The sequence below is a fragment of the Amia ocellicauda genome, chromosome 8 (genome assembly GCF_036373705.1).
Source record: "Amia ocellicauda isolate fAmiCal2 chromosome 8, fAmiCal2.hap1, whole genome shotgun sequence".
NCBI classification, from domain to species: domain Eukaryota; kingdom Metazoa; phylum Chordata; class Actinopteri; order Amiiformes; family Amiidae; genus Amia; species Amia ocellicauda.
The window spans coordinates 3,038,291-3,267,155 of NC_089857.1; the positions used below are offsets into that span (position 1 = coordinate 3,038,291).

The 228,865-nt window shown below is 37.4% G+C and overlaps 2 protein-coding genes across 9 annotated transcripts; one reads left to right on the plus strand and one right to left on the minus strand.

Annotated features, from left to right (window-relative positions):
- Positions 1 to 1,589: 1,589 nt before the first annotated feature.
- slf1 (SMC5/6 complex localization factor 1) lies at positions 1,590 to 67,738 on the minus strand. Of its 5 annotated transcripts, none has more exons than XM_066711840.1 (20): positions 67,488 to 67,738; positions 65,261 to 65,351; positions 58,668 to 58,827; positions 55,918 to 56,032; positions 48,192 to 48,270; positions 46,916 to 47,099; positions 46,435 to 46,585; positions 43,741 to 43,911; positions 43,258 to 43,320; positions 42,931 to 43,077; positions 42,418 to 42,584; positions 41,438 to 41,572; positions 41,068 to 41,209; positions 37,195 to 37,342; positions 35,617 to 35,762; positions 26,315 to 26,484; positions 23,546 to 23,643; positions 18,920 to 19,012; positions 17,944 to 18,126; positions 1,590 to 5,117 (listed from the first exon to the last, which is right to left on the minus strand). In XM_066711840.1, the coding sequence occupies exons 4-20, from the start codon at positions 56,029 to 56,031 to the stop codon at positions 4,618 to 4,620; spliced, it is 2,691 nt and encodes an 896-aa protein (XP_066567937.1). In that variant the 5' UTR covers position 56,032; positions 58,668 to 58,827; positions 65,261 to 65,351; positions 67,488 to 67,738; the 3' UTR covers positions 1,590 to 4,617. The 5 variants fall into 5 exon arrangements, with proteins under 5 accessions (XP_066567937.1, XP_066567935.1, XP_066567939.1 ...); XM_066711838.1 differs by having other exon boundaries at positions 65,261 to 65,732; XM_066711842.1 differs by lacking the exon at positions 65,261 to 65,351.
- A 502-nt stretch (positions 67,739 to 68,240) lies between these two features.
- kiaa0825 (KIAA0825 ortholog) lies at positions 68,241 to 221,317 on the plus strand. 4 transcript variants are annotated; one of them, XR_010817671.1, is made up of 21 exons: positions 68,241 to 68,321; positions 72,771 to 72,910; positions 78,907 to 79,075; positions 82,116 to 82,779; positions 91,066 to 91,236; positions 93,421 to 93,509; positions 94,006 to 94,230; positions 99,190 to 99,455; positions 103,233 to 103,383; positions 105,193 to 105,383; positions 107,974 to 108,156; positions 109,073 to 109,192; positions 110,536 to 110,675; positions 116,656 to 116,835; positions 128,830 to 129,057; positions 130,765 to 131,173; positions 134,153 to 134,303; positions 136,635 to 136,796; positions 140,453 to 140,547; positions 181,619 to 181,684; positions 220,334 to 220,420. XR_010817671.1 is itself a non-coding variant. In XM_066711843.1 (21 exons), exons 1-21 carry the CDS (start codon positions 68,319 to 68,321, stop codon positions 220,513 to 220,515), a joined length of 4,014 nt encoding a protein of 1,337 aa, XP_066567940.1. In that variant the 5' UTR covers positions 68,241 to 68,318; the 3' UTR covers positions 220,516 to 221,317. The 4 variants fall into 4 exon arrangements, 3 of the variants coding, with proteins under 3 accessions (XP_066567940.1, XP_066567942.1, XP_066567941.1); XM_066711843.1 differs by lacking the exon at positions 181,619 to 181,684 and adding an exon at positions 141,193 to 141,287 and having other exon boundaries at positions 220,334 to 221,317; XM_066711845.1 differs by lacking the exon at positions 181,619 to 181,684 and adding an exon at positions 141,197 to 141,287 and having other exon boundaries at positions 220,334 to 220,411.
- Positions 221,318 to 228,865: the final 7,548 nt, after the last annotated feature.

Below are 228,865 nucleotides of genomic sequence, written 5' to 3' on the forward strand. Positions count from 1 at the left end.
AGCTACTCACACAATTTGCATGGAAGTTCTGGAGCTTGTGAATGATTTTCCTCAGTCTATTCCATCTTATTTTTTAGATTTAGCTTGCAGGAACTTCAGATAACCTGGGAATGAAATGCATGTGAACACCTATTGGAATTCAGGCGCAAAAGGCTTTTGACATCAATATTTGTCATTACATTGTATACACTGCAATGATGACAACTGTTTCTTCAGTCAGGATAAATAGTCACTATCAGCTAAAGTCTCTTTGATATTTTTCTCCCACACCCCAATAATAAAAGCAAACAAAACATTTGTTAATTTATCAAATGAAAGCTAGATCGATTGCAGTACCACAGAGCTAATGCAGGTGTCATCAAATAACACATCTGTACAGAATAAGCCATGCTAAAAATAATCAAGGGTTTTGAGAAGAATGCAGTAATCTGATTTTTTTTAAAGGCAGGTTTGTTTGGCTTCATTTTGCCATTCTTCTTTGTTCCTGCTGCTAGTGGGAGCCATCTCCTGCCTTGGGCTAGCAGCGTCCCAGTGTGCTCCACCTCACGGGCTGAATACTCACCTTTGATTTGTGTTTGAAGGCATAATCTGTATTGTGTGTGTACCCTGTTAGCAGCCAGGCTGTTTACTTCAGATTCTTTGTTATGCAAAACAGAGCTATGTTTAAGTCGAGTGTGTGAACATAAATCTGGTCTCGGTGTTATGTGCACCACACTTTAATGCGACACAAGTGTGACAGGAGGCTGATGAGACAAGTTGGCAAGCTTGGCAGGGCAAGTTTTTGTTCTTAGAGGTAACAAAAGCACAGGCTTGTGGCTTTTGCATTTCCATCTCTGCTTACTTCTTTTATCTTCTAACATTGTACAAATTCAAGACACTGTGCAGGACCCAGGGGTGTGCAGAGAGCATCCACTTGACAAACATATCCTAAACTATGATCCATATATATGTACAAAATAAATCCAATGTATAAAGGTTAACTTAGCCACTTTATGAGGAATTAGCATCCCTACCTTCACAGTGAAGGAATCATTCTGAAAACCCAGATTTACTTCCAAGGACCAGTATCCCATAGTAGCATTCAAAAATATGTTTAAGAATTCAATCCAGTCAAATAAGAGATTTAAGTATGGATTTTGTATTATTTTCATATTGCTTCTTTTTATTTATTTTTTTTTATTTATAGATATATATGTAACCAATAGTATTAGTGGAACTTTTAAAGAGTGTGTCTTTAAAACAGTATGAGAAAACTGTACAATTCAATGTGTTGATAAACAAACCAAACAAAATAAATTAAAAGAACATCCATATGTATTCTCTTTAAATAATGTATTCTACAAAAAGGGACATTTATATATTACTATTTATACTAAATGTTGACCTTGCATAAAACAAAACAAAAATGAGACTATTATGCTCTAAAACAACATGCTAGAGTCACAAGATCTTTTGGCCAACACCAAAAGTGAGGATTTTCCTTGCAAAATCAAAAATCAAACTAGAAAAACTGTTGATGGATCATGAGATTCTATGAAGTAGAATGTATCTCATCCATAATGTATGCACTTTCAATCATTCTGTTAGTATATTTTTTATTTTTCTCTTTTTTGCGTATATATTATAAGTTTTTGTTTGCATCATCGTAAAGCAAAGTTGCCCGTTTGTTATACTGTACAGATGTATTTGTTTTCACTAAAAATATCAATTCAAGCTAGCTTTGGAAGGCATGCCATCTAGTCAGTGATAGCTTCTGAATTCTCAGTATTGTCTGTGACATCGCTATCCTTACATTGCTTACAAGTTAGTTTTGAAGAAAGTTTGAAAGGATGGTTTGGAGGGGGGAGGTGGGTGGGTTGCTGTTATGAATATGTAAATCCATTTAAAAGAACATTTTAAAAAATGAAAACTTTTCAAAGATTAAATATTTTTTATCTCAAATTATTGTGTGCTGGCAAATACATTTAAAAATAAATAAAACATATTGCATGACATTCACAGTAATTGTATAACGAGTGTGTCGTTCACTTAAAGGTTTTGTTATTGGTTCACCCACTGTGCAAACTGGCTGTAGCTCCAGTGCTAACCACATGTACCACTAGCCCATCCTGAGAATGCACTATATTGCAGAGGGAAGCTTGGCAAAAGTAGATAGCATTGCACCAGCAAAATGTGACAAATGTGAGTGTGGTAAATATTTTTTGATACTGAACTCATGGTCCTTTCAGCAAAGGCAGTGACACACGTCTGCATTACAAATGTAAAAACAATATCGGCCCCAGTCTGAGGGACAAATTAGATGGGGAGAGAGAGGTTTTAGTAAAGAAATCTGGCTCTTGTAGGGCTGTGAACTGGCAGGTTTTCATAGGTCTCGAATCGTTGGTACTTTAAGAACTGTGAAACCTTGTTAAATTGCTCCAGTTAAGCCAATAATAAATTGAATTATGTTGTTAAGAGCTCAGGTGGAATGACAATCCTGAAGCCCAGAGTTTGCCCCTGGGTTAACCTGTCCCAGTTAAGCAAATAATTTGACCAATATAGTTAATTTCTGCTGGAATGAAAATAGGAAGATGCTGCTCTCTCCTGCCTGACCAATGACCAATGACTGATGAATCAGAAACAGTCAACTTGGACATACAGACATACAGAAAAAATTAAGAGACCACTGCAAATCAGCATCTCTACATGTATGGCAGCCATTCCATTCCATTCATATTTGTATTTGGAATTTGTGAGAAATGTTTTCAGTAGTTTATAGAATAAAACAAAAATGTTCATACCTATAAATAGTTAAACCAGAGAAACTGATCATTTTGCAGTGGTCTCAATTTTTTACAGAGCTGTATATATTAGGTAAAAAGAAAGAAAAAAAAAAGATTGCACATATACACCTGTGTGTATTATTTTTCTTTTCACACAGCTGAATAACTTTGGTCCACAATGTTCATGAAGGCCTCTACAAGATGTTTCCCCTTGTGGAATGTGTCCAGCCCTTTGCCATTTTAACACTTTCACTGTCATTTTCATGTGTTCTATCAGATCCATTCACTTATTTCTCTCCTTTGACTTTGATATCATTAAGATGCTCTCCTACCTTTTATAAGGTTCTGGAATTTCTCAGTCAGAATTTATGGTCACTCCTCCTGGCAGAATCTAAATTTAAAACAACCCCAAAGCAAATATCCACCTCCACATTTCACAGATGGTCTTAACATGAGCATCACCTTTTTAGCACAAACATAATGGTGATGAGAATGCCCATATGTAGACGAATTGATCACAATCTAGCATCTAGATGAGTAAGTGAGTGTCTAAACAGCTCCTTGCTTTGTTTTGTTTTTAATTTTTACATTGAACAGATTTTTTGACAATGCATTCGGGCAACTCTCACCAGTTTAGAGAGAGCAGAGGAGGAGGGGACTGTGTCGAGCACTAAGCTCCTACATTCCCAGCCCTTTCATGCTCAGACACGACAGACCATCCTTGAGAAATGCAATCAATTCCTAATGTTCCACAGCCTCCTTTCCTTTTAGTTTCATTCACTTTCTTTTTTAGTTTTTTGAAAGTGTAAAGTTGAAAAGACCTATCAGGAAACAGACCATTCCTCAATGTTGCCTCAGCAGCCCCCCCAGCCCTGGATCCCCTCCCCAAACGGCTGATAAAGGAGGGCTTGTGATTAACCCCACATGGCAGCCAGATGAGAGCACTCAATCTCAGTCTCAGAGAAGGGGGAGCTCAGACAGGGGGCCTCACACAGTGATGTTGTCGGCTCAGACAATTAAGAGTAAAATGGATGACCACCCCATTAATACTCAGATGCATCAAGGTGAATCTAAGCAAAGTTATCTGAAAACCTTGCCAGGTTTTACATTCCCTTATTATTTCCTGCTGTTTTTCCTCTTTTATAAGTGAATGATTCTCTCCATACATACAGCCCGATTTCATTGTGTGACTGCTAAGACAAGAAGGAACATGGTCTTGTCCTACAGTTTGTATTTCCGGCCCCACTGCAGTCCTGTCTTTGCTCTTAGATGATGAATACTCAGCACCTGGGAAAAGCTGACAAATCATTTTTAAGCAAATTCCTACATTGCATTTTCAATTTTTCTCAGAATCAAGCCTAAATCCCTTTTCTGGAATATGTGAGGATCCCAAGGTGGAACTGTGTTTTTTATCCACATAAATGTAGCATCTTAAAACGATTTCTTGATACAAAAAATAATACAGGTTCCAGAAATACATATCAAATGATTCTCTTTACGTTAATTTGTTTGCAAATTCACAAAGGTGCATCTAGTAGGTTGGGTTTTAACTGGAATACCTTGATTTGTTTTATATCTTTTCTTTTCTGCGACTGAAATACATTCACAAATGCACAAGAACAGGTGCATTATTAAACAGTATTGCTTTCCACAATGTGGACTCAAAATTCTACCACAAAAAAAAGTGCATTAACAAAATATATCCCCAAAGGGTGGCGGGCCATAACAATATTCAAAATTCAAACATGCACAAATGAGGCTGTCATGTGAATGGAGATCTTTACATGAACATATATACAGATCCCAGAAAAGTGTCTGTAGTGTTTGTGTGTATTGGGGCCATGCCCAGTTCAGCTCAGGAGAGGCTGCTACTTTTCAGCAGCTCTTGGCCCTCAGAGACTAATGCTTCCAGAAGCAGCATCAGAATCCCCACCCATTTGCCTGAGGAGGACTTGAGGTTTGGAGGAACATGGCCCTGGAGCTCTTTCATCCTCAACAAAGTCTCAATGTCCTGGGCATGCCGGGCCAGCTGTGGGTCCCTCCAGCCATAGGTCACCATCTGCGCACCGTGGGTATGCAAGGAATTAATCAGCTGGGAGAGCAAGGCCGGGCTGGCAGAGAGAGAAGCCTGTGTGGGGAGGTTGTGCACTGTGAGGTAGTTCAGCAGGATGCAGTTCAGCAAGCAGCCGCATACCTCCATGGTGACCTCATCCACCCCCTCAGAGCCCAGCATGCCCCGGCTGGAGGAGTCCCCCTTGCAGACAGCGGCGAGCAGCTCCTCTCTCAGCGCCGGGGAGTCCAGGTAGTCCAGGGGGCTCTTCCCAGCGCTGTCCTTCTGCTGCAGCAGCACCGATCCTGCAAAAGCAACCATAATGTATATATATATAATGTTCATTTATATATGGATAAATAAAGGACAGCAAGTATATTAAAAGCAAGAGCTTCCGCACAGGTGTGGCTCGTGCGTTTATTAAGCAGATAAAAATGCTGGACAGGCCTGGTTGCCTATAAATATGGATAGCATAGCTGTAAGAGGAGACTTCAGCAACTTTGAAAGACGGGTGATTGGTTGGCAATAGAACTTGCTGATGTTTTACAAGAAACGGTGTCTAAGGTGATGTTGGCATGTAACTCCAAGGGAAAGATATCATCAGCAAAGGGCAACAGTGGGTGGAAACGCATACTACAGGATGGTGATATTTGTGCATTAATTGTGCAAGGCAAAACAGGTGAGTAACTACAGATCATTTGACTGCAAATTTCAGCCTGGGGAATGAGCAACCAGTTTCCACTTACCACACCTGGCAATGTACATTTGTGAGTGCAGTGGTACAAAGAGGCCCGTCAATGGACTACCAAGCAGTGGAGAAATGTTATATAGTCAGATGAATCATCCTTCACCAAGTTTTCCACAAACAGACCCTAGGTGGCACCAACCTAAACTCAACAGCCCTGAGTGCTTGGTTCAAACAGGGAAGTTGTGGTGGTACTGTAATATCGTGGGCCACATTTTCCAGGCATGGTTTGGGTGCACTTACTCCCTTACAAGGCAAGGTCAATGCTAATTGTTACTTAATAGAATTTAATCACATCTTCACTCGCATATTCTGGAATAATGCTTGAGACAGCGCTTTCCACCTCCATCAGTTGATTCAACTTGCTCGTGGAAGAATTAAATACCTTCCTAGTTTGAGTTGCACCCACTTTTGCCCTCAGAACAGCCTCAATTCGACGGGGCATAAACTCTACAAGATGTTGAAAGTGTTCCACAGGGACGCTGGCCCATGTGGACTACAATGCTTCCCACAGTTGGCTGGTAGTGGATCTCTACTATGAATAGCTCATCCCATCTGATCCTACAGATGCTCAATTGGATTAAGATCTGGTGACTGGGCAGGCCATTGCAGTAGGCTAAATTCACTGTCATGTCCATGGAACCATTCCTGGACAATCCTAGCCTTGTGGCATGGGGCATTATCCTGCTGAAAACATCCATTAACAAATGGATAACAGGAACCGGGATTCATTAGACCAAGCAATGTTTTTCCAGTCCTCCAGTGTCTAGTGTTTACATTCCTTAGCCCACTGCAACCATAGTGTCTTGTGTTTTGCTGAAAGAAATGGAACTCTATTAAGGCTGTTGGCTGACATAATGCATTCATGTCAAGGTATGACAAGTTGGCACCAATGTTGTACTGAACTGTCAGTTGACTAACTGCAGCTCATTGGTTGCTCTGCACAATTCCTGTCAGTCTCCCTTGGCCTCTTTCATCAATGAGCCGTTTTTGACAACTGGCCTGCCATTGGCTGAATGCCTTTTGGGTGGTGGACTGTTGGACGTGAAAAACTGAACAGCATTGCAGTTCTTGACACTCAAACTGGCGTGCCTGGCACCTACTACCACACCCTGTATAATAGCACTTAAATCTTTTGTCTTACCCATTACCCTCTGAATGGCACAAATACACAATCCATGTCACAATTGTGTCAAGACTTAAGCCTTCTTTAAGTTGTTTCCTCCCCTACACTGATTAAAGAGGACTGAACAGATTATATCAATAAGGGATCATAGCTTTCATCTAGATTCACCTTGTCAGTCTATTTCATGGAAAGAGCAGATGTTCCAAAATGTTTTGCATATTCACTGTGTATACATACATACAAACACATATTTATATACATATAAGCATATACATATACACACACACACATATATATTGAGAGAGAGTGAACTAAAGTTTTCAAAGTCCTGCTTCTTGTACTAATTGTTTGCATATGTTTTGACTAATCGTCAGACGTATGCAATCCTTCTGCCCCCAGGGTGTATTTGTAAATGAGGATGTTCGCCTTAATCAGTTTTCATGATGTGACCGTCTGATGCAGTGGATAGACAGCGGTCTCACTGCTCAACACCAGCTGTACATTAAGCAGCGCTGGGTAAAATAAAAAGAATAAGGGCTAAGTGATTATAACTAGGAACAATGTAATCCAAAAAGCTACTTAAATGGGAGCTATCCTAACAGCATGATGGTAGGGTAAATCATGCAGAGTTGTGAGTTAGCACGCCTTGGAGGACTAATATTCAGCAGTCTTTAGATTGACTCGGCTTCTGATCTGCAGCAGATGTCTACAGTTCAGGCTCTACAATATCAATTCCACTTTACAATCCTCCAACAAAAGGAATAAAAAGAAAATATATTGTACCTGGAGAAAAGCACTTTGCATGTCAGGTTTAATTAAGATCATATATTCTATGGCATTAAAAGTTTATAGGGAAAGAATGTAAAAAGGTTAGAACTTCCTAAGTACAGTACAGTCTCTCGGGTAAGGATTGATCCTGGAGCACTGTAATAAAACAAACATATACTTAGCTACATGCAACACAACTGTTAACAAATAAATAGTACAAATATTAGAGTTTTCCCCTATCAAGCATAAGGAAGATGGGGAAATTAAACTATTTTTTCTAGAGCCCTGAATACAGATAACAGTATATAACATATTGAATGTATTTATAAGAATGATACATGCATTTATAAATGTGTTGACCTTGGTTAAACTATAAAAAGACAGACTAAACCTTGAGACTACACCATGGATAAGGTTTAACAGGACTGCAAACATAATAAAAAGCAATCAATCGCTCAATGAATCAATCAGGGTGACATGGTGACATAGTGGTTCTGTTTTGCTGCCTGAATATTCCTGGACTGAATACAAACCTGCACTGAACCTGAGTGTTAAGCCACCAAGAGAAAACAAACAAACTGTGGACTTTCACTTCATTAAGACAGGTAAAACTACTAATCCAGGGACCAAGTGCCCACACAAATCTCATGCAAGCTGAGGCTGGGGCTGCCACAGCTGGAAATCTGGAGTGTGCAGTGAAACTGGCAATGTGCTTTCAACTGTTTATTTGACTGTTAGTTAGTTGTTTTTATACACATGCCATAAATGGTGAACAACAAAACTAACAAAACAAGGTAAGCCCGATCTAGAAGAAAAAATATATTAATAAAAAAAAATACAATCATATGCTATTTCACAGACATTCCACATGTTTCAATCACAATGCGCTTGTGTGCAACAACTGACCTGCCAACCTGAAGAGAATACAGGGTATAGAAGGTCACCCAAAGGGGACACTGCACTCTCACCTTCCCTACTCACACCTTGGGGATAAGAGTTATGAGGTCACATCTGTGTTGAGCTTTCCAGACACAGACAACACTCACAATAGCCTCCTTTGATGCAGAACTGTACATTTGATAGTTTTCAGTGTTAGTGTTACCCAAAGAATTAGACTCAAAATTAAATATGCCTCTCCACAGTCTTAAAAAGCACACATGGAAGAGAAAGTTAAAGAAGATATAGTAGAAATGATATAATATGTGCCAAATTTATGAAATATATTATTTTATTAAACTTAAAAAATCTGCAATTCAATCTACAACAGATCGTAATCAAACAAAAGAATGAGGCTATGTTTGAAAACACTGTAAAAAGGAGTCTTCTGATATGGACAACTGACCATCCAAACTATTTGTCGCACACTGACAGCTTGTAGCACACCACTTAAACACAAGCATCCTTTAAAAAAAAAAAGTAAAGGATCACCATAAGACATAAGACTGCTTTATTTCCAAAAAGTCCGATCAAAAGAAATAAGCTTTTCTTTCTGCATTTGGTGCTTATGTTAATGATAGATTTTATTCTATTACAAAACTGCTAATCTATTAGCATTAATCAATACAAATGGTAACTATGCCCTGCATGAAACAGTTCTATACAGTATAGAAAGTCCAGTCAAGATAAAATTATAGTTTGCCTTTTTTTTTTTGCTCAATCAGTAAATGGGAGCTAAAAGAAAAGAGCACAAATTCATCACCACCAGGTGGCAACAAGCATTATAACTAGAATCACATGATATGTCTTCTTTTGTTTCCGTATTTTCAATACACACCAGCCCACGTAGGATTTATTAAATGGAATTAATCTTTTGAACAATGAGGATCTTATCAAAATTGTTCTAAATGTGTGTAAGATAATGGCTTGGACGAACAGATAAAAAATATAATAATATTCAGGTCTTTTTTCATTTAATCAAAATAAAATTACCAAAAAAACAATTTGAAATAATACAAATAAAGACAACAAGCAAGGAACTGCAGAATTGTGACAGAAAAAATAGATGTGCCTTGATGTGTACTAACTACAGGGGATTGTTATTCAAATACAGGAATTCAAGCTTAAATTCTGTACAGGAAAGTGATGGGCAAAGTCGCCCCCGTCCCCACCCCCCCATGCAAAAGAGGCTGCGGCCCAAATCAAACCCATCAAGTCTGAATGACTCCGTGCCGCGCAGCTGATGCAGTTCCCTACCGCAGCGGTGTCAAACTGCTTGACAGGCCGAAACCTGGAATGTGACAAAGGCAGAGGCGAGGCAATGTGCAGCCTGTACAGTTGCCAGCAGACCTTGATGAATGCAAGTACTGGTAGACCTCCTCCCTCAGGACAATAGAATCAGCCACTGCCTATTCTTCACAATAGCCCATAAAATACACATCTGTCAGTGCTTTACCATTTCCCTTTGAGAACCTGGGCTTGATATGATATTGGCTCTCACATCACTGAGACCGATTGAAGTAAGTCCAGGTATTGGCGTGATGTGTCAGATATACTGCGCTGTAGATAAATAAAACACCTGGGGGATTAAATGTGAGCCTTGGTAATTATAGAGTGCTGGAAACTCGCATTGGAATTTCTGCCTCCAACATGCAGGAAGAGCAGCTGCACACTGCCTTTAGAGGGCAGGAGAAGACTATAAATACAGCGGAGAGGGAAAATAAATAAATAACCACAAAATGAGACAAAAAAACAAAAAAAAAACAGGCAGAGCTAACTGCTCATCTTTTCTTCCTTCTGTCTGCTACCAAAGCCATTGGAGACATGCTCTGATACTGTTCAAGTGCAAGTGAAATAGTAAATGCATAAAAAAAAAAAAAAAAAGATGAGAGATACATTTAAAATATTTTAACAGGCCAGCCCACTGAGATATAACATCTTGTACTCACTGGAGTCCCCATTAATGCTTTGAATGAAGATAATTTAAGAGCTGTATGGAATTGCCTCACACTTTCAACAGCAAACCACTTACTGGCTTACAGATACACACATCATTGCAAACTGAGATATAATGTGAAAGTTAGAGTGAATTTGTTAACTGAAAGAATTGAAAAACAACAAGGGCCATTAATGTAAGATCATAAGTCACAATAGAGCTGCCCTGGACCAGCACCAGAGCACACTCGGAGATGTTTGCCATGTGTCCTCTGGAACTCCCCATACACATGACAGCACACACACACACATGCAAATAATTAAGTCTTGTATTCTTAAAACATAATACACAATCCCAACACTGGGTGTCAAGTCTCAGAGTAATGTTTATGACACTGTGGCCCATAAAAACAGCTTAAAGAAAGTCGTTCTGGAAAAAGCAGACAACATCCCAAAGCTCACAACAGCTGAGTAAAGAAAAACAACAAAAGCTTGGATTTTTCAGTTATGTAATTATTCTATGAACAAAACAAACAAAAAAAAACTTTTAAATAAGCTCTGTGCACAAACAAGGTTAGGCCTGAATACACAACTACATCCACACTGAAGGAAAGTTCATCAAGTTAACAGACATTTAGCTTGTGTGTGAAATTACATTAAGAGATGGGAAAACTGACGCACTGGTAGATAACCTCTCTCTTCTCAAACCAACCAATAAGTCATTATGACTTTGCATCATTAGCAATTTAAATATTTTATTAATATATCATTCATATATATACACTCACCTAAAGGATTATTAGGAACACCTGTTCAATTTCTCATTAATGCAATTATCTAACCAACCAATCACATGGCAGTTGCTTCAATGCATTTAGGGGTGTGGTCCTGGTCAAGACAATCTCCTGAACTCCAAACTGAATGTCTGAATGGGAAAGAAAGGTGATTTAAGCAATTTGGAGCGTGGCATGGTTGTTGGTGCCAGACGGGCCGGTCTGAGTATTTCACAATCTGCTCAGTTACTGGGATTTTCACGCACAACCATTTCTAGGGTTTACAAAGAATGGTGTGAAAAGGGAAAAACATCCAGTATGCGGCAGTCCTGTGGGCGAAAATGCCTTGTTGATGCTAGAGGTCAGAGGAGAATGGGCCGACTGATTCAAGCTGATAGAAGAGCAACTTTGACTGAAATAACCACTCGTTACAACCGAGGTATGCAGCAAAGCATTTGTGAAGCCACAACACGTACAACCTTGAGGCGGATGGGCTACAACAGCAGAAGACCCCACCGGGTACCACTCATCTCCACTACAAATAGGAAAAAGAGGCTACAATTTGCACAAGCTCACCAAAATTGGACAGGTGAAGACTGGAAAAATGTTGCCTGGTCTGATGAGTCTCGATTTCTGTTGAGACATTCAGATGGTAGAGTCAGAATCTGGCGTAAACAGAATGAGAACATGGATCCATCATGCCTTGTTACCACTGTGCAGGCTGGTGGTGGTGGTGTAATGGTGTGGGGGATGTTTTCTTGGCACACTTTAGGCCCCTTAGTGCCAATTGGGCATCGTTTAAATGCCACGGCCTACCTGAGCATTGTTTCTGACCATGTCCATCCCTTTATGACCACCATGTACCCATCCTCTGATGGCTACTTCCAGCAGGATAATGCACCATGTCACAAAGGTCGAATCATTTCAAATTGGTTTCTTGAACATGACAATGAGTTCACTGTACTAAACTGGCCCCCACAGTCACCAGATCTCAACCCAATAGAGCATCTTTGGTATGTGGTGGAACGGGAGCTTCGTGCCCTGGATGTGCATCCCACAAATCTCCATCAACTGCAAGATGCTATCCTATCAATATGGGCCAACATTTCTAAAGAATGCTTTCAGCACCTTGTTGAATCAATGCCACGTAGAATTAAGGCAGTTCTGAAGGCGAAAGGGGGTCAAACACAGTATTAGTGTTTGGTGTTCCTAATGGTGTTCCTAATAATCCTTTAGGTGAGTGTATAATATATATATATATATATATATATATATATATATATATATATATATATATAAATCTTGTTTATTACAAATCAAAACTAACCTCAAACCCATTAACTTTTTCTCTTTAACCTTGAAGAGCTTTCATTATATTGAGAGAATATCACACAGAATGCAGATAGTTTGCTAGTTACCTGGACTGTTCATCCACTTAATTAGTCTAATACACTTTCTATTTTTCCAGGTCTAATGATTCAAAGAGAAAAACAGAGCCTACTAGACTGTGGCCTTTGAGGATCTTCTAGATTACTAGAAGGGTAAATGTCACTAATAATAATGAAAACTTCTAGAAATGCAAATTAAAGAGTCTACATAACAGGAATTGATCTTTTGCAAAATATGTTTCTTTTTTCACACAGCAATGTTATGACTACTCATTTGTCAAGAATCAAAATTAATTACAGCGTCTATAAACTTAATACCAAAAGAGTACATAGAGCCATTCACCTTACATTTCATTTACACTGATATTAAAGTTTTTTGTTTTTTTTAAGTAGTGCAATATCAGTTCGCATGAACACTATTTTCTGAATACTTGGTACGTGAACATAACTTTCTAAAAGGGAATTCTAGATTGTAGGTGTTTTCTTGGACGAGGACAGGAAATATCTCGCACAGTTAACTAGATCCACCCTCTGTACAGTCCGAGAGTTAGACAATTTCTATTTCACATAGTTCAAAGGTGCAGTTTTCATATTTCTGCCTGAATGTAAAAACATGAATTAAAGGGGAATTTTGAAATAAGATGTGACTGTCTACTAGAAATTCAGAAACAACTCTGTACAGAAGTAAACATTCTGCACTAATGACAAAGGTTATAGGTCACACTTTCCTTCATTAATGTTTTTTTAACTTAGATATACACAATTCTATTAAGAAATGAGCACTACTGTACAGCCATTAAAGCATCAGGGGACAGAGAACTGGAATATCCAGTACATAGCTGAAGCCGCAAAGTCAGATTAGCAATTTGAAATATGAAATCCTTACATATTAAAAACTTTGAATTGGGTAGAAACCGATCAACACATTCAAATTCAATATTTTTCTTAGCACACTGTATCTCTCTTACTACAAAAACATAACTGGGGGGCTGCTGTTCTACACATGATAACTTTTAAACAGGGGGAAGGGGGGGGAGATGGGGGATACACATTTAAATCATCCTCCTCTCTTCTCAGCCAGAGAACACTGTGGAACAAAAACAACAGACTTTACCCTGGCAGCCAGACAGAATATCAAGGGAGAGGGAAAAAATATTAATAATCAGAGGCTCACTAAGGTATTTTGCAGCCCAGGGCAAGTTCATGAATGTGAAACAATGCTCTAAACTATTGGAAAGAAAAATAAATAAAGTAAAATACAACAACAACAATAATAATAATAGTAATAATAATAATAATAATAATAATAATAATAATAATAATAACTCTCTACTCGATGTGCACCTATCTAAATACACACCTTAGATGTTTCACTGCATAAAGGGAAATACAAAGTGCAAAGAGTGCTGCATCAGCATGTACTGCAAGCTGGAAAATCAAAACCATCAATCTTAGCCACTCTCAGTGCTCTGATGTATCCCAGAGCAGAACAGCCCTTTAGAAACACAGGGAGCCCCGTCCATCCCCTTTCATGTGTGTACAACAATGAATTTTTTTATTAGCGACTATAATTTATACCCACACACCCCCCACCCCCTCACCCCTTCTTCTGAAAGGTCATATAAAAAGAATGGGTGCTTATGCAGAGGTTGTGAATCTACTCCCTTTACACAGGTTTTGGTTTCACTTTGGGAGGGGAAAAAATATAAATATAAACAAAAACTAAACTAACCAAGTTGAATTACCAATTTTAAGAATACATTACAATCTAAATTTACACACAAATCTTTACACATAAACCCTGTAAGCAGCCAGCAGAGGTAAATGGCACACATTTCATGTTACTTGTAAGATTACTATGAACAGTTGATTGATACCTTAATTTACTTTGATTTTAATCTCTGCAATGTCATATTTAAATAAAAAATAAAAGGAATATTCACCATTTGAACACTGATCCTCAAGCGACTGCATAGACATATAAAATATACCCCAGCTACAGTGTCATTAAACAGCTTTCAGATGTTTTATATGAACAAAATAAGGTATTTTGAATAAATATTTTCTATGCAGTAAAATTCTGCCTTCACCAGATAAACCAAAACTGCGGTTTAGAATATGCCTATAAACAATAATTTAAAGAAAGACAGATTTCCCATTTGGGGTAATGTTCTAATTTATATAAAATAAAACACACAGGAATGACAATGGGGGTGGTTTTGAAATTAGGCCTTATCCTAAAAAGCTTTATAGAACATAAGGGCATGACAAAGTATGAACATTAAATCTGAAAATAGAGAAATCCCTAGTGTTGAAAAACTATCTGAATGTCAGCGAGATAGAAACGCACTGCCTTCTACTTTACAACATACACCTACTACTCATTTCAAGACTATCAAATTCACTGCAGTCTGATATCTGTTCCGATGGTAAGCTTTTGCACTGTTCAAATTCATACTGCCATTACGTTCTGTAAATATTAATTCACCAGAACTCAAGGGATTTGTTTTAAAAAGGCCACACACAATAAAAGGGAAATGAAAACTTGATGAAAGCAGAGTTTGCTTAACACAAATAAACTGTTAAGACATTAAATGTTCAGTAAATCTAGGCTCAATTAAACATTTTGCAAGTGATTAAATCTTGAGGCAGCCACACACAAAAAAGGCACTTATTAATTAACTACAAAGAAAGAAAAAAACATTCTAGAAGTGAAGTACCCAAACTCATAAAAAAAAAACCTGCTGTAAGATTTTACCAAGCCAAATTAAACGGGGGATTTGCTGTATGCAAGATATATAGGGCATTCAAACTGAGCTCTTATTACCAACATCAGAACAAGTGACACTGTTCAGCTCTCTCTAGAAAAGATTAGACTGCAGAGCAAATCCTGACAGTTTGAAGGATCTTTTCTTCCCCCTCTGAAACATGCCTCTTTAGCAACTAAGTGTGACTGTGCTCAAGGATATTATTATTATTATTATTATTATTATTATTAATAATAATAATAATAATATTAATCATCATCATCATTTGGCAAAGCTACATACATTTTGGAAGCTCACTTTCTTAAGCATGTTGCTTGGCGAGGCAGAGGTCTTATTAGGACTTATTAGGATTCTCTCTTCAGTGAATCAGTTTTCTGTGCATTTGTATTGAAAGTTTGAATTTGGGTGAACAGCAAAAATCATAAACATGACAAATCTTCAAATGACCCTGAAGAGCCTGGTTGTATTACCAATGTTGCTTTTCACCAATAACTGCCTCCCACTCTAATATACAAAAAATCAAACTCTCAGATGAACAGACACACTTTTTTAAACAATTAATTAATATATAAACACATATATTTTGCATTTAATAGTGTTGAGTGACTGGTTTTCACTGTCACGGTTATATTTTGGATTTACAAAATCCAATAACCCAAATGGAGCAAAGCAATGCTTTGATGATGTACATGCATTTCATTCTTTTTGAGCACATTAATTAATATATGACCATTTATTGATTGCAGTGATCAACCTTACATAAAGTAAGACTACGACTGATCTGTTTCAGTTCAAAACATGACTATAAAAATGTGTCTTTCCTTTTTAATTTATAATATACAGGTTAGGGTTTAAAAGGGTGAAACTGGAACTGGGACATTCCGGTTGCTTTAAACAGGTCACAACATTAAGCAGTTCACAATACCTGAAAGCTAAATTCCAGATTTGGATTCACAAAAATACACTGTTTTCATGGCACGTAGGCCTGAACAACATTAATAGCTACTTTATTTAATCAAGGAAAATTTTAAACAGGATGCTTTACATTCAAGCCAAGACTAGCGTGCTTGGCAAACATATCTTTTATATATTAATCTTTTAATTAAATGAATGATAGATTCATAGATTCACGTCAGAGCTGCAATGTATATCACGGATTGAGGAAATCACATGTGAGGGTCTTGGCCTGGAACTTACCAGTTTCCAATTTTGGTACGGTTTGCTTTAGCAATGAAAGAGGGAAGAGGGCTTTTCATTTCACCTCTTAAATTCACAGGAAAGGCTCATGCCAATTTCCTGCTTCACATGGGTCCCCTGCCAGGACCAGGCAAGGACTCGAAGGGATGGTATGATTGCTCCTCATGAAAGGCCAGTATAGCATAACAGTGTCAATGGGGAAACCCAAGATGACAGTTAATTTAAAAACAGAATTTCTTCCTTTTTTGTTTAAATTGTTTTAATAGACAACACTGACATTTTGTTGGCAGACACATGGCTGCAATCTAGTTTCAGCAAAGCAAGTTTCTAATTTTATAAACAGTATCTCTGCTGACCTGCTTAATCTCCCCATCTCTCAAGGAGAACCTAAACCCTATGGAATGAAGTTAACAGATTCATCATCTGGGCTAAACAATCCCAACCTAATTTATTTTTTTTAGGACAGAATATATACATGTGTTAATGGGAAACTGAATCAAATTAACTATAATTAGGCAGAACGAAGTCAAATAAGACTATTCCAGAGCTGTTCCTCACAGTTTTCAGCTCAAAAGTAAAAGGCTTCATGATAAGTGATATTTTCTTTGTTTTGACATACATTACATTTCCTTCAAAGCTCTGAAATGGTGATCTTATTTTGTGAACAAACACAAAGCAAGAAATAATATAATATATAAAAATAAGCAGTGCAAAATATTATGTTTTGACATTTCTCACATACCAAAAACACAAATGTATTTCTAGTGGCAGGATCTGACTCTTTTAATCTTCTAAAGAAGACATTAACAGACAGCTAATGTGCAAAAGGATTATAAATGTAGACAGGCATCTTTAGGAAACACACATAAACAGCAAGGGAGCAAAACAACAGAGGTAAAGAAAAAAAAGGAAGATGGACATCTGCTTGCACAGAAGAATGCAAATCTGAATCACAAAGCTGCTTTATAGTGGAAGAAGTCCAGAGTAATCTCTGTCTTGAAGTACCCTCAGATTTTTTTTTCCCCTCTGTGTTTTATCTCTCACTCCCACTAAACATGATCAAATGCACCTATCTTGCCTGCAAAAGGTAAACCTTTCCCAATCTCCATGATGACACCTAATTCCTTCCACTGCTTATCCTTGTTTAACTAAGTTGTCTTAAAAAACGAAAGTGTAAAACTCCTGCTTTGAGATATTCCGTGAAATACAATTATATGCATATATGTATGTATGTATGTTGAATTAATAATATGTATCCAAGTATGTATCTATTTGCATGTATATATGACAGCATGAAAGTGCATGTTTATTTTTATGCATGTATATAAACATATCTATATCTATATATATGCACATAAACACACATATATATATATATATATATATATATATATATATATATAAATAGAGAGAGAGGTGTAGATGTAAAATTCATGTTCTGCCATGTGTGGTGTTTGTGTGTGTGGGGCTGGCATCGCTGAGGTCATGTACTCACCGCTGTGTGCGAGGAGTAGCTGGGCAATGTCTGTATGCCCATTGCACAGGGCATCCTGTAGGGGGCTGACCCCACCCACCTGGCTGAGCAGGTCCACAGCTGGGCACAGCTGCAGGATGGTACGCACACAGGCAGTGTTGCCATGGTTACAGGCTTCGTGCAAAGGAGTCCAGCCTGCATGGTCTGAATGCACACAGAAACATACAAGAGGGTCACTGAAATAACTGTATGCGATTAATTCCGTACAAATTACTGGGTAAATTACAATTATTGTTGCAAAGGATTTTTCCCACCCACACCACCTAAGGACTTTGAACAGTTGCAGAACACCCCAATATTTTGATATGGTCTCTGTGAGTAGATTCCCAGAGCATGTTACTTTGAAATGTTTTATAATAGAAATATAGCCAGTCTGGGGGATGTCTAAACCAACTTATGACTTAGATAAATGAGATGCATAATATAGGCATTTATTATTCCAGCTTTATAAAGTAAAGTTGCTATTGAGAAGAAGGACCACGAACAAGATGCATTTAAAAATGCAGGAGACAACCGGAGGCCTCCCCATGCAGAAAATATGTTTTCATTATGGTAGAAGGGCAGAAATTCGCACTGGTATTGTTTTTGCCTCCCTTTTCTCGCTTTCCTCTCTGCATCACAGCTTGAATTCCATTGATTTCTTCAGGCTTAATTACAGTATACGGAAACTAATAAACTATTAAGATAACAATAATAATAATAAAAATAAATGCATCGGTGAAATGGCTAAATCAAATGATTCTATGTAAATATCCAGGGCATGATTGTGCTGCAATACCAACAGTGGAGAAGAATAATGCATGATCTTCTCCACAAAAACTGCCTCAGCATTTAATAAGTTTACATCAGCATGCTTGCTTTTCAATTAAGTACTCATCAATTACTCAAGGTCAACAATAAATACATAAAATACTTGAAAGAATATGCAAAAACATACCTTTAACATTGATGTCCATCCCAGGCAGAGAGAGGATACTTTTCAGTTTTTCTACTTGATTGTATTTGCAGGCTCTGTGCAGGATTGTCTCTCCTTTTAAAAGAAAAATAAAAAATCCAAAATTAGGGTGTGCCCTGCTCTGCTCTCTGTCAAAACAGCAACCAGCTAAGACCAAAAAAACAAAATAAAATCGCGCCCCTTCTACGACACTGCGGTAACAGGAAGAATCAAGAAAAAAAAAAAAAAAAACACGAAGTGATTGACTTTTTTCTTTCTGTTTTTTTGATGTGGAAGACTGTTGAAATTTCCATTTACATTACAGCCCCAAAGTTAACACAGAAACTGGAAAAAGCGCTTCCCCTTTCCCTGTATTGTTCCAGTCATGAAGTTATGCTACATAGCCCTAGCACAATGGTTACAACAGGATTTTTCACAGACCGAGGGTTCAAAAGCTCCACTGGGCATTACGAATGTGCCACGTGATGTTTAATCAGCAAACTACAACACCCGGACACAAAAGACTCCGAAAGGGTTTTATTTACATTTTCTTTTTTATCTTTTTTTACTTTTTTATACAATATTAAATCAGGAATATATTAAGAGCAAGGCTGCCCTTTTCATGTATGGCTGAACTTCACAAAGTTTTAGGCCAAGCTTGAGTGCTCCTGTGCTTGCCAGTATAATATACAACTGCAAATCTGCTAATAAATGGTTTACTGCTTCTCAACAGGACGTCTGGCTGTACCGAGCTTTGGCTTGCAGAGATAAAGCCCAGCATGTTGTTGTATGGAATCTTAAGAGGGAGGGGAAAAAAGGGGGGGCGGTTTCATGGCACATAAAAGAATGGCCGCAACGTTCTGCTTACACAGACTTAAAAAGCGGCACCTTAAAATACAATCAGAATTTACAAAACTAAACTAAACAAGAGAAAGAGGGTCTAAAACGCTTCATCTGTATTCAGGGTAACATCTGTAGAAACAGATTTTTGAAGCGCGCGTGGCAGCAAGGAGTGGAGGACAGCCAGAAATCCTCTGGAATGCTTTACACCGCAGATTCCACCCCAAGCAGCCACCTCCTGATGCAGTACAGGAACAAGTGATTTGTTTTGGGACTCATTTTTCCCCCCCTCTTTTTCTACTACTACTCTATGCTATTCCTTTCTGCAGTTCAGTCACCAATAACCCTGTCTCACGACTTAGCTGTGGATACAGAAGGCAGTGTGGTGGATATGAGAACGTGCAGAATCAGGTGATCTGTGGTCCAAATCGCAGTATAGCAGTATGAATCATGACCGTGACCATATCTGCATTTCATCTGAGTTCTGCAGATCCACATGGGTCAACTCCACACCACATGAGGCACCACAAAAGTAAAATAAATAAATAAATACTCTCCAGGGTTTTATTTATGTATTGATTGCTTAGCTACTTTTTGTACACAAATAAATCAAATTAATAAATAAATAAATCAACAACACACGGTGGGTGTTAAAAATATGAATTTGGGACTGCACAACATTTTTTGGGAAATAAAAAAAACCTCCCAGAGAAAACCAAAGAATACATAAACAACAATTTGATTATGCCATTAATTGGCTTGTACTAAAGAACACTAAAATGGTTCTCCCTGTTGAAAGTGCCTGCAAGTGGGGTGGTTTTGGTGTTCTGCGCAGCAGTTCTGTTATAACAGGTTTTTAACAATAATGATTAAATGCTGCCTCCTAACTCTTCATGTGTACAAATCCTCGCAAATGCCAGCCCTAATACAAGCACAGTTAAATCACTTTAATGGCTGCAATTTGGACACAACACTTCCATTATAGGGGTAATTGCACGCTCAGCATTTGCAAGCACGAAAAGGGTAAATTCACCTGTCTGTAGAAACCAGACATTCCACAATGAGAAAAAAGTAATTGTGTGTGTGTTTATTTTTATAGACAGACAGACAGACAGACAGTCATACTATTCTGGTGATGTGAAGTTTAGTCTTTGGAAGAGGAACAGAAATCAAAAAGTAAAAGGAACTGATAAGCATTCTGCTTCTAAGGATAGCACGGAATTTCTCGCCACCATAACCTGCTTTCAGTACATTTCCTGTTCATTAAAATCAGGAGCTTTACAAATATAGTCAGGCTTAGGTATATAAGTAATGAATGAACAAATAAATGAATGACTGTTAAAATATGAACAGACCTGAAATGCAAACCAGCTCTGTTAGGCGAAGAAGGCTGCAGTTCTGTGCTTTACAATAATGCAGAAAAAAATTAAAATATAGTGAACTTTATGCATCAGGCCCTCCCTCTCCTTGATTTTCACCTAAAGGAGCTGAGCAGACAAAGCAGTGCTTTATATACATAGCCTCATCAGCGTACTATGTACAACAGAAGGGAAAAAATGATGTAAACAATGACACAGCCATTTTTGTTATTATTATGAACACATTTCAGGAAAACCAATTTTGGGTGGAAACTTTTATAAAATGATCTGCAGGGGTAGGAGTGAGGGAGTACCATCAACACACTAAGCCCAAGAAGACAGGCTACACCCCAAACAGTTATTGCCTTGTCTCATCCTGTACAGTTTTCTACTTGCTGTGTTGACACTGCTGCCAATGGCACTGCCCTTTTAGGCCACTGCTCTGGATAAGCAGCTCTGCTCTGTTCGATCTTAAAGCAGGCAAACACCCTGAACACATCATGACATAAACTGCAATGCTGGAAAGAATTAACTAATAAAACTAACAATCAAAATTGCTTGGTGCACCACTGCAAATGCCACATAATAAAGGAGAGAGAGGAAAAAAAAGGCAGGTATTTTTTGTTAAATGACTTTTGTTCTGCATTTATCCAGTGCATCAGTGCATATGAAAAGCCCCCCACCTCTGCTGACACTTACAATGAACTTCCCAAGGTGATCCTGTAACCCTAGCTGCCCTCACACCTTCTCTGTTCCCCTGTGTCTTGTATTACTTTCAACCACTTTACAATTCTACATCAGCTGAGAACTCTGCGAGCGTGACAGCATCCCAGGACCTCACAGGAAATGTACAGAGCAGCACTAGCAGTCGTGAGTGTCAAAAAACTAGGAATACTGATCAGAATTAGCATCTACAAGGGAAAACTTTTTTTTTTTTTTTATCAGTTATTTGTTTGTCTTGAAATGTGTACAAGTGGCCACTGCTGCATATGTGAGCAGAAGCAGATTGGGGGCAGAGAGAGAGAAAGCACTTGGGTGCTGCATAAAAAATTAATGACGAATGCATCAGTATAAAGAGCACGTAGAGGAAAACAAAACCCAGCCTTGAGTCTCCTGGAAGTTTTCTGCCTTGGCTGTCCCCTATGAACACAGTACTTTGTGATCATGGGAAACAAGAATATGAATGTCGACACTTCTCAGGGTTCACAGAAAGTGCTTCTGGATTAATTGCCAGAACATATACATGCAGTCAATCACTTTCAGACCGGAATTCTAATTGGTGTATTTAATATTCTTAAACTGTGTATCTGCCTGGAAAGCTTTTTTAGAGGGTGGATGTGTTAGCAAAACACGTTCAAGGAGAATGCTCAGTGCATTAGGAAACCAACATAATGAAGCTACGTTATTGGCCACATTTACACTTTCAAAAACAGCAAAAGAAAGACTTTTAATGGCATTAGGTTTAAGGTGTCTCTCACTTTTATTCGTGTAATTGTATCTGATACTTTTAAATAGAACAAAATGTAAAGGATAAATAAAAAGATCTTCATTCATAACATACTGGTGGTGGGACAAGAACAACAGGAAATGCAATCACAAAGATAGTCTTTTCCAGACAAGATGTAAAACACACTAGTTGTTAATGATTGTTAGTACCAGCTAACATGATATCATCCTCACATCACTAAGTAAAATTATACATTACCTAACCCAGAGAGATGCATAGATTTTATGTAACGCTTTTCCCAGTGGTCCTCATTTTAAATGGCATGAACTAATTTATTTGACTTATTTTTCCACCACCACTGCTTGCAGTTCCGTTGTCCTGTACCTTTCCTGCTCTGAACTGTAGGCAATAAGTGCTGTCTATCTAACACCTTAACACCTTATCAGAGCAGGCCATAGAATATTAATACTGTTCATGTTTGAACATGAACACCAATTACACCACAGTGTATGATTTTTCCTTATTTGTATGTTGTGTCTTTGAATTTGGTTTGGATTAATTATTTGCATTTGCTTCCATTTGCGTGTTTTTGTTGTTTGACCAGAAAACTTACATGGTAGAATCTGTGCAAAACAGACAAATATAAACATTAATTTCAGACAAACTCTCTCCAGCTGACCTGCTCTGTTGAACAAAGACACCACGTGAGAATATTTAACCTGCTAGACTGCAAAATATCAAGCTTAAAACATCCTAGTTTATGAAACTAAAAACAATTAAGAAAATAAAACTTTTAGTTTATTATTTTTGTAACCGAGAACCCAGAATCAAGGTGAGAGAGTGCTGCCTGAGTTGGGGCCAGAGTTGAGGTCTCCTATGATGGGAGAATCAGGGTGCAGCAGGATTTTACAGAGACCCCACATAGGAAGCAAAAAAAGGTTTACTTTATTTAAACTTTATGTTAGGATTAAAAGAAGCTCTTACCTGCCATGTTAACTTTGTGCAGACCTCTGGGAATGGCTGGCTTGACTGGATGGGTGGTGGGACCTTGGAGGCCAAGGTGCACAGCATTGTTAATTGCTCTGACAAGAGAAAGCCAAGAGGGATTAACCACAAGGAAAAGAAGCAGCATTTTGCATTTCAACACTCCTGAACTCAATTCTCTGTGTCTCTCTAAATGCATGCAACATCCACAATAGTCATTTAATTAGTACATTATTTATTCATTTACTTTTTATTTTTCAACACTGAACCTGCATTTGGCATAGAACAAGCAAAGTATAAACTTCTATTAAGTATTATATTTAGGAGTCCTTCCAAATGTTTGCAAATGATTACTTGGGCAGTGCTTTGGATATCACAAGAACAGCTAGCTAAAGAACATGGTGCTAAGGTGTCAGCAAAAACATTAAGAAATTAATTAAACAGAAGGGACAGAATTATACAAGGAGTTGCAGGGTGCATGAACAAACTAGCCAATCATTCAGCAGACTGACTCTTCAAAAATCAACCCACTGGGATCAACTCACTAATAAATAGGCATCCACACAAGCAGGATTTGCTGGATGTACGGTGAAAAAAAATCTATGCTTCAGAAAGAAACTCATATTTTGCTAAAGAACAAAACAAGTTAAGCCAAATAATTGTTGTGATTTGGCATGTCAAAATGTTTTTTTTTTTGTTTTTTTTGCTTTTCTCAGATGGGAAGATGACAGTGTTGAAAAAGGAAATCATAATAGTTTAAAGAAAAGTGTCTGTAGTCAAACATGAAATACAGAGGAGGAGGAGGAGGTGACATTAAAGGTTGGAGGTGTATGGCAGCTTTTGGTGCTGGTGAACTTGCTCTAATAATGTCAATTTAAATGAGAGAACATACCGGGAAACCTGCAGATGTCAGACAAAAATGTAAATTAAAGAAAGTTTCTAGAATACAACCTTGAGCATATTTGGTATGGGGAGGAAAAAAAGGTATTTAATGAATCTTCCAAATAATGCTAGCACACATAATGTCATACACATATAAAGACATATCAAGAAATATCCCATTAGCAATTAATTCAAAATGCATAATCACTAAAATCCTAAATATCTGATCATGGATCGTGTGCTGGATTCATTAAAAACAAAAAGCAAGAAAAAGCAAAACAAAAAAAACACACAATGCAAAAATAGTATGCATTTAAAAAAAACTTCAAGACAGTTTCTAAGCATTTTTCTGTGTTAATAACAGTTTGCTGTCAAGATCCCTTTTGGCATAAATAAGGCTGCCTTTAGGACATCTGACAACACATTGACAAGGAAGAAAAGTTGTGCTTACAAAGTAAGAGACTTGTTTTCTCATAATTGGGTTGTTTGGTACTAGCCTTGACTTTCCTAGCTATGAGAAAGGAACACAGCACTTGACACATGACTTTCTTATTAGCTGGAGAAAGGCAATGGAGTGTGTTGTGGAGTGTAGTGTACTAATGTAGCGTTATTAACTGATGAACAATATAACACCACATCAAATTCCTCCAAGTGCACACAAACTAACAGACTGAAGGTGTATTTGACAACTTTCAGACATCTGCATGCCTAAGATCATTCCCATTTTTTTTTCTTGTTTGTTTCTTTTTCCATCCAACTATGTGAAAGGTGCACAGAACAGTATCTAAAATTAAATACTTGAAATAACGTTGTATTAGGATTTGCCAAAGTACCTCTAGGTCTGTGTGAGTACAGTAATCTCTAGATCTAAGTATTTAAAACAAACTGGGGAAAAAAGCAACCAAACAACAGGATTTCCCAGATCATTACAGTTTAGTCCTTTGTAAACACATCTTTGAATATTTAATACTTAATTGGATTGCATTTCCAGTTTATCCTTATTCGTAAAGGAAAAGTGTAATACAAGGTTGTTTCATAAAGTGAGGGGAACTCATAAATGACAATGATGATGTATGATTAAGTGATGACATTGTAGCATGCCTGCTTCAGACAGCCCTGCTTTTATTCCCCTCAATCCATTTACCTGCAACTCTGTAACACATCTAGTTAAGGTAGTTACGGTGAATGACAACCTTTAACTTACTCATGCTCTTAATGGTAAAGGACTGTCCGGATTTGCAGCAATCACCTTTCAGATGCATTCACATTACTGAGCAGGGTATGTTGGACTGGACCTATATTTCTCCAAGAGATAGACAGATCTGGATTCTGTAAGCAGGCAAGTTCTCACTGTGAAAGTGTGTTATCAAGACAGGACCTCAGCTCCTCAGTCCATAAAACCAGGAAGGAAAAAGGACAGCCTAACTTCAAAGCATGAACAATACCAGGATTTGTTTTCTCCAAGAGTGAAGCATTTAGAGTATCATAGAGAAAGAGGTAGAAAACTTGTAGACTGTTAAAAACTCTGAGGTAGCAAAGTAAAACAAAGTAAAACAAAAAAAACAGGTCATATCTTCACTGCACTGAACAGGCTCTGAATAAATCACACTCCACCAATGCAGCTGGCAGAAGAGAGACAAAGTGATAATTGCTGCAAACACCTCCTACCTTTTATGCCCAGATAACCCTCACTGTTTAGTCTCTAACCTCCTCTTCTACTGCAAAGAGATTTTATCAGGTCTATTGATCCACCTTGACATGTTGATGTCATTAGACGTTATCTCCTGGTGGCACTCCGGGTCACAGTGAGGTCTGCAGCTGTGTCAGCCCCATGCTGTCTGTCCCCACAAGACATCCAGACGTGATGAAGTTATAAGCATTACTCACGGTAGATCTGCCGGCACGTTGGCAGTGCTCTGGCTGTCAGAGGTGGGGGTGATGGCGGGTGTGTGAGGTTCAATCCCAGGCCACTGTCCCATCTTTCGCCCCCCAGGGTTTCTCGCTTGGATTGACCCAGAACCGGTCAGCTTCCCCAAGGCTATTAAATATGAAGAGACCTGATGGGAGACAGGAACATTTACTCCATGAGTCTCACTGCCTGTAACACAAAGCCTTCAGCTTTCTCTTCAAACAAAAAGAGACGACAACCCTTGTATTTCCAAACCAAATCAGAAAAACAAAAACAAAAGAGGAATAAAAAAGAAAATATTTCTGCACAACATAATCTAACAGGGTGATGTCAGAAACATCTTTCCATGTCACCCTTATTAACCAGTATGCTATCTAACACATCATCCACTAAACAACCACTGATCAGCCAGGTCCATGGCCCTGCAGTCTGATTTTTATTTATTTTATAATTTCCCCAAAATCGTGGACAGCATTGCTAAATTATTAACATTTGTGTAGAACTAAGTAAGAATTAGACTACATACATTGAAGAGTTTGCCTGAAGCTCTTGCAATATAAAGTGTAATTTTGTGAGTTTTAACCACATGGTGTTGAATCTTAACCACAGCAACACCATGACATACGAAATGTACGTCTAATGAAACCCCTCACACTGTACTGTAACATAAGTACATACATTAAGATTCTTATTCTGTCCTGTTAGCGGCTTCTCGGTCTAGAGGATCAGGTTTCATTCCCAAAGCCATTGCTGATACTGTACAATGTGTACAGAAAGCTAGGGAGGGCAATCATGTGATGTTTTTATACAATCGCATGTCGTTTAGAGCTCAATTTTCATACGAGTTCCAGTGTATTGTTTATTATGTTTATTTGCATTTTAGTGTATTGTTTATTGTTTTTATTATTATAAAAGTTCATTCTTTATTATAAAGTATAATAATGTAAACTAAAAAGTTATATAAATTGCATATGCATTGTTTTCTTTGTTCAGACTTTACTGAACATGGATGTGTAGTACACGAGACTGTAAAGGGTTAATGAAAAACATTTTGGTAATTACTTTTTTTATTTCATTCATCATATATGTACATTTTAAAGCAATTTCAGGTGTTTAAACATTATTATAAATATTTTCAAAATCTGGTACCTGGGAAGGGTTTTCATTTTTTCACCTGATAGAATTTTTACAACAGTTTGTTATAATAACAGGCTTGTATTGCACAAATTTAAAATATTTTTTACTGGAATGTTTCAAATTCTTAGCATGTGGTGTGTGTGTCAGCTTTTCTATTACCTTGTCCACTGCACCTGAAAACTGGGTCTGCATGCATTCTTCTCATATATTTCATTATAGTCTTTTCGGCAGTGAACTATTGTTCATATCAGGTATTTTACTCAGCTAACTTGTAGAAGTACTGTAACTGGTTTTGAACCTGTATCACAAAAAACAAAACAAAACAAAAAAAAGGCACACCTCACGCAGTGCAGTAAAAAAATAGGAAAAAAAAAAAACATACACTAGGACAGACGAACATCCACTGAGTAAATCATGATCAACAGACTAAATGTGAGAAGAGATGAAACAAGAAGAGACATGTTTGTAAATGAAATACCTAATGTAGGTAACTGATCTAGTATCAAATTGAAACTGTTAGAAAGAAGAAAAACAGCAGACGAAAGTAGTCAGAAGGAACTAGCAAAACACACACCAACTGGCAGGGGTATCGCTATGTAAAAAAAACTTTAAAAGATAAGATTGCTCTTTAACACTGTATAATCATGTGCAAAGACATTCAAGCCTCTTGCGGACTGTAAGCTTGTATGCACTGTTCAGAAAATTAAGTAGATATGGGACGCAACTTCTTTTCAAGAATGGCAGATATGCGATTTGCATTGCACACAAGATACTTACATTCGAAAGATAATGTAACAGGAAGATTCAATCACAGATATCTGAGGCCTTTTTATCCAGGCACAACTTTTGATTTTCACTTCATTTATAATAAAAAGTGTTCTTTATTTTATTTATTATACATAAACTAATACAATTTTTTAACATGTAGACTTCTAACCATTGGTCAAAAGATTTTACATGACTTGTCAAGTTTAAATTTTAAGTATTTAAGTGCTGAATGTTAAAACAAAAATGTAAAACCTATTTGATGTAGTTAGCATATTTTTACATTTTTGTTCAGAGCTTTGTTCATATTGTTCAATTTTTTTTTATTAAATAGAACAATGTTAATCTAAATAAACTATAATTTGTGGTGGGCTAGCATAGTTTTTAATTTGGTAGACCACTTGACAATCACATATAAAACTGATTTGTCTACCCCATGTAACATTATTGTATTTCAATCTCTACATTTTGATAAGCATTGGATAAAGGTGTGAAATGGAATAATACCTGTGGTGTTGTAGAGGGCATATGTTGCCTGCCCACTTGATTTGAAGGGAACTTCGAGTATGCCCAAGTAATTTCGGAAGATCTTGCTTATACCATCGTATTATTTTAAATATCGAATTATGTTGTTTTTCTGCCATTCCCTGGTCGAAAAATCGCCAGCAACCCCACACCCCAGGGGGGTTTTGAAATTAGAGTATACCCACTATAGCACTGACTGATACACTAGATTACATAAGTATTCACCCCCAAAAGGACTTTTCACATTTTGTTATGTTACAATCTTAATTGGGATTCTTTGATTAACACCACATACACAACACCTTAAAGGTGCAAATTTAATTGTGGAACAAAAGTTAATGAATCATAAAAGAATATATAATAATAATAACAATAATAATAATAATAATAATAATAATAATAATAATAATAATGTGTTAGTTGCATACGTATTAACCCAATACTTGTCTTTTTGGGTAAGTCTCTAAAATTGTGTAAATTGGAATTTGTAAAATGTATTTTGAATTGCTGTTTTAGCCAAATTGAATTTTGATGCCTTGTACTTCTCTGTATTTTTGCACTTTGTTTGCACTTATGTTGTAAGTCGCCCTGGATAAGGGCGTCTGCCATAATAATAATAATAATAATAATAATAATAATAATAATAATAATAATAATAAAAGCTTTGCACATCTGGTTCCTGTAATTTTGCCCACTCCAGTGTAGCCTAGTTTGTTTGTTCAGGATCATTGTCTTGCTGAAAGGTCTGCCCTAGTGCATTTCTCTTGCAGACTGAAGCAGGATTTCCTCTAGGATTTTCCTATATTTGGGGATGGTGTTCTTAGGGAGATGAGTAGTGTTGGGTTACGCCACACATAGCGCTTTGCATTTAGAGCACAACGTTCCATTTTAGTCTAATTTGACCAGAGAACTTTTTGCCAAATCTTTGCTGTGTCTTCCACATACTTTATGGCAAAATCCAAACCAGATTTGATGTGATGGATTTTCAGCAATTGTTTTCTCTGCACCACTCTTCCATATATCCCAGCTTTGTGGAGCACCCAGGTAATAGATGACATATGGACAGTTTCTCCTATCCTGGCCGTGGAACTCTGTAGCTCCTTCAGAGTTTTCATTCGCCTCTTGGTGGCTTCTCTGACCACAGACCTCCTTGCCCGGTGGCTCAGTCTTGGTGGATGGCCTGCTTTAGGCAGAGTCATGGTTGTGCCAAATTCTTTCCATTTATTTGTAATCGATTAAACTGTGCTCTGGGGGATGTTCAAAGTTTGGGATATTTGTTATAGCCCAACTTTGGCTGGTGCTTTTCCAGAACTTTCTCTCTGACTTGTTTTGAAAGCTCCTTGGTTTTCATGGTGTGGTTGTTTGGACATGCTCTCTGACATACTCTTGGGCCTTCCAGAAACAGGCATATTTACTATGAGATCATGTGACACTTAAATTGTACAAAGTTGGACTTTATTCAACTAATTATGTGATTTCTGAAGGCAATTGGCTGCTGCAGCTTATTTGTGTCATTGCAAGGGGGGTGAACAATTATTCAAACAATACTTTTCTGTTTCTTATTTGCAGTTAATTAAAAAAAGATAATATGTATTATTTCCAAGATTATGTAATACTTTCTGAAGATCAGTGACAGAAAATCCCTATGAAATCAATTTTCCAGATTGTAACACTATAAAATGTCCAAATGTCCTTGCGGGATGAATATTTATTAAATCCACTGTAAATAGTTTAGGTCAGTATTACTAGATGCACAATCATTGCAGGTTTCTAGTGAAAATAATATTGATGCTGCTTCTACTTTTGCCAGCCAAGAATGTAGTGAAATTAATCAGTCACAAAAGTACACAATCTTGAGCTGTTCTGGAATACTTTTTGGATACAATGTCACTATGGCTTTGTTTGCAAATGTATTCCAGTTCGTAGCAATAATTAATTACGCTGATGAACAGTATTTATTTTTTCTATTAGGTTGATGGACAAAGTCATGGGTTACCTATGGATGCTCACCACAGAAGCAGCTTTTGGGTGCATTAAATGGGTCTAAAAGAAGGACCAGGTTTGGGAACCCTGGTTTAAGAAAATCTAAATGTATCAAATATTCTGAATAGCTAAATCTATTTATTTTATTAATGAAGATTCACAAGCATCAATGTTTGAAACTGAACAGAAGCGATATATATATCGTGATGCCTCATTGGTCCATATTGCAACGTGCCTATGTGACAAATCAGCGGTTATGGCACAATGTACTTGCAACACTCTCTCTCATATATGTGGCCTCTGCAAAAGGTGACTTCATGTAAATATATACGCATGCAAAGTTAGATAATAAATGTCTTTGTCAGATTTGCATTTCTCTCTAAGGAGATGGCCATGAGATTGCCTAAATGTCAGAATTCTGCCAAAAATCTGAAACTCTTGTCAGTTAATACATAAACTGTAATCAGAATAGGACAGTGGTTATATTACTGCTGACAAATTGGGATTCTCATTACAAAACACAGCATATAATTCTCAATAATGTAATTATGCTGTATTTTAAGGCAAGTGTAGGAAAACTGAAGAAGGAATAATAACCAGTAGTAGTTTTACACAGTTGTAAAAAGCAAGTCTAAAGCTAGATTAAAATTAAATGATGCATTTAAAATATACATTAATGTATAATGTATATTGATAGCATTATATCATGTTAAATTGAAAGTAATTTGTTTTCATGAGGTGGAAAAATCAATCAATATTTACAATTTCTCAGTCAAATGATTACATTTCTTGGTTTCTAAAAACCTTAGAGAGAATGCTGTTCTTTGAAATCTTAAGTTTAGAAAATGTATTAACTGATAAATGCTGTCATATTCAGGAAGGCATCATATAGGGAAGACATCCTCTTGCCAAGGGCCTGGCACTAAAAAACAACAAAATATAGTCTCATACATTTTACGTTAGCTCTTTGTGTTCACAGAGGACTTTTCAAATCTGACCTATAAACTTTTAAGAGTTTAATGTTGGTAAAAAATCATCAGTTAAGTCAGTTAGTCCGGCTCCTTATTTATTGACACCCCCTCCACAAACCAAGTATGACCCTGACAGGGCGTTTTATTTATAATTGAAATTAGCCTTCAAGAAGAAGAAAACGCAGCAGCTCCAGGAGTCACAAGGGATTAAAATCAATTGTCTGGCGGGTCTAATTTGTTTGTAGAGGTAGATCCAAGCTTGGCGGGAGCTTATATTAATTAAAAGCATAGCACGGAGGTGAGCAACGAATATCATGGATGCCTATCAAGAAAGCTAACTGTGAACCTAGCATATAAATTCAGTTTCAGAGGCTTGTATTCCCCAAGGCCTCTCTCTTTTCCTGAGCCCAGATGATGACACCTGCCAGGAACAGAGGAACTACAGCAGCTGCAGCATCACCTTTAGCCACCACCTGTCAGCACCTGCTCTCTCCTTCATGAATGGCGGCGACTTTGGGAGCCAGCGCGGGGCAACTCCGGTTCAGTGTCAAGAGGCACAAATTCATCACTGCCTACTCTGTCCAGCTGTGACTCCAATCCGATGCTCTCTCCCCACTCGACTTTCGGCAGCCCAGGTAAAGAGGAATGAACTGCTCCCAGCACGCAGCACACCCCGCCATCCCCCTGGCACTCTCTTCCCCCAGGCGTCCAGAGGAGAGTAACCGACTCTTCAAGGGCACACCACAGCCCAAACCTTTTTTCTTTATCATACAAGGGAATTATTTAATCGAATGATGAAGTAACTAAAAGAGCGTCCCTTCCCATACCACTTGACCAGTACCCGACAGCCAGAATTAAATGGTTCATAGACATACAGGGGGCTGTATTATTAAAAGTGAACAATTTTCGTAATGAGAAGGACAAAATAAACAACTTTCAGAGTGCTAACTGAAGCAAACAAAAATAAAATTCGAGCCACAAAAAGTGGTGATAATATTCACACATAAACACAAACATTGTAATTAAATTTTTTAATTTATATAAGCTTTGAAGTAAAGCACTTTGTGTACAAATAACACCTGGCTGCCCTATCATAACACTCTTGCTAGAAGGTGTACACCAGTCACCCATCTGCCCTGTGCCTTCATATTCTCTAGTCAGTTGCGGTTTACAGAGAGAGATTTCTAAGTCTTATACTCTGGGTATTGAACGGTTTTGATCTTTATATCAGGGATTTGGAGAAGTAAAATTGAACTGCTCAGGTCCGGTCAATTTGAGGCTGCTCCGTCTCAAATAATTAACTGTACGAAACTTATATGAAATAAAGTGATATCACTGATTTCCGAAAGGTATGTATGCTCAAAAGAATACTGTGCTGCAGGCCTTTTCTTTTTATTTATTTTAATAATTGTTATTATTATAATAATAATAATAGTATGTTGGTTTTTTTAACAATTTATTTTTATTTAGACCCCTTGCGTAGCAGGTTAAGCAAAGCAGGGAATATCTGTACCAGCACCTATAAGTTACTTGTCAGCATAAATTACAGGATGCTGGTCCCTGATGTGTGTAAAAAAGTTGTGTTTTCCACCACAAGCACAGAAAAAGGAACTAAGACACCATGCTGTTTTTTGTTCTTTTTTCACATATCTAAAGTACATCCATGCAGTGGATTTAATAAGGTTGGCAAGTTAGAAAAGATCTTTGTCAGGCATTTTGCTTACAAAATAAGGGAGACTGTTCGGTGAGTATTATATACACTATATAGGATTATATAAATATGTTCTTAATCCAGTTATATTTCTAAAGCCATGCAGGACCAGTAGGGATCATGTCATGTCAAGGTTATATACCATATGTATTGTAATTATGATAATTGTGGTGCAGTGCAACAAGAACGGTATGTATATCATAATGTATCTAAATCGCGGTACTTCCTAAAACCGGTAAACGACCCATGCCTAATATATTTAATAAATTAACAAAATTTCACATCGTTACTGCAAGTGGTATGGAAGATATAGGCATATATATTTTGTACATTTACAGTTGTATACAAAAACGCAGCATGTGACCAAACCATGCAGAATATAAACTAAATTTATCACATCAGTTCGTATTAATATTAGTTCCCCGAGAGCAATGTATGTATCATTTAAGACATATGTGCAGCACTCTATGTAAGCAATGCTGACATTTGGTTGGTCCACAGCAACCATGATTTTATGTGCAGCAACTCGCTTAAGCAAAATTTCAGCATTGTAAGCCTTATGGTACTGAAGAAGTAATCTTCATAGGTTTCATCAATTTACTCAACATGGCTACCAATGCATGTGACCAATCAATTTGATATGAACAAGCCTTAGGAGGTCATAAGGCAATATTGTACACAGTTTAATTTGTTTACTGGAAGTGGTTATGAAACACAGGAGAGTTTTGTCAAATTTCCGTAAGTATATGAAAAGGCAATATGGCAGCATAAGTATGTGACTAAACTTTAAATAATCCATACACTGGTTTAACACTAGAACAGATTTCATTTTATGTACAAACGCCTAACGCGCAAACCGTGCATCTCCTTTATAAAACAGCTGTGCCAAAATTGAAAAACAAAGAGTTGAATAAAACTTAATATTTTGACATATGAAAATCACACATAACATTTTCATTGCAGGAACACTGCATTTACAGATAACATTTAAGTATTTTTCTTATGTTTTCAAAATGAGCGCATATACATAAACATGAATAAAATAAACTTAAGGCAATAAACTATGTAAACTGGTGTATAATTCAAAATGCTCATATGTTAGCAGACATACAATTATAAAACATAAATAAACAGTTATAAAAATAGCATAAAACTAAAATATAACATCTTATGCAATGTGAAAGTGCTTTGAAATGTCGGTCTGTCTGTTACAGCTGCGAATATCAATTATGAAAATGCATTTTTCAACACTACAGTGCATTTGCCACAGACACTGCCATTAGCAACCTGCCAGTGTCTTTATTCCATGTGCCTGTGAGCAGCACTGGCTGAAGGGTTAGGGGCATCTTCTCAGTCCTGCATAGATACTGAATTGTTGTGCCAACAGTAGTCTAATAAATGCTAACACCAGCCAGCCTATTGCCAGCCCTACACCTAATACAAAATAATTAACATACATGATCAAACAGGTGACTGATCAAGACAGTGATGCAGAGACCTGGGTTTGCAACGTGATCAACATAAAATTCCAAAGGAAATTTAGAAACTTAGTGAGCCGATCAGGACAAGCAGATGAGAGCTATATCACCTGTGATTCTTGAATTGTGTATATTTTGTGACATCTGCAAATAAAATTAAGATAATAATATACAATTAATTAATGATTAGGTGTAGAAATTCACATATGTATTTTCATCGTCTCATAGCAGCAATGTTTTTTTACACAGTATATGGTTTTGTTGTCGCTGGAAACTGAAATTAATGATGCTACAGGGCCACTACACAATGAGACTGATAAATTTCCACTGATCTTAAAACTAGGACTAATCCTAATACTAATGAGGGAATAAACCAAAGCAATTTTCACAGGTACCAGGCAAGTGGTTTTGGGCAAGATATTTTTACAATGTCAGCAACATTTCGACACAAAATGGTACAATTTTTGGAGAAGTTGTCGCCTGAAATTTGACCAGAAAATCTTGTTTACAGACTGCACATACCTCTAAAACATTGTCAAGTCTTGAAACTGAGAGTTCAAAAGGCCTTTTAAAGTTTTTATTTTCTTTTTTAAACTATAATACAAATTGTAACAACATTATGCTTCCAGCACTTTGTGCTTGGCAATCAAATACTGAGAAACATTTTTAGGCATCCAACACCTTCAGTGCTCGGCAACCTAATAACTTACAATTTTAAGGAGAGAGAGGGGTTCTGGCCCAAGAGTGATGCAGTTCTGAAAGCAGATGTTTCTGAAAACTGCATCGGCCATAAGCATCTTAAGCCAGGGTGGCTGCAAATTTGAGACAAACTCCTCTAGAACTTCAGGGCTCAGGTCTGCAAGAAAAAAAAAAAAAAAAAAAAAAAAAAAAGGAAATCATTCAGTCATTTTAATTTCCAGTGTATCACGCAAACCTTCTGCACACTGGAATTGGCATCACCTAGGGCTGTGCCAGTAAACGGTATATAGCCTCACCATGGTGAAAAATAATTTATCGTCAATACCGCCTTTTATTTTATTTTTTATGGAGTGATTATGAAGTGTCTGTTTAGTGCTGCAGTAATGTCGCGGCACTGTGGCGTGGGAGATCTGGGTTTGAATCCTGCTGTGGGTGCTCCATGAGCAAGTTCTGGGACAAAATAAATGTCAGAATTCTCATAGCCTATTAAACCAAGAAAAACATTAGGGCACATTCTTCATACTATAGTTATCACACACTTTATCATTGTGGGCTATTTTTATTTTATTTCAGTACTTATTATTGTTATGCTACGACGTGTGTTTGCATACATAACTCTGTAGTCACACGCAATGAGGCTCCACCAGCAGGCCTTGTTGCAAAAATATCAAACATTTAGAACAATCTATGCTAAGTGCACGCCCCAACCTCTTCGCTCAACAAACTACGCGCACCCCTGTGGCATGCTCAATAAATACGTGCACACCAATGTAAACACACAGACACACACATGCATGGTATTTCTATAGTTTCTATAGGAAACCTCATTACTTACATCCACGTGGCCGGAGTTATCGATAAAAAGCAGTGAGATTAAAGAGTTGAAAAACAGACTATAATTGTCGTGGGAGACTGTAAAGACTGTTTTGGAATCATTGTAGGACATTAAGAAGTAGTGATAAGGTTTTCTTTATGTAGTTACTGTATCTGCTATTTATGATTTATTATAGTGCTATTTGTTTTTAGCACAGCTTAAGTAGTGATTTCCAAAACAAAACTTGCTGATGACAATCAGTGACCTTATTGTTGGTGATTAAAAGCTTGTGATGAAAAGTGTGTGACAAATTGACAGGTACCTTAGGGTCCATTTAAAAATTGTTTTTAAAACGAATAGTGAAACACTGCAACTCTGATGTGATCATCATCAGGCAGTCATGTTGGTATTTCTTGCACAGAACATCTACACAACACCACTGAAAGCACGTGTGTAACACTTAAAGACAACAACAAAATGGAAATTGATTCATTTAAATATAGTTCTTTAAAATATGTATTTGAATCAAAAAAGTGTACTCCAAATGCCCTTTTTACTTTATAACATAATTTCATAATGTAATTTGCACATCGTTCTTTTAAACCACCACCACCACCATCTTTACCTATTTAAAGTACTAATACTACTGTATATAAAACTACAAAACAATTTCACACTTCACTCTTAGGCATTTAATAATATTGAATTACATACGTTAAAAACAAGAGATCAAGTTAAAATAATACAAATAAATAAACCCCTTCTTTGGCCATACCTTGGCATAAAATGGAAAGGTGATCTGCAAGGTCCCTCATCCCTTTGTCTATTAGGCTTCTGTTCTGTTTACGGTTATCTTGATGCCAGTATTCCACTACCAGTCCCAGAATGCAATGTAATGTGGACACCACTTTCTGATGAAAGTCCTGAAATGAAGGGTAGTAAAATGACTCAATGTAAACATTTCTGTTTTGAATGCATCTATGTTCTAAGTTTTAAGAGATGCGTTTCTTACAAAGAGTTATTCCTTTGGATGTTATTTTTAATACTATCTTGGAAAGTCACTATTTGTAGTGGTCCATTTAAGGTATTTAGAGCTTAGTTGCAATGTTGCAGCAAAAAAAAAAAATGTTTTCCCGGTACCAGGTGTGCAGACTAATGTACGAAGTGTTTATCGCTGCAGTGCAGTCCTATCAAAGCAGAATGGACAGGAAATGGGTAAAGAATATTAAGCATAACAACAGCAGAAAGGAAATAACACACAATAAACTATCCTTACATCCTACCCTTGCCAATATTTCAGGAAACATAATAAACAACTGATAAACATGCAACAAAAGTGAACTAGAATTGACTGCATACTTTCAAGCAAGTCCACAGGTCTACCTGAACTTAACAGGCTATATGCTGATGTAAATATTTTTAATATTAGAGTATGTTGTGGGATAATTAGATGTCTCTAGGGGGTGTATTGTTGCCAGTACTGTCTTGTATTGAATATGAATAGAAATTCAAAAAGTACACTTGGTGTGAAAGACTGTAGATTGTAGAGACGTTATGTGTATCATTTACTGTAAATAATATGTAGTAGAATATTTTTATTTAAGAATGCTTTATTGTGGCATAGATTTCTGTAGTTGCAATTATGCCTGACATTACATACAGTTAGGTCCATAAATACTTGTCAACACAATGGATTTGAAAGGAAACAATCAAGATGTGCTTTAAGTGTAGACTTTCATCCAAATTGGGTGAACGGTTTAGGAATTACACCCATTTTTATAGGTTGTCCCCCCTATTTTAGGGGCTCAAAAGTATCTGGACAAACTAACATAATCATGAATTACATTGTGAGTTTCAATACTTGGTGGCAAATCCTTTGAAATCAATGACTGCCTGAAGTCTGGAACCCATAGACATCACCAGATGCTGGGTTTCTTCCCTGGTGATGTTCTGCCAGGCCTGTACTGCAGCTGTCTTTAGTTCCTGCTTGTTCTTGGGGTGTTTTGCCTTCAGAGATAGCAAAAACATTAGGTGTGGCCAAATCATCTATTTGGTACATTCTTAAAAAGAAAGAACACACTGGTGAGCTCAGGAACAACAAAAGGCCATGGAAAACAACTGTGGTGGATGACAGAAGAATTCTTTCCCTGGTGAAGAAAACCCCCTTCACAACAGTTGGCCAGATCAAGAACACCCTCCAGGAGGTAGGCGTATCTGTGTCAAAGTCAACAATCAAGAGAAGACTTCAACAGAGTAAATACAGAGGGTTTACTACAACATGTAGTGCCAAAAACAGGAAGGCCAGATTAGATTGCCAAAAAACATCTAAAGAACCATGTACAGTTCTGTAACAACATCCTATGGACTGATGAGCCTCTGGCCCACCCTTCCACCCCCCAGCAACTCTCAAATTGGCAACTCAGCACCCAAGACTCTTGGGTGCTCCAAATTATATCTGTTAGCTACTCCCTACAATTTCAGACACATCCACCCCCCTTCCAGGGAGTGGTGTGGATGCAAGAGAGGGACCTGCTGCAGTGTGCAGCACTTTGAGTCGAAATCGCTGCTCTCCTGGAGAGGCGAGCAATCCGCAAAGTGCCCCCGCTGGGGCAGCATGAAGGATTTTATTCCCCATACTTCCTTGTGCCCAAGAAAGATGGCGGTTTCCGCCCCATCTTGGATCTGAGGCACCTGAACCGTGTCCTCAAGATGTTGCACTTCAAGATGCTCAATCTGTGCACCATGTCCCAGGCCATCAAGCTGGCGACTGGTTCACCACGGTGGATCTGACAGATGCGTACTTTCACATCCCCATTGCGTAGGGCGCACAGAAGTTTCTCCGCTGCGCCTGCCGAGGACCGAGAGTTTGAGATTGCCGTTCTCCCCTTCGGCCTGTCGCTAGCCCCATGCAATTTTTCCAAGTGCATGGACGTCGTGTTAGCCCCCTTGCATTGCCAGGGGTCCGCGTCCTCAATTATCTAGAAGACTCTGTTGCCATGCTCGCCACATTGGCGCCAGAGAGAGTGTGTCTCTCCCTCTTCCGACTGAGAGCTCGTGTCAGGGTGTCCTTTTGCCAGAGGCTGCTGGGCCTCCTAGCGGCTGCATCACAGACCCTCCCCCTTGGCCTCCTCCAATTGAGGCCCCTGCAGTGGTGGTTCAGGTCTCTCAGGATGCACCCTCACTGCGATCAAACAAGCCGAGTCACAGTCACTCCGGCGTGCTGGTAGGCGCTCCGTTGGTGGCGGAGCCCTCACAATTTGAGCCTTGGTGTGCCCCTGGGGCCAGTCTACCACCGAGCAGTCATGACGACAGATGCCTGCAAGCAGGGTTGGGGAGCAGTCTGAGACAGACGTGGAGTCCGAGGCAGGTGGATGGAGCCCGCACAGGCCCTCCATATCAACGTCCTGGAGTTAGAAGCAGTACTCCTTCGACTGTCTCATTTCCTGCCAGTCCTACGGGACAGACATGTGCTGGTTCGGATGGACAACACAGCGGTGGTTGCCTATATCAACAGGCAAGGAGGTCTCTGGTCGCACAGACTGTGCTGTCTAGCACGCCATCTGCTTCTGTGGGCGCAGCCACGGTTCCGCTCCATCAGAGCAGTTCACCTCCCAGGCCTGTCAAACACGGCAGCGGACCTCCACTCTCGGGGAGGCCCCCCGGTCTCGGAATGGCGCCTCCACCTGTTTGTGATACAACAACTGTGGAGCCGGTTCGGCAGGGCGGACATGAATCTCTTTGCCTCAGCAGAGTCCACAAACTGCCCACTATGGTTCTCTGTCCGAGACCGCTCAGGAATCCTAGGGATTGACACGCTAGCCCACACATGGCCGCGCTGTCTCCTTTACCCATTCCCACTGTTTCTCCTTCTCCTGGTGGTCTTGGAGTTCAGGAGAGAATGAGCGACAGTTCTGCTGATAGCCCCACGGTGGCCTCACAGATTTTGGTTTGCAGATCTGATCGCCCTCCTCCACAGAGAGCCTTGGCTGCTCCCAGTGAGATCGGACTTGTTGTCCCAGGTGCAAGGCACGCTTTGGCACCCTGGGCCTGGCCCTTGTGCAGGAGCGACTGATTGCCTTGGGTCTGTCAGACGCGGTAGTAGCCACTATTCAGTCATTGAGAGCTCCCTCTATGAGGTCGCAGTATTCCTACCACTGGCGGACATTTAGCACTTGGTGCCAAGCCGGCGGTCAAGACCCAATTAATTGCCCCATGGGGGTCACATTACAATTTCTTCAGGAGCTGTTGGACCAGGGTAAGTCCCCGTCCACACTCAAAGTGTATCTGGCAGCCATCTCCGCATGTCATGTCCAGTACACGTACTATAGCTACATAACTGCAAAGATTCCTACTGATTGATTTAAAGAAAGAAGAAAAATATCTGATACTATAACTATATGTCTCTGTTTTAATGTATTTCTATATGTAAAGATTTTTAAATAAGCATGTCTCCATCTCAACTGTCTTTTAAAGCAATGGTATGTATTTCTCTAAATTCATATCAAAACAAATGTTGGACCACACTGTGTTGTATGAGAGCAAATAATTAGAAGGCATAAGTGTGGAGCTCAAGTTAAATATGTAGCTTTTTCGATCACCTTACTGAACAAACATGGAGAAGGGAAACCGAAGGCATTGTGTTACGTACCTCTTTTGATAGAATATATGCCTGGGTGGCATTAATTAGCAGCTCTGCTAATTGTTGTATAGGTCTGGACGCAAGGGTGGATCTTTCCCATACACTCCAGAATGTTTTTACCAGAACCGAAGACATTGCTCCTCCACTTTTTCTAAGAAAATCAGAAATGAATCAAGTGGGTCAAGTGCAGACAGGTCTTGCAATCCTCTTTATCATAGAATTGTAGTCCTCCCACTTATTTACCTATCTGAATGACTATTTAGTAATGTAGTTGTATGATTAAAGACCAATATTATACAGTTCACCTGACCCAAATAATAAGGAAGATAAATAATTAGTTTAAGATCACTTTCATAATTTAATTCTGGCATTCTGTTACCTGTTTTTTAAAGCATGGATATCAGACTCAAAGAGCTCTAGAAAGAATGACAAGAGTTCCGCGTGAAACTTCTGCTGCTCTTGATTGGCAGGCCCAGGGAGGGAGTGACAGCAGGGACCCCCGGATACACACAGCCTGATAGGGAAAAACAAAGCTTCATATGAAAGTTAAACTACACAACTGCATTCCTAGTTAAACAAAGTGCTGGATAAAAATGGGACATGCATTATTTGAATCCCTTTCTGTTGCATATCCTATTTAATGGTATAATAAGTACAATTTTTTTTACTAAAAAATATGATATGGTTCTCAGTTTAACTAGTACATATAATGCTTTTAACAGTCTCACTTTCTGGAGTTAATGTTCAATGTTTTTTCCAATGTCTATTATATGCTAAATCAGACTCAAATTACATCCATTCCACAAATGCAAATACTGACACTAAATAAATATAAAAAAACACTTATTTCTCTAAAGCAATGATGTGTGCTGAGGAGGTACATCAATGTTGCACCATGTGAGCAGACAAGTTCAGCAGTGCACCACAACTAACTGTCCCGTCACATTTCCTGTCCAAAGCCTTTATTTTTAATTTTGAACATGCAGCTGGAAAAACAATTAAGCAGCAAGATCAACACAATCACACAGAGCATAGAAACAATAAAGTAAATAATTGTGAAAGTTAATTTGTATTAATCACCTAAGAAAATGTTGCAGTTTTTGACTATGCAAACAGGTCTGGAGGGCCAATTAAAACTACTAAGACTAAAAGAAGAAATGGTATCTAGTGGCTGCTAAGTAATTATAAAGGAAAGCACACTGCAGCTTATAGGTACAGTTGACAGACAGGCTGGTCAAATCCATTCCATAAGAATTCTGTCCAACTGGTTTTCAATTGTAGGCCTTCAGCTGCAGAGTGACTTCCATGTTTGCTTGTCCACTACTCTAACAAATGGATTGTGGAAGCAATGACTAGTACCTGACAGAGATCTCCAGCAAAGACCAAGTTCCCTTCTTGCAGTCTGGGCACTGGAGCACGCTCAGGAAATAGCTGACCCGTGGTGTCACCCCAAAGGGAGGGTTGTTACGGAGAATATCATGCAGCGTGTTCAGAAACGTGCTGGAAAACAAGGGGCTTATGACGCCCTGGAGAAGGTAGGAAAAAAAACATACACACAGATGAAATGTTATAAGATTAATACATTTTTTAAATGTGCAGCTTTTGATAAGCTGCCTGGCTGCATTATGTTTGTAATTCAATTTTATTTGGGATAAAGGTTGTCTTTTCTTTTACTATGAAACTAATATCTTAGTCCAGCACAGTTAATCCAGTAGCATTTAACAAGGCTGCAAAATCTTGTGTACAAGCTAAATGCTTCAGAAAAAAGTAGCTTGAATAGAGAAATTTACTGTCACTTCTTCAAAGTTGTGTTACTGTATATACATTTATACCATGAAAAAAGTAAAATAATTAAAAACAATTGTACTGTACCTGCAAAGCGTGATTCATCAGAGAATGGATAAGGTGGGCAGGGGGCAGGACTCCAGGTAGCAGCACCCACTGGATCTCATTCAGAGCTTCAGTGAGGAAGCAGCACTCAATCAGGCTCCTGATGTTAGTGAAATCTGCCTCTCTGTTCTAAACAGTAAAAAGTCAGTAAAACAAAAAAATACAATTATCTTTTTTTTTCCATGATTATATTTGTGACTTGATCTATATGTTACTTAAAAGATAATTCTGTCCTTTAATAAATACACACACAATGTATATTCTTCAAACCTTCACACAGTTTATTGAAATCCCATTGAGGAATCATACCTGAACTTGGTCATCTGTGGTGAAGTCTTGAAAACCAGCAGCTGAATATCTTGTCTGCACAACCTTAATAAATACATTAAAAAAAAAAAAAAAAAAAAGATATGAAAAAGTTCTTGCAGGTCTGTTTTTCCAATAAATATATTTTTGAATAATTACATCTTTCAGATAAACTGTAATTCTCAAAACAACACAGAGTGTGCCGACAGTGGTAAGTGATGATGTTCAGTGTTCTCAGAGGGGAAGCTATCAGAATAACATTAAGGAATAGTTCAAAACTGTCTCTCTCATAATTGTTTAACTTGGACATGCCAGCTATTATCATTATTGACCAGACTCACCGCTACACCTCCTGTGTAGCAGTGTGAGGGGCCAAGGCAGACAAACATTTTAAAAGGGGAAAAATTAAACATCTAATCAAAAACAAGGAGGAAACAACACAAGTATGTCAGAGTTGCAAGAGTAACATATTAAAGTAAAATTCACCAAGTTTCCCTGAAGCAGTTGCTCTCTCAGTTTATTTTCAAAATCAGAGAATAGCCTCTTGTTCACTTCCGAGTTGCATTGCAATGCACTGTTCGGTGATCTGTCAGTGTCACCGCTGGAGACACATGCAGCATCTTCATCAATACTCATCTCATCAGTGCTGTTCGCCCCCTTCAACACAACACACACATAGTTTAGTCAACAAACCACCCGACACCCCAAGGCCTAATCAACAGATACACAGAAGATACAAGACCATTTAAGTTTCTTTCAAGCCAGGAGGAAAGATTGAATGGAACCCATTAGTTTTTTTTATAATTTGCTTAATAAAAATTGCTTCTCCAATGAGCAAGTCTCAATGTCTTAAGACACAGTCATCCCCAGGGTGCAAGAAAGCTGTCAGATATTGACAACTGATCTGTCAATGGCAGCTGTGGACTGGCTTGTGTTCTAGAGTGTATTATATATTGCACAACAGCAATTGTGTGTGTAAAAATAGCAGTGTCCTTAGTAGTAATAAAACGAAGACCATCAGGTATTAAAAGCAGTTTGAAAAAAAATTGATTGGACAAAAAAAATATATGATGTTTAAAACAAGAAACTGATAAGTGTGCACAAAAACCGAACTGTACTATAACAGATTTTCACAGATAATTTGATTTTAAAAGTATTCAAATGTTTATAGGGACATCATATGCAATAATTTCTCTTTTATCTATCAAGAATGAGGCTATAAGAAACACTTTTTTTGTGATCATTGTTCTGGGTAAAAGGGGATTCCGGGGGGTATGCCACAGTTTGGACTGAAAAGACACCGCATGAGAGATTAGCAGAGCATTTTGGCTCCAGTCCTTCACGTTTAAAAAAAAAAAAAAAAATCAGAATGTTACGCACATAAAGAGCTGTAGGACCAATATTGGTTAGTTATCTTTGGAGTCGAGGATACTCAAATGCATTTATGAATGACAAAGCTGCCTATTGGCCACTGTGCGCTGTCACTCAAGTAGTCCTCCCCTACACAGCCCAAGAGGTTGCTGCACGGTGCAATTTGTGGTGCAAGTTGGTGCAATGAGTACAGCGGTGGAGACCACCTCCTGCGAGCCACAACGTCTCATTGTTGTAGTGTCACAAGTATCCTAGTGCCCACAGCAGACGTCTTTTTCTCACTGAGCATCCGCACGACCGGAGCTGCTAAGCACACAGCAGTCACTCTGCATTAATCAGTGCCGAGATCCGCGCATTGCAACAGGTCCTTCACTTGTTTCCATGCTACACCCCTAAAAGCAGGGGGGTGTGGTAGAAACTGCAGGGAATAACTAACGGATGTGACTTGGAGCACCCAGGGGGCCTGGGCTGGACTGGAGGGGTGATGTGCAGATATACCTGCATGAGCTGCCCCGAATGCTCTCTGGCCCATAGACTAGAGAGTGTAGTGTCAGTGACTATGAAATGGCAACAAATTAAGTATATCTGAAAATAGGAGTTCCTAAGTTATTAGAGCTCAAATTTATCAGAATAAATGTACACAGAAAGTTTCAAATAAATACAAAATAACAGGTTTTATAAAAGCAACAACTAAACAAGTAGTAATAACAGAAGTACCCCTGGCCTCAGAATGGCACCTCCATGTACTGGTGGTGCAGCACATTTTGAACCACTACAGCAGGGCAAACTTATATATCTTCGCAACACGGGGGTCGCGACCTTATTGGATGGAATGAAGGTTTCTGTTTATTCCTGCACCCCCCCTTTTCATTAATTTATTATTATTTGGCTGCAATCCATTTCCACTAGAGCTTGGCTGGCCCTGCTCTTGGCTTTAAGTTGGCAATGGTCCCAGAATAGCAGACCTGTTTATCTGCTCCGAGTAGAGTCCCTGTGCCTGATGTCCTGCTCCTGGAGTACTTGGCAGATTATTTTTGTGTACTGTTACTTGCCGCTGTCCAGTGTTGTTCTCTTTACCATTAGATTTTGGCCTCTTGGGCCCAGTTCCTGGTTTGTTATGGTTGTTGTGCAGGTTGGTTTCCTACCTCCGTTTTTCATTATTTTCATTATTCCTAGTTCAGGTTGAGGCTCTACATTTAACAGCCTTTGGTCTCTGGCCAGGCTTCCTTACTAGTCCACTGCTGGCCTCCCTTGCAACAACTTAGTTATAATGTGACCTCTCCCCCCTTAGATAGTATTCACGACTCGAAATAACATTAGGTTGCAAATGCAACCCTGGTAATCTGAAAAGATTATACTGCCCAAAGGCAGCTCGGTCGTGTGGGAGCGTCTTGGCTTCTGGCAAAAAGAGGCTAGGTCATACCAGCAGGGGAGGGGTGCTTGAGTGACACTGCACAGTGGCCAATGGGCAGCTTTGTTATACAAAAATACATTTATTGAGGTCCTAGGTTAATGGCATACTATACTAGGGGAAGGGGCCTTTCTCAGATAATCAGGGTTGCATTCACAACCTTATGTTTCACAGACCTTCATTAGCACTAGTCTAGGACTACTCTACTTAATATTACATTGGGTAGTTAATTACTAGAGTTGAATTTGGACTGTCCTTCCCAGTGGGTAAACCATGGACTAACTGCATATATAGTATGATGTGGACAGTTTGCCTTTAGTTTACCAAATACGGAAAGTAAGGACCTGCAATTACATTCTACTGCTCAGTTTGAACATTCACACCTAGAGAGTATTTACCCCAAATATTTGGTCTTTTATGTAGATCAACGAGTAGCATGGCGCCTTGTAGAACTTTGCAGCCATGCTCATGTTTTGTGTCAGTACATGCGTGACATCACAGGATGAGGTGGGGTGAGGGTAAATTGTGGCATTCCCTGCTTTAAGAATTCTACAAGAATAAGAGCAAAAAAACAATTTTAAACTTACACAAATGTGCATTAGGTTAGGCCTCCATAAAAACAAAAAGTAAGAAAGCAACCCCAGAATTAGTACATTCGTTGTTTTATAACTTTTCTAGTTATCAATCAATTACTGAACATTCGTATATTAAAGCAGCCTTGACATTCAACACTGAAAACAGGACAATCACAAACCTTTGGACCCAACAGTTGCCAATAACACAAAGGAAACATAAAAGTTTTTAATTTGGCTTTACACCCTTTAATCAATGCAGTTTTTGATCACTGGTCAAACTCCACTCTCCACTTCAAATTCTCACCGCTCAAACACCCCCCTCTTTTTCATGTTGCTGATCAGCACCACCACCTTCCAGCCACAGAAGGCACCCACACGTCGCTCTCTCTGCATCTCCAGCACGCTGCCACATTCATACGGCTCCTCCTTCAACCACCTCCCAGCTCTTGCGCTTTCTATCACGTACTTTGGGGACAGGATCCATATCCCTGGTGAAACATCACAGTAATAACAAACATCTCATTTACCTGTAACTCGACATCAGAACTACATTTAATGTAAATTATGGAAAGGGGGAAAAAAAGAAAGATAATAAAGGGATTACACATGCACATGTTCTGCTCCCCAGTAATCTTCAGGAAAGGAGATTCTCATCACTGGGACAATAATTTGTGATTTCTTAAAACAGGGAAGCTTATTCTTTCTTTGACTAATTGGACATTCAAATATAAAAACTAAAACAACAATAACAGTGTTGCAGAAAAAGCTCCAAATTCCTAGCTGGGTGTTTTTCAAATGAAGTACTTGAAGTACTAAGTTAACTTAAAAAGGAGGTAATAATATAAACAGACTTATAACACTTGCTGGATATTGGACCCGAAGGAGTGAATTTGAGAGACACAGCTGACGTTACTCCATCAGATTAATAAAGACCTTTGAAGAACAGAACTGCCAGAATTAGGACACTGGCATTTACACAGGATTTAGAAATGGATAGAGAGACTGCCAAAGCTGCGCAGTCCAAAACTTTTATATTTATTAAAAGTGCCTACCTCAAAGGTCACAAAAGGGCCTGTTGCAGTAAGCTGAATATTTTTTTCTGTCTACATCTGTTCCAATAACAGATTATTATAAATCACAGGAGAGCTGTTCACTGTGACAATGTTCGTTACTGGGGCCTTTTTGAAGTCGTTGCTCAAACTTTGCAAGGCAGACACTCATCTTTATCTTTCCATAACCCAAAGGAAACATAATTCAAAGCTTTTCTTACGATAAAGTGCCAGGGCCAGCCTACAGCTAAGACCCTCACCCCTTTTATCCAGTAAGCAATGTGTCAGGTTGCAGATTAAAGACTGGGCTGCCCTTTCTGCAGAGGAATAGGCTGTCAGAGGATGCCCCAGGCCATCCACGTGGATGGTTTCACAGTCAATGCATTCTGGAACCCAAAGTGCATTCCAGAAGTACAGAGTGAGTGCAGAGTAACTTTTTGATCACACATGTAGCTCTCATATTACATAAAGAAATATTTTATTTTTTTACATGTTGTTTATTTATTTTTTGGAAGGGGGGTAGGGACTTACCTGCTGCACAAGCTGCTAGAAACTTCTCACTGGCACAAGTCTGCCTCACAATGAGATGTGTTGTATTGTTTTTATATGCCTGTATGGAGAAACAGCATAATGTTATTTAGCAGTACTGTCTTTCCATATAATTATCACAAAAGAAAGGGGTCACCCAGGGACACACAAAAGTTCGACAGACAAGCAGTGCAGAACATCTTCAAGCAGTTAATCTATGGTCCACTGCATTTCTAATGAAGTATTGTTATTTCCAAATTATGGGCATTGGAAAGACCTCACTGCTACTTTATATGTTCAAGAATGCCATCTGTCATTCCAACGGCTCAAGCAAAAACGGGGTTTGGTGAAAATAGGTGGAGGCAGACTGGGAGGAGGTGGAGACTGAGCTGATTGCTGATCTCTACAATTCATACTAAAAGACAGGCATTGTTCACCTCCTGGTGATATTCAACTTAACTCAATGTCACAAAAGGAGAAGCTCACCGTCTCTCAGGCTGTTTTGCTGTATAACGAAAACCTGTTACCAAACAATAATAATAATTCCCCCAGGAGAGAGATACCATGATAAATAGGTGTATAATCTATGGTTGCAATCAGGTACGACAGCATCTCTGCATTATTAACAACTTCAACACCATGGCATATGCACGTCAAATGAAAACCCTCACACAGTACCATGCTGTATAGGTGTACGTCAAGTTTCTTATTCTATTCTATTTGTGGCTTTTCAGTCCAGCTTTTAAGGTTTCATTCCCAAAGGCAGTGTTGCTACTGTACAATGTGTATTGAAAGCCAGGGAGAGCAATCATGTCGATTAGAGCTTCCACTGTACCTGTGCACATCTAGAAGTCTTATGTATATTGCGGCAATCCATTCACCTTTTACAAGTATATAATTTGAGTTCTTTATACTTCTATGTATTTTTGAACATACCGCGTTTATATTTTGTAAGTCACCCTGGATAAGGGGGTCTGCCAAGAAATAAATAATAATAATTAGAGCTGGGTGATATATCGAGATTTTGCGATATACTCAATGTATTATTTGGGGCGAAATTCAAAATGCTTATATCGCGAGTATGGAGTTTTTGTCATTTTTATACATCATCGCAACCCCCACCCCCGTTAATTTAGATGTATATATTGTGTATAAAATTATAATGTTAATACATCTGAAAGCAATGTATACAAATTCAGAATGTTTCATTTTCTTTTTATTAAGATGGTGAAGTGGTACAACAGTTTTTTTTGTTGTTGTTGTTGTTGTATTAACACGTACCTGTAAGCAGAATCAAAAGGCGACAGTCAGAGAAGAAATGTACCCGTATAGCAGATGTTAAATGCGCCACTACAAACCTGGCTGTGGTAAATGTACCTGAATCTATAACTTTTACAGTGCATATGTTTACTATTACTTGTGTTATTGTTATTATGTGACAGTAAATCATACTGTATATGTGTATGTGTGTGTGTGTATATACACTCACCTAAAGGATTATTAGGAACACCATACTAATACTGTGTTTGACCCCCTTTCGCCTTCAGAACTGCCTTAATTCTACGTGGCATTGATTCAACAAGGTGCTGAAAGCATTCTTTAGAAATGTTGGCCCATATTGATAGGATAGCATCTTGCAGTTGATGGAGATTTGTGGGATGCACATTCAGGGCACGAAGCTCCCGTTCCACCACATCCCAAAGATGCTCTATTGGGTTGAGATCTGGTGACTGCGGGGGCCAGTTTAGTACAGTGAACTCATTGTCATGTTCAAGAAACCAATTTGAAATGATTCGACCTTTGTGACATGGTGCATTATCCTGCTGGAAGTAGCCATCAGAGGATGGGTACATGGTGGTCATAAAGGGATGGACATGGTCAGAAACAATGCTCAGGTAGGCCGTGGCATTTAAACGATGCCCAATTGGCACTAAGGGGCCTAAAGTGTGCCAAGAAAAGATCCCCCACACCATTACACCACCACCACCAGCCTGCACAGTGGTAACAAGGCATAATGGATCCATGTTCTCATTCTGTTTACGTCAAATTCTGACTCTACCATCTGAATGTCTCAACAGAAATCGAGACTCATCAGACCAGGCAACATTTTTCCAGTCTTCAACTGTCCAATTTTGGTGAGCTTGTGCAAATTGTAGCCTCTTTTTCCTATTTGTAGTGGAGATGAGTGGTACCCGGTGGGGTCTTCTGCTGTTGTAGCCCATCCGCCTCAAGGTTGTACGTGTTGTGGCTTCACAAATGCTTTGCTGCATACCTCGGTTGTAACGAGTGGTTATTTCAGTCAAAGTTGCTCTTCTATCAGCTTGAATTAGTCGGCCCATTCTCCTCTGACCTCTAGCATCAACAAGGGATTTTCGCCCACAGGACTGCCGCATACTGGATGTTTTTCCCTTTTCACACCATTCTTTGTAAACCCTAGAAATGGTTGTGCGTGAAAATCCCAGTAACTGAGCAGATTGTGAAATACTCAGACCGGCCCGTCTGGCACCAACAATCATGCCACGCTCAAAATTGCTTAAAATCACCTTTCTTTCCCATTCAGACATTCAGTTTGGAGTTCAGGAGATTGTCTTGACCAGGACCACACCCCTAAATGCATTGAAGCAACTGCCATGTGATTGGTTGGTTAGATAATTGCATTCCTAATAATCCTTTAGGTGAGTGTATATATATATTATATATATACACACACACATACACACTAAAACTAATCTGGTTGCTGACTGTATGTGCAACGAACAAGTAATTCTGATGATCAGTCAACATCCTGCCTCCGAACCGCTGACCAATATTACTGATTGGGAGAGTAATCGCACGCTATGGCAATTTCATACAATATTAAACAGAAAGTAAATGACTAACGTATTAGTGTCTGCATATGATCAAAGGAAATGTATTTCATTATTATTAATCATAACATGAAAAGTTGTACTGTATCCATTATAATTATTCTAATTATACCAGTGTTGGCCGTGCATGATAATTAAGCACAATTATTAATTTAAGCGAAGGTGTACGAGCTAAGTAATCAGGTTAAATTCTTTCAGTTAAGGAGTCTGTCTCAAAGTGTCCTGGGATTACAACAGCACCCCAAAGCATATTAATAACATAAAATCAAATGTGTATATGTTATCCTGCTGTCCTGTATCTGATGTCGGGGACTGTGGGGGTGAATGTCCTGATATGAGAAATCCGGCAACGGATGTGAATGAAATTTTCAGGGCATATTTAGAAAGTATAGGTACACCCATGAATGTAAAAAAAATGATGACATCCCACCTGTAAGAGACAGTACTCGGTTCACTGTCACTCAGCTGATTAAGATGGAGTGTAGATTCGCTCAGCCGGCACATAACAATTAAAGGATAATTATCATAACAACAACACTGATATTATTACTAGCTATTATTACTATTATTATTATTGCCTACATTTTAATTGCCTTTCTTTTTTTTTTTTTCCCCATTTCCCTGGGCAGGGTGGTAGGTTGCCTTAGCGGGGAGGCCCGCCAAGGCAATGGTAGGGGAAACAATTACAGTAAATGTTTGCTTAAGACGTTGATTGGACATGCTCTAGTTCTATGGCATGCCAAATTGTCATTTAGAGATATCTCAAAATACAATTCAAGATATCTTAAACTGAATTGCAGATATCTCAAACTAACTCCATTTCAAGATATCTCAAATTTGAGATCTCAAATTCAATTTGAGATATCTGAAATAGGACAGGAATTCAATTTGAGATATCTCGAATTGACTTCATGTGAAAATGCTGTATGTTTTGTATGAAATTCCTGTCTATTTTAAGATATCTGAAATAGGACAGGAAGTCAATTTGAGATCTCGAATGTAATTTGAGATATCTCAAAATACAATTCAAGATATCTTAAATTGAACTGCAGATATGTCTAAATGACAATTTGCCTTGCCATACTAGCTTGCATATAATAGAAACCTATACCTCAAGCAGGTTAAAATTTGTATCTATAAAGGCCTTAAGCCACTGACCTCCCCTTTTCAGGTCTTAATTATTTGGATTTGTGAACGTTTTGTTCTGTTTTCGGTTTGCGAATATTGCTTTGTAATATTGTTTTTCAGGTCACATTGCTTCCCCTAAACAGTATACTGGTCAGCCAGCTTTTAGACATTTTCATAGAAGTGATTTTCTTTTTAAACAGAATAGTCATCACACGAACAATAATCTCAAGAGACACAACAACAAAGAGAATCATGCATGAAAGATAATCAACTGCATGGCAGCTTCACGTTCCTCCTCCTCAAGTCAAGCTGTGTAGAAGGACAGTGGTAATGGGACAATCTGCCCAGTCATGACTAACAACTAGGGTTGTGCCGATAGACAATATTCTTGTATATCAATAATGATGACAGTCATCGACAATACGATGACGCACATCATCACGCATTTCCAGGAGATGGGGAGGCACTGCACACTTTTTCTAATAAAATTAATATTTAAAAGCACAATGTGTCACGTATTATACATGTGTAACAAACATATGCTTTCACTTATGTTTTGTGTGGATGTTCCGTGCCAAGAACATGCTATTAATTTAAAAATATCATCAATTCAGATATTTTTATCAAAATGTTGGATAAAAAGCATCCTCTCCTATCATAAAAATACTAAATAAATTTACAAACATAAAATAGGCTACAATGAAAGATGACTAAGATAGGAAAAAATGCCCAAATGCATTTTCCTGTTTAATAGACTACAAGAAGTCAAACTTAGAATAACAGTTTATTCTCGCAGCACTAGATCATGGACAACCGTAATCACACATCCCAATTGGTGTATCTGACAGAAAAAGCTTTACCCATAAGTTTTACATATTTTTCAATATGTTGAAAAATAAGAAATAGCCCCACATAGTTTTCTTTAACTGTCCAAAGGTGATACTCTTGCATTGAGCTTCGTTCAGAGACAGTTGCTATGGAATCGTTTTGACACTACAGCTGTGAACAACATGATGGACACCTATGCCCCATTTCCACTGGTGGACGCGTCCGGCCCCGGACGCTTAAACGGGTGTTTCCACTGGCTAAGCGTCCGGAGGCGTCCGTGTTTTGTGGAGGTTAAATATCTGGTGCTAGACGTGTCCGTCCCGCTCACTGAGGACATGATTCGCTTTCAGGAGCAGAGGTGTGTGCTGGACTTGCAGACAGAGGGAAGACATCAGATACATTATGTCGGAATATATAATCTCAAGTGCCGTGTGCGATCACGACGAAATTACAGTTTTATTAGCAGCATGGAGTGAAATCCACGTACAGAAACAATGACTGCTTACAGTTAATATCCGAGTGTAGTAAAAACTTGGATTTCACAGGACCGGTGCAGTGCTGTGACTAGTTAAAATAAACTGAAGGATAATAATCGCATCATAGCAGCCGATGTTATTAATATGTTATGAACAGCTGGCCGGTGTTTCAGGCTGTGTTTTGTGAATGGTGTGCAGGACAATCCGCAGAGACAGTCAGTGTGAAGGCGAACACGATTAAGGTAACGTGTGACCTTTTACAAGTTAAATTAATGAATAAATAAATACAGCAGATCTGGGTTTCCCTCTAAAATATTAAGGATAAAGATATTAATAAAGGCGTCCATAAACGCAATGACTGAGACGTGTACACTTTAGTTCAATTAAACCTGCTATATTGTATCTGGATGATTAATCATGAAACGTGTGTATTTTGTTTAAACTGTAACTTGCCCTGGTTAAGGACGTCAAATAAGTAAATTATAAATAATTCAGCAAAAAGTATTGTTTGCAGATACAAATCTGTAGTAAGAGTAATAAATTAAGGGAGTCACGCTGTGCCGCAAAATACATATATGCTCGCACAAATGATGACGATAATACTAAGAATACATATTTGCTATTTAGTATTATTGTTGCACATGGAAACGTATTCTTATGGGACAGTGCATGTCTGAATATAATGTTGTATACACGTTTAGCTCTTCCTAATATATCTTAAAAGAAACGTGTATTTATTACGCTGTTTACAATCATGTAAAGCACAAAATTTGTATGTGCAGTTCTATCAGTGGCACTGGTTTACCTTGCCCACCCATTTTCTGTACAGAAAAATTCATTTATAGAGAGAGGAGATGGGAGTAAGAAGTTGCCAATATGTTGCCAGTACAAAGTATAGCTTTTGTCTTTTTAATGTCTTTCCGTTTGTGCAATATAGCATTCAAGTCTGTTGCAAACTGTCCGAAAGACGATTTATGACAAAGCTCTGTATGTACCATGGACTCCTGCTGAATATTAAACCCAGTTCGATTGCCGCTAAGAAAGTTGCCTTGTTTTTCTCTTCAACCTTCAAGCACAACTTTAAATTGAAGAAAAAAAAAAAGATTTTCACGGAGCACAAAGATAAATAAATAAATATAAAACACGTTTCGTCATTAAAAGATAGAAATAATACACATATAAAACATACAGGCTCAACACATAAACGCACATCCGCTAACTCGCATCCACCCTGCCAGCCAATAACACTGGCGATATGTTTTTTTTTTTTTATATCGCCCAACCCTACTAACAACCTTATCAGCAAGATGGTCCAAATGGCTTCCTCTTTTCTGTTGTTAAAAATGGAGAGAGAAAAAAAAAAAAAGGTCAAGAACTTTATAATACAGTTCAAGCTCCCGGGATTATAATAAGTACAATGAAGGTACAGCACTATACAAAGAGGCAATTGAGGGTAGGGATAAAATTAAAAAGTCAAAAATACATTGCAATATCAGAACAAATTAGGTCATTTATCAGAACTCATCCTCAACTGCTTTTCAACTAATCAACTGGATGACAGGTTCAATGTAGTTTTGTATTGTTTCAGATTAAACTCCCTACTTTATGAAACTGGTCTGAACTACATTCAGAATATTGAAAGAATAATCTAGTTTCGACATGTGTAAACACACTGACCTATAAAAGCATTCAATCTGAATACCATTTCCTGAATGTAAGCTTAACATTCACTGTCACTCCACTGGTATTTCAGGTTCTGTGTTACTTTTACTGACACAAAGATTGCATGCTCATTTCCAAAAGCCAAGATAAAACACTACTTAAATGAGCTGAAACAGGTACTGTGTGAAAGTAAAAAAAGTTGAGAGATGATCGGACTAATAACAAAAAATGTGGAGTTTCGATTTAAAAATAATAAATAAATAAACACATGTATTGTTTTTCCTTCCCACATTAAATTAGAGCGCATTTAATTTATTGAAAAATCAAATGTACTCTAAAACACATGATGGTTAATCTTTACAAAACACTGTGACTTAATCATTTTAATGACTGTCAACAGGGATGCTAGAGAAGAACAATATAGCAGGTCTCAGAGGTCTCCTAGTCCCCACCTCCTTTAGAACTTGGTTCAATTACATGAGTGCACTCAGATGGACTGAAAAACAGAAGTTGCTGTGGCCCTCAGGGATCAAAGATACAACGTAGGCTTGGGGTATGTGATCTGTTTCAGCATGCTCATGAAAAATCGGTGGAAATCCTTATTTGACTGTAGTATAGTAATAGCTTTGAAAAGGGGTACAGTCAATGCTGCAGCAAACCCTGACTTTTTTCATATGCATATTTCACTGTAAGGTAAAGTTCATGGTTAAGCATGATTTTATTTCCCACGTTACCCATTAAATAAAAGAGAGAGAAACAAAAACTCACCGAACCACCAGTATATGTTCCACCTAGACGGTTAATGCACCAGAGAAGTTTCCTCTTCATGACAACATTTTTTATTCCAGATATTTGGAAAATACGGTCCATGTCAGCGGCCATCCTGAGAGAGACAGTTGGATAATATTAAAATGGGTGCTTGGGCTTCTACAGAGACTGAAATTCATATTCACAGTGTGTGTTATTCACTTTTGTTTTAATTTTGCTTGTTCTGTCATTTATGTTGTTAAACCTGCTATGTAACCTTCCACACTAACAGCCACTGCTCTGTACAAAATACAGCAATTGATACTGTTGCAAAGCTATGAAGAATAGCATGCTATTCACCTCAAATATGCAGCACTCCTGCCTCCACCCATTACACTGTAAAAACACAGCATTTATTATAAAACATGTTTTAAGTTTGTAGATGTCCTGTTCCATACATACACATTTATTTATTGTGTCTCTGCTGTATACACCACAATTATGGCTAGTGTAATATTTTCCACTTCACTATAAATAGAAACACTGCAACTACAAATGTGAATTACTTAGTCAAAACTACTTTAAAGTTTGTCCCATAGGATTATTATTTTTTAAAATACTGAATCAAGACACTGCACACTGCAAACAAACTTGAATTTGACTCAGTTTTAGATATGTTAGTTAATAAATACTTTTCAGCATGGGATGTATAAGAAGCATTTGGATGGTAAACTTTGTATTATTTTCCACATTTTACTAAGAATTAGTCTAAATGTAATATAACCATAAATAATGTTTTCCTGTTAAATAATACAGTAAAATAACCAACATCATTATTATATGCAGCCACTGAATTGGTTCATAAATATTTTATTACGAAATCCACTAGCGATGAGGTGAGAGAGGCTCAAACTAATCATGTCAGTTTGATACTTGTTATATAGCACCTGCTTGAAATATAGGCGGGACACCAAATTTTCCAAGAAACTAAAAACAACGGTGCCCTGGGAAATTCAGTATCCCCTTGTTTTATCTATTGCAATAATGCAAACCAGAGTCTTCTGTAAATGCACTGCAGAGCAGCATTATCTATTACAAAGACTATTTTTCAGGTGGTAAATACATAAATAAAAAAGGTCTCCATTCAAGTTCAACCTTTCTGTTTATTGGTTCATCTTTGTGCGACCAACCTTGAAAAACTGGCAGGAAGGAAAATACTTATTAATTCCAATTCAGCCTAAAATGCAGTGATTTGTTTTTAGGTGTAAACTATCAACCTGCCACATATTTCTATGCTCAATTCTACCTCCCCCAAACAAATAAGTGAATAAAAATGTAATACTGCAGATGAAGTAACTGAATTTACACTTAGATTAGAAAATAATTGGCTTCATTTACACATTTGTTAGACTGCTGGTGTTACAGGGGATAACATAAAATTACGATGGAATTATAACAGTAATATTATATACACATAATTGGGTCTTAATTTGTTTATTGTAGTCTGTAAAAATACAAGTACAATTCATCACTACACTTAATGTAATTACATACTGAATCCATTGCGTTAAGGTTTTTTTTGTTTTGTTTAGTTTTTTACAATCTATTCTGAATGTAGCAGCATAATCAAAATCACAAGTAAACACAAACATCTACCATCCAGGTGCAATAAATGTGCTCCTGTTGTTAGCAGAGTACACAATCATGTAACAACAGAGAGAGGAATCACACACTCCCATTAGTAGATCTCAAAGTTTTGGAGCAATGAGTTTATCAGAACAACTGCTCTTCTGTTAATTACCAGATTGTATATAAATTATATAGATGGGTTGGTCATGCACCAACTGGAGAGCTATCCCCCAGAGAGTTAGAGGGACCACCTGCTGTCACCATATCTCCCCACTAGAGTCCACAAGCAACCCCCTGTACTGTACCCCACCCCTCACAGCAAGGCATCCCCTTGAGTACAAAGTGCCTTGACTGCTTAGGGGTGAAGGGCTGGGTTCTCCCATCCACCCCTCAGCAAAGCACCAGCTCTTTCTCAGGGTCCTCATCCTGCTGGAGAGACTCCAAGCTGATCCCCAGTGGTTCATCCACAGTGATAGCATCAGAACTGGGGAGTAGGCCTCAATCCTCTCCTCCAGCCAGGCACAGTGCCTTCATTCCCCCTTCATGCAGGGCCACTGTGAGAGGGCGTCAGCATTCAAATGGCGTTTCCCTGCCCTTTGCTCAGCAGCGAAATTGTAACATTTAAGGACCTTCATTTGCCATTTTCCCTCCAGCTCCTTAAAGTTGAGGGGCTAGGTGAGCAAGGCATGGTCCGTCCGCAGCCTAAACCTGGTGCCCTACAGGTAGGGGCAAACCACTCTCTGTCCAGCCTCTCCTGTTACAGCCCCAACCCCTATGTTGCTGTTGTCAGTGCCCAGGTGGCTGGGGGTAAGGGTAGGCCAGGAGGGGGACCTAGGCCAGACCATCCTAAAGCTGGGACAAGGCAATGGCAAAGTCTGGTCCCAGTCAAAACATTGTCCCTTCTATGTGGGGCAGTGTAGGGAAATGGCAATGCTAGTAAAGTCTTGCACAAAAAACAGGCGAGCACATGGTGGAGGTGGCACACCGTGCAACAGCATATCGTCCAGGTACACAGTAGATTCGTGGTACAGAAGCTAGAACACGCTCCATAAGGCACTCAGACATGGCAAGGGCATTGAAAAGCCCGAATGGCATTACTGTAAATTGACATAGCCCTTGCCAATCAAGAACGCTGTGTTCACCTGGGCTCTAGGCGCTGCCAGAAGCCACTGTGGAGGTCCAACTAGGTCAATCCTGGGGAGAGGATACGAGTCATTCCAGGTGATGTGATCCACGCAGAACTGCCACAAGCCTCAAGTAGACAGTTGCAGGGTTTCCCGCCTGGCCAAAAATGTGTGCCACCTGGTCAAACAAATGCATGATCGTCAAAAAAACTAAACTTTAAAGCAAGCACTTTTGCTTCACTCCGCCCTCTGCTCTTGGTCGCTGCAGCTACAACCCCCCACTCCCCCACACTTTTTCAGTATGGTTATATAAAAAAACACCCCCGCTATGGCTGCAATCACACTGCCAAGCCTATACAATTTTCTGTGGGAAACCATGCAGTTGCATGAACTACAGGGAAGGCTACATTACCTGTAAACATGTATATTCACAGATCTTAAACTCCAATTCTGCATTTTTATGCATTTCAAACTCATGCGTTTTAATTATTTAATCAAGACACTACATTGTAATCATATAAGGAAGCTTCATGGTTGCTTAAAAAGTAAACAATTATATTTAACAATTAGGCCTAAATGTAATGATATTTTCTGTGATATAATTTATATACATGTTTCTAATGTAACGTTGACATGGTAAATGTATAGTATAATTACTGCTGCTACTACTACTACTATAGCTAGAGAGCATATTTCTTGAAAAGAAAATGCAACAGCAGTATTTGTCATCTCTCAAATGTAGCTCACAACAATACTTCTACTGTTATTTATTTTTGTCTCATATCAGTAAAAACCCAAAACTGCTTACATTGTTTAATACAGTAATACACTTCTTGAAAAAGAAGGTTTCTGAATTATATTGCATTGCCCAACCTTGACCTATGGTACATTGTTAGGGGATTTTGTAATAAAATATTTAACAACTAATTCAGTGGCTGCAAAATAAATCAAATTTATATTGGTTATTGTACTGTATTATATTAACAGCAAAACATTGCTTATGGTTAAATTACATTTAATTCTAAAGGGGAAAAACAAAGAAAAAGAAAAACTGAACTATGCACTTTTGAAAAGCAGAAACAAATTCCTATAATTTGCCATTTCTCAAAATGGAAAATCAGGAGCACTCAAAGTGGGCAGGCCTTACTCTTAATTGCCCTGTACTACAGAGTTCCCACTCTTATTAGGACATAATTTTCCAGGGCTTTTCAAGGACATTTTCCATGACTTGTACTTGGATATACAGTGCTTGCTCGCTATACCGCCCACCATTATAATGCCACCCTCATCTACCACCAGCATAGAAAACCATGTTTTTATTCCCCAACTATATTCCCTTGGTTGTTGACTGGCAGTATTTCGAGAACTGACTGACTTGACACCGGCACACAGACCTGCAACAAATACAATAACTGAATCAATTTCACAATTATGATTGTATCACTGCCTTTTACTGAAATATCAGAACTACAGTATAGGCCTACCTAAAAGAGGTAAGTGTTTGTGTCCATTCACTTTTTGTCCAGTATAACAAAAAAACGAATTGCAGAATCTATATGAACTCAGAACAAAATTAAATCTAAAGTCTGTTTTGACTACTTATTTAAATGTTGGGTTTGGTCTACCTCAGTGTTTTCAGTTGTTCTTTCAAGTCTTTCAGAGTTGTATCCAGAGCTGTCACCTCTGTCTTTTTTTCTGTTACACTTTTGCAATTGGACATTGGACATAGTGACCAGTGTGAAGTCTTGTTTTTTCAGCCCACTCTGCCATTTAATCTGCTTCTTTTTGCATTGCCTCTATGCTCGATTATCTTCTGCCTCTTTGTTGTCACATTTGTCATCTCAGAGTTTAGTTCCTTTCTTTTTTAACATGTAAAGGTATCTCTTTCTTCTTTTTCTCATCTTCCAGGTACTGAACATATCACATCCTGGCTGCTCTGCAATGATACATGAGGGCCTTTGGTAGTGCTCCTTCCAGTGGGGAATCAGAGAATCTAGCACCAAACCTAGGGATATCAGAGTCCTCTCTTTCAGGTTCGACCAGCATGTCGACCTGAAGGGAGATCATGATTCTTACAGCAGCATACATTAGTGGGCATTTTTCAATTAGTTTCTTGGTAGTTGCTGAAAGGAAGGTGATGCATTCCTTTTGAACTGCTGTCCATTCAACTGATTTTCCTGAAGCTTCTCTGAAGCTTTGTCCAGAGCTTGCTTAGTGGCAAAGCCCATGTCAAGCTGTTTGAGTGATACATGCAGTGCTTTGTTGAGTGGGTCAAGTTTGAGCATTTGGAAGGATGTCTTGAAGTTTTCTAGGACATCCCTCTTCATGAAGCAGGAAAGCAAGCTCCTCAGAGTGGACTGCAGCTCCTTTGCCAAAAAGGGCACAATTGGGGCATCAGTTTGAAAAGCTTCCAGAAAGGGTTTAAGCTGCCTTAATACATATGAAAAAAACTGAAGCTTGGCCTTAAAGAGGGGGTCAGTAGTGGCCTCTGCCACTAAGATAAAAGATGCTGATGTTGGCACCATGCTCTTAGGGAGCTTCTTTACGTTTATAAATGTCTGCATAGATGGCCATATGTCAATCCCACGCTCTGCCACTGCTAAGTCTTCCACCCATCTGTGAGCACAGAATTTAAGAGGGAATTTTGTAATTTTTGTGACTTCAGTGAAGTCATGTCACCTGGCTGGTGTGTCATGGAACAACTGCCACAGGGCTCTTAGCATTTCTCCCAGCTTCCAACCAGTCTTTTTCTCACCCTGTTGAAAACTGTAATGCACAATATGCAGACCACAGCTTCCCAGATTGATCAACTCTGCTACACTCGGGTCCTCCTGGCTCCTGTCCTCTTGGAATATTCTAAAAAATGTCAAATTTACATTTGGGCCATCCAAGGATATTTGGAGCAAATGGTGATAGGCTATTCTTCATTTTCTCAAGAAGCTTCTCTGCTTGAATCTGTACCAAAAACTCTGAATCCAGGTAATGTACCTTCTCCTCACTTTCACTCCAGTATCATACAACTACATCCATCTGCTCTGTCTGAGTCACTTTGTTAAGGCATGCATCAAAAGAGATTACATAGCTCTTTGCCTGTCTAATGTCCTTGATGAGCTGCTCTTTGAAATATTGTGCTAAACCAAAACATACAAGGTAAACTGCTTTTGTTGCACCACATGAAAACCTCTTTGCAATTTCACTGGAAACATTTGTGAAAAAAAATCAGACACATCTGAGCATGAGTTGAATGAAAAATGTGACTTCATAACCCAGCAAATCTCAGCTTCTAATACAGCTTGGCTTAAAAAAATATTTGCAACTGTGGAGTGGCCCTGTGGTCCTGAGCTTGTACCCTCACCATCTGCATTTGACGCTTACAGCTTTATTCTTCCCTGACTGATACTTGCCTCTTCTGCACTGGTCATGGGAGCTGCTCTCTCAGTTGTCTCCCTCATGAAATGTGTCATATGGGGCCCGTTTTGTAACTGTCCTGCTATCTTGAGATGTCCCTGGCCACGTGCATGACTCTTGACTGCCGAGATGCCCATATTACCGACATCAATGGACTTCCTGCAAAATTTGAAATACGCTCAGCGTACATTTCCTGATACTTCCCCTTATCAGTCCCAGAAACGGGGATCTTTGAATTTGCACTGCCTTCCTGACATGTCATCCCTCACTTCTATAGAAAACACAGCATACCACTATAACCTGAATTAATGATTTTGCAAATGACATGTAAGATTTTATAATTAATTACTATAAAATGACACTATAAATACATTTGAAAAATGATTTCCAATTAATGTTACATCTTACGAATGAGTATTATATTGTTATGGCTACAAAGCATGTAAGTTAATGCGCTGATAATGCAGACTTGGGGCCAGATTAAATCAAAACTTTGACCCACCTGCTAATAGCAAACTACAAACCTGTATATCATAACAGTTACATTTCTGATTAGAAGAAAGTGGCTTCTTACTAACAATGAAGCCACAAATTAGTACAGTTCTGTAGTTGTCTATTAGTGGGTGGGTCAAAGTTTTGATTTAATCTGGCCCTAAGTCATTTGAGCTTACACACAAAATATATTTCAAATCTTTAAATAAGAATAGGTTTGGACCCTGGTTGAAGAAATTTTTGTTTTTAGGTTGAGTTTTTCTTTTTTTTAAGCTCTAGGGAAACCTATTTTTACCATACTGAGTGATCCAACATAAAATCTATAACATTTTCTAGAATATTGTTGTTGAATGATGACTCTTTGGTCTGAGTCCCATTCTATCCAAGGAAACCTGGTATACCAGATAGATTTTTTTTAATTAGATGTTTTGCGATTGGTTTGGTGTTGTTCTGAGCTGAGCACCCACGACATTCATTGAGGCATTAAGAGGTCCTCTGAGGTTTTCTGAAAAATGTAGAAAATATAACCTAAATCCTCTCATTTTGGCTAAGGTAGAGCCTAGTTTGTAAATTAAACTGTAACTAGCTAAAGATACATGTTTTTTTAACCATTAAAATTACCACTTTCAGTTTAGTTTCCCTGTCCAAACAATCACCCAGAATATCTCAAAAGCTCCCACCTGCAACTACATTATTTTTGAAATAGTAACTATTGTTTCCTTGTATAATCAGTCAATTTTTACATTTGCTAGACAATAGAACAAGTAGGTTGAAAATTGACATGCCTTTAAATGTCTTTATTTAAAAAAAGAACCAAAATTCAATTGAAAAATAATAAAGATCGTTGTCAGCTAAATCCTTCAACTACAACATTAAATATACAGTACTGTGCAAAAGTTTTAGGCAGGTGTTAAAAAATGCTGTAAAGTAAGAATGCTTTCAAAAATAGACAATATTTATCAATTAACAAAATGCAAAGTGAGTGAACAGAAGAAAAATCTACATCAAATCAATATTTGGTGTGACCCCTCTTTGCCTTCAAAACAGCATAAATTCTAGGTACACTTTCAGACAATTTTTGAAGAAACTCTGCAAGTAGGTTGGCCCAAACATCTTGGAGAACTAACCACAGTCCTTCTGTGGATTAAGGCAGCCTCAGCTGCTTCTCTCTCTTCATGTAATCCCAGACAGACTCGATGGTGTTGAGATCAGGGCTCTGTGGGGGCCATACCACTCTTCCAGGACTCCTTGTTCTTCTTTACGCTGAAGACAGTTCTTAATGACTTCCGCTGTATGTTTGGGGTCGTTGTCATTCTGCAGAATAAATTCGGGGCCAATCAAATGCCTCCCCGGTGGTATTGCATGATGGATCAGTATCTGCCTGTATTTGTCAGCACTGAGGAGACCATTAATTCTGACCAAATCCCCAACTCCATTTGCAGAAATGCAGCCCCAAACTTGCAAGGAACCTCCACCATGCTTCACTGTTGCCTGCAGACACTCATTCGTGTACCGCTCTCCAGCACTTCAGCGAACAAACTGCCTTCTGCTACAGCCAAATATTTCAAATTTTGACTCATCAGTCCAGAGCATCTTCCATTTTTCTGCACCCCAGTTCCTGTATTTTCGTGCATAGTTGAGTCACTTGGCCTTGTTGCCATGTTGGAGGTATGGCTTTTTGGCCACAAGTCTTCCATGAAGGCCACTTCTGACCAGACTTCTCCGGACACTAGATGGGTGTACCAGTTCTGAGCTCATGTCACTGCTTGACATCTTCAGATTGTGAAGGGAAGTAAGCATGATGTGTCTTTCATCTGCTGCAGTTAATTTCCTTGGCCGACCGCTGCGTCTACGCTCCTCAACGTTGCCCGTTTCTTTGTGCGTCTTCAAAAGAGCTTGGACAGCCCATCTGGAAACCCCTGTCTGCCTTGAAATTTCTGCCTGGGAGAGACCTTGCTGATGCAGTATAACTACCTTGTGTCTAGTTGCTGTGCTCAGTATTGCCATGGTGTATGACTTTTGACAGTAAACTGTCTTCAGCAACCTCACCTTGTTAGCCGAGTTTGGCTGTTCCTCACCCAGTTTTATTCCTCCTACACAGCTGTTTCTGTATCAGTTAATGATAGTTTCAACCTACATATTGAATTGATGATCATTAGCACCTGTTTGGTATAACTGTTTAATCATACACCTGTCTATTTGCCTACAAAATCCCTGACTTTGTGTAAGTGTACCTAGAAGAATTTATGCTGTTTTGAAGGCAAAAGGTGGTCACACCAAATATGGATTTGATGTAGATTTTTCTTCTGTTCACTCTCTTTGCATTGTGTTAATTGATAAATATAATCTATTAACATGTCTATTTTTGAAAGCACCTGCCTACACACCTGCCTAAAACTTTTGCACAGTACTGTATATAAATTTAAAAAAAAATATTCATACAGTCTACATTTTTAAGTTAAAAACTAATAGCCTACTTGTTAAATATGTCACCAACTACTCTACTCAGCTGCTTGTGCAGAACCTGGTTCTCTCCAGCCTGGATTACTGCACCTCCCTCCTGGCTGGCCTGCCTGCATCTGCTATCCGCCCTCTCCAGATCATCAAGAACACTGCTGCTGTCTGGTGGCATCACACACTACTCCATTAATCCACACCCTCCACTGGCTCTGGATTTTGGCTCACATTCAGTTGAAAACTTTGTCTCTTACCTACTATTACAGACAGTACAGTGTGGTATGGAATCCTCTTCTCTCTCCTTACACTCCCTCCTGTCCACTCAGGTCTTTCTGCATCAGAAGACTAACTTGGTTTAAGTTAATTTTGTATGTAGGTATATAATTATTTCAATACCAGTTAGAGGGAGAATTGCTATAGATAAAAAAATGCAAACTGTATAAAGTAAATTATAAATAGGTCTCAATGAAAATGGGGCATGTTAGTCCCCCCAAATAAACAAACAATTAATAACCAAAAAATATTTGACCGATTCAGACATACAGGTGTCAAATTAAAGGAAAAAAATGAATAAATGAGTGGAGGCACATGCAGATGCCCCCAAACAGGTGTACTGCATGATAAAATTAAGCAATTAACATCCTATCATGCTCTGTGGCATGTATAAAAATCCTGAGCAGGACCAGTTGACCTCGATTTTGGATCAAGATGGCAAGAGGAAAAGATCTGTAACAAAGACAAATGCACATTTGTTCAATGAGTTCAATGGTGGAAAAAACATAGGAACAGGTCTACAGAGATGTAGAAAAAAGTTATATGGTCAGATGAGTCATCCTTCACCATATTCTCGACAAGTGGACGAGTGCATGTGTGGTCACCAAGAGAACGGTACAGGCCTGACTGCTTGACCCCTACAGTGAGTGGGTCCGGAGGCTCTGGTTTGGGTTTGGGTCCACTTTTCCCCTTAGAGGGAAGGGTCACTGCAAATCATTACAAAGTTTTTCATAGTGATCACCTTTATCCTATGGTGACACATTTCTATCCTGATGAGAGTGGTCTCTTTCAGGATGACAATGCCCCCATCCACAGGGCACAAGGGGTCACTGAATGGTGTGAAGAGTATGACAATTATGTGAATTATATGCTATGGCCTTCACAGTCACCAGATCTCAACCCAATTGAACACCTATGGGAGATTTTGGACTCATCAAAACACCAAATGAGGAAATATCCTTTGGAAGAATGATGTTCCATCCCTCCAGTAGAGTCCAGAGACTCATAGAATCTGTGCCAAGGCACACTGAAGCTGTTCTGGTGGCTCGTGGTGGCCCAGCACCTTACTGAGACACTTAAAGTTGGATTTTCCATTAATTTGTCTGTATATACGCACCCATATATCAGTTTATTTTATTACTGACAATAAATAGGCAGGTAGTATGCACACTAAATAGGAATGTACTTTTTTTTATGGACAAACACAAAATAATAATATTAATAATATTGCAGTAGACAGAGTGGACACATACATATAATTTAATAAACAAACACTTTGGAATTGAGACGTTGCATTACTCTAAACCACCATGTTTGCTTCTCTACTCTTGTTAACAAGTCCCAACCAATGGATAGATAAACGCACAGAAAAGTGCTTGCACTAATAATACATTACATATTTGAGGGAATCCACATTGGATGACTCCAGTTATTATTGTGGTAGTGATACTTTAAAACTATGACGAGAAGGGGTCACTCTCTGCAAGCAGCCCACAATAAGAGTACAGAGTCTGTGTACACAGAGGAGTAAATCAGGATAACGCAGTGTGGAGTGGAGATCCTCAAAGCGGGGAGTGCCATTTAAACAAACGAAAGGGAAAGATCAACTAAAACTGACCAGCCCCACTGCTGCCAACAAGTGATATTTTGTTGGGCTGGAAACAAGACACGCGTTATTTTAAACTACTTGGACCCACTCGCTTTACAAGCGAAAAGGAAACATGTAAATCTTTATTTCAATTGCACAGCTATCTCAAAGTAAGATAAATAAGCATGCAAAATATTTTGCAACAACAAAAGTCAATTAGAACGCATGCAGCACGTGTATGATTGTCTGTTAAATGTTGGAAGTGCAACACTTGTTTCTGCAACTAGACACACACCCTCCTCCATAGACCCCTGCCCTCGCAAATAATATGGAATACGTGGTTTAATACTTGGTTTAAGTTATTTTAAAAACAAAACACGACCGTTGCTTAATTCAACCACATGATTTTACAAAATTCACACAGACGTGTTCATGTTTTGCAACTTCATCGTTGTTCTTTTTGTCAGCAACCTTACAAAAACAAGTTTATGGGCTTAGTGTGAAGCAGAGATAGTTACAGAATAGGAATACAGCATTGTCACGTGTAAGGATCATCTATTTATATTTGTACTATAGTTAAGATAATTTGCACGTTTATTGGCAAGAGGAGGATAACATACCTGTACGTCTTTGCCTTCCCCAATGACGAACTGTATTATTATTACAATCCTGAATAATTCAACACATGCAATCTACTGGTATACCTAAGCGCCAAATTTTTCAGACATCCTCCACACATGACTCAGGCTGTACCATTTCTGTTAAGGCAGGGGGTGGTTTCTTGGGTATAGTCGGCCGTTGCAACTCACAATTCTATGAAACACTTCATTATTATGACCTACATTATTGGTACACACAAAGGGCAGGGCTGATATCGGTAACACGCACAACCACTTTCCATACGAATATTAAACAACCCCTTCAAAAAAATGGTTGCGTTCTTGTAACGCACATCTGCGCATTTCTGCACAGATCTGCATACTTCCACCGATTCCACTGGATGGGCGGCCGCGCAGATCTGCGCAGGACTGCGGTTATCTGCGCTACACGAACGCGACCAAAGATCCAGCTGCACTCTCTCCGTAGCAGTACTAGAGATAACACGGCAGGTTGTAACACTTCTTAATAGGAGGGGGGGTTCATAGACTTTAACATCTAAAATTATTATTATTATACAGTTAGCTAAGAGCGTGTCGCCATGACGATTTAAAATGTTAATACATGGAACAGATTAAATTATTGAAAGCCAGTGCCTAGTTATTTGCTATACAATAATACCCACAGTCTCAAACCTCCCCACAGCACAGAGTGCGCTCGTCCCCCGCGGCGGAAGTGCTTGGTTGAGCTGCTTCCTGTCCGTCGTTAGAGACGCTCTTGGTTGGAGACGTGGTGGTGTTTACGTGACTACCCGCGGAGCAGGACTGCACACTCTGTGTCAAGGGCCGGGTCGGATGGTACGCTCGTTTCATATTTCTGACCGACTCGCATAGTCATATTCAACTTTTTTCGACACTAAGCACCTTCACAGGACTGAAGTATTTGACTTAAAAAAGTACAATAGTATATCACGGCTACAAGTGTTATTTGATTAGGTTTTTCTATTAGCTCTAGAAAGAAAGTGGTTGTACTCTCATGTGAACTCTCATATCATTAACTTCTGACTGTGTTATCATTATATGTGGCTGTATATGAAACTCATGTAGAGAATGACCGTTTACAGACCTGCAAGCGGGTTCACTAGCTTCGGTGAAGTGAATAATAGTAATACAAGAAAAGAAAAAGAAACGAAAACTGCAACATTATTCCATTGCTTTTACATTTTAAAATGTAATTGTGAATTGTTGCTTAAAATACTAATACCCTAAAGTGGTGGATTCACTACATAAATCACGATTCTAATTGAGAAAATGAATTAACGTAGCTGATCAGGCAAAGTAATTTAAATAATATATGAGTGGTTGGGTTAACATGATGTAAGATTATTCCCCAAAATAAAATATGTATTGAAGCATTGAAGCCTTAAGGGATTTACTGCAGCTCCACTGTCTGAATCAATGTATTTTCTTTTTTTTTTTTCTTAATTTGTTTTACATCATATTAAACTAATAAGTTTAGTCGGTTATAATGATATTTTTTAACATTTTTTTCAAGTAATGTATGCACCTCTTATAACATGCCAAATGTCTTACTCTTCAGGTTTTTAAAAACATGCCTTTAGCCAAGGTGACTTGCATGGTTTTACTAACACTATCATGTTGTACACTTGCATGTACTCAACATTACAAGGGTTTAAACAACATCACTAAAATAAACACAAACGAACATCAACACATTACAGTGAACAACATTAGTGGGTAAGATAAGATAATAAGCTTTACATGTGTAATCTAAATTACTATTATAAGCAATAAAGCTATACAATATTTATATACATTACACTATTGATTGAACTTCTTAAGAAGACATATGCATATTATTATATGCATATAAGTCATTTTCCATGAATATCTCTGTATTTAAGAGTTTTACTAATTTTTAAAACTACTTGTGGCCTGTGTGTGTGTTTTTAAGATTGTAAAGGCCTTCTGCAGCCATCTGAAAAAGTAGTGGAAGAATCAATCCTTACTGTATTGTTTACTTCTTGAAGCTGTTAAGGATGTGTCTTGCACAGATTTCCAGTGCTGCGTGAAAATATATAATGAGCCTTAACATAACGAGCTCCAGCTTGAATCTCAATAGCTACAGTTATGTAGGCTCCTAAAGTTTAAGTGATTGTGAATTAAGTCCTTTTAAAGTTATGAGAAACGTAATTAATTTTGAACCTCTCTTAATTTCTTGTGTATTAATATAATGGTAGAACAAAATAGAATATTTAATACGTAGACCTCTAGTTCTCTTTCTGGAGACAATAGTACTTTCCAGAATGCTGGGATGTGCAGTTGTTACTGTTGGTGTAATTTCTTTGTTTTGCAGGTTAATTCAGGGTCTCTTATACTGCACTTTCTGCTTTGAATATTAGTCAATCAGATTTAAATGATTGTTTTTATGTTGTGTTTATGTGTTTTGATCTTGCTCATAGATACAGATTCGTTTGGGAATTAACACTGGTTTTATCTAGTCCCTTCATTATTTTCCATTAAAAAGCCACTGAAGCAACATTTGTTGAAATTCAAAGCTAAATAAGCTAAATTGTATTCTCAAACTAATTTTGCAGCTAAAGGCAAAATACTTTATTGAAAAACAGTTTTTTTTTCTTGTTTGTATATAGCACATAGGATAGGATATTAAATTACCTGGTACTATTTGAATAACCAACTGGATGTCATACTCAACCTTTGTTTTATAGGCTATTACTGTACTAATGGTTTAATGTTTTATTATTGCTCTAAATGCATTTTTATACATACACACTATTTTTTGAATGAAAACTTAGTATCTTTGAATTTACTCTGAAATGTTCAGTTCATAAAGTTAAATTGAAACATTTAATACATTAAACAAAATGTAGCATGCCTAAATAGTGATGACAGTTTGATTGTAAGAACCAAAATTGCTTGTGCTTGCTTGTGGAAAAAGGAAAATAATAACAGCATGTTTACAAAAGCACTGGTGTAAATTTGATCAACAGAACTCACTATGCATTTAAAATACAGCTGCATGAAAAGGCTGCTAAATATTTTAAAAGTCACTCATTATTACAAAAAGGATGCTGGTAGTATATGTTGGAGAGACAGCAGGAGATATTGTCACTTGATGTGTGTGGTAACTGCTCTGGGAATAAATGCATTTATGTTTCTTCCTGTATGGCAGCTTCAAAGACCACTGAAGTTTCCGCATTTGTTTTCAAAATAAATTATAACGCTAAAAGAGACTCCATATTGTCCTAATTAGGGGTTTGCGTTGACAGTATAAACTTGACACTTTATTGTTGCTCCAACATATATCAGACACATGCAGTGATATGCATTCCTTTGTGTAACATATTGCTTTTTTCTCCTTCTCTTTTTCACTATAATTACATTGTTAGCTTTCTAATCCCACAAATGAAAACCTGCACGTTGCAAGAAGTCTCTTTATAAACTCCCTATTTGATAGAGAGAGCTAAAAAAAAAGGAAATAAAATACAAGCTTAACTGTAGAGATTGTCAAGTGAGGAAATAATATTTGTCCAGCTGGACAGCTTTCCTTTGTACAGGGTAAATGAATGTTGAGATTCTGTCTCTGAGTTGAAGGCTTTTGTGTCATGAAGGTATCGCAGACTGTTTGTAGTTTGACAGGGATTATTAAAATCAGGCAAGATGAAGGGAAGGGAGTGTGAGAAAGTGAAATTGACACTGACACTCTCCATTATATTCCACTTGACTCACGATGACTGTGTTGATATCATAGATCCCAAATGCTGGATTTGCTGTTAGGATATGTTAAGTATCAAGTACTAAAGAATGGAGCGACAGTGCTGGATTGTTTATTTAAAATGAGAATGAAGAGCCTTTTCTGTTAACTCATTGCAATCCTGTAGACCTGCATGTGGTATCTATGCATTTATTGTGAGTACAGACAAAATAATACACATTGGTCTATCCAGTTATTTGCTTCTTGTTTCATGTCAAGTTATAGAGCGATTATTTATTTCTAAGATTATTTCTCAACAGAAATGCCTTTAAAACAGTGACCCAAAATAATAATTCCATTTATGTTTGCTTTCAGAAAGATTTCCTTTGAGATGGCTAACAGATTTCATTTTGGTTAACAAAATATCAAATGTAAATGTTCTACATATTATGAATTATTGGCAAAATAATGGAAAACCTCAGGTTATTATTGTTTGTGTTATTATTATTATTATTATTATTATTATTATTATTATTATTATTATTATTATTATTATCACCATCATCATCATCATAAATGCTTAAATGGCTACAACACATCTTTAAAATTGTTGTTTTAATTAATTAATTAATACATTTAAGCCAAATATATTCATATGCTGGTATGAGTTGTAAGCAAAGCACTAGATTTCTGTAAATGTGTACCCTAGAGACCTTCATGAAGGAATATACATTGAAGAAATATACATAGGCCTATATAAAATATAACCCCCAAGAAGTGGGACCATTTCTGGTGCTTTTCAGCCTTAGGACATTGTATCCTGGCTTGTGTTTCTGTAAGAGACAAAATAAGTTATAGTACATAGTAACCATTAAAATGTAGAAGATAAGAAAACCTGAAGAAAAAACCTACATAGAAACAGCAGATAGAGACAGTTAAATTGAAATCTGTTTCTATCAGATATCTCCTCACTATGTCTATAACCTGTCCATTTCATCCCTGCAAGAGAAATTTGTTTCTTAATGTATTTATTAAAAAATGATTGAATTCAGTTAATGTATACTGTAGGTATTTTACTGAAGATACTAATTGTCCCTTGTAACAGTTAGGCCTACAGCATCACAGCTACAATTATCGTACATAACAAACTTATTTTCTGCTCACCACTGGATGACATGGCATACTGAGTCTCAAAACCACAACAGTTGCAAACAATTCTGCGCAATTTGCATTTCTCTGTTATAGGACTGATTGGCAGTGGGTGCACTGTGTCAGTTGTTCCTGACACAGACCCAGGCTGTGGTTGGTGCCAATGTTATTAAGCTTTGAGTGAGACAACATTTATGTAAAAGAAAATAAAGATCATTAAAGCTAGCAAGAGTTCCCAAAACTTTGTACCACATTTTACTGAAATGAATTACACAAGTTTGGAAGTGATCCAGCAAATTAAATAGTAGATGGGAAATACAATAATAATGTAAATACACACTCACACGTAAACCTAGTATTGAAAAATAAACAGGAAGACATTGAATCTAATTCCCTAAAGTTCTGTGCTTGCTTACTTGCAGGTATCAGAGATGGAGTGGCAGGGGGAGTATCTACAGGACCACACCTTTGCAGACTGCGTCTTCAGTGGGGTGCCGGGGGAGATGGAGATTCAGCAAGTCCTCCATGACACAGAGGAGAAGCTAAAGTTAAATGCTTTCTGGTGAGTGTTTTATAACTATGACCTGAGCACATCTGCTTAATTAGCCTAGTTCATGAAAATATTTTCCAGATGCAAAGTTGTGATTTAAAGTTAACTCACTGACCTTCTTATCCACAGTGATTCTCTGTCCAAATTATTCATTGTGTATCTGAGTGGATGTGCATAGGAAAGCGCTGTACTGCATATCACATAATGGAGCATCAAGATTGAGCTTTGTATAACTGTTGTGTCTTCAAGAAGCCCTCAGCACCAGCTACACAATATGTAGAGTGCCAGGTATAGCACCTTTAATAAGTTTCACAAGAGGCTTATTGAGTAGACACCTGGCCAAATGCATAATGGAGAATAATTCACTGTAAAGAGTTACATTTCAGAATTGAATTATAGGCTTTTACACTGCAGGCAGTTGTCCTTGGGTGCTTCAGAACTGCTCTTTTTGAAGGTGACTTTCAGAGGGGTTGGATTCAGGTGCAGTTAAACACTGCCCTTGGAGTTCTTCACTTGATATAGATTTTAACTCTTAAGTGCATAATCTAAATACACACTTAACATCCACATATAATTGTTTCCTTCAATTAACACTTTCAATTGTATTGCTATATATTAATTAAACTGTTAACCTCCCATCTTATTTATAAATGCGATCTGCAATTGTCAGTTACATTTGTTTCAATTAATTTAAATTAGGGAGCTAAGCATTTTAAATGGTTCATTGTATACGTGTTATTGTCACTGCTGTGGTTTATTTTAAAACAGAAATATGTTTAGTGAAGTTTACTTAATACTTAGATTTGTGCACACTTCAAAGGAATCAGCCTGACCAGAAGTTCATTACTATGGTTTATATATATAAAAAAAACATAGTAATGAACTTCTGGTCAGGCTGATTCCTTTGAAGTGTGCACAAATCTATGTATTAAATAAACGTAATACATAGAATGTATTCACAACAAAGAATGTACTGTCTCAGTTCAATGATTCACTATTTAAATTAACCTTTAATAGCTACAAAAATATGTTGACATTTCTGACAGGTTCTTGGAAAATCCTTCCTTAAATACTCATTAGGATATTATATATATATATATATATATATATATATATATATATAATATCCTAATGAGTATTTAAGGAAGGATTTTCCAAGAACCTGTCAGAAATGTCAACATATTTTTGTGAATAGTGAATCATTGAACTGAGACAGTACATTCTTTGTTTTTATTTGATCTTTTATTGCAAGTTCTAAAAGGACTATTAAGCTTTAAATAGCAACATATTGAAGGAATTAAGTATTTGAAAATATACAAAATCTTAGTAAAACACTTACAATAGAGAAACTCATCTCCTAAGACTCTTAAAACCAGAGTTAAGCTAGCATTTCCCATGGAAACCTGTGATTTTGTCAATTAAAAACAAATAATAATGGCAGTGGATGCCCCATATTTCTTATCATACCCTAATCCTATGCCTACTTTTGTGATATAGCCTCACTGTCATGTGTGGCTTTTTTATTTTATTAAAAATGTTTAAATAAAATCTTCATGCAAGAAGAAAGAACAGGGGAATTTGGGCACAACAGTAAACTGTAGCTGGTTTGTAGTAGTCTTGTTTGGGACAACATTCCCTTTTATAAATGTTTACTGTATTATGCCATGGTAAAACCACAATCATGTGTACTTGCAATTGGAATGCTCATCCTGGATAAGGGTGTCTGCTAATAAATACATAATATTATTATTATTATTATTATTATTATTATTATTATTAATAATAATAATGTGTAGAAAACCATGATGGTGAAGCACACTATGCATATAATAAAAGCAGGATTTTTACATTTTTACATTTTACATAATAAACTTAACATAAATAACCACAAATTAGACATTGTAAAAATAAATTAAATAAATTAGAATAAAGTAGAATAAAGGAAAAATATAAAAATATGCATGTTCTATACATTAGAACAAAGACCAAGGTATATGAGCAATTTCACACACAAAAAGAAAAATGTGCATGTTCTATACATTAGAGCAAATACTATGATAGTGTCAAGTGCTGGTTTGGCTTATATTAGCATTTTAGTCAACATCTTCAGCAAACATTTACTATTTTTCTTTATTTGAATTACTATTGTGAATTTTGAAAAGCGATTTAATTAACTTTTCAGTAAAAATGTGCATCTATGCCATAGTATACAGTAATCTTCAGTCATGACAAAAATAAACAATAATCAAAACCATGGATACTCAGATGCAGCACAGCCTTCAAAAACACTTTCTTTTGTTTATGAGGGTTTTAGTAAAACACATGATTATTGGTTTATGACTTTTGTGTTTCTCATTGGGTGAGTGTTTGTTTCACCACGGCACTCAGTAAGCTTCTGACCTCATCTTTAGTCCATCTTTTATCTGCTCGTATTGCAATGTGTCCAGCTCACTGCCATTTTAACATATTCTCTCTAATTCTAATTCTCGTTTGTTTTCAGGTCCATTTATGTGTTTTTCTGTTTCTTCTTCCTATTCCAAGTATACATCTTTCCATGCTTCTTTCTATTGTTTGTAGTTTCTGTGTCATCTTTGCATTTCATGACCAGGTTTCAGAGCCATTGGTGAGCACTGGTAGTATGCATGTTCTCCTGAGACAAATGGGCACATTTCTTTTTAATAGTGAGCCATTTCTTCCACATACACATACCACGCTAACTCTTATTATTATTTTTTAAACGGAAGATTCATTTCCATTTCTCCATTTCCTGATTTGAAGGTAGACACACGCCTGACTGTCGACTTCAATTATTTTTTGAGCTACTTCATAGATTTTACAAAAGTATTGAACGTGACTTTGGTCTTACCCAAGTTCATTTGAGTCCAGTATTCTTACTTGCTTTTGAGAGTTCCTGAATTTGAAAGATATAAATCATAAGATATTTTGGCAAAGATGACAATGTCATTGGCATCTTTATATATGCACTTGGGGTTGGCACACATTGGAAATTAATATTAAATGCCAAATTTAAATATTTGTCTCACCTAATAGTACTACACCTAAGCTCTGTTTTAAAGTCATGATTTGTTTTAAATGTTACGATAATTAAATGATTTATGAATAATATATGTTTTACCAGCTTTTCAAACAATCAATATAATGGAAAATATTCTAGTTCAATGTTTTGTAAAATATATACAGTATAAAAAATATTTATTTGGAAAAATATCACTAATTGCATTTAGAAGAAGAAGAAACAGAAGTAGAAATCTAAAACTTTCACGTTTCTTTCCTATCACACAAAACCAATACAAAAGTCTGCTGTGCAGCCATGGAATCAGTTCAGTGGCGTTATAAATAACATCCATCTCTGTGTCATGTCCTTTTTGACGCTGGTAAGCTGGCATTGCCTTCCTCTCATCTTCAGGGTGGTCTACTAAAACACACCTGCTGCCTAATCCACTTATCAGTGTCTGGGACAAATTACAGGGAAGGGAAAAAAAAAACCTACTCCCGTGAAGGTTTTAACCTATTTATGGGTCAAAGTCATTGGCAAGCACCCAGACTCAGATGTCAGAGATTTGCCTAAGAGCTGTGTCCTAATTGAAACAGATTAAGATAGACTGACAACGTCCTGAGCTTTTTCCAAATTGAAACGCTGTAATCCATTTGGTTTCATCAAATCGGACACTTCTGGAGGCCACCAGAAAAGGTCTTTAATGAAGTGTCAGTTGTGGCCAGGGTGTACAGGCGGGGCATTGGATTTCACAGTGCTGGAGAAATGGCTTACAGTTGATAATGGTGGTGGCTTGCCAATCTTTCTCATGCTCCACTCAGGTATAACACAGTCACAGCGCTTCCAGAATTTCACCACTCAGGGGAAGTTAAATAGGCCACAGGCAGAGCGATATCCTTTTTCACTGCATTTATTCACTTCCTTCTAAATAAAAAGAAAGGGGCCCTTTGATAGTGTAGAGATATTTGTTTCACAGCTTCTCATTTTGAACTCTGAATCTCTGATTTTATTTGAAAGGGATCTTTTCCTTTTTTCCTCCACCTTTCGGCATTCCGCAGCACCACAGCCCACCCACACTAAATTAATTTTGACAAGGAACTTAAGATAATGTCAAAGCGCTGACTAATCAGTGGATTCGGTTTCTGTAAATCACAGAGCTGTGAAATGTGCCATCATATCTAATAAGAGTGCAAGATCGCCTTTTTGGGCTGCGGTGTCATGTCTAGTTTGAAAACAATTAGATTTAATTTGGGAATGATTGACATGATTTAAAGCAAGTGGGGGGAAAAATACAAATCTGTATCTTGTTTGCCTGCAGTCTTTGTTTAGATAGGCGTTTAGCGTTCTTTTTCCTTTTTTGTGGTTCAAAATACCTTCTTAAATAACAGATACGATACACACTCTGTCAGGTCTTTTTATTTTTATTTTTGCTGTGTTGCAGCTATTCTCACTATCTCTCCGTGTGAGTGAAAGGCATTTGGGGGTCTTCTAATCCTGTAGAGGGGCTGATTAATTTGGAGGTAGCTCACACACCTCCAGAATGAAAGGTCAGGAATTCTTATGATGTGGGAGGGCTAACCTTGACATAGTCCATCTAACCGACCCTCTTTCTTGGTATGTGTGGAAGGCACATTCAAAGAATATATAAATCCCATGGCACAACATCAAAGAATCTGAGAAAAAAAGGAAAAGAAAAGAAAAGAAAAGAAGAAAAAAACAACATTTATTAGGTGATGTCCAAATTCCAATTCAGGTCAGGCTTTTTTTTTTTTTTTTTATCCCAGTTTTGGTCTTTTTGGACCATAGTCTGTGCTGGCTAATATAACTCACAGATTATTTCAAGCTTTATTCATTGACCCCTAGACATCCCTGGTTTCTTACTAAAAACAGTGCAACCTATACAATGCCCTGTGGATATACAGTACAGTTGGCATGTATTTCACTAGACTATAAAAATCTTGTACTCTGATTCACAGGCTGTGTATTCTTGAGTTAGGTTTGTGATAGAGGATACTTATTGACCTGTTTGAATTAATATCAAAAGTTCAAATTAATATCCTTTTGACCACATTGTGATTTTTTTGAAAAGTTGAAGTCATACTGACATAATATACATACACATGTGATCAAGACTGATTACAATGGTGTTATTTTGTACATTTGTTATAACAGGGAAACTCAGTCAGTTGATAATATCATGGTCTAAGGTTGGATCCCTCTCCTCTCCAATATACTTGCCATCCTGTCTGGTATGCATGTGGAGGCATGGTCCTTTCAATGGAAAGATCTTCATCCACTAGCACGGCAGCAGATGAGAATACTGTGTAATACTCTGGGATTTCAAAGAAAGTGCTTTATTCCTTAGACTTTGAGGGAATCCACTATTTATAGTCTCTTAATCCGGTGCTGAGCTGCAACTCTCTACAGCAGCTTTTGTGCAGGCAATTAGACCCATCAGCACTTGAGTTAATGCTCTGACACTGCACATCAAAACTTAAATTAATTATGTTTTTTTTTTTATTTGTTTGTTTTCATGCATAATAAGTTAATTGGCATTTTGGATACACAACAAAAGTACACTTTGCCAAGAGTGAAATAGTCACTTTTCAAGGAAATCTGTACAGATTTGTGAAAAAGGGCATATATATGTGTTTATGTGAATGTGAACTACTTATTGCTGTGGTGTGCTCACAGATAGAAATATTATTTACCGTGTTTATTTCCAATCGAAATTACTAAGCAATATTGTCTTGCAATGTCTTTTTAAATGTATGATGGAAAAGTAATGCAGAGCTGCAATTTGTTATTGTTGGATGTGTGTAGCATTAAGCCTAAAATATGTCATTTTGAGTTTAGTCTATTTTTCGATGTTTCTAAATATTCAATTTGTATGCTTTGATGCCTCTGTTTATCATCAGTGATGCATCTGTGTTTGCTTAAAGCACTGATCTTGGTTGTCTGATGTAATTCCAAGAGTTGTGTTTCTTGTCAGCATTGAACAAGGCCTGAAGGATCTGCAGGTGGAGCTGAGTGATACCTGGACCTTGGAGAAAGCGCCGAACAGCACCGACTGCCTGCACTGGTTCAGCTCCCATAGTCTCAGCCTGTTAAAGCCACTGTGCACCGGACACAAGGATCTGCTGGACTTCCTGAAAGCGCTGGTAAAACAAGACACTATTTTTAAAACTGTTACCGTTATTTTTCTCTTTGTTTTTTTTTTTCTAACTTTAATATTTGTATTATGTGGTTGTTGTTCTTATACATTAACAGTTTAAACCACAAATGTGATTGTAATATCAAATTATATTAAAAAACAAACAAATTGAATGCTACAGCAGGAAATGTACCACTTCAGAAACCCTCCCCTATACAAAGAAAGCTTCTCCCAAACGGTGCAGTTGTTGGAAGCAGTTCATACAAGAACATGGGAAACCATAATAGCCAACCTATAAAGTCTATAATATATTTACACGAAGAGATTATCAGATGTAGCATTCGTATTAAGGCATGTCATTTATACGAATATATATGAATATAGAGATAGACAATTTAAGTAACAGCGATATACAAGCACATTGTCCACTATTCTGAACGGCTCTTAAATTATGTATTATTTGAAGAATCTGAAACATCACACAGCTGTAACATTTGTGGCTCAGAATAACAACCCTTAGAAGTCTCATTAGAATATGGAGATTGTTCAGTAACAGGGGTCATCATTGCCTGCCTGATATTATTTTATTAGCCAAAACATGTTCGATTACAGAAACCTTTTCTGTCTGTATGAAAGAGGGGAGCTGGAGGAGATGGAAGCTCAGGTGCTTAATGCTCCATTGTCAAATAAAGCTCTTAGATGAGTTCTTCCACAAAATCTGTACGTTTTTTTTTGGCACACAAACACCTTTGACTATTTGTGTTGATAATGACAACATGAACACATGGTCCTGTTTAGAACAACATAATATATATTTGTTGCTGTATTTATTAAATGTGTTTGGGTTCATGATCATTACAGATTTTTAGATTTAGATTTTAACCATCGGATTGACACAACAGCCTCCATTGCTATCCTGATTTTGGCCAGAAAATGTTTACCTAGTAGTTGTATGATTATGAAATGAGTGTTTGGAATAAATATAATGTAGATTGATAGGTACAGTTAGGTCCATACATATTTGGACAGTGACACAAATCGTCATCATTTTGGGTCTGTACAACACCACAATGGATTTGAAAGGAAACAATCAAGATGTGCTTTAAGTGTAGACTTTCATCTCTAATTTGAGGGTAGTTACATCCAAATTGGGTGAACCGTGTAGGAATTACACACATTTTTATATGCGGTCCTCCCAATATTAGGGGCTCAAAAGTAACTGGACAAACTAACATAATCATTAATTAAATTGTGAGGTTCAATACTTGGTTGCAAATCCTTTGCAGTCAACGACTGCCTGAAGTCTGGAACCCATAGACATCACCAGATGCTGGGTTTCTTCCCTGGCGATGCTCTGCCAGGCCTGTACTGCAGCTGTCTTCAGTTTTGCCTTAGAAACCAATACAAACCAATTAGCGAGATAGCAAAAACTTTAGTTGTGGCCAAATCAACTATTTGGTACATTCTTAAAAAGAAAGAAAACACTGGTGAGCTCAGGAACACTGAAAGGCCAAGACCACAGAAAACAAATGTGGTGGACTACAGAAAAAATATTTCCCTGGTGAAAAAAATCCCTTCACAACACTTGGCCAGATCAAGAACACCCAGAGGGTTTACCACAAGATATAAACCATTGGTAAGCCCCAAAAACAGGAAGACCAGATTAGAGTTTGCCAAAAAACATCTAAAGAACCCTGTACAGTTCTGGAACAACATCCTATGGACAGATGAGACAAATATCAACTTGTACCAGAATGATGGGAAGAGAAGAGTATGGAGAAGGGAAGGAACTGCTCATGATCCGAAGCATAGCTCCTCATCTGTGAAGCATGGTGGAGATAGTGTTATGGCATGGGCATGTATGGCTGCCAAGGGAACTGATCCATTGTATTTATTGATGATGTGACTGTTGACAAAAGCAGCAGGGTGAATTCTGAAGTGTTTAGGGCTATATTATCTGCTCAGATTCAGCCAAATGCTTCAAAACTCATTGGATGGCGCTTTACAGTACAGATGGACAATGACCCGAAGCATACTGCGAAAGCATCCCAAGACTTTTTTTAATGTGAAGAAGTGGAATGTTCTGCAATGGCCAAGTCAATGACCTGACCTGAATCCAATTGAGCAGCATTTCACTTGCTGAAGGCAAAACACCCCAAGAACAAGCAGGAACTAAAGACAGCTGCAGTACAGGCCTGGCAGAGCATCACCAGGGAAGAAACCCAGCATCTGGTGATGTCTATGGGTTCCAGACTTCAGGCAGTCATTGATTGCAATGTATTTGCAACCAAGTATTGAAACTTACAATTTAATTCATGATTATGTTAGTTTGTCCAATTACTTTTGAGCCCCTAAAATTGCGGGGACCACATGTAAAAATAGGTGTAATTCCTACACCGTTCACCCAATTTGGATGTAACTACTCTAAAATTAAAGATGAAAGTCTACACTTATTGTTTCCTTTCAAATCCATTGTGGTGGCATACAGAGACAAAATGATGACAATTGTGTCACTGTCCAGATATTTATGGACCTAACTGTAAGTGTGTTTAATTCTATAGAAACCTGTATTTCATTAACAAACAGATCACAAGGGGACAGACAGATCAAAAAACAGACCGATAGTAATAGTATATTTTATAGACCTTTGATTACTCTGCAATAGCACAGTATTTATATATTCTGTGTTTGAGCCTCTTTCCCTGTATTTTGTAATATTAATATTTCTGTTTTGCCAAGGATTTGAACTAAATGTATGTTTATGTTCAAACATAATGGTAATGAAAAGCACTTTTATTTCAGAGTGAGAGTGAGCAATTAGACTTTAAAGTCCTATGCGTTTCCATACCTGTATAATTTACTTGAAATAATAGGGAATGTCAAGAGCTCCTAATTTACAGTAATCATTCTTTTATACCTCTTCTATTATTATTATTATTATTATTATTATTATTATTATTATTATTATTATTATTATTATTATTGTTATTATTAATAATAATAATAATAATAATAATATATTTGTTTGTATTATTATGTTGAAACAGCAACATTTCCTGAAGACTGAGCAGGGACAGGAAGATCTGGTGCTGCAGCTCCTGCTTGACATCTCAGTGCAGTGTGGCGTGTCGTTCCCCAGCACCCCCAGCCTGCCAGGCTGCCCGCTGGCCTCCCGCTCATCTCTGCACACCATCAGGGAAGAAACCTCTCTGGACATCCAGGCTGCCTGGGATGAGATCCGGCTACAGCTGCGGCGGCCCCTGCTCTCCAGACTGAGTGGACAGGAGGAAGGAGACTGGCACTGTTTGGCCCTCAGAACACAGTGCTTGCAGCAGCTCCTCTTCCTCTACCCTCTGCACGAGGTTCTAGCCCAGTATCAGAGCACTCAGGTCAAAGCCATGCAAGAGCTCCTGCACAACTCCATGTCCTCCAGCTTGGGGGAGACCAGTTTCGACAAGGTGGTCCATGGCTTCCTGGCTGTGGCGCCATCTCTGTGCAGCATTGTGGAGGAGGACCTGCGTGTACTGAACAGCATGGAGGAGGCCCCCACCATCCTGAGGTTCCTGAATGAGACGCACCTCTGCAGCATCTCCCAGGAGCTCGCCTCCCTCCTGGAGAAGCTGTGCGAGCCACAGCTCAAGGAGAGCGCCATGCAGGCCTTGAAAATGGGACGCAGTGCCGGCAAGACCAAAGGAGCCGTTCATGCAATGGGTCAGTACACTCTTATGTGTATTTGTTAGTACTAGTAAGTAGTAGTAAGATGCACATGAGATGGGTAACTTTTTTATCCACTTGATCTGTAGCTCCCCACTTAGTATGGAAAAAACATGTAATTGTCTAGGTAATGTTGTCAAAAAGATGTTCTGGTTTGAATCACATTAAGCATTAATTGTTTATGTCATCAATTTATGTTTTTTTACAGGTGTAAGAAAGGTCATGATCAAAGCTCTTTATACAGATGTTGCATTAGAACCATTATTTATCAAATATTTTTTTCCTATCCTGTCACCAAAAAGTTGGAGTTGAGGACATTGACTGACTTGTTTCATGATGAGTTTAAAGGAATGGTTTAAATGCCTCGATGCATTTTAAGAATTTGAATTCTACAATCAGAATGTCGAAGACTTTAATCCAAAAATACAGTGGGTGACTGATTAAATACAAAAATATTTTTCAAGTAGGTGAAGCATAGTGGATCAACTTGAGTGTACTCATCAATGCCATTATTGGTTATGGCGATGTACAGTGAGGCCATTAGTGCTCTGAACTGTGGTTTCATGGTTTTCTTTATTTAAAAATAAATAAATAAATTCTTTAGCTGAAGTTACTAAATTCTCCTATTGTGCTTCCTTATAAAACCCGCCAACCCTCATAAGCTATCGGAGTGCTTAAAAAAGTCTCTTTGCTTTTTGAATTGTTTGAACAAGGTGGTTTTCTTTTCTCCTTTTCCTTCACAGTTAAATGCTATTTTTTGAAAGCATGCCTCTGAGACTTGGAATCCCAAAGCACCTTCCTTGGGGAATTTACTTGTTGGCATCTGATACTGTCAAACCACTGAACCATTAAACAGCTTTCATATAGAGCTGTGGCTGTCTGAATGGTTTTTAACCCCTCTGTCTGAAAGGAAAAGCTGACATTGTTCCCAGCTGGATGTGCTATCCACTGTCTTTGTGTTTCTTTTCTCATTCCTTTCTTTTCTCCTCTCTGTTCTCTGGGAGTAATGGTGTACAGCTCAAGACTTTGAGTCAGTTATACAGGTGGCTGCCTAGGCACAATAGAAACTTTAAATCTTACTACTTCACCTCAGTTGTCAAACTTTTTGTCTGTCTATCCATCTATCGGTCTATGTACCTGTGCAAATATTTACCTTTCTACCAACTTACCTGCCTATCTATCCACCTGTCTATGTATCCTTCCTTCCTTCCTTCCTTCCTTCCTTTGCGTTTAGTGAAGTTTATACATATATCCATATACTGTACAATTTAAAAGTAATTTAGGCAGGTAAGCTTACAAATTGCTGTCTTCATATATTGTTCCAAATGCTTTCTTGAACACAATGATGTGCTTGTTTTCCATTTGGTCTCTTTAAATCTTTTCAGGGGGAGTCATCTATGGAATTAACCTGGGAGACTTTCTTGCATGGGAGAAAATGTATCTGAGCTATCAGTGCATCTCAAACTTATCAATGTGTATCAGAATTCCCACATTTTACAAAAGAAAGGACAAATACAAGTAATTTGATACAATAGCTTTTCATATAGTGACTTTGAACCCTGAGATATCTTAATTATTATGAACAGTGGTTTCATGCCATAATACAAGACATTTAAACTATATAAGCAATGGATTGTTTTCATTAATTTGGAACTTCAAACAGCTAATTTCACTTGAGGTGTCCACTATATTATCATACATTGCTATGATGTTCTTCACCCACCAGTTGTGTTCTTGAGAGTATTGCTGAAATTGTGTTCCAGTAAAGTTATTTCAAATTTTTCCTTCCAAGTTTTACTGTAGTCTGTGTACAACATTTTGACAACCTCTTGCCTAGTTTTCTTCTCACATACTGTTTCCCCTGAGATTTGAAGACTTCTGGCATTGTTTCATGCTCTTTTTGACTAGTCATCATGCTGAAATGCCCATCCCTGGTGTTTTTGATGTTTTTGTCAGCACAGCAAATATTTTCAAGCTGCAACTCTCCCCATCATGCCAGCTCCCTGAAGACATTTATTTTTCTGTTTCCTTTCAATTGGAGAGATTTGGATGTGGAATTGAAATCTGCAGGAAGTTGATTGCTGGTTGGGTTAGAATTTCCTTGAGAATTTAGTCTTTGATTTTGGTTATTTTCTTTGTTCTGCCTCTGCCACATTTGTTTTTGGGTATCTACCAGTTTTTATGTGTCTCTTGAACACATTTGTTATGTAAACATTAAAGTTTCTTGTAATTTCCCTACCAGAATATCATGTATTATTATGTCTTAGTAGATATCCTTATCCAGGGTGACTTCCTTGTTACATTATTTACAATTACCCATTTATACAGTTGAGTTTTTGTTTTTGCTTTTTGTTTTTCTACTGTCCAGTCAGGCAGTACCTTGCTCAAGGGTACATCAGCAGTGTTCCCCAACTTAAACTGTTTATAATATAAATACTGTAAATATTTAAACTTATTTTGGAGCAAAATAATACAGATAAAGATACAGATCTATAAGGAATAATAGTTACAAAAGAGTAAAATACTAGTTAAACATACCCACTTGTTTTTTTGGTTTTCTTTTAAAATTGGTATTATACATAAGTTATGGTCTCTAAAATATTTTCAATATGACCTATTTTGACCAAACATTTTTACATGTGTGTGTGTCTGTGTGTTTTACAGTAAAGATATTTGCATTCCTTATTTAGTTTCTTTTTCTTGAAAACACTGCAGCAAAAACCTCATGCATCACTGTGCAGTAAGTACTTAAGAGTTGAAAATGGAGATTGCTATGACTACAGGGAATTCAGGATGTTCAGGAGTAGAGTTTGTTAATATTTAATAAGAACTATACTTCACTAGATTATATCTTTTACAGAGTGTATACCTACTTTCAAAAAGGCTCTGTGTATTCATGTATTTTTACAATTACAGTACATTGAGCATTTTATAAGTGTCCTATATACAGCATCTGTGTTTACGGTTAATTTCCATTCATGGCCATGACAAATAGTATGAAGACATTTGCCTGATACAAGACATAAAACTAAATCTTTAGTTAATTTTGTATTGCTGAAGAATTTAGAAAGACTTGTAATTTTTATGTTTCAGAGTGATTCATGTAGAGCTTTTCAATGTTATCTCAACTATAGGGGACTTTCAAATTATTTGTTAGTTAGTCCCATTAAGAAAAGGATTCAAAATAAATTAAAATAAATGTGTTTAATAACTATGCAGCTCCAATATGGAGCAGCAGTATGGAGTAGTGGTTAGGGCTCTGGACTCCTGAGTGGAGGGTTGTGGGTTCAATATTAGGTGGGGGACACTGCTCTTGTTATCTTGCGCAAGGTACTTTACCTAGATTGCACCTATATTGCTAAACAAAAACAAACAAAAAACACCTGTATAAATGGATAATTGTGATAATGTGATATATTGTAAAAATTGTAAATCACCCTGGATAAGGGTGTCTGCTAAGAAATATGATAATAATTTGAAAAATTTGTTTTGAATAATAAACCACAAATCCTGTTGATATTAATGTAAGGAACGAGAAATAATATTTGTTTTCAATTCAAAACAAACTAACCTAAAACAAACCAACACAAAACACAAGAAAATCATGTGCACTCCAAATTTGCATACCAAGCTTTTAAAATAAAAATGCAAACGGTGCACAGAAACGACAGGTTACATAGAAGTAACCCACTGAAAAGTAAATGTTCCAGGAAAATCCCCTTTCCAATTTAACTGAAAGGAGAGGAAAAAAGTGACAGCCCCTCAAGGCAGCTTAATGGAGATATCAAACTGTCTCACTTCTTCATCTACAATATCAGATCCCTGCTGTGGCCCAGACCAGCTACTGGAGAGCAGGGGACCGGTGTGGATCAAAGGGAAATTTTATGAAAACTGCCTCTCATAGTAGCTGCCCATGAGTTTATACATTGATAGGCAGCAATGGGTTGCAAAGAATATATTAAAACTAATAATAATAATAACAACAACAACAACAACACAACTCACAAATTTATATATATATTTAAATATATATTAATGTGAATCTCAGTATCTGGTGCACTTTAGCTGCAGTTCTTGCAGACCTATAGTTCTTTCATTAGAAACTTCAAAAACCCTCTTGAATACAGAGAGGGAGATGAGGGAGGAGTGAAGGGAAAATGCAATTGAAAAACAAAACATACTTTATAAGGCTCTCTCTCCACTGTGATAATGGCACTGTTTCTGTGATTTCACTCTCTGCAACACTGACGGATTTGTTGTTTTGTCATTCTGTCATTCTGTCTTTTCAATCAGCTGAGAATACTGGGCAATTGGTACATCTGCGTGTTTTTAATTGTTTTGCTTATATTTGTGTTGCCTCCTCGCCTACAATCCATCACATGTACACGCACACCCCCTTCAGGTCTCCCCATTTCCCACTTTACAACACTCCCTTACTATTCATTCATACACTCATTCATTCGTTCATTCTTTAATTTGAAGTGTGATTCTGATAAGGTCATAGACATGTGTTTCAGACAGCTGTGAGCAGCCCTACTGAATCCCACAACTAATTTGTGCAGTCGAAAAAAAAAAGGAAAAAGAAAAAAAATTAAATCAGGAGGTAAATTATTGCATGATTGCTCATTCCCAGCAGACTTGGGCATCATTCGGAAGAAAATATCTAATAATTGGTTTTAGGCCATGTCAGACACATGCAATTCCCTCCACTAATGGCTCTGTTAGGTAGCACTAGGCCTCAGGGGTCAGAGAAGGACAGAAAACAGCCAAGCAGCAGGCTCCTCACAGGAGAGAGTGAGCACCGAGGAAATGAAGTGGCAATAAGTGCAACCCAAAGGGGAAATGCACTTCAGTATGAGTTTAATATATCAGGCTTGGGTTCTGGCAGCAAGCCACACAGCAATTGTTTACCTTTTTGCTCAGTGCCTGCATCTGTTCTGTTTTGTAAACGGCACTAAACTATCAGCCCGTAAACGCTGGAATCAATAACAACTGTTCAGGGATTTCCTCTGCTTAAAAAAAAAAAAGGCTCTCTTTCATACATGCTAAACTTGGGTGACGCTCAGAAAATCACATGATTTGTGTTAACATGCACAAGCTTTTTAAGGTTTTTAAGCAGTTCTTTTTTATTTTATTTTTCTTATATTCCATGAGAGTTTTACTGTGATTACAAAGAGCATTGTATTTTCCTGTGTTTTTTTTTTTTTAGCACAGCATCAAAGTAAAATTCAAAGTTTGGACAAGCAGTGTTGGTGCAGATTCTCTCAGTAATTGAATGCTCAAGAGTAAGAGTCTTTCTCCTGACACTCTTCTTCCTCGTTAGTATTTTTGAGGACTGACATAATCACACAAGAAAAGGTGTGAAAGTAAATATTAATCCAAATCTAAAATCCAAACATTAAGTCCTTGAATTCATGAATATCAATGTAATTCATGCCTATAATTTGTAATTCTCTCATGCATTGTTTTCATATTCCCAGCTAATATTGAATTATAGCTGCCTTTGTCAATCAAAATGTACAGGTAGAGGCTTGTGGGGTGAGGAATTTTGGTTTGGACTCTTAAAACTAAAATGCTACTTTTCCTGAAAATTCAGCAGCAGTGACGTAAAAAAGTGTTGTTGAGCAACTGGAAATGGAACTAACAATACTGAAAGGACAATCGAGAAATTAAATTAGATGCTTTTTTAGTTCTTAAAGGACAATGAGCTGAGCCTAATTATCAAAACAATGCATGCATACGTTTTGAAGTACACATGCACAGTTTATGTGTGTAATGTCTAAACAAAGGAAGATATTTTATGTTCTCAATAACCTGTATCCTAGAATTTAAAATGATACCATGTGTGTCCATTATATTCATTGGGGATTGAGTGAGGATGCAGGGAATCTGAAAAGAGAATTAGCATTTAAAAACAGAACATAGTAAACTGATACATAATTGCAGCTGGAAAAAAATGCATTTAAACTATAGAATAATAATATATTTTGTTCAAGGTTTGACAACTGTCAGGTTTGTAACAGTGCAGAAAGTCCTTGTAAAACTCCACCTATGGAGCCGATCATTTAAAGTGTTAAGCTCTTGTGCGGCACTTAAAGATATTGCTATTTTTTAAAAGGACAGGGCATGACAGGTAACATACCACCACATAAGTGTGAATTACTGACAATAAACCACTATGCTCAGTTCAAGGTTATGTCACAATGAGGAGAGTATAAACCAATTGGATTCAAAGTGGTCTTTAGAAAGAGAGTCAGTAAGTCGCCCTGCTACATTTTAAATGGATTTCAATTAGGGTTTAATCTATGTTTACTGTACAATTGCCAAAATACCTTAGCTCTAGTCTGCACACCATTGGAATATGGTATTTCATAAGTTTCACAAGTTTTTTTTTTTTGTTTGTTTGTTTTTTTTTGCTTCTGTTTAATGATTTTATTGTTGTTGTTTTTTTTTAACAGAAATGTATACCGGGATCATGAGTGCATGCCAATAAGTCTTTCCATCCAGACCCAGGGATATTAAGACAAAAGATAGAGTGGAGATATCTTATGTTTGTAAATATGATGCAGGATTTAAAAATAAGAACAATAGTCACACTTAACTGGCATGATAAATGTAATTTTCCATGCAAAGCACTTTTCTATTTCAGTATCTGAAAAATATTTATAAGAAATGAAACCCCCTTTCATTGGTTTTATCTAATTAGGACACCTTTCAGGGTTTGTTAATGCAGATAATTTCTTGTGTCGGAGACTATTCACCTGCTTTACACTCTTGTCAGTACTGTTTATGGTTTTGTTTTATTGTGCAAAGACATTCAGCTGAGATAGCTTACTGTATGTGTTCCAATGCATAACTGTGATTAATTTGAACCTAAATGATGATTATGTATTTATGCATATGTTTAGACAAATGATTCCATCTCACAAGCAGGTATTTCAGTTAATCCTGTATGGATTAATAATAAGAATCTTGTGCTATAGCTTTACGTGAACTGACTGCAAGCCTTCTGATTTAATTGTGATATTAAGCACTATAACATTAACATGATAAAGAAGATATCTATATCATTTTTCACATTTTTTTCATGACTCAGATCCTGAATGGAATTAGAAGTGGACAGATAAATATGTCAACAGCTGTGTAAATTTTTAAAGAAAATAATCAGTTCTAACCAGCATTTTTAAATATATGTATTATTTTTCCTATGGGAATGCATTGACATTAAGATGCGTATAAATAACCCCTAAATATAATACGCCATGCCTTATGAGTAGGGAAACCGTTACTTGTGTACTAGTTCCCCAGACAGCTACATTTACTCTCATACCATGTTCCATATTGTTGTGTTCCCTACCAAACATTTCCTGTTCTTCCAGTAGTTTGAGTGCAGTTATACAGTTTGTGTCTGTGTGTGTTTCTAAACTTGGGTTGAATGTCAGTGGAGTACTATTGACTGCTCAATTAAACAGTTACAGATGTGCATTGCTGCATTATTCAGAACTAATGAGTTGTTTCATATCATAGCTGAATACTCTTGTTTGCAAACCAAAAATATAACCTCTTAGTTTTAAAATACTTAACTACGTAGTGACTTTATATTGTTGTGTTGAAGAAGACCCTTGTTTTGGTTTGTTATGAAGAATTTTCACATAAAATCAGGACAATGTTTGGCATAAAAAGAAAACTACTGGCAAGTCTGAGATATTTTTTAAGATTTATTTTACATTCAATAAAATTGCATGTAACTGCAGTAGTTTTAAGATAATTAAAGTGTACTACATATTTCCTCACCTCTCACTCATGACATAAATGCAGTTAAAAACTAAATAAATAACTCTGTACAGCATTGACAATCTTAATTTAATGCTGGTAAATGTTCAAGTTACAAATGCTGTACTTTTACCTCTGTCTTTTCCCTTCTCATCCATACAAATGTAATTGTTTGAATTCAGTAGCAGTAGAAATAACAGGCCCATTTTACCCTGATTAATACTTCAAATATTGATGGCCATATGTGAATACTTCAAATAGAGTAATTCATATATTTTGGTTAATTTAAAGGTTAATACAAAGTTTTTGTTCAGATTCATAATTAATTACTTTACAGAAATCAATGTTTGTAAGCTCCAGTCTTTCTGAGCACATCAGTAATCAGTCAGTAGGATTTTCATGGTGTGTTTCGTCGAGTCGGTTCAGCTGTGACACTACAGATCATCATGGTGAAACACCTGTAGTATATGTGTTTCTAATAAGACTTTATTTTTTCACTTCTCTCTACAGTTCCCCAGGAACAGCCTAAGAAAGGGAGGAATTTATGTCTGACCTCACATCAGTTGAGGTGTCTAGCTCAGCTCACGAAAACTCTTCTGTGCATGGAGGAGAGAATAAAAGACCTTGCCACAGAAGTTTCTTTACTGAACTGTGCAGGAGAGGCGCCTGGTGTTGGACGAGGTACACCATCTTTTATTTACCAAGGTCTTTGGTCTCATAAGCAGTGACACTTGCGTTTACAACAGAGTTGAAAATAAATAATTAAATAAGAGTTTGCAAACTGAACTGGTTACAGTGTGGGGAGGTACTTAGAGGAGGTGTTCCTTATTTAAAAATACATATTTTGAGGACACAGAAAGAAACAGAACTAAGCTTTTTTATTTGTGTTGATGGGATGAGTTACTGATATGACACTATTGACAATTAAACATTCAGATATATTATATTAATCATCATTTGTTTTACCTAAATAACAGATTTTATTTATTTAAGTTCTGAGAAGACTTATGCACATTGAAAATTATGTTATATTTGTAAAGGAGACAACAGAAACAATCATCTCACAACTATTAAATACCATTGTGCCTTTAAATGTTCAATCTAGAAGCCTTTTGTGCTGATATGGAAATTTACATTCCATTTCCTATTTCTTTTACTTTTACAGAAGAAGAGATAAGAAGTAAATGTAACATTCTGGCAAAAAGTGATCATGTTTCCTAAATGCCTTTTATTTTCATCCATTCTTTTGTGTTACTAACAATAGACTCTGAAGTCACAGTAATTAGAAGTATGTGTAACTCAGAAATGCCTTAATGGAGACTTATAAATGCTTTGAAAACTGTATATGAAGGCATCAGGTATTTTAAGAAGCACAGACTACAGTACATTAAAGTAGAAATTAGACTTCAGTCACATGACTCAGCAACAGAATCTACAACAATCTTTCACAAGGTAGCCACATGTTTGCACGGTCAAAAACAAATGCATTTATCATTTAGGAGTGTATAGAAGCTAATATGCATTTTTGTCAACTATTATGTGTAGTAGGTTACTGTTACTTAAAATATGTAATGTCAAAGATTAAAGAAAGTACTAAGTCAATGTGGAAGCATGCTAGAAAAGAGCACACACACACACAAACAACATGCCCTGCAGTACAGGAATTATGGTAATTAAACAAGTGATTTCTCAGGGTGCTTACTGCTTAGTTTGCTGTAGTATTCCTGCTGGGATGGATAAGTTAAAATTAAAGCTTTTGGTGCATGTAGTCATTTATATAAAGGTTAAATTAAAAACAAGACATGCAGAAATGCTTGATTTACAGAGAAGTAAACAGCCTTTAAAGGGCAGTTATCCAAATCATTAATTCAGGCAATCAAATTACTTAATTACCAGAAATTCATCAGATGGGCTTAAAGGTCAAAAAGTAAAGCAACCACTTTTTTCCCCCTCCGGTTTGTGTCTCTCTGAAGTTTGGCTCATGCTCATGCTAGTAAATTGACTTGCCTTGGGTTACACTCAGGGAAAATCTCGGCAGTAGACTGTGGTTTGATGCCCACAATGCACACCGCTCCAGTACACAGACATTTCATCATCATTGCGCTGTGATTTCATGTGTTTTCAGTAGAATATTCGAAAAGCTTTGGTGCCTTAAGTTAACTGTGAGTCCTTCATAAAAAATATTAGTTGAAAAACTAAAAAATATATGAAATGCTACACATTTTCTTAAAGGTTCTCTTGTTGTTGTTTTTTTTATTTTTATTTTTTTTAAAGATTTTGTCATGTGGAATGTTAAGTGATCCCTTTGATATTGTACCACGGTGCATTAAGCACAAAAATCATTAACATGACATGCCTGTGGTTTTTGAACACTAAGATATCAATAAAATATCTAATCTTCAGAAAACTTTAGAGTTTCACAAATTAGCCTCTCAGCACATTCAGTAAGCTTCCATGAAAGTGTAATGTGGTATACCACTTGAAAAGCACAGTAACCTATAGTAAAAGCAAAGTGAAATCATGATAAAACAACTGTTGTGTTTTCACCTCCACATTAATTTAATTCAGTCTCACTGACTACACAAATTCTGTAGTGCTGTTTGCTCATTATGACATGTACAATAAAAAGGGAAATTCAAGCAAAATAACATACATGATTATGAAGTACAAATCAGTTCAGTTTCCATCAGTGAAGACAAGTCTATGCAAAGCATTTTTCTAGATAGTTTAGATTATATAATTCAGCTGGGATGAAGAAGTGATTTTTGATGGCTTCCATTAATTAAAACATATTTTATACCATTTTCTTAAGAAGGAGTTCCAGTGTCTATTGCAGTGAATCGTAATATTGTTCTGTGCAAACAGGGATACTAAAAAAGACATGTGGGGAAACAGACACGGCTTCAGGAGAGAGCAGTAAGCTGAGCTCAGAACAGTTACTGCCGCCAACAGAGGTAAGAAGTATTAGCTCTGAGTTATGTAATTTGTGTAAATGATTGGGAAGCAAAAAAACTGATCTTCTTCTTTGTGAAAATTGCAGATCAAGAGAACAATTCATAGGCTACCTTAGAATGTACAATTAGTCTTTCGGAGAAGATCTAGTGTAATTCTGTTTTCTCACTCCTAGTATCTTTAACTTGTTATTTTACCAGCTGCAATTATTCCACTTAATGCAAAGGAACTGGCTCACTGTTTGGAAATCCCCAAACTGTTGTTGTTGTAGGTTTTTGGAAGAAATATTTATGATCTCCTCCTACTATGCTTTACTGCAACCTACTGGACATTGCCATCATGTATATTTATTTCCTCTGCTGCATTGGCCACTGGTAACGAATGTCGATATCTTGATGTGCAAAGAGCATTTCTGGGGAAAACAGGCTCCTATGGCTTCAAGTGGGGCTTCACTGCTTCAGGTTAACTGAGAGTCAACCTGCCGATTTCTCTCTGCAGCCCATTGTGTTGGAGTTTGACTGGAGGTCTGCATTCAGGGACTTAGCTGGCCCCATTGCCCACTGCGTTAAGGTGGTTCTGGAGGACGTGTGCACAAAGGGCCTGCAGCAGGAGAGCAGTCATTCTTCCAGCTCCTGTAGAACAGTTTCCCTCTGCAGGGTCCCGCCCAGAGAAGAGTCCTTCATGACCAACCCAGAGGAACAGCCCCCAAAGAGCATCGCCAAGGCAAGTATCATGAAATGGGGACAGCAGCCATCCAAGGCAGAAATTAACCCCCACCTCACCCATACCCAATGATGGTGAGGATGAGATAAAAGAAAAATAGACAGAAGATACTGTCTAGTCATTCATATAATAATAGACAGTGTTCAATGACAGTGATATCATATTCATGCATTGTTTGAATTTGCAATTTGAGAAAGACTATACTGGTCAGGAGCATATGGAAATATACTGCACAGGTATAGGCCATTACTAGGTTTTCGATTAAGGTGTATTGTTTTTGGTCAACGCTAGGTTTGAATTTAAAAGGTTAGATATAAGGATAGGGGTTAAAATGATGATGATGATGATGATGATTGCTTTCCATAATTCACACATATATTATATTACAGCTTTTGATTTAAGCTAGTCTCTATATAACATGTGACACTAGAGAGAGAGTTCTTTTAAGCCTAACTGGTGTGTTCCAGTTCATCCAGCTATTTAGCAACAGGCTTCTAAATCCCAATTCGTTCTGCACTTGGCTGCAGCATGACAGCCTGCCTGCTCCCAAGTAGCAGCAGCAGAAGCAGCAGCAGCCTTTGATATGTGGATGTCCCCTTCCACCCTCTCCCCGGCAATCTGGTCCCCAGTGCTGCAGAGCGAGTGGCCAGGGCTCTGCTCGGCTCCCTCAGGCAGGAGATGGTGATTGACTGCCCAGCCACGGGTTCACGGGCGAGCCGTCAGCCATCACACAGCCATCCCCAGCCCTCATCTTACAAGGAGTAGCTTTTCATTAAGCATTAAGCTACAGAGCTGTGTGGTTTTGCTCCATCAGGGGATAGGCTGCTCTGACAAACAACCCCATTAATATAACAGTAAATAAATATATAGGTCAGTCCATTTGGGTGTTTCAGTTGAAGGTTGTTTTTTTCTTATTTTTCTTCTACTTCTTTACAGTTTTGTTTTGCTGGATAGTGCTTGTTTTCTGATTGTTTGTTTTACACACTTGTAAACAATCATTGTCGACTCATCCATCTGCATAATTACTGGTACTAAAAAGGTTTTTAAGGGGTGGGTATTTGGTGCAAGCATGTATCATCTCAGCATCCAAAACTGATGGCAGGGATGGATTTTTTATGTAATTGTAGCAACTCCACATTACATTTACTTCTAAATTATCATTTTAATTTTGTAATTACAATGCGATATCATTAATTTCCATCCACAGCTATATACCAGTGAATTACATCAATGGGTTATCCAACCCATTTTAACCCTAACCAACACCAAAATTTCAAACTATGCCCATGCAAATATAAGGAACTCAATAGAATAGTTTACTTGGGACTCTTACCCTGACTCTAGTCCAGATCAAAAATAACTAAATAACCATTAAACTTAATTTGTGTGCAAAATATATCTAAATTACTCAATACAATACTCTTTTATTTTTAATAAAACAACCTAAACGTAACAGTAAGATAATTTCTTCCATCATATATATTCCTACATACAATTCACCATGGCCAAATTTAATTTTATGGTGAAAGCTTTCATAAACATTTGCAGTTAATACAAGGATAACCATTATTTAACCTATAACACTTAATATTCAGATTTTTTATTATGAACTGTGATAATGATAGGATCCACACTTGTCAAGTAGATTTTTGTTTCTCAATGCGTGAGATTATCTGAGGTGGTGAGTAGTGGATGGGAATAGATATGATGAAATGGTGTCAGACACTACACTCGCATCTTTCTTCCAAAATTAGACAAATAGCATCAAAATTAAAATAAGTGATTTGTGTTTGTATAAGCTGATATTTTCCAGAGTTAATTTACACTCCAACTTTGACCATGTGAATATGTTGCTGATATTATAGTGTAGAGCATGTAAAAAGTTGTAAATGTATGTTGTGAGAGTGTGAAACAACAACTCATAAGGCTCATGCTCAACACGTGAAAATCTGAGGATCCAGTTTACCACAGGTTAGCCCCCCCAGCCAGAAGACATTCATATACCCTACTTGATTTTTTTTCTCAAAGCTGGTGGTTTCACAAGTATGATTGAGCAAAAATAAAATAATAATTGAGCTTTAGAGGTTTGCTGTCACAATTCTATTATGTTTGGTACACTGTCACTGACGGACTAGTTCCCTGCATGAGTTTATCTGCACGAAAATATGAAGCATCGAACAAGCAGCAAGAGTTTACAGTGAATCTGTCATTAGACATACATTGCTTTTTCTTTGGATTAGAATTGTAATAACTCCCATAATTTGTATTTAGGTGGATTAAATTGATAGTGATACGTTTTTTAGCTTCTGTCTAGTGAACAGTTTAACATATGTTAGCTGTCTCTGCATTTCACATTTTTTACTGATTATAACCAAGTTAGAAAGTCCTGACATAAAAATGTACAGGATTACGTAGTCAAAAGTAAATATTTGATACAACCAAACAAACAAACAACTTGTGAAAGATGGTCTGAAACTTTTATAATCAGGGCTTGTGGTACCACAAACTTGTCCTGACTGTTCCTTGGGTTGAGATGTGCCGTCCTCTGTACATCTGTATCTGTACTGAAAGCTGTACATTTATATGAATATTATAATATATATATATCAGATTTGATTTAAAGCATGTTTGTTTGTCTGTACTATACAGATAAAACCCCTCAGAAAACAATAGCCCATGGAAGTATTGGTAAAATCTTCTTCCTCTATTTTTTGTTTCTGTTTTGTTAATGTTTTATGACTTTTTAATCATTTGCATCATAACTCATTTTTAGTGATATATAAATTCAGCATTTAACACAGTATGAATTTATTACCACCTGGCATACCTTGATCTTGTAGAGTTACTGCAACTTCCACATATGGTGGAAATATTTTTCTTTTTATTAAAGGAGACTGTAGGCTATAGAATGTCAAGCCTATTGTGGAGCTGATCTTGAGGATGTGCAAGAGTTTGGTATTTGGTTACCATGTATGTGATTCATATCATTCAGGGCTTGGGATTAATCATTTCTATTGCCTCTTAATAAAAGTGAGGGGATATATGCTGAGTTGCAGATAAGGCATATAGTGCCAAAAGTGTGTTTATTTTTCACAGTGCTCAAAAAGATGTACAGAAATAGTTAAACAAAACCCTAGTGCCTCTCGAGCCTAAACTACACATATCAAACACAAGTCCCTCTCTAAACATATAAGTAAATAGTAACGACAAACACACTAGAAACAATACATAGTCTGTAATCCATAAAAGTAGTCAAAGTCCATAATTCCAATCCGTACCGTTGTTGTTGTTCAGTTCTTCTTTTCACTCTCTCATTCTCCAACTCCCATGCTCTCCTCCTGCCTTCCCACAACCTGGAAGTCAGGTGCTGCCTGTTTTATTGAGGAGGGGAGCCAGTCACAGAGGGAACAGAGGGTTACCTGTTCCTCTAGTAATTTTCCTACCCTGAGGTCTGTCCGGGCAGATGTAGGGCAGATGCAACGCAGATGGGGGCGGTGCCTCACCGTGTCACCAGCACAATATCACACAAGCCCTCTAGATTTCTTTCCTTTATCAGTTTTCAAACAGCACAACAATGCTGCTAAATACATCTTTAGGTAGAACATGGCAGGAATAGGTAAGTATTACATCTGTGAGCTGTAAACTGACTTGAAATCAAGCTCTGCTTTTGTCCTTGAGCCCTCGAAGAGTTTGAAAACATTTTCTTTAGAAGAAGATCGTGTTCACGTGTATGTTTTTCCCAGGGGTGGATCACTGGGTTTGCCTTCTGGGGGCAGACTCTGGGGTAAATCTCCCCCAGCTCACCCCTGCTCTTGATGTAGGGCAGCCCTCATTCTACAAGGGCAAATATTATCTCGCAGGACCAATAACTCCTGGCAGTTTTTGGTTTGTTTTTAGTTAAATGGATCTTCTTCAGCACAGTGTGATGTAAAGACAGAGACAGTTATGGTTACTTCAGAGGCAGCCAATATGGCTGTGTGAACAAGGTCAAGATTCACACTATGGATTTGATAATGTACCAAGGGGAAACTGGTCCTCTGCAAAATAATGTTAAACTGGGGTCATTTTGAAAGCAAGTATCAGTATTCATACAACATCCTTATTTTTGTATTGTAATGTTTCATTAATATAAGTGTTGTACTGGGTATAACAGGATCAGTGCATTCACAAGGAAGGTCATGATTTATCATAATAGCCTATATAATATATATTTTTCAGATTAATATTTTATAGATTTAATTTAAATAATGCCAAAATGATAGAAGAAACAACTGAAACAACAAAATGTAGACTGCCTGCTCATTTCTGCTTGATGTTTATGTTCAGCAAAGATTGTTGGATGTGTGTATATATATATATATATATATATATATTTTTTTTTTTTTTTTTTTTTTTTTTTTACTGATTCAAGTATGGAATGGCTATACAATTGTTTTTAGACAAGTGGCACTCCTCCCTCTTCTTGTAGAAGTTGCAGACAGACTGGCAAGCAAGGTCCAGCAAACTGAGAGAGGGTTAGTAGAGAGTCCCCATCAGGGCCTTGTTTTGCTTTCATTCCAAGAACACACTGAAGTGTCTGTCTACTACATTTCAGTTATGGAAGCATTTGCCTGATTTACACAAATTAGGATTAAAGTTCATATATGAGTGACACAATCCTGCACATTAATGTTTCCCAAATGCTGATAAATAAAACCATATGTCCTTATAGATCACTTATTGTTTCAAGTGGAGTTTTTCACAATTTTATTTAAATAAAAATATATCTTATAGAAGTTTTGAATTAATGCAGAGTTTTTTGTTTTCTCAAGGCCCTTTCCATTTTGTTTTGTTTGATACAATCTTCAAACATGTCCATTGAAGTGATTTGTACACCAACCACAAACATGTATAAAGTTGTATTGTATTTCTTTTCTAGGTCTCACTCACTTGCTCTCTCTCTTTCTCTCTGTCCTTCAGTTCTGTGCTGACATCATGGAAGAACTTGACACATTGTTTCCACTGGCCTTGGCATGCCAGGAAGACTTCCAGCAGGAAATCAGAGCAAACTTTGTTGACGTCTGTAGCAAAGTGATAGCGGCTGTTCTGATAAGGCTGGAGGAGAGGAGCAAAGAGGTTCCCTCAAAAGCACCCATGCAAAACCTTCACACCCTGCTGTCCACCAGCATCTACATCCGTCAGCGGCTTGCACAGTATGAGGCCAACCTGAAGGACAACGGGCACAAGTGAGTCTGCTCAAGCACCTCGCTGTGTGTAGCAATAGGGTTAAGGCTGCTACACAAGGGAGAGCCAGTGAGCCAGATAGAAATAGGTTGCTTGGGGGGAAAAAGGGCAGCATCTGTTTTCCTACGTGTTGACAAGAGACCATTTGGGAAGTGATTAAAAACTGCCTACAAAGAAACCTTAGTGGGTCATAGTCTTCTTTTTTTGGGGTGGTACAGCAATTCAACAGTGGCCAACTTTTGGATTTATGCTAGCAGCACTGTGACCTTTTTCTCTTACATTTGCGTGTACAATTGATCAAAGGGATGCAGTTGCACTTCAACAGGAGTGAAAAGCACTGAGGACAAAGGGTTTGTAGGCACTGGGGGAAACACCATGGAGGGTTTAGCTTACAGTTCGGAGATATGTTTATTTTCTGCACAGACCCAGATAAACACAATCATCATCACAGAAGAATTTGTGGCATTTGTGTTAATGTGTTATTACCTCAGTTAGAAAGTACAGAAATGGCATTTGATAAATGTATCATTAACAAGCTATTCATTATTAACTTAAGGGGTTTATATTTGAGAAGTTAGTAGTTCATTAGTAGAGGATGTCTTTGTTATTACTCTATTAATTAAATCCAAGTTATAACTTCAATCTGTGTATTCTACACAGTGTATGAGGTTTTTTTTTACGTTTTTAAAGGCCACATATATTTACTCCTCACATTGTGCTACTCACTTGAGTGCTGACTTAAGTGATTGGTTTATATGAAGTCATATGTTAGTAGCAGTGTGCTAAGTAAATTATCTGTGATTTGTCTGTTCTATTACATAATTTAACTAACTTCAAATTATAACTTTCATCAATAATGGCTACTGTAAATATCCCAAAGGAAAGCATTTCTGTGTTTCAGGATGTGAAGTTTCAACACTTACCAGATAGCTGAAAAGACTAAAGAGCATGATTATCTGCATGAGTATAATAATAAGAAGAATAGGGGAGAAATAGAGCATTTTCTCACTGTTTATCATTAAACTGTACAATCACCCAAACTCAGCACAGATTTGTCTTCCTTGTAGCAGCTACATTCAGTAGTATTTTAAGCATATGGCTCCGTTTTCACCGAGACAATTTGAGACAGGAAGGGATTTTAAAGTAGCCTTTAAACGGAAAGACATTAACCCTGTTGCTGAATTGAGTCCCATTGCACTTCAATAACTACATCAACTAAAGGCTCATAACACGTTTTAAATTGTCTTGCCCTAATTAATACAATAAACTCACTGTTTATCTCCAGTTAATTATTAATAAATTATCATTATAAACACTAGATGAAATGTTGATAATTATGCCTGTTCTTACATTGTATCTTTACAGTGGCGTTATGAACAGCTGATCATTGTCACCTGTTGTCCGAGCTCGAAAATGAAGCAGCAAAACTCTCAAGGTGTAACATCTGTAACGCTGTTAAAATCTTACCATAATAATTATTATTAGGGAGAAATAGTGCATGTTCTCATTGTTTATAACATCTTACATACAACATGTACAATCACCCAAACACAAAAAAACACCTTTGTATTGAAAAGCTGTTTTCATTTAATTAAATCAAGACATCAGTTAAACCCGGTTCTATTGTGTGGATAATTGGATTATTGCTTTCAATTAGAAGAAAACCAACAAATAAATAAATGTTTTTCCGTGTCGACAGGTGTGCTTTTCTTTTTTATGGGATAGCCAACACAAATCTTCATTTAGGAAAATAAAGACATAAATGTTAAATGTGTACCATCTGCTTCCCATTATGAACTACAACAACCAATTTATTTCTTAACCAATTTAAAAGTTGTATGTGAAATAAGGTGGGATGTATGAGATGATAATGATTGATCAGTAATTAGCCAACAGTTCTTATTTAGAAAGCACGAGACAATGGGTGGCTGATAATAGCTGAGTGTTTTAGAACTGAAATGCTTTCAATCGCTATGTATAGGTTTAGTAAAGTCTTTAAGGAGAGTAACAGATGGACTCCTTATAGACCTAGTAATATTTGCTCCATTTTTGACAGTAAGCATTTAGAAAGAAAATGTGTGTCTCTATGTAATATAGCCTGCAACATGACAATGCTAAATCTGTTTGTTGGAATGATATCAATAAACAAAAATATCCAAACCACAATAATCATGTCAGTTATGGGTTAGAATGTGTAATAAATTGATTAGGACTTATTACATTTTTTTTTTTATGTCCTGAGTTAGGGTGATTGTACATCACACTATTTCTCCCCTATATTATTATTATTATTATTATTATTATTATTATTATTATTAATCTCTTTAGATGTAGTCTTCTCTGCTATCTGGTAAGTGTTGAAACATCACATCCTGAAACTCAGGAAAACAATACTATTTAAAAAGTTACTTAAATATTACAATGGAACAGAAAAATCACATTTACTTTACTTATACACTCCTACTAACACATATGTACACATAAACCAATAATGTATATATGTATATGACCAATTGTAGATATAATCACGTGTATTTAAGAAAAAACTTTTACAAATGTAGTTAGAATTGTGTAGTTACATATACTGTTAATTATTTTTACACATGAAGTACATTGTAAAAATGCATAATTACTCTGTTCTTACGAGTAACTACAGATGTAAATGCAATGTAACTAGGAGACTTATTGTTAGTATTGTAAGTGTTACCTTTTTAGTGAGTATACTAGTTCCCTTTAAGCTGCAAAAACACAGCTTTCTTTGTTTAAAGATAAAGAAAATAACAGTTTATATAACCTATGAAATCCTTGAAAAATAATAGCTTTTAAACTCAAGTATTTCTTGATGTACTGGTTATGCTCCTCAAAATTACATGACTCAAGGATTAAAGTACATCACCTTTCATATGTATGGCTCTTATTATCTGAACATTCTTCTTGGTTGCAATTCCTCCAAGGACACTGTGATTGTATTTGCAAAAGCAATTTGCAAACAATAAAAGGAAAATTTCCAAACTCATCTGCAATATTTATACACACACTGAAATAAATTATGCAATAACAAAGAAACAATTTACTTTAATATCTGTTTCTTTTTTGATTGATTTCATACTGATTAAGGCTCCTGCAAACATTTCTTATACCTAGCTGAAATAAGAGCTTTTAGCATGATGTTGGATTCAGCCTCTCACCTCAGTGTAGGTTTTCACTCAGTGGGGAACACATGGATGACTGCATTCACTTCCAGCTTTTCTTCTCATGTAATTCATAATAATATCTACAAAGCACATAACCTAAGATTCTTTCAAAATAAAATATAAAAAGCAAGAAACATTTGTATTTAAACTGAGTGCTGTTTGGGGGAGGGGTATTTCTGAGGTGCTTCTAAGGTTTCTGAGTTTATAGTTGACAAGTATACGTTTCATGCCAGAGAGATTGTCAGTGCATTGCCAGAAATACTAAAATCCAATAATTGGGCTGTAAAGAATATTAATATCTGTATAAGTGATGTTTTGGCAGTGCAGTTAATCTGGAGCAGGGGATATGTGATTGTTGGAAAACAGATGTTATCTTGTGGGGGTTGAGGGGATCTTTTAAGCGAATGTCGTAGTCAAGTCGTAATGCTAAAACACAGAGGAAATATATGATTGATACCTAATAATCAGAACCATTTGCTGCACAAGAAGGAGGCAGGGTGGGGTGGTCAGGGGCGATAGGGGTGGATTACTAGCACTTAGTAGCAAAGCTTTCAATCTCTGTTTTCCTTTGATCTCGCCATGCAGGCCTCTGTTTCTCATGCCAATCCAGAAGTGCCAGGACCTGACGGGCACGCTCCAGGAGCAGCTGAGCAGCTACTGTGTCCGAGTGTGCACCACCAGCCTGCTGCAGGACCCAGAGAGCCACCACTGGGGAGACCCCAAGCCTTTTTATGAGGTGCGAGGCTAAGCTTGCTTTTATCTCTGCCTCCTCGGTTCTTCTCCGCAGATGTATTCTTATGCCTTCCAGTTAGACACAGGGGGTTCCAAATGGCATCTTTTACACAAGAGAAGCTCAATTTCTGCTTGGTAGTCCATACACATGTTTTCTTTTAATTAAACTTTTATACCTTTCAAGTCCTTGTATACATTAATTCCCAATCATTTTCATGGATAAAAAAAATATATACATATTTTTAGCTGGTAGCTGATGAACTTACATGCATTCACCTAAGGTTTGTGGTGTAGTTTTTTCCCAGATGCTGGGTTAAACTGTTTTGCACAGTTTTGGATGAATAATTATGTTCTGTATCCATTTCATTCATACTTCTGTAGACAAGACCATTCTAATGATATTCTTTTATCAAGGGGATTTTGGTTTTCTCTTCATAGAAACCATGATGTCTTAATTTATTTATCATTGTAGGCGGCCAAATTTGGGAAAAGACGGTCTTATAAATACATGCAGTGGGAAATAAAATAAAATAATAAAACTCTGGGAGTGGAGAGTAAACACAGAACATGTCTACCATATTAGCAAAGGATAACACCGTAAACTGTTGGCTCAGAAGAAGCAGGAAGAGGTTACATTTGTATTACCAGTGAAATGATTTTATTATATTTTTATTGGACCATATTGGTCTGTGTAAAGCTTTGTAATTGAGATCTGTCCAGAGAAATCATCTTGCATGTAATAAAAAGCAGCTGCTTGTCTTATGGTTCTTTTTTTGTCTTTGGTGTGTGGCAACAGATGTGTGACTCTGAAGAGCTAATAGAATGACAGGCTTAGTAAAATTAAATGGGGAAACTGCAGAGGAAATAGAAAGTCTTATTTAAACTGCAGTTTCGATCATGGTGCAAAGATCACAACATTGTTATTAATGGTTGGCCACGATCTGTAGGCAGATTGGATGATCCTGTATTTCTTTGAAGCAGGTTTAGGCATATTTCTATCAGTAGGCGACATTATATTATTGAATTAAGTTATGGAAGTAATGCATTCATAATGTATCTTTATATATATCTGTAGGTTTTTTTAGGCTTTGCTTATTGTACAGAGAACATACCAACCTTGTTGAAATGAATTTCTGCTACATTTATCTTAACTGTTTCTTCTAAAATAAGTGAAAATAAATCAAAAGATATATAGTTAAGACTCGCCTGCTCTTTTTACTGCTATTTCACTTCTTCATGATTCAATCGCAAAATGCTTGTTATCTTTGAGATTCTTCATGGTTGTATCTGTTTTGAATATTATGGAAGAAAACTGCTTCGGCAAGTATAATATGTGGAAAGACTTTTGAAAGCTGTTTGCCTGGAAGTATGGGAGAACTATTTAGTAATGTACAGAGCCTGACATTAAGCAGCTAGACATTCGTAATGCTAGGTCCTACAACTCTGGCCTTTACCACTTCCAAGTATGAGCAGAGTAAATAGAGTTGTATTTTATTTTTTCACAATGGGCTGTGGGTTGTCTGAACGGTGATGTTCTTGGTATTTACTCTGCAAATGAAATGTGTGGATTATTACGAGACCATACATCATGTTAATAATCTCATGTTGGTCACACCACAGATTTTTTTAGATTTTTATGGTTCTATTTACTCACAGCCTGAAAGTAATTAGACTGAAAGAAAATCAAGCTTTATTTGCTTCTTCCATTTTTCTTTTTTTTATATACTGTTATGACATGGACTACTTCTAAAAATAACAGACAACAACGATACTGAGTAATAGCATATATAACACAAAGCTTTTGCCCTTGTAGGGCGAGAGATGTTCTTTCTCCATCCAGATGTGGAACTATTTCCTGTCTGCTCTGTGCTGTGACCTCTGGGCTATTCTGCCACCCGGCATTGCCCAGGAAGTTCTAGCACAGGTACTGAGCCAGACTCTGGAGTTCCTCGTCCAAAGATACTCCCACGCCTGCCCCACCCACAGAAGGACTCTGCAGATCAGGTAAAGCAACTGTCTGATATATTAACATCTCAAGAAAATTACCTTGAAACACTTTGTTTGCTGTTTTTCCTTCTACTGGCATTGAGAAATTGCAGGATGTGGATTTGTTTTTCTATGCTTGGAATAATGTCTGTGTGTATGTGTATATGTTTTGGAAGGCTTTCATCCAGCAGTGGATCAATACAGGCTGATGGTGATGGTGATGATATTAATATATTACCATTAGCAGCAGCAGCCTGTATCATTTTGCTACTGGATGTTTCCATTCATTTCAATGTACAGCATTTCTCTTCCGGCACCAGCAAAGATTCTAATTTCATCTTTCCATATTTTATGTGGTCTCCTTCTTGGTCTTTTTTCATCTCTTTTGATCCAGCCTGTAGCTTCTTTTGTCCATGTTTTCTCTGTTCTGCTTGAAATGTGTCCGGCCCATTGCCATTTTAACATTTTCATACTTTAAATTATATCACATACTTTTGTCTTTTCTCCTATCCATTTATTCATTTTTATTTTGCCTTGTTATTCTGAGTATACTTGCTTCTTGCTTCTTTGTATTCTTTCCAGTTTATTTAATTTTTGTGTTTAGTGACAAGGTTTCAGAGCTTTAGGTGAGCACTGGTAGTATGGCTTTATCACATTATTTTCTCTACAGGCAAATGGATAATTTCCATTCAAAAGCTTGCCATTTCTTCCAAATGTACTCCATTCCATTTTCACTCTTCTTTTGATTTATTCCACAAGTTGGAAGATGTTGTCCACAGTAGACATAATGTTTGACGTCTTCAGGTATCTTGTGATCTTCTACAATTTTGAACATGTTGAACATGACTTTGATCTTGAATATTAATTTTGAATATATATATATATATATATATATATATATATAAACATAAGCTTATATGTTGTATATATTCAGCATATTGAATGCTGTAAAGGATATACAATACTATTTATTTTTGTCTTTTCATTTTGTTTCATAAATCAAGGTGCTGTTTCCAGGAACAGTGGTGTAATGGCCTACCAAACCAAACCAAAAACAGTGTGACAAGTCTGGTTTACAGTAATAGTTGGAGAGCTGATTTACTGAACAATATCTCTTTATTATCCCGCTCTGAATTCCGTCATACTTGGATATGGTTCATGATTCATTGCTGAGGTTTTTTGTTTTTTTAGTGCAATGCATTAACACATACTTAAAGTGTTTAAAGATGTCACAAGCACACGTTCCTTCCTCTCTGACAACTGAAGAAGTGCAGATGCAGCGCCAAGGACTCTGGGGTGCATTGGGTTATGCTATTTTCATTTTCCAAAAGTGTGCATCTTGCCAAGGACACTTGGTGTTGAGTTCCTCGGCTGTGAGGACAAAAGTGCAGTGCTGTCTTCACTGTGAGCCCAGTGGATGGAATCATATAGTGCTGTGTGGATCATAACCTTGGTCTTCAGACAGTACAGAGCAGAACAATTTAAGTTTAAAAGTGTGTTAGAGGTTTAGTTTCATATTATGCAAAAGATGAGGGCTGAGGTAGTATACAGTTGCAGCCTGAACAGGTGTGTCTTGAGCATGCAGAGGATGGAGGTCAGAGATCTGGATTCATACCTAGATCTCATGACTTGAGCCCTATTGAGCATGCTCTGGAAATATTCTACAACACAGCCTGACTGGAATCTGTCTGGTGCAATCTTGTCTTGATACCCCTTATCCAAGGATACGCCTAGTTCCCACAACAATGTGTTCTGTGTCTGATTTTAGGGCTCTTGGCAGATGTACCTAGTAGTGATGTTCAAACACACGGGAAGTGTTTATTTAAAAAATGAGTTAATGAGGTTACTATTATGCATGATTTTCCACAGGATAATCTGTGTATTAATAAAGCCAGCCATTCAGCAAGTAGCACAGTTTGAAAGTCCAGTTTTAGTTATTTTAGTGTTGTTTTGTTTGTTTGTTTTATTTTCATTTCTGGATCCCCCGTTATTCTTTGAGTTATTTTAAATGCATTAGAATTATTGGTACTATACAAATCCTTTAATAGCTACATTTATCTTAGCATGTTCTATTTAAAAACATATTAGACAACTTAATGCCAGATCTTTAGATAGGCTACATAATAATCATCTTAAAAACACATATGTGGTCAGCTGTGTGGAGTAGCAGTCAGTGCTCTCGACTCTGGAGCGGAGGGTTGTTGGTTCAATCCAAGGTGGCTGACACTGCTGTTGTACACTTGAGTGAGATACTTTACCTAGATTACTCCAATAAAAATCCAGCTGTATTAATGGGTAACTGTGTGTACACATATTGTGATATAGTGTAACAATTGTTGCCCTGGCTGAGGGTGTCATTCCTAAGCAGTTTAATTTAGATTATCTGATTTTTAATACTAATGTAAATAAATATTACCATTCACATGGTTCACATATATAAAACAGAACATCTACTGATCTAGGGGTTGCGGAGAGGAAATATTTCAAATTTATTTTTGTTCTGTTTGCGTTCAGTTCAACATCTTCTTTTCTGTGAAGGCTTTCTTGTTACTACATAGATAAAGGCTTTTTTTAGTTAAGCGTGTTTTTTTTTTGTTCTCCATCCCAGGGCTGACATCACGGCCATTCTGCTCTGTACAGAAAGCCTCATCTGGGGCCTGTGTGACACCAGAGAAAAGCTGCTAAGACCCAGTAGAGAGCTGTGCCCCTGGATTTTCTCCATCCACTGTCACTGCAACCAGTTGCTCACTGTGCTGGCTATCACCACCTCACCCCTGACTCCTCTGTTTGAGTATGTTTATTTTATTTATTGGTTGAATTACTCAAAATGCAAAATACATATTGATTTATTATATTTAATTTAACTTTTGAATGTAAAAATACCAACAATAACTTTAAAAATAAATGGCCATGCCAGAAAAGGGGTGAACAGGGATTTCAGAGTTCCTAGAGTTCTTAAACAATCTTTAGCTTCACAATGTTAATCTTTTAATAAGAACCAAAAAACAAACAAACAAACAGATAAATAAATACAACCAATAGATGTATTATAATAAATTCATCAGCAGGGAACCTAATATATTTACCAGTTATTTACATACAAATTCTGCTAGTGTTCCTCCCATGTGAAATTTAATTGAGAACCAAGTTTGTTTTGGTGTTCAACATTATTTTGATTAGTAAAGAAGAGAGGTTTTAAAGTGTTACTACCACAATTCCTAAAATCACAGTAAAATCAAGTGTTGTTATGGTGTATAAGTAAGATACATACCACTATTCCGGACTGAGCCAATCATAGCTTTTAAAAATGTAACATTTAAAACTAACGGCGGATTATCAACAACATATAAGCAAATAAAACTGTCATTTCTGGTAAGTGTGCATGTTTCCCTTTAAAATAAATATATAGTGAATAAATACCAGAATATTATTATGTGGAAAAAAATGTTATCGCCCATGTCTGAAAATGTTCAACTTTGTGTGTCGGTAAGTACTGATTATTAAGTTATCCCCCTTATGAAAAGTGTGTACAGTTCATGAAAAGTCTAAAGTTTTATTTCTAATTTGATTCCTGCAGGTGTATTGATCACTATACATCTTTTGTTGTTGTTTGTTTATGGTTGTTCAGAATCAATTTCTGTCTCTCAGTAAATTATCTTTAAACTGTATGGTGTATTGGACAGGCTGACCTTCTTGTTCCACTACAGGACATTTAACAGAGGTCCCACAGACTTGTCGTCACTATCTGAGTCTCAACCCCCTGGCTGCCGTCACCTGCAATGGCTGTCTTTCATTAAGCCATCGCTGTTCTCTGAGGATTTGCCAGGGTAAGCTTCCATTAGGATATGATTAAGCTGTACCTGAAACAAAGACTTGCCTTTTTTATGTTACTTAAAGAAAAAAAAGAACTTGGTGAGCATTCTGGAACACTAGGAAAAGTATTGGAAACAAGTGAATGGCTTTGTTTCAGAGGGTATCGGAGCTTTTCTCCAACTGGGGGAGGGCCCCAGACCGAAGGGAATTAACGAGGAACAGATGCAGTCATTTCATAAGCTATACAAGATGGATTACATATATTTTGATTTTCGCTGTGGCTTTTTGGTTAAAATGGAATTATAACTCTGACAAGGAGATGAGGATAACCATTACAGACAATGATGACTAGAGAAAGTCACACGTTCATTCACTGCAAATACAAATGCAGTGAATGACATGTACTGTAGTCTGGCAGAGTTATCCCGCATGCATTCAATCATCTTTGACTGTGCCTTGTTTAGATGAGGTAATGTAATGTGTTAATCCACAAATCACAGGCTTCCTCCATTACCACTCCTACGTATTTAGGAATCCAAATCATTTTATTGCTTGTTTCATCACCCAAACCGCTCTGCAGAAATGCCCAGGCTGACCACAAAATGACACATCATACACTGGAAGTGCCTAATATCCCCAAGCTTCAGGGTTGTCAGTTAACCAAATTTGTATAATTGTTCAGTAGATTATAATTATTATTATTACTACTAATAATTATACTTGTTATAATATTAAAGATAGTAAAAGGCTCTTAACATTTTTTTTGTTAGTGGATAAAACGGACACTCTAGAACAGCAATTTGATTTATTTAAGTTGTTAAATAGAATATCTCTTAGATTTGCAGGCGTGTGACATCATAAAATGCTCTGTCAGGTTAAAACACACTGTTCCTCATTCAAACAGCAGGGTGCACAGTATACTTGCTTTTTGGCTAGCTCTTAACCCTGGAGCTTAATTTCATTTCCACCCCACCCCCCCCAAATTCCTTCTGAATAAAAAACACATAAGGACCAAAATTTATTCAATGAGAGAGAAAGAGAAAAATAATAAATAATATGGTTCCGTAGCCTCTTAGAACAAAAAGTACATGGTTCTACAAAAGAGATAAGTGAGGTTATGCTGTATCTCTTATGTATTTGGCAGTTTACCAAATGTTAATTTGCTTTTAGCTAGTCGAGATTAAACATAATTCCTTCCCTGAGCAGACTTTAAGTAAGCAAGCATGAAGGCATTTGCAGACTAATCTTGGCGGAATTGACATTTAAGGAAGTTAGTATTACATTTACAGTTTAAGGCTATTAATTTCATAGATAAATGAACTCCCATTTTTGTCTTTATCTTACTTTTTTTCTCAAGGAAATCGGCTACAGATGAAATAGCTTCCCATCACCAGCTGAGATTGATGTTATCACAGCCAAGTTGCAATCAGAGGTTACTTCTACAAACACTGCTTCAGAATGACTGCTTGCTACTAAGAGTGTTACTGAATAATTTACGTAAGGAATTCTTTCTTTCTTTCTTGTTTCCATTCTTAAAAAAAACAGGAGTGAATAATATATGAAGCAATATGTCAAAATGGGGACCATTTAGTTAATTTCTTGCTTAATCATCTTACACAATATCAAGTACCAAGAATGCACAGCAAGCTAATCTTCCATTACTGGTACGTGGATTGTTGAACTGCAGAGTTAGTACATCTCTCCCCAACACTGACTTTCAATAGGGATAATACTAATTTGAAACATGTTTAAACTTTTTTATTATTATTATTGCTGATAAGCTCAGGGTTGTTTAATTGAATTTATACACAAGGAAAGCAGAGTAATATCCATATAAGGTAAGGGGCACTGCAGTGTCTCTTTGGCCTGCCTGATCCAGCTGTAGATGCTGGCCTATAGTAGTCAAAGTAAAATAAATATTCTGGTCCCATAGTTTAACAGTCAGAGGAGACTCCACTTGCAAAAGGTGAATGGATTTGCCCCAGGACATCTCCCTATCAAAGTGTCTTGGCAGAAATTTTACGTGCAGTTACTTTCTTTTCCCTGTCTCTTTTTTACCAGTAGGCCACGCTACTTCATAATGAATCTGTATTCAGAGAAACTAGTGACATGAATGTTCGATGTGAAGAGATTAAATAAAACCAAAGAAATTATACATTTAAAAAGTAATTTCAAGGAGCGACACATATATTATCAGTGACTGAGTTTTACGGCAAGGAGGTGAATGGTGACATCTCCAGCAAATTGAAAGTTGAGATCCAAGGATTAACTGTATTGATTTATTTATTAATTTCTCAAGAATTGTATAATACACTTGATATAAAAAACACCCATAACACCATGCAGAGTGTAAGTGCTGAATAACCTTTAACTGCTGTTTCCACTGAAAGTATAAGCTTTAAAGCATGTGCTTGCAATACACTTTACAACAGGCCTCCATAGACTGACTTGTTGTATTAAACTACAAAGAACAAATCTGTTCATGACCTGATTCCATATGTACTATTTATAATATTAAGTTTTTGAATATAAAAACAGAAAAAATGAAGAATAGGGAAATGTGTGTGAAAACACTTGATCGGAAATAAGCTTTAAATGATTTTCTATTTAATAAGTGAATGAACTGCCACCCTACTACATAATACCTTCATGAAATTTGAACTTTTTCTGAATTATAAAAGTTATACTTAATAAAAGAATAAAGACAACCAACAGTGCTGCAATGTCAAAACATCATCTCTTCGACAGGTGAGGAGTTATACCTGTGGCAGAATTTCATTCTGTATTGATTTGTTTTCCTCAGCTGAGTTGCAGTACTTTGAAGCAATTTAACACTGTTGATTTGTATTTATTTATTTTATTATTTCATCAGCCTTTCTATCCATATGTTGACTATACAGTACTCAAAACCTACGTAACCTATATAATCCAAGGAAGTGCTGTATATTTTTGTCAATGTACTAATTGTTGATTCATATAAAAAAAGCAGCTTGGCAGGTAGATAAACATTGCATTATGGCAAACCTGCTCATGTTTATAATATATAAATAAATATTTTATTTAAGGCCCAGACCAAATCATAACTTTGATTATTCGCAAATGGAAGAAACACAAAATAACTGTCAGTCTTCCTCGGTCTGGGGCTCCATGCAAGATCTCACCTCGTGCAGTTTCAATGATCATGAGATTGGTGAGGAATCAGCCCAGAACTACACGGGAGGATCTTGTTAATGATCTCAAGGCAGCACCAAGAAAACAATTGGTAACACACTACGCCGTGAAGGACTGAAATCCTGCAGCGCCCGCAAGGTCCCCCTGCTCAAGAAAGCACATGTACAGGCCTGTCTGAAGTTTGCCAATGAACATCTGAATGATTCAGAGGAGAACTGGGGAAAGTGTTGTGGTCAGATGAGACCAAAATCGAGCTCTTTGGCATCAACTCAACTTGCCGTGTTTGGAGGAGGAGGAATGACCCCAAGAACACCATCCCCACCGTCAAACATGGAGGTGGAAACATTATGCTTTGGGGTTGTTTTTCTGCTAAGGGGACAGGACAACTGCACCGCATCAAAGGGACGATGGTCAGGGTCATGTACCATCAAATCTTGGGTGAGAACCTCCTTCCCTCAGCCAGGGCATTGAAAATGGGTCTCAGATGGGTATTCCAGCATGACAATGACCCAAAACACACAGCCAAGGCAACAAAGGAGTGGCTCAAGAAGAAGCACATTAAGGTCCTGGAGTGGCCTAGCCAGTCTCCAGACCTTAATCCCATAGAAAATCTGTGGAGGGAGCTGAAGGTTCGAGTTGCCAAATGTCATCCTCGAAACCTTAATGACTTGGAGAGGATCTGCAAAGAGGAGAGGGACAAAATCCCTCCTGAGATGTGTGCAAACCTGGTGGCCAACTAAAAGAAACGTCTGACCTCTGTGATTGCCAACAAGGGTTTTGCCACCAAGTACTAAGTCAAAGGGGTCAAATACTTATTTCACTCATTAAAATGCAAATCAATTTATAACTTTTTTGAAATGCGTTTTTCTGGATTTTTTTGTTGTTATTCTGTGTCTCACTGTTAAAATACACCTACCATTAAAATTATAGACTGATAATTTCTTTGTCAGTGGGCAAACGTACAAAATCAGCAGGGGATCAAATACTTTTTTCCCTCACTGTGTATATATATATATATATACACACACACACACACACACACTCCCTCATCTGCAATTCCGAAATTCGAAAAGCTTTGAAAACCGAAGGTGCGTGGTGTCAGTTGTGTCTCAGCAGTGAGGTGATCTCTGATATTGTTTGCTTTTTTGTTTTAAGTTTCATGTTTTATTGAATGTATATGTTTGAAGTTTTATTGAACATTCACTGCAAAAAATATTAATGTCTTTGCATACAGGGTTCTGCCATAGACTGTGCTGGGGTGTTAGCATAATATACAGTACATATACTGTACTACCTTTCTGAAATTCGAAAAATTCTGAATTCTGAAACACATCTGGCCCAAAGGGTTTCAGATAAGGGATTGTGGACCTGTGTGTGTGTGTATATATATGTGTATATATATATATATATATATATATATATTAGATCCCATGTGAAAAGTAACTGTACTGCAATAAAACATATTGTCATAGACTGGTTGTCTAAACATCTGTATTCTATAATCGCCCTCGCAGGGGACTGTTTGTCTCTCTGAATCTAAATCAAATTATTTGCCAAACTGTCCCACAGTGCGAAACTTCAGATCAGCAGGTATTTTGCTGGGAAGAATCAAGGTCACAGGGCCCTGCCTATGAAGTTGAGCTTGGTGAAAGCTCCTTAGAAACACAGTGCAGTTCATTTATCATAACTTGTCTGCAGTGATATAATAGGATCATTATTAAAAACCATGTAGTTAACCTCTGGTACTCTTCAGCACCCCAAGTGGAAATTAATGCAAGTCCCAGCACTAGCTGTTGATGCTCAGGTTTCAACCACCATATCTCCTCAAGGAGTAATTACTGATCTGACAAAGTACAAGGTACTGACGTTATGCCTATAATGCAACTTAATAGAGTGATTGTAGGTCAAAGGATGTTTGACCACTTTCCGTCGTGAAAAAATCAATTTCCATCATTCCTTCAGTACCAGGATTTCCCATTACTTATCAAACGGGCAATATTAGGCCTACATCCTTTAATACGAGAGGTAATTTAGGGCTGTCATTTTAAAATAGTCTAACATTTGTCAAAGAAGTGCAAACATAGCTTCACTTTCCATCATGCTTCATATTGAGTGCTGCATTGCATTCACTTACCTATTCAAATACCTGTCATCCCCGACAAAGACTGACAAATGTTTGATCGTGGCCACTCAGTGTAGTGCTGCTCTCTTCTCCAGCCCTCTACTCACTCCTACTCCTGCAAGGGCATGCTGACACAATGGTTTGAGTTACAGTGTTCCGTTTTACTAGTTTTTAGCCCCATTTCAAACCAACGTTCTACAAAAAAATATATAATACTGTAATTACATATATATACAGTGGCTATAGGTAATATTCACCCCCTTAGACTGTTAAATATTTTGTTGTGTTAAAAGAGAGATTTTTATTGTAACACAACACTAAAGGAAAAGATAAACAACAGAAAGCTTTTGGTTAATACCTGGTAAAAGCATCTTTGGCATTATCCTACTGAGAGGTGAATCTCTTTCCCAGTCATAGGTCTTTTGCAGACTGAGGCAGGCTTTTGAAGGTCTTTCAAAGTTGCCACTGCCTGTTGGTGACTTCTCTGACCAATGCCCTTCTTACCCATCTGCTCAGTTTGGGAGGACAGCCTGCTCTATGCAGTTGTTTTGAAATCTCATTGGTCTTCATGGTAGTATCTTTTCTTTGAATGCACTACCCAACTGTGGGACAGAGACAGGTGTATTTCATCTGAAATCATATGAACCACTTTTATTGCACACAGAAGGACTCCATATAACGTATTGTGTGAATTCTGTCACAATTGGTTGCACCTGGGCTTATTTAGGAGTGTCATAGCTAAGGAGGTGAATACTTATTGTTTTTTCACCCCCCCATTTTTCCCCACATTGAGAATGTGGAGTAGGTTGTGTAAATCAAAGGGGAGAAGAATCCCATTTAAATGCATCAAACCTTCAGGTTGTATTACAACAAAATGTACAAGGGGGTGAATACTTCCTATAGCCAGTGTGTGTGTGTATACAGTTAGGTCCATAAATATTTGAACAGTGACACAATTGTGAGTTTAAATACTTGGTTGCAAATCCTTTGCTGTCAATGACTGCCTGAAGTCTGGAACCCATAGACATCACCAGATGCTGGGTTTCTTCCCTGGTGATGCTCTGCCAGGCCTGTACTGCAGCTGTCTTTAGTTCCTGCTTGTTCTTGGGGTGTTTTGCCTTCAGCAAGTGAAATGCTGCTCAATTGGATTCAGGTCAGGTCATTGACTTGGCCATTGCAGAACATTAAAAAAGTCTTGGGTTGCTTTCGCAGTATGCTTTGGGTCATTGTCCATCTGCACTGTGAAGAGCCGTCCAATGAGATTTGAAGCATTTGGCTGAATCTGAGCAGATAATATAGCCCTAAACACTTCAGAATTAATCCTGCTGCTTTTGTCAGCAGTCACATCATCAATAAATACAAGGGAACCAGTTCTCTTTGCAGCCATACTTGCTCGTGCCATAACATGCTTCACAGATGAGGTGGTATGCTTCGGATCATGAGCAGTTCCTTCCCTTCTCCATACTCTTCTCTTTCCCATCATTCTGGTACAAGTTGATCTTTGTCTCATCTGTCCATAGGATGTTGTTCCAGAACTATACAGGGTTCTTTAGATGTTTTTTGGCAAACTCTAATCTGGTCTTCCTGTTTCCTGTTTACATGTTGTAGTAAACCCTCTGTATTTATTCTGGTGAAGTCTTCTCTTGATTGCCGACTGTGACACAGATGTGCCTACCTCCTGGAGGGTGTTCTTGATCTAGCCAACTGTTGTGAAGGGGTTTTTCTTTACCAGGGAAATAATTCTTCTGTTATCCACCACAGTTGTTTTCCATGGTCTTCCAGGCCTTTTGGTGTTCCTGGGCGCACCCGTGTGTTCTTTCTTTTTTAGAATGTACCGCATAGTTGATTGGCCATACCTAATGTTTTTGCTATCTCTCTGATTGGTTTGTTTTGATTTCTAAGGCACAACTGAAGGCAAAATGCCCCAAGAACAAGCAGGAACTAAAGACAGCTGCAGTACAGGCCAGGCAGAGCATCACCAGGGAATTTTTTCAATTAAAATCCTAGGTGCTATTGCCAGATATTGCCAATACACTATTTTTAATTTGAATGTTACCAGGGCAAGTAGCACTGTTTTGTCAATAATATCTAGTATGCTTGGATCCTTGCATTGTGCATGGCTTTTATGTGTTCTGTGGTTCTGCATCCAGTAACCCATAAGCAAATATTTTCTATGCTTTTTAGACTGCAGCTCCAGTGAGGACAGGGAGGGCTGCTCAGACCTGCAGAGGCACAGAGTCCAGCTCACCAGGGCCATGTTCATGGTGCTGAGCAGCTTAAATGACTTGCCCAAGTGTCTTTCCACAGCACTGGAGGGTTATTTTGACAGAAACCATCTTTGGGATTATGTGTACAACTTTTCAGGTAAGTTTATGAAACATACCTGGCTGTCTGTTCATGACTTTAACTCAATTTGTATGTTATATACTCTGAGGACTTTTATAATGGTGTATAAAAAATAAAATAAAAGTTATGATAATGTTTACAATGAACAATCAAGGATGGTCAGTTTGACTACTCTTTACAATATACACTTTTATCGCTGATAGCATACTAATCGCTACTTTTTTGTATTGCAAGCAGTGTTCATTTAGTCATCAGTTTTTTATTTAGTCTTAGTCAGGTCAACTAAAATATCTATGAGATACACTTTTCTTTATTTTTAGTGGACAAAAAATGTACTGAAATCTTTGTTAGTTTTAGTCAACTAAAACTACATTAGTTTTAGGCACATATTGACCTGCAGTTTGTCATTGAAATATTAAACAAATTATGTTAATTTACCTTTTAAACTTTAGAATTAAGACAGTTCTAATTTGTTAGCATTTAAATCCATACAGTAATTGTGTGGTAACTTATAACTTACCAAAACAATTTAAGCAACGAACAAATTCATAAAATAGATAAGGAATCTTAACTATTACTCTAAGAATATTTAAGAATATATAAGAAACAGTCATGTTTTCGTCAAACTGACAATTTTGTCTCGTCATATTTTCTCAGACGAAAATGCAAAAACATTTAGTTATCGTAATTTTGGGAGATTTTTGTCAGATTTTCATCTTAGTTAACAAATGAAAAACAGTTTGTTTTGTCATCAATTTCGTCAACGAAATTAACACTGATTAAAGTAACCTGTTTATGAGAATAAAACTGCATTGTTTTTTTTAGTCTCAACTTAGCTTCCAGCTCATTGATTACATTAGACTTTATTAGTTCGTATTTTCATTTTTGGGGGTATCTGTTTGTGAGCTGATTTGAGCAAATTTTAGCGGGTAATCCTATAACTTCCCATTGAGATGTGTCTGTTAGTCTGGAGATATGAATAGCCTACCTATACAGTTATAAATTAATTGTTTTCTCTCAACCTGAGTGTTTATAATAATATAGAAACAGACTGACTTAAATGATTAAATCTTGCATTTGTGAAATAGACAGTGACAGAGAGCAAAGTGCCACTGAAGTGCCAGTTCCTCCAAAACAACTCTCCAGACACAGACAAGGAGAGTATCCTTGTCTGTGGTATCCTCTGCAGTGCTGGCCATTTTGCCTGTTTCACTTTTTGGAGCAGCTGCAAGTGCCCCAGCTGTGCCTGCCACTTTGCATAGGACAGTATTCACAGCAGCTCAAGCTAAGTCACCAGCACCAACAGGTAAACAGGATATTGGAACTGTTTGGGACACTGTACAACCTGGTGTTGTGGCTGTGGGGAGACAGGCTGGACAGATGCTTTGACAACAACTCCAGGTCCCATATATTACACAAAATTCAATATTGATAGCGCTCTGGTATGCTAATGCTACACCACATACAACGATGGACTAAAGCAAAAGCACTTACAGTGAGGGAAAAAAGTATTTGATCCCCTGCTGATTTTGAACGTTTGCCCACATAATTTTAATGGTAGGTGTATTTTAACAGTGAGAGACAGAATAACAACAACAAAAATCAAGAAAACGCATTTCAAAAAAGTTATAAATTGATTTGCATGTTAATGAGTGAAATAAGTATTTGATCATGTACCATCAAATCTTGGGTGAGAACCTCCTTCCCTCAGCCAGGGCATTGAAAATGGGTCGTGGATGGGTATTACAGCATGACAATGACCCAAAACACACAGCCAAGGCAACAAAGGAGTGGCTCAAGAAGAAGCACATTAAGGTCCTGGAGTGGCCTAGCCAGTCTCCAGACCTTAATCCCATAGAAAATCTGTGGAGGGAGCTGAAGGTTCGAGTTGCCAAACGTCAGCCTCGAAACCTTAATGACTTGGAGAGGATCTGCAAAGAGGAGTGGGACAAAATCCCTCCTGAGATGTGTGCAAACCTGGTGGCCAACTACAAGAAACATCTGACCTCTGTGATTGCCAACAAGGGTTTTGCCACTAAGTATTAAGTCGAAGGGGTCAAATACTTATTTCCCTCATTAACATGCAAATCAATTGATAACTTTTTTGAAATGCGTTTTTCTGGATTTTTTTGTTGTTATTCTGTCTCTCACTGTTAAAATACACCTACCATTAAAATTATAGACTGATCATTTCTTTGTCAGTGGGCAAACGTACAAAATCAGCAGGGGATCAAATACTTCTTTCCCTCACTGTAGAGTGATTGATGGACAATACCTTTGCTGGAATTAGACGTGTTTATTGCTCTACTATATGTCCATGGAGTTTATGGTGGCATAAGTGTTTATCTGGAGAGTTTTGGTTGGTGTAATGTGAAATCCCTTTTTTTAGAGAGACATTGCCAAGAAATCAATTGAGATTGTTGCATTTTGATTTGAGGGCATCAAGAAGTCCCCAACTTCAAACAGTCAAATTTACCTTCATGTCAGAAGTTTGGACTGGATTCATTGAAAACTGAAAATAGCATTGTCTGCTACAAGCCTGAAGAAAACATTACTGTGGATGAGCATATAATATATAAATGTATTATTATTTATATTATTATTATTTATAATACATAAAATATATTCATAATGGTTTCTCCTACCTGGGTAAAGATGAAACTTGCCCAGCTTCTCAGAGAGTAGCAAACAGGAGCAATGAACAAGTAAACAGGATTTGCCAGTATGATCTCTGAAATGAGTAGGCAGCAAGAAAGCCATTGCAAGCCAGTCACATCAGATTTTGTTTAAAAAACACAGTGGAAGCCACACAAGGTCTACACAGACGTAAATAAACACATTTACCAACAGCCTGATCTAGGCAGATTCACAGTTGTGCCATATTCTCTCCATTTCTTAATAATAGACTTTACTGTGCTCCGGGGGATATTCAATGCCTTGGAAATGTTCTTATATCCTACCCCTGATTGGTGCTTTTGAAGAACCTTGTTCCAGATTTGATTTGAATTGTCCCTTAATCTTCATGAGTTTTGTAGTTTTTGCTAGGAATTGTAGTGACCAACTGTGGGACTGCCCAGAGACAGGTGTATTTAATCTGAAATCATGTGACACACCTTCATTGCACAGAGGTGGACTCCCTTCAGCTAATTACGTGATTTCTAAAGACAATTGGTTTCACCACAATTCAATCAGGTGTGTCATATCAAAGGGGGTGATTACTTATGCATTCAAATATTTTCTATTCTATTTTCTATTTTTTTCTATTTCTATTCTAGTTTTGTATTTGTAATTCATTTAGAACAATGAGTAGATTATATTTTTCACTTTCACATTATGGACATTTTCTGTATTGATCAGTGGCAAAAACTCCTGATTAAATCCATTCTGATTTCATGAATACTTTTGAGAGCCACTGTATATCCTAGCCTTAGTAAGATCCTTCCCCCCCAGCTAAGCCATCCATTACAATATGGTTGTTCTATTAATATACATTTTCCCCAAGCCTACAATAATTATAATATTAATCATATTAAACTGTCTAAACAGTCATAAATATAAATAAACATCTAAACCTTTACATCACACAGTAACCATAATCAACAAGAATGTTTGTTATTAAAATACATTACCACTTCCCTAGGAAAAGTGAGCTTGCCCCTGCTAAAACAGAGAATATCACCAGTAGTCCCACATGCGTGCCTCCCCCCCTTAGCTAAGACAAAAACATGCAGCTTGATCAAGCTGCTTCAATTCTCTGTGATTATTCCCTGCATGTCAAATGTTTATTCTCTTGTATTCAAACATTCAACACTTTCTCGGATGGGAAGTATAAAACACATTGTTTTCGGCAAATATTAAAACGTATAAACTTCCATTAAAGCGATGTCAGAATGTTGACTGAGGTAGTGAAATTATCTACATAGCCTACTAATAATAATACAAACAATAATTCCAAAAATATATAATACAAATAAGCAATTTTCCAATCAATATAATTCAAATCTCTCCATAATGCTTTACCTAAATTACATATGTGAAGCAGTTGATGTAAATCATTAATCTTTACCTCACAGCAGTTATTTTGCAAATCCATATTTTGATGGCATAGAAGAGGGGTCTGGCAGCATCGTAAGTAGTGGCATAGGGTGTAGGGGTAGAAGGGAAGGGGGGGAGCAGACAACTTCTACCCCTGATTGGAAAAATATACTGAATGTCCATATTAATTAATGTTTTAATGTCTTTTCCTCCTCTGGAAGTAAGTCAAACTACACCATTGTAATGATGTAAAAATATATTTTGTATTTTATTTACATTGCTTGATTGCCCAGTTGAACATGTTGACATTTATGTGATTTATTACTGTTGTTTCAATTTTACAGTCCTATAATATTATAGACCAAGTCTTTATTAGGCTTACTATTTATCTTAAAAGTTGCCTTCATCCACTGCTGGTCGCCCAGAGAGTAATGCCCCACTTTTCTTTCTATAGGAATTAATTTGTTTTAGAATTGTGGGGCATAACATTTTGGGCAACTGTCATGTGTGTGCATATACATTGCCCTGAAAAATTATGATGGCACAACAATCAAAAACCGAACTGCGATTATCAGAAGAGTGGAAGAATTCTACAAAAACCTATATAGTAGTGATGATAGCAGTAAAGAAGAAGAAAAAGTATAATACTAAATGTGACTCCAGAAGATGTTGGCTATGCTATAAAATAGATGAAAAGTGGAAAAACACCTGGAGGTGACTGAATCACAGAGGATACCCTGAAATAAGCTGAAGTAGAGATGGAGAAGATTCTTGCAAAACTTCTCGCAAAGTTTCTCAGAAATAAACAATTCCCAGATAAATGGAACAATGCACATTCTGTTCCACAAGAAAGGAGACAAAGATCCGAAGAACTATAGGCTCATTTGTCTATTTCCCATCAAATATTAGTATTTATTTATTTATTTATTTATTGTGGGACAATTATACAAATAAAAAGCACAAAGAATTGTTAGTTTATATTGTTCTGATATGCAAATTGAATTACTCATTTGGTTATTAGAGAAGTACTTTTTGTTACACAGAGATTTAATACTGATTTAATACTGCTACAATGTGACCACTTCTACAGTTGTGCAAAACCAAATCTGTGAGAAGCTCTTTAGCACCACAGATCTTTTTAGATTTGATACTATGAAAGTTTAGCAGTGCTATATCCATTTGCAATAATGCCACTAATGCTATTTCAAGCAATTCACAGCATCAACATTTTGTATTTAATTGGGCCCTTGAACACAATCTCCAAATAAAACACAATTGAAGAAAAAATGTAAAGCTACAATGCCCTAATACAAAAAAAGAAAGAAAACACATTTATAAGATTGTCACCATATTCTCTGGTTTTTGAGGCAGACAGATTTATGTTTATCAATGATTCTTGCAGTTTTCAGGTTTAACCCAAATGCCGAAATAACTATTTGGGTAATAAATCTGGTTAAAATGGCTAAAACTTGAAAATCCCCTAATTATATATATTATTTTTTATTCAATAGCAGACTGAGCAAAACAAGCATTTACTATTACTAGAAGACACATTTTAAACAGCTAGCCAAATTCAGTTGACAGTTACTAGTGTCACATGTTCTCTGTATTTCAATCACTGACAAGTGTGCATTTCTTCACTGACAACTTTCGGGGAGGTTTCAGGTTGAACCAGAATCCTGAAATTAGTGTTTCCGGTGTTGAAAACTCAAAAAGAAGATCCCCTACCTTCAGCTATCTCAGAATATAATCCTGTAAAAATAATCTGGAAGTTAATAGGAAGTTTCTGGAACATTTATAGAAGCTTCCAAAAGTCACCTGTTTCCACAGGGTATAAACAGTTTGCACAAAGACGCAATCCATTAGTAGCATTCATTATCATGATCAAAGTCAGAGAGCTGTCTGTAAATTGCAGGCAAGGGGTCATTGACTCCCACAAGTTGACTATAAAATGAGTCGAACCGACAAGTTTCCACTATAGCGTCCATCATTAAGAAATTCACAGCTACTGGAACAGTCAATACTTTGTTAGGAAGACGATGCAATAAAATATTACCACTACATGCTGTGAGAAAAATGGTCAGGCTGTATTACAAGTCCAAGGGCAATGGTTGGAGATCACGATGAGATTCTGGCATCATCAGTATACAATGTCTCGAAAAATACCATTTGACGTTGGCTGCATGAATCTGTTATTAAGGGCAGAGTTGCAAAAAAATGCTTTACAGACATGGTCACCAGTGCATTGTTTGGCACACAAATGGTGAAGCTCATTTTGAGAAGAACACCATCCCCTCTGTGAAATATGGAGGTGGATCTGTTTTTTTTTTTTTTTGAGTTGTTGTGGTGCCCTTGTTAAAATCAAGGAGAAGGTTTATTCAAAAAAAGATGGTTCCCCCTACCTAGAAGCTCAAGCTTGGTTGAAAATGGACATTCCAGCATATTGATCCAAAGTGAGGAATAGCCGCTAGCTTTGAGTTACAGTGAACATTATTTATATATAGTCATTTGCAGCATAGAACGTGATTGCAATGTATACTTCAAATTGAGTTTCGCCTGATGAACAGACACTTAACGGTTTGAACCATTTGAAACTCTTTCACCATCCTTGAAAGATGCAGAAGACCTCGGGAGTTTGTCCTGCAGAACAAGCCTTTGAACAGCAACTTATCACAGCTTCTTGGCTGGAGAAAATTGATAAGTACTGAACATTCGATATTCATTATTTTATGAACTCAAGAAAAAAGCATGAATTATGTGCACATGAGTTTATGAGTGGTATAATCCAAGATATTATCTCCATGAATTTCATGTTGAGTTTAGTGAGAAACATTGCAAATGTTCATTGGGTGTAATTTTAATTAATTACCACTGTTGCACTTAAAGAAATTCACTATTCCACTTCTAACTATCCTGAATATACATTTAACAGGAGTTAATATTAGATTGATTTGCATATAGGCCCTGTCTACAAGAATTAGTGGGATCCCCAAAGACATCCTGACTTTAGCGGAATTGTAACTATTTTTGTGTATGATAAATTAGACTGAAATAATGATTTTCAATAACACAAAATTCCAAAGTGAGTAGATATTTGTGTCAGACTAATAGACTAATAGATTAATCTTCATCTTTATTAATTATTGTAGTCACTAAAGCCCCAAAATAGATTATTATCCAGCACTCCATTTACAAAATATAGTTGGTTTGTTGACACTTCCTGGTCAACAACATGAAGTTGTGAAGTTGTGAACAAAACTTATGATGTTGCTCTGTGCAATGTTGTTAGTATCACAATTGTGTATATTTTAATTTATTTGAGCAACAAAAATTATTGCATAATTTGATTCTTCATCTTTTTTGTTACAATTTATCAAGGGTATGAATAAATGTGGAAGCCACTACTGTATCATCATTATCATCAGCAGCAGTCAATCCACTGCTGTATGAAGGCCTCCCAAAGATGTTTGTCAGGTCAGGTCAGGTCACTCTAGCAAAGTTTCTGATTTCATCTTCTTATCTTCTATGTGGTCTTTGTGATGTGTCTGGCCTATTTCCATTTTCAATGATAGCACATACCTTTGTAAGTTTTCCCATCTATTTATTTGTGTTTCTGTCTCTTCTTGTTATTCCAAGCATACATGCTTGTTGTGAGAGTCTCAGCTTTCATGGGATACCAAACACTTGACAAACAACACAGTGAAGAGTACACATGGGATTAAAGAGAAGCACATGGATTTGATGCCCTTTTAAGGGTACCAGAGGGGTTTGTCAGCTTAAGGGGTTACATTTTGTTAAACAAAATGTATACATGATTTATTTTTATCTTTTTATCAATTATTTATTTACATTAAGACATTAAACTGTATACATTTCAATAAAAACTGGAAAAATTGAGGTGTTCTAAAACTTTTGACCGGTAGTGTACATTTATGTATGTAAGGATAATGATATTGGCAGTAAGAGAGGGTTGGAAATATAAAGGGAATTACACACACACATATATATATATATATATATATATATGTTAGGGCTGCCTTGATTAATTGGGTCTATTAATCAACTAATGAAATGATCAATGATCATTTTTTATTTTTCATTATAATGATTAGCGATTATACGGTTAACACTAGAAGCGTTGACATTTTGAACTACCTACAAGAGCCAAAACCGCTTTTAACCGATAGCTCCTTAAACACTGTGGTAGAATTATAGTATTGTAGCTTTCTTTATTTCATCTTGAAAAATTATTGCATGCATATCTGTAACTGTAGGCATTAGGCATTGATAATACCTGCAAATTGTTGGTTTAAAGTACATGTGAGGGGTCTTAAGTTCCAGTCTTGCTTAGCTGGTGATCTTTCCTGATAGCCCATTGATAGGGAGCTCTTTGTATTTCTTCTGATGGAAGGCACTTGAACACTGATCTACCATTGCTTAGGAACACATTAGTTTCTCTCAGTGATGTTCCCCACTGCTGCAAGTTGACAACTGAGAGCTTGTACAACTGGAAAAAAGGCCAAGTGGAGACAACCCCAGATGACCTCCAATCTCTTGGGTATTAGTGTATTAACTGGGTTAATGCTTCGGATAGGCAGGTGGTTAATGTGATCAGATATTACCTCAGTAAATCTATAGTCATCCTCAGATCTAATCTATGAGCTTTTCTTCAGTAAGATCAGGGTTTGAGAAAATGCCAGAAAGTGAAAGAAACAAATGTTTCTGCAATGTGGTTAACACTTAGTAGTTTTTTGGTTTATGCGTTAAACCTGTGATTACATAGTTTAATCAGGAATAGTGTAAAATGGTTGGCCCCATCACAGGAAATAATCAGAATTACTGAAATGCTATACAGGCACCAGTGTTAAAATTCTCAACAGTCAGTAAGATGAGTCTTTTCTCATGTGGACAGTTTTTTGCTTATGGCAGTTTTCATCCCTACATCTAAAAACAGTAAACAGATGATTTACAGGAAGATACAGTTCTGTAGAATATAATATATTCAGCCTGCTAGCTATGTTATATGTATTCCAAATACTTATTGCATAATCATATATCTACTAAAACCAGGACACCAATGCCAACTTCCTAAACATGTTAAAAAAAAATGAAATATTATGATTACTGCTTGCCCTGGGTATGACACAACTTCATACACGGTTCTACCTTAAATAGGAGTATGTGATGGATATCATATATATTATCCAGTACATTTTGGTCAGCAATTAATTAAAGGAATAATGCAAGGTAACTCAACTAGACTGAGAAGTTTTTTTACATGGGGAACTATTGTATACTGCATGGCACATGGTAACATACAGTGAGGGCAAAAAGTATTTGATCCCCTGCTGATTTTGTACGTTTGCCCACTGACAAAGAAATGATCAGTCTATAATTGTAATGGTAGGTGTATTTTAACAGTGAGAGACAGAATAACAACAAAAAAATCCAGAAAAACGCATTTCAAAAAAGTTATAAATTGATTTGCATGTTAATGTGTGAAATAAGTATTTGACCCCTTCGACTTAGTACTTGGTGGGAAAACCCTTGTTGGCAATCACAGAGGTCAGATGTTTCTTGTAGTTGGCCACCAGGTTTGCACACATCTCAGGAGGGATTTTGTCCCACTCCTCTTTGCAGATCCTCTCCAAGTCATTAAGGTTTCGAGGCTGACGTTTGGCAACTCAAACCTTCAGCTCCCTCCACAGATTTTCTATAGGATTAAGGTCTGAAGACTGGCTAGGCCACTCCAGGACCTTAATGTGCTTCTTCTTGAGCCACTCCTTTGTTGCCTTGGCTGTGTGTTTTGGGTCATTGTCATGCTGTAATACCCATCCACGACCCATTTTCAATGCCCTGGCTGAGGGAAGGAGGTTCTCACCCAAGATTTGACGGTACATGGCCCCGTTCATCGTCCCTTTGATGCGGTGCAGTTGTCCTGTCCCCTTAGCAGAAAAACACCCCCAAAGCATAATGTTTCCACCTCCATGTTTGACGGTGGGGATGGTGTTCTTGGGGTCATTCCTCCTCCTCCAAACATGGCGAGTTGAGTTGATGCCAAAGAGCTCGATTTTGTTCTCATCTGACAACAACACTTTCACCCAGTTCTCCTCTGAATCATTCAGATGTTCATTGGCAAACTTCAGACGGGCCTGTACATGTGCTTCCTTGAGCAGGGCGACCTTGCGGGCGCTGCAGGATTTCAGTCCTTCACGGCGTAGTGTTTTACCAATTGTTTTCTTGGTGACTATGGTCCCAGCTGCCTTGAGATCATTAACAAGATCCTCCCGTGTAGTTCTGGGCTGATTCCTCACCGTTCTCATGATCATTGAAACTCCACGAGGTGAGATCTTGCATGGAGCCCCAGACCGAGAGAGACTGACAGTTATTTTGTGTTTCTTCCGTTTGCGAATAATCGCAACAACTGTTGTCACCTTCTCACCAAGCTGCTTGGCGATGGTCTTGTAGCCCATTCCAGCCTTGTGTAGGTCTACAATCTTGTCCCTGACATCCTTGGACAGCTCTTTGGTCTTGGCCATGGTGGAGAGTTTGGAATCTGATTGATTGATTGCTTCTGTGCACAGGTGTCTTTTATACAGATAATGAGCTGAGATTAGGAGCACTCCCTTTAAGAGAGTGCTCCTAATCTCAGCTCGTTACCTGTATAAAAGACACCTGGGAGCCAGAAATCTTGCTGATTGATAGGGGATCAAATACTTATTTCCCTCATTAACATGCAAATCAATTTATAACTTTTTTGAAATGTGTTTTTCTGGATTTTTTTTTTGTTATTCTGTCTCTCACTGTTAAAATACACTTACCATTAAAATTATAGACTGATCATTTCTTTGTCAGTGGGCAAACATACAAAATCAGCAGGGGATCAAATACTTTTTTCCCTCACTGTAGATATCAGTATATGTTTTTTTAAGGATTTGACAGACATCACATGGATGTGTATGTTCCAACATGAGTAATTTTTAATTTTTAAAAAGTGAAAAATTTGATCTTTAAATAATAATCCTTATTCTGAAGGGATCTTGCATTTTCTGTCAGCATTTACCAACAATGTAAGAACATAATTCAGTTGTAACTCAGGTTACAGAATAAATGGAACCAACATTGTAAAAGATACATTATTTTACAATGTTTTTGTGAAACAAGTCTTTGTTTCACACCACCAACCAATTTAGTTAGGGCCAAAAGCTTACAATTATTATTTTTCTAAAACCTTTGATTTTAGGTTTTAACAGGGCTCATTTTTATTACATGAAAGTGTTATTGTTGCATGATTTAGACAAGTCAGAGAGGAGGGTTTTAACAGGTATTGAAAGAAAATATGTAAGCATTGGTCTTGTAATCTCAATGTCATTGTACATGTTATATTCCTTGTAGTATAATTAGCTAAATTGCTGGCATGGCCTACCCCTCTCCATAGAGAGATTAATATTAATTGGATTTTGGTCAAAGGATGTTCCTATTGAAAATGTGTATTTATTCAGTTGTGTTTTATTGTTAGGGGGTCATAGCTTTATAGTTGTTGGATTAGGACTTTGGACAACTGTATGTTCCACTCAAATCTGATTATATGAACACTATAAATGCTGTCTGTCTGTTTAATAATCATACATATTGTCTCATATTGATTTCAGACATTGCATCTGTAATCATTGTATAGCTAAGTTTTCTTCTTAGTTGTGTATCACCATCAATGAATTAGTCATAATGCTGTCTCTCTGTGTAACATATGGTACATGACTGAGAAGAATATAATTCTTAGTAATCTGATGATTCTTTAAAGAGCAGTGAAATACATTGTTCTCATGCTGGAAAATCCTCCCCCCTGGACACTGCACAGTGCTCCTGGACAGGTGCTCTTGTCAATAAACTTTTTGGATGGAGACTATGAGGTTTGTACATGTGGGCAGTGTATCCCTGGTGTTGCTGTGTTCAGTGTTTGCCGTTGTTATTAAACAGATGCCAGTATAGCAGAGCCAGAGGTCCTGAAGTGTGTGAGAGCTGCCGTGACCAAACCCATCATGAATGCAGTCAGCCACATCTACTCCATGGTGCATGCATGGCAAGCAGCTGAGAATCATGGGACATTCCAGAACAAACAAATGGTTCCAGAATGTCTGCTGAATAAAATTCCAGAGGAATGGAATTATACACCCCGTGAAATGAAAAGGAAGGAATCTGGGAAAAGTGAGTTTCAGAGAAATATTCAAAGTTCATATTACAGTATGTATATGTCTGTGTATTGCATTGTATTACTTACAATTCATTTCAAATTGTGCAACAATGCTTAAACCCCTTTTGTGATACTAATTGTTGCACACCCACTATAATGTTGAGTTTCTTGCCTCATATATTTTACTGTCTTTTTTTTTAATTTTCAGTTCGCTGAAATACCTCACATTGTTTTAATCTTGATGTGAAACTTAACAACCCATCAAATTACATTGAATAAAAAAATGCCATTATATGATGAAAATAAAGTTTGTATTACATTTCCCGCATTTTAAAATGTGGGCCATTTTGGTGAACAGAGATATGATCGTTTAGTAACATTTATTGAAAGACCGCAAGTTACATAAGATGCATAATTACAGCATTGCCCCAATTGAACCTTGTTATAATATTAAAGGGGGGGGGGGTGCGCTGTCCCTTGTCCACTATGCCCAGGTTTGTGTCCCCAGGTCCGAGTGTCCCTGCAGATCTGTGATCAATGCCTTTCATGATTTTGAAGACTTGAATTAAGTCTCCTCTGTTCCAGGGTGAAAAGGTTCAGGTCCCTCAGTCTCTCAGTAGGACATTCCCTTCAGACCTGGAATAAGTCTGGTTGCTCTCCTCTGAACTGCCTCATAGAGCAGTGATATCTTTCTTGAAGTGTGGAGTCCAGAACTGTACACAGTATTCCAGATGAGCTCTAACTAGTGCATTGTACAGTCTTACACAGTATGTATCTGAGTTTGATACACTGGGATACTTCAGGAATCATCTCAATTACAGGACCAAATTGACTGTTCTCATCCTCAAAATAATTTCATAAACTTGTGTTCTCTGATATGAAGGACATCTATTTCATTGAACATTAATTTGCTACCATCACACACACACACCGAAATTTGTTTTGTTTAAAAAAACAGCTCAGCAAGATTGGAAGGCTGTAGATTTTTTTTTTTTTTATGAAATCTGTGTTCGAAGAATAGCACTCTATAAGTATGAATAATCCTTATGTCAACTAGTTTTCATAATCCGATGGTTATGAATGGACATAAATAAACCAGGAAAGCAGACTCATACTATAACAAGTCTTTTAAGTTTCCACATTGTACTGATTGATTTTGTTTTTGTGAAACACTGTTGTATATCCTAGGAGAACACATGTGGCACATCTCATTCTATTCCTTGTTCAGTGCTGGTACTGTAGCATGGGGTAAACACATTTCAACTTCTCCATATTTAGAGTTAGATTCATTAACATGTTTGTATCTACAATAATTAGCTGATAATAATTTAATTGGCTATCCATAAACATTCTATCTACATTCTCTATAAAATATAGACAATGTAGAAGCAGCATGTTTCATTCTACATGTTCTAGAAAAATGTAGACTGGTGTCCCCTCAGAGTGTATATAGCTTATCTTGTGCAGTGATTGAAGTCATGCAGCTTTATTTTATTTTGGGAGCATTTTGTAATATTCTTTTTGAGAAGGACAAAGTTATTTTAGTAAGTACAAGAGTTTGTGAAGCATTTAAGTAAAATATGTTCAGTCATTAGTAAGGTCTCATCCAGACAAACAAAAGATAAATACCATCAGATAACATCAGTATCAGAGGAGCATTCATAAATGCATTTGAACCCATGTATTGCATCAAGAACTTCCACGAAACCTCTGTTTTTCAGGTTTCACCAAGCTTGTGGCTCAGGCCATTTGCTTTATATTCTCCAACTTGCCCTCTATGGTGGCCTCCCTCCCTCTGCCAGTGAGACATCTCTTCCACATGGCTGAGAAGAGGCTGTCCCAAAGTGCCCACCATCTGAACCACAGTGGGCTGCTGCTGTGGAACCTCATGGTTGTCCTGTGTCAGATTCTGGAGGATGGCAACACTGTGGAGGGGTTAACCGGGGCAGCACTAGACCGCTGGAGTAAAGAGAAGCTGGGCTTGCTGAGTGAGTGTCTGCAGAGCATCATGGGCCAAGCAAAGGGGGTCCCCAAGCCAGTGGTGCAGAAGGTTATTCAGAATGTGGAGGCGCGCAGGCCAAATTGGATGGGGATGCAGGTGCAGAAGGCAAGGAGGCTCTGCAGTGAAGTGTAAGTACATTATTAGGTTGATTTGTTTTGTTGAACATCAGTATGGAGGGTAGGGTCTTCACATTTTTCCAGTAGTATTAAGTGTCCCATCACTACACAACTTAAGAGTCTAGTTTTATTAAGGACACAAGTTCATTGCAATTCTGATACTTGATTTCAATGGAAACACACATTTCCTGGTGTAAGCAGTACAAATTCTGTCTTCACTTCTTTCTGGACTGAGGTTTTGGTCTGGACATAAAAGTTCATGGTGGTGTTGTGTACATGTATGTTGTGTACATCTGCTGCCATTAATATGGTAGGGATGCTGCTGAAAGCCTTTCTAGTGTAAGGAAATTCAAAACAAATACAAAGCCAATAAATCTTAACTTGCTACTGATTGGACATTATAATTATAATGTGTTCAACCTTACCAATGGGCTTTCTATACTATAATGTGATATTTTATGTACTTGGATAAAAAGACATAGACTGGGTTAAAGACTACAATTCTATACATGACCCTATGCAATATTTTTTATGACGCAATTTGAAAGCACAAATAGGAAACTGCTTCAATTTTGCCTTGTGTATTTCACACCATAACAAAAAAAAATACATTAATTCTATAATTAATTTTCTCCATATGAAAATGTGACAAAGTTAGACGCATGACTTGATTAAGTTGTTCAGTTGATTTTTTAAGGAACATATTTAAATTATTTGGAACAGCATTAACCAGAGGGAAGTTCAGTTGAATGTAGCCTTATTGTATGCATTGTATATTGTATAGTATAGTATAATGTATTATAATGCATTATACTTAAAAGTAGGCACCAAAATTTTGATTACTTACTTGCTCTCATTTAATAATAATAATAATAATAATAATAATAATAATAATAAACATGCAAAGATGTATTTTTATTTATTACTTTGAAAAATGACCATGAGTTTCTACAGAGGTTCAGTTTGAATGATGCAAGGAGGCACTTTCCTGAATTATGTTTACAAGTCTTGAAATATTAATCCTTATATTAATCCTAAATGTATTTAAAGGAAAGACATGAGTGGATTACCTTAAGTGTTACAGGAAGCTCTGAGGTCCTAGTGACAGGAAAGCTGGGAAAAAAAGAAAAGAAGAGAAGAGAAGAAAAGCGGTTATGTATCACCTGTCTTAGACACTCTCTGAAATCATTACTATTCATTAAAATAACCTTCACTTTGAAGTGACGCCTGAGTTGTAAACAATCAGTGTACAGTACATCTTGTAGAGAGAGCTTGCAAGTCCAAAAAATAAAGCAATACCCTTCTTTGCAAAGTAATTTGTAGAGGAGAAGATTATTGTTTTCCATCATAGTGACCCTGACTTGGCTGACTGGATGCATACACAGATTAAGATGAATGCAGTTATTCCTTGGCTGAGGTCTGCCTCTTTCAGGGCACATTCTCCCTAATGACATGATTGATAGGCTGTCCCAAATCCAGAGAGGAACTCATTAATCACGGCGCTGACTGAATCCAATCATCTGCTTCACCTGCGTAGTGATGGACAGGAAAGGATACAATTCAGGTGCTGACACTGATACACTCTATGGTCAGAAAGGCCTCAACTTTTTCAATGTCAACCTCTCGAAAGATGCCTGACAAGTGACACTGTTTCTGCCACTTTATAATTTCAAAAAAAGGAAAGGAAAAATAAAGGAAAAAAAGGAGAAATACAAATGAAAAGGAAAAACAATGACATTAAGTCCATCTGGAATAAAGTATTCATTTTTTAACTTGACATGTGGCTTGGTCATAAAAATATATAGTGTAGAAGGATACAAGAACACCCTGTGTCATTGCTAGTCTGAATTGCATCAGAAATAGTGTCACACACGCACACATGCACACACGCACACACTCACGCACACACGCACATGCACACACACACACACACACACACACACCTTTTAGAAAAGTGTACAGAAGCATATGTTTAAAAAGTACAACTGAAGTATTGCCAAGTACATGTTTTTTGGTACTGACTTTTTACAAACTGTATTTGTAAATATTTTATGTATATTCTGTCATGTTTATACTCACAACTCAGTTATTTGAGTTCTAAAATGTGGTTAAATATGTGTACTTGGAAACCAGGGCCTCATCCTTGTTTCTTTCTTTTTTTTTTTTTTTTTTTTTTTTGACAGCAGTGTTGTCACTAGTACAGCAGAAGATTTACTGAGACAGTCACCTGAGTAAATTAAATAAGAAAGTGGAGGCATCAGCATTATCCAGTAACAATAATTGAAACATAGATGGAACAATACAATTCAAAAGCAAAACAAAAAATATGTAGGAGAGAGACAACAGCTCTGAGATTAATAACCTCAGTCATTTATTTATTCATTTTCTGCTAACTTTGTATCAAAGCACAAAACATTGTTATGCACTGGGGAAGTGATGAGGAGTAATTTGTGTGTAACGGTGTTGATATCCTTGTATTTGAGTTTCTAACGTGGAGGTACAGTGTCACTTTATATCTAAATGTTCTAATAAAAGTACAGTCTGTAGGGGGGTCATCTATAGTTAAAGTTCATGTGGAATAGATTCTAAATTACGTTCACAGTAAACATATGCAATTCTTAATTGTAAGACACTGACAAGATTAAAATATTAATTAATAACTGCTTGGCTGACAACTCTGTTTTTGAAATTTCAGTATTTCATAAACAAATGTTTCTGTTGTACAAAACATTTTCTTGATAAGGGCATGAAAGATGTCTAGCGAATTCTCAAATGGCAGGAGTTACAATACAGCAAGTATAATCCTTTAGACAGTAAATGAAAGATGGTTTAATCTCTGTCAGTTTCTTGAGTGACCAAACACTGTCAGACAGAAACGCTTTTCATGGCGATTGTAATGCACAAACTTTGTATCCCAGGGGTTTGGCTTTCTCTGCAGCATGCTTGAAAATTTCCATGTACCTCTTTCTTCTCTCTCCCTCTCTCTGTCAGTGCATTTGCAGAAAGCAGTGTAGTGCAAAACAAAGGCAGCCCTCCTGAACTGACTGAGCAGAAAATAGGCATGATGGTCCTGGATATCTGCCACAAAGCAGGTGGCAGCGAGTACCTGAGGCAAATTTATCACATCATCCAACTCAATGAGGTAGGGAAACGGTCCTTTTACCGAGCAATTAGGTGTGTGCTGGCCTGAGGCAGCGTCTGGTAGCAGCTAAGGGTTAGTCAAGGAGGCACAAAAGCTGCTCTAGAGTCAGCAGCAAACTCAATACTACTGAGCCGAGTGCTAATGGAATCTGTTTAGTTTTAAACTATACAGCATTTACACAAGTATCACTGTGGGAGAAGGAGAGGTAATAAACAACAGGGAAACAGCCTGTCACCAGATCTTCTTCATACAAATTCAAGATACAGCTCCTCTACACTTGGTTGTTTAAATGGGCTGTGGGATGTTGTTAACCACTATTATCATGACTTTTATTGTTCTTCTCATAAATGTAATCCCAGTCGGCAAAGACTCTCTCTCTCTCTCTCTCTCTCTCTCTCTCTCTCTCTCTCTCTCTCTCTCTCTCTCTCTCTCTATATATATATATATATATATATATATATACATGTGTGTTCAGTAAAGTATATAGTGTCATGCAAACACAGTTAGACACTGCTGAGCACACATTCAATAAAATAATACAGTATTTAAAAACAAAATGTAGAGGGTACTTTTTTTTGTTTGGTTGTTTTTTTTGGTCGTCTCTGAAAAGTTATTAAAATAGCTTGGACATGCAGAAAGAACCCAAGCAAAAATTGTCAGGTGAAATACTTTATGGTGTGGTTTGCTCCACTAAACCAGTAACTCCGTGCCCTCTGTGCATGTATACAAGGTTGAGAGAAGGACAGCAAGATTGGAGAGGCAGGACAGCTCTGCGGGGTGACAGAGCTCAATCAGCGTTGAATGATGGCCCTGCAAGTAATAAAATAATACAGGAGTAGGGGGGCTATATATATATTATACATACACACACACACACACACACATATATATATATATATATATATATATATATATATATATATATATATATATATATATATATATATATATATAATAAAATAAAATACAACACGGTTAGAAATATCACTGTTGATAGTGTACCAGTTATATTTATGTATATATGTATGAATGTAACAAAGTACAAGAAGCACAGCACATGCTAACTCTATAAGCAAATTAAACTTCTGTTTATCCAACTTCATGAAATTAATTTGTCCAGTGAGATCAATACAATATACACTTAAGCAGAAACATAATTCATAGAAAAAGAGCTGAATCATATCAAATCAAAGTCTAAAACAAATGGTGCAGCAAATGGTGTAATGGTAAAACAGGTATGATTAATGCTTTTTCAGTTTTATAAATAATAACAATGAATATTACTAGTTTTGTGCAGGCTGCTACTTGACAGGCAACTATTTTTGTGTTTTTATAAATATAATTGCCCAACTGGCTTGCTCAAGCAAAATGAATAACTCATCAGTTTAACCAGAAAGTTGTATATAAGGCAAATCAATTGTTGTCAGGTGTCTATTGATTCAATATTACAGTTTATACAATTCTTACTGTCCTTAAACATTATTTTTCTGATATAACACATGCCCCCCCCACCCCCCACTACACACACACACACACCATATAGTTTAAAGATATCTTTAAACTATGAAATAGATTAAATAGAGGGAAACATCAGTATTATCAATTTAAATATGTATTTATTAATTAATTTGTTAATTGCAAGCCTATACAATGCTCTTACAACCTGGAACACATTGCCGAATATGATGGAGTGGAAGGGGACTGAAATACCATCTCATTAGAAGAGGAGATATTTAGTTAGTCCTACCAAAGAGTAAAATTAAAATTATTATTCTTGGCAGTGAAGGAAATAATCAGTTGTGTGAAAGACTGGGGAAGTACATGTGTTAAATTAAGAATTTCCAAACCCTCAGAAAGAATTCAAATTAAGATTGATTATTCTTTAACACAGCTACCAGAAATTCCCAATTTACATTGTACTCTCTCGATTCTTAGCTAAACTAGGCAATTGATAAACTTGATTGACTTGCTTATCAGACAAAAGCTGGGACCCCCTGAAACTGTATGGTTTTGTCTGGTTTTAGATTAAAGACCGAACTGTCAGGCAGTTCTTGTTTAATGGTGGATGTGGCCTGAACATTACAGTCTTATTTTGAGAAAGTGGCTAATTCCGAATAATATAAAAATAATCTTACCTGAGCTTTACTAATGAAATTTGTGTTGTGTTATAGTGTTTGCAAGCATGATTCTGTAAACACTTTTCTGTAAACCTTTTATGTTTTTTTTCCTCTGATCATGTAATTTCCTGTCCACTTTTTGCCCTTGTTTTGCAGCTGTCAGAAAAGTTTGCATTTATGTTTCTTACATTCTTTCTGGTTTCTTTGTTCATAGGAGCTTCTGAGATTGCAGCTTTCTACCTTGAAAGATTCAACAGTAGAACCTCCTGCAAGACCATTAAACTTAAATCACAAGGCCATGGATTTGCTCCCTCTGTCTTCAGGGTTCAACCCTTTAAAAGAATTCAGTCACATTGGGAGCAATAAGCTTGACCAGGTTGGTATTTCAAAGTACTTGCCTTATTTGCTGCATTTTTATCATTGGTGTCCATTATTTATTTACATGTTATTTTAAAAATATATATCTTTGTCATGGAATTTTTACTTTTTTCTTCATGTATTAATACTGTCCCTCCTTAAATCATGGTCTGAAATGTTCTGGAGTCATTCATGGACTCATGGTGCACATTTGTAACTGCTGACAGGAACTGACTGAATGCCAAAGGTCAATCACGAATGGGAGCACATTTACTTTAGGAAGTATGTGTAGAACACAACAAGCCCTGTTTCTGATAAATGGGGAATACCAAATTATATATATATATATATATATATATATATATATATATATATATATATATATATATATATATATATATATATATATATATATATATATACACTCACCTAAAGGATTATTAGGAACACCTGTTCAATTTCTCATTAATGCAGTTATCTAACCAACCAATCACATGGCAGTTGCTTCAATGCATTTAGGGGTGTGGTCCTGGTCAAGACAATCTCCTGAACTCCAAACTGAATGTCTGAATGGGAAAGAAAGGTGATTTAAGCAATTTTGAGCGTGGCATGGTTGTTGGTGCCAGACGGGCCGGTCTGAGTATTTCACAATCTGCTCAGTTACTGGGATTTTCACGCACAACCATTTCTAGGGTTTACAAAAAATGGTGTGAAAAGGGAAAAACATCCAGTATGCGGCAGTCCTGTGGGCGAAAATGCCTTGTTGATGCTAGAGGTCAGAGGAGAATGGGCCGACTGATTCAAGCTGATAGAAGAGCAACTTTGACTGAAATAACCACTCGTTACAACCAAGGTATGCAGCAAAGCATTTGTGAAGCCACAACACGTACAACCTTGAGACGGATGGGCTTACAACAGCAGAAGACCCCACCGGGTACCACTCATCTCCACTACAAATAGGAAAAAGAGGCTACAATTTGCACAAGCTCACCAAAATTGGACAGTTGAAGACTGGAAAAATGTTGCCTGGTCTGATGAGTCTCGATTTCTGTTGAGACATTCAGATGGTAGAGTAAACAGAATGAGAACATGGATCCATCATGCCTTGTTACCACTGTGCAGGCTGGTGGTGGTGGTGTAATGGTGTGGGGGATGTTTTCTTGGCACACTTTAGGCCCCTTAGTGCCAATTGGGCATCGTTTAAATGCCACGGCCTACCTGAGCATTGTTTCTGACCATGTCCATCCCTTTATGACCACCATGTACCCATCCTCTGATGGCTACTTCCAGCAGGATAATGCACCATGTCACAAAGGTCGAATCATTTCAAATTGGTTTCTTGAACATGCCAATGAGTTCACTGTACTAAACTGGCCCCCACAGTCACCAGATCTCAACCCAATAGAGCATCTTTGGGATGTGGTGGAACGGGAGCTTCGTGCCCTGGATGTGCATCCCACAAATCTCCATCAACTGCAAGATGCTATCCTATCAATATGGGCCAACATTTCTAAAGAATGCTTTCAGCACCTTGTTGAATCAATGCCACGTAGAATTAAGGCAGTTCTGAAGGCGAAAGGGGGTCAAACACAGTATTAGTATGGTGTTCCTAATAATCCTTTAGGTGAGTGTATATATATATAACCCTAACCCTAACCTTAAATTGCTTATTTATATATGGTTCCTTAAAGACTAAGAACATAAGAAAGTTTACAAATGAGAGGAGGCCATTCGACCCATCGAGCTCGTTTGGTGTCCATTAATAACTAAGTGATTCATGGATCCTATCCAGTCTATTTTTGAATGTTCTCAAAATGTTGCTTCTACCACATCGCTGGGGAGTTTGTTGCAGATTGTAACAGCTCTCTGTGTAAAGAAGTGTCTCCTGTGCAGCCCCTAAAATGATTGGTTATATGTACTCACGTGTTAGTAGGAGTGTATAAATTAAGTATCTGTGATTTGCTGTTGCACTCTATTTGTAAAATGTAAAAGTATAATCTTAATCACAATCATGGTTACTGTAAATACCCCAAATGAGAGCTCTTCGGTATTTCAGAATGTCCAACATAGCAGAAAAGACAACATGTACAAGAGCACGGGATTTCTGAATCTGAAATTCTGCTACAGGATTAAAATGAATCTGATATTTTTCTTCTAGAAGGATCTGAGGTAAGACTGGTACAATTATTAGCTAAGAGGTTCTGAGGTTTGTACATACTTAAATCTAAGTCTCTAGGTATTTGAAATCCAATTCCATCATTTTTATAAGCTTCATTGTATCACTGCTACATTGAGCTCTGTGTGATTGCAATCACCACTTTAAGACTTGTACTTCACTTCAGGAAGTTTCTTAAAGTACATAAGTCTAGAACAATACTAATCTCAGTGTTTATTACTCTCTGTTGAAACTCTTGAGATATCTTTGTTGGCCAGAGAGCCCTTTCTTGTTAGAATCCCTTCATCACACACTGCTTTATCATCACATACAAAAGAAAGCAGAATATTTTGTATGTAAATGGGTAGATAAAAATAGATGCAACTTGATTGGGTTCTTCTTGGTATAATATTTGAAATAAATACTGGAAAAGCCAAAGTTATAACCTGGAGATAATTAAGACACTAACTATATTAAAGGAAAGGTAGATTTAAAAAATAATAAAATTAACTCTACCAAAGGACTTTGTAATAATTCATTTTTTCTTAATTAGTATCCTACCAACCAGTGTGCACATGCACTGCCTGAAGAATATAACATATTTAGTTAAATTGTTGCATATAACTTACAATACTTTTTTAATAAACTCACAAAAAAACTAATATATGTAAGTGTCCTACCTAATTATATTTCATTACAGCAGATGTTTATGAATACTCAACTTTGAGCTATTAACAAAATCAATTGTACTACTATTAAAAGTACTACGGGCCAGTAATTTTCACCCCTTTTCGAATTAATGTCCAGCTCCTTTATTCAGACTAAACCCAACACAATGTCCTCTGACTTTCCTGCATGTACATCTTATCCCAATCACAAAGTTTGTTAAAGACTTTCAAGTAAACGTATAGCACAGCATCCTCATCCTGAAGGTTTTGAGTTTCCATCTTCAGAGTTAAAATAGTTCTTCAGCTATCAACTCTGCCCTTTCCCTGCAAACTGAATGCTTTCTTATTTTTCTTAAGAAAATAATTAAAGCACCTCATCTGCTTCAGATGACTGTGCTGTTTTTCAAATTAATAAAAAGAAAGAAAGAGAAACCTCAATTGGAAGCCACTTGTGTTCATCTCCTTTTGTCAATAAAATCCTACTCGGAGTAAACAGTGACATTTCTGCGATCAAAGGAATCAGATTTTTATTTGCTTTTCTAACAAAGAGCCAATCTCTAGTTTTGAAGGGGGTTGGGCAGGATGCCATTAAAACAGTTGGAAGAATAACGACTCCCAAAATTGATTTATCTTTTTATAAATGATGGCTACATCCCCAAATGGATTTATAAATTAATTGCTGTCTTATTGGAATAAAAACCTTCTTGTGCGGACATGATTGATATCATCTGTCTGAGTCCTTGTTCGGGACCCCCTCCTTCTTAGTTAGTCCATCGCAGCTGGAGCTCTAATTTACTGATCATATTAACTCTGATTAATAACTAACAATAGCTTCTCCTCATACATCAACAGTCAGCCATAACTGAGTGGGACTGGGACTGGACCAAACTGCTGCCAACTTATCTGGGACTGAGTCAGGTGACCTTGAGGGCTCTGCTGGCAAACAGGTAATAGCTTCTTTTTCAGAGCTGCTGCCTGTCATGTTGGGGTTGTACATTATTTTATAAATGTATATATACTGGGCTCTGGAATGCCATCAGGGGCCGGGGAGCTTACAAGACAAATGGGGGAATAAGACTGCAGCAACATTTCCAGCAACTAATATCTGGGCCGTATAATGCAATATATGCAGAGGCAAAGGAGTCATATATATATTTATATATGTTAAGACACAGCCTTTGCGTTTGTGCCATATTTGTGTGGTGTACAGTATCAGTATTCATAAATCACATACGTTGCCTTGAATAAAGGTGGCGTCTGAATAACAAATTATTATTATTACTATTATTATTATTATATAATATTATAAAATCATATCTGAGAGGTAAAAATCATTCTGATGATATTTACATGGGAATTTGAATGTATTTCGGCAACCAATTATCAGTCACATGTACTGTACCCATATAGAATATTAACTTGCTCTTGAGGCCAAGTCAGACTTTATTTTTTAAGAAGACAATAATAATAATATATACTTCATGTGAGAAACACCAAAATATTGGTGAAGGTGGGTAGCAATGTGTGGTGCAAGGTTTTGGATCTCAGTGTGGGCCTAGCAATCACAGCGCTGACCCTGTGTATTGTGTAAGGAAGAAACGGGAGCTTCAGCAGGGGACTGCAGCTGAAAAACACAACCCCATGAGTTTCCAGATGTTGGTGTTGCGGCCGCCTCAGCAGGGGGCAGGTGAGGGGTTATTTTCTTTCCCAGTGCTATGATACCTGGCTTCACTTTGGTGAAATATGGGACAGAGGGATAAAGACCATTCAAGACAGTTTCTGTGCCTCTTGGTTAAGTCAGATGCATCCAGTCTTTATTCAAATAATATCATAAGTGGCCATGTTGGGGAACTGTGGGGTGGTGGTGAAGGGGTTAACAGCGAGTGAAAGGGTCCCATGTCCCCTCCTGATTGAAACAGTACTCAAGTTTCTTAAGTCTAAAGCCTCGAAGCAAGGTATAAATATTTATGCAGGTATGTGACACATATTAGGTAGCAATATTTCAAATACACTCAGCCCTGAATTCAGAGCTGTCATTTCAAACACTATCTGCCGCTATAAGGCTACTGCACCTTGTCTAGCTGCTACATAAAACCCATTTTAAATCACCTTCATTGTTACATGCACCTCCTAATAAAGGGCAAATGGCTTGTCTGCCAAGGACAGTGTTATAATGAGGGTGAAGTGCGCAGCGACTGTGCTCACTGGAAGCATTCACGTGCTTTTAGTGAAATGTGCTGGTTTGTTGCACATGTGTAAAAACAGATACTGTCACTCCCGACCGTTCCGGAATTAGGATCGGATTATTCATGAATCGTGTTGAATGGGTAATTCTGCTCTTTAATTGTGTTTTGCTCGGCCCTCTGGAAGCAGGGAGGAGGGAAAAAAATAATGAATGTGGGATTCGGGCTGGCAGACTAGGGAGAGAGGATGTAAACATTATATAATGCGTCATAATCTTGTCATAATATGTCCTAGGTTACACAGTTTGCTTCATTAAAGAGGCCTCTTTTGTTGAGAGAGTGCAGCCAGTTTAGGGGATTAAATGCAGGAATAAAGCAGGAATTTGAGTGAAAGGGCTGATAAACTTCTGAATCACTCGCCACTGTTACTGCCTATTTTTTGTAGCTCACTTGTTTAGGAGTTGTAGATTCAATGGACTGGTGAAAGAGAGAGAGAGGGAGAAAAGGAGAAGAAGAAAGAGCTGTAAAAGGGAAAATTTGTGCATGAGCTGATAAAGACTCTGGAAGTTGCCCACAGTGATCTCTATATTTAGTTTTTATGATTTCATGTGTATTATTATTAATAATATTATTATTTAATAATGAATTATGGATAGAAAGTATTCAATAGACAAGGCTTTTAAGTGATTCGTTTTTACATTGTATTGCGGTCATAAAGTCATTGCACCATAACTTTAATGAAAGAGCTGCAAATAATTTCAGAAAGCTACTTTGATGCTCTGCGGGCAGATGTGATCATGAGGATTTATAAAGACATACGTGTCCTTTTGCAGCCTGTCAGTCTGTAAGCTCTGCGCTGTGTGTCATAAATCATTCTTAAATCAAGCTTTTTCAGCAGAAAGGGTTGATTAATGCACACCTACTTTTACCTGCTCCTAACAAAGTTGAAAACTTTCAGTAAAGACCCAAGGCAAGTTCTAATGGTACTGTGCACTGTTGTAAGTAGTCTGTCTCTCCTCAGTGTGACTTATCCTTTGGTTAGAGTTAATTCATCTTTTTGATCTCATCTTTCCACTGCGAAAATCCACGAGTTTTCAGAAGGGAAAGAAAGAATAATTTAGGTATTTAAACCACTTTAGACTTGATAGTGTTGCCTGTATGCGTCATTTATATAAAGTGAAACTCTCTTTTAATTTTCAATTTAAATACATGTTTGTGGTGTTTAAAATTATGATCTTTCAACAGATGGTTTATATCTAAATTATACTGCAGGCATCTTATAAAGCAGCCATTTTCCTTTTTTGAAAAAAAAAAATCCTTTATCCCCTAAAATTGCTTTCCTTTCAATCTCAGATTTCAGGAGTTTCAAAAGTAAAAGCCACAATGGTAGTACAGGCTTTCTGAAGAAGGATGTCATCACCGTGTTCAGTACTTCTTCTTGGAATCTGTATTTCGAACTTCCAATTTCCGTGATGATAGAATGTGCGCTGCTCTGAGGGTCAGAACGTCTCTTAGTAGGGCTTTTGTGTACTGAATTATGTACATGTTATTAAAATGTCAATCTGTGCAAACCCTTAGCTGCAGTAAAGCCCCTAGCTTCTGCAATATTCACAGGGCCCTTGATACTGCTGGAAAGTCCTTTTTACATTTGTGGTTATATTCACAACATATTAACCACCACACTGATCTAAAACCCGATAGTCCCCATAAGAGAACAAGACAATGCAGGTGAAAGGTGTCAGATAGTGAAGAATACCTACACAAAGTTTTAAAGTATTTCCATTCAGTCTTTTATCATCAGGTAGATTCAGTGCTGTAAACTCATGCATTATGAAATATCATTTTTTTGCATTTGAATTAAGAAAGTCTTGGCTCATGGGAAGTAGGCAATTTGTCCAATTCATCCAGGGAAATCTGGAGAGCAGAAAAACAACATTTAGAAAAAACCTGAGATAACCCCATCCAAAGTTGGCAAACACAAAGCAAAACTCCAAAACTGAAATTGCACAAAAATGTCCCTATTTTGCACTTCTGGTGATACAGTGTTTCAGATATAGGCCTATTTATTTAAGGCATGTTACACTATGTATTTTAAAATTAAACAGTACCTTTTTTTCTGACAGCTTTAATATGGATATAGGCCTACATGTAGGTACATTCTCAGCTGATTGATTAAAAAGGAAGTGAAAAGAAAACCTTCAGCCATAATGACTATTATATTTGAAGCTTGTATGCGGTCATCAGTGATTTTTTTATTATCTTCAAGGTTCTGAATGCTTTTGTGGTTTGGTGAATTACTTCTTCCCAATACCATGTAGATATCAGTCCTAATTTTGCACCCAGTCTCATATTTATAAACTATTCAAAGTGCTTCCTGAATGACTCAAATTATACACTCACCTAAAGGATTATTAGGAACACCTGCTCAATTTCTCATTGATGCAATTATCTAACCAACCAATCACATGGCAGTTGCTTCAATGCATTTAGGGGTGTGGTCCTGGTCAAGACAATCTCCTGAACTCCAAACTGAATGTCTGAATGGGAAAGAAAGGTGATTTAAGCAATTTTGAGCGTGGCATGGTTGTTGGTGCCAGACGGGCCGGTCTGAGTATTTCACAATCTGCTCAGTTACTGGGATTTTCACGCACAACCATTTCTAGGGTTTACAAAGAATGGTGTGAAAAGGGAAAAACAACCAGTATGCGGCAGTCCTGTGGGCGAAAATGCCTTGTTGATGCTAGAGGTCAGAGGAGAATGGGCCGACTGATTCAAGCTGATAGAAGAGCAACTTTGACTGAAATAACCACTCGTTACAACCGAGGTATGCAGCAAAGCATTTGCGAAGCCACAACATGTACAACCTTGAGGCGGATGGGCTACAACAGCAGAAGACCCCACCGGGTACCACTCATCTCCACTACAAATAGGAAAAAGAGGCTACAATTTGCACAAGCTCACCAAAATTGGACAGTTGAAGACTGCAAAAATGTTGCCTGGTCTGATGAGTCTCAATTTTTGTTGAGACATTCAGATGGTAGAGTCAGAATTTGGTGTAAACAGAATGAGAACATGGATCCATCATGCCTTGTTACCACTGTGCAGGCTGGTGGTGGTGGTGGTGTAATGGTGTGGGGGATGTTTTCTTGGCACACTTTAGGCCCCTTAGTGCCAATTGGGCATCGTTTAAATGCCACGGCCTACCTGAGCATTGTTTCTGACCATGTCCATCCCTTTATGACCACCATGTACCCATCCTCTGACGGCTACTTCCAGCAGGATAATGCACCATGTCACAAAGGTCGAATCATTTCAAATTGGTTTCTTGAACATGACAATGAGTTCACTGTACTAAACTGGCCCCCACAGTCACCAGATCTCAACCCAATAGAGCATCTTTGGGATGTGGTGGAACGGGAGCTTCGTGCCCTGGATGTGCATCCCACAAATCTCCATCAACTGCAAGATGCTATCCTATCAATATGGGCCAACATTTCTAAAGAATGCTTTCAGCACCTTGTTGAATCAATGCCACGTAGAATTAAGGCAGTTCTGAAGGTGAAAGGGGGTCAAACACAGTATTAGTATGGTGATCCTAATAATCCTTTAGGTGAGTGTATGTTTTTCCCTCCCCACACAATTAGATTCCATTCTCCATACTTTGGTCCCGTTAAGTAAACCTCTGTGCCTTTGAATCCGAGTTCAGTGCTAGTTTCTGGGATTAGCACTTAATGCCTAAATAAATCATTATACATTTTCTTAACAAATACAATGTAATCTTGACATATCTTGGAGGGCTGCAGTCCCCCCAATTAATAATATTTGTATTATTACATTAATCTTTTTTTTATTTTTTCCTGGCCTTTTCACCCTAATTCAGATTCCTCAGAATATTTTTAAGCGATCTATTGTGTACGTTTTGCCCAACGCAATTTGTTTTAAGATAAATATAATATTTCCACCTATTAAAATAATCTGCTTCACGTAAGTGTATGAGTAACTCAAATCAACACAATCGTCTGTAATTGGGAATTTAATTAAAAATAATAATAATTAAAACAAATAAATGTATTTCACAATGTCCTTGGGCAGGGATGTGCACAATGGCATACCCTTACACTTACACCCTACTGCATGGTAGTCTAGCAACGGAGGATCTTTGCAAACAGAGGAATTTCTTACCAGCTGCTCCACAATGGAGTCCAGAAATCATCTGTATTAGACATAGACAGTTGTCAAACCTTGAAGAATAAGAAGAAGGGGGTTAGATGCTGATGAGCAGGCAGTGTATTGAGAAACATTAGTGCTACAGTGCTGATTATTTCTCTATTTGGCCTGAACTGACAGGGAAGAATGAAAATAATGTTAGCTGGAATGATTTGTCACCCAGACTGAACAATACCAGTTTCAATTAGTTTCCAAGCTCCTCACCATGAGAAGCAAAATAATCTGTCTGTTTCATATGTGTTTTTCTTCACTTGTATTATTATTGTTGTTGTTGTTATAATATTATTGATTTAATTTCACCTTGCTCAAATGCATTCAAGAAGAACATGTAGAATACCGTATAGCCAAGGCCCTGCGTTGTCTGGTACTTCAATTGTAATTCAAACTTATCAGTTGTAATGTCTCTGCAGCCTATTATTTTATAGTAATTTAATTCACAATTTAAAAATCTACAAACTGGGCATGGATGCATTTGAAAAACATTTAAACTAATTATGCTTAGTATAAATGGTAATTTAATAAATTGATGCATCAGGAGAAACATCCAGAACAAATGGTTTAAAACAACATAAACAAAAATAATTTAACTGAGTTAATGTAAGAAACAGATATGCCCCTTTTCCACTGACACATCACCAAGCCAAGCCAAGGTGCCCTGGTACGGGTCAGATGTTTTTCCACTGCAATACCTAAGCTGAGATAAATGACGTCACACACTGACACTGAAAGATAGTGTGGTTGAGTGTGGCTTCGTGATTTTATTTTTCTATTTTTCACTAAATGCAAGTGAAAACTAACTGGCCTGGCTACCAAATTGTAATAGTGAAGCTGCAAAGAAAAGAAATTAAAACATATTAAAAATTTAGATGTGCCCTTGAATAAACAACAACTAAAAATGTGTAAATCACTGCTATTGCAATAATTTCTGAACTTTATTTTATAATACTAAGCTAACACAACAACTTAAAAAACTGTGTTAATTAAACTCGAATAAACATTAGGTAATATAAAAAAGACCTTCTTATTAGGAAACGTATGGAAATGGCATAAGGACAGCAGCAATTAGCATACCTCATTCTCACGTATCTTGTGTCAGACTTTTGTATTTTGCAAGCATGGTTTATTGTTTCCTGATATTGTCACAACCTTTTCTGTTAATTTCAATTTCAAATTAACTATAAAGGTTGTAATATTTGTTTTAAAAGGAGCTCTTCCTTATACAAAAGGCACATCTCATGAAGAGAATGACAGAGTTGAGTGTGCATAAGAACTGAATATTTTGCAAATACAGCTGTAACCTGATCAACCAGAGTGTTTTTCTTTTACAATTTTTATTCAAGTATTAATTACATTTTCATTCAATAATAGTTTGATGTGAGTTGCGAGGCAAATGCCTTTGCGTCTTTGTGGCAATGTTCTCTGGTCATAGCAAAATACAAAATGTACCTAATTTATACAATCCACTTAACTAAACAATGTACTTTTCCAATCCACACTCAACTAGACTAAATCAAATTAGAAACATACCTGTGCGATCGAGTTCCAGTGAATACACAATAAATACCTTTCAGTAGCTGTATGCAGCTGTGTGGGGTACTATTTCCTTTTCTGTAATTTTAAGTGTCGCGTAAGGGTGTTTGGCTTTTAGGTGGGTTGACATTCCAGTTTAGTTTTGTGGTAGTTTAATTGCACTGCACATAATTTATACTTAAAGGTGTACATTCTAGTTTAGCTAATCACAGACAAGAAATAACAAATCCCACCCTCCCGTCAATCTTCATTACCGCTACATAGAGAGCCAATCATCAGTACAGGTTTTACAATAAAATCAATATATACTTTTTTCTTTAACTATCGAATGGAAGATTCACTTGTCGATAGTGGCCATCATTAACAAATAGTTGAATATTCAACCATTCGGTCTCATCTGTAATCCAAACAACCACACCATGAAGACCAAGGAGCTTTCAAAACAAGTCAGAGAGAAAGTTATTTTAAATGCACCATTCAGGGTTGGGCTATAAAAATATCACAGTTAAATCCATTATTAAAAAAAAATAAGAATATGGCACATCTACGACTGTGCCTACAGCAGGCCGTCCACCGGTGACCAACTGACCAACCGGGCAAAGAGGATGGTGGTCAGAGAAGCGGCCAATGGTAACTACAGAGTTCCATGGCCAGAATGGGAGAGACTGTTCACTATTACCTGGGTGCTGCACAAAGCTGGGCTATATGTAACAGTGGGACAGAGAAAATAATTGCTGAAAATCACATCAAATCCGGTTTGGATTTTGCCATAAGGCATCTGGAAGATACAGCAAAGATGTGACAAAAAGTTATCTGGTCAGATGAGACCAAAATTGCAAAATGCTATGTGTGGTGCAAAGTCTTCAAGAGACCTTGGACTGGGGCAGAGGTTCACCTTTCAGCAAAACAATGATCTTTAAGACACAGCCAAAGCTACACTGGACTGGTTTAATATCAAGAAGCTATGTCCTAGAATGGTCTAGTCAAAGCCCAAACCTCAATCCAATTGATAATGTGTGACAAGACTTGAAAGTTGCTCTTAACTAACCAACGGTGCCCATCCACGATGCCCATTTGAGCTTGAACAATTTTGCCAAAAGAATGGGCAAAAATGACTGGAACCAGATGTGTAAAGCTGGTAAAGACTTAAGACTTACAGCTCTAATTGCTGCCAAAGGTGGTTCTACCATGTACAAGTATTGACTAAGAGGGGTGAATATAACATATTTCAGTGTTTTACGTTTAATTTTGTCAAGGTGTTGTGTATATGCTGTTAATCAATGGGAGAGAATCCCCATTAAATACATTTTAATTCCAAATTTTAGCCTATCAAAATGTGACACATTTCTGGGGGGGTGAATAATTATGCAATCCACTGTACAATAAACCAGATAAAAACAGATAAATATAAAAAGTATTTAATTAATAGTAAAGAGAAGTGTTTGCTAATGTACTTAATTTCATTTCCAGACTGTAAGTTACGTTTTCTCTGTTCATTTCCTGGTTTTAATAACATGCAGGGAATATTGCCTGTAGCAAGATATTGCAGCTGTTGATCATTGTTATGCAGATACACCTACTTTCTGTTGGGGTTTTTTCAAATGCATTTCATTTTTATGCCTATTTTGTTAAAAACTTTGAAATGGGAATACAGTGGACAATGCAATAATGCATTTTTTCACTTAAATTAGTATTGTTATTGTTATTGTTGTTGTTATTAGTATTGTTGTATTTTAGCATATACAAAATGATGTTGTTTCTCTGTTGAATTTTCTAGTATTGTTGAATTATAAGCATACCAGCTACACACATAATTGTTCTACCTATTGTTAAACATACTGCTGTCTGACTCAACACCTACCCTCTACTCGTTGCTTACTTGTATTGACTCAGCACCTTTTCAGAGATGTCTGACTTTAATTGTTTTCCCATCTCACTATTGAGCATGGATATAATTTTAATGGCCTGCAGTAATTTTCTTTAAAGCACAGCTAGTAAAGTAATTTAAATAAAAAATAACTATACTGCTAGTAATTAACTCACCCAGAATTTACACATTCATACTTTTGGATGAAAACATATGAAGTCACAATCTGGGCCTCCAAACCAGCAATCCCTTGACTAATAAGACCCAACCTTTGCTTCAAGTAGGAGTCTTAACTGGTTGACCCACTGGGAAGCCACTTTAAAAATTAATTCTGCCATAAAGACAAAATATATTACATGGCATATATAATTATATACAATGCACAAATACATTCAGTGGAAATGGTAGACACAGAGATATCACAGTGGAGATAAATATAATCTGTTCTAAACAATAGCCAAATAGCTTCCCCTTTTTTCTCTGGGAATAATATAACAAATATGTCAGAATACCATATTCTGGTCTTTCATTGGTATTGATCAACTCTAATAAATTGAATCTTAGTTCTGAAAAATGCATTTTGTGGCAAAGAAGCTTTAAAAGGTTGCATGGCAATAATGTTGAATTTAGATACATGTATAGTATAGATATCTTGATAGCTAAAACAATTCTGAAATATTGCCATTTAAAAAGTAGGTATAAATGTAAAGGTTAGAAAGATATAGAAAGGTTAGAATATCCTCTAAGAGACGTTTTTGCTTTATTGAGGAGCTGCTCAAGTTTGAGTCATGAGCTCTCCATTTTACTAGGTAGAATTCAAGGATTGTCACTCTGAAAGTCAAAACTGTGCAATGTGTCATTGAGGAAGAACTTTTTTTTCCCTCCCTTTGCTAGGCCTCAGATTGACAGGTTATGACAAAACTGCATTCATGTTGCTTGAATACATCTTTTGTCTAGTTTTACATGCTTTTTGACTCGTCTCAAAAATGACATATTGAGGTTTTCATTAGCTTTAACCAGGTGTGGTTTTCTTTATGGAGGGTATCTTTGTCGGTTCGTACCGAAGGCGAATAAATCAGTGAAGCTTGGAAAGGCCATGGCCCTCCTTCACATGGCAGTGATGAGTTGAAAGACTCATTAATCAACGGTCGAGTCACAGGTGTGATGGCTTCCTCACAAACTGCCAGCAGACTGTGAAAGTCACATCCAACACAGTGAACTGTCAACTAGGCAGGCCTGAAAACACTTCAGCACACTTCTTTTTGCTTCCAGATGAAGCTGCAGGGATATGTTTGAAATATTAATCCATCCCGACCAAATCTGTGGCGGGCTTCAAGCAGAAAGCCCTGGAAAATATCTTGGTAGAAGCTGAACTTCAGGTGCTAAGCGCCGTGTGAGAGGGAAAAATAATCAGTCTCAGAGATGTTAGAAACGCAAGGTGAAGAACTATAAGTCTTGAATAAGACAGCACGTATATCTGAAATAAAATCCAGTCTGGAAGACAAAAGAAAAAAGAGAAACTGTTTATTATTACAGTCAGCTCTGTTCCCCATTCAAACTGATCACCCGCAGACAATGATAAAAAGCTTTTATTACATCCAATGGAATACTGCACCAAAGGAACAGAGGAAAGACTCTATATATTATATTACAGTATAAATACTGTGTAGTATATTGTGTCCTTTCTGGCTGTCAAAAGTCAAATATTAAATTTAGGGACAGGATACAAGTATAAGAGGTTCACAATATCCTGTGCTTATGGTTGCCTCCTTTTTCCAGAAAGAAAGAACATTCAGAAAGGAATCTGAACATCCTGACACAAGTAGTAACAATGTGAATGTATTGTTCTTCTATGTCTGTAGGGAAGGTATATATATATATATATATATATATATATATATACAGATACATTTTATTTTTGATTACAATATAATTATAATGAAAAAACAATTACCCGCAACATGGCAGAGGATTCTCCTTCCCCTTTCGCTACAGCAAATGTTGTTTTCGAAAGTGATACTGTAAACTGAACACACTGCCCTGCTAAGAAAGCATTTCTTTCAAATGAAACAGAAAACCTTTACTTTGTCTTCAGTATTTCCTTCTGAATCCAAAGCTAGACTGTAGTTTTCCCATTTGCGGCTTGTAACCCTGCAGCTTGTGCACAAATACTGTAGTGTAGCTCTTGTTATAACTTAACACTGGAAGCGCAGGGCTGGTCAGTTTGACCGATTTAATTTGGATTACTGTGTTCCTGAATACCGCGCAGACCTGTTATTGACTTTTCCTAAATATATGTATAAAATATGCCTACGGTGTTTTAGGTGTACAAACGCAAATCAACTTCACGTCGCAGTCTCTACCTCACCTACAGTCTACGGTCTTTCATGTGCTTGAAAAACACACACATGGTATAGCATTACAAGTGTCTTCTTACAGCTGTAGTCAGATTGAGTGGACACGATTACACCACAAATACACACTTGTGTCATTGTTTAGACAAAAGCGCTTTGATGTTATTTATACCAATAATTGTAATGTTTTATGTTAATATTTCAATTTAAATACTACATTTATGCTAATTGTATTCGATTGTTTGCCATCTATTATACCACAGCGTTCAAAGAGTTATCGGCGCTTCTAGTGTTAACCGTACAATCGCCAGTCATTATAATGAAGGATATATATACATACATACATACATACATATATATATATATATATATATATATATATATATATATATATACACACACATACATGTATATATATACACACATACATATACACTCACCTAAAGGATTATTAGGAACACCTGTTCAATTTCTCATTAATGCAATTATCTAACCAACCAATCACATGGCAGTTGCTTCAATGCATTTAGGGGTGTGGTCCTGGTCAAGACAATCTCCTGAACTCCAAACTGAATGTCTGAATGGGAAAGAAAGGTGATTTAAGCAATTTTGAGCGTGGCATGGTTGTTGGTGCCAGACGGGCCGGTCTGAGTATTTCATAATCTGCTCAGTTACTGGGATTTTCACGCACAACCATTTCTAGGGTTTACAAAGAATGGTGTGAAAAGGGAAAAACATCCAGTATGCGGCAGTCCTGTGGGCGAAAATGCCTTATTGATGCTAGAGGTCAGAGGAGAATGGGCCGACTGATTCAAGCTGACAGAAGAGCAACTTTGACTGAAATAACCACTCGTTACAACCGAGGTATGCAGCAAAGCATTTGTGAAGCCACAACACGTACAACCTTGAGGCGGATGGGCTACAACAGCAGAAGACCCCACCGGGTACCACTCATCTCCACTACAAATAGGAAAAAGAGGCTACAATTTGCACAAGCTCACCAAAATTGGACAGTTGAAGACTAGAAAAATGTTGCCTGGTCTGATGAGTCTCGATTTCTGTTGAGACATTCAGATGATAGAGTCAGAATTTGACGTAAACAGAATGAGAACATGGATCCATCATGCCTTGTTACCACTGTGCAGGCTGGTGGTGGTGGTGTAATGGTGTGGGGGATGTTTTCTTGGCACACTTTAGGCCCCTTAGTGCCAATTGGGCATCGTTTAAATGCCACGGCCTACCTGAGCATTGTTTCTGACCATGTCCATCCCTTTATGACCACCATGTACCCATCCTCTGATGGCTACTTCCAGCAGGATAATGCACCATGTCACAAAGGTCGAATCATTTCAAATTGGTTTCTTGAACATGACAATGAGTTCACTGTACAAACCTGGCCCCCACAGTAACCAGATCTCAACCCAATAGAGCATCTTTGGGATGTGGTGGAACGGGAGCTTCATGCCCTGGATGTGCATCCCACAAATCTCCATCAACAGCAAGATGCTATCCTATCAATATGGGCCAACATTTCTAAAGAATGCTTTCAGCACCTTGTTGAATCAATGCCACGTAGAATTAAGGCAGTTCTGAAGGCGAAAGGGGGTTAAACACAGTATTAGTATGGTGTTCCTAATAATCCTTTAGGTGAGTGTATATACACATATACATGTGTGTGTATATATATATATATATATATATATATATATATATATATATATATATATATATATATATATGCTCGATTAAATTGAGAAAATATTGATCATTGTTCAATCCATTAGTTCATTTCATAGATCCGATTAATCGAAGCAGACCTAATATATATGCAAATACACACATCCAGACTTTTCATACCTCAAAACTACTTCGGCTAATTACATGGATAATTTAAAAACAAACAACTGCTGCATTTGCATGTGAAGTATAACTCCGCTGTATACTACATTTGAAAATGAAAAATATATAGGAAACGAAACAAATATATTATATCACATAGATTTCTATTTTGTCTATGTTCTTGGCAATTTCTTTTAAAATCACTTTTATGACCAGGACTTGACAAGGTTTGGAGGTTGCTTATAATGGTCAAACGTTTTTTGGGCAGTCTGTCTCCCAGGTTTATTAGCAAATGTTTGGAGCAACAACCCATTCCTATAGAAAAGAGCATGAACAAACTGTATGTATCACGGAGAAGCTCATGAGGACCACAGTGTTAGACAAATGTGAAAAGTTGACATCCTGTCCACGTTATCTCTTTAATGCTCTTTATGTCAAAGAAACATATTCTGCACACATCACAGGAAGTGCATCATAGTGGTACTACCAGGTAAATCTCAGAAATGCTGTCCCTCTTGATGTTGTTAACAAATTGCCAAGAGGAAAATTATCCCCTTGTTTCCTTGTAACATACATAATTATTGTTGTATGTTTGGTAATGACAGCAATATAGTGTCAGACTAGTCATTGTGTCTTGTAGCCTTTAAACAGGTCAAGGTGCTTATCTACTGATTTGCCCTCACTGTTAACCACTAAAAGCAAAGTTAGTAAGCAGGGAAGGTTCTTTGCCTTGGTTGAGAAGTAGTGTCTGTCATCAAGCTTCCCCTTCATTTGCCCTAGGAATATTAGTTCATAAAGCCAAAGTAATTAATGTCTCATCTTTCACTACAGGACATTAGTGGGGGAGGTCTGGGGGCGGGTGGGGGGGATCAATCGTAACCCAGTCATTCTGTGGATGCACTCACCTGCCAACCAGAGAGGTGAACTTCCTGTTAAAAGATGGGCGGGTTCACAAAAGGCCAAGGGTGGTGGTAGCAGAATTGGAGAGAAAAGAGGAAAAAAATCTGAAAACAATGGTGGCGTTGCTTACATTAGTCAGTGAAGGGCGAGCATGCTGGCAGCACAGTGCCTGCAGTGACCTGGTGTTCAGATGCTCAGTGGAGTGTGAGACTGTGTCTTAAGATAATGAGCAGTAATGGCGGGCGAGGAGCATGCCATGCTTTTTAGCGTCAGGTAGGTGAATGCTGATGGAGGGCCTTTACAGGGCAACCACCTACCAGTCTTTAGCCATAATTTTTTTTCTTAATGTATGCATGTTACATATAGGTATTTATTTGCAATACAGCGAGGTATAGCATATGGACTCATTCAGTCACCAACCCCTTATATTCAATGTGAGATATTGTCCACTTTTTGCTTCTAACCTAAAAGCTTGGCAAGCCTTTTTGAAATTAAACATATATATATATATATATATATATATATATATAATTTGCTGAGGTGTAATTTTTCATTGTCTTCTTAATAGTCCATTGTATGGTAGTCTTGGAACAATCTGCAAGCATTTAGTAGTTAAGTTAAGAAAACTATACTACACTATAAAACTTTAGACTTTGCTTGTTTGTAAGGCATTGTGGAATGCTTTGATGTGACAAGTCGCTATGTTAATCCAAGTTGGTTTTGACAGAACACAAAGAAGGAAAACATTAAAGCTATGCATTGATTTTGTTTCTTTAAAGGTAGATTGCGTTTTAGTGAAATCATTCCCCCTTATGGTTAGTTACAATGAAAATATCTTACAATTCATGACCAGGACCATTTGGTTCAGTTTTCGAATCCACAAACAATATTTCTGTTCATATTGTGTATGATACTGAGCTCAAATGTACCATAACACAGTGGTGGGGGGCTGCCACAGTGCTGGGCTCTTGAAATAGGGCAACAGATACACAAAGGTAGGAAAGGAGTGCAAAATGGTGATTAATTATGTACAGTTCAGGAAGGCAAAAACAAAAGAATACGACAAATAATACCTATTTGAGCCTAACTCCTTTGGTTATCTGTGTATAGAAAAAACAAAGAAAAGAAAGACAAACAAGCAACAAAAAATTCTTGTCAATATCCTTAGAGAAATCCCACTCCAGAAGTCAATTTGTTTAGCAAAAAATGAATATTTTAAAAATTAAGATCTATTTATTTAAGTAACATATCATACAGTACTTTTTTAAGTAACATTCAGAGTGTTTTTTAATTACCAAATTACTTAAACTCATGATGCTTTCAGTAGCCACAGGCTCTCGGCTTTCCCTTTGAACAAATCAACACAACATAATGTTTTCTGTAAAAGCTGAGTCCTCTTGACAAAATGACTGATCTATTTTAAATCAATTAGGTACCAGTGAAAGTGTAATACAACCAATCATCTTTAAATCCCTCCACACACCTATGTAGTTTACCTAATATTACAGCCATACCATTTGCACTTTAAGATGCACCCACATTTTAATAATTTGCTCCAGTTCTATTTTTCAGTAAAAAGCATGTAATTTTCAATCCAGTGACCTATGCTCCAATATATTATTGAATTAAGACATCAGCCTTGCTAATGCACCAACAGTTAGAAACAAATTTTCTGTTGTTCAGATTTTTGCATTTCTTTAAAAATGAAGTAAACTTATTGTTATTTTCATTTGTAGCTCTAGTTTTGTATTCAAAATCTAGACTATAAGGCTGGTTGCATAAATATATATTTATATTGGTTTCTGTCTCTGCTTATTAGCTCCTTCTCGATTTTTATTATCATCACTTGAAACTGAACAGTGTACATCACTACAAAATACATAATTTTAATATCACTCGATGCCATCTACTGTAAGAGGCAATAGGTACAAACTTTTTGCGCAGTGTCTCAAGGGGCAGCACTTATCCTGACAGAAGACACTGCAGTACAGCGCGCCTGCATACTCGCCATATTCTCTCCAAACAATGTGTGCGCTGTGGCCACACTGACAAAATATGTAATGCAGGAACCAGTGTTCAATGTTTAAACATACATGTTAGATATATTATCGTGTTACACAGCTATATTTACACTTGTACTATCATCTGAATTGCATATGCATACATAAATACTCTACAGTACACCTTGTAATATGTGCGATTGTGTGGAGGGTGATCCGACAGCCCCCCGAGCTGCTTCATGTATTGTGTGTGTGTCAATGTAACGTGTATACTTGTCACTTCCACTTTGTATACTGTGCCTGGGATAAAGGCAAAATATTGACCACCCACTACAAGATTATCTGTTCAGATAGTTCTTATTTTTCTAAGATTATATTACATAGCAATCCTATATGTATCCACTATGCTGTGCAAGTTTGGATTATTTTATTGATTGCAGTGGACAAACCTCATACACTGGATGTGTTGGCTTGCTGTAGGCAATCATATATTCCTGTAACAATATTCCATAAATATCATCCAGGCGCATATATCTCCATATGCTTTAGCTATTTGTTTAAATATTAATAATAGCAATTATACTGTATGTTTACACTACAGCTGCTTTGACAGAAGTGTCTAATGCCAAATATAACATGGAGACATCCCATATATATATATATATATATATATATATATATATATATATGTATATAGGCTGAATATACATAACGTTATAGTGAGTACAAGTGAGGTTTAATAATTACTCGATAACAGGTACTCGATTTTAAGACAAAAAAACAGTTTTCAGAACAACAAAGCAAGAGCTTCCACGCCAGCGACTCGCAGCGCCAACAGTTTTGATTTAATCCTGCCCTTAGTTAGCTTGCTAGTTACAACATCGAAGTATCCATTTTATTTACCTACAACTGCAAGTCCAAATTGACGATAGAAAGCTACTGTACGTCTATCTGTGCAATAAATGCAAAAGTGCTTCACTTAAGTAAACTCGCCTTGCTTTCCACAGCGAGCGCCATTAGCCTTTGTATTTGTCATATTGGTTAATGGTGCTTTGTTACTGTATTTTTCTTTGCAAGTTGTAAAATCCCATGTCAGTGCTCCAATGGTACTTTAGAAAGGGATCCCTCACAGTGTGTGTGTACATCTCCAATTTGAAGTCTTGACTCCCATGTCACACTTCTGAGTCATCCTTCCTGGAATGCTGCTTAACATGAGTCAGACAGTATTCCATCCAGTGTCATTATCTCCATCTTGGTGATGTTGACAATTAAGCGCATGAGGCACTGTTGCTTCATACACCATGAATGTCTCTGTAACCCTACCATCTGCTGGATTTGTGCCCACAATAACACCCCTCTAAAATTCTCTAAGGTCAGTGCCCATGATTTCCTGCATGATCAGCCAGATGCCCAGAGTTTCATATTTCTATGCATGAACTCAGTATCACCCCTGGATATTATAACAAGGCAAAGCGATGCCAAGTAGGACACTAAACAACCTACTTCCCAGGTGTTAGGTCAAGGAATAAGGAATAACTGTAGTTTAAGGGGCCCATCCTACCTGGCAGTTCCTTAAAGCTGACCTCACAGATGGAGATGCCTGGATGAAATGCCTCTTAAATAAATTGTATCAATAAAACTAAAGGGATAATATGTTTAATCAAACACAAAACTTAGTGAGATGATTGAGAAATGTCAGCCTTTGGTGGTATTCGTGTTTTTCCTCTAACATTCTCATTTTATTCGGGGTTTCCTCTTCCCAGCCATCAAAACTTAGTTTTCATCATGATATTTACATGTATCTCTCATAAATTGATTTAATTAACATTGAATTAATGAAGACAATTACAAAAATCTCCTAGTCCTAGTCTACAGGTCTGCTTGTTGACTTGTTTTGTATAGGATTATGAAAAATCAGATTGGAAATAATTAAGCATACTTAACACACTTATTTATAAATACTTGTATAAATATATGTATACAGGGGCGCAACTAGTGTTTCACAGGAGGGTGTTCAAGAGGTAATTGTGAGCCCCTAATCTAAAACATTTTTTTTTTTTTACAGTTTGTATTATGAAACATCAGTTCTCAATTATTGAGAGTAAACAGAGAAAACAGAAACATTAATCTGTTAAAAATATACCAGTTAATTTAGGATTTAAAAAAATCACCTGTATACAGTTCATTTGGCCAATAATAATACCAACAGCTGAAAGTATATGACGCCACAGACACGGCAGGGCAGTCAGTGGGCAGGTTCTAGTTAAATCAAAACTATATCACTTTTCATTGCCAAGAAATAAGCATTAAACTACAAAGAGAGAAGAGCCTTGGATAAATATATACATGTATTTATTAGACAAAATAAATGCATAGCCCTACATAAATATTTTTGAACCCATAATCCCCTGTACTATAACCTTAAATTACAAAATGTAGCCAGGCTATTGTGTGTTTTGTTCATAATGTGCCCATCCACCATTTCTTGAATATCATACAGTTTAACTTTATCGTAGCAGTGCTGGTCCCCATTTCATGAAGAATTGTGATTGCGATTTGCTATGGAGCTACTTGGGAGCTCGCAGCTGTTATACGTACGTTTCATGAAGCACATCACAAGTAGCGTTGCATGTGATAGTTTTTTGGGAATCTGCTTGTTTCAAGTGACATAAATAAACTGGAATGCTATGTAATTGGGTCTCCTACTTTTCTCCGTTTGGTTGATGGGTGTTTACGTCACGGCGCAAGGTGAAAATATTTTATCTCTTGCTCTCCATTCTATTTTGCCACTTTTTAGCGCCGTCTCTCTGCCTCTGAAATCAATGGGAGCTGCCCCGCCATGTCTGGTATGAAGCCCCTTTAACCCATGCAGGGATGGCACAAACTAAGCAGTCCCTTTTCAATTACAGTAATACACGAGAGATCACACAAATAGAAACTACAGCTAAGAAACTATAAGACTTTTGTGGCTTGGGCCCAGGTTCAGCGCACTTCTTGAACCCCCCTAGTTGAGCCCCTGCATGTATACATACATACATACAAACATACATACCGTGCATACAGTCTTTTAACTAATTATGATCTGTATGTGCCTATCAGTGGTAAACAGTTAAATTAATAGGATGCCATCTTATTGTAGTCATATATTGCTGAAATTTGTCACTGCCACACACAAATATTGGTTTAATATACAGAATTCCTGTTGGGGATAGAGTTGTCTAAGATATACTCTGTTCATCTGTGCCTGTTGAATATTTACCAGTTGCTTGATCTTTCATATTTACTTCATTTCCTGTCATATGGTTTGCATGGTTATGTATGTATGGTTGGAGCATCCCCTCGATGGGCATTTTTAATCACACTGGACGCTAGTGATGCAAGCAATGTAGAGAATGTCAATCCACACCAGACATAACAGGAAAGATTAAAAATAAATACATAACCCTGCCCCTGCATTCCCTTTGGATATACTATAATAACTCTAGATACACTCCGTAATATTTTCACATTTTCTTTTTTATATTTTTTGTTTAGTCACTTTTAAAGATATTTGTATTGTTCCAATTATTGTTAGTATTGATGTAATTACGCCTAATACTGAATACAGTGTTCCATAACTGATAAATTCCTTCTACCTAGTTTTAATTAAGAGAGTCCCCCAGAGATCGGAGATGATGAAGTCAGTCCCAAAATGTTAGAATATGGTGGACCATACCTGTAAAACATTGTTTAATTTCAAAGAAAACAAGATAACAGCTTACAATGCCCTAGATATCATATTTTTTCATCATTAGGTAATTGAAAAGTCTATTGTGGCAATTTTGATGTAGTGTCGTTTCCTGTTGAAATCTCCTGAAAACCTCACATTTTGTGTATAGAGCGTCTTCTTGTAAATAATGTGTCACAGTATAATTTATTATATTATGCTTTACTTCTTAATAAACCAATATATGTATCAAATAATGCAACTTGCACAATCTAAAGTAAGACGATTAGGTGCTGATAAATGCACCTTCCAACAGTTGAAGCACTCAAGTTTTTTTTAATTATGAATGGTTTAATTTGAAATGATGCTTTACCTAAATCAACATATGTTCTTGCTCTGTGTTTTTGTGTATGATATGTGTCAAGGGTATTAACTTTGCTTCTGACTAGTCTGTTTTGAGTTGTGTGATAACATTGCTTGCATCACTCACATCACAATCTGGTATGGATACATAAATTAGAATGCACTCCATTTTATCTAATTAGAATCTTATGCATCAGAATAAGAAGAGAACAAAAACTGTTTTGTTTTGTTTTTTAAATCCTTACAGGGGTAAGTAAACCAGTCAAACATAGCCCTAACTAATTATGGTGGCTAAACAATATGGAATATCCAAACAGTGGCAGTTTCACATTCATTATTAATTTGTGTATCCATTATGTAAAAAACAACAACAAAAACAAATCCAAATCCTGAATTATTGAAATAAAGAGTTATTTCTGTGGATGCTTTATCATGAACACATTTCACCCTTGTCTCAGTATCATACTAAAACTGCTTATGCGACAGTATGTTTGTATTTATTTGTTTATTTGTATATATATGTATGTATTTATTTTTAGATTCTAAAATATTGTAACTCTTCAACTGACTTATGAAATATTGTTACAGAAATTGTTTTAAAGCTGCACAATGTCTTGGCTCCATCTAAACTCTAGTTATTTGTGGGTATTTTACCATGTGGGCTACTTGTTCGCTTTTATTCTGAATTTAATGTGGTATTGCCAGATCCCTAGACTGAGAGCGGAGCAGGGAAGTAATCTTTATAACAGAATAAAAGGTAATGTATTACAACTCTGTGCTTTATTTGAAGGTCAGAAAGTTTAGTGGAGGGGATACCTCAATATTTTATCATGTTGTCCTCTTCTAAACAAGTGTTAAACAATTTATGTTGTTTTCCCTGTATGCCCTAGTACTGATACAATTGATACTGTGTCTGAAGCTGTGGGTTGAATTACACATTTTTCTTATTTGCCTTCACCAAAGGTTCATGTGTGAGATACAGGTGTATAACATCCCTGTGAGGTAATCATAAGCAGTCAGGACCTTTTCTGAATCCATACTGATAATAATGTATTTTAAACTACTTTTAACCCTGCTTAATCAGTTAATTAATTAATTAATTAATTTTAAAAATCATTTAAATACTTGTATTTCCTGCTGACAATTTGGGCAGATGTATTTGCATATTTGTTCAAGAATTAAAATTGGTTTTGAACACAACAATATGTGTAAGCACATTAGTGAACAAATGAGGAATCAAAGGCCTACATTTTTTTTTTTTTTTTTTACACAATTGGGGCATATAAGAGTTTTTAAACTATTTTGATCTATTGATAAATGCTTACATTAGCCTGTGTTCAGAGCAGGGTAGATTACTGCCAAAAATCACCTCCATAACAGAAGAGACTGTTACATTACCTCCAATACTCCCCATACATTTTTTGTTCTACTCTATTTCAGGGTAGGGTACATCTCTTTTCTTTTTCTTTAGTTATTTTTTCTTTAAATTAGACTTTAGATTAAATCTTTCCAGTCAAAAATGAAAAACACAGCTTCCTGACAGCGGGTGGTCATTACTAAGAAGCAAGAAGGAAGTTGTCATCAAGTATTGTAATTCCAAATTGCGATTAGTGGATGGATCAAAATGGATGGATATCTCTAGTGAGACATATAAACATTACTTTATAATTTGACCCCCTTAGTTGAATGCAGACCTAATGGACTTTACATCATTGAGGAGCAGGTTGTTTGCAAAGTTTTGTCTTTAGTGATGTTTCAGTGATTTGATCTAGCATGCTTGTAGGAATAAGGCAATCCCAAGGTTGGCAAACCATATCACAGCTTGAAATTGTTGTTCACTATCACAGTGTTGATATAAATAGGCCTATATCTATATCACATAAATAAAACATTTAAACTAAATACATAGTCAATAAAAAAGGAATGACCAAGTAAGAACAGAAAGTAATGGCAGTGCAGTTAGCCTAATACATTACTTTGCAATCTACTACCTATAATGGTACTACAAATTAATTACCAGTTTAAACCACACTCCCTTGCTAAACTGAATAAGTTATTGCAGTAAAGCGATCATTATTTCACAAAGATACTGTCCTCCTCCAAGCCTTTCTTTTACTTCTCACTTATCACGACACATACCTTACAAAAATATAATTACCATAATAATAATATTGATGAAATTGTATCCACGTGCTATAACCATTAAAACACAGAGCCCAGCAATCCTTGGTACTTACACCAGTACAAAGGATATCCGCACATGTTCATTACTCACACACCTCTGTGTTCTCCTGTTATATTCTGAGTTGTATTCATATGAATAGACATAATTGTGGTTTTGGCAGTGGTTATGATAATATATGGCAATGATTATGATACGTTTTGAAACAGGCTGTTCGCCTTACATGACTCCATCCATTGGGTTGGAATTAAGAAATGCTGCTATGACTTTCAATAGGGAGTTATTTAAACTAACCATATTCAAATGTCCATTTTGTAATGTTTAAGCTTAACCTAAAAAGTTCAATTAAAAAAACTGAAAATATGATAAACTCAGAAACATTTACTGCTTACTATGATGTGCAGAGTATTACTGGTAAAACCATAGTGAAAGGACAGAAGTAGACCTTGGTCTGATTTATACTTAATTTGTATTTCAGAGATACATCCGTATTAAACAAATAAATAAATAAAAAGCTTCAACTTTTTGTCATTTTTTTGAAGGCCAGTAATGAATAACATAGAGATATAAAGGAAATAAACATTCATGCATATATAAAATAAAGAAATAAAGAAGACAGACGAAGATTAAGTTAAATAATTTTACAAACAAGCTTAATGCCATTAAGAGGAAAGTCCAAATCCTACGGTTCTTGACCCACTGATACCTCTTCTTGTGACAAAAACAACATGTGGGCTAAATAAACCAGAACCAAAACAGCAAGCATTTAATTGCATTTGATTAATTGTTGTCTCTTTTTTGTTTTGTTTAGTTTAGTTTTGATTTGGGAACTGAATGTAAAGCAGACCAGGGTGACAAAGTGAATGCGGTGCTGGAAATTAAAAAAACAAGAAAAAAGATAAAACATTTATTTGTATGTATTTTTGAATTATTTTGCAATTATTTATTATAACACTAAAAGTAGTGATGAAAATAAACAATTTGGACCAGCTAATGAATCTTCCCACACGGCATGCAATTCTGTGTACCGTGGAGATAATGAGGCTGGAATTAAGTCATCTACTTGCAGAGCACTTCTTATTTAACCCATTCCCTCAAAGAAAGAAAGCCCTTCTTGGGTTTCTGTGAGGGCCGCCGCTCACCCTGCTGTACACTAGAAGCTACCGAATGTTTTCTCTTTTGATTTCCAGCCTCACACTTTCGTTGAATGTGTGGGAACTGGTTGGCATGGTCCTTTTTATATACAAAATGGATCAGCTTGTGTTTCTAAGGCTGCAGAGTATCCTATTGTCATGATGTCACTGCATCTCAAGAACTGTGACCTTTGCACCTTATGGATTCATGGACGTGCATCGCCTTATTTTTACAGGCCAGATTGCCATTGTCCTCCCACTAGGGGGTATCCAAGTCTTTTGGTCTGGAATTCGAAGTACTTAGTTCGTGGAACAAAACTTTCTTCTTCCTTCGTTGTCGTCTTCTTGTTGTCTCTCCCCATCTCTTCCCCTCTCTCTCTCACTGTCTCTTTCTTTCTCCTTTTTTTGTCTGACTATAAGCATATACCGCCAGATGTCGCAAATACATCATTGCAAGACTGTTTTTCCGCCAAAAATAAACTGGCACGTACAAGCAGGGGGATGTGAGAGGAGTACTAGCGCAGAGTGTGTGCATGTGTGTGTGTGTACAAGTGCCTGTGAGTGTGACAGGGGCAGAGGCCATAACAGGTCACTGAATTGTCCTTCAGATGTTTGATATTTATGTATAAGAATGGGCTGAAATGAAAGGATAACCACATATGTGACACAGGCATTACTACCATTTCGAAAACCGACACAATCATCTTTACCGCCTCCGATGAAGCCGTGCAACGCGGACCTTTATTCTGAGACCATTTTATTGAAGCTGAACCAGAAAAAAAATATGGATTAGGTATAAGATGAAGGTGCAGATCAAAAGAAGACTTCAGAAAAATGCTAATTTCATTTTAATTGAATTTCTTTGGGGAAAACAATGGTGTGCATGTATATATATATTTATATATGTATGTGTGTGTGTGTGTGTCTGCATGTATATAGTAATGACTCGGCAAAAAAATGCTTTATTTTCAGTGAAATAGAAGACGGACCACAGCTAAATATCTCCCTCTACAATATTGGTGGTTCCCCCGAGAACAGCAATCCCAACTAGACACACTCCTTCTGGGGGAAAGTTTACTGATAGTTGCTTTTGTACTGAAACAAAAGCATAGCAGCACTCAGCATTAAATCTGGATCTGAAGAGACATTTCGAGCAGAAACAATACTAACAAAAGGCCGAATGAAAGCGTGCACTGAGGAGCCTCAATCCTTCTCCTTTTTTCTTTTTTCTCCTTTTCTGAAATCACAATTATGTTGTCATGATGCAATATTTTACTTGTATGTGTATATATATATATATATATATATATATATATATATATATCATCATCATCGTCATCAGCCTTTATCAATCCACTGCTGGATGAAGGACTCCCCAATATGTTTCCACTTGTTTTGATGTGCATACGTCTTTTTTACAGGTCACATCAGCAAACTTTCTCATTTCATCTTTCCATCTATTATGTGGTCATCTCTTGTGATCCATTCTCTAGCTTTATTTGTCCATCTCTGGTATGTTCTTCTTGCAATGTGTCCATTCCATTACCATTGTAACACTTTCACACTTTGAATGATGCCACATACTTTTGTTTGTTCCTGGATCCATTTATTTGTTTTTCTGCCTCTTCTTGTCATTCCAAGTATACATCTTGTCATGCTTCTTTGTGTTGTTTCCAGTTTCTGTTTAATTTTTACATCTAGTGACCAGGTTTCAAACATAAGTGAGCACTGGTAGTATATAATATTATATATATATATATATAATTTTTTCTCTAGCTGTTGTACTTTAGTCCAGTAAATATTGTGTTTGACAACAGATGACATACTGAACTAAGAATCACTGATGAGAATGAGGACTCAGAGGCACACAGATCTCTCATGTTCTGTGCACACTGCCGTCGTCTGTTGAAATGAGGCATTCTCCTTGAAAATTAATTATTCAGTACACAACCTCAATTAAATTTAAATTCACTAGTTCAAGTAACGTTTTAGTATGCCACATTAATTATTAATGGCAAGATTTGGCCCTGTTTAGGTATTGTACTGATCATATTGCATCATTACATTATCTGATTTCTTTGAAGTCGTTGTTTGCTTTTATTCTCTACCTCACCTTCCTGTTTTGCTTAGTCATTCATTTGTAATGAATGTATTTATTGTTATTATATTTTTTTTTTTATGTAATAATGTCTGGCCTTTGCTTGAGATTTCATTCATAGGGATACATACAGGCTACATATTATAGTTGCTGAAAAATTATGTATTAATTGATCATGTTCAGTTGTTCAAATAGGATGTCTGTTCCTAAATATATTCATATAAAAGTATGATGCATCCCTTTCCAGCATAAAGATAACTTGTTAATAAGATGGCAATTCATTCTTATTATATTTCTCTTTGACTGATGGTGTGAGGATATATTGCCTACACTTGAAATAATAATAATAATAATAATAATAATAATAATAATAATAATAATAATAATAATAATAATACTTAAATACATGAACAAGTTTATTTGTAAGAATATTGCTTTGCTTCATGAAGGCACTTTTTTTGATGTGCATTGCTTTTATGGGAGAATATCTATGAGAGCATTTTTAAACCACACAGAAGATTTCTTAACCAAATAGTTTGGTTATCTCTATCTGTTTTCATAACTGTGACAGTATCTGCAATTTGATTGTTATTATGACATAGTCAAAAAGTTCTGCCTTTTTTCCATGCAGTATTTAGTGTTCTTCACTTCATATTATTTATGAAACAGGAAGGATGAAGCTTAACTAGGCATTTAGAAGCTGTATTTGATGTAGGAACTTTCTCTTTTGAAACAAAAGAACAGCAGACATAGACAAATATTGAAAAAACAAGTCTAAAAAGTGTTGTTAAGGAGCTGCATTGCCTTCATAGACTGACAGGATAAACAAGCTGTTACGTTGTCACTGTGTGCTTTTTATTTTTATTTTTATTCCCCCCCACTATCATTCTCTTCACTATTTTCACTTATTCTCTGTGAACACAGTGTTATGAATATTGTGTTTCTTTTGAGAACACACCGCATCATAACACTCCTTGTTATTATTAGGGGCAGCCTGGCAGGAGAATGAACTCCTGGGGAACAAGAACAACACAGATAACAACAACAACAACAACAAAAAGAGACCTCTCTGGATATACAGACACAAACTGAATCTCCATTTCAATAAATCAAATATGCAGAATAGAATCCAAATCCATCGTCCTTTTCAAAGGTTCGAATACAACGTCATAAAATGCATTAGGAGTTTTCTTCGTTTGAAATCCAAATGAGACCATTTTGGCTTCTAGCCTCTATAGTCTCTTTTTATAAGTGTGTTTTATCTCCTGCTCCTGTGCAGACCTGGAAAGAATGCTGCTTTTGTAAGATGCAGAGACAATATAATGCCAGGAAAGACGAAGGTGTCAAAATAAAAAGTTAGTGGAAATCTAATCAATGCTTCCTCAATTTAGCCATTGAAGGCTCTCATCATTAACACCATTAGATTGCTAAAGAGTGCCTGGTATTTAATATTTTTTAATGTCATTCTTTGTTTAACGGATTAATGTATTTTTGTAAGCATTAGGAGAGTGTTTTACTTGGTATGTTTCTTTTTAGTTTAATGCAAGGCTGTACTGTTTCAGGAACAGTGTTTCAGTTACAAAATCTCAGACCTGATTTAGCTTATTTGAGGATTATCAGTGGACAGAATGACTTTATATTTTTTAATTGATAATAAAAATACAAAAATATCTGTTTACTAATAGCATAATACAAAACAGTTAAAATAAGAAATATGTTTGTTGTTATTATTATTATTATGAATCATCATCATCATCATGTTATTACAAATACTATTAACATTTATTAAATGTTTTGTGGGGGGTAAATGTATTAATTTAATTACCGGTATTTATTTTTCATTTATGTATTCCTTAATTTGAGTCCTCAACATATATAATACGAATACAAAGTCCTTAAAAAAAACATCTGATTTCATACATCAGCTGAAAGGCAATGACATCTTTATAAGCTCTTTAATCATTCTAACCCTAAAGAGCTTCACTAAAGGCTTTAAGCCTTAAAACTGCTTACAAATTAATATATTGTATCTGATAAAATAAAGGAGCATGTGGAGAAAGGGGGGGTGGGGGGTGGTAAATAAATTAATTAGTTCTTAATTCATTTAAATTACAGCATTTAACGCTTTGATTTATACTACACTGATGTGCAGATGATTTTTGTATATATTTTTTTAATGTATTTTTTATTTGTGCCCCATGCTGTATCTGTGACTCTGTAAAACTTACAAATGATGTAGTAAAATGACTAGTGCAGTGAGTACAGCTGCTCTGGCTTAGTAATTATTTGTGATAGGCTGTGAGGTAGTCCCATATGTATACCAGCTCCAGGCCCAACTGTCTCATTTACTGGCAGACAAACAGACTTTTCCAGGTGCTGAAAATTAAATTTTAATATATTATTTAAATATTGAGGGAATTACACTTTCAGTCGTATTACCTTTGCAGCTGCGGTGGGCTGGATGGTCAAGTTGGCGCACTGGGAGGGCAAAAGGCCGAGCTTGTACTGTGGATTGCAAAGGAATAGTAATAGAAGACATGGCTAAAAATACACTGCATTCCACAGACATCGCTAATAAGTTTTGGTATGACAGAGTCCTTAAACGTAGTGTGTTATCTCTGTAAGTGATGTGGACTGTGCTATGATAACATTTTTATGTAATCAATGTCTTGTTTTTTAATGTAATCTCAAGACAACTCTTATTTTTTTAAGTATACAAAACAAGATTGTGTGTGTGTGTGTGTGTGTACTTTGCATTGTCCACTAAGCTGTACCTACTGGAAAAAATTTAATTGCCAAAATATTGCCTGTTGCATAATAATTTGAGTATTTGTCATACAGTAATGCATTGTCAGTATCTATTAAACCCAACTTCAGCTTTTAAACAGTGCAGCAATAGTATGCAATTCCAAAATAGCTGTCATCATTTTCAGTGAAAGTGACTGAATGTGTGAATAATGTAGTGATAATTGTCTAAAATAATTCTGTTGTAAAACTGATGTGATTTCTATGCCTATAAGCTTTCATGGTTGTATATTCAACGTATTTTGTAATGTAAACATTCATGTTTGAATTAACTTTAGCAAAAAAAATGTTAAAAAAACTGTATTCATTTAAAATTTAAATATGTATTATTGTATTGATTATTTATTCAACACACTTCCCTTATTCCTTTTCTAATTCTATTCATACAGGAACATGCATGGGCTTTTATTTATTTTTAAATTATATATTTGCACTTACATTTGCAAGTGAATATTCATTCCAGTGCTCATTAAAAGTAAGAAACAATAAGCAAACAAGTACTCAAACAAACATAAAAAAAATGATAAAACTAATAATAACAGCCTTACTTTCTTAATGGGGCAAGGTGTTGTCAATACAGCAGCAATAAGTAGACAAAGCACCTTAAAACTCGGCAGAGTCTTGACAGAGTTTTAGAATTCCCCGTAAAGCAGCATCATAGGAAAAAAGGAAAGTGTATTTGAATAAATATTTTAAAACTGGTTAAACTGCATAAGCAAGCATGGCATGAGAAAGTGGCTGGCTGGATCATTAGTGGTGCACCACTACCATTGTCCTCCACTGGTTTAAAGGTTGTTTCTCTGAATTGTGTACTTTTTCGTGGGGAGGGAGCTTCTTAAATGCTATTCTGTTTATTCCTGCATAATTAACAAGACCTGAGAAAACAAAATCAGGAAACAAACAAACACAGATACATACATACATACATACATACATACATACATACATACATACATAAATTGAGTAGAGTGGGGGGTACGGGTCTGGGTTTTCTTCACAGTGCGGATGATAGTGTGTCTTTCACATGACTTGTAAAGCTTCTCCACTCTTATGCCATGCTGATGAATTTTAATTCTGTATTAACAAAGTTATTATGACCTGCTTTGCCTGCCATAAGGAAAAGCAGGTTTTCTCCATCCTCCTTTCTTTTAATGCATTTGTGTGTGTCACCATATCAGGACTGGGGAATATTGCACAGAAAATTAGCCTAATTTATAATTTAAAGCGCTGGTGAGAATCTTAATTGCATTCATCATTAGATATGACACGTTTCCCCCCCCCCTCTCTCTCTCTCGAATAATACAAAAAAAAAAGCCGAGGACCACATCCAGTGAGAATTTTACAGTTTGAATTTCGAAATAAAATATTTTTCAAGAGATCCCTTGCTGTCTGCTGTTTCCATGGCAACAGTCCTATTTGTCTGAAAGCTCCATCCGCCGCCAATGGGAGAGGCAGCAACGTCAACTAAACATCCGAATACATCAAAGACAAATTCATCTGCTCGATCTGATCAGCTCAATTAATGTAAGAACAGAAGCTGAAGGGGGTTAAAGGGGGGCGCCCATTCAGCCTAGACGAAACCCCTTTTAGTAGAATATATGCCTTCCTTTTTGAGGGAGGAATTTAGCACACTGTCAAAGACATTACCGGAGCTCGAAAGCTTTGGGGCCTCCTACACCTTACAGATATGAAGCTGTCAGACAAAGAATAGCACTATTCATTAAATGACACTTATTTTCTCCCACTTTACAAGAATACAGCGAACAAAACAAGCAGGGGAGCAGCTGAAGAAGACACTTTTTCACATTCAGTAGTGATGACAGACATGCAGCAATTATAGTGATAAGGCAAACGAGACAAGAAGCAAACTGGCATTCTGGTTATCCCTCCTCCTCCCCCCCCCCTCTGTCTCTCTCCCTCCCTCCCTCTTTCCTTTCTTTATTTATTTTTTGTTTGAATTGTTACTTTAAGAAGCCCAAGTACTCTGCTGGCTTTGTTTTGAAAATAAATAAATAAAGCTGTTTTATTATTATTATTATTATTATTATTATTATTATTATTATTATATTGTATTATTCTATCTTAATTGTTCACAAAGTTCAGCTCACAAACTGTGAGCTTCAAACTGTAGTTTCATACAATTGTTTTAATATATAAGATCCCAAAAGGTCCAAAAATGGTTAGAGCTACATATTCCACACTGTTATATTTATGTTAACACATTTTATTATTTATTTATTTACGATTGTGGATTTTTTGTCTACTATTGAATTTGTTGCTCATATGAATGTGTTCCAGAAGTGAAGTTATGCAGCAGATCTTTTTTTTTTTTTTTTTTTACTGTGCTTTTTATAGTAATTCTGAACCATGCGTTCTGATTTAACCTTGAATACGATTCTCAAAAAAACATGCAAATATGCTTTCTAATAACGGAAAGTGGAAATTACAGGATAGACAGACAGGGGGCAGCAGTCTCTGTATTTATGAAATACGAGTGCAAGATTGTGCCTTTGGACAGTTCCCTTCAGGATTAAATGTTATTCAGTGTTACCTACTGTCCCTCCCAAACCACACAGGTAAAGGAATGGGAACAGCTTTAGCTCAAAAGTCAATTTTGAATTGCACATTTGCTATGTGTAACTTTCTTTCTCCATTGACTGAAAATTAAATGGTTACTATGGCCAGAATACATACAACAAATCTATATTTAATGATTGTTAGCTGGGATGTTTACCAGTCTGTATTTAAATATTTAACCTTTGAAGTTGCTTTCAACTTTACTTTGGGTTTTTAAAGAAGGAAACAACATTAACTCTGAGGGCAAGCTTAGCTCTTGATCTGAAGGCATTTTGTTGAGTCGCTATTGATTGATTTATTTACTTACCACCTTAATCTTTAAATATGGGCTTGTACTAGATATTCTGGGATTTGAGCTTCTTGAGTTCTCCTCTCATTACCCCCACCACTGATGTCTTGGTCTTTGGGGGGGGTCTGGGTGAGGTTCAAGAGCTTCTGTAGGAGAGGCAGGGTGCTAGTGATGGGAATTATCAGCGGCTGGCAACGAGGAGGGCGGAGCCAAGTTTGGCAGCGTGGGGTCACTACCTCCTGAGAATCCTGTGCTTAAACCATGATGATGTGATTTAGGCCCCATTATCGGGTGTCTGTAACGTGTATCTGCATGATCGTGGCCTTGATTGATACCGACTCTGCAGCCATGTGCTCGGTAATGTGCTGTCAGGAAATGCTGACAGATGCAATGAGAGAACAATAAACGGTGGGGCAGTGGTAATGTAAAGGTCCAGCCAGACTGTATGAAAACTGATAGCTTGGATATTGGCTTGTGTGTAGCCATATACGCCAGTCCCTTTGAGGATTTCGTCAGTGAGTGAATTAAAATAGTCTCCAGGTACGTTAGGTTGATGGGAGAGGTGGTGGTGCTGGTGGGGGGGGGGTGATATCTGTTGTAGCGACCAATATGGGCAGCACTTTGTGGGACGAACCTTTACATAGTGTGCGTGTCATGTCATTTTATTAAGGTTTTGTCATTTTATTTATTTGAGTTCGAAGATATGGATGGACACTGTAACTCTTGGCTGGAAGGAAACTCCTGTTTTCATTTTATTTTATATAATTTAAAGAAGGGAAGTATGCATCATGGCTCCTGGCCCAGTTTCTCGCTGTGGACAGGTCTCTGTATAATACTGGGGGTGAAGGCTTAATGTGTCTTAATGTGACTCACAGTGACACAAGAGCATCAAATGTCTTATGAAATGATATTGTTCTTTAGCAGGCAAATTCCATTACTTGTGTGTTTTGGACCATTTAGCGCTCTGGAACATATGATGATGGAACGATTGTGTCTTTAAACAAAATGAAAAAAATAACTATTTCACAAGATACCCACTAAAGAAAAAAAGTGGTGGTTGCATAGTTTTCTAATTCCAGTATGGTGCAACCTCTTTGTGCTATTTGCAGCCCCTCCCCCAAAGAAATGCACAATAATAATTTAAATAAGAATTTAAACTTATTAAGTACTATATCAATTATTTTCCTTATTATTGAAAAGTGTGTAAGGCTCCTTGATTTGGTCGTTTAATCTTACATTATTTCGGGTGGAAAAAAATATTTTGGGGGGCTTATTTAGACACCCCAAAATACCAAGAGAGTATTGTTTCTCTCATGCTTCTTTTCTTATGAGTTTATGAACTGAAATTGATGTCAAACAAGATCCCCCCCTGCCACCCCCCCGTGCTGAATGGTGCACTTTTCAGATCACGTAAATCATTGTTTGGCATCATGCTGACAATTTCAGTTAAAGATTAGTTGAAATAAAGATATTTCATACATGACAGTCTAAACACATAAGCAGTGCCAAGAAAAGACAAAAGCAACCCCTGTTCAGAATGGACTAAATCTTTGTGAATGGTGACAGAGACAGTCCTCCTCCCTCCATTTTAATAACAAGTCTACAATAGCAGTTCAGAGCTCATTAAGGAGTCAATCTATAATGCTAGAACACCCTTTAGATTTTTTTTCACCCTTTAGATTTTTCTATTATAAACAAAAAAATAACCTGGCAAGAATGTCTTAAAAAATCCCAAAAGACTTGGTAAATGAAATCATTTCTCTCTCTTTTCTCTCTCACTTTCTCTCTCTTTTTTTTCTTTCCCCCAGACATTTACACTGAAATATCCTCAGGTGGGCGATGTAAACTTTTATAAGCTTTCATTCCCAGTGTGTGCTAATGTAATTCTTCAGCTGCGTTCCCTTTGGAGCGTTCATAAATGAGTTGAAACTGTCTTGTGATGGCTGTTGCACTCCAGTGGTCTTCAATGAAGTCAGGAGGTCCTAACTACGGTTAATAAATATTTACAAGTGGGTTGGCCAGACGCCTGACAGTGACATTCAGAAGGAATCCTGAAAGGAGCAGAAGTCATCATTCCTGCTTTACCATATTTAATGACATTCTTACAAGGCTGCTGAGCATTTAGCAGAACCCCCAGCGTTACAGGCTCTTGTGTTTTTGGAAGCTGTGGATTCTCGTACATTTCATTCCTTGTCTTTATTTATGTGGTTTATTGTTTCACTTAGGCGTGAAGCCGTCTTCGAATGTTGTTTGTCTTACTTTAAAGGGTTCTTGTGCGAGTAGCAGAAGCGAGTAGTGGCAGGCATTAATGAAAGCATTTTATTAGATGCAAATAAATATATTACTGCCGTTGTGGAGGCAGAATATATACTCCAAGGTAGCGTATAACCAGTGGAAGATATCTCATGTGAACTCTATTTCCGTGTGATCAGAACTAAATATTGACAACACCTATATATTCTTGCCCCCACACTGCACCAGATATTAATATTGTTCCGTTTCTGACAAAAAAAAAAAAAAACTAAACATACCCACCAAATCCTATGTGACTCTCTGAGGTTTATTTAGTAAAAAATGTAAAACACATTATGCACGTTACATAAGTTTGTTGCTGAAAATAATTGGTGCTCACATTGCTTAGAATACTAAGTGCTTAAAAAAGAAAATGTTGTTTGTAGCTCTGTGCCAATCCTCCATTGATGAGTTGAGTAAATAGCTCAATGTAAGACTTTGACAGTGGAGCTCTCTGTTTTCACAGGGCTTGAATATATATTTAAAGTATAAAAAGTTGTGTTATATCACTTTACAATATGCATTAGCACCCTGTATATTTTTATTCTGAATGGGAAATCACTGAGGACAAAGACCAGTAAAACAATAAATAATGTTCTCAGTTTCATAGTTATTTTATTTTATTTTATTTTATTTTATTTTATTTCTGAAAATATGGAACGTTGATCATATCTAAATTGAATTACTGCATGTATTCTATTGGGTGCAGAGAACACTTAAAACTATATAAATTATCAGAAATGCCTTTATATCCTCATTGCTCTTGTTCTGTGTAATGCTATAGATAATACATTCACGTTCTGACATTTTAAATTAACTTCTGTATTCTCTCTTTCAAAACTTTTTTTAAATTTGATAGTATTCACATGTATAGAAACAGCAGCACATGTTTAGATTTTGAATGCAGTGCTTGCAATGACTGATTAATACACAGCCTGACCAAATTGTTGATCTGTGTCTGGGTTATCAAAATTAATGATTGGGGTGGCAGTGGGGAGAATAGTTAAATTAATGAGCTTAACATTAACTGGCTGTATTGCTTATAGGGGGAATGTATTCCATAAAGTCATCTTATGATTATCACACTTAATAAAAAGGAATGTTAAGCAAAGAGAGTGGAAATGTCTCTTTCTATAAACAAGCACACAAGAAATGGATTTTCTATTCAGTCAAATCCTTTTAGTCGCTGGGGCTGCCTTTTTTCATGCATATTGCATTCAAGTGATAATTAATACAGTCTAATTCAGGACAATGAAGCCTGAAGTGATGTACTGTCATCAATACCCTATGTTAAAATCAAACCATGACAGGGATTTAACACCCTGGAACAGGTCATCACACTATCATATTCCTCTTGGCTTTTAGTATTTATCTTCAGCCAAGCAAAGTATTACAAGACAGGGTAAAAAAAGGAAATAATTACAAATGAAGAGTGACGCGGCTGTGAATAGAACATATGTTAGGCTCAGCAGAGGCATCAGTGAATTATATCATTTCATGATGAAGCGGCACTGGGGCTGAACGGACCTATTTTAAACCTTGATGTATTTTATCTCTACTGTATTTGGACTGTCATCTCTCCAGAAAGATTTTGTGTAATTGAGAGTCAACTCCAATCTACATGACTCAAATGTGAGGTGCAGACTCTAGCTGAGATCCTTTGAGCATGGGTATCTTTCTATGCGTATACACTGTAAGTACACTTACATTTTTTTTCTTTTTTTTTTCTACACATCCTACCCCACAACTTACAAGTGAAGACAATATTCTAGAAATGTGTAGAAAATGTATTAACAATAAAAACTGAAATAGCTTGGTTGGATAAGTGACCACCCCCCTTGTATTAGTAATCTTAAATTATCTCAGGTGTAGGCAATAGCCTTCAAAATGACACAAGTTAAGTGGCCTCCACCTGTGTTAAAGTGTAGTGATTCACAGTTCCTGTAGGTTCCTTCTGCTGTGTAGTGCATTTCTAAGCAAGGACTCGACCATGAGCACCAAGGAGCTTTCAAATGATCTCTGGGACACAGTTGTTGAAAGGCACAGATCTAAATATCAAAGGCCTTGATTATCCCTTGGATCATGGTCAAGATGGTTATTAAGAAGTGGAAGATGTATGGCACCAGAAATAATTTATGTTAACTAGATCAGGCTGTCCCCCCAAACTGGGTCAAAGAGGAAGAAGGAGAATGATCAGAGAGGTTACCAAGAGGCCAGTGGCAACTTTGCAAGAGCTACAGGCATTTTGATGACCAAGACTGGTCAATGAATCCCAAGCACTCCACAGATCTGGTCTGTATGGGAGGGTGGCAAGACAGGAGCCATCTTGAATCCTATTTGAAGCATGCAAAGATTCTGTAGTCATGTGTCCAAAAGTTTTGGGTCTGACAAAACTAAAATTGGAGTTGTGGCCTTTATGCAAAGCTTTACATTTAGAGCAAACCCAACACAGTGCATCACCCAAAGAACACCATCCCTACTATGAAGCATGGTGGTGCAGCATCATGTTATGGGGATGTTTCTCATTGGCAGGGTCTGGGGATAGAAGGGAAAATGAAAGAAGTACAGAAAAGTCCTTGAGGAAAACCTGCTGTTTGCTGCAAGAAAGCAATAACTGGGACAGAAGTTCACCTTTCAGTATGCCAATGACACGAAGCACACAGCCAAAGCTACACTGGAGTGGCTAAGGAACAAATAATGAAATGTCATTGAGTGGCCCAGTCAGAGCCCCAACCTGAATACAATAGCAAATGTGTGGCATGACTTGAAGATAGCTGTACATCATCCCCAAGGAACTTGACAGAGATTTAACAGTTTTGTAAAACATAATAGTACAAATGTGTAAAGTCTAAGTGTGAAAAGTTGCTAGATACCTATCCCAACATACCCACAGCTGTAATTGCTGCCAAAGGTGCTTCCACCAAGTATTAACTCAGGGAGGTGGAGATGTATCCAATTATTATATTTCAGTTTTGTATTTTCAATATATATTTTCACAATAAAATATGGTGTTTAGATAAGTGGAACAAATCCTCATTTAAATGCATGAAACTCTGAGGTTCTTGGGAGTAGACTTTCTATAGGCACTGTATATAGGATGTGATATATAAATAACAATATCAAATATAATTAAAAGAGCTCCAGTTCTTACAGAGTGTATCTGATATACAGTAATAATAGTGCAGTATATATGATGTACACTTTTACATTTTGTGTGTGTGTTCATGTGTGTGTTTCTGTATATATCAATCATATGTATAGTATAGATATAGATATATTTTACAAGACAGCCCAGACCAGATTTTGTCTCTGAAACAGATTCTTAACAAGGTTGTGACTGAAGGCGGATTGTCATAGTTCTAATGTCTTTGGTAAAAGCAAAAAATGACTGCATTTTTCTGGTTTACTGCATTTGCTATGAGAAAATGCCCTTTCTGTAGTAGGCCCTGGAAAGCATCTTATAGCTCAAAGCTAAGTGCTCTTATGCAGTCTTGTCTTCATACCACAGCCTTCTGAGATTTCAACTGTTCCTTCAAGCACAGGATGTTTTTGGTGTCATTTATGAAGAGCCCAATGGAGAATCTGCACTAAACAAATCAAAACTTAACATTTAGAGCTTTGATTATGTAATACCTAAAAATAAATACTATAGATACATCTAATACACCAAATGCCCAAAGACTGCAAGATGACGGTAGTCTTGATGGTTTAGTTGTAGAAGGATTTATATATATTTAAATAGAAGCTATTGAGCTGCTAAGGTTTTGAGATCATTTAGCTATGATGAGATGGACAAGCTGTCCCGTGTCTATACATTTTCTTTTGAGCAAACATGCCACTGTTCCTGTGTTTTACAGCATGCTAGAATGATGTCTGGTGGAGTAACACCCCGCAGGCCTTGTTTAAGCCCTCGGGTTGTGTTGTTTCTCTTTTCATTTTTTTTTCTTTATTGACCAGGTTTTCTGCTATATATGTGCAGAGCTGAGGATAAATACCTAAACAACTATATCATCTGTCTCCTCAACTTTATGCCACAGGTTTCTGTGCAGTCATTTGTCCTGTTCTTGGGTAATGTGCAATCATTACACACAGCATATTTGCTATTGTCCAATACTGCTGTGTCTACTTTCATTTTATACAGCGCTGTAACATGAGAAATGATGTTTTATTTGTAGGATGTTAGGAAAACCAGCATCTAATGTCCTTTACTGAGCTCCTGTTGGGAGATGGTTGTACCTAGTAGTAGTGAAGTAGTACTGGAGTGGAGTAGTGGAGCTCAAAACTATGACCTGGATAACTTTTTAGGCTCCTATGTCACAGTTTTTCACCCTTGCTGTTACAAAGATGTAACGGTATGTGTTAGCACATGTTAATTCAGCTGTTGTTAGGGATGAAGTAGCAATGTAATATTATTTAATTAATGGCATTTGTCAGGCAAACCTTTGTACATGCTCCAGTTTCAAATGGAGTTACATTTAGGGGGTGTATGGTGGAATGTAACTGCTAAGAATCCACTTATATTGCTTACAGTATTGCTAGATGGTTTTGCTCAAAATACGATGAGCATAAATCCATAATAAGCCTTCACAAGGTAAGGTAAAAGGATAGAGACAAGTGCTAGCAATGCAGACAACAATATCAGGGTCAGGTAAAGGAAAACGAGAAGACAGCGTTCAAGATTTGAAAGTCCAAGGTTAATCCTTTCCTAACCAGTTCTCAGTTAGATTTTTTAGTTATCGATTTGCTGTTCTTACACAGCACCCTGACCCTAACCCCACTGAAATGTTATGTGAAGTTTGAACAGGGACTGAGAAAAATATTGCATCCAATACAAATATACTCTGGAAGATATATTTATATCACTAAATGGATACAAAACAACACCTACAATTACATAACAAAATGCCCAGAGTATGTTTACCATTAATTGCTGATAAGATAGTCGGCGGAGGAGGAGAAATATTGATTTTGAAATTCAAGCAAAATGTGTCTTCCCCTTTATTATTATTCCTGCTGTTGTTGTTATATAGATTTCAAGTCTGCATTTCTTACCTGTATTTGCCCCATAACTTGGGCAGCCAATTTGTGTCAAAATATATGTGGGTGTGTATGTGTGAGCAATAAATAGAAAAAATGTGGAGTCCAATAGGTAACTAATCAAAAGCACTCCTGCAACATCCTCGATCCCAGGGGCACTCCGTAGTTCTGAGTGGCCAGTATCAATGTGCATGTGCCTGTGATTGTGGAGTAACCTGGAAGCCATTCTGTGGTTCCAACTGCATTAAAATTAATGGAGCATTCTCAGTTTAACAGGCTTTTTCATTGGGGGTGTCTTCTTTTATTGCACAGTCCCCACCGAAAAAAGGAACTTGGCAAGTAACAAGCAGGAGAGGCAGAGAGAGCACTGCTACTCTCGTTACTTGGATTCAGGGACCACCAAGGCCTTATGTCTATTTATTCTGGTGCTGTTTAGCAGCGAGATGTGTGTGTTTTCAGCGGTGACTGGGAGTGTGGCGGTGGTGGTGCTGATTAGCGCAGCAGCGCATCTTGAACTGTGTCTGGCAGGCATCCAGGTGCTCCTCATGCAGTGAAGTTTTTATGGGCGGTGTGTGATGCAGCAGCAGATGTCACTCCATTTGCCTAAATCCTGCTGACATTTGGAGATGTGGTAAAAGTGAGCAGAAGAATGAAATTTAATTAAAATTAAATGCAGCCTTGGCCATTGTATCCAGTCTCGTCCCGTACACGCACACTGGTGTAGGTTTTTTTTTTTTTTTTTTTTGCAGTGAGTGCCACAGTTAATTTGTTTAATCAGGGCTGCCATGAGGGGGATGATGCACTGTTGTTCCTGAGCTGAAAGGCTGAGCGCGAGGCAGATGCCAGGTTCCACTTGCAGTGCCTTGGTGTGGTTTGGTGTGGTGTGGGTAGTGTAAGCGATGCCACTGAGGCATCTGAAGAGCAGGGATTTTGTTCTCTGCAATACTATACCCGCCTGCCTCTTTTTATTATATTTATCTATTTATTTCGCTAGTTCAACAATCCAAAACTCTGCACATTAATTTCCTACTGAAGGTAAATTTTCCACCTTGTTACCAGCAGGAGCAAAATGAACACTAAACACTTCTCATTGGATTCATATTCAGTTTTGATATTTTGTTAACGGAACAGCAGGCAAAGTCTGGGAAGTTGTTATTCTTCTTGTATTTGCCTCCTGCAAGAAAACACATTTATATAAAAAGATTATCATTTTTACATGTCACTTTACAGGAAGCACCACTCTTGTTTTTAAAAGATTGGCTCCAGTTCCATTAAATCTGCATAGAAGATTATATACAGGAGCTGGCAGTTCATTGCGCTGATTCTGCCGATAAACACATTTGTCCCTGAGCTGTCTACAGCTGTTTTGCTTTTGCTTTATTTATTTATTTTTTTCAATGAGAAAAAAAGTGATAAAAATGATAAAATCATAATCTTAAAGACTGATGCCACATTGGATAATGTTATACATCTGAATTCTTCTCAACTAGCTGTGTCTTTTTTTTGCATTTCTGAGCATGTGTGCACAGAGACATACTGCAATCCCACAGTGCACGCTGTGTACAGCAGTTCAGTTCAGCACTGATTTTACATTGGCCAAACATCTGAGAAGTACATTGCTACTCAGACATTAATAGAAAATTATTATTTGCTTTGAGTTGCTACCAAGGTCATATTGCACTCCATGATGTGATAAAAAAAGGGTAAATAACCCACTTTAAGAGGCACATACTGATTAATAAAGGGTAAAGAAAACATGTAAATATAACTGAGGAAAAACTAATGATTTTTCAATATATGTTGGTTTTACCAAAATGAATAACTGATGCATTCCAGCAGTACAATGTAGAATATTATCAATTGCTAAATTAATAACTACTACTACTACTAGTAGTAATAGTATAGTAGCTGAGTGTGTGCCTGTGCATGGGTGAGACATTGCAGTGTACAGTGGTAAACAGAACACAGGATAATGCAATAATTACTGATGTATACCAAGAATGAAACCAAGATTAAGATCAAATATGAGAACTGAGTGTATCAGTTAAACATAATTGCCTTCTTTTTAACTGATACACTCAGTTCTCCTATTTCATGCTGAACTTTCCCATATCAAAGCATAGCACAGTAAGACCCTTCTGGTGCACGCAAACATATGTGTAATTAGAAATAGACTGATAAATACATAGATAAGTAGATAGATAGATAGGTAGGTAGGTAGGTAGGTAGGTAGGTAGGTAGTCTGAAAGATTTTTTTTTTATCTGTTCCTTAATAAAAGATACCTGTACACAAAGAATACATTATGAAACTAATTCAACACCTCTTTTTTCTTGAACCACTATCCATAATCAGAGGCTGTTACATGATTTGAATTTTCTAAATTCATTCATTGTTCAGTACCTCCATAAAGATAATCCATTACTTTAAAATTGAGGCTGGGTGCCAAATTGCACCATTACGAAGTTTTCTCCCAGCAATGTTTTGTCTCTAATACACTTCCCTCATTGTAATTCTATTGCAAACCTGATGTCTAGCATCAAGTCTCACAATAATTATTTTAAATTGCTACTAGGAACAGTAGTCCTGGTGGGATATATTACCACCATTCTAACAAGATGAATTTCTCTGCACATAGGACCATATGACTGTGATATGAGGATGGAGAGGGGAGAGAGGGAAAAAAATAATCTTTGAGCCACAGGTAAGCAAGTATTCATTTAACACTTGATAGAAGGGGAGAGTACGAACACTGGAGTTTATTATCCGCATTAGGAGGTTATTTCACCTGATGTCTGCATATCAGTTTTGTTAAAACCGCATCTTCACAGCCTGGGATTTACACAGCCATGTGCTCACAGTGACAGCGTGCTTTCTCCTGCAGTTGTTATTTGGTCTGATGGATTTTGAAGAGCATACTGGTTCTTTAGCTTGTATTTTACTTTTTATTGTTTTGACAATTTAAAGTACTAGAATCAAGTAGAGGAAATTCCTCCCTCATTGTAGGTTGACTAGTGTCTAGTTAATATGCATTATTGCTGGGTATTGGCAGGAAATGGCTGTGTGATGTTTAGGCTTTTATAAAGTGGAGGTCCCTGGTGGCATCATACTAAAAGGGCTAAGTATTTGCATTTTTTTATTATTACTATTCGTGTTATTATTATTATTATTATTATTGATGTTGTTGTTATGACTAGTGCAACCCTGTGATTCAGGCATTGCAGGACTTTTGGCCTATTGGTGTGTTACACTGAGGGTGCAGCAATGCTGTTAACACTGTTTTGTGCACCTGGGAAATGGCCTTCAATGTGTTCTTGTGGGATATGGGTCTTGTGTGTCGTCAGGCTGCCAATTACCTGGGCGTGCTTCACTCCTCTTCCAGTCTGACCTGAGTAGGATTGCACCTGAAATAGGATCTGCCATCCATGTCTGTCAGTTTTCTAGGAGCCATTGCTGAGCATCATTGATGCTGTTTAGAAGGCAATACACAATGATGATGATAAATAATAATTATACATACATTTATACATACACGGTTAGCACAACCAAATATATATTAAATAATTGAAATCATCGATAATTTGATATTTTTGCATTTTCTGTTTGTAGAAATACATACTCATGATAAAGTTGATTGTAATCGTAATTGGTGTAGAAAGTCTCATAAAATCATGTCAGTTTCTATATAAACATGTTTTAGTTTGTGACAGGTATTATGAAGCATTAGACACAATTTCCACTGCATTTCGTCTCCTACACAGCTGACTTGCATAAATTGGAGAAGCCAGTCTCTCAGATTGCTTGTTGCTGATGGCTTCTGGGAGTATGGTAGGGAGGCTGAGTTTATAGCCTTTGGGGCAAATGTTTACAGTCCACGTGAAATAATGTAGAGAAATAAAGCTAGCTGGGGAAAAAACAAAAAACTAAAAAAAGAACCCATCAACTTTCTATAAAAAAATGTCCACTGACTGTTGTACAGCTCACACACAGGACATGTGTCAGATATATGCAATGAATAAGTAAGTAAATTATTAACCAAATAAATAAATACATAAATAAATAAAACGCACAAGCACCTCTTGGAAGATGGCAAGGTGAAAAGTTTGCGTACCTCAGCCTCATTATTGTATCCTTACCTCTATACAGCATTCCTGATGTTAAAATGATGGGGAAAAAATTAAACATCTCGTTATGCACACAGTGTCCGCACGTTGGGCTGCATGCACTGCATGTGTTAGACTTTTTTTTCTCCTCAGTTCTTTTTTAATCTTTTATTCATAGCTTAGCAGGTGATGAAAAATGTATGCCTTGACTCTGGCATTGAAATAAATGCAAAATGAAAACAAGCAGTTTATACTGACAGTCTGAATATCTCTATCTAGAACAACGTTTCACAGTGCAAATCAGTGGAAGGAAATGGGGGGTGGGGGGGAATTAACTCTATGCTGTCAATGATGCTGTGTCAGCCTCATTGATTTGTGCCAAAGATTAGTATACTTTTATTATTATTCTGGCAATTCACAGAGTCTACACATCCCGTTGTACCGCAGTATCCTCAGGAACCAAGCATGCTGTGATGTAGTGGTAGCTCTATGCTGTAATAAGCAGTGATTTAGCTGGAATTTAGCTGTTCCTCCAGCTGTATGCAGTATGCCATTCCTATAGGGTGTTGCAGACTTCTCTCCCTGAATATCTCTGAAAGAGTTCATACAAGAAATTGTGGTTGTATTTTTTAATGGTCATAGTATCACAATTTTAGGATTATAAGAATAAGAAAAAGAAGAAGTGCCAAGCTGGAATGTTGTATCCCTCTGTAGCTGGATGAATAAAAGAACAGCAATTTGTTTGTTTGTTTGTTTGCTTGCTCATTTGTTTGTGTGTCTATTTATGTGCATTTAGCATGAATGTGTGCTGGCAAAGCAAGTCTTGAAAACTTTCACAGCCTCAGCCGCCACTGCGTCTCATTGCAGCTCGCGCTACTGCCCAGAAACAGCTCACTTTTACTGCAGTCATGTATAAAATTGATGAACAGAAATACTATATGGGTTAGAGTTTTTTGTTTGTATTGTTGTTGTTTTTTCCACAAAAAGTAACACACTTATCAACATAAAATGTACTGCAGAAAAAAAAGTCAGTAATTATGTATTTGTTGATTTAAGTGCCATTGTCCAAGGTTAACAAGTGTATTAATGTTTAAACAATACTATATCCACTACATTATATAAAACAGCAGAGGTGCCTATGTAAGGATACAAATTGTAATCCTGAAATACAATACATAATGTACAAAACAAAAAAAGTGAGTTAAAAAAAGTGATACATATAGGCATTAATCAAATGATAATGCATTTTATATGTATTGACGTGTAATAGTGTTGATTGCTTTACAGTTGTTGTAATGGTTTGGTGTATGTACAATGTTCACTCTAATACCGTCTCAGCATATTACATTGGAAATGTTGAACTTATATACCCAGATACTTTATTTATGTATTTTTATATTGGTATTATTTATCTATATGACAAACTTATATTGGTTTGTTTTTGTTGCTGAATAAGAAACATATAATATAAGAAAATTATTGTTAAAAATGTGTTTATTATTGTTTTTCTGAGTCATAAAATAAGTATTACTTTAATAGTGATTTGGAATATCACTTATTCATTAAGTTTTGATACATTACATTGATACATTTGATAATTAATTAATTTCTTAATGATACCAGATGGTATACACAGATAATTATACATTTTATAGCAATATAATACAATTGTAATTTTACACAATGAATGAATACTGTTACAAACAAAATGTGCTCTCTCTCTCTCTCTCTCTCTCTCTCTCTCTGTATATATATATATATATATATATATATATATATATATATACAAACATACACATGCATTATATAGTTAGATATACTGTTTATAGTAGAATGTCTAAAATTCATATTACAATTCAATGATTACAGAGAAGAGCAGCTTTTTAAAAAGAAGAAATGCAGGTTTTCCACAATTCAGAAAACATCTTGGTACTGTCATGTGCTTAGTTGATAATGCATTCCTACCATTCACATACAAAGCTGAATGGAAGAAATAATTCAGATCAGTGTAAAGAGAATTGAACTGAGGTATGCAAACTTACTGGACTGCTTCCCATGTACATTCAGTATAAGGATTTATCCTGAACATGAAAAAAAATCCAAATTGTCTCATTTTTTTCCTCTTAAGAAAAAAAAAATCTAGTTCCTTAAGCAATGCAACACCCGGAGACGTTCAAAGTGACAGGATTACAAGCAATCTCTTACATACATGGCCTTTAGGGATAAACGGCTACCTTGCATCTAATAAACAAGAAAGCGAGTGCACTGAATAATGAATTAAATAGCATAAGTTGTGATAACAAGGAGCAAATGTAACTTCAGACAAATGGTGTTTGCTTTGTGTGGGGTTATCTGAGAGGGCTGATACACTGCCAAGGGAGATTGAAAAAAAGAGTCTCATTATATTACGATGTTCTTTTACTCAACGCGGCCTAAAATCATCCTGCTTTCCTTTCTCTATTTGCCATACTCCCTTGTGTGTTTCTATCAAGCCAACCCATCTCCACCAGAGGGATATTACAATTCTTTCAGGCCATCGAGCGCTGTTTGTAGTGAAAAAGCCTTGTGTGGTTTAGATGGGTTGCCCAACAATTAAATAAAGATGTCTAATTGGCTGATCCATATTAGGGTCAGCAGCTGGTTACAGAATAAAAGCTTGTGGAGCTTCGCTCACACAGTTTCTGAACCAAATTAAATTATTAATAGACTGATTGCTTCAGTGTAGCTTCTCTGGGATTCTGAACCTGCCACACTGAATAAAATAAAACTACTGCTTTACATTTTCATTATGCCAAACGATATTTTAAATTGCAAATGCTTTTCAGATCCCCCCACCCACCCAAAACTACTATCCCCCTCCCTCCCCTCCACCTCTTTCCCACCTCATTTGCTTGGGCTGTGATATTGTAGCCATTAACTAGTCATATTAGAATAATAAAAAAAAATCTTGCATTTCCAGAATATTTTGCATTTAAAAGAGGCTCAAGATGGTAGATTCTCCTCCCGATTTGTAGTCAGGTCAGGTTGTCACCGAAGCCAGATGTGCCAGTGTCACCCTCGCGCTGGTGTGCTTTTTACAGTGAAATGAATATTAGGTGTTGAAGTGTAATGTCTTAATAATCTCCCCCTAAAGAAAACGCAGCGACAAAGAAAGCACCCTTCCTCTGAAATAACAGCTGTTAGTTGCTCAACAACAAAGAGCCGTCAAAGGACATGCGTATTGCCTGCTTCTGTATAGCCGCCTGGTCTGTCTTGATTTTAGATTGTCGTTTCCACAGAGCCAGGTACTCTTACAGGTTCGGATGGCCAATGCGAGTAATAACCACGAATGTTGTGATGTGTTGCAGTGGAAATGCGTAACAGAACATTACTGGACAGCTTTCAGATCCATGCCTTTCAGAGCTGATACGGCTTGTTTTGTTTTATGTATGTATGTATGTATGTTTGTATGTATGTATGTATGTATGTATGTATTATTGATTCTGCTTCTTTTTCTGCAATGTCAGCCGGTCATCAAGTCCAGTCAGTTTTCAGTCAAACCAAAATGAATATTTTAATGCCATCTAATAATGCAGTAAATGATTCTGCAGTGAGAAGAAAAGGACAACCACCATCATGCATGTTTATATATATATATATATATATATATATATATATATATATATATATATATATATATATATATATATATAATTTCCTTAAGCAATGCAACACCCAGAGATGTTCAAAGTGACAGGATTACAAGCAGTTTCTTACATACATGGCCTTTAGGGATAAACGGCTACCTTGCATCTAATAAACAAGAAAGCGAGTGCACTGAATAATGAATTAAATAGCATAAGTTGTGATAACAAGGAGCAAATGTAACTTCAGACAAATGGTGTTTGCTTTGTGTGGGGTTATCTGTACAGTAGTTTTACTTACTGTATTGATCAATGGCAGATTAAGGCACTGAAATATTCAATTAATCTTGAATCCCAATAAGGGCAATACGGGCAATAAACATGGCACCATTAGGCAGATACCTGAAAGCCTGGATGGAAGATGGAAACTAATACAACATGGCAAGCAAGAGAATGATATCAACTGTCAGACAATCCTGGGAAAATACCTGTAATTCTCTGTGTGCAAAAAAGCATCACTATCATTATTACTACAAAGGGTATTTTTCGTTAAAAAAGAAAATACAAAAAAAAAAACCATACATATACTCTAAATTTCAATTTCTAAACTCAATTTCAGAAGCCATACTAAAGAGGCTTTTTCCTTATTGTTGCTTTATGTAATCCAGTGACAAGCTATTTAGCATGGTGGCAATGCTGACTGTTCCGTGCATTCCTAAATAAAACCTGCCAAATACATGAATCCAGTGATTTAATATGTATTCAATAAAAACAAGTAATGAGGCATAAAACCAAATCTAATACAGTTAGGGGATTGTTTAACATAGACTTGCATAACAAATGCACTCCTGTAGCAATTAAATTATTGTTTTATTGCCGACCACCATGGAAAATAAATAAATAAAGAAAACGTGTGCGCTGCTAAACACAATTACCTTCTGAACTCTTGTTTATGTACAGCAAATGCATGTTATTCCTTTCTTCAACATTCAGGTTATATTAGAGGCATTAGTACTATTGTCTCTTTTTTATTTTATGATATAGAGTAATCAAAAAGGGAAACGATCCATAGCATTTTCATCAACACCAAAAATAAAATCATTTTCTGTGTTTTTAAATTGTTTATCTATGGTTTCTATTTTATAAAAAGGACATAAAAATGCCTTTAAGTGTTGCAACACTATATATATATATATATATATATATATAATATATATAGTTTTGCAACAGTAGTAGACCTTCCGATGTTCAAAAATGTTCCTAGTCATACACCTTTCTTAAAACACCAAACCATCTTTTTTCAATAATCCTGTCAAGATTGATTATGGTATAAAGAGACCTTTGTTTGTGCCCAAAGAGTTAACTAAGACTGGATGCAAGAAGAGCCGAAGGAAACGTTTGTAGATGTATCATCTTAACAGAGTTAAATCCTAAAACAAGATAAAACAATCAAATCCAATACGATTTCCTCTTTCTCATAACAAGAGATATATTATAATGAAATTCTGGCCCAACTTTTCTGAGAAGCAAATGTGTCCATTTCTATCCAGGGGAAAATGTGTCATTGCAATACTGACAAGAAGGGGGCACTGCAGGCTGAGTTAGAGTCCCCAGAGTATTGACTCCAAGCAATAACACCATAAATGGAAAAAGGATTTCAGTTTCCGTAAATTGTTTTGTTGTTGTTTTTGTTTTCTTTTTTATTGACATTGATAGTTATTTCTTTAAAAGTTTTCCAAATAGTGTCTCTGGCTGTAATGTATTATTTTTTGCTTTCAGAAATTTAACAAATGAAAAAGACCCTTACAATAAAGCATGCATATCTCAGGTCCATTCAAAGTTTGTAGTGTAGATTTCACTTGCAGTAGTATTAGCCAGGTAGCTGTTTCTGAAGTTGGCCACTGATTGGAATGAGATCACTTAAAGCCCTGCCTGCAACCATCTGTACTGGACTGCGGGCACCAACAGCTGGCATTCTCTTGGCAGGGCCCTGCGTTTCATGTCTTTTGTTGTTTCCCTGTTATTCAGGAAAAAGGGGCTTGCACAAAAAACCCAGCTTGTCCCTGCCACCACAGCAGATGGAATTTCCTCCACATTGCTTCAGGCTCCTTGGCCTTCCATCACCATTTCAGCTTTTAAGCATCCTCAAATTAGGACTCCTAATTGGAAACTCGTATGTATGTATGTATGTGTGTGTGTATGTATGCATTCTTGGGACAGTTTTAGTGCTGATGAGACAGTGAGGGAGAGGGGATACAGCAGAATGGTTTCACATTCTCACAGTTGGGATTTTCTGACTTTTGTGCAACTACAGATCACAAAGAATACACTACACATAGGAAGAAACATGTTCAGCACTTGTTCTTGGCCATGAGTCTGTGCTCAGCCTTTCCTACCTCTTCTAGGACCCTGCTTGCAACTGCAACACTGTCCTGTGGTAACTGTCCTGACCCCCAGCCAAACTCAGTGTAGTGCAGGGTCTAAATCAATCATACAGGAATGCATCTCCTAAAGGCCAACCCTCCAGTTTTACCAGTGTTTCTGGCGGTTATATGTTATAGAGGTATGCACTTCATCGGCCTATTTGTCATTGAATATGGAGAGTTTGGCTTCTGAAATGTTGTAAATACTGAACTCATTCACGATTTAATACCAACAATTTGTCCCATGCGGCGCAAACCCTAGCTCCATGTATTTCATTTTTTGGAGATACAGAAAGTAATTTTGTAAACATATTTTTGAAAGCTTAGCTATAACTGCTATAACTAAATTGCTGTAGCACTGATTCATCTTTTGAAATGTTTCCTTTAGTTAACTGTGATCTGTTCTTCTCTTGTTGTTGTTGTTGTTGTTTTCTTGGTCTTGTGTGACTCCTAGCCATTCAATAATTCATTTAGCTGGTTATCGTCTGCATTTGTTTCTCAGTTGATCGATAGGTTTGCAGGCATAGGAACCAAAAAAAGAAAGGCAAAAAAAAATGTATTGAAGGGGTAGTTTTTTGTAATGTGGTGCATATTTGTTTCAGCTGAAGGACTTTTGAATTAATCTCTGTTAAATGTTGTAATTTCAGCTTCTAAATATTATGATGATATATAGTCTGTCACTTTCATTGTCACTTTCATTTTCATATAAGCATTTCTTCCAAAAATATACAAGTGTTTCCTTACAGTCAAAGTTTAGGAGCGTGTTTGTTCTCAAAGGAATGCTGTCATTTCCAGGGGCTTGTACATTATAAATAAATGCTTTATTTGTCCACCATTTCCCTAGAAAATTACATTGCATTCACTATTTCAAAGTCTATTTAGTGTACTTTAGCCTTCGAAGACCTGATAATGTTATTTCATACATTTTCCTTACTACACTGTATGTGTACACTGTAATATGGTTCAAATAATGGTGACTGAGAGAAAAATAATCACACTCTTAAGAATAAAAACAAAATTAGTGTGTAAGTGATAATTTTCCAAATCCATCCCTGATAATACTGGTCTCTAATATTTTAACAGTAATAACAATAGTTCAAGTTAACTATATATAGGCTATATTTTTTATAATAATGATTATGTGTCCACCTCTTGATTGAAGGAAAGGGTACTGTGTTTTATTTTTCATTTTTCATATATTTTTCTCTGTCTTGGAATAGGTTGTGTTGCTTATTTTCAACTGCTACATATTAATAATATTTATAATCATAAATATTATTAATATTATTATTGTATACATAATGCATATTAATAATAAGTTCAGGCAAGTTCAGGCAGGTTAATTGAGAGAGGAAAAACAGTTTTTACATTACAGTACTTTGTTTAATTAAGGCATGTGGAGACCTTAAACATTCTGCTACATTTGTTAGCCTTGCCAAGTTATTTGACAAACAAAAACAGATCAGTAGAACATACTTTATTAGCCAGCTTTAACTTGATCATATAGCACCAATGTGATGGACCTTAAGAACAAATTACACAATGCTGGTAACGAAACTCAACTTTGCCCTGTTGGAAAATTAAACCTTTAACTACATAATGTCAAAACAACACCTAATTTAAATTGTGGTGCAAGCATCTTTTAGTACTCTCAAGCATTTTGTTGTGTGTGACCCAAGTGTGGAGTGTGTGGAGGTGTCAGAAACGGGCTTGTGTCAGATACTGGCAAGGTAGAGCAAACGAAGGCTGGGCAAAAGGCGTAGTCGAGGTCACAAGCAAAGGTTCAGAAGATCATACAAACGAAGTGATGAAGGAAGTCCAAGGTCGAGGTCAGATGAAAAAGGTCGTGGAAATTGTTGTACATCAGTACAAAAGGTGACTGCTTGGAGACATATCTAAGGCATACACAACTTTGCATTGAATGGGTTTAAATAGGAAGGTAGAGGAACAGATGATGGCCAGCAGGTGTGCGGTAAATAATCAGGGTGATTGAATTATTGACTGCGTGAAGCTGGGAGAGGAGACGATGGTGATCTCTGGTGGGGAACTGTGTAAGTGCTAGACTGGGGCTGTGACATTACCCACCTCTCCATAAGCAGCCCCAACCGAACCCGACCAGACACGGTAGGGACGACCACAGGGCTGAGGGGCAGAAGCAGTTGGATGGGTGATATGGAAGTCCATGATGAGAGGCGGGTCGAACAAATCAGAGGCAGGAACCCAGGAGCGTTCCTCCGGGCCGTAACCCTCCCAGTCAACCAGGTTTTGCAGGCATCTCCAGAGGCGATGGTAGTGGAGTAGGGATCGCACCGCACATGCAGGACCATTATCTAAATCCAGGGAAGGAAGAGGAGGAGGAGAAACAACAGGCAGAGCCAGAGAAGGTGTGGGATCTGACTCTACAGGCCTCAACAGGGAGACTTGGAACGTGGGTGCGATCCTGTAGTGCAGGGGCAACTGCAGCCGGTAAGCGACAGGGTTAACCTGGTGAAGGATCTGAAAAGGACCAGCTTTTCAGAAGGCAGTTTCATCTTGATGTCCCAGGTGGATAGCCAGACTTCTTTTCCCAGCAGATATAGCGGTGCTGGATGACGATGATGGTTCACTTTGGTTTTCTGTTGGTGGATCACCCGTTGCAGTTGGGTGTGAGCTGCTTGCCAGACCTCAGCACTATGGTGAAACCAGTCATCAAGAGCCGGGATGTCTGTGGATTCCTTGTCCCAAGGAAACAGTGCAGGCTGATATCCGAGGGTACATTGGAATGGAGTGAGGCCGGATGAAGAGCTGGTGAGGGATTTCTGTAGGTTTTCTGCCCAGGGTAAGAATTAACTCCATTCAGTTTGGGACGTGCTGCAGTAGGAGCGCAGAAACCTATCAATATCTTGGTTTAACCACTCAGTCTGTCCATTTGACTGGGGATGATAGCCTGAAGTGAGGCTTACATTTAAGTTGAGTGCCTTAAAAAAGGCAGACCAAAAGTGGAAGGGGCAGGATCAGATGGGAGTCCTTGTTGAATCTGTTCCCAGATGTTTAATTGAATAGTAGCCAGAATGTAGGTGGGAGACAGAATGGATTACATGGGCTGAGGAGCAGGAGAGGAGTCAAACTGGTGAGAGAGATGTTTTTGGATCCTGGACGGTATATCAACGTGAAGTGGATGTGAGTGAAGAATAGCACCCAGTGTGCCTGGAGGGTGTTGAAACATTAGGCTGACTGGATATATTCCCAATTGTGGTGGTCAGTCAGAACCAGAAAAGATGCTTGGATCCTTCTAGTGTCTCCACTTTTCAAATGTCAGTATGATGGCAAGGAGCTCATGGTTGCCGATGTTATAATTGCATTATGCAGATGACAGCTTGCGGGAGAAGAAGGTGCAGGGATGAAGCTTGGGCGGCTGTCCATCGCACTCCAAAAGCACAGCCCCCACTGCTGATTCCGATGCATCCACTTACACATTGAATGGAAGAGAAGGGTACTTCAGGATGGGAGCAGACGTAAATAGCGTCTTGAGCTGAGTGAAAGCGGCAGTGGCAGAGTAAGTCCAGGTAAAAGGCCAGGTGGATCTTTTCAACAGAGAGCTTAGTGGAGAGGCAACAGTGCTGAAATTGCGAATAAATCGCTGATAAGCCTAAGAAGCATTGCAGTTCTTTTACAGTGTGGGGCTGCAGCCATTCTGTGACTGCTCTCACCTTTTCCAGGTCCATGTGTACTCCACTGGCATCAATTACGTAACCTGGGAAACCCACGTGCTGGCAGTGGAACTCACATTTTTCCGCTTTGAAGTAGAGCCCGTTCTCCAACAAACACTGGTGCACTTGTCGCATCTGAGAAATGTGTTCAGAAAAAGAGGAAGAATAAATCAAGATATTGTCCATATAAATGATGATGAAGTGATGTAGGAAGGACCTGAGTGCCTCGTTCACAAAAGCTTGAAAGACTTGATGGGGCATTGGCAAGACCGAATATCATGACAAGGTATTCAAAATGTCCCTAAGTAGTGATAAACACCAACTTCCATTCATCCCCCTCTCATTTCCGGATGAGGTTGTAGGTGCTGCGCAGGTCCAATTTAGTGAAGTAACGGGCTCCTCTTATTTGCTCCAGGGCGGCTGGCACTAAGGGCAGTGGGTAGGGGTATTTTACAGTAACGGTGTTAAGTCCCCTGTAATCGATGCATGGCCGAACTAGAGCGCTTTTGGTCCATTTTGTACTCTACTCCCTCGCTCACTTAGTTGCACACTTGGGGACATCAGTACAACCTCACACGCAGTGTAAACTTACCGAAAAGAGCAGGGAGCAGTTTGGGATGTAGCCTCAGAGACCTAAGACAAGGAACTGTGGCTTCTGTGGGCAAAGGGCCTGTCACAGCCTGCAGTCAGTGGCTGTAACACTGTGGGATGACTCTGTGTTGATAGTCACTACTATTGGGAGATTTGAAATACTGAGATTCATTGCTGATCTGAGCCCCTTGCTGAATCCTTTATGTCAAAGCACTACAAAGTTGTGCAGAGTGTAATTAAAAGACAGTGCATGTGCACCCAGTGCATCTGGATACATATACAGTATACTATATTTTAAGTAAATTTAATTCTGATGTATTGTAATTGTAAAATAAATAAATATGAAAAGTCATGTGGCTCTGTTGGATTAACACAAAAAAGGGTTCTGATCTAGAAAGTGCTATATATATATATATACAGTGAGGGAAAAAAGTATTTCATCCCCTGCTGTTTTTGTACGTTTGCCCACTGACAAAGAAATGATCAGTCTATAATTTTAATGGTAGGTGTATTTTAACAGTGAGAGACAGAATAACAACAAAAAAATCCAGAAAAACGCATTTCAAAAAAGTTATCAATTGATTTGCATGTTAATGAGGGAAATAAGTATTTGACCCCTTCGACTTAGTACTTGGTGGCAAAACCCTTGTTGGCAATCACAGAGGTCAGACGTTTCTTGTAGTTGGCCACCAGGTTTGCACACATCTCAGGAGGGATTTTGTCCCACTCCTCTTTGCAGATCCTCTCCAAGTCATTAAGGTTTTGAGGCTGACATTTGGCAACTCGAACCTTCAGCTCCCTCCACAGATTTTCTATGGGATTAAGGTCTGGAGACTGGCTAGGCCACTCCAGGACCTTAATGAGCTTCTTCTTGAGCCACTCCTTTGTTGCCTTGGCTGTATGTTTTGGGTCATTGTCATGCTGGAATACCCATCCACGACCCATTTTCAATGCCCTGACTGAGGGAAGGAGGTTCTCACCCAAGATTTGACGGTACATGGCCCCGTCCATCGTCCCTTTGATGCGGTGCAGTTGTCCTGTCCCCTTAGCAGAAAAACACCCCCAAAGTATAATGTTTCCACCTCCATGTTTGACGGTGTTCTTGGGGTCATTCCTCCTCCTCCAAACACGGTGAGTTGAGTTGATGCCAAAGAGCTTGATTTTGGTCTCATCTGACCACAACACTTTCACCCAGTTCTCCTCTGAATCATTCAGATGTTCATTGGCAAACTTCAGACGGGCCTGTACATGTGCTTTCTTGAGCAGGGGGACCTTGCGGGCGCTGCAGGATTTCAGGTCTCAGCTGCCTTGAGATCATTAACAAGATCCTCCCATGTAGTTCTGGGCTGATTCCTCACCGTTCTCATGATCATTGAAACTCCACGAGGTGAGATCTTGCATGGAGCCCCAGACCGAGGGAGACTGACAGTTATTTTGTGTTTCTTCCATTTGCGAATAATCGCACCAACTGTTGTCACCTTCTCACCAAGCTGCTTGGCGATGGTCTTGTAGCCCATTCCAGCCTTGTGTAGGTCTACAATCTTGTCCCTGACATCCTTGGACAGCTCTTTGGTCTTGGCCATGGTGGAGAGTATGGAATCTGATTGATTGATTGCTTCTGTGGACAGGTATCTTTTCTACAGGTAATGAGCTGAGATTAGGAGCACTCCCTTTAAGAAAGTGCTCCTAATCTCAGCTCGTTACCTGTATAAAAGACACCTGGGAGCCAGAAATCTTGCTGATTGATAGGGGATCAAATACTTATTTCCCTCATTAACATGCAAATCAATTTATAACTTTTTTGAAATGTGTTTTTCTGGATTATTTTGTTGTTATTCTGTCTCTCACTGTTAAAATACACCTACCATTAAAATTATAGACTGATCATTTCTTTGTCAGTGGGCAAACGTACAAAATCAGCAGGGGATCAAATACTTTTTTCACTCACTGTATATATATATATATATATATATATATATATATATATATATATATATATATATATATATATATATATGTATACACTCACCTAAAGGATTATTAGGAACACCATACTAATACTGTGTTTGACCCCCTTTCGCCTTCAGAACTGCCTTAATTCTACGTGGCATTGATTCAACAAAGTGCTGAAAGCATTCTTTAGAAATGTTGGCCCAAATTGATAGGATAGCATCTTGCAGTTGATGGAGATTTGTGGGATGCACATCCAGGGCATGAAGCTCCCGTTCCACCACATCCCAAAGATGCTCTATTGGGTTGAGATCTGGTGACTGTGGGGGCCAGTTTAGTACAGTGAACTCATTGTCATGTTCAAGAAACCAATTTGAAATGATTCGACCTTTGTGACATGGTGCATTATCCTGATGGAAGTAGCCATCAGAGGATGGGTACATGGTGGTCATAAAGGGATGGACATGGTCAGAAACAATGCTCAGGTAGGCCGTGGCATTTAAACGATGCCCAATTGGCACTAAGGGGCCTAAAGTGTGCCAAGAAAACATCCCCCACACCATTACACCACCACCACCAGCCTGCACAGTGGTAACAAGGCATGATGGATCCATGTTCTCATTCTGTTTACGCCAAATTCTGACTCTACCATCTGAATGTCTCAACAGAAATCGAGACTCATCAGACCAGGCAACATTTTTCCAGTCTTCAACTGTCCAATTTTGGTGAGCTTGTGCAAATTGTAGCCTCTTTTTCCTATTTGTAGTGGAGATGAGTGGTACCCGGTGGGGTCTTCTGCTGTTGTAGCCCATCCGCCTCAAGGTTGTACGTCTTGTGGCTTCACAAATGCTTTGCTGCATACCTCGGTTGTAACGAGTGGTTATTTCAGTCAAAGTTGCTCTTCTATCAGTTTGAATCAGTCGGCCCATTCTCCTCTGACCTCTAGCATCAACAAGGCATTTTCGCCCACAGGACTGCCGCATACTGGATGTTTTTCCCTTTTCACACCATTCTTTGTAAACCCTAGAAATGGTTGTGCGTGAAAATCCCAGTAACTGAGCAGATTGTGAAATACTCAGACCGGCCCGTCTGGCACCAACAACCATGCCACGCTCAAAATTGCTTAAATCACCTTTCTTTCCCATTCAGACATTCAGTTTGGAGTTCAGGAGATTGTCTTGACCAGGACCACACCCCTAAATGCATTGAAGCAACTGCCATGTGATTGGTTGGTTAGATAATTGCATTAATGAGAAATTGAACAGGTGTTCCTAATAATCCTTTAGGTGAGTGTATGTATATATATCATTAGCCTTTCCACTTTACCACTGCTGAATGAAGGCCTCCCCAAGATATATCCACTCGTTTCAATGTACAGCGTCTCTTTTCCGGGTCACACCAGCAATTTTTTTTATTTCATCTTCCCATCTTTTATGTGCAAAAATGACAATGCCATCAGCAAATCGCAGGTTGTTCAAATAAGCTCCATTTATCTGGATTCCTTTTTCTCCCCAGTCCAAAGTCTTGAGCATTTCTTCATGTGTTGCCATGAAGAGTTTTGGAGAGAATGTGTCTCCTTGACATGCCCCTTTGCAGATCTATGTACATTTATCAATTATATACATTGTAAACATCTGTTTTAATTGAATATATTTCAGTTGATAAATATGTACTGTTGGACGCTATTGCATCTGTGATTGCTATTCTAATTCAAAATTCATCACTTGTGAAACAGTTTAATGGCAAATATGATTTTGTTTGTTAAAGAGTAAATAAATACATACATAAAGGAAATAGCATAAAAACACTCAGATTCCTGAACATGTATCTGCTTAACAAATGTGAAGATTAATTGCAAGCAAGCTACCAAAATGTTATCTAAACTAAACATTTAATTTTTTCTAAAGACAGTGATGTTTCATGGATTAGTCTACTGAGGGTAGGCAGCAGTAATGTTTACTCAGGATCTGGGTAAATGATTCGATTTTATTCCCTCTGAAGAAAACATGATAACTGAACAAATATGTATCTTTTGCACCTAATTTGTTTCATTTAGAAGTCAGATAACACTGATCTAGTAACAAGGGAAGAGTGACCTAGGGTTGGGATAAATTGCTGTACTTTCTGTACCACTGCTGTTTCTTTCTCTCCCTCCCTCTCTATCTCTCTCTTTTTCTTTCTTCGCAATTGGAAATGGCTAAACAACTTTGACAATACAATTAGACAAATTAAATAGCATATTTGCAATCAAAGGCATAGCATTACATAAAGTATGTCACAGTACACCATGTTTCCCAATGTCTGTCTGTTGGTAAAGATATAGTAATGTAGTTATAATTATGGGGGGGCTTAACTGTCTATTTATTGAGTATTCCACTGTTTGGGTAATACATTGAGGAAGAAAGGACATATCAATGCTGTTGTCTAGGTGTGTTTTAATTGTGTCTGCATGACCTGTAGGAAACTGGTTATATGTACAAAAATAACATGTACTGAGAAGAGTCAAAACACTTCAACTTTTAATGGCCTCCCTGGAAGGGGTTGTGCGCTCCATGTGTTGCTTTAGATAAACTTTGAATAGGCTGAAATTGATATAAATGATATATTTTCAGATGCAAGTTAATCCTTAATGAGAGTCCATTTACAACTGGCTTTGGCGAACCCTAGCAAAAACGAAAATCTAGTGAAGAAATACAAGTCCCTGGGGTGGTGGTGGGCGGGGGGAAGCACTATTTTCAGTTATCAATTTCCCATTTTAAACCATCTAATTAATACACAGAGATGGATGTTTAAACATGCAAGAATTTCAGTGGTTTAACAAAAGGCCACTTTACAGTGCCCATTATCACCATTGAGAGTAATGTTAGAAGTCAAAATAGGCAGATTAATTTACTTCAGTTGAGCTAAGTGCATTCTTGGCTCATAGAGGGGAATCATTTGCTCTCTACAGCCAAACATCCCATTTGTGACAGCAAATGTCACCCCCTGGATTTCCCTGTAACAGTCTGGTAACTCTACACCTCTCCTACAGCATCCATTTATTTGTGTTTTCTTTATTTCGTTGTGTGTGTGTGTGTGTCTGCGTGTTGGGGGGGGGGGTTGCAGTTGGAAGGGGGTCGGGTAGAGGATAAATTAATCTGTTCTGTTTTGACAAGGAGACTGATGGGTAATTGATAACTGTGATAGAAGCAAACACAAGAGTGGGATCCTGAATTATTCAGCACTTTTCAGTATCAATAAGGGTAAAGAATTCATGTTTCTGTTTGCACTGAAACTAAACTAAAGCAGCCAGACATTTACGCTGCCACTCTATCAGAAAGCCAAACAGTGTACATTTGGTTTCTGCCGACAAAATGTTTTATAAGCTTGTTACAATGTGTGTGAAGCTGCCAGAATAATAAATAGGTACTGTGGCCCCATGCATGCTAATGTTATGTTGTAAGCAGTTTTGTTGACAAGTGCTAATACTTCTTTCATACTATCATCAAAAGCAGCTAATACAACAGCCATTACTCGCCTGCTCTCCAAGCAAGACATGATGGATTGTGACCTTAATATGGGTTAGCTGAGTTTTGAAAGTTAAACAACTCGCCATAAATCACGGAATTATTACAATGCGGTTTAATTGGTTAAGGACTGTTTATTTCCTAAAGAGGCTGAGAATTTTCGGTTTTGGCACTTTTAATTTGCAAAGTGCATTTTCATTATGAATGGCAGTTTAATATTCCTCTCCTTTGTCATGCAAAATATGCAACACATAGGCAATCTATTAATTGGACAAAAATGCATGGCAAGCGTAAATTGTCCTTTATATCGCCACTCTGGAGCTTTTGCATCTATTAAAACTGTTAAGCGGGACCTGGCTAAAGTTAAACACTTTAAGACTTGGTGGCTGGATTCTGAAATTAAAACAAGAATTATATGACAAGCTTTATTTCTTAACAGTGTAAACTAATTAATTAATTGTAAACATGAAGGACAAGGTGGGTAATTATCTCTGTCCTGTTTTAGGCATACTTTTTTATTTTATTATTGAGTCAGCAATGATTCATTGAGGAGCACAACTCCCACAATGAACACAAGACTCCAAAACAACAGAATGGGCTACACTGGCTATGTAATTGAGCATTAAAGACATGCGGTTAGGATCCATTGGCTTGTACAATAGTGAATGTGTTTGGCATAAGCACCCACAGCATTTTTCTGTAGTTTAAATTGATTCTAGATTTTCTCGGCCCATCAGCTTACACCTTGTCACAGTCGCCTCAGCTCGACCCAAGAAAAGGGTATTTCATTTTGGTTGAAACTAGACAAGAATTCCAGCAAGATGACTTGGGCCTGTGGCTGCAGACAAGAAATGTCAAATCTTTTCTGTTTTCATGAAAACTTTAAACAGGCCCTAAAAAAATTATTATAGCCCACTAGTATGGTATTTCAAGTAATTTGTAACCCATTGGATTCCCTCAAGTGCACTAATTCTGCCTGTAAGCATTTATTTAGCCTATAATTGTACAAAAAGAAGTGCACGTTTCTATCCTGAATAATGCTAGGTTATATCTTTAACTGTTGGCCATATTTTGTGTGTCCTTATTTGATGAAAAGCATTTGTATAGGAACTCGGTAGCATCTGGACTCTGGACATCTGTTTTAAATATCATTCAGTGGAGATAGAAATTGAATTTGCTACAGCAAGACATTTATATTTATAAGTATAGTATTGTTGTTGTGGATGATGATTTTATTATTATTAATACTAACTTTAACATTATTGTGGTTTTTGGGGAGCATTTGGTTATGTAGAAGGCATGGACAGTTTTCTGAGTGCAGGGCATCCAGATGGGGGCTACTAACACTGCTCCTTTGCCTTCCATCGCTGTTTGAAGAAGGCCTTGTTATGACTGAAGACTTTTAGATGTCACAATCCTCTGAATCTCTCATCTTCCCCTGTCATTCATCCGTCGCTTTTAACTGCATATAGACCAATCAGTCTGCGTCTCCTGGGACGTTTGTCACTCCTTAAAGATGCATGACAAAGTGGACCTTGATTTCCCAGTTGCAGCTGCAGTCTGCTGTACTATTCATGCCGCTTTCAAATTAATAAGTATGACCATTTTGTAGGCAGTCGGCTCCTCCAGACCTTGTATTCTGTCTAGGCCGTCATGTGGGTTAGGTGTGTGGTGCAGCTCCTTTGCATAACGTCACGCCACTGAGATCTGACTGCATTATCTGGGAGCAGTACATTGTTTAAAGTTGCCTGCGCACGCACTTGGAATACAATCAGAGCCTCTCAATCTAATCAGGAACATTATTATTAATACTGTCCATGATCACAGATTTTAAACAAGAGACTCTCTAGTTATTGCTTAACAGGATGTGAGATTCAAATTTTGAGTTTGTGCTATTTAGATTTTAACCAACCCCCAAAAAGAAAATGTTAAAATAAAGATAGGATAAGGTTTACTGTTTTGTTTTACTATTCTCTATTGGTTCCAAATGGTGCCTTCGCCACAGGTTGTGCTGGATTACCAGGGAGGTCAGACAACAGACTCAGCAGGTTTCATTAGCACTGTCACCTGTGTTTACCACACTGATCCACAGCTCCACACACTTATTAAAGCATTGAAGCAGAAGAGCTGGCGTTTTCAGTGTGGCATCCATTACATAAACTCTGTCCTCTCCAGCAGGACCTAGATCAGAAGTAAAATAAATAAATAAAGCCTTCTTACCAGGTAATGTTTCACTGTGAACTGTGCATTGTCTGCACCACATCCACTGTCTGTTATTATGACCGATAAAAAGCAGGATCTTCAACCACAACTGTGGTGCGAGTTGTGTGGAAGGGTATGCATTCCTCTTTGTTTCTCGAACCTTCGTCTGAACTGTGCGGGACAGCTTTACAGTTTTCCATAAAGTGATCTAATGACCTCAGCTCTTTGTTCTGCTTGTAGTTAGAGTACACGTACAAAGCTGAAATGTTTGCCTTTTGACCTTGATAGAGTGTATAAAAATAAGGGAGCACAATAAAACTAAAAAATTAGCTTTGCCATATGAGCACAGCACTTATGGTGTCAGCTCTCTTAATACTCTGCATGAACTCATTATTATAAGCAGAATAAACTTTATTTTGCCACTTTATTTAATGTAACATGGACTGACATTTATATAAAAAATGGTATGCTTATGTACAGTATGCATCAGATTCAATCGTCAGAATGGCTTTCATCATGTACAAAAGCAGCATTTAAATTGAAGAATCCTTTCACTGCAGTTATTCAGTGTGTGGTGAAGAACGCACTACAGTAATAACACAAAGCAGTTTGTTAGATGCTTTTATACAATTATGGTCGCTCTTTAAAATTGGTTGTTTATAATAGGCAGCTGATACAACAATCGTGTGAAAGTAGCTTTGAAGCAAAAACCTTGCTCTTGAAAACTCAATGGATACAAAGCTGTACATTTATGACACTGAAGTACCGTATAATCCTTATAAAAGAACACAAAATAAAAACAAATTTAATAGGTTTTGCATATATCAAGATAAGGGCTTAGAAAAAGAGGAATGAATCTCTCCACTGCCATCACGTAAAACAACTTAAAAGGATCTAAATAGATTTACCACAATATGCATGTTTTACAGTACACCACACATATTGGGATGCTTTTGCAAAGAAGGACCTATAATTGTTTATGGCACAAAGTTGCTTCTGCTGCTTATTCTGCTATATACACCCAGGCTTAAGAGATGTTTTTTAATGTATTGCCTACATCTTACAGAGTATATTTTTACCCACACACTGGTCTTTGTAACAGTAAAAGAGAAAATTTAAAAATGTAATAGTGTTCAGCACAGTTTTCTGGTTGAACTGATCACAATTAAAAGTGAATGAGATGTTTGTTTGTTTATTTTGCATGTTGTGTTAAAGGAGTACCAAACAGGAGAGCCAAAGCTTTTGTAAGATGTAATTAATATAGTATACCTACATAAGAAGACAAACAAGAAGATGCATCACATTTCAAATTCAATAACTTACATGTATGTAAGAAAACTGGACTGAACTTGAGTAAGACAATCATGTTCAATGGCTTTGTTAAAACAAACAAAAAATAGATCAAAAGATACTTGAAGATGTCAAATATTATATCAGCCTTGGACAACAAATCAATGCAGATGGAGATGTTATGAAAGAAATCAAAAGAAGAGTGAAAATGGGATGGTTTGGAAGAAAAATAATGCAATTGAAAGGAAATCTACCCATTTGCCTGAAGAGAAAAGTATTTGATAAATGCAGACTACCAGTGTTCACTTATGGCTCTGAAACCTGGTCACTACATGCAAAAAAATAATACAGTGACTGGAAACAACACAAAGAAGCTAGGAAAGATGCATGCTTAGAATAACAAAGAGGCAGGAAAACATATGAATGGATCGAACAGAAGTATGTGACATCATTCAGAGTGAAAATGTTAAAATGGGAATTGGACGGACACCTTTCAAGAAGAGCAGATGAAAAATGGACAGAAGAAGCTATAGAATGGATCCCAAGAGATGAAAAAAGAGCTAGAAGAAGACCACATAAAAGATTAAAATATCTTGGATTGATAATGGCTGGTGATATATATATAAAATAAACAGATGATGCTTCCCACAGTTTCTGTGCAAGTAAGTGGCCTGTGCTGTCACAAGGAAACCAGAATGTTCTGATGCACCGAATCAGGATTGTTTGGTTCAAAATAAAGACAGTTTCTCAAGTGTGATTGATTAATTGATTAATTGCCAGGAAAAGATCTGTGAGATGCATCATCTCCCTTCACAGCAGTGGGCTACAGAGAGCACTTACACACACCATATATCACAAGAAAAGCATCAGCTGCCAAACTTTATTGATTATGCAATTAAAGTACATTTCTCTGGTCTCCAAAATCAAGGCAAGGCAATCATTATAACTTTCTGAACATCTTTTTTAATATGAGACTTGCTTGCAAAAGTATCCTCCTCTGGCTCCTCAGATATCCTCATGGTTTCTGTTACCTTGGTGAGCAGGGGTAAAGCCCAGTGAATTATTGGTTTGATGTGTATAATATAGCCAGAATATTCAAATGTATTGTATGTTTTACATGTTACCAGTGCATTTAAAGGTGAAAAGTGAAATAAGCAACTTTTGCCTGCTTTGCCTTAGTTGTATTTATAAGTAGCTATCATACAGCGATATAATACATATAAACCAGAGGCAGCTGAACTTACTACAACATACATATTGAAAATAATAGCAAAGTGGTCTGAAAGGACAAGGGTTTGAAAATCAACTCTCCACCCTCCCCTTAAAAAAAAGAAAAGGAAAACAGAGAACCAAATTCCTCTCTCCACAGCTCTCAGTTTATTTTCAGCGCTTATCTCGGCGTGTCGCGGAAAAGTGTAAACACCGGCAGACGTGTTCCACCTCATTTCTAAGTGATAAGTGAGTTTTCAGCGAGTGACTGGAGTATGCCAAAAACAAAAGGAAAACATGCCAACCACGAGGGAAGGGAGATTTCCTCTTCTCCTCACTCGTTCTGACACTGTGGCAATCCATTTCTGCAGCCCTGCTAGCAAAGCGGCCCCCTTCACCGTGTCGTTTACAGTTATGGATGGGTTTATCCAGGGATAACAAACTCATCATGCAAGCGAAAGCTGCACAGCACTTACAGAGGGTGTTTACTGCACTGTGCATGTTGGTGTCCTGCCAAACACAAGGCCACACATAGCTCCGGGTGGATTTATGGATTCTAATAGGCATTCTTTAAGTTTGTTCGGATGATGTTCATAATTAATTGCATCCACATTTTGTATTACCTGGATGGTGTATGCAATTAGGCTGAATAGGTGGGATTGTAGAGGAATAATAAATGCAACATTTTTCTCTCTGCAGGGTCTGTTATTGCACATTTCCCAGACCTGCTAATGTACTTATTTGCATTGCAGCACAAAATTCGTTTTTTGTCTGATTCCTGCTCCCTAACAGCATCCCTCGACCTGTGGCATTTTAAAATGTTGTTCTTCTGTTTTTAATCCATATTTTTTTTCTCTGAAGTCTCCATGTTATTTAAGCTTAGTATAATTTTATTTCTAACATTAAACCAGGATATATTGTGTATTTGCTTGGTGTCAATTTAGGATGCGCTTTTTGTTTGTCTTTTCATGTTATATAGAAGGCCTCTGAAATAATTACTCTTAAATTACTCTAATTAGCATGAAAATAATTATACACTTGTTGTTACAATTGGACACAAGCTCCTGAAAATGTGTTGTGGGGTTTAATTAAGGGGAATGTGTTGAAGATGAAAAAAAAAAAAGTGGAAATTAAATTGTATGAAACAAAAAGTTCTGAAGTGTTTTCCAGGTGGTTGTTCTGGAGGTTCACACATAATCCACAACACAGAGAGCTGAAATCACTGGTAGAGGGCACTGGACAGGCTAGAGCTGTCATATTCTAAATGTGTCTCTTTACGAAAACACTGCTGCATGAAATGTCAATGAAATGGACCGTCTTCTAGAGCATCCTCCTTTGTAATGAGGATGGCACATTCTAGCCAAACCTTTTATGCATATCAACCAGCAGGACCCTATTTGTGAAATTCCTTTTTCCTCATAAGTAAATCATTCACTCGAAGTTCCCTATGGAAGTCAGCCCAGAAGCATGAAATAGCAGTTTCTCTGAATGCAGCACATTTGTTTCTGTTTTACAACCTTAATAGCAAGCATCAAAAACCCAACACAGTCCCTCCTGCAAAACAGAAATGAACGAGGTTGGTTTTAAATGGTTCATTTTTGCTTGACTTCTCAGCTCCATTCTATTCAAATCCTTATTTTTTAAATTATTAAAACTATTAACTTTAAAGATCTAGGACTTTTTTTTTCCCATTTTAAATGATTCACTTGAATTTCCCTATGGAAGTCAGCCCGGAAGCATGAAATAACTGTTTCTCTGAATGCAGCACATTTGTCTGTTTTACAACCATAACAGCAAGCATCAAAAACCCAACACAGTCCCTCTTGTAAAACATAACAAGGTTGTTTTTACATGGCTTATTTTAATTTTACTCCTCACCTACATTTAAGTAAAATCCTTATTTGGATCATTAAAACTTAACTTCAAATATTTATTTTAACTTTTTCAGAAATACTAATGCTTCTCATTACCATTAAGTTTGAACATATGTGCCCCTGTTTTAGCTAAAAGTAAAACTAAAATTGCATTGGAAAATGGCACTGTATACAAAAAAACTATTATTAAAATTAATAAATTATTATTATTATTATTATTATTATTATTATTATTATTATTATTAATAATAATAATAATAATAATAATAATAATATTTTATTTTCAGTGATTTTTGTCTTAGAAAATCGTTACACACCTTTGATTGAAACATCATTTTGTTTGCCTGGGTTTTCCTATTGTCACCTTTTCTTACATTATGCAAAAAAAAAAGGGGACTTTGTGTAAAAAGTGTATTTAAAATAAAAAAAGAAAATGTAATTTTTACAGTAAAAAAAAAAAAAAATCCTCATTGTGCTTAACCACCTTTCAGATATGCACAATGTGTGACAGTGTCTTTGTTAACCAAGCTTCATCAGCGGCTGGCTTTTCTCATCGCCGCTTCTGGTAGATTTCATTACAGAAGGTATCAGGAGAAATAAAGGAAAGGCTAACATGTAGAAACCCCAATAAAGCATGGTTAAATAACAGCATAGTGATGATTAGCCTCCTTCGCCAACGCCTGTTGAGAAAGACCCCTTAGCCTCCATTTATTCCTCCTCTCTGCTGTAATAGATACTAAAGATAATACAAATTTGGAGTCTGTGGCAGCGATGTCTCTCAGTTTCATCTGGGAAAAACAACAAATAAGTGAATGCATCCGCCACGTACTGAGGACAGATAAGAAAAAGAAAAAAAAAACATTTTCAAGGCCAGGCCAGGCCGATTATCTGGAAGGTTTCCGGCTTTAGCCAGTGACTGCCGGCTCCCAGACTCCTTTTCTGAAGGCAAAATGTGTAATCATTGACGCAAAGCATCCAATTAATTTGTTTCGCCTACATGTTTTTACTGGCTTCAGTTGCATAAGGGAGCACTGTGCTCAGTCATGATCATGCTCCGGGAAGGCAGAGAACGTTCCCCTTTGAGCCTCCAATCGTTAGACTGGGGCTGAAGTGAAGACAGGCCCATTGACAAGTGAGAATGGCAATAATTTATTTTGTATTGATGGGGTGTGACAAATCATGTTGGAGCGCAGGGCTGCATACTGTGGGGCTCCTGCAAAGAAGGCTCTGACGGGCTGAGATGAAGCCCTTCACAGCTCATTTAGTCCAAATGTAGCCACCTGGGTGGTGCATCAGTTCAGCCTTGCCGCCTTGGCATTCTTGCACAATATGAGTTCACTAACAGTCAGGGAGGATAAGGGTTGATTCCAGGCATAAATCAACAGGGCTTGGTTGATAAATTGAGTTAAAAACTACCATTACTACTACTATCACTACTACTACTACAACTACTACTACTACTAATAATACATTAATAAATAAAGGCAGTGAAAACATCCTTGATATGAATAGTTTCCATATGTAATGTCTTTAGTTTCTTTAAAATATATATTATAAGAATAAAGAAAGGATAGTTGTAGTCTGCAACTGTATTGCTAATCGGAACTCTCAATAACAAGCATGTCAAGGCATTTTCCTTATAAGAAAGACCTGCTATCATTACTTTATTGTAGGATTTGAATACCACTTGCAAAGAAGGGTATATTAGTCCAGCTAATCTGTAATGTGATTTTTAAAATTTAAGTTCTGTTTCTGGAGCTCCAAGGAGACAGTTAATATGCAGCTCTATATGCAGATAAAGGGGGTTAAATTAGGTAGACTGTTGAAGAGACCAAGAGCTGAAGAGCTTTATTTTATGACAAATTTAAGCAAGTACAGTACAGAATCCCTGACCTATTCTCTGTTAAATTGATTCAATTCTGTGTCCTGAAATACAATTTGTAACTTCTTTGCATGTTTGCTCACTGAGTTTAAAGTTTAGAAACAGGCTAAACTAAACATGGGACATTTATCTGTCTCAAAATAAAGATTTGGAATAAATACATTCACTAGAATATATATATATATATATATATATATATATGAATCCTTTCGAAACAAATCCAGATATATATATATATATATATATATATATATATATATATATATATATATATATATATATATATATTCTGTAGATTTTTTTTAAGGATTCTTAAAAAAAAAAAAAAAAAACAGAGCCCATAATTCCTTTGACTAATCTCTACCCTGAGGTAGCATTTCATCTTTCCATTCAGACAGAACCAAATCGAATTAGTGCTTAAAATGACTGTGTGTCCAATACTGTGAACAGAAAAGCCTAGCCCAATTTGAAATAACCCCTTTAGCGATTGAGAGTTTATTGTTGTTTAAAAAAAAAGAATCTCCAATTATTCTATACATATAGCATGTCCAAATTCATTTTTCTTCCAAATTTTGAATACCCAATTCAATTTTAATTCATTTATGTATGTATTTATTTTTTTATTTTTCTCTTGGATACTGTTTCTAAGCCATGCACGAGCCAGGTAAATTGATGTGCATTTAAATGTCCTGCAATCTCATTAAACTCTCAAATGCTAATTACACTGTGCAGGCAAGATTCTGATCCTTGCGGTGGAAGTTTAGTTGCGATGCTCTGCCATTTCAGCATCTCCCAGGAAGGGGCCCCAAGGCTCCTGTAGCTGTTTCAGGGGTAGCTAACTGTCCCATCATCAGCTGAGAGGTCCACACCACTGATCATAGACATGACCACTCACGCAGCACACTTACACTAGCACTGCACTAACTTTTCCTACACACTTTCTAAAATTAGCTTAAGGAGAGATTGGTACAGAACAGACAACTGCTGCAAGACTTTGAAATTTGTGTTCTCATCTCTTTTTTATTTATTTTGATAACAAAATCTCAAAAACTCAGTTTTAGCTAAAGTTTTCTTATTGAGAAAGGGGCTTGAGGGTTCCTGTCCCTGTTGAATTGTCTGAGTGCTCATTATTGGGAATAGGTAACAACGTTACAGCATAATTTAATACAGCACAGTATTACGAGAACGGACAAAAAATATAATGCTGTGAACAAACAGAAGAGATGGATGGCACACAAGTCATTTTTCTGCTCTGTCCTTTCCTATTCCAGTTTCATTGGTATTAATGGATTACACTGACACTAGCAGCTGACCTCAGTGCCCGTTGTCTGCTGAAGTTTGAAGCTTACAGTAGCTGACAGGAGTGGTACTTGAGCCCTCTGTGCAACAGGTCAGACAGACACTGGGCCTTCATACGCCATCACATAAAACTATAGTCACCTGCAACAAAGCTGGTAACATTCCTCTCTGCAGTCACTCAGCGGTCACTGATTATTTAACGAAGATGTACTGTAGAAGTAATGATGCTGGTATGTCCCACATACCTCTCCCCCCTGTGATCATTATCTGCTTAAATGTCTGTCAGGCATTTTATTATTATGCTCAGCCATGTCGTTGCTGATTACCATGTCTTGTTAGGAAGGTCTGTAAGGTTACTACACCTGAGGTTGCTGGCTACTGTCTAATTAATCACTCGCAGAGAATCAAGATGGTGTAACTTGTTTTCTCTGGTTTCCTGACAGCTCAAGTGATTTTTGTCCCTGTGATGAGATTCCATTTAAGTCTGTGGTCTCTTTGAGTCCTTTTTTATTTTTATTTTTTTAATTTTTTAATTGCAGATTTTTAATTTATTCTTCTTCCCTTGTTTTTTCATCTTGTGAAAATCAGAAATATATTTAATTTTAACAGGTTTGGGGGTTCAGCTAATTATTGAATGAAGCTTTAGTTAATAAATAAATACATTTAATTACACAACATGTAATTATAACAGTAAACAATCTATTGTGTAGTAATAAAAATGGGCCAAAGGTTAAAGAAAGTTGAAAAATCACTCGTTGGGATGAACTCTGTTGCTCAGGTTGTTGTTTATATTTTTGGCAGATGCCTTTATCTATGGTGACAACATAATCGGATTCTCAGGGGAAGATGTAAAAAAGATTACATGTTAAACAGTTAAACAGTTGCATAGTGTAGAGGGGTTTAGAAAGGGAATTGGAGTGACAGAAGACGCAGGAGATCAGATGTCAGGTAAGGAAAGGGGTTGCATAGAGAGAGAAGAGGGGTGCTAGCACAGGTCCTTGAGAAACACCTCTAGAGGGAGGGCTATTTGTATGCTATTTTCAGGCCTTCTCTAGGTAGGTATGCCATAGCCCAACTTCCTAGTATTCTAAGGTGGATATTGGACTGCAATCCCACATAGTGCTCATCATGGAAATTACAAGAGTGACAAATCAAAAGGGCAGCATAGCTGGTTGTTAATGATGGTTTATGATGACTTCTTTTTTTCATACAGAGGGTTGCCTTAACTGTGAAGTTTCATTTTTTTTATTTTTTTTAATGTTATATACATGATGCACAAAGTACAGGAAGGGAATATTGTGCACAATATGCTCTGGGTAAAATGCATTCATTTTAATTGTTGTTCAATCCTTTTATGCCTTATTAACTTCATTTTACAGCTTGAAAAAGGCTCCTACAGCTACAACATTACCACAAGGTGAATCGCAGTTTGAGAGGTTTTTTTATGTGCTTGTTATCTGGTTTATGCTGGTGTAGACTGATATAGTTGGAGTGCATTCTAATTTCATTATAGGAAAAATTACAGCCTTCTGATAAAATCTGTAGATTAGAAAAGCATAACAATAAATTATGCAAAGTTTCTGAAAACACATACAGCTATAATTAGATGGCATTTCATTTTTTAAATGAGGCGACAGCAAGAACTTATTTATCTCTTTAAGTTTAGCTTTCATTAGCATTCTGGGAAATTAGCTGTTTTGAAATGGGAAGAACGCAGTCTTGGGGACCTGATTCAGCTAAGAATCCTTCCTAAATCTCCTACTGGTCGCCTAAGACAGATTGTCTCAGTTGTTGTGAGGAGTAGGTGTGCGGCAAATCGCCAAGGGATAAGCATTTATAAACAGCAATGACACTGAAACTCAGCAAGTCACTACATATAACTATTCTGTCATAGCTTTACTCCCCATCAAAGAAAAAGCATTGCAAATGCTATATATATATATATATATATATATATATATATATATATATATATATATATATATATATATATAGTGGCACAGTGTAGGGTAGGGTGAGGGTCATGCTCGTATCGGGTCGTGGCTCTGGCTTGCTATGTGGCGAAAACGTTTTGGAGGGTTATTCGTGGTCGCCGTCAGTGTTCGGTCCAGTCCATCATCCAAAGAAAGGTCTCAAGTCGTGTGGTCTGTTTGGGGCTCTCTTCTCACTTCTCATTCTCATTCTCTCAGTCTTTTTCAGCTCTCATATGCGCCCTCCTTGGGTTTCCCCTCAGGTACTTTTTTTGTGCTTCTAGTGGAGAGCTTTTATGCTGGCGCTTGATGTAGCGCAGGCGTGGGTGCCTGACGTGGAGACTGCTTTTCCTGTCAGAGTGTAGAACGGGAGAAAACGCATGGTCCTATAGTACCTCACCTCATGTACTACTCCCCTCATGCTGTCACAGTATATATAAATCTTCCCCAGGATTTTCTGTAAGCAGGGGTGACTGATGCGGTGACTTCAGGTATAATCGGGTGCAATTTGCTTGTCAGCCAATCAGAAGCGTTCATTCAACATCATACCAAGATGGCAGCCCGGGTGTAAACACAAAAAAAGGTGATATTTCTTTAAATTCTTGAAATAAAAGCGCATCGGTACAATTTGTATAGTGCAATTGAACCTTATAACTCCTCAGCAATCTTGATTTCAGAATTATAGTGCCTCAGCCTCCTCTGCCTGGGGAAGACTATGCTATATATATATATAATGAATATTCATGACTTTATGCAGTATGCAATATTCATGACTGTATGCAGTGATTGATGCAAATCAATCACCCTCACAATCCTCAGTTTACTCTACAATACTTTGAATAACCCATTGACTGTGCTGTAAGTTTTCAATTTGAGGCACTGGAAACTTATTAGTAGATTTCTTGGTTGAGCAGCATGTGTTTTAGTTTTAGCTCTGCATGCTGGTGTGTGTGGGTGTATGAGTGTGTGTCAATGATACTTAATGTATGCATAACCAAAACTGTGTTGCATAAATAATGTGCTTCATTTTGACTGGAGTCTTCATCAGCCTGCAGGCTTATAGTGGTGAAAAGACAATGTTCTTCTTTTTGTTCTGTGTGAAGCACAGAGTGAGATACTTGTAGCCGGGTTTGGTATCTGTAGTGTAGAATGTTGTATCATTATCAATCCTAGTTAGTTTGACTCTTACATTGATGTTTTATTTACACAGTGCTGAGTGATGAGCAAGCTCGCATGCAAAACATAACTATGGGTCTGATAGGCCTGATATGAAACCATGGTGCCCTGTGGCTATTCATTGATTGTCAAACTATACACTGACTGTACTGTACACCTCCAAGCTGACAATTGTGGTTGACCTAGAATCCCTGTGGGAGATTTAGGAATTTGAATCAGTCCTGAGAGAAAGTGGGAGAAAAGCGTTAACCAAATGAATAAGCCAAATGATATTCCGCCTGCCACTCTCATTGCTGAATATTGTGCTTAACGTAGCAGAATGAGCAACAGTGAACACACTGCCTCTAAACCTTGACATTTGTACATGGGAATTAAATCTTTCATTTTGTGTACACATTCTAATGTTTCTTTCTTAAAAATACAGCTCTGGCTACTGTGTCCTTTTCACAGGGGAACAGCTTGCTTTCTTGTGCCCTTCCCTAAGGCCTCTTTCCTTGTTGACATGAATGGTGGCATTTCTAATAGGAGCCTGTAGGACACAATAAAGAAGTGCAATGCATAGTAATCTTTAGCCAGAGTAGCAATGTACTAAGTAATCATATTATCAGAATACATACCTTGTGTAATGGATTTATTTCACACACTTTGCCAGCCCATGACAAATTACTGAGTATATACCTTCAATTAAAGTTTCCTACTGTTACATACCGGGAAAAAGGAAAAAAAAAAAAACACTTTAAACATAAAATAGTGCCATAAAAAAAAAATCTTCTTCTTTCTTTCTTTCTTTTTCACAACTATGGAAAAATGATTAATTGCACAATAGCAAATGTTAGTCTTTTTGTGCAGTTCTTGCTGGTTAGAGGAGGCTATGGCATTTTGACCTCCAGTGTTGACAACTTAAACTTGTGTTGCTGGAAAAGCGATAATCTGGGGGCCGTTGTTTTGATGTCCTCTGTGGTGTGTACGGAGCGCTTAGCAGTGTGTCCTGAACTCCATTCACAGCAGCTCTTAATGACTACGGGGGCTGGAATCAGCTTGTTTGGTTTTCTCCTGAGACTTTTCTGCAGTGGCTGGTACCGTTTTTCTTTGCTTGATAACAATAATACAAAAATAAAATCAAAATAAATAAATAAAATGTTTTAGTTTCAAGGCTGCTCTATAAATTACTGCAAGACCATAGGCAAACAAATGAATATTGAAAGTTCTCCATTAATTAAGTGCATGGCTTAAATTATTCATTAATTAAGCTCAAGCAAATTTGCACAAACTTTCATTAACTGACTCAGAGATTGTAGAGATGGAGTAAGCACCTCACATAATTGCAAAGGAGACTTAAAAGACATAAAGCTAATAAATTAGCTTGGCAAGTTCACCTCCAGTGCCCTGTTGTTCGACAAGACCTAATTTGATGTGAAATTATTTCACGTGTCTGATGTATTAGACATGTTTAAAATGTCTTTTTTTTTCTTGCACAGTCTGTAATGATGATGTTATTACATCAGATTTCCCTAATACAATTTTACAATGCAAATGTTTCTCCTGATAGTGTTCTTGCACAACATTGGCCTCACAGCTATACTTACTTCTGGTGGAACGGCAGAATTAGGTGATCAAAGGCAAACACTTACTCAATAAACACTGCTTTTTCTCACTCAGCCTGTCAGGCAGAACGTTTCTGCAGAGCTTCAGACTGGAACAGTCCTGCATTCTGCTACAGCGTCCTTTGAAGTGAGCCCCTCAGCTTGTTCTTCTCCATTACTCAGGGTAGAATTGCGGGGACTGATAGGTTTAGAGTAGGACAGCCCTGCAGGCCTGAGACCAGCACTTTCAAATGCATTAGTTGCTGCTGCTTTCTGTTTAGTTTAAAATGATCAGTCTATAATTTTAATGGTAGGTGTATTTTAACAGTGAGAGACAGAATAACAAAAAAAAATCCAGAAAAACGCATTTAAAAAAAGTTATACATTGATTTGCATGTTAATGAGAGAAATAAGTATTTGATCCCCTATCAATCAGCAAGATTTCTGGCTGCCAGGTGTCTTTTATACAGGTAACGAGCTGAGATTATGAGCACTCTCTTAAAGGGAGTGCTACTAATCTCAGCTCGTTACCTGTATAAAAGACACCTGTCCACAGAAGCAATCAATCAATCAGATTCCAAACTCTCCACCATGGCCAAGACCAAAGAGCTGTCCAAGGATGTCAGGGACAAGACTGTAGACCTACACAAGGCTGGAATGGGATACAAGACCATCGCCAAGCAGCTTGGTGAGAAGGTGACAACAGTTGGTGTGATTATTCGCAAATGCAAGAAACACAAAATAACTGTCAGTCTTGAGGAATGACCCCAAGAACACCATCCCCACCGTCAAACATGGAGGTGGAAACATTATGTTTTGGGGGTGTTTTTCTGCTAAGGGGACAGGACAACTGCACCGCATCAAAGGAACGATGGACGGGGCCATGTACCGTCAAATCTTGGGTGAGAACCTCCTTCCCTCAGCCAGGGCATTGAAAATGGGTCGTGGATGGGTATTCCAGCATGACAATGACCCAAAACATACAGCCAAGGCAACAAAGGAGTGGCTCAAGAAGAAGCACATTAAGGTCCTGGAGTGGCCTAGCCAGTCTCCAGACCTTAATCCCATAGAAGATCTGTGGAGGGAGCTGAAGGTTCGAGTTGCCAAACGTCAGCCTGGAAACCTTAATGACTTGGAGAGGATCTGCAAAGAGGAGTGGGACAAAATCCCTCCTGAGATGTGTGCAAACCTGGTGGCCAACTACAAGAAACGTCTGACCTCTGTGATTGCCAACAAGCGTTTTGCCACCAAGTACTAAGTCGAAGGGGTCAAATACTTATTTCCCTCATTAACATGCAAATCAATGTATACGTTTTTTGAAATGTAACATATTATTATCATGGTATTTTCAATTTTGATTTAATATAAAAATAAAAACTCCAAGTGGTAAGCGCCAAGTATCTAACCTCAAGTATATTTTGTAGAAAAGGCACTTTGGTTGGCATCTTGTCCTCTGATCTTCCGTTTCTATTTTATTTTCTTGTAAATCGTGGGAATTTGGAGTCTAAAGCAACTGCAAAGATATGTAGTCCTTAGTAGGAGGTTTTCAAAGGATAGTCTGAGATCTGTCAGCTGCCTTTGATCATCACCCAAATCGCTTGCCTTCCTTCTCAACTCTTGATTGCTCGGCTCATTTTTGGGAGACCTGAGACGGAATATGGGGGGGTGGATGAAAGTCTGTCTTTTACCAAAAAGACAATTTTTCCCAGATTCATAGAGAGAGAGCTTTAACCAACACTGTCAGAATCGGGGTTAATCTGTGTCTGTCTTTACATATTCATCTAAAATACTGATTTTCCTCATCTCTGTTAAGACCTCAGCATTTTAAAACTGAGCTTTTCAACCTCAAATAAGTTCTTTCAATGCAGTTTTACTATTCTTACATTTTTTGGTTACTTTTTGAAACTGGTGTATGAAACCAGTGCTATTACCGGAGGACTGATAATGACAATTCAGCTGTTTTCTTGAGCTTGTGTAGGAGTTTTTTTCCACTTCTTCTCCCTACAGAACGGATGTGTCTGTGTTTTGACTGTTTTAAGTTCTTTTTGATTGCACTGTAAATTTCATGTCGGGTTTGGTTAATGTAGGCAGTGTTAAAACCCACTTAAAACATACGTGAGTGCCTCTGCCAGAGCTTTCTTTTTTGAACAGAGCAGCCAATGACGTGGTTTGTGCTGATGGCTCTGTGATGGCTTCTCAGCAGCAGCCCCCTCGAGGGCACACACAGGGCTGTTTCTCTAAGAGGATCTCTCCACCAGCACCCTCATCTCAATAACATGGGCCTCCTCTTCCATCTCGGGGCTTGGTGCAGCCTCACACATACACACACATACATACACACACACACACACACACACACATACACTGCTCTCTCACCTTCATCTCCCAGCCCAATCAGGCCGTAACTGCAGGGTGATAGTACTGATCTTTGAGTGGGCCTTCTCTGGCATCTAAGACACTTGAGCATATCTCTTCAGCATTGAGTTAACAGATCTGCTGTAAATTCAGAAAGAGAAAAAAAAAAATATATATATATATATATATATATATATATATATATATATATATATATAATTGGGGAAATACACTTACCTTATTCAAAGTTCCTAAATGTTTTTGTTAGGAATAGTGGGATTTGAAAGGATCTGTAAGAGATCACTGTTACAAGCTATTTGCTGTAGAAGATCAGTGTGGCAGTCTGAAAGATCCATTATTTAATTAAATTAAGAAATGACTGCTGTTTTTATTAGTCAAAACTATCTTGTGTTCAAGTTAATAGATTTTCATACTCCCTAAATGATGTCCATACTAGAATTTTTTTTTATGAAATTAGGGGTATAGTGTTTGCAGCTTCGCTTCAGGGGGAAAAAATAAGACTGTGGTCCAAATCCCATATCAAGCTTTCTTCTTTTATATTTATGTAAATAGAAAGTCTTGATCTAGTGAACGTTTTCCACATTTTTTGTTTTATTTTGATGCATCTCTTAACTGTAAAGTGTACACTGGGTATCTGATTAGCAAAATATCCGACAGACTTTATTCTGTATCTTGCACAGTGTCAGACTTGCTTGAACACTTTTAAACAAACACTTTTACCAGTGTTGGATTGTGCTGACACATGAGATGCATGCTAGTGCCGCACACTGCATGCAGACTGGCAAAGCAAACCGTTCCTAACTTGTCAGCTGTTACAAAGGCCTGGAATCTATTTTCATGATGTTGTCCTTTCAGTGTATCAACAGTGTATCACAGTGATAAGCAACAGTCTTTGAACTACTCTGCTTTAAGCAAGAAGGACATCATGTAGATTTACTTTACGAGTACATCCAACATTGTGTTAACCTTTGACTGAAGTGGTCCCGGTTTCAAACAGAGGGCCACCTCACAATTACAGCAATGGGGCCATTCATTATATATATATATATATATATATATATATATATATATATATATATATATAAGGAATTATTTATTATTGCCATGATTTACTTATCTGTGCTGGGACAGTAACAAAAAGGTTTTATGTTGGTATTTTATCTATTCAGGTTTAATTCTGTCTTTAAAAATTGTGCTTACCCTTCTCTTTGTTTTAGTTGTTTGTTTGTTTTTCAATTTGATAAATCCTAATCATGTTAAAAGTAATGAATTGCAGGTGCATCTGAGTTCCTGATGTAGTATGAATGCACTGAGTGATTTATCTCTGAGCATTGTACCTACATTTAAAAAGCTATCTCTTTGTGTTATTTTTTACATGCTGCATGGACAGTACCCAGTCTTCCACATCTGTCTTCTGTGTTAACATTCGCTCTCTCAATATTTGCAATGGATGTAATCTTTTAGGATATTCGTTTAAGGTTTTCAATGGTTTCTACTTAGTAAAATGTGCTCATGTACAGACAAATGCATGTGTAGTTTTGCATGACAATTAATAAATTAAACATATATATAAACAAAAGAAAATGCAGATTATGTGTGAGAAAAATGACACATTACACAAATGAAAAGAGTAACTTTGATTGAATTAATCCAAATAATCCTTAGTTTATTTATATTATTTCACTTTTTCCATTTTATGGGCAAAATGTACACAGCTCAAAGTAATGCTTGGCTTAATGAATCTGTTGGAAGTTGGACACAGACGTTTTTAGTTTTTAGTTTGTTTTGAAAAAAGAAAAGAAAAATCATGCCAAGCAATTCAAAAGAGTTCAATTTGCAGGGTGCACTTGCCTTTGTTTACCGGGGGGTACGTAGATTAATCACACCTTTTTTTTTCCTCCTTTTTTATTAAAGCTCTCTGTAAGAATATATAGCGGCACAGTATTAAAAGCTCCCCAATAAATCAAAGTCTAACAAGGAAAAATCCCAAAAGTGCTTGGATTGCATTTGTTTGTTTGCTTCATTTTTAATTGTGTATTCAAAGAAAGAGAAAGGTTTTAACAATAGACATCCACCTGATTTCAAAATAGTAAGACTGTGAATTCTGGGTGGTGGAGTCCTGTCAGTGAACAACAATCATGCATGGACAGTGACAGGACATTAGTTGGGTTTGAGAATAAAAGTTAATACATTATACTCAACTTTTGTAAATTAAAGTATATGAGAATTAATTTAAAGGTTTGAGTGAAAGCACTTCTATCATAAAATCAGGCATAAATAAAATGGCCTTTAATCTACTTTCAACCTGTAAACAGGCTATATGGATTGCTCAGATTAATGTGGGGTTGTGGGGTTTAAACTGAACCCCCCCTTGCAAATAAAAAAAGCTGCTCACACCACTTGTGTTTTGTTACTTTAATTTTCGTTTAGAGGCCTCCTGAGCATTTGATCTAATGGAAATTCCAATTCAAATCTTTCCCTTCAGTTTATGAGGTTTTACGTTTAAGATACATCCATTTAGATTCACTCACAAGCTCTTTAAGAAACACTGTTCCTCTTTGGAGATAATCTTGCCTCCCATGCAGATAGGCCCATGACAAAATGCACAAAGACAACGATGCATACAAAGACAGACCAGCTTTCGCCCTCTGAATTCCAAAGAAAATAAAAAATGAGAAGAAAGTGAAGCAAAATGAGGTTATAATCTTACTTTATGTCTGAAGCAAATACAGGTAGTGCTTCAGTTTTAACTTAATTTGACATTTTGATTTGCAGGAAGAATGTGATCAGCAACATCCAAAAGCTCCTGTGTGCTCTGTAATAGTTTTCCGTCATCCTTATTCTGTTGTCTTTTTTCCTCCCTCAGTTTTGTGCTTAACACCTTCCTGTGGCTAGGCTTCTCATTTATCACCCCTGTTTGTCCTGCTGACAAGAGGGCTGCATTCTGAATATCAATATCAACTAAGACAATGCATTTGTCTGCTACGAGTAACCTTCAGCTAAATGTCATTCTGCTTAATCCTATTTGCAAATTAAACATTGAAAAACCTATGCTGTCTCCCCCCCACCTCTCACTTGCTTGTGACATTTGTAAATATGATGATGTTGTTTGTTGTTTAGTTTGTTTGTTTGTTTTATATAATGACTTCAAATGATAATATGGGATGAGTGAAGGTTTTTTTTTTTTCCCCCAATCCTAAAATAAGCTTTGTGACTGGAAATCACTTGTATAAACAAAACCAATTATATAACACACCGCAAAAGTGTAGAAGCTTTTTTTTTTTTTTTTTCTCCTTTTTGTCATTTTTTCTTTTGTACTTCTTTAAAATTAGCAGGTAGCTTTTCCCTTTGTTGACGGAATGCAGTCAAGATTTTTCTGTCAAGTCGAAAGCCCACTGGGTGTGTGAGATGTAGCGGAGATGTGAGGAAGCTCCCATATATTGCATACATATATTTACATTAACAAATAAGCATTCCATATAGATGGTAATTACTCTTGTGACAGATTGGGGGAGAAAAAAAAGTTACATTTTTGATGTCTGATGTATCTAGATAAATAATGACTGGAGCAGAAACACTGTCACAGATCAGTCAGTGGAGAGTGGTTCTTTGTATTCATAATGTGATGCATAATAGCCAAAGATTTCCGCTGCAGCAGATGATAAGTCTCACTTTTCTAAACTGCGAAAATCTTGTATTTTTGAACGTACGTTGTGTGATTGTCTCTTTAAAGACACACGGCGATTTGATGAAAACATAAAATCAGTTCTGGTAAATCCAGCTCTTTGAGGTGTGATGCCTTGAGGTATGGCAGTCCTGTTCCCGGCATTTAAGTGCTAAACTACGTAAACTCCAGATACACTTATTTATTTTTTTACAGTTTTAAATATAAGCTCTCCCAAGACATTTCCACTGACAGGAGAAGAACTACTCAGTGCACTATGCAAAACATTTAAACAATACTAAAGCATTGCCATAGAGTCTACACACAGAAAAGCAGCAGAACAATTCTACAAGAAAAAGCCTTTTACCTGTGGGTGCACATGCCCTTATCAGGCCAGTGCTACAAGTATAGCTGCCTTGATCTACACACATAATTATTTGCCATGGTACATCATGCGATTATCACAGTCTGAGGAGGAATTGGACAGAGTAAAACATACTAGAAGCAATAAATCTTGCTAAATTCACTGTGCCCATTTACCATGGTACACTGTTGTAAGAGTAGCCACAAATTATAGTCTTCTTAAGAAAACTGACCCAGAAAGAAAGAAAGAAAGAAAAAGAAATCACCCCAAAATAGGTCTTGTTCAGATATAATGTGATGCTTCCAAAGGGTTGGAGTACAGTAATGGCACTAGCCTGGCTGTGGAAACTATAAAGAATGTGATGACTGCAAGACATCCATTTTGACCAAACTCCTGATCCAGAACCACCACTGTGGGTTTTCTGACAAGACAGATTACTGGACTGTGTATGACTGCATCACACACCTCTGTGCATCTTTATCACTTTAATGTTGTTGTATATATATAAACAATCTGTGAATTTTTAATAATAGGGGGATAAAGGGAGCAAGCTAACAAAATTCTGTCTTTTCATTTCAGGTGGGAAATGCAGGATGCTGCTATTCTTGAAGATGAAGAAAACACTCTGGTGGATCAGCTGCAGAAAGCGTATTTCTACAAGAGGCAGGGATCATAGAGCTGCAGCTCTGTTCTGGAGGAGCCAAAGATTTTTCCTGCCAGACAACTGCAAACATTTTAAATTAAAAATGCACTTGATTTAAATGAATATTCCTAAACAAGCTTTAGTAATATTGTAAAATGTTTATTTTGAGCTAGAGCAATAACAGAAGAGAAAGAGAGAGAAAGAAACATGCCTACGCATACCAAGCGGACTGTCTGTAGGAAGTTAAATTGTCAAGAATTTTAAAATGCTCCATGAACCACATTTTGAAAAATTGTCATATTTGCTTATTTTTGTAGAGATATTTGCAAGGAGATATGTAAAATGTGTAGGTTAATGAAAATATATATGTGCTATGTAGATATTAATACAAAAGGATGTTTTGTAATGTGTTTGAGTGTTACTGTCTTATATTTTAGTTAATATAGTTTTACTAGATATTTTCGTGCTCAGTAATAAATGTATAGCTTAGAGTCTAAGGAGCTGTTAGTACAGAATGGTATTCCAAGCGTTTTGTTCCACTGCCAAATTCATTCCACTTCTCTCTGCAAATAAATCCTACATAAAATTCCCAAACTAAGTGAAAACAATGTATTAATTTTAATTTTGCTTTCTACACCTACACTGTCTCCTACTAGATTTTCTCCCTTAGACAATTACCTTCAGAAAATCTGGAATAAATATTGCTGTGCAGCTAAAAGCTTTGAAAATCATCCTGTTTATATGTAAATTCATATAGTTTCAGACTTAGTACCAAGGATGTGTAAACTGTTCATGGTTAGAATTCCAATGGCTTATAAAAGACTGTGTGTGGAGTATGTATGCACTGAATGTCAGCTGTTCATATTGAAATGTTATACTGTAGATTACTATGACTATTTGGAGTAAAAACAAAAACAAAATCTTCTGCCATGTGCTTATTAAGGAACTGTTATCTTTAAATGTACAATTGTAAGTAAATAATAATTAATATTTGGGTCAAAATGTTAATCATCAGAGGTGAATTGACAGTTACTGGGGACAATGTGATATCCCTTTCCAATAGGAGGCTTTGGTTGGCTGTTCAAAGGGATCAAACCTCCATGGTAACTAGCCAGACTTCTGAGGCAGGGTCCTCACACACTGACTGAACTCACAGAATTAGGTGTCTAAGCAGCACACCTGTCCTGTCCCTGTGGTCCCTCCTGCAGTGTGATGAGGCAGTCTCACTTGCCTCCACTGCCGACCCTGCACCACAAGATGTTCTCTCAGCTTTCCAGCTCCCACTTCACAGCACACAGCTATAGTAGGTTCCTCTGCTCCTTCTTCGTGAATCTGAGATGATGTCTGTTGTGGGTGGAACAGTTGAAGGAGACATGAAGGAAGACGTACCTTATGACCCCAAACCAGGCTTTTCCGTGGGTATAGCTCCACTTTCACCCAGCACTGTGGGTCTTGTCCGGTTCAACAGGACCTCCGCAGTCAGAGCTGATTCCCCTAACAGGACTCTTTACAGAAAGTTCTGCAGAGGTCTGGTGGGTGAAAGGGTACATGACATCAGGATTAAGGCTCCCAGACACACTCCAGCACTCACCTTGTCTTGTCAGTCACTCCCCACATATTGAACAAAAGGGGAATTCTGCCTTGATCATCTGTAGTAGCTAAATGCCCCTCCTGCACAAATTGTAGCCCTGAATGCCCCACTGACTACATTCATGCTCTGAAACATACGTATCAGATGTGATCATTTGACACACCTGAATGAGAGTGTTACTGGTGATTGGAAAAGGTATTCAATGGGATATCCAGTCCAGATTCCTGGGCCTTGTCTGTATTTGTTCAAGCTTCGAAAGCAGTATGCAGTGATCAGTCATCACGTCAGGTTTAATGGCTTCCCTACTTTAAAAAGTGTGCACTGGAAGTATGTTTCCATTTTTCAGAGGTAGATCAAATAGAAATCAAATCAAATTCCTAAATAGGCACAGCGATGATTTATCTTTTCATTTCCAGAGACAAATCAACTGAAACATTCTATTGAAATTAAAAATAAAATACAAATATATAATAATAATAATAATAATAATAATAATAATCAGCCAGACAAATCTGGATCAGGTGTTTTTTGTTTTGATTAAAATTATACATATATATATATATATATATACATATATATATATATATATATATATATACATATATACATATATACATATATATATATATATATGTATATATATATATATATATACATATATATATATATATATATATATATATATATATATATATATTTAATGTATTATAATACAGGATTTGGATCATCTACATATATTTTTTCTATCAAATATAAATAAAATCATACATTTTGACATCTCTCCCTTTTCTCTGCCAAAACATTACAGATGGGTGACAAATTCAAGGAAAAACCGACATAAAGTGTCTCAGTAAGGTGTTGGGCACCACGAGCCACCAGAACAGCTTCAATGCTCTTGGCACAGATTCTATGAGTCTCTGGACTCTACTGGAGGGATGAACACCATTCTTCCAAAAGATATTCCCTCATTTAGTGTTTTGATGATGGTGGTGGAGAGTGCTGTCTAACATCATTCCAAAATCTCCCATAGGTGTTCAATTGGGTTGAGATCTGGTGACTGTGAAGGCCATAGCATATGATTCACATAATTGTCATACTCTTCACACCATTCAGTGACCCCTCGTGCCCTGTGGATGGGGGCATTGTCATCCTGGAAGAGACTACTTCCATCAGGATAGAAATATGTCACCATAGGATAAAGGTGTTCACTTCGTCATGATTTGCAGTGACCCTTCCCTCTAAGGGGACAAGTGGACCCAAACCATACCATCTCTTTCAAAGATCTTTTCCTCTTGCCATCTTGATCCAAAATTGAGGTCAACTGGGCCTGCTCAGCATTTGTATACATGCCACAGAACATGATAGGATGTTAATTGCTTAATCGTATCATGCAGTACACCTGTTTGGAGGCATCTGCATTCGTTATGTTCCTCCACTCATTTATTCAGGTTTTTCCTTTAATTTGTCACGCGTCTTTATGTCCACATTAGTATTGCATATATATATATATATATATATATATATATATATATATATATATATATATATATATATATACACTCACCTAAAGGATTATTAGGAACACCTGTTCAATTTCCCATTAATGCAATTATCTAACCAACCAATCACATGGCAGTTGCTTCAATGCATTTAGGGGTGTGGTCCTGGTCAAGACAATCTCCTGAACTCCAAACTGAATGTCTGAATGGGAAAGAAAGGTGATTTAAGCAATTTTGAGCGTGGCATGGTTGTTGGTGCCAGACGGGCCGGTCTGTGTATTTCACAATCTGCTCAGTTACTGGGATTTTCACGCACAACCATTTCTAGGGTTTACAAAGAATGGTGTGAAAAGGGAAAAACATCCAGTATGCGGCAGTCCTGTGGGCGAAAATGCCTTGTTGATGCTAGAGGTCAGAGGAGAATGGGCCGACTGATTCAAGCTGATAGAAGAGCAACTTTGACTGAAAGAACCACTCGTTACAACCGAGGTATGCAGCAAAGCATTTGAAAAGCCACAACACGTACAACCTTGAGGCGGATGGGCTACAACAGCAGAAAACCCCACCGGGTACCACTCATCTCCACTACAAATAGGAAAAAGAGGCTACAATTTGCACAAGCTCACCAAAATTGGACAGTTGAAGACTGGAAAAATGTTGCCCTGTCTGATGAGTCTCGATTTCTGTTGAGACATTCAGATGGTAGAGTCAGAATTTGGCGTAAACAGAATGAGAACATGGATCCATCATGCCTTGTTACCACTGTGCAGGCTGCTGGTGGTGGTGTAATGGTGTGGGGGATGTTTTCTTGGCACACTTTAGGCCCCTTAGTGCCAATTGGGCATCGTTTAAATGCCACGGCCTACCTGAGCATTGTTTCTGACCATGTCCATCCCTTTATGACCACCATGTACCCATCCTCTGATGGCTACTTCCAGCAGGATAATGCACCATGTCACAAAGGTCGAATCATTTCAAATTGGTTTCTTGAACATGACAATGAGTTCACTGTACTAAACTGGCCCCCACAGTCACCAGATCTCAACCCAATAGAGCATCTTTGGGATGTGGTGGAACGGGAGCTTCGTGCCCTGGATGTGCATCCCACAAATCTCCATCAACTGCAAGATGCTATCCTATCAATATGGGCCAACATTTCTAAAGAATGCTTTCAGCACCTTGTTGAATCAATGCCACGTAGAATTAAGGCAGTTCTGAAGGCGAAAGGGGGTCAAACACAGTATTAGTATGGTGTTCCTAATAATCCTTTAGGTGAGTGTATATATATATATATACAGTGAGGGAAAAAAGTATTTGATCCCCTGCTGATTTTGTACGTTTGCCCACTGACAAAGAAATGATCAGTCTATAATTTTAATGGTAGGTGTATTTTAACAGTGAGAGACAGAATAACAACAAAAAAATCCAGAAAAATGCATTTCAAAAAAGTTATAAATTGATTTGCATGTTAATGAGGGAAATAAGTATTTGACCCCTTCGACTAGTTGGCCACCAGGTTTGCACACATCTCAGGAGGGATTTTGTCCCACTCCTCTTTGCAGATCCTCTCCAAGTCATTAAGGTTTCGAGGCTGACGTTTGGCAACTCGAACCTTCAGCTCCCTCCACAGATTTTCTATGGGATTAAGGTCTGGAGACTGGCTAGGCCACTCCAGGACCTTAATGTGCTTCTTCTTGAGCCACTCCTTTGTTGCCTTGGCTGTGTGTTTTGGGTCATTGTCATGCTGGAATACCCATCCATTTTCAATGCCCTGGCCTGAGAGAAGGAGGTTCTCACCCAAGATTTGACGATATATGGCCCCGTCCATCGTCCCTTTGATGCGGTGCAGTTGTCCTGTCCCCTTGGCAGAAAAACACTCCCAAAGCATAATGTTTCCACCTCCATGTTTGACGGTGGGGATGGTGTTCTTGGGGTCATTCCTCCTCCTCCAAACACGGCGAGTTGAGTTGATGCCAAAGAGCTCGATTTTGGTCTCATCTGACCACAACACTTTCACCCAGTTCTCTGAATCATTCACATGTTCATTGGCAAACTTCAGACAGGCCTGTACATGTGCTTTCTTGAGCAGGGGGACCTTGCGGGCGCTGCAGGATTTCAGTCCTTCACGGCGTAGTGTGTTACCAATTGTTTTCTTGGTGACTATGGTCCCAGCTGCCTTGAGATCATTAACAAGATCCTCCCGTGTAGTTCTGGGCTGATTCCTCACCGTTCTCATGATCATTGAAACTCCACGAGGTGAGATCTTGCATGGAGCCCCAGACCGAGGGAGACTGACAGTTATTTTGTGTTTCTTCTATTTGTGAATAATCGCACCAACTGTTGTCACCTTCTCACCAAGCTGCTTGGCGATGGTCTTGTAGCCCATTCCAGCCTTGTGTAGGTCTACAATCTTGTCCCTGACATCCTTGGACAGCTCTTTGGTCTTGGCCATGGTGGAGAGTTTGGAATCTGATTGATTGATTGCTTCTGTGGACAGGTGTCTTTTATACAGGTAACGAGCTGAGATTAGAAGCTCTCCCTTTAAGAGAGTGCTCCTAATCTCAGCTCGTTACCTGTATAAAAGACACCTGAGAGCCAGAAATCTTGCTGATTGATAGGGGATCAAATACTTATTTCCCTCATTAACATGCAAATCAATTTATAACTTTTTTGAAATGCATTTTTCTGGATTTTTTTGTTGTTATTCTGTCTCTCACTGTTAAAATACACCTAACATTAAAATTATAGACTGATCATTTCTTTGTCAGTGGGCAAACGTACAAAATCAGCAGGGGATCAAATACTTTTTTCCCTCACTGTATATATATATATATATATATATATATATATACACTCACCTAAAGGATTATTAGGAACACCTGTTCAATTTCTCATTAATGCAATTATCTAACCAACCAATCACATGGCAGTTGCTTCAATGCATTTAGGGGTGTGGTCCTGGTCAAGACAATCTCCTGAACTCCAAACTGAATGTCTGAATGGGAAAGAAAGGTGATTTAAGCAATTTTGAGCGTGGCATGGTTGTTGGTGCCAGACGGGCCGGTCTGAGTATTTCACAATCTGCTCAGTTACTGGGATTTTCACGCACAACCATTTCTAGGGTTTACAAAGAATGGTGTGAAAAGGGAAAAACATCCAGTATGCGGCAGTCCTGTGGGCGAAAATGCCTTGTTGATGCTAGAGGTCAGAGGAGAATGGGCCGACTGATTCAAGCTGATAGAAGAGCAACTTTGACTGAAATAACCACTCGTTACAACCGAGGTATGCAGCAAAGCATTTGTGAAGCCACAACACGTACAACCTTGAGGCGGATGGGCTACAACAGCAGAAGACCCCACCGGGTACCACTCATCTCCACTACAAATAGGAAAAAGAGGCTACAATTTGCACAAGCTCACCAAAATTGGACAGTTGAAGACTGGAAAAATGTTGCCTGGTCTGATGAGTCTCGATTTCTGTTGAGACATTCAGATGGTAGAGTCAGAATTTGGCGTAAACAGAATGAGAACATGGATCCATCATGCCTTGTTACCACTGTGCAGGCTGGTGGTGGTGGTGTAATGGTGTGGGGGATGTTTTCTTGGCACACTTTAGGCCCCTTAGTGCCAATTGGGCATCGTTTAAATGCCACGGCCTACCTGAGCATTGTTTCTGACCATGTCCATCCCTTTATGACCACCATGTACCCATCCTCTGATGGCTACTTCCAGCAGGATAATGCACCATGTCACAAAGGTCGAATCATTTCAAATTGGTTTCTTGAACATGACAATGAGTTCACTGTACTAAACTGGCCCCCACAGTCACCAGATCTCAACCCAATAGAGCATCTTTGGGATGTGTTGGAACGGGAGCTTCGTGCCCTGGATGTGCATCCCACAAATCTCCATCAACTGCAAGATGCTATCCTATCAATATGGGCCAACATTTCTAAAGAATGCTTTCAGCACCTTGTTGAATCAATGCCACGTAGAATTAAGGCAGTTCTGAAGGCGAAAGGGGGTCAAACACAGCATTAGTATGGTGTTCCTAATAATCCTTTAGGTGAGTGTATATAGTTATTATTATTGTAGACAAGGGAAAATGAATGAGGGTTTATGCAATCTGAGTTCCTAGTTGAAATGTAGAATACCATGTTTTGCAAAAGTAAAGAAAATAAATACATTTGATTTATTTTCGTTGTTTATACCTCAGTCTTTGACTCATTTCACTCAACTTCCTTGTTGGGCTGCCCAGTAGCTTATTGATCCAAGCAACTAAACAACTAATCTGCTTCTGAAGGATCATGTTAGTGACATTTTTTACCATGGTTTGGTGTCTTGTTCCAAACATAGATTCTTTGTGCGACAAAGTACCTCTTATCATCAGTCCTGAATAGATCTTCAGCTCCATGTGTGTTCTCTGGTCCCATCTTCTTTTTGTTGTATGTTATGTTGAAGCCCTCCTTGACCTCGCTAGTGTGCTTTGTTGTTTTCATGTTAACCTTAGAGCACAAATTCTGAATGAGGTCATAAATGCATTCCACTAAAATCAGAAATTGTTGAAGACACATTGGTCCATTGTAGACAACAAGCATTTCACATATTTTTTTTATTCTTGTTATTGGCCTCATGTTATCATGTCTTTGAAAAGGCTTGTGTGGTGCACTGATGCTGTTAATGGTTGACTGTGATTTAATTCTTAAGTGTTTGTTTCTTGTCTTGGGTCAGTGTGAATTTCACCTCAACGTCCTTGTTTATTTTCGTTCGTGTCTTTGCCCACCTATTTAGGGTCTCTGTGCAGTGATTTTATTTTTTCTCCTTTCGGTTCAAACAAAAATTAAATATGCATCCTGGAGATATCAATATCAATGTAACATTTCTTGTTACCAAAAATATTATTGGAGATTACAAGAGAATTGGTTCCCTGCCTTGTCTACCACTGTCACTGTAGCTGGGTCAGGGCTGAGAAGTATCAACTGTCCAATCCAATCCAGAGTCCAATACAGTTTAGCAGAATTCCTAACCCAGATAAATGCTTCAGCTTGATGCCAGGACCTTGAAGGTGTCCAGTTATATGACCTCCTCCACAATTTGTTGGAACACTGTGGTCTGTAGTACAATCACAATTTCTCATAAAATGGCCCTCCCATCTCATCTCCTGCTAGACTGAATGACTGCTGTTCCTCCTTCTTTAATACCAAAGCTTCCATTTGTATATACACAAAATACAAGCTCCCAAAAATATTCAGATTGGAAAGTCTGAAAGCATATAGCAAATAACCAAAGGCTGTTTGTTTAATGTAGTTTGTTTTCTTAGTTTTTTCTTTTCTCAGGAGCTGTCTTAGCCATATGTATTTCTCTATTTCATGCCTTGAT

What these genes read in the sequence shown, in the direction of transcription:
- kiaa0825 (XM_066711843.1), top strand. An exon ending in AGGAGCCGTTCATGCAATGG is followed by an intron (nt 82,780 to 91,065) that starts GTCAGTACACTC and finishes TTCTCTCTACAG; the next exon opens with TTCCCCAGGAACAGCCTAAG. An exon ending in AGTGTTACTGAATAATTTAC is followed by an intron (nt 110,676 to 116,655) that starts GTAAGGAATTCT and finishes TATGCTTTTTAG; the next exon opens with ACTGCAGCTCCAGTGAGGAC.
- slf1 (XM_066711842.1), bottom strand. Translation starts at nt 56,031, where the DNA reads ATGGCCGCTGACATGGACCGTATTTTCCAAATATCTGGAATAAAAAAT. An exon ending in CCACAGATGACCAAGTTCAG is followed by an intron (nt 43,078 to 43,257) that starts GTATGATTCCTC and finishes TTTACTGTTTAG; the next exon opens with AACAGAGAGGCAGATTTCAC. An exon ending in GCACAAAGTTAACATGGCAG is followed by an intron (nt 19,013 to 23,545) that starts GTAAGAGCTTCT and finishes TTCTTTTAAAAG; the next exon opens with GAGAGACAATCCTGCACAGA.